At 43.5% G+C, this 288,358-nt stretch overlaps 2 protein-coding genes and 1 pseudogene across 2 annotated transcripts; 2 read left to right on the top strand and 1 right to left on the bottom strand.

Moving 5' to 3' along the window:
* Window positions 1-17,877: 17,877 nt before the first annotated feature.
* On the top strand, window positions 17,878-18,708 carry LOC126456511 (basic proline-rich protein-like). Its single transcript, XM_050092261.1, has 2 exons — window positions 17,878-18,283; window positions 18,350-18,708. Exons 1-2 carry the CDS (start codon window positions 17,878-17,880, stop codon window positions 18,706-18,708), a joined length of 765 nt encoding a protein of 254 aa, XP_049948218.1.
* A 66,702-nt stretch (window positions 18,709-85,410) lies between these two features.
* LOC126456510 (odorant receptor 22c-like) lies at window positions 85,411-244,577 on the bottom strand. The gene is made up of 7 exons (XM_050092260.1): window positions 244,535-244,577; window positions 239,205-239,601; window positions 203,448-203,927; window positions 195,123-195,222; window positions 193,966-194,067; window positions 170,797-170,952; window positions 85,411-85,581 (listed from the first exon to the last, which is right to left on the bottom strand). The coding sequence occupies exons 1-7, from the start codon at window positions 244,575-244,577 to the stop codon at window positions 85,411-85,413; spliced, it is 1,449 nt and encodes a 482-aa protein (XP_049948217.1).
* On the top strand, window positions 225,445-225,562 carry LOC126458924 (5S ribosomal RNA; annotated as a pseudogene).
* Window positions 244,578-288,358: the final 43,781 nt, after the last annotated feature.

Genomic DNA, 288,358 nt, shown 5'->3' with positions numbered 1-288,358 from the left:
CTTATAGACCAGTTGTAGTATTACAGGATATGAGTACATGTCCAAGATAGATAATATGGCTGGCCTTGTGCACAGAAAAACCATTAACACAGAGCATTACACATTTAAAATACTGTATATTAATAGCTTTTCTGTGCATAAAGTCTGCCATATTATGTATCTTCGATATGCGCTCATATCCTGCTACACGATAGCTGTCTATAAGAGCAGAAATATGAGATCAGAGATGTGTTTCTTCGAAGATGACATGTCAGAGACAGGTGAGATATATTTTCAACAGGAAATTGGGAATGGCTATAAAGACGAAATCATGATTGTGTAAACTAACTGAACAGTTAACTTTCAAATGGCGTAAATTTCTTCCAAAATGTTTGACTTGACTGCCGTCCGCCACGAACGAAGGGTTCTACAATACTTTTTAAATGTAAACATTATGAGTTGCCACTGTACTACTATCGAATTTACTTCCAATTGGATAATTACTGAAGTTAATGTTGAACAACAAACCACTGAACATCAGTATCATTTCACGCACCAAACACTGTCGTGGTGCATGAAATCACGTGGATTTGCAGCTGTTTGCTGTTCATCAGGTACTTCAGCTACATTGTACGTAGTTCTCCGATATGCACTGTAAACGTTCTGTCCCCGGTTCGTGGTGATAACGGTAGCGTTCACAAGTGAGTTGATAGTCTGATTTGCATGCTGCATGTGTTATGACATGTTACATAGAGGTTATCTGAATGTTCGTGCTAAGTTGCGTCCTTTTTTAAATTGGCAATGCTGCCAACTGCTGTTTTATATACGTTTCAGACATATACTACTAAGCGACTGGACCTTCTTTGTGCCTGCCATATAACGTCGGCTTTTCTTGTCTCTACCGAGGTGCCATTTCTTTGAGTGACGTGGTACTTAAAACGTTCTGTATATCTCCAAGCGAAGATTTAAACATATTTAGACTGCCATTTCAGAGAGTGTTTCACAAACTTGTCATCTGTTACAGTGAGCCATTTTGATGACTGTTTTTTCAAGTTTCGTTCTTCATAGTACTTGTGCACCAATTAGAGAATATTCCTCTTCTAAGCCGCAGGTGTGTCTGCTCCTTCGCCATATCTTTGTTCTTCCGGCGGCTGAGGAGCTGATAAAGAGTGGCTTTTCCCTCTGACGTTATTAAAACCTCTTCTGAATGCCGTTCCGATGTTGTCGCAAATGATTCAGTGATTCCCTAATGTATTTTTATAATCTCTCATTGGACCTTCTTAGCCTGGCACACAACTCTTCTGCCTTCATTTTTCATTTAAGATTACATCAGTTGACGCATAATATGAGAATTCATATGCTGAGTCACAGAAATGTCAAGTAGCACTACGGCGTCACAACGTGATGCCTCCATTCGCCTGAGACCTCGCCCTCCCACTTTGCGGTTCTGTCGATGTCTGGTGAGTGTGTCGCTGCTCTGCGAGTCTGTATCAGCTCCGTGATATATAAACCTGTTCGTTGTAAGCAGTCTTCTTGTGTTTCCGACTGCAGACACGGTGCCATGTTGTGTCAAGCCTAACAGCCCAAACCTGTGTGCAGTTAGTGGAACATTATGATTCTTCAGTCTAAATCTCTTACTTCGAATCAGGTATACACTGTTGTTAGTGTCCCTCCGTTAACTTAATACTCCAAGTGTTTGGGGGAGGAAAAGTTTCTTTAAATTACTTTTTGATCTTTTATTTCCCCTTTAAGGAAAAAAGAGACTGATTTTTATTGTGTCCAAGATTTCCTTGTTATTTTTCTGTCGGCGCATCTCTTTATTTCTTTGGAGCTCAATCACACAATGTTATTTTACATTTCTGAGCTCATGTTTTTTGAGCAGTATGGTATGCTAATCTCTATAAAGGCAAATTGTAACGAATATATGACAATATTCGTTCAGTAACGCTAAGTCAATGCAATCAAAAGACACGTCCATTTATGTCACATATTTTGATACCCAGGAACCATGGACCTTGCCGTTGGTGGGGAGGTTTGCGTGCCTCAGCGATGCAGATACCCGTACCGTAGGTGCAACCATAACGGATGGTTATCTGTTGAGAGGCCGGACAAACGTGTCGTTCCTGAAGAGGGGCAGCAGCCTTTTCAGTAGTTGCAGGGGCAACAGTCTGGATGATTGACTGATCTGGCCTTGTAACACTAACCAAAACAGCCTTGCTGTGCTGGTACTGCGAACGGCTGAAAGCAAGGGGAGACTACAGCCGTAATTTTTCCCGAGGGCATGTAGCTTTACTGTATGGTTAAATGATGATGGCGTCCTCTTGGGTAAAATATTCCAGAGGTAAAATAGTCCCCCATTCGAATCTCCGGGCGGGGACTACTCAGGAGGACGTCGTTATCAGGAGAAAGAAAACTGGCGTTCTACGGATCGGAGCGTGGAATGTCAGATCCCGCAATCGGGCAGGTAGGTTAGAAAATTTAAAAAGGGAAATGGATAGGTTACAGAAGAATGCTGAAGATTAGATGGGTAGATCATATAATTAATGAGGAGGTATTGAATAGGATTGGGGAGAAGAGAAGTTTGTGGCACAACTTGACTAGAAGAAGGGATCGATTGGTAGGACATGTTCTGAGGCATCAAGGGATCACCAATTTAGTATTGGAGGGCAGCGTGGAGGGTAAAAATCGTAGAGGGAGACCAAGAGATCAATACACTAAACAGATTCAGAAGGATGTAGGTTACAGTAGGTACTGGGAGATGAAGAAGCTTGCACAGGATAGAGTAGCATGGAGAGCTGCACCAAACCAGTCTCAGGACTGAAGACCACAACAAAAACAACATTTTGATACTCGCAAAAGTCACTCATGAAACCGATAGGGTACTTCCCCTTGGCCTAAATTCATGAAATTTGGCAAGTAACAAGCTTTCACAGTACAAATAAGGGAAAAAACTAAAAATTATTAATTTTCAATTACCTCACATGGAAAAAAAGCTTTTTCTCCATTTGTTATCCATCTGTCTCTCTATACATCTGTCTGTTAAGACTCATTTTTCTGAGGACCATTTAAAGGCTTCAAGTCGAACTTTATATCACATATTAAGGTCAATAGTCCCTTGGAGACGTAAGCCTCCAACTCAATGCAATCACAGATACGGCCAGTTACATCAGACATTTTGATACTCGCAAAGTCACTCATCATAACCGTCCTACAGCTACTCATCATAACCGTCCTACAGCTTACTTCTTGTTGACCTACAATCATGCAGTTTCAAAGGAAGCAAGGTTTCACAATATAAGTACAGCAAAATATGCTAGAGTTGTTAACTTGTAGTTATATCACACTAAAAGAATATTTTTATCATTCTAGAAAATATTGGACTTCCCAGGACCGACATCTTGCCAGTATCGATATAACAGGAAAAATAATCGTCTATATTCTCGATTCCACGGAGAGATGAACTATCTACATACATTATTAAGTTTGTACTGGCCGTACTTACACTTACCCAAATTTTTTTATTGATTTTCTGCACCAGGTCATCAGTAACGGATGACTACTCAATTCGTGTGAGTCGATCTTTCAACACTTTACACCATTGTCTAACCGTTTCTTTGCTCATAACTATTTCTGCATACACGTCACTGATTTATCGATGAATTTCCGCTGTTTTCATGACTCTCGCGGTTAAGAAATTAATTATTGTTATTATTATTAGTATTATTATTATCATTGAACATCCGACGTCATTTTCGGTCAGATGAGCCATTTTAAACACTTATAAATGTTCATGTAAGGGAAAGCTACCATAATGACGTTCTTGCATGTCGAACAGCTGAAGGTACTTACAAGGGAACCTCCCCATCGCACCCCCCTCAGATTTAGTTATATGTTGGCTCAGTGGATAGGCCTTGAAAAACTGAACACTGATCAACCAAGAAAACAGGAAGAAGTTGTGTGGAACTATGAAAAAAATAAGCGAAATATACAAACTGAGCAGTCTATGTGCAACATAAGCAACACAAAGACACTATGAGATCAGGAGCGCCGTGGTCCCGTGGTTAGCGTGAGCAGCTGTGGAACGGGCGGTTCTCGGTTCGAATCTCCTTCGAGTTAAAATATTAATTTATTTATTTTAGCAGTTATGATCTGTCCGTTCGTTCATTGACGTCCCTTTTCACTGTTATAAGCTTAGTGTCTGTGTTTTGCGACCGCACCGCAAAATCGTGCAATTACTAGACGAAAGGACGTGCCTCTCCAATGGGAACCGAAAACATTTGATCGCAAGGTCATAGGTCAACCGATTCCTCCACAGGAAAACACGTCTGATATATTCTATACGACACTGGTGACGGCATGAGCGTGACATGACAGGAATATGTTGTCGACCCACCTAACTTGTACACTTGGCGAATGGGTAAAAAGATTCTTAGGTTTCCTTGTGGATGTGATAATCACTCCCAAAAAAACGATGAAAACATAAGAGTTTGTCACATAAACTGCAACAAATGAATGCAACAGTTTCACAGTCGCACAGTTTTCCCTGTGCTCTGTCAAAACATATGTTTTTAACGTTTTCAAATTTTTCCGTGTGTAGACCGTCAAATCCTTCATATGTCCACGCAAATCTGAACAAGTCCTGGAATTTTGGAGAGCGAAGTTGATTATGAGTGAGTGCCTGCACTCTGATAACTGTCTGAAAATAAAAATTTAAACTTTTCACTCGAGGGAAGACTTGAACCAAGGACCTCTCGTTCCGCAGCTGCTCACGCTAACCACGGGACCACGGCGCTCCTGAGTTGACACCATCCTTGATGTTGCATATCTTGCGCATGGACTATTCAGTTTGTATATTTTGCTTATTTTTTCATAGTTGCACACAACTTCTTCCTGTTTTCGCGATTGATCTGTGTTCAGTTTTTCAAGGCCTATCCACTGTGCCAACTTATAACTAAATCTGAGGGGGGGTGCGATGGGGAGGTTCCCTTGTTAGTAAGCATGTGCAGTACGGAAACAGCAAAGCTCCAACGGCCATATTTCAAAACAGTACTTATTTTAAAGATGCGCTTCGTTTTAATGGAAAACTCAAAAGGCGGCCGGATTTAGTTTGTAGACATGAATCAACACTGTAGTCCCAAATAAATACATGTATTTGTAAATAAGTGTGCTGTCGGATGTAGCTGTGAACGGCAGTGTTTTCTCAGCATGGCGTGCTAAGCGGCGTGCGCCACCCATTATGGACGCCAAATTGAATCGGAAGTAGGTTCGCGTGCAGATAACGGCAGAGGCGCAGGGAACTGCTAATTAACGTTTCTGCCGAACAGATAGCTCACCCCCCCCCCTCCCCCCCTCAGGTCCACCACCACTCTTGAACTCCATACGGCGCATTCCTGCCCCAAAGCACATAAGTTTCCTTCTAGTTATTTTTTTCCGAAATGTAAAGGATAAGAAAGATTAGGTTGCATTAATCCGGTAACAACAGTTCACTGTGCCAACACTGACAACTTTTGTACCGTATACATTAATGGCCGTCAAAACTGAAACGCTAGGAAGGTAAGGAATTTCAATTATGAGTGATTTCAAAAGAAAGAATAGATTTCAGTTGTTTATTACAAACTATGAATGACAATCTGAGCAGTTCTCTTAGGTTGTTCGCAGATGATGCTGTAATTTACCGTCTAGTAAGGTCATCCGAAGACCAGTATCAGTTGCAAAACGATTTAGAAAAGATTGCTGTATGGTGTGGCAGGTGGCAGGTGGCAGTTGACGCTAAATAACGAAAAGTGTGAGGTGATCCACATGAGTTCCAAAAGAAATCCGTTGGAATTCGATTACTCCATAAATAGTACAATTCTCAAGGCTGTCAATTCAACTAACTACCTGGGTGTTAAAATTACGAACAACTTCAGTTGGAAAGACCACATAGATAATATTGTGGGGAAGGCGAGCCAAAGGTTGCGTTTCATTGGCAGGACACTTAGAAGATGCAACAAGTCCACTAAAGAGGCAGCTTACACTACACTCGTTCGTCCTCTGTTAGAATATTGCTGCGCGGTGTGGGATCCTTACCAGGTGGGATTGACGGAGGACATCGAAAGGGTGCAAAAAAGGGCAGCTCGTTTTGTATTATCACGTAATAGGGGAGGGAGTGTGGCAGATATGATACGCGAGTTGCGATGGAAGTCATTAAAGCAAAGACGTTTTTCGTCGCGGCGAGATCTATTTACGAAATTTCAGTCACCAACTTTCTCTTCCGAATGCGAAAATATTTTGTTGAGCCCAACCTACATAGGTAGGAATGATCATCAAAACAAAATAAGAGAAATCAGAGCTTGAACAGAAAGGTTTAGGTGTTCGTTTTTCCCATGCGCTGTTCGGGAGTGGAATGGTAGAGAGATAGTATGATTGTGGTTCGATGAACCCTCTGCCAAGCACTTAAATGTGAATTGCAGAGTAATCATGTAGATGTAGATGTAGATAAAAACGCATTTCGTATGTCACTGGTTAGGGGAACGTTCAGAGTTTTAACACAACTGCGCTGCTGTATTTTTGTAGTAACATGACAACTACCCCACAAGAGAAATCAATTTGCGTGTTGAAATATGCGCAGAGTGAAAGTGCAACGTGCATTCCGCTGTCGATTCAGTAAGAAGTCGCCTCTGTACAAGCAGATCTATGACCGGCACACAAAATTCTTGAAAGGTGGTTGCATATGCAAAGGGAAGAGCACTGGTCGGCCACGCCCGTCTGATGAGAGCCAACAAGACGGGCAGGCCAGGGACTTCAACTTCCTCAAACAACAGGTTGACGTGTTCTGGAACGACGCCTAAGTATGAAGCCTTACAAGTCGCAGTTACTGCAGCTATTGTGGCCCGGCAGCTATAACATAAGGTACGAATTTTGCCATTCAATTCACTAGGATATACCAGCGGACACTTTTTCCGAATGACTCATCTTTCACGGACAAATCGACGTTTACTCTATCGGGTAATGTGAGCCGCCATAATATAATTGTTACTGGGATCACGATATCCTGGCGTTGTCATCGAACATAAAAGGCTCACGGAAATTGAATGTGTTTTGTACTTTTTTTCACATACGCCTTCAGGTGCGGCCTTATCTTAACATCACCATCCCTCAGCATTGGACTGGAAGAGGTGGACAACAAGATCCTGTTCATTGCTTTTGGCCTCCCAGGTCATCAGGCATCACACCTAGCGATTTTTTTTCTGTGGGAGTACATAAAAGATAGAGTCTGTCCCACCTATGGCAGTTATTCTTCAAGAGCTGAGATATCGATCTGTTGAGGCTGTCGTTTCAATAAACAGGATCCCACTGATTCGTGTGTGGAATGAAATGGACTACCGTTTCTATGTTTGTCGAGCAACGCATGGTGCTCATGTTTAGTTCATGATATGGCGGTATGTGCGAACATAAAAATCTAAAACTTCCTCTATCCAGTGTCATGCGCTATGTCTTCTATCTTTCATAGTTTATCTGTAATACAGAACTAAAATCTGAATCACCCTGTATTATATGTAGACAATGAAATAAGTAGAACACATCCTTTTTTTCTCAGAATGTCAAATCATACACCTACAAGATCGCTCAACAGTGTTTGTGGTGGACACTTTTGTAACATGCTGTGCTGAGAGCTGAACGTCACGCAACAGGTTATCACTCAAAAACTGTTTAGTGGCAACCGTGAGTAGCTCTTACTGGTGACAGTGCTGACAGCCCGAAGCTTGGAAGAAACAGTAAATTCTCACTTTATAAAACGAATGGACAGAAGTGACTGCATGTAAACTACATGAAACTTCTGATAAGTGTGCTAATCGAAGTGTTAACCAAAGAAACAATTTAAAGGTACCCCAAAAATGTGATTTCAACTCAACCTTCCAAATATATCAAATCGCTTTAAGATATTAAACTTACAATAAGTGCACAATGTTTTACAAAGCAAGCAGCAGCAAATTTTTTTTAAGAGATATATGAATCATTTAAGAAAACAACCATTTAACATATATCCCCAAAAGGTGTTTTCAACTCAACTTTACAAATACAGGGTGTTTCAAAAATGACCGGTATATTTGAAACGGCAATAAAAACTAAACGAGCAGCGATAGAAATACACCGTTTGTTGCAATATGCTTGGGACAACAGTACATTTTCAGGCAGACAAACTTTCGAAATTACAGTAGTTACAATTTTCAACAACAGATGGCGCTGCGGTCTGGGAAACTCTATAGTACGATATTTTCCACATATCCACCATACGTAGCAATAATATGGCGTAGTCTCTGAATGAAATTACCCGAAACCTTTCACAACGTGTCTGGCGGAATGGCTTCACATGCAGATGAGATGTACTGCTTCAGCTGTTCAATTGTTTCTGGATTCTGGGGGTACACCTGGTCTTTCAAGTGTCCCCACAGAAAGAAGTCACAGGGGTTCATGTCTGGTGAATAGGGAGGCCAATCTACGCCGCCTCCTGTATGTTTCGGATAGCCCAAAGCAATCACACGATCATCGAAATATTCATTCAGGAAATTAAAGACGTCGGCCGTGCGATGTGGCCGGGCACCATCTTGCATAAACCACGAGGTGTTCGCAGTGTCGTCCAAGGCAATTTTTACCGCCACAAATGCACGAAGAATGTCCAGATAGCGTGATGCAGTAATCGTTTCGGATCTGAAAAATGGGCCAATGATTCCTTTGGATGAAATGGCGGCCCAGACCAGTACTTTTTGAGGATGCAGGGACGATGGGACTGCAACATGGGGCTTTTCGGTTCCCCATATGCGCCAGTTCTGTTTATTGACGAAGCCGTCCAGGTAAAAATAAGCTTCGTCGGTAAACCAAATGCTGCCCACATGCATGTCGCCGTCATCAATCCTGTGCACTATATCGTTAGCGAATGTCTCTCGTGCAGCAATGGTAGCGGCGCTGAGGGGTTGCCGCGTTTGAATTTTCTATGGATAGAGGTGTAAACTCTGGCGCATGGGACGATACGTGGACGTTGGCGTCATTTGGACCGCAGCTGCAACACGGCGAACGGAAACCCGAGGCCGCTGTTGGATCACCTGCTGCACTAGCTGCGCTTTGCCCTCTGTGGTTGCCGTACGCGGTCGCCCTACCTTTCCAGCACGTTCATCCGTCACGTTCCCAGTCCGTTGAACTTTTTCAAACAGATCCTTTATTGTATCGCTTTTCGGTCCTTTGGTTACATTAAACCTCCGTTGAAAACTTCGTCTTGTTGCAACAACACTGTGTTCTAGGCGGTGGAATTCCAACACCAGAAAAATCCTCTGTTCTAAGGAATAAACCATGTTGTCTACAGCACACTTGCACGTTGTGAACAGCACACGCTTACAGCAGAAAGACGACGTACAGAATGGCGCACCCACAGACTGCGTTGTCTTCTATATCTTTCACATCACTTGCAGCGCCATCTGTTGTTGAAAATTGTAACTACTGTAATTTCGAAAGTTTGTCCGCCTGAAAATGTACTGTTGTCCCAAGCATATTGCAACAAACGGTGTATTTCTATCGTTGCTCGTTTAGTTTTTATTGCCGTTTCAAATATACCGGTCATTTTTGAAACACCCTGTATGTATAAACTGCTTTATGTAAGTCTTGATTCGGTGAGCCGTATGCAGAACAGTGGATCCTCTGTTGTCGCAGGTCCTGGCGTCCTTCCACCCCCTCAGACCGGCGTGGCCCTCATGCTGGCAAAACTAGAACACACTAAGGCGTGTGTTAACGGTCGGTTCCACACCATTTGCTAAGAAGTAGTTTTAATAAATGCACTCGGGAAGGGAATATGAATCCGTTCAGAAACAGGACAGTGCCTTTGTGAAACCACAGTCAATATGGAAGCACCGAGCTACCAGGGGCTCAAAACGCAGCTGGCAGAAACCAAGGCCTGCAACCCTCCACGCAACCATATTGATCCAAAACACAAGACAGACGTTACAGACAGCCAGAAAATCTCAGAGAGGTGACCAACAGATGGAAGGTTAAACCTAACAGCCGCCCAAATTAGGTAACTCCAAAGGAGAGAACAGCTTACAAAGTTCAAGAGAGGGGTTTCAGCCGGCCGCGATGGTCGAGCGGTTCTAGGCACTTCAGTCTGGAACCGCGCAACTGCTACGGTCGCAGGTTTGAATATTGCCTCGGGCATGGATGCGTGTGATGTCCTTAGGTTAATTAGGTTTAAGTAGTTCTAAGTTCTAGGGGACTGATGACCTCAGATGTTAAGTCCCATAGTGCTCAGAGTCATTTGAACCATTTGAAGGGGTTTCAGGATACACACCCATTACCTCTAAGATATCGGGAAATTTTGATTTTATCGATACTGGATCAGAGGTCGTGGTTGTCAATTTAAATGTTAAAAAATATATCGGCTCAACCACTTGTTTATAGTGTAAAACACTAAGATTGACGCGTTTCGGAAGTCAAGCTTCCATCATCAGAATAATACAAAGTAAAAGAACCTGTTAGAACTCGCTAAAAAGGAACATGCACCAGGCACAATAAAATTGATAATAAAATTAAAACATCGTGGCTACTTCCCTTGTTGCAGTCGTGTCTTCCAAGGTGCATCTCTGCTTAGTCGTCAAAATATAAAAAATTGTAAAATGGTGTCGTGAACACCATAGGCGACACCATTTTAGAATTTTTTATATTTTGACGACTAAGCAGAGATGCACCTTGGAAGACACGACTGCAACAAGGGAAGTAGCCACGATGTTTTAATTTTATTATCAATTTTATTGTGCCTGGTGCATGTTCCTTTTTAGCGAGTTCTAACAGGTTCTTTTACTTTCTATTATTCTGATGATGGAAGCTTGACTTCCGAAACGCGTCAATCTTAGTGTTTTACACTACAAACAAGTGGTTGAGATTATATCAGGAAATGTGTAGAATAGAACACCAGGTGGGTCTTCAGATTAATAGAATAAATATAAAACAACTGCCACCAAGCACATTCTTTCGAGAATTCACTTAAGCAAACAGCTAAGCCATCAGTCAGAGTTTTTTAACCAGGCTCATGATGTCTGGGATCACACAGCTACAACCACTCCAACAAATAACAGAAGTTAAAGAAGGTCACTAAGTAGTGGAAAAACGACCAGAGCAGTCTATGTTCCCCTTCAACCAAACGGAAATACCTGTGGGCCTCTCATTCTGGAAAGCGATGTGGCCTCCTCCTGTCAGTTCTGACGCTCACATCCAGATTCACGCTGCCACTTCCGTCTGGCCAGAGACGCTCCACAACACTCTCTTGCCTCGATCAGTCCATCCACCGTACTGCCGATCGTGACCCCTGGAATCTAGATGCCGCCTCGTGATCATCGCCTCCACCACAACAAGGACATCTCAGAAGCGAACAAACAATGGACAAGCAGCCCCCGGCGCACGGCTTACGAGCCAACGCTGGTGCGAGCAGCAGGCGTTTGTTCCTGTCAAGCAGCTGGTGTACGGCCAGAGACACAACAGATGACATTGGTCGGCCACCGTGTCTACATCTACATATATACTCCGCTAGCCACCAAGCGATGTGTGGTGTGGCGGAGGGCACATTGCGCGCCAAAGTCATATTTCGCCCCCCCCCCCCCCCCCCTCCACTCTGTTCCACTCGCGGATCGTGCGAGGGAAAAACGACTGTCTGAACTCCTCAGTACGAGCTCTAATTTCACTTATCTTTGAATGATGATCATTGCGCGATTTGAAAGTTGATGGTAATAATATACACTCTACATCCTTGATGAAGATCGGATTTCGGAAGTTAGTGAGCAGCCCCTTCCGTTTAGCGCGCCGTCTATCTGTAAGTGTGTACCTCTTCAAACTTTCTAAGAGATCTGTAACGCTCTCGCGATGGCTGAATGTACCAGTCACGAATGTTGCCGCTCATCTTTGGACCTTCTCAATCTCTTGAATCAGATTCAACTGGTAAGGGTCCCATACAGACGAACAATACTCTAAGACTGGACGAACTAATGTATTGTAAGCTATTTCCTTTGTTGAAGGACTGCATCACTTCAGGATTCTACCAATAAACCGAAATCTAGATTTCGCCTTACCCGTTACTTGTGTAATCTGATCATTCCATTTGAGATCATTTCGAATAGTAACACCCACATACTTGATGGATGTTACCGTTTCCAAAGACTAGGCATTTATTTTGTACTTGTACATTAATGGGGATTTTCGCCTTGTTATACACAGTAGGTTACACTTACTAATATTGACAACTGCCAGTCATTACACCACTTATTTGTTTTCTGCAAATCCTCATTGATTTGTTCACTACTTTCGTGTGATACTATTTTCCTGTAGACTACAGCATCATTCGCAAACGGTCTAATGCCACTGTCAGTACCATCAATCAGTTCGTTTACGTAAATCATAAAAAGCAGAGGACCTATTACGCTGCCCTGGGGCACACCTGAAGTTAGTCGACGCCGTGTCAACTATGCCGCACGCCGCCGACGCTGTCACAATTGTCTGCAGTCACCGAACTGGTGGCCACGTGTCCACGTTGTGTTTCTATACAGAGTCATCTAAAATGAAATTTTTGAGAAAAGACTTTAATGCTGACCTGTGTCACATTAATCTGAAGTTACTCGTCGTGCCAAATTTTATCTTTGCATGACACAGAAAGAAACGACTCTATCAAATTCTGTCAATTGTTGAACCAAAGACAACTCAGATTTCAAAACAATGACTACAATTACTTTGATAATACCGGTATAAAGCAAAACAACTTAGCATTAAATTCTCTCTCTCTCGTAATGGTAACTTACTACCAAATTCTAAATCTGAAACAAAATTTTTTATGCCAAACAAAGAAAAGTAAATGGGAATTTTATCCCTCAACACCTTTTTTTTTTCGTCAGCTGCGGCCAAATGCCAAATGGGCAGGGATGGAATTGGACAAACTGTAATGTGATGTTGTGCCTCATCAAGTTAAATCTAAACATTATAAAGAAGTCTCGTCCAGTGGTGAAGGAAAGTAAACCTTGTAATAAAGGCAGATAACTTGTCGATACAGCACGCAAATAACCAAATAATTGAAAGTTTACTACGTGCTTAAAGCAAATGAAAATATTTCTGAAAACAATTTGTCGTCACAAAATCTAGACTAATTTATTCAACGAAAAGTAAAATTCTTTTGCAAAATATTTAATCGAAAACGTCTATATGGAATTGTTAATTGGTTGAATGTATGAAATGTGTTCTGTTCAACACATAACTTCACGCAATCAAGAGGGTGACAAAACGTTACAAACTGTATGAAGGGTATTTATGCTTTGCCCCCAAAGTGATTTCTCTTAAATGACTCTGAGCACTATGGGACTTAACATGTGAGGTCAACAGCTCCCGAAGTGATTTCAAAACTGTGTTTACAGAAATATATTAATACTATAATTTAAAATAAAATAACATTTACTAATTTTTCTCTATATAAAGAAATACGTTTTGTAGTTGAAGTCGAAATAATACCGTTTCGACAGAGACTTTTGCTAATAGAGCCAAGCGAAAATAAGCAACGTATGGTATGGGTAAAGCAACAAGCGACGAATTTGTACTTCATTTAATCTCGCCAGTTTGTGGCGCTTTTCTCTGTTGCATATCACAAAGTATAAGCATTTATTTCTATGTACGTCAGTATTTAGTTAAATATATGATATTTAATTGAAATGTGTAAGTCAAGAAAAGCACATCCCATTGATTCCTGCGATAATAACTATTAATGTCAATGAATATTTGTGTCTTTCTGTTCACAGCCAGTAAAGAAAGGATTGCTGACGGATTATTCGAGTGTAGAACTTATTTTATACATTTGGATATTCGTAAGACGAACCGCCCTTCACTTAGGAACAATGTTAAGCTGATCTATCAATTACCGCCGACCAATGACGTTGGCAGTCGTTTCAATGGATTGATGGTATTCTGCTTCACGATGTTATTGGACAGCTACGTAAACGGATGGTTAATTAGCATCTGTTATCAGTAATAATTAATTTAATTTTCTCATATTTTTTGGTAACGTTTGCCATCTATGGACGTTTCTCTCGCCTGTCGCGTAAGTGCACAGCAATTAGTAACTTTCTTTACCGTGACATACTGGGAAAGCCATGCTTAAGGGGACCACGCCATGGCTCAGGTCGAAATCGATTTTCGGTTTTCATCATATTTCGATAGGTTAAGGTTTTATTGAAGTATTCTGAAAAGTATTTTGCTGAAAAAAATTTTTTCGAGCATTCAAAGAGCATTTTCCTACCAAGTGTGTTTATGTGCCACGCCCACTTTTCCGTCACCCACTTTTCCACATATATTTTAGATCTTTATATCCCCTACATTGCACTTTAGGGATTTTTTTTTACTCCCGAGTGTGTTGGCTACCCTTGGAAGACAACGGTTGGCATTCTTTTGTTTCTGCTGTTTGTAAACAACACGCTTTTAAACACGTGGTTAGTTTTGTTCAAGTGTGATTGCGAGTAGTTGTTATCCTTGAGTATACAGTGCTTGTTTACGTGTGTTTTGTTGTGTTTATTGAAGATGACGAAACGTAAAGGCATTTTCAAGAAACGACCATTTAGAGGAAACAAGTTTAGAAAGCTTTCTGTACAAGAGGTTATGTCGCCTGGCAACGATAGTTTATAATTGTAATTCTTCAACAAGTGCATCATCAAAGAAGCTCTCACCATTTTGAGAGAGTTACAACGAATTTACTGTAAGTGACAAGGGGTACAGTAACATTATTATAAATTTGAGAATATTATCAGATGTAATTTCTAAATTTGTACAATGTAGACAGTGTGGTGAGTCATAGAGTGTGAAAATTTGTGAAAGTGTCAGTGGGAGAAAAGGCCTAGCAATTGCTTTGGATTTAATTTGCACTAAATGCTCAGCTGTGATTTCATTCATGAGTTCTTCAAAATCAGACGCAAGTGGCCCTCATGAAATCAATACTAGATTGGTTTATGCCTTACGATCCATTGGCAAGGGCATGGCTGCAGGGAGAACATTTTGTTCAGTGATGAACTTTTCAATCTCCAAATAAATTTGAAAAACTGACTGCAATATTAGAGAAAGCTGTACGTGAGGTCAGTGAGGAAAGCATGAATCTGGCTGCTAGGGGAGCAGTGGAAGAAAATGATGAATGTTGGTATATTGCAGTTGCACTTGATAGAAGTTGGCAGAAAAGAGGACATACTTATCTGAATGGAGTAGTGACTGCCACGAGTAAAGTGTTAGGTGTGGAGATAATGTCTAAATATTGCAAATGTTGTAAAGTCAATGAAGATAAAGAACACAACTGTGTGGCTAATTTTAGAGGAACATGTGGTGGTATGGAATTTCATCGATTACAACAAATATTTCATCACTCTGTAGAAACAAGAGGCGTACGGTACACCAAATATTTGGGCGATGATTACAGTAAAGCATACAACAATGTGGTGAACTCTAAGCCATATGAAGATGCCATTATTAGTAAAATAGAATGTGCAGGCCGTGTTCAAAAACGTTTGGGAACAATGCTGAGAAAACTGACTGTTGATATGAGAGGAAAAAAATTAAAGATGGAAAATTGTTGACCGGACAGGGTCGGTTAACTAAAACTGAAATAGAAAACGTGCAGGTATATTATGGGCAGGCAATTAGGAGAAATAAAGAAAATCTGGAGGCAATGAAGAGAGATGTTTGGGCCGTATTCTTCCATAAGTCCTCTACTACGTCATGGATTGTGTGCATCAGGAGAAAATTCGTGGTGCAAATACACTAGGGCTCAGGCAACTGGAGAACCTTATTCTCAACAGCATTCTCTTCTCGCTGCTGTTATTACAGCAATTAAACCTATTTTCAGAGACTTGGCTCATCCTGACCTTCTCAGGAAATGTCTGCATGGGCAGACACAGAACCCAAATGAATGTTTCAACCTCCTTCCTAAAACTGTATTTGTTGGGATGTATACAATGAAACTAGGAGTTCGTGATGCTGTTATTACATTCAATTGTGGTAATACTGGAAAGTGCTGGGTACTGAAAAAGCTGGGAATTAATCCCGGTGAAAATATAATCACTGGGCTACAACATTGCATTGAAATGAGGATAGCGGATTCAGACAGGTCTGCATTTAATATGGCCAAGAAAGCAAGACAAACATCCAGGAAAGTGAAAAAGAAACTAGGAGTTCTGCTAGAGGCCAAAGAAGGGCCATCATATGCAGCAGGACGGTTTTAATTAACTGTAACTAAAATTTTCAGTGCATATGCCCCATTATATCAGACAGTATCATAGATAAATGGATAAAAATTTCCGAGACTCTGCATAACGTAAAATGCCACCTCTGGTAATACATTCATTAATATTCCCCCATTACGAAGTTCACAAAAAATATTTTCTGCAGAAAAAACTTAATATTTTTTGTTAATAAATTTAAAAAAGTATTTCTTAAAAACTATAAAATGGATAGATTTTAGTTCAGTTGACTCTATTAGCATCATGTAACATACAGTAAAAATGTTAAGGTCCTGCATCAAATGGTTTTTTTCAGAAATGGGTCAAATACTTCTCTAAATTAACAGGGGTTAGATAGGCAGGGCAGTGGTCCCCTTAACGTTTATCTCCCAGAATCTTTTCATGCACTATAAGTTTGTAGAGAGAGAGAGAGAGAGAGAGAGAAACGTTTCATTGTCAAACAGTGTATATGTGACAAGAGCAAGTCATTAATGCTTACTTTCGCATGGGCAGCACGTCAGGTGGTGTAGTGTGAACGCGTGGACGCAGAATGGGTACAGCTTCGGCCATGCAGGAAACGTCAGATTTGTGTACATATTAGAGTAACACATAAAAAAATATGTGCTCTTACACGCGTTACACCCAGCACACTAACGTTTTTTTTTTTTAATGTAATGTGCTTAATTGTGTAAATTTTTCATGTTTTACAACAAAAAAATCCACTGAAGCTGCCAGTATTTCGGCAAAACTAAAAGTGTTAATATTAATGCAGACCGACAATCTCGTATTATAAATGTGACACGGCCACTGAAGCTGGGTGGGACTTCTCGATCCGTCACAACCTGAGATGCGGAACGCTGTCTTCTAGAACATCGAGGCTTCCGGCGCGAGCGGTGGTGTGGCGCCACGAGCGGCTGCAGATGAACGGAGGAAGCTCGGCGCATGCGCAGAAGCGCGTGCTGTACCGCCACTGGCAGACGGCGACCGCAGATTGCGCCGCCGGCAGTAGCGGGCCGGTCCCGCTCAGCTCGCGAACCTGTGTGCACGCATGGGGCTTCCGCGCTCTTGCGAACGAACCACTTGTTGCTGCGTGCGGTCCAACCGGTTCACACCGGACTGTAAAACGTGCGGTGTCTGCCACGTGATAACAGTGCGGGTTTTTTAAGCCTCTGAACTCGATGCGTCCACGTACTGCGAGAGTATCGTGTTTCTGACGTCAGTGGACACTGTATACCGTTTGCAGCTCTAATTGGTGCAGAGCTACTTTACCGCTGACGATTGATCTCAGTGGCAATAACAGCTGGAAAGAATATATGCTCAGTATCTGGACAGCTGGGAGACGGGGCGTATAAATAACTTTCCGCCGGCTATACATCACCGTAAATTACGCGTTGACGTTAAACGCAGAAGTCTAAAAGCAAAGTCAACAATGTGTACTGAACGCCTTAGGAGAGTAAGGAACAGTACCGGAACACAGCGCTGTGCTACAGTTATTCCGCATTACAGAGCGAGCTCGAAGTAGCCTGGCGCCGCGGTGTCTCGTTCTGTGGCTAGATAGGGCGCGAGTCGTTATGAAGCTCGGCGGTGGCGTGGCGAAAGTGCGAGCAACGGCCGGCAGCGGCAGCGGCGGCAGGTAGCGGGCGCACAGATGCCGGCGCGCTGGGCGTCGTCGCAGCGGCCGCTGCTGGTGCGTACGGTGTGGGTGGACGGCGCGCGCCACGCCATCCTCTCCGCGGACGACCCCGCCGCCCACGGGCCGCCCGCCGTGCGCTGCTGCCGCTCCGCCCCCGGGGGCGGCGGCACCTCCTCGCCTGCGGTGGCGACCAGGACGGTGGCGGCGGTGGCAGCAGGGGGGCGGCGCCTGCTGCGCGTCAGCTTCCTGCTAGGGCCCGAGCCGCCACAGGGACCCGCGCCGCCCCCGCTGCACCCCCACGGTGCCCGGGGCCACCCGCGCCGGCGCTGGCCCCCGGCGTCGCGCCGTCCCCGCTGCTGCGGCCGACCCTTCGTGCCTCTAGGGCCGCCCCCGTCTCCCAGCAGCAGCGACTGCGGGGGCGGTGGCAGCGCGACCGTCAGCGACGACGAGGAGGCGGCGGCGGCGGCGACCGAGAGTCCGGGGGCAGAGCAGCTGGCCGGCCCTCTGTCGGAGCGCGTGCTGCGCTGGCTGCACCTGGCGGGCCGAGACGCCCCCGCGCCGCCCTCGCCGCCCCTGCCGCCCCAGCAGCCGCCGCCGCTGCCTCCACCTCTGCCCGCGTCGCCCCGGCCGCTGAGGACACCGCGTCGCGTGGTGCGCACAGTCAGCCTGGAGGCGTCCCCGCCGTCGCCGCCGCCGCCGCCTTCGCCTCCGTCTTCGCCGCTGCCTTCGCCCCCTCCGTCCCCGGAACCGGAGCAGAAGGCGGGCCAGTGTCGCCCCCAGCTACACGTGTTCGTGCCCACGCTGCCGAGGGACTGCGACACCCTCAGCTGCCACAGTGATTCCTGATTCACGATTCATCTGCGCGGTCGAATTAACAACATCACCATACACAGTCCCTCGTTTCCATTAAACATTTCATATCCTACCGGAATTTAACATGAAATGAGCCGTTAAAGACTCTCGTTTTAATGTTATCATCAGCACGAAGGTTGAAGAATTTTCACTACAGCGATAAGAACTCCGTCTATCATTATTCTTCTTCTTAAAGCATCTCAGCTTTCTCTCAAATAAAACGATTTTTCTGTGTACTACAACAGAAAGAATGCCAAGCTGACTGTTTTCATTCTTACAATTGCTACAAGCGGCCATTGCAGACCGCCAATATTTTACGAGACATTATACAGTTTTGTAAGATGACTATCAACACACACACGTTAACCGACAAGAAAAACCATACATGTTTACAATTCATTTAATCACGCGACACCCTTGTGTTAGACAATTATCATCTTAACCAACACCTGTCGTGAAATTCGACAGGTCTTGCTGTCCTTGACTGTATAATTCTATCTAGAAGATATATTTTAAACAAATTTTAAAATAGTGTTAAAATCTTATAGAAAAAGCTTCGGGTAACCGCATCAGCTTTTAATAGTTCTTTTATTACAGGATCATACACAACCGGTTTCGCGATGATTTAATCGGTTTCTCAGAAGTATACATATCACTAATGTCCATGGGTCTCCCTGTGTTAAATTAGTTATATGTATACCTGATGATGCGATTAAATCTTCGTGAAACTGGTCATATATGAAGGGCTTATTTCAGTAGTGGTACACGTCCATTACCCCACTTTTCTGTCTATAATGTTTCTGAAATTAATAATCTACACAAACAGAAAGAAAGGTTCATCTCTAGCAAGAAGCCATATGCTTGAATATTTCTGGTATCTCAACTGCAGATTTTTCAGCGCTCATCTAACTTTAGGACACTATCTCAGAATGAACAAAAATGGACTTGTACCACTATTGAAATAAGCCTTTCATATGACCCTTTAACAAATAACTACTAACAGCTAAAGCGGCTATGAGAAGTTTTTTGAAATATTTGAATATCTTTTAGATTTTTTAAAAAATATTTCTATTATGCATCTAAAATCTCAAATGTTTCATATGTAAGAAACTGCGTGAACAGTGGTTTACCAGACTGTCCACATATTTCCAATAAATAAGATTTTATTAAGACAGGTTGCTGCAATATGATTGTTTCTTATAACTGTCAAGCAGCAGAATTTCCTAGTACCGCTTTATACGTTTTCTTGGTATTTAATTTAAAGGGAGTGTTACCGACTTCCGATTTGGCAATGTCTGAACTCCTGTTACTTTCCTTTTTATACATTTTCTTATGTTACAGATTATTAATTTTGTCACATACATACAACTGAAGCAAACAGATGTCTGTTTATTTCTCGAAGTTAAAGCTTATCGTTTCACACATGGACGTCTGTATTATCATCCGCAATTCAGAAAATGACAACTTGCGAACACAAAGACTTGATGATATTACGTTTCATGTACACACTGAATCGTAATTTTTTCTGCAGTGAATTGCTGTCGAAATCCTGCTGATGTAGATATGTGCTCTTTATGCCTATCTACTACTTAATACCATAAACGGCGTTTCGTTTAAATTAACACATTACTGACTAAAAATGTGAAACTTTAGATTTAACAGCCTGCTGACGGAAAATAAATGAGATGTTTGACTTAATAGTGGTTTATTGACTGTTACTGCGCTGTATGACGTCGAATAAAAGAAATATATTCTTCACCTATCAGTTGCTTGAAACATAAAACATTCACTGAAAATAAACATACCTATTTCAGAGTTCTGCCACACTACGTCTGTTAACTTAGTATACAGTTTATAACAGGTTTAAGTGCAGATATTTTTAAATGTGGTGTCTGAATATGTACATACATCATTGTGTTGGTTGCTGTTTTCTCCCTGGATCAAACAGTCTTGCCAAAAATACATCACGAACTTAACAACCTGGTGTTTTCTGCACAGCTGTAACTGCACCACTAAGTAGAATACGCCTGACCTACTGCCCAGCGGGAAATAACCATTAATGGCTCGCTCTGGCCACATGTACTTGGTGATACTGAGCGACTTAGAAACTTACGGCTCACTATATCATCATCATCGTCATCATCATCATCACCATCATCAGTGTTCTTCCCTAGTGCAGGTCTTCACATGTAGCTCTCCAAGCAGTCCTGTCATTTGTTACCCTCTTCGTTTTCTCATAATTGTTTCCTACCATTATAATATCAACCATTTTGTATCTTCTGCGTCCTACTCGTTTTCTTCCATTCACCGTTCCTTCCATTGTATCCAACAGTAAACAATCTTTTCTCATCGAGTGTTTCCTTTTCCTGATTACCTTTAAAATTTCCCTCTCAATCCCCATTCTTCTCAGCACCTCCTCATTTCTCACTTCGTCTACCCATTTTATCCCTGCCATCCTCCTCCAAATCCATATCTCAAGTGCTCCTATTCTTTATTCTTTCTCTTTCCTTAGTGTCCATGTCTCAGCTCCATATAATGGCATGTTCCATATGAAGCACTTCGCCAGTCTCTTCTCAGGTCCCTGTCCATGCACCCAGTTAGAATCCTCCTCTTCTTATTAAATGCCTCCGTGGCAATTACATAGGACTTGTAAAAGCTATAATTATCAATATACAAATGACGTAAATGCAGATACAATGTTGTTGAGTACACCGTCCTCAGTCATTAGTAAAAATATCTGCACTTAAACCAATTACATTCTGTATAGCTCTTCCTGTGCTTACAGTTCTAAGAGTCCTGTGATGAAGAAGTCAGATGTTGAAGTTAGTTGGAATATGTCTTTGAAAAGGTAAGTTCTCTGCCACAGAGTCTTTCGGCAAATTACATTGTCTCCTTTTGGAAGTAATACTGTTATGTGCCCTCCTGTAGGAGGCCAGGGGGCGGGGGGGGGGGGGGGGGGGGGGGGAGGGGCAGACCAGTATGGATAACCTTCATTTCAAAGGTCCGGGCTGATAGACGGTGGTCGATATATAAGACTTTCTCCTAACGCTTCGTCTCCGACTGCGGGAGACGTCTTCAGACGTAAAATGGCGAACTGCAACCGGAAGTCGAGGGAGTGCTGAATATATGGGCAGTGCAGAGATCACCACACTCCATCACGTGACGTCGGCTGTGAGAACTCGGTTCACCTCTGTGGTAGTGCCAATATTCTCGACTGAAAGTAATCGACCGTCATTCTTAAGTTGCACTGTTGACATGCAAACTTTATCTAATTTAACAACTTTCTCTTTACTGTTAAAATTATTATTGTGTTTATAAATCTGACTAGCCTCTGTATACATACGGGCATGATAATGCGATGTTTTCGACATAACACTCGTCTCAATGAATTTTATGTTATGATCAAGATGTTCCTGTAAGGCCGATTTATCCGTATGTCCCAGGCGGAAATTCCTCTTGTGCAACCAGAAGGGTGTTAACACTTCTTTCTGTGGTACCTATATAAACTCGATCACAAATACAAGGAATTTTATGTACACTCCATGTAGCCAAAGATGTTGTATATCTTTTGCCGATCTTTGCGTCTTCCTGGTGGGTCTGAAGGTAGTTTCCACACCATACCTGCTCAATACTTTCCCAATGAAATCTGAAATCATAGCGATGAATGAAAGGAAGACATTTCCTTTGGGCGGCCGTCGTTCCTCGTCGATTCTGAATCTCTTCCTAGAGGGAAATGCTCGTTCTATCTCCTTGTTCGAATAACCATTCCTCTCGAATGTCGACCGTAGGTGTTCAGTCTCATCTTTTAAATACACAATGTGATCAAAAGTATCCGTACACTTCCAAAACCATACGTTTTTCATATTAGGTGCATCGTGCTGCCACCTACAGCCAGGTAGTCCATATCAGCGACCTCAGCAGTCATTAGACATCATGAGAGAGCAGAGTGGGGCGCTCCGCGGAACTCACGGACTTCGTACGTGGTCAGGTGAGTGGGTGTTACTTGTGTCATACGTCTGTACGCGGGATTTTCACACTCTTGAAGATCCCTAGGTCCACTGTTTGCGATGAGATAGTGAAGTGGAAAAATGAAGGGAAACGTGTATCACAAAAGCGTACAGGCCGACCTGGTCTGTTGACTGACAGAGACTGCCGACAGTTGAAGAGGGTCGTAATGTGTAATAGGCAGACATCTATCCACACCTTGACACAAGAATTCCAAACTGCATCACGATCCATTGCAAGTACTATGACAGTTAGGTGGGAGGTGAGAAAACTTGGATTTCATGGTAGAGCGGCTGCTCATAAGCCACAAATCACGTCGGCAAATGCCAAATGACGCCTCGCTTGGTGTAAGGAGCGTAAACATTGAACTATTGAACAGTGGAAAAACGTTGTGTGGAGTGACGAATTTCGGTACGCAATGTGCCGATCCGATGGAAGGGTGTGGGTATGGCGAAACCCCGGTAACGCCATCTGCCAGCGTGTGTAGTGCCAACAGTAAACTTCTGAGGCTGTGGTGTTACGGTGTGGTCGTGTTTTTCATGGAAAGTGCTGGGTACTGAAAAAGCTGGGAATTAATCCTGGTGAAAATATGATCACTGGGCTGCAACATTGCATTAAAATGAGGATAGCGGATGCAGACAGGTCTGAATTTAATATGGCCAAGAAAGCAAGACAAACATCCAGGAAAGTGAAAAAGAAACTAGGAGTTCTGCTAGAGGCCAAAGAAGGGCCATCATATGCAGCAGGACGGTTTTAATTAACTGTAAGTAACAAATTTCAAAAGTTTTTTCTTTAAAGTCAATTTCCCGCAAACTAAAATTTTCAGTGCATATGCCCCATTATATCAGACACTATCATAGATAAATGGATAAAAATTTCCGAGACGCTGCATAACGTAAAATGACACCTCTGGTAATACATTCATTAATATTCCCCCATTACGAAGTTCACAAAAAACGTTTTCTGTAGAAAAAACTTAATATTTTTTGTTAATAAATTTAAAAAAGTATTTCTTAAAAACTATAAAATGGATAGATTTTAGTACAGTTGACTCTATTAGCATCATGTAACATACAGTAAAAATGTTAAGGTCCTGCATCAAATGGTTTTTTTCAGAAATGGGTCAAATACTTGTCTAAATTAACAGGGGTTAGATAGACAGGGCGTGGTCCCCTTAACGTTTATCTCCCAGAATCTTTTCATGCACTATAAGTTTGTAGAGAGAGAGAGAGAAACGTTTCATTGTCAAACAGTGTATATGTGACAAGAGCAAGTCATTAATGCTTACTTTCGCATGGGCAGCACGTCAGGTGGTGTAGTGTGAACGCGTGGACGCAGAATGGGTCAAGCTTCGACCATCCAGGAAACGTCAGATGTGTGTACATATTAGAGTAACACATAAAAAAATATGTGCTCTTATACGCGTTACACCCAGCACACTAACGTTTTTTTTTTTAATGTAATGTGCTTAATTGTGTAAATTTTTCATGTTTTACAACAAAAAAATCCACTGAAGCTGCCAGTATCACAGCACAGACCTACGCTCATGTTTTAAGCACGTTCCTCCTTACCATTGTTGAAGATCAACTCGGGGATGGCGATTGCATCTTTCAACATTATCCAGCACCGTTCATAATGTACGGCCTGTGGCGGAGTGGTTATACGACAATAACATCCCTATAATGGACTGGCCTGCGCAAAGTCCTGACCTGAATCCCGTAGAACACCTTTGGTATGTTTTGGAACGCCAACTTCGTGCCAGGCCTCAGCGACCGACATCGATACCTCTCTTCAGTGCAGCCATTCCCCAAGAAACGTTCCAGCACCTGATTGAACGTATGCCAGCAAGAGTGGAACCTGTTATTAAGGCTAATGGTGGGCCAACACCATATTGACTTCCAGCATAACCGATGGAGGGTGCCACGAACTTGTAAGTCATTTTCATCCACTTTTGATCACATAGTGTAAGTCGGTTCACAAATTTTGTGCGCCCTGTCCATAAAGGTTTTAATCGGGCTTCTTTTTTAGTCTGGGGTGATGGTTAGAATCGTTTTGCAGGTAACGGCCAGTATGCCTGGGTTTCTATGTAGTCTATGGCCCAGTGTCCTGTTCCCTCGCTTAATAACAGACACATTCAAGAAATTCAGTTGGCCATTGTTCTCCGTCCCCATAGTAAATTGTATTTTTGGGTTGATACTGTTAAGATGTATCAGGAAGGCATCCAATTCCTCTGCACCGTATGTCCATACTACGAAAGTAATATCGACTTAGCGGTACCATCTGGCTGGTCTTTTACTGTCAGTCTACACCGCCCGTTGTTCAAAGTTCTCCATAAACAAATTGCTCATAGCCGAACTCAGAGGATTGCCCATTGTCACCCCTTCAGTCTGTTCATAAAAATCATTATTCTATTGAAAATATCTGCTGGAAAAGAATCTGCTGCACATGACATAGTTTCGTAACTGGAATCATGGTAAATAATGACACAACGTCAGAAATAACAAGGATATCACCTTGGTCAACGTCAATTTCTTTTAATTTGCCTATGAAATGATATGAATTTTTAATATGACTCTCAGTTCCATCAACATGAGGTTGCAGCAGTGAGGCGAGGTGTTTAATTTGTGGGTGGGAGACCCAATAGCACTCACAATAGGCCTCAAAGAAATCTGTGGTTTGTGCACCTTGGGTAATCCATAGAGCCTAGGCGACTACGCTTCCGTTATCGTCAAAGGTCACTGAAGACGCTTTGACCAGTCGATTAGTGACTTTTAAAATCTTCGTCGTCGGATCATTCTGAAGCTTTTTATAATTGATAGGATCCAAAGTATTATTGTTCGTTTTATGATAGTCCTCACTCCTCAACAGTCCCGCAGTCGGAGGGGAAACGTTAGGAGAAAGCTTTATATATCGAACATGGCCTTTTAACTCGCAAGTTTTAAGTGATGTCAGTACTAGCAGTGAACGCTTACATTGTATGATGGACAGCCTTGTCAACAAGGCATTATTCGCTTCAACGTCATTATTTCACACAAGCATGACATAGCATGGCAGAATGTTGTTATTGCTTTATCATTGCTGCATTCTCATAAATACCGCTGTTACTGCATGTAATACAAGTTAGTGAAACTGCTGGGCACCTAAACCACGGTGACCGAATGAGTATTTGAGCAACTGAGAACTGAAAGGTTTGACGCGTAATGTCTTAATCATTGCTCCAATATACTCGTTTAAGCATACCAGGCGATTTCCTTTTACTATGGAAGTGATTTGCGGTGTACAGTCAAGACTCCACGTTTCCCCTTCCCCCTACTCCCTCCCCTATCACCCAACCTATCATAATCACTACATACAGTATGACTCCAGATATCCGTCGAGACTTACAGCCGAATAAGTAATTTGTAGCTAATATAGTTACTATGTTCGCAGTAAACGACAATTTTATAGTAGCAGGTGGTCCATCGTAATTTTATTCGGTAGTGTAGTACCAGTAGAAAGATGAATGAACTTCAGAGCGTTGTCATTAGTGTGTTGTCCTAAGTTAGTTTGAGTTAGATTAACTAGTGTGTAAGCCTAGGGGCCGATGACCTCAGCAGTTTGGTCCCATAGTACGTACCACAAATTTCCAACTTTTTCAGAGCGTTGCCGTTTAGAATTAACCTGAGTCAGTGCTTGCTACTGCTAATATCCGAAACCAAGAAACACAGAACCTGAGCAAGAGGTGCGGAAAGGGGCAGATAATTGGTTTCGTGAGCTAGTGTAATGATTTCCGTATTCTTTTTCATTAGCACGTTACACCAAAGTTGTAGTTCTCCGGCGACATTATTCAACAGATAAAAATTTTAAACAATTTTGCGTTCTTGTGTAATTCCGTAGTGCCAGTTTTCATCATGTATGAAGGATGCAGTTTTGTTAACATAAGAGTTGGGCTATTTATTTTCAAAATCGAATATTTAATGATGACATAAGCGAATCCAAATGTGGGAGGATTAGCGAACATCAACAGTATCCAGTGCTATTGCCTAATGTAGGATTACTCCTATGCATTTCCGTTACAGCAAGATATGAAACATAGGTTTTTAGTTCCAGTTTCTAGCATTGGAACAACCTCCGGGAAACTGTGAGAAAATTTTACAGCTGATTTATGTTTCTCCGAACAGATAAACTCTTGATAGATAGAGAGCGCAATTTCTACATAAGATTGCGTTTTTGGTCTGAGCAGAATATTTTCTCCTTAAAATGACTTGTTCGCCTCACTTTTGCCTGCCGTTGTTGAGCAGCACCCAAATCAAATCCTACGCAACTTTCTCGTGGGACATTACAGCTGCAGTGGTGAATTATGAGGTATCTTGTGCTTTTAGTTCAACGAAACTTATATATTCTTCTCGGATTTTACCTATGTTTTTGTCATAGGATCGTAAGCTTAATGGCAGCTGTCCTTTCCCAGCTATTTGTGCTGTTTCAAACCATCGGTTCTCTTGTATCACTTATTCCATTCTTCCTAATAAGTTCGCCACATAATTCTCTTAATTCGTTTTGTGTATGTGGTATTCGTATAAGCTGTAATACATCGACATATTTTTAGATGAATCTTATATGTTTCATTAATAACTGTTACGTTCAATAAATGTAATAAATTCATTTGCTCACTTTTTCCCTCAAGAGTTTTTTTTTTTTTTAACTCCGCCTTTCGCAAAAGACAGTTTAGTTCCTTCTGTATATCCAGACATGTTACGACGCTATTCATCATGTTCTGTGGGCCAAATTTATTTCTGTAAAATATAATACAAAGTTCATGGCAATTCTCCATTCTAGGCCTAAAAACTAAAACACACGTATTTTTCTTAGTTCTTTGGATTGGTCACCTGAAAATTACATTTCTAGTGAAAATGTATTTTTAACAGATTAGCTTTCTGTGCCCTTTTTTGTCGTTTTGACAGCATGTCATCTGCAAAGTAGTCACAAGAATTTTGTGTATTTCTGAAATACGTTTTGGCGGGTAGTGACTATGTATGTTACTGTACTTACAATTTTCGTCCTGTTGTGGGTCTCTTGTGGGCATCTTCTTCTGTTGCTATTGTGTACACCGTTTTCACACCGTTTTTATATAATTTCACTCCCGCCTTTTTTTCTGCATACGTATTTTTCACAAAACGTGATTTGAGCAGACACTTACGTCTCCATACTCATTTAGAGGTGCTACGTTATTGTCGTTGCACTCTTTCTAATGTTTGCCTTTGGTGGGAGAAATGTGATGTGATGTGTCTGTAAAACGAGACAGAGAGTTGGAAAAAGTGGAGGGGGGAGTGGGGAATTGAGAAAAAAGATATTTATGGTTATTTGATTACTATATTTTAAGTCTCTGTATACACTCTAAGGAAAAAAAAAATTCACCGCGCAGCTGGCAAGGAGAGTACTGAGAGGACATGTCGATACCAGGACATACAGTTTTTGCGGATTTCATTCCGTGTTATCAGCTGGACAGTAACCATGCTCCACAGACAGGGGCGTGAACAGTATAAGCAAATGTCAGCATTTGAGAGAGGACGTGTAATAGAACTCAGAGAAGCCGGTTGCAGTAATCAGCGAATCGTTCAACATTTGAATAGGAGCCATGCCACTATTCGAGGATGTTGGCAGGAATGGGTGAACCACGGTCGAACTAGAGTCACGAAGGAAGCGGTCGACCTACAGACACGACAGAACATGAGGACAGAACAGTCGTCAGAGTGGCACTCAGAGTCCGAGATTCAACATTATCACCGGTCCGACAAGCAACTGGTGCTTCAGTGACCACAGGGCTTACAGAAAGGGGACTGAGCTCACGGCGTCTCTTGGGCCGACTACCATTGACATGTATACACCAACAAACCCGTTTGCAGTGGTGTCGGCCACATTCGGCCTGGAATATCATCGACTGTAGTAGAATTGCCTTCAGTGATGAGTTCCGCTTCGAACTGAGCCCAGTGAGCGGCGAAGTCGTATCTGGAGACACCCCAGACAACGGTGGGATACCACCCTGACTGTCGCCCGCCATACAGGCCGACAGCCAGGAGTGATGGGCTGCGGTGCCATTTCTTTTCGTAGCAGGGCGCCTTTGGTTGCTGTCAGCGGCACCCTTACAGCACAGCAGAACGTCGACGAAATCCTACGCCCCGTTTTGTTGCCCTTCATGGCAAGCCATCCTGGGTTTACATTTCAGCAAGAAGCGCACGGCGAGAGTTTCTGCTGCTTGTCTTTGTGCTTGCCAAACAGTACCTCGGTCAGCAAGGTTGCCGGATGTCATCTCAACTGAAAACGTTTCGAGCATTATGAGCAGGGCCTTCTAACCGGCTAGGGATTTTGAGGACCTGACGCGTCAATCGGACAGAATTTGTCATCATATCCCTCTGGAGGACACCCAACAATTCTATCAGCCAGAGCCATGCTGAATAACTACTTGCATAAAGGCCAGAGGTCGACGAATGCGTGACTAACTTGTTCAATTTCTATTGAATAAATCATCTAGTTTTTCTGAAATTGTAACCCATTTGTTTGTCTGTACATGTACATCACATCTACCGATTTCCGTCGTATGCGGATAATTCCGACGTTGTGCTTTGTTTTTTCTTTGTCTTAGAGTGTAATTCATTTAGTCTTCCAAATAGTACGAGGGTAATCCCAAAAGTAAGGTCTCCTATTTTTTTATAAGTACATAGACCTGTTTATTTCTACAATGGTTTACATTAGTTTACAACTTGAAGATTTAGCTATATTTCGACACAATCGCCATTTCTGTCGATGCATTTTTGTAGACGCTGGGGCAGTTTTTGTATGCCCATGTCATACCAGCTCGCCGCCATGCTGTTCAGAAAGTTATGAACCACTTCTTTCACCTCCTCGTCGGAACTGAGTAGCTGGGACCACAATTAACGCTGACAGGTACTGTGAGACTCTGAAAAAACTCAAACGGGCAATTCAGAACCGGAGAAGAGGAATGTTGAGCAAGGGAGTACACATTCTCCATGACAACGCTTGCCCACACATCACTCGGCAAGCCGTTGCTCTCCTGCAACAGTTTCAGTGGAACATAATCACCCACCCAGCCTATACTCATGACTTGGCGCCCAGTGACTATCACCTGTTCCCTAGGTTAAAACAACATTCGGCCAGAAAGCGACTCAGCTCCGATCACGGGGTGAAAGAAGAGGTTCATAACTTTCTGAACAGCACGGCGGCGAGCTGGTATGACATGGGCATACAAAAACTGCCACAGTGTCTACAAAAATGCATCGACAGAAATGGAGATTATGTCGAAAAATAGCTAAATGTTCAAGCTGTAAACTCATGTAAACCATTGTAGAAATAAAAAAGTCTATGTACATATAAAGGAATAGGAGACCTTACTTTTGGGATTATCCTCATATTTTGTTACACAGTGGTGTATTTTCATTGAAGACTTTCTTTCTTTGTTTCATTGCTTTTTGTGTGTAGTAGTTATAGGTGGTAGTTCTTCTGTGTTGTGAGATTTTAATAGAAACTATTTGTTTATCAGATGATCTTAGGATCAGTCTCAGTATCGTTCAGGTGCGGTTTACTTATAGGAAATGATATGCCGAAGTGGAGCGTTTAATGTCACTTTATAAGGCTCTTAGATGTTCGGACTATCTAATTTTAAACTGTTGCATGTATGGTAAACGTAGACAGACTGGCAGCTTTGGGGAATGTGTCTGAGGAGGTGTTCTTAGTGTTTGGATTTGTCTGTTCAGTGATATGTGTGAGGAATGATTTGTGTTCCTTGTTTCTCCCCCACACCCCACTCATCACACCCCTGTGGACGTTTTTATTGCTGCATCTTAGTATGTGCCATGCCGTGTTCTTTATAAGGCTTTCCTATTTCCCTGTGGTTCTCTTTATGTTCCTGCATCTTTGTTGCAGCAGCTAATTTGTTCATGGTTTCTTTCCTTTTTAATATTCTTTTTATTTTGTTGTCTGTTATTTGTGTGTTGTACCCATTGGCTCTGGCTATCTGGTGTACTGTGTTTAGTTCCTGCGTGTAGTTGAGTTTGTTCAATGCAGTTCTGTCGAGCCCAAGTAGTATCTACCTAACATTTGCAAGTTTGTGCATCTAGGAATGAGTGGAATGATTGTGAATGTTTTTAGTTGTGGCTGTAATTTCCTCAATACTCCACAATTATGCTTGTTGTTGATTCTGTGTCTTGTGATGTCTAACAAATTAAGTTTCATGTCTGCTTCCGTCACGATGGTGAATTTTATTTTAGAGTGAACTGTGCTTATGTCACTGCGTAGCTGTTTTATCCAAATGTCTGTTTCTTCTAGCGAGCGAATAATGTCGTCCAAATAATGGTACCAGTTTATAACATTGGATATATAATTTCACTTAATATTTTGTTCTTAATGTGTTTCAGAAATTCCAGGTAGACCACTGATGGGTGAGCCCATTGGTAGGTATGCTTTTTTTTAGGTAGACCTTGTTGAAAGTTCTATATAAAAAAGGAAAGTAGTCTATTCTGCTATAATCTTGAAGGTGAATTCAATTTCATTTACGTTGCATTTGTACTATTTCGTTTCTGCAATTGTCCTTTAATAATACTAATTCTTTCTCCTGCTGACACGTTTGTGTTCGTTAGTGTGATATAAAAAAGGATACAAGGTTTGCAGTAATAATAATATAATAATAAAGGATATTTATGTCTTTTATCTTTTTTATGTCCGCCCTCGGTAGCTGAGTGGTCAGCGTGACAGACTGTCAATCCTAAGGCCCCGGGTTCGATTCCCGCCTGGGTCGGAGATTTTCTCCGCTCAGGGACTGGATGTTGTGTTGTGTTGTCCTAATCATCATTTCATCCCCATCGACGCGCAAGTCGCCGAAGTGGCGTCAACTCGAAAGACTTGCACCCGGTGAGCGGTCTACCCGACGGGAGGCCCTCTTCACACACCATTATATTATTATCTTTTCTATCAGCTTGTTAGAGTTTTGAAGATTCATATTCTTTTTGAAAGAGTGCAGTTTCTGTAGTACTCCACATGTGTGTCTAGCTAGGTGATAATATGGTGAATTTTTTAACTGGATATCTGTGTTTATGTATTTCTGGTAAATTATTAGGTTGTATGCTTTGGTGTTCTTTGCTTCATATATTCTGCTTGAGCGTTTCTGATGGTAAGCTTGAAGGCTTTAGAAGTTTCTACATGTTTCTCTAGTACCTGATAGTGGGATCACTGATTAATTTGATGATGTTGCTCTATTCTGTGAATTATTCTGTTTTGTTGATTTATTCTGCGTCACCCATAACGAGCAGGATATTCCATTTATCTGTGTTCGGGAGGTTTTTTATGTTGCTACAGTTTTTGTTTAGTTTTCTGGATATGTTTTGTTCTGTTGCTTTTGAGTTGATGTGGGTCTTGTGCACCTCGATTACGTGTTTTATGTCTTCTGCAACCACATCGCTTGTCACTTGTCACTTTTGTGCCTTTCTCTCTCTCTCTCTCTCTCTTTGTGTGTGTGTGTGTGTGTGTGTGTGTGTGTGTGTGTGTGTGTGTGTGTGTGTGTGTGTGCATGGGTGGGTGAGTGGGTGGGTGGGTTTGTGAAATGAGAGAAAGACACGTACAAACGTGTGAATTCTTAAGGGACCAAACTTCTGAGGTCATCAAATGGTTCAAATGGCTCTAAGCACTATGGGACTTAACATCTGAGGTCATCAGTCCCCTAGACTTAGAACTACGTAAACCTAACTAACGTAAGGGCATCACACACATCCATGCCCGAGGCAGGATTCTAACCTGCGACCGTAGCAGCAGCGCGGTTCCGGACTGAAGCGCCTAGAACCGCTCGGCCACAGAGGCCGGCTCTGACGTCATCGGTCTCTAGATTTAGACACTGGTTAAACTAACTTATGCTAAGAACAACACACACACCCATGGCCGAGGGAGGACTCGAGCCTCCGGCGGTAGGCGCCTCTAACCGCGCGGCCAGTCCGCGCGGCTGAGAGAAAGAGAGAGGGAGTTGGAAATAGTGAGAGGGGCGGCGGGTGAGAATCAATAACAGATGTTTTTCGATACTAGATAGTCTTTGATTACTATGCAATATGTGAGGAAGTGTTTTTGTATAATTCTTTCAGTGTTCCAGATAGATTTTTGTTGAAGAACGGTCGTATTGTCATTCAAAAATTTCTCCTCATGTATCATTGCTTTTTGAATGTGATAGTTCTCCTCTGTTGCGAATTTTTGATGGTGACTATTGCTTTCTCTGGTGGTCTTAAGATCAGTCTCAGTATCGGTCGGGTGGTGGCACTCTTCTATGAGATGACCTACAAAAGCAACCAGAATAAAATGATTCTTTCTTAAGAGGTTTACCATGTGCGCTGAAAAATGCTGTACAGGTAACGTCAATGACAGTATGTCCTGTTTTCTTGGACTGCTTTTCGGTATTCATTTTGCGCTAGGACTCACTGTTGCAGTTAGGTAGCAGTTGTTTCCCACCACATGTTATCGACAATCTTCATGGACATTCTTGAATTTTGTGACTGACTGAATCGTAAATGATCTCAAAGTACTTCTGAATGGAGCCGTATAGTGTCTTGGAATAATATACTAATCATGACATCTATCGATCTCACCAAGCACTACTGAATTTGCTTTAGAAATGTCTCGCATCAGTTTCGCAACCACAGTTCCTTCGTTGAATCAATGAATTTTGTAATAACTCTTTCTTTCCACTGATGACTCGCTCCAATGAAACAGTCCATGTCATTTTCGTGGCACCCCTCGACCGTTGTAATTTCGAGATTGACTGCACAAGCAACAGCCTGTCCCCTTCCCTCTCACACGCATTATTAAAGTTGTTTCGTTTACGATACAGAAGTTTCGCTAGGAAGTGTAATGTAATAAAATAAAATATGAGCCGTGACTTATATAAAAAAGAAACACACATCAATGCAATGGCTCAACATAGGAGGAGGAGGGAGGAGGAGATTAGTGTTTAACGTCCCGTCGACAACGAGGTCATTAGAGACGGAGCGCAAACTCGGGATAGGGAAGGACGGGAAGGAAATCGGCCGTGCCCTTTCAAAGGAACCATCCCGGCATTTGCCAGAAACGATTTAGGGAAATCACGGAAAACCTAAATCAGGATGGCTGGAGACGGGATTGAACCGTCGTCCTCCCGAATGCGAGTCCAGTGTGCTAACCACTGCGCCACCTCGCTCGGTGGCTCGGCATAAAAGAGAAATAACTAATGTAGAAATATTATTAACAGTGTAATATGTCGTTTAATTTAGCCCGACGTGTATAAGCGCTCAGTAAACTAGCTCAGTTCTCAGGGTAGTTACGTAATTGTCGATACATCGTGGTTTCGTCTCGATTCCCTAATATAAGATAACAAGACTAGCATCTAAAAATGAAATCCTATAACGGAAATGGGATCTTGTGACCAGAACTTTTCTGCCTGGGATGCTATCCCGTGATATAAAGAAAATCTGTAAGTAAAATTGTTAAATTATTAGTAGCTGCCTCCGGTCTCGTGGGATCTGAAATAAAGTTAATTGTCCTAACCGACGGCACGTCTCGTAGATGAGCTAAAAGAAAAATGTTAAAGATTTTTCTAAGATGGCTCCTAACAATGAAAATTCTTTGTTAAGGCCCATATCTACTTAAGACAATAAAGGTATCAGATTTACAATAGACTGACCACATACACAAATTCTTTTGACAAAATAACCATTATATTTTTCGGGTTTTAAGTACAACTTACATTATCAGCTGGTACAGCAAGATGAGCTTTACACAAGAAAGTCCTCTTAGGTCCGAATCCAAGCAGATAAGATAAGCGAAAAACAAAGGAAAGATAGCTCATGCATAGAAGCGCAAGAGTCCATGCAATAACATGTCCATTGTAGTTCTATCTCTTCATCTTTGGCGTACTTATCGATTATTTATAAAATCTATCGTAATATTTAGTTTACATTTTTTTAAACCCACGTCCACCCAGGAGAGACAGTATAGAAGGCCTTACACATCCTCCATACTGTTCCGTTCTCTCCCCATGCGATTTTCATGTTTTTGGAGCCCTGAGAAAAGATATTCGTGGCGGACGCTTTGCTTCGGACGTAGAGGTGCACGCCTACCTATAATCATGGTTCCGTAGACAACTGCAAATATTTTTCCATGCAGGCTTTGATAGTTTTGTCTCAAAATGGGATAAAAGTATTAACGGCTAAGGCAGTTAATTTGAAATAATAATCGGTTTACTTATCTTTTTCCATCTGCCTCGTTTTCGTTTGGCTGCCCCTTATAGATTAACTTGCATATGCATAAATCTTGCAGAGATCTTCAAGAAATCCAGGTCTCAGACAAATCGTTATTTTGAAGAAATTTTAGCTGGTAACATACTGATCTTCCGCGCAACATTCCACTTACATTGGAACAATGACGGGCTTTGGACATGAACGACATACTTTTTGCGAGATAAACAGAAGTTTCTCCTGCTATAAAAATATTTTACTAGACAGCATCAGGGAATTTGTCTCGGAACGCATCAAACACGTGGTGATCAAGTAGCTCCGGGTAAAACGCAAGATAAAGTTTGTGACATATTTTGTAGACTTCCTTTTGAAGGTGTATCATTTGGAGGATACTTTCTACTTTAAAGATTATTGTTTTGATATCAAAGAAAAGGCAATTCCGTTTTTTTCTTTATGTTGATTTACTGTGGAATTTTACGTTATTGTCAGATACATATAGTTTTAAGGGTTCTTCGGGTTAAATATTTAATATATCACTATGACATGAAAGCCCATTCCATACTCAAGACTCAAAAAAGTCTAGATAATTAACAAGAAATTAATCAAAAATTCAGATGTTATTTGGGTGGAGTTTCGTAATTACTATCCTCATGTTTTTTAGTAAATAAATGCAGTGCTTAATCGTCGGGGTGTACTTAATTGCAATGCGAATTGTTTGTCACAAAGTCTCGGACGTCTCGAGAGTCAAAGACATTACCGACTTAACTCAATATAATGGTAATTCCAGAAATGTTTACAATCAACAGATGGCTAAAATCTTATCGATAAGAAAAGAGAGATATAAGTACTGTTATAACACCCTCTCATGTATGTCACAGCACTTTTACTTTACGAAATTTTGACCGAGATCGTATTACTAATGGTTAGTTTAGACAACCATACACAGAGTTATTTATCGTTCCTCGAAAGGTACCATAATCCGTGTACAGAACAATACAGATTGTAAATCGTTAATTGTAGGTCACACTGAACTGTAGACGCGAGTTGTGGCAAGATAAAATACTGTATTATGGTCGCCAGTACAATTCTGTCACACTTTCTTCTGAGTGGGGAGGAAATTAATAACTCTATAAATTAAAGCGTCTTGAACACATGTACACGTATTGCAGAAAGCTCAAGTTGCTTTACATCAAAAAGAGAGGAAACTGTAATAAGAAAACCTAAGATTTCGATAATCCAGTAACACTCTTCATTAACTATTTAAAGAGAATAATGAATAAACTTTTAACAGCAATACTCATTACTAATTTTTGTGAGACACTAATTAACAAGCAAATCACCTCCTCAGATTAACGGTTTCGAAAATAATCTAGTTGTTTCTGAGTATATCAACGTATACCGTAGCCATGAAAGTTAATCTGCAGATGTTTTCTTTACACAGATGTCCCATAAGCACAAGTACACATAAATCAGCACACACTTACCGCAAGTCGCAAAGAAGGAAATACTAAACACAAATTAATCATTTGTGACGAATATTTGTTGAAAATTACTGTCAGAATAAAATTACTTTTACATGAATGATTAGCTGTACATAAACTCAACTCCTACTACTTCACAACGCTAAGGTAAATTTTAGACTTTACGGGAGAAACCTATCGCACGTAACGTGACTTGCTAAATAACAGTCTGTACCCATACTGAAAGGAGGATATAAGATGAACATCAATAAAAGCAAAACGAGGATAATGGAATGTAGTCGAATTAAGTCGGGTGATGCTGAGGGAATTAGATTAGGAAATGAGACACTTAAAGTAGTAAAGGAGTTTTGCTATTTGGGAAGCAACATAACTGATGATGGTCGAAGTAGAGAGGATATAAAATGTAAACTGGCGATGGCCAGGAAAGCGTTTCTGAAGAAGAGAAATTTGTTAACATCGAGTATAGATTTAAGGGTCATGAAGTTGTTTCTGAAGTATTTGTATGGAGTGTAGCCATGTATGGAAGTGAAACATGGACGATAAATAGTTTGGACAAGAAGAGAATAGAAGCTTTCGAAATGTGGTGCTACAGAAGAATGCTGAAGATTAGATGGGTATATCACATAACTAATGAGGAGGTATTGAATAGAATTGGGGAGAAGAGCATTTTGGGGCACAACTTGACAAGAAGAAGGGATCGGTTGGTAGGACATGTTCTGAGGCATCAAGGGATCACAAATTTAGCATTGGAGGGCAGCGTGGAGGGTAAAAATCGTCGAGGGAGACCAAGAGATGAATACACTAAGCAGATTCAGAAGGATGTAGGTTGCAGTAAGTACTGGGAGATGAAGAAGCTTGCACAGGATAGAGTAGCATGGAGAGCTGCATCAAACCAGTCTCAGGACTGAAGATCACAACAACAACAACCCATACTTAAATTAAACTTTCCTCTGTACTGATAAAACAACACACAATCAATACCGAACCATATTATTTGTAATTTAAAGAAAATAACACATTGCCTCGAGACGACGTTGCAAGTCGACGTCGTCGAGTACAGTGTAAACATAGCGTCAGAGTTCACGTAGCTGCTCTCCCTATAATTACCAACGCCATGGAGCACTAGATAACTGTGAAACAATACTAAACACCTTGTCTGAGAATTTCTAGACTAGATGGTTCGGGATCCCACTCATAATGGAGGTACACTGCCGAAAAAAAAAGTCAGAGCACCACGGAGGAGTGGTGCGACATAAACGAAAGTTGGCGTTTTTCCACATGCGAAAGATGATGTCTACCCACATTTCGAGCCAGTCGCACCAGACTGGCGCTAATAGCACCACTGTGAGAACGCATATAAGGTTCGCTTTAAACACACGCTGTAACGGTCGTGAGCGTTAGTTACCTCTGAGATTGGACGTAGTGTATGTTAGTCAAGAATGCCTTTAAGTTGACAAAGACGCCGTTAATAACACCTCACTCAATCTGAATATGGGTCCTTCTGCTATATTGCAGAAAGAGTTGGCAGGAATGTGTACACTGTACATGATTGCTGGCAGCGGTGGTCACGAGATTATACGGTCACAGGAAGACCGTGCTCGGAACGGTGACGTGGTACCACTGAGAGGGAAGACCACCGTGTTAGCCGTCTGACCCTGGCGCATAGTACTGAATCTGCAGCAGCAATCTGAGCAGTAACTGGTACCACAGTGACATAACGAACTGCGACAAATCGGTTACCTCAAGAACAGCCGCCCTGTAGCTTACATTCCATTGACCTCAAACCACCACGGACTTCAGAGCTCAATAGCAGACAGACTAGATGTCTGTTGTGTTTTATGATGAAATCCGGTTTTGCCTCGGTGCCAGTGATGGCTGTGTGAAGGTTAGAAGGAGGCCAGTTGAGGGCCTGCAACCAACCTCTCAGCGTGATAGACACACTGGAGTTACACCTGAAGTTACAGTCTGGAGTGCGATTTCCTATGACCTCTCGTGGTTATTCGTGACACCCTGGCTGCAGATTTCTACGTCAGTCTGGTGATTCGATCTGTTGTGCTGCCATTCATGAACAGCGTTCCATGGGATATTTTCCAACAGGATAACTCTCGTCCACATACCACTGTTGTCACCCAACATGCTCTACAGAGTGTAGACATGCTGCCTGGGCCTGCTCGTTCACCACATCTGTCTCCCAGCGAGCACATAAGGGACATCACTGAGTGATAACTACAACGTCATCCACAAACAGCGTTAACCGTCCCTGTATTGACCGACCTAGTGCAGCAGGCGTGGAACTCCATCCCACAAACTGACATCCAGCACCTGTACAACACAATACATGCGCGTTTGCATGCTTGCATGCAACAATCTGGCGGTTATATTGATTATGAATGAACCAGCATTTCACTTCTGCAGTGGCGTATCTCGCACTTATATTAACCTGTGATCTTGAAGTGTTAATCGCTTAAATATGCTATTTAGACAAATATATTCCCAAATTTTCTTTACTCCACAGTAATTATTTTTTGGCATTGCGATTTATTTTCGTACCTTAGACAGCAAATATACCTGACCTCTATGAAGATGTCTACATAGATACTGTTATCAGCGAACATGATGCAGAGGCGGTAACAATGATGTCCAAAGAACAAAAAGCAACTAAAACAAGCAGAAAATTATAAATATTCAGTAAACTAGATAAAGAGGTAGTAGTGTCATATCTCAAAGAGGAACTTGAAACCCTTAGCACAGGATGGGGCATGTAGAGGAGCTATGGCTAAAGGTTAGAAGAATAACTGACCACAGCACTGGATAGGTATGTACGCAGTGGAACAGTTAATCATTAGAGAGATCCTCAATGGTATACAGGCACTGTAAAGAAATTTGTAAAGAAACAGAGAGTACCGCATACTAAGTGTAAAGCAAAGCATAGGGCATCAGATAGAGAGATGTTGCATGAAACGTCTTTGGCTGTCAAGAGAGCAATGCGTGAAGCGTTCAGTGAATACCGTAGGAGAATATCATGGAATGATCTTTCACAAAACCCAAAGAAATTCTCGTCGTATGTAAAGGCTGTTAGTGGCACCAAATTTAGTGTCCAGTGACTCACGGATGAGACAGGAATTGAAATTGAGGGCAGCAAAGGAAAAGCAGAAATGCTTAATTCTGTTTTGCAATGTACTCTTACAATGGAAAACCCAGGGGAATTACGCCAATTTAATTTTCGGATCGGTGAAAAGATAAGTAATTTAAGCGTTAGTGTCAGTGGTGTTGAGAAACAGCTAAAAGCGCAAAAATTGAACAAAGCTTCAGCGCCCGATGGAATCCATCCTGAATTTGCGGTTAAGGTAGCCCCTATTCTAACTATAATCTATGGTGAATCCCTCTAACAAACAATTGTGTCCAGTAGATGGAAGAAAGCATAGGTCACACCCATTTACAAGAATGAGAGTAGAAGTGATCCACAAAACCTCCGTCCAATATCATCGATTCGTGGTAGAATTTTAGAACTTATTTTGAGAGCAAACGTAATGAAAGATCTCGAACAGAATGACCTCCTCCATCCCAGCCAGCATGGATTCTGAAAACAATGATCATGTAAAATCCAGCTCGCATTTTTGTCACATCTCATACTGAAGGCTTTGGAACAAGTCAGTCAAGTAGAATAGTATTTCTCGATTTCTGAAAAACAGTTGATTCAATAACAAACATATGCTTTGAAGTTGCGACTTTAAGTCGCGCGTGAGGTATGCGACCTTTATGATTAAAAATGGTTCAAATGGCTCTGAGCACTATGGGACTTAACATCTGAGGTCATCAGTCCCCTAGAACTTAGAACTACTTAAACCTAACTAACCTAAGGACATCACACACATCCATGCCCGAGCGGTCGCGCGGTTCCGGACTGAAGCGCCTAGAACCGCTCGGCCACACCGGCCAGCCTTTATGATTAGTCCAATAAACATATACCATGCTGATCGGACGCTAATAACAGATCTCGGATGTTCCATAGAAATGTTGTATTGATTTCATACTCTTTACTACATGTTTCGAGCGTGGCCCATTATCAGACAATTTGTTAAAAAATATAAACATCATGAGCACAACTCACACAGTAAGGTAAGACAATCGACAGAAAAATTTAGAGAATACAAACCAATGCATATAATAAAGTTGCATAAGCACTGACATACAGTGCACGAGATTTCACAGAGCAAGCAGTTAAGTGTAACAGTGGAACACGAAATCTAAAGAGAACAAATGTGGCTGACTAAAGCGAAGTAATCAAAAAGTCCGCCAGATGGCGTGCCGAATTTAGCTCTCCAAACGATGTCAAATACAAGAAACATCACAGAACGTTACAAAAGACTACAGTTAGCCGCTGTAACATCGAATATCATCAAAAATCATAGTACTAGTGGGAACAACCCGTATAGTACAGTAAATGCCAATAACAAATCATATCAGTACCTTCTACAGACTGAGTCAACTGGAGTCAGGGATGTAAGGTATGGAAGATAGAGGAGATTTTACAAAAAATATATATTGTATATATATATATTTTTACGCAAATATAGGATTTCAGAAATAATATCGCGAAATAAAGCCACAGGAATAAATCATAAAACCATTAGTAAAAAAGCTGCCGAAAGCTTACACAGGACATTACAGACATAGTCCTTGCAAGTATTTTCAAGAATGAAAAAACCAAGATATATTTCACACAGTAATCAAAACTGATGAAAGTACATAGGTAAATAGTAATCTCAGTGGGACATCCTTGCATGTAAAGTCAGTGTGGCCAGAAATTACGAGGACAGCAATTAAAAATTATGAGCAATCCACCAAATCTGTGTTAAAAAACATCAGAAACTTATCGCAGGAGGAGCATACAGCTAAGGGGCGGGGGGGGGGGGGGGGGCGGGATGGCGATGCCCAGTCAACAGTAATATCTGTACATAATGAGATAACATGCGACCCTTTGTGAAAATGTATGTCTGGCTGACATAGTTTGCCTAACGCTTGGAGTTTTGTTAGCTACTGGAACAGATACGTAATACATGGACGACATAACATGCATGATAGATGAACCTAAGAATAGAGGACAGCAACTACGCAAAGGCACATAAATACTGTACACAAAAACTTAACGTTCACAATACAAGAAGGACAAGAAAACTTACTCTAGACATAACCAGAAGAAAAGACATTAACAAACACACATTTCACATATACTCAAAACCCGCAACAAGTGACACTGGCTTAAATGAAACTTCAAGGCAACTGCAGAATCAGAAACAGGCACCACTCAGGTACATATTAAACAGACTCATCTAGATTCCCCTAAACATTTCTGACTACTAAAAAGAGCTGATCATTATGAAACAAATAGCATTAAAAATGGACATGAAGAAACAATGGTAGACAACACACCAACACATAAAACCTGCACTACTACAAAAATGGCATATAATGACCTATCACAACAAATTCACGCATAAAATAGGTAACAAATTCAAAAAACTAGGCTTAAACATAAACACAGAACAAACAACTCACTACAAAAGCACACCAGAAAGCTGATATTAAAACCGGACAGATATCTACAATGTAATATCAATAGCTCAGTTCCAGAGATTGTGAAAAAGTATACAGTGGAGTGACTGGCAGGACATTCGACACAAGATATAAAGAACATGTCAGAGTATTGAAATAAGGTGCAAACGATTCAACATCTGCAGATCATCTAAAACAGGAATATCACAGACCAAACAATATTGAAAAATGTATGAATAGCGGAAGAGTAAGTAAAGCAGACACCTCGTCCCTTTCTAAGAAAACTTCCCCATACACAAAGCATCAACACGAGATAAATAGTTACTCAATGACCAAATAAATATTGGAAACCAATCACTATATAAAATAATTGAAAAAGTCACATAAAAAGGAAAAGAGACTTTTCCATCCTTCTCCTCTTCCACCCAACCCACCCCTCAATTTCATTTCACTTCTTGCTCCTCAGCTTTTCCTCCACCTCACTTTTCGCCACACTACTGTGCACGTATGGCCACTCAGCTTTGCTTCTCCCTCCACCACCTACTCAAAAAAAAAAAAAAAAACACTCCATCACTATTTCTTCATCACTCTTACACGGTGTTTAAATACACAGCAACATTATTAAATAGAATAACACACATCACACATTTAACTAACTAAAAAAGCATACGTCAAAGACAGACCAGTGGCAGTGTTATGTCGGCAACACAATACACACCTAGATGTATAGAAATAAACAGTAAACAATGGTGTACGAAAAAGTGTGCTGTGTAAAACGTAAGAAATGCATAGTTCAGCTGAACAACGAAAAATTGGCCTACAAGTATCAGTGTCCAATGTCGAAAGATACCAAAGACGTGCTAGCACGTTACATTTTCTGATGTAGGCGAGAAACCAATCAGAAATCACCGTAAGTAAAAACCAGCACATTGTTGACGAATTGTTTTTCGATCTTAAAAAAATCAAATTTTAAATATTTTAAATGCAGACCATTTTACCTCATTAAAACGAAACGCGTCTGGTGAAAAAAAACACGCATTTTCTTCTAACGACGGAACGAAAATACCCTCAGCAGTTTCCGAGAAAGCCTACTTACGAAGTTTCAACAACCGGCTTTAAATCATGACTAGGAATATACTACAGCCACCAACGTATTGCTCCCATAGGGCTCATAAAGGCAAGATTAGAATAATCGCAGGGCGCCCAGAGACATTTAAACAGTCATTCTTTCCCCGCTCCGTATGTGAATGGAACTGGAAAGATCCCTGATAACTGATACGTACTCTCTCCCATGCACTTCGCAGTGATTTGCAGAATATATATGTACACTGCCCAGTCGTATCAATGTGACCACCTGTCAGAAGCCTGCTTAACCACCTTTTGTGGCTTGGTCCACTGTGAATCGTGCAGGAGGAGTGTCTGTGGGTTCCAGATCACCTGCGGGCTGGACCCTTTTCTTTCAGACTCTTCACACCATTCATGCCAGCGATCATCTGTCCGACAGAACATAAAACGTGACTCATCTGAAAACTCCACCAGTCACCACTCAGTGGACAACTAGTTGAAGTAATGTTGTGCAAATTTGATTCTTCGTCATCAGTGGACAGCTGCCAGCACAAGTGCATGAAACAGACGCCTACTGTGGAGGCCCATACGCAGCTACGTTCACTGAACGGTCGTTGAAGAGAACTTGTTGGCAGCTTTTTGGTTCATAAGGGTGGTCAGTTGCACAAGAGTTGAACATCTGTTCGCCCGTACACACCTACAAAGCTGTCGCTCACCTGCATCATCTATAGCCCGTGGTACACCACAGTTACCTCGGCGCCGGCTGCAGATGGCGCTATTTTGCTAAGCACAGCATAACACGGCGGCACACGAACGGAATAAGCCGTTTCAGAAATGCTTCCATGTTTGGCCAGAAGGCAACAGGCCCCTTTGGATATCATATAAATCGTTCCGTTTCCGCATTACGACAACGGCTGGTCCCGAGTTCGAGTCTCTGTCGGTCGCACAGTTTTAACCTGCCAACAAGTTTCAGCGACTCCACCGTTTACCGCGTCCCCTCGGCAAGCTTTATATACCCTCTAGTGTTTGTGCTACCACCTGAACACTGACGTCGAACATGTTCTGCAGCCACAATAATGTGAGTGGACCGTGTGGATATAGACGTAGAAGTAGAAATAATCATCCCACATCTTTACAGGCGTAACTGACAGTCATCCGGACTCTAGATCCTTGTAACTGTACAGACGTTAGCCTCGCTTCCAAGACGCAGTAGGTGCAGTGTGACGTCTGATATTAGCTAGTCTCTATTCTCCAATGGCGCGCTCTTCTCGCACCCTACACTTTTTTCATTGGCGCGCTTTTGTTTTCTTAACACAGAGGGACTTCAATCGAGTTTTTCCTAACCTATCCTATCGTTAAAATTCCAACTGACGATCCTATATGTGGACTAGCAAACTATATAGTAGTTTTACAGAAGATATACATGTATAGAAATTGTTCGTATTTATTACAACGCCGGCCGGAGTGGCCGAGCGGTTCTAGGCGCTACAGTCTGGAACCGCGCGACTGCTACGGTCGCAGGTTCGAATCCTGCCTCGGGCATGGATGTGTGTGATGTCCTTAGGTTAGTTAGGATTAAATAGTTCTAAATCTAGGGGACTGATGACCTCAGAAGTTAAGCCCCATAATGCTCAGAGCCATTTGAACCATTTTTTTTATTACAACAATGATTGAGCAAACCCTAAATAGTCACGGAGTATACGAAGAACACAGGTAAAAGCAAGATTTATAATCAACTGAAAATTACGAATTTCATGTAATGTTGGTGTTGGTGTAACACATTATCTCTATACAGCTTTCCAACGAAATGCAAGAAACAGAGCGTTGGCAATGCTTGCCTCATGAAAGTAAACGAACGTCAGAGGTTTGTTCTCTTTTCAAGACAGAGCAAAAGGCTGTCTTCCAGCAGAACAAGGATTCGTAGAGAGCAATTACTGGTAGTGTTGAAATTGGGATGAGTTCCTCAGTACCCTCCCCGGTAATGTGGTTATTTCAGAAAGCGACGGAATCTTCTCACGTAATTCCAATCACCAACTTTCTCTTCCGAATGCGAAAATATTTTGTTGACACCGACCTACATATAGAGAAACGATCAGCACGATAAAATAAGGGAAATCAGAACTCGTACGGAAAGATATAGGTGTTCGTTCTTTCCGCACACTATACGAGATTGGAATAATAGAGAATTGTGAAGGTGGTTCGATGAACCCTCAGACAGGTACTTAAATGTGATTTGCACAGTATCCATGTAGATGTATATGTAGAACTTTAATTGCTCGCACTCTTAATGGTTTCACATTACAGATGACGCTTTAGAGGTGAAAAACTATCCAAGTCCGACATTGCGCTACGGTGGTTCTGGAGCAGTAAGATGAGATGCATTTGAAGTTACTGAACACAAACGTTGTTATTGAACCCCGGAACATAACTCGCGAATCGGCTTCTTGCAATTGGGAAGTGCTCTGTATCTGTGCGCGGGCATCTGGTAACGTCTGTCTTGATCTTCTACACGACACGTTACAACTCATTAGCACTGCTTTTTATTACAGCGGTTCACCAACACCTAGTTACATGATGCTTACCGGTCAAATGATCTTCTTCAGTGCGGGTGCACTCACATTGCTCAAACGCTTACGGGATTCGGTAGATTGACTGCTCCGACTAATGAATATAGTGGGCAGGGACACTACCAAGGTAGTGTGTGGACAATAAGTTGGAACTGTGGGTCTCACTGGGAGCGTGCCAGAGATACGTCCCAGGCAGTCGCGCTGTCCTCCGTGTCCTCGCTTGCTCAGTCGGATAGGGCGTCTGATATGCAAGCAGGAGATCCAGAGTTCGAGCTCCGGTAGGGACACACATTTTCAACTGTTCCCGTTGATTATTATCAACCCCTCTAAGCAGAAAATGGTCTGGATTTCATTGTAATTTCATATCTAGTTAGACGGGTGACACTAACATCTAGGTTCCATAATTCTGGAAACATCACACAGGCTGTGGCTAAGGCAAGTCTCCGCAATATCCTTTCTTCTAGGAGTGCTAGTTCATCGAGGTTCGCAGAGGAAGGTAGGAAATAAGCTACTGACAGAATTGAAGCTGTGAGGACCGGTCGTGGGTCGTGCTTGGATAGTACAGTCGGTAGAGCACTTGCCCGCGAAAGGCAAAGGTCCCGAGTTCGCTCCTCGGTCCGGCACACAAATTTAATCTGTCAGGAAGTTTCAACATTCTGGTTGTTCAGAAGATCAGGAGCCTTCGTGCATGAGAGACATACTAAATTTCAAAAAGTTAAGAATTTCATTCTCATGTTAATCGGTAGTCTATTTATAAGTTTTTAAAGGATGTTACTGTTTTCATTCCGCCGGCCGGAGTGGCCGAGCGGTTCTAGACGCTACAGTCTGGAACCGCGCGACCGCTACGGTCGCAGGTTCGAATCCTGCCTCGGGCATGGATGTGTGTGATGTCCTTAGGTTAGTTAGGTTTAAGTAGTTCTAAGTTCTAGGGGACTGATAACCCCAGAATTTAAGTCGCGTAGTGCTCAGAGCCATCTGAACCATTTTTGTTTTCTTTCCCATTCGAATAATTCAAGTTGAAGGGGCCGAATACGCATTCCACAGTGCTTGATGACAAACATTAGTTTGCAGTATCCACTTAAATTTCTCAGACAATTTCATTAAAGACCTTCCGTCAAAATTATGTTGATGTTAGTCCCAGCTACCGCCTAGGTACAGAAATTCGTATATGCTGATTCATTGCTGTTATTCTTCTAGTTGGTGTTAGTACTAGCCAGTTACAAACCATACACAAACCAGTCTAGTCCAAGGAATAAAACGTTGGTCATTCTTACCCCGTCAAAGAAACAGACGAAGAAGGTTTGTGCGCTCTTCAAGTCAGAACGGACACAATGACGCAATGCACCGTTGTTGCATTGTTGCAGTGATCGGCAACGGGCAGTTCTGGAAACCGCCGAGCGGTTACCATCGGAGCAACAGGACGCAGTCCGGATTCCTCGTCGACCGAAGTTTTCAATCGATTTCCGAGTAATATCCACGTGCGTGCGTGGTCTGAGGGCCGAGGCAGACACGCAACACGCGCACAAGAATACTGACGCAGAAGGAAGGTCGATGCCAGCTATTACATACGTACCTATACGCATATTCTACACAACGGAGAACATCGCACACTAGTTCGAAGTTGCGACGTTACCGGCACTTAGAGCGATCTAGCGGCAGTCTCGTGCAAATGTTGACTCCTAGCATGTTTTTATGCAGCCATCGCCTGAGAAGTGTTTATTGTGCTATTTCTAACGAGTCAGCCAAAACCGGTATAGCCATTAAACAGATTATCTGAGCACTGACTGAAACAAATGTTTTTAATGACGTATTGTATGCTTTCCTTATGCCATTGAAAAATGATGCGCCGAGAAACTGATACAGAACGGTTCAGAACGCACCATTGCTTTTAAAAAAAATGTGTGGTGATCCCTGAGTGCTTATGTGCGGCTGTGGAGGGAAGGCTGGAAGTGGAACTGTTTTCTGTGAATGAAAGATTAACCCATCCTGTTACGTTCAGTGTCTTTCATTACGTAAGCGACTGTAGTTTATCAATTTTTCCATGCGCACTAAACCATCTTGTTGTGAACCAGCCTTGTCATGTCATCGCAACAGCTACAGCCATTTCTTCTGGCTAAAAGTCATAAACAAATTTTAAGCAAAAAACTAGTACTGCTTCCCTCGGGCACGGGTGTTTGTGCTGTTCTTAGCATAAGTCAGTTTAAGTTGTGTGAAAGTCTAGTGACCGATGACCTGAGCAGTTTGGTGTCTTAGGAATTCACTCACATTTGAACATTTTGAACTAGTATTGCTCACAATTTTGACTGTGAAACACTGGCTGTTACTTGCTTTCCCTTCCATTAGACCAGTGGTTCTCAAACGTTTTGAGCTTCGGGCGCGTTTGAAAGGTCGCAAATAATTGTTGGTGTATTATACACACATTTCTGAGGAATATTTTACAACAGTCAATTGAGGAAATAAATACTGTGATAAAATAACAATTGAGTCATTTTATTTTGAATTTCGTGTCCAGACTACACAAAATACAACTTATATTAATAAAAAACATACATTAACACAAAATGAACAAATAATTTTTATGTAAAAATGTGAAAGATTCATGAAGCTCGGTTGTCACCCGAATGCGACGGTCGAGCGCTGTGTTGCCTCCTACCCACCAAGAAGAAAGGCATGAGAAGCTATTAAGTGAAACGTATTGAAATGAAATAATGCAATACAACTAACGATTAATTCAAATTGTAGAGAAAAGTAATAAGGCAATACAAATGAAACGTGCCTTACGTCTACTCTTTCTAGTGTTTATGAGAAACATGAGCATGATGTCTCTCGCCATTTCTTCAATGTTTGGAGATTTATTTGAAAGAACATCGCTCATTTGCTCGTCAATACACTGAAGAGTTCCTCTCTTTCTACATTTAAATGTGGTAAGGGCAGAAAATTCTAATTCACATATTTTTCTTTTATAGAAATTCAAAAGGCTTTAAGAGACATTACTTATGCTTAATTATCACTCCACGATCAGTAGATATAGCTGCCGGTTCTTATTCTTCTGTTAATGTTAAGCCGAAATACCCTGAAATTTCCATGAGTGGGTTTCGAATCCAATCGTACTGTTCATTGTTGAGGGATGAAAAATATGAACACAGTTTCTCTTCTAAGCTTATTAAATGATCTACTACTATTGGAAGTATTTCATTTATGCACGTGCTTCTTACGGGAACATTTCCAAGTTACCTTGAACAGTTTTTCCTTTGTGAAACGCTTTAATTTTGTCGGTGGATGTGAGGATATTTTCTTCTTTCCCTTGCATCCTAGTGCTCAAAATATTGAACTGCTGAAATATAGCCGGCCGGAGTGGCAGTGCGGTTCTAGGCGCTACAGTCTGGAACCGGGCTACCACTACGGTCGCAGGTTCGAATCCTGCCTCGGACATGGATGTGTGTGATGTCCTTAGGTTAGTTAGGTGTAAGTAGTTCTAAGTTCTAGGCGACTGATGACTTCAGAAGTTAAGTCGCATAGTGCTCAGAGTCATTTGAACCTGTTCTTTTTTTTTTTTTTTTTGCTGAAATATATGGCCAAATACTGCAATCTAGTAATCCAAAGTTCACTCCGTAGGAGGTTGCAAAAATGTAAATGTTTCATTTCTTCGAAAAGCACGAAAAGTTATTGACGTAGCTCATGCGATTTCAGAGCCGAGTGGAGGGTCTGAATCAGAGGCTGAGACGGTTGGTTCTGCGACCGTGTGGGCTGCAGATTCCCCGACTTGCGCCATAGGGTGGTGGGGTTTCGGGTTCCGCTGGATAGGTCAGGAGTCCACTACACACAGCAGGCAGCTACACGGGTAGCAGGGGTTGTGTGGCGTGGACTAGGCAGTTTTTTATGTTGGATGGCCTCGGGCAAGTACAGAAAGGGCAACAGCCTCAAAGGGTAAGAGGCAAAGTCAGGACATGCCGGGACCAAGCAGCAATCGGTATTGTAGTTGTAAACTGTCGAAGCTGCGTTGGTAAAGTACCGGAACTTGAAGCGCTGATAGAAAGCACCGAAGCTGAAATCGTTATAGGTACAGAAAGCTGGCTGAAGCCAGAGATAAATTCTGCCGAAATTTTTACAAAGGCACAGACGGTGTTTAGAAAGGATAGATTGCATGCAACCGGTGGTGGCGTGTTTGTCGCTGTTAGTAGCAGTTTATCCTGTAGTGAAATAGAAGTGGATAGTTCCTGTGAATTATTATGGGTGGAGGTTACACTCAACAACCGAGCTACGTTAATAATTGGCTCCTTTTACCGACCTCCCGACTCAGCAGTATTAGTGGCAGAACAACTGAGAGAAAATCTGGAATACATTTCACATAAATCTTCTCAGCATGTTATAGTCTTAGGTGGAGATTACAATTTACTAGATAAAGACTGGGACACTCAGATGTTTAGGACGGGTGGTAGGGACAGATCATCGAGTGACATTACATTGAGTGCACTATCCGAAAATTACCTCGAGCAATTAAACAGAGAACCTACTCGTGGAGATAACATCTTGGACCTACTGATAACAAACAGCCCGATCTTTTCACTTCGTAGGCGTAGAGCAGGGAATCAGTGATCATAAGGCCGTTGCACCATCCCTGAATATGGAAGTAAATAGGAATATAAAAAAGGTTTATCAGTTTAGCAAGAGTAATAGAAGGCAGATTTCAGACTACCTAACAGATCAAAACGAAAATTTCTGTTCCGACACTGGCAATGTTGAGTGTTTATGGAAAACGTTCAAGGCAATCGTAAAATGCGTTTTAAACAGGTACGTGCCGAGTAAAACTGTGAGGGACGGGAAAAACCCACCGTGGTTCAACAACAAAGTTATGAAACCACTGCGAAAGCAAAGAGAGCTTCACTGCAAGTTTAAACGCAGCCAAAACCCCTCAGACAAACAGAAGCTAAACGATGTCAAAGTTAGCGTAAGGAGGGCTATGCGTGAAGCGTTCAGTGAATTCGAAAGTAAAATTCTATGTACCGACTTGACAGAAAATCCTACGAAGTTCTGGTCTTACGTTAAATCAGTAAGTGGATCGAAACAGCATATCCAGACACTCTGGGATGATGATGGCATTGAAACAGAGGATGATGACACGCGTAAAGCTGAAATACTAAACACCTTTTTCCAAAGCTGTTTCACAGAGGAAGACCGCACTGCAATCCCTTCTCTAAATCCGCGCACAAACGAAAAAATGACTGACATCTAAATAGGTATCCAAGGAATAGAAAAGCAACTGAAATCACTCAACAGAGGAAAGTCCACTGGACCTGACGGGATGCCAATTCGATTCTACACAGAGTACGCGAAAGAATTTGCCCCCCTTCAAACAGTCGTGTACCGCAAGTCTCTAGAGGAACGGAAGGTTCCGAATGATTGGAAAAGAGCACAGGTAGTCCCAGTATTCAAGAAGGGTCGTCGAGCAGATGCACAAAACTGTAGACCTATATCTCCGACATCGATCTGTTGTAGAATTTTAGAACATGTTTTTTGCTCACGTATCATGTCATTTCTGGAAACCCAGAATCTACTCTGTAGGAATCAACATTGATTCCGGAAACAGCGATCGTGTGAGACCCAGCTCGCTTTATTTGCTCATGAGACCCAGAAAATATTAGATACAGCTAGATGCCATTTTCCTTGACTTCCGGAAGGTGTTCGATACAGTTCCGCACTGTCGCCTGATAAACAAAGTAAGAGCCTACGGAATAACAGACCAGAAGTGGGGCTGGATTGAAGAGTTTTTAGCAAACAGAACACAGCATGTTGTTCTCAATGGAGAGACGACTACAGACGTTAAAGTAACCTCTGGCGTGCCACAGGGGAGTGTTATGGGACCATTGCTTTTCACAATATACGTAAATGACCTAGTAGATAGTGTCGGAAGCTCCATGCGGCTTTTCGCGGATGATGCTGTAGTATACAGAGAAGTTGCAGCATTTGAAAATTGCAGCGAAATGCAGGAAGATCTGCAGCGAATAGGCACTTGGTGCAGGGAGTGGCAACTGACCCTTAACATAGACAAATGTAATGTATTGCGAATACATAGAAAGAAGGATCCTTTATTGTATGATTATATGATAGCGGAACAAACACTGGTAGCAGTTACTTCTGTAAAATATCTGGGAGTATGAGTGCGGAACGATTTGAAGTGGAATGATCATATACAATTAATTGTTGGTGAAGCGGGTGCCAGGTTAAGATTCATTGGGAGACTCCTTAGAAAATGTAGTCCATCAACAAAGGAGGTGGCTTACAAAACACTCGTTCGACCTATACTTGAGTATTGCTCATCAGTGTGGGATCCGTACCAGATCGGTCTGACGGAGGAGGTAGAGAAGATCCAAAGAAGAGCGGCGCGTTTCGTCACAGGGTTATTTGGTAACCGTGATAGCGTTACGGAGATGTTTAATAAACTCAAGTGGCAGATTCTGCAAGAGAGGCGCTCTGCATCGCGGTGTAGCTTGCCCTCCAGGTTTCGAGAGGATGCGTTTCTGGATGAGGTATCGAATATATTGCTTCCCCCTACTTATACTTCCCGAGGAGATCACGAATGTAAAATTAAAGAGATTCGAGCGCGCACGGAGGCTTTCCGGCAGTCGTTCTTCACGCGAACCATACGCGACTGTAACAGGAAAGGGAGGTAATGACAGTGGCACGTAAATTGCCCTCCGCCACACACCATTGGGTGGCTTGCGGAGTATAAATGTAGATGTAGATGTAGAAATGGTCGTACGGGGAAATCCCCAATTCATCGCTACCTGGGAGATACTGTGTCCTATCTCTCGGGCGCCGACTATAGCCCAACGTTCAAACTGAAGTAAATCTTAACAACCTGCCATTGTAGCTGCAGTAACAGATCTAACAACTGCCCCAGACACTCGTTCTCCTAGACAGCGTTGCTGACTGCAGCACCTTATTCTGCCGGTTAACACATCTCTCTATCTGAATACGCATACCTATATCAGTTTCTTTGGCGCTTCAGTGTAAAAACTATTAGAAACCACTGAACAGACGAAACGGAATCCTTTGCTGCCCACGGTCAAGACAACAGCAAGAGACCAAATGTCCAGCTAAATGGGAACCAAGGGAGCTTCAGTAATTCATCAATCTTATCGCCACGTTCAATTAGCATTCACGACAGCTCCTGCTAGATGTGAACGTGCCCAAAAATAGAACTTGGCTTACATACTCAGCGCTGAGACTGTCGCCAGTTTCTGTCACCCGTTGTACATATGAGAATGGCGTGTTGCAGCAAAGGCAGAAGAGCAGGGGCTGCGTTATGGCTCCCGCTGTCGTGCAGAAATACGCTCGCGTGACGCAGGCGTGGTGTGTGGCTTCCGGCCGCCTGCGTTGCCGGTCGGCCGGTCTCACATATTCAGCGCAGCGACGCGCCCTTCGTCTTCGTGGCCTTATCCCCTTTCGCAACGGAAAAATGGAAGAGGAAAAGAGAATATTGCGCGCGTGTACGTCCAAAATTTCTCTTTATAAAGGTCGTAAATTTTACTTCATGTACGAGGTCTGTTCAAAACATTCCGGAACTTTGTCCACAAAATTTTTCCACGCTTACCTTTCGCTTATTGTGCATGGTATCCTTCGAAATACTCTCCTCCAAAACTGATACATCGCTCCCAACGCCATTTCCACATCCGGAAGCAGTCTTGGTACACCTCTTGTTGGTCGCGCGAAGCACCCTCTGAGAATTTCTTTTATCTCGTCTATAGTTTCAAATCTCTGTCCTTTCAGTGGGTTTTTCAACTTCGAAAACAAGAAAAAATTCCGCCTGGGTCGGGTCTGGAGAGTAAGGAGGATGAGGCAGCACAGTGATTTGGTTTTTTGTCCAATAATCACACACCGACAGCGATGAATGTGCGGGTGTATTATCATGATTCAATAGCCATGAATTGTCTCGTCACGTTTTAGGTCGTTTCCTTCTCACATTTTCTCGCCGACGTCGCGACACGTACCGATAGTACCATCCATTAAGTTTGTCTCTGTGGCACTAACCCATGATACTCTAATCCTTCAAGGTCAAAGAAAACTATCAGTATGGCTTTGACATGTAACCAGACCTGACGAGCTTGTTTTTGGTCTTGGAGAACCTTTCCCACCCCATTGTGAAGACTGGAGCTTGGTCTCAACATCATTACCGTAGACCCACGTCTCATCACCAGTTATGATTCTCTTAAGGAGCGTATCGTTCTCATTTGCGCGATCCAAAAGCTCTTCACAGATTGCGAAGCGAAGGTGTTTCTGGTCTTGACTCATGAGCCGTTGGACGAACTTGGCGGCAACTTGATGTATTCCACGATGATGTGTCAGGATTTCATGACACGGTTCAATTGAAATGCTACATTCTTCTGCAATCTCTCGGACAGTCAGTTGTCGATTGGTACGCAGAATTTCGTTGACGCTCCTGACATGAGCGTCGAATGGCGACCTGAAGTAAGGCATCTTTAACTTACCCCCGGCAGTTTTTAAACCGTGTGAACCATTCGTAACACCGAGTACGGCTTAAGCACTCATCATCGTAAACTTCCTGCATCATTTGGTGTGCTCTGTTAAGTTTTTCTTGTGTTTCACGCAAAATTTAATGCAGACTCGTTGCTCGTCTGACTCTGATATCTCTAAATTCGCAAACTCGCAAACTCTGTGAGACAACGTTATACTCAATGCAGCACTGAATAACTACTAACAGATGCACAACAATGAAACTTCCATCATTTACACATTATACACTGGCATGTGCAGGGATGTATTTCGCTCCGACACGTCATTGGCGCGAAATTACGAATGTTCCGAAATTTTTTTAGTAGACCTCGTATACTTAAATAACATTTTGCTACCGATAATTAAGCACTACGTTTCTGAGGATGAGACTGTTTTTCATCCCTTTATCGACTGTGTAATAAGCACACAACCGAAGAACAGTAATGGTTTTTTTAAATATTTATTGAACGAGTTGGGTATCCTTGTCACGTCATATTTGAAGGAAAACTCAAACATCCGTCGTTTTCTTTTATTCATCATCAGAAACAGCTGACTGTCTTGTCTGCTTTTGTACTTGCCAACTATTCTGTCTCTGCTGCATGAAGGATATTAAGTTCAATAATAGCTTTCTGAGCCAATTAAACTAAGAACATTCTAGGTATATGAAAAATCGAATTACTAAGGTCAAAAATTCAATAATCAAATTAATACGTCATACTGTCACTGTCAAAGCTGTGAAGTTTAACTTTTCTCTTTTACTTACTTTTTATTTTAATATCCATAAGAACGAGTCGTGTGCAATGGCCAGTTTCAACTTAACATTGTTTACGGAGCAAACACAGCTATAACCAGTAGTAGGACAAGTTTTGAAAGGTCTAAATCACCGGCCGCGCGATGTAGCCGTGCGGTCTTAGGCGTCTCTTGACGGTTCGCGCGGCTCCCCCCCCCCCCCCCCCCTCCACCCGGCGGCGGTTCGAGTCCTCTCTCTGGCATGGTTGTGTGTCTTTTCCTTAGCGTAAGTTAGTTTAAGTTAGATTAAGTAGTGCGTAAGCCTAGGGGGCGATGACCTCAGCAGTTTGGGTCCATAGTCCTTACCACAAATTTTCAAATTTTTCCTAAATCACCGTCACGGCCTCTATATGCATGCTACCTGTGATATGTCATGGCATGTGGGGTACAAATATATAGGACTTATTGTTAACTGTTTTGCTGCTATGATGATATTTTTCCATTTAATTCTTTGTCTGTTTTGAAAGTGTCTTAGGTTACAGAACTTGTCAAATAGCGTTTTGAAGTTTTGTTGTGGAATTTATGTACATTTCCTATGTACGAATATTTATGTGATTTATATTTATTTGTCATTTTGCGCGGAATGTGAGGCACACCTAGAGGTATTCATTTGCTATATATGACCACAGAGGTGTGTCTGTGTATGTGATATCTGAGATCAATCCAGAAGCCAGAGAGAAAGACAGATGGCAGTAGTCATAGATATCAGCAAGAGAGAAAGAGATAGAGGGAAAGAGATTTTGTAAAACTATAGTGTGGATATTATTTCGTAGTTTAGAATTGTGTCTTGCGAAATAAAATGGCCAGCCGGTGTGGCCGTACGGTTCTAGGCGCTTCAGTCTGGAACCGCGTGACCGCTACGGTCGCAGGTTCGAATCCTGCCTCGGGCATGGATGTGTGTGATGTCCTTAGGTTAGTAAGGTTTAAGTAGTTCTAAGCACCAGGGGACTAATGACCACAGATGTTAAGTCCAATAGTGCTCAGAGCCATTTCAACCATTTTTTTAAATAAAATGTGCAGATATACACTCCTGGAAATTGAAATAAGAACACCGTGAATTCATTGTCCCAGGAAGGGGAAACTTTATTGACACATTCCTGGGGTCAGATACATCACATGATCACACTGACAGAACCACAGGCACATAGACACAGGCAACAGAGCATGCACAATGTCGCCACTAGTACAGTGTATATCCACCTTTCGCAGCAATGCAGGCTGCTATTCTCCCATGGAGACGATCGTAGAGATGCTGGATGTAGTCCTGTGGAACGGCTTGCCATGCCATTTCCACCTGGCGCCTCAGTTAGACCAGCGTTCGTGCTGGACGTGCAGACCGCGTGAGACGACGCTTCATCCAGTCCCAAACATGCTCAATGGGGGACAGATCCGGAGATCTTGCTGGCCAGGGTAGTTGACTTACACCTTCTAGAGCACGTTGGGTGGCACGGGATACATGCGGACGTGCATTTTCCTGTTGGAACAGCAAGTTCCCTTGCCGGTCTAGGAATGGTAGAACGATGGGTTCGATGACGGTTTGGATGTACCGTGCACTATTCAGTGTCCCCTCGACGATCACCAGTGGTGTACGGCCAGTGTAGGAGATCGCTCCCCACACCATGATGCCGGGTGTTGGCCCTGTGTGCCTCGGTCGTATGCAGTCCTGATTGTGGCGCTCACCTGCACGGCGCCAAACACGCATACGACCATCATTGGCACCAAGGCAGAAGCGACTCTCATCGCTGAAGACGACACGTCTCCATTCGTCCCTCCATTCACGCCTGTCGCGACACCACTGGAGGCGGGCTGCACGATGTTGGGGCGTGAGCGGAAGACGGCCTAACGGTGTGCGGGACCGTAGCCCAGCTTCATGGAGACGGTTGCGAATGGTCCTCGCCGATACCCCAGGAGCAACAGTGTCCCTAATTTGCTGGGAAGTGGCGGTGCGGTCCCCTACGGCACTGCGTAGGATCCTACGGTCTTGGCGTGCATCCGTGCGTCGCTGCGGTCCGGTCCCAGGTTGACGGGCACGTGCACCTTCCGCCGACCACTGGCGACAACATCGATGTACTGTGGAGACCTCACGCCCCACGTGTTGAGCAATTCAGCAGTACGTCCACCCGGCCTCCCGCATGCCCACTATACGCCCTCGCTCAAAGTCCGTCAACTGCACATACGGTTCACGTCCACGCTGTCGCGGCATGCTACCAGTGTTAAAGACTGCGATGGAACTCCGTATGCCACGGCAAACTGGCTGACACTGACGGCGGCGGTGCACAAATGCTGCGCAGCTAGCGCCATTCGACGGGCAACACCGCGGTTCCTGGTGTGTCCGCTGTGCCGTGCGTGTGATCATTGCTTGTACAGCCCTCTCGCAGTGTCCGGAGCAAGTATGGTGGGTCTGACACACCGGTGTCAATGTGTTCTTTTTTCCATTTCCAGGAGTGTAATTTATAAAGTTTTAGTGTCTGTTCAAGTAACAGCAACTGCGTTAGTGAAACTTTCTATTGGAAAGAATATCATGTCGATATACGGTGATTGCATTTAATATTTTCATTAATGTTTTCGTTATTATGAAGGTGCCTCCGTCAGTGAAAATATCAAATGCACAAAATCTATTTGTTACATAACGAAGAATTTCCACCTACATCCGAAAATGTGATTCTGTCAAACCATTTACAGTTTTCAGAACAGCAAATTACTTAGGTTTGTGCACAGCAGATAAAAGGTCAGAACAACTGGTATTATTGACCTATTGGAATTAAATGGGCCTTAAGCAATTGTTGGACAGCGCATGACTTCCATAGATAATCAGGTAACAATACAACGAGAATGGCTTTCTTCAGAGAAGGTACGATCGTTGGCATTATCGTCTAAACGAAAAACAAAAAACGTAGACGTGTCAAACAAGGATTTCAATAACGATCCAAAAGCTTAGTGAAGACTTCCAACAAACATTAATTAAAAACACGACGGGTATTAACTTAACAAAAACATATTAAGACTGTTTGTAATCAGTAACATATTCTATCATTATTCCATTCAATATGAAAGTGATTCTTGTAGATGCGGTTGTGTGAGTGATTTATTGGATAACAAAGATAAATAGATACATGCAAAATAATCTGTAACAAGAGTTTTCTTAAATTTTTTAACCTAATTTTGTAAACGAAGTTAAATTCATTCAGCTGAAAACAATAATGTTACTCCAAAGATCATAATAATGAACTGCACATAACAAGTTTCGTTAAATTCAGTTTCCTGTTTGTGAATATGATAAGTTACTTTCAGGAAGACAGAAACCTTGAACTTTACGTAAAATTCACACAAATTAATCAACTCATGCTACACTGTTAACTAGGCGCTATTACTTTTTTTATTCTGTCTCTAAAGTATAAGACTATATGTACGTCATTTGTGTTATTTTCTAATTTTCAAGCTGATCAGGTCTTGTCGTTATGACGCTGCATCTGAGATTAATTTTCTGGTAACAATATGTGTGAAATCAGTGCGCTGTAATTTATCCATTTAGGCAGAAGTAATATTCTGTTCTGGGAGCACAGTTTTAGTAGTTGACATGGTAGACCGAATTGGGAACGAGGAAGATAATGACAATCACTATATAATCGAAGTAGACAGTATTCTCAGAAGCATATAGTAACATTCGCGCCAGAAAAATTAAGAGGCTGCATAGAGTAGAAAGTAATCGTTCACGTTGCCTGGTCACAACGCACCAGTCTGAAAAGTAGTGAAGGGCTACCGACCAGTTATAATGCTGTACGTCAAAGATCATGTAATTAATCTTTTCCTTGTCCTGTAACCCTTCTTAAGTTCTTTTCAGTATATATTCTCTCATTTTTTAACTATGATTAACTTCGGGACACTAGTTCACGCTTATCCTCTGTGTTCTTAAGATTACGATATAACTTGTAAAAACCATACTGAGCCGAGTCTTAGAGTAAACGTGCTTATTTACTTTGTCCGTCATTGTAACTCTCTAGGAGCCTGCGTTACTATGTTGCACCAAGACAAAACATGTGATCATTAGAGTTGAGCAAAGGACTGAAGACACTGACGGAAGCTATAATCCCAGCAGGCAATTAATTTCTTTCAGACTGGCTACTTCTTTAATACATCATACGATTCTGTTGCACGAATGTAATGTAAATGTTAACATGAAGATTTATGTACATTTCGGAGAACACACGCGACACTGTTACCCACAGGACAGCATTCTATCGTACAAATGGAAGGTGTTGTGCTTCTGAGACGCAGTTGGTACGTGCCATTAACGTGTTCGCCGCAACTCTAATTTATCAACTAACTAACAAGTCGGTTCAGTACGTAAACCTAAATACTTCTTTAGTAGGATGAATGTACACAAGTACCCACGAATTTCTTTATGTATTTGTCGGAATATGCAATTGGAAGATACATCTACATCTACACCTACATCATACTCTGCATGGCGTAGGGTACTTTCGGTACCACTATCTGATCCCTCGAACCCAGTTCCACTCGCGAATAGTGCTTGGAAAGAATAATTGTCAGTAAGCCTTTGTACTGGCTGTAATTTCTCGAATTTTCTCCTCGTGGTCAATACGCGAGATGCGTGTGGGGAAGTAATATGCTGTCTAACTCCTCCTGAAACGTGCTGTCCCGAAAGTTCAATAGTAAATCTCTCCGTGATGCACAACGCCTCTCTTGTAAAGTCTGCCAGTGGACTTCGTTTATCAGTAACACTCTCTCGCCATCTAAACGATCCCGTGACGAAAAGCGGCGCTCTTCGTTGGATCTTCTCTATGTCCTCTATCAGTCCTACCTGATAGGGATCCCAGGTAGATGAACCATACTCAAGAATCGGGCGAACAAGCGCCTTATAAGCCACCTCTTTCGTGGAAAAGTTACAATTCCTTAAGATTCTTCCGATGAATCTGAGTCTGGTGTCAGCTTTTCCCATCTGTTTTATATGGGCATTCCACTTGAGGTCGCCCTGGATAGTTACGCCTAGATTATTTTACGGCAGACGCAGTCTCCAGCTGTTTGTCATCAATAGTGTAGCGGTACAGTAGTGGATTTATTTTCCGATGTATGCGCAATATGTTACATTTATTTACGTTCAGAGTCAACTGCCAGAATCTGCACCATTCATCAATTCTCTGCAGGTCGTTTTGCAAATTCCTTATGTCTTCTGGGGTTGCTACTTTGGTATAGACAACTGCGTCATCTGCGATTAGTCTTAAAGAACATCCGACGCTTTCTACTATATCATTGATATATATTGTAAACAGTAACGGTCCGTATATTACCTTTGCATCTGTCGATTTAGTTCCGTTAAAAAAATGGCTCTGAGCACTATGGGACTTAACATCTGTGGTCATGAGTCCCCTAGAACTTAGAACTACTTAAACCTAACTAACCTAAGGACATCACACACATCCATGCCCGAGGCAGGATTCGAACCTGCGACCGTAGCAGTTGCGCGGTCCCGGACTGAGCGCCTTAACCGCGAGACCACCGCGGCCGGCTGTTCCGTTAAAGAACGACGTGTTGAGTTCTATCTGCAAGAAACTCTTGAATCCAATAGCAGGTCTGTTTCGATACTACGTAAGCTCGTATTTTTTCATTAAACCGCAATGCGAGACGATGAAAAATACCATATTGAAATCAAGGAACACGGCATCAATCTGAGCGCCGTTGTCCACTGCGCTGCGCATCTCATGAAGGAACAGAGTTTCGCAGGACCTCTGTTTGAGGAATCCATATTGATTTTCGTAGAGGAGATGTTCATATTCCAAGAACGTCATAATTCTTGAGCATAAAACATGTTCCATAATTCTACAACAGATTGACGTCATCGATATAGGTCTATAGTTGTGTGGATCTGTCTTGCGGCCTTTCTTAAAAACGGGAGTGACCTGCGCTTTTTTCCAGTCGTTAAGTACCTTCCGTTGCTCAAGCGATCTACGATTAATTACTGCTAGAAGCGCAGCAAGTTCTTCTCATAATCTTTATAGAATCTTATAGGTATCTTATCTGGTCCTGAAGACTTTGCACTACTAAGCGATTGTAGCTGCTTTTCAGTTCGGCGATCGGTTATCTATCTGCCATATCGATTTTCGTACGACGATTGAAAGGAGGGATAGTGTTACGATCTCCAGTGGTGAAACAACTTCGGAAGACCGAATTCTGTATTTCGGCGGCCGGCCAGAATGGCAGTGCGGTTCTAGGCGCTACAGTCTGGAACCGCGAGACCGCTACGGTCGCAGGTTCGAATCCTGCCTCGGGCATGGATGTGTGTGTTGTCCTTAGGTTAGTTAAGTTTAAGTAGTTCTAAGTTCTAGGGGACTGATGACCTCAGAAGTTGAGTCCCATAGTGCTCAGAGCCATTTGAACCATTTGTATTTCGGCCTTCTCTCTGTTATCACCGAGCGAGGTGGCGCAGTGGTTAGCACACTGGACTTGCATTCGGGAGGACGACGGTTCAATCCCGCGTCCGGCCATCCTGATTTAGGTTTTCCGTGATTGCCCTAGATCACCCCAGGCAAATACCGGGATGGTTCCTTTGAAAGGGCACGGCCGCCTTCCTTCCCCATCCTTCCCTAACCCGAGCTTGTGCTCCGTCTCTAATGACCTCGTTGTCGACGGGACGTTAAACACCAATATCCTCCTCCTCCTCTCTGTTATCTTCCGTTTTGGTGCCGGTGTGGTCGCTGAGAGAATGAATAGATGATTTTGACCCACTTACTGATTTTACATATGACCAAAATTTCTCAGGGTTTTTGCTGAGGTCAGTTGACAAAATCTTACTTTCAAAACCATTGAACGCTTCTGTCATTGCTCTCATTACGCTCATTTTCGCTTCGTTCAGCTTTTGTTTGTCAGCAAGGTTTTAATTTTTCTCGAATCTGAGATGAAGTGGTCTTTGTTTACGTAGCGCTTTTCTAACGCGGCTATTAAATCATGGTGGATCTTTCCCATCCCTTAAAATCTTACTCGGAACATACTTGTCTAGGGCATATTGAAAGATGAATTTGAATTTTTTTCATTTGTTCTCCGCATCTTCGTCCTCATCACCGAATATTTGATGCTGACTGCTGAGATATTCTGCAATTTGTATTCTGTCACCCTTAAGGAGCAAATATATCTTCCTACCTTTCTTAACATTCCTTGTAGTACCCGTCGCCATAGATGCTGCCTCAGCCTTACGATCATTGATACCTTCCTCTACGTTAACTAATTCGATGAGTTCAGATCTGTTTGTTGCCAGGAGGTCTGAGACGTTACCCCCGCGAGTTGGGTCTCCAACTATCTGCTCAAGGTAATTTTCGGACAAGACTTCCAGAACAATGCCACACGATTCCCTGTCTCTGGCACATATGGTGTGTAGTTCGTAGCAGTGCTGAGTGAATAACGTAACATGGTATTTGAAATTAAGTTTGACCTTCGAAGTATTGTAATAGAATCAGAACAGATTTCGAGGGTTGATACAGTTTAGAAAATTTAAACAACATTTAATATAAAAGTCAGAGTTCTGCACTCTTAGTTATTTCCCTAGAGAATATTGTTCTTCAAAGTTAGAAGCGCCTGAAAGATAGTTTGGAGACCAGTAGACATCTTTCTGTAGAATCATTTGAAAAACTTTTTATATTCGAAACTTCCGGAGACAGTCAGAGATCTCGCAGCTGACATTAAACGACTTACGAAATTGTCAGAGCAAATACAGATGTCTCCTGCCAAGTCTGACAGTCTTCTCAGAAGGTGCACTTTCGCTTTGAACGCTGAAACTGTAAACTTGGAGCCATTACTGTAGTAGTAATGTGGCGAAGTACTCTCATCATTAAGGCTGGATATATTGTTGTTCTTGTTGTTCCTGTTGTCGCCTTCAGTCCGTAGACTAGTATGATGCAGCTTCCCATGCTAATCTGTCTATACAAGTCTCTTCGCCTTTACAAAACTATTGCAATCGACATCCACTTGAACCTGATCACTATGTTCGAGGCGTGGTTTCCCGCTTCAATTTTTATCACTCAGGCTTCCCTCCATTACAAACTGACGACGCGTTGACGTGTCGTAGCAACCGATTTCTTCTTTTAATCACGTTTTGCCGCAAACCTCTTTCTGCCTTCTCATTATCTGTTATATCTAGCCACCTAATCTTCAGCATTCTTCTGCAGCACCACATTTCAGAACTTTCTATTCTCTTCTTGTCTAAACCTTTAATTGTCGACATTTCACTTTCGTACAAGACTACACTCCAGACCAACGTGTTCAGAAAAGACTTCCTAACATAAGTTTATACTCGATGTTCACAGATTTTTCTTTTCTGCGTTTTACATCTTCTCATCTTCGTTCGTCGCCAGTTATTTTCCTATGCAGATAGTAAATCACATCTGCTGCGTTTAGTGTCTCATTTCCTAATCTAATTCTATCAGTACCACATGATTTAATGCGAATACATTCTTTTAGCCCAATTTACTGTCGTTGTAGCCTTTTTTTAAAAACACTATCGTTTGGATTTCCGCTGCTCTTCCAAGACCTTTGCAACTCTGAAAGATTCAGAATGTTGTCAGAAAATCTTAAATTTTTTATTTCTTCTCGCTTAATTTTAATTTCGTTTCAAAATTTGTTCTTGGTTTCCTTAACTGCTTGTTCACCATACAGACTAAGTAACTTCATGGATAGGCTTCAGCCCTGCAGTCGGTTTACTGTACAAGTTTCGAATAGCCTGTTGCTCCCTGTATTTTATTCCTACATCTTCAGAATTTCGACGAGCATATTCCAGATAAAATTGCGAAAGCTTTCTATAAATCTACAAAAGTCATAAAACGAATGGTTCATCCTGTCTTCTAACATAAGTCGTAGCGTCATTATTGCCTTGCGTGTTCTTACGCTTCTCGAAACCCAAACTGATATTCCCCGAGGTCGTCCACTATCAGTGTCTCCAGTTTTCTTATTAAACTTTCGAGTCAGTAACATTAACATTTACCAGCTCCTGCCATCTTCGGAATTGGAACCACACTGGTGGAAAAAAGCCACAACACCAAAAAGTAGTTAATGTAGAATAATAAAGTTCCTGGACTGCATTTGTCTAGGAAACGTCTTTAAGTGATTAACATTGGGAGTTCAATGGTTCATGCAAGCGCGAGATAACCCGTTGAAAATGTGAAGTGCTGGTACATTAACAACCGGTGTAAGCGCCAGAATGTTGCATGCAAGCATGCAAACGTGCGTCTACAGGTGCCGGATGCCAGTCTGTGGTACGGAGTTTTATGAGTATTGCACTTGGTGGTTCAATAGAGGGACAATAATAATAATGACACCATATTAAATAATACTTGCAAATCAATATCAAGAAAGTATTTGCTTTCTGATATTTATTTACTTAACTACGAGGTTTCGTTGGACACTGAAACAAAAAAATTGTTGTGAGAGTATGTGAATAAATAACACATTGTCCGCCCCCGGTAGCTGAGTGGTCAGCGTGACAGACTGTCGATCCTCAGGGCCCAGGTTCGATTCCTGGCTGGGTCGGACATTTTCTGCGCTCAGGTACTGGGTGTTGTCCTAATCATCATCATTTCATCCCCATCGACGAGCAAGCTGCCGAAGAGGCTTCAAATCGAAAGAGTTGCACCCGGCGAACGGTCTACCCGACGGGAGGCCCTAGTCGCACATTATTATTAATAACACATTACAGAGAAATTTCTGTGCTGCTGCGAGGAACTGCTGTACAGAATAGGAGGGAGGAGTAAAGCAATAATAAATGAAAACCTTCTGTTCACAACTTCCTCTACTATACTTAAGAGTAGTGGAATAAAACGGATACGAGGACAATTTGATATCAAATTAATCCCAGCCCTCCACACCCCCCCTTCTGGGAGTACCAGGACTCTGACCTGGTTCCTTTCCCTTCGATGTTTGGAAGGGAGTAGAAGAGGTTCTGCCGCAATTAATCGACTAATTAATGAAACTGATCGATTAATTACCCCCTCTCCCCCACCAGAAAAATTGGCGGGAAATTACAACATCACCGTGAAATTCAAATTTTCGTGGTAAATTCGAATTTTCGCGGCAAATTCAAATTCTAATTGCACTGATTTCCAGAGAAAATGGCTCTAAGCATTATGGGACTTGACATCTGAGGTCATCAGTCCCCTAGAACTTAGAACTACTTAAACCTAACTAACCTAAAGACATCACACACGTCCATGCCCGAGGTAAGATTCGAACCTGCGACCGTAGAAGCAGCGCGGTTCCGAACTGAAGCGCCTAGAACCACTCGGCCATTGATTTCCAGACGACATAATAATAATAATACATAAATACATACATTTCGCGTAAGGATCACAAGGATAACGTACAAGAAATTAGCGCTCATACGGAGGCATAGAGACAGTCTTTTTTTCCATCCCTCTACTTGCGAGTGGGATAGGAAAGAAAATTGCTATTAGTCGTACAGTACACCCTGCGCCAGGCACCGTGAGATGGCTTGCGAAGAACGCATATAGATTATGGCGTATATTTAGTCTATCTATTAAGATGTAGTCCATCCATTATAGGCACGTAAAACTCACAGAAGAATGTTGTCTCTTTTTTATCGACAAAACGAAGGACGAAATCTCTGCTACTGATTATGTGTCAGTAAAAGCCTTCGTGTTGGCCCCTAATTTTATCGTTGCAGTCACTTCGCGAGACGTGAGTGAGAGGCTGTAATATATTTGCCCACAACATTCAGAATAAGATCTTAAGGTCATATGTTGGAAGACACTGTGAGAAGCTGTGTCAGAAAATATAACTCTTAGGCCTTTCAGGGGTAGAGGAGGGTTGGACGTAGGTCGGAAATAGCATGCCTCGTCTTAGTGGTTGGAGCCAAAAATGGCACTCTCCTCAACAAGAAGAATTTTAGTGTGCCTACACCCACTACAGGACCGTTTCGCCATAACAATTTTACAGCGCGTCAGACCCATGGTGACAAGACCGCCCTGCAGGAGCGCCACTGCACACGCCCCTCCGCCGCAGGCAGAGAGAAGTTCGCGGTGTGGCGGGCGCGCGGGTTGTCTTCTGGGCCGGCGCGGTTGGCGGAGTGCGGTGTGCGGTGCCAGGCACGGCGCCGCCCCCACCGCCGCCGCCGATCTTCCTCCTCTTCCTCCTCCCTCCGACTCTTCCTCTCCGCCTCCGTCTGAGCACTGCGCGCCCGCCTCTCCTGGCAACCAGCTGTCCGCTCACCACCCGTACAGTACACCGAACTCCACTGTCCATAAAACAAACTCGGGAAGTACGAATCCACCAGTGAAATACTAATCCACCAGTTTACGCCTCTGTTAAAGACACACACTGTGACAAAAGTCACAGGATAGCGATAAGCACATACAGGGACAATTTTTGGAATATGAAAAAAGACGTAAATTAGTTACAAAATACGGCGTGCACACACTTAATTCAACGTGTAAACGTCACTACAGATATTTGGATTTAGGTTATGACATGTTCGACATGCCTGCCATCATTGGCGCAGACGAATAGCCAAATTCTGTATGACCCGCTGAAGCGTCGGAACATCGGTGCTGTCAATGACCTCCTGAATGGCTGTTTTCAGCTCAGCAGTGGTTTTGGGGTTATTGCTGTACACCTTGTCTTTAATATAGCCGCACAAAAAGGAGTCGCATGTGTTCAGATCCGGAGTATATGGCGGCCAATCGAGGCCCATACCAGTGGCCTCCGCATACTCCAGAGTCAGAATGCGGTCCCGCTTTGATGGGGTCGAGCTCCGTCTTGCATGAACCATATCCTATCGAAATCAGGGTCACTTTGGATAATAGGGATGAAATCATCTTCCAAAACCTTCACATACCGCTCGGTAGTCAGCGCGCCATCAATGAACATCACATCGATTATTCCGTGACTCGACGCTGCACACCAGAGAGTCACCCGCTGAGTGTGAAGAGACATCTCGATCGCGAAATGCGGATTCACAGTACCCCAGACGCGCCAGTTTTGCTTATTGACGAACCCATCCAAATGAAAGTGGGCTTCATCGCTAAACCAAACCATAATGCGAATACTAATTCCCTTCATGCCAAACGGCCAACCGTGCAGCTTGATGACAATGCGCCATGCCACTTGGCCACAATTGTTCGCAATTGGTTTGAAGACGATTCTGGGAAGTTCGAGCTAATGATCTGGTTACCCATTGAACATTTATGGGACGTAATCGAGAGGTGAGTTCGTGCATAAAATCTTGCAACACTTTCGCAGTTATGGACGGCTGTACAGGCAGTGTTGCTCAATATTTCTGCGGGACCTTCCAAATACTTGTTGAGACCTTGCCACGTCGACTTGCTGCACTATGCTGGGGACAAAACGAGGTGCAACACGATATTACGAGGTATCTCATGACTTTTCTCACCTCAGTGTACGTATAGCCTCCATTTTTCTTGTGTCTCTACAACGTTTAGGACGATAGTCAGATTATTCCCTTTCTACATATTTGAACTCCTTTTTATTGCTGTAATATGCTTAATTTCTGTATGCGTTTCTCTTTTTTAACCCATCTCCAGTGGACGTCTTTCTGAAATAATACGGAATTTCGCTTTTACAGATGATACTTTCAGATGCGAGGCATCTGGCAACATCAAGTTTACGTACATAAAATTTTACTACGGCTACTTGTCAATCTTCTGCTGAATTCTGGAACTTTTCCTCCTCACACCATAGCTATATTTCGATTTATTTAATCAACTTTTTGACATAGTTTACATTTTCTTAATCATGAATCATTCATGACATAACTTTCTAGACAGTTCAAAACTTAGAAATAAAGTACAATTGCATACAGGCGATCTGTGATAATACCAGGGCGCGGTGAAAAGTAATGCCTCCGATTTCTTTATGCAAAAACTTTTAAGGCTTTTTATGTAAAAAAAACTTTTTTAACATTATATATATATATTCTTCATATCTACATATTTATTTCTCAACGTAATCACCCTGGTGGCGAACACATTATCCCAACGAGATACCAGTTTGTTGATACCACCACTGTAGAATGTTTGACTTTGTTGACGGAGCCACAACTTCAACTCTCCTTGTACCCCTTCATCGCTATAAAGTGAAGTCCACTAAGGTGTGTATAAGTTTTGGAAACAGATGAAAATCATATAGGGCCAAGTCGGGATTGTACGGAGGATGATCTATGGCATTGAATCGAAGGCGTCGGATTGTTGCAGATGTCGCAGCACCAACGTCTGATGTGGCATTGACACGCTGAATGAGAGGGTGCTCCATGAGTGGACCAACATTTCTGCGGTTAGAAATTGGATTACAGCACGCTGTTTCTCACGCACCGACGTGGTTACGTTACACACTGCCATATTACACGCGACAATTCGGAGCGCTCTGGCGGAAGAGAGTTGCTACTTGCGTCAGTGAAGCGGTAAAGTAGACCGAGTAATACCAGTGACATTTAATACCTCAACAGATATTAAAAACAGAAAAAAAAATTCAGAAGCATTATTTTTCATCATGCTCTCGTAGTATGTGCCGTGGCGCCTCTCCACGGAGTTAGGCATTCTCCTCATTTACCTGTCGTCCTTCCTAAGAATAGTCAGGGCATTTTCTCTGGTGTTTGGCAGATATTGGCAATTTTGATTTTGCAATGTATACGTGGAGTCAGCTCAAACACTGAACGTCACGTATTTCATACGACGCCCAGTGTCGACGGAAAGCGTTGGTTTGCTTCACGTTACAAACAGACTATCTTCGAAACAAAATTTTACGTCCCCATTCAATAGAGCGATCCCAAATTAGTGTATTGTTTTATTTTTTTATCGGTATGTATTAACGGGTGTTTTGTGATGTTTACAAACAATTCCGACTGATCAGAGGATTACGAAACTGATTTGCATTTTCTCTAGGCAAAGTTCTACGTGAGTTATCGATGTTTTAATTAATTAATTAATTAACACTCCTTTGAGTAAAACTAGTTTTCGGAATCGAGATATTTTGACCTAGTGTTTCGACTGAAATATGTCAACTGTCATCAGAATCAACTTTTGTTCCGTAAAATTTTAAGTTATACTTTTCAAAGGAAATTTCACATGAAGCAATCGATCAGTAAGTAAGTCGAGCGGTGCAATCGATCTGTGACTGACATCACCTTACAATACTTAAAGCAATATTCTCTGTTAAATTGCTCTACTGAAACATGAGAGTGAAGAAACGATATCCATGTGTGTAAGCAACACCTTTTGCATTCACTTTCCGGGTTTGCCGGGAGAGTGACGTAGGACTGCCCTCGGGGCGGTAGCAGCTGGGCTGGCGTGGGCTGCGCCCTGCATTCCTGCGGCTTGCTGCCGCTTCCTGCCCCCTGCCATGCACCCCCGCAATAGTCGCTGTCACGCAAGCCTAGAGGCTCCGCTGCTTTGCCTGCACAGTCGCACCGATGCTCACGGCAGGACTGAAACAATACAAACAGGGCAGCAAACCAGTCAGCGCTGGTGTTCGAGATTCCTGCCGTCTTCACGCCATGTTTGCATTTCTCTCTGCCTTGTTTCTGTCCCGTTTAGGAACGCAGGCGAGAATCACAGCACTTGTTGCTCCAAAATACAATGCGGTGCCTATTTCTTGGCACTCACCCAACCAGAAGTGATTTAGGCTGCGGCTAAGTTGACTATGCCTCAGTGTATTCCATCTATTAACTCTATATGAGCAGCCATTTCTCTAACGTTCGATATGCTAGGCGATCCAGCTCCACATTAGGAATCCATGATTATACACTGAAGCGTTAAAACTGATATACGCATGGGTATTCAAATACAGAGATACGTAAACAAGCAGAATACGGCGCTGCGGTCGGAAACGCCTGCCTAAGACAAGTGTCTGGCGCAGTTGTTAGATCGGTTACGACTAGTACAGTGGCAGATTATCAAGATTTAAATGAGTTTGTTGTTATAGTCGGCGCAAAAGCGATGGGACACACCATCTCCGAGGTAGCGATGAAGTGGGGATTTTCCCGTACAACCATTTCACGAGTGTACCGTGAATATCACGAATCCGGTAAAGCATCAATCTCCGACATCGCTGCGGTAGGAAAAAGATTCTGCAAGGACGGGACCAACGACGACTGAAGAGAGTCATTCAACGTCACTGAAGAACAACGAAATATCATCGGTATGGGCTTTCGGAGTCGAACGCTCACTCGTGTACCCTTGATGACTGCATGACACAAAGCTTTACTCGTCGCCTGGGCCCGTCATCACTGACATTGGGCTGTTGATGATTGGAAAACAGTTGCCTGGTTGGACGAGTCTCGTTTCAAATTGTATCAAGCGGATGGACGTGTACGGGTATGGAGACAACCTCATGAATCATGGACCCTGCATGTCAGCAGGGAACTGTTCAAGCTGGTGGAAGCTCTGTAATGGTGTGGGACGTGTACAACTGGAATGATATGGGATCCGTGATACTCCTAGATACTACTCTGACAGGTGACATGTACGTAAGCATACTGTTTGATCACCTGAAGTATTCATGTCCATTGTGCATTCTGATGGACTTAGGCAATTCAAGCAGGAAAATGCCACATTCAATACTTCCAGAATTGTTACAGCGCTGCTTCAGGAACACTCTTCTGTGTTTAACCACATTTGCTGGCCACCAAATTCCCCAGACATGAACATTATTGAGCATATCTGTGATGTCTCGGAACCTGCTGTTCAGAATAGATCTCCACCCCCTCGTACTCTTACGGATTTAAGGACAGCCCTGCAGAATTCATGGTGTCATTTCCCTCCAGCACTACTTCAGACGTTAGTCGAATCCATGCTACATCCTGTTGCGGCACTTCTGCGTGCACGCTGGGGTCCTACACGATATTTGGCAGGTGTACCAGTTTCTTTGGCTCTTCAGTGTATCTGTGTAGCCATTTACGTAACGTTCGATTTGCTAGGCGATCCAGCTCCACATTATGGAGTCAAGGTTGTGGGTCACTAGGTGTGTATAAAGTATACAGTTTAAATATGAGTGCAATTATTATTTCGTTCTTTTATTCCTCATATGTACTGTATTTTAAGTAGGTGTTGCACCAGACCGGTTTCGTTTTTAATGAGAAAGGTTCACTAGTGGTGGTTCTATAAGCATTCCATACGTAATACTTTTCTACCATTGATTCCTATAGATTAATACAGTGCTTGCTTCTGAATGCAGTTTACAGGTAATCTGTTTCTGGAATGTCAGTATGAGTACAGGTTAGCATTTTAACTCGCGTAACTGTCGAGTGAATTATGTCATTGTAATCTAATCATGTGCTACAAGCCCATAGCCATATTTTCCTTCTTGGTGTTTGGATTGTTTTTTCACGCAAAAAATGGTTCAAATGGCTCTTAGCACTATGGGACTTAACTTCTGAGGTCATCAGCCTCCTAGACTTAGAACTACTTAAACCTAACTAACCTAAGGACATCACACACATCCATGCCCGAGGCAGGATTCGAACCTGCGACCGTAGCGGTCGCGCGGTTCCAGACTGTAGCGCCTAGAACCGCTCGGCCACCACAGCCGGCTTCAGGCAAAAGTCTTGTGAAATTCAAATGTTCAAATGTGTGTGAATTCCTAAGGGACCAAACTGCTTAGGTCATCGGCCCCTAGACTTACACAATACTTTAACTAACTTATGGTAAGAACAACACACACACCTATACCCGAGGGAGGACTCGAACCTCTAGGAGGAGGGGCCGCTCAGTCCGTGAAATGACGCCTCAAACCGCGCGGAGTGATATTACCAAACAAATTTTTGTCCTTAGTTTTAAAGGAGAGGTAAGTGGCGTATTTAGTAGCCGTTAATTCTCTGATTCCTAGGTGTCTTTAGATAGAACTAGTGGATTTATTCTTATTTAAACTTAAGTTATTTATAGTGCCACAAACAATATGGGAGTCTCAGTATAAGCATAAAACTGCCACAGGAGGATGGTTACAATTTGTGGCAACAGTTACTGCCAACAAAAAACTTCCAAGACAGGTCAATCCAGTCCACTTGAGCCTAGGAAAAAAAAAAGAAAAATCTACCGCAACCGTGGTGTTTTCGCACTGGTTTAATATCTCTCACTGTAAAATAGACACCAATTAGTGGATGAAAGGGAAGAGAGACAAAGGCTTCAGTCATTAAAATGAACAGGAAAATGTGTGCCGAATGATGGGGCTTTCATGACAGAGACCGCTATCGCGAAGTACTAATACCAAGCTACTGAATAGAACCGCAATTAAAGTCCCTGTGACATTTACTTTTACTTCGCGCCAGTAAGGTCTTTCCACGCCCCGTTAACGGCTGCTGTTGGTAAGTACTGACCAACTTAGAATGTGGAAAGACAATAAGTGGCACGCATATTGAGTATGACAAATGGCAATCACGAATCACGGTTTAATTACTGCACCGTTTTCGGATTTAAATAAAAGACACTAACTTTCTTTGCAATTTTCCTTGTAATAAATATTTGCGTATTTTATTGTGTAGTGGAGAAGGGAAAAATCCATTTCAGATAAACCATAATGGCACAAGGAGCCAGTGACTTTGACAGCCGTTTACGCGGATAGATCGGCAGCCAACCGCCTACGGCAGAATGCTTCGACTGACTGGCCAGACGATGCATTCTTCTGCTGTACTCCTGCAGTCGGGCAGTCGTACGTATGTTGCGACAAAACGTCCCACTCTCCGTTGTCTCTCGACGCGTTATGGTACCCCAGTTGCAACAGAGGCCGTCCACTGCACTGGCGGCTAGCGTCGTCTAAACATATTGAGCGCCGTACAAAGGTTGTCAAAACAAGAAATCGCCTATAAGACATTCTTGTAGCTCTGTCAAATTCGACTCGTGTTTTTCGTATCCTTATGAGGTCGGAACTACAGAGTCACCGAAGAACTTCAACTGTCTTCTTTCGTCATCATGAAACGATCAACAACTTTCGGTGACAGTCAAGAGAAGACAGGCTTCCAGCAACAACCATATACGAGTACAGACACCAGGGAGAGACAAAAAGTTGAATTCCGAGAATTCCGTTTTTTGATAGAATGTTATTGAGTTTTCCATGATTAAGCAAAGAAGACGTTATCATGAAGCTACAGAAGCTGTTTCCATGTAATACAGTACAGATTATTGTGCCGCATTCATTGCAGTGGTAAATGATACCAGAGAGACAATGTGCTTCATGAGGAGTCAAGAAACACACTATTTTCACCTCCTATAATGCTTGCGACACTAAAAATAGTCTTTCATCCTGTTCGTACCACCCGTGAATGGAACAGGTGGGCAACGGGGAGGGCGTGGGGGTTGGATGAGAAACCAACTATCCTCCGGCACACAACATATGCTCACTTGCGAAGTAGAGATGTAGATGCAGTTTCAAGAAAAGGAGCCAATGATTCTCTGTCCATTTTCCTTCACGATGGATAGTGACAGTCATTTCTTCTTCCAGTAATATATTTATAAACGTTACAGTATTGTTTTCAGACTGTCATTGACTAACAAGAGACTTCTTAAGGAAGTAAATGTTCTGTGAGAGAGTTGTAAGTTCGTCCAACATGTAACATAGCTTTCTACGAGACGTTCTAGAGAACATATTACCCTTATGTGCAGCAAACACTTTCTTCCTCAATGTGGAGATACCCCAGAATATAGTGCTATAAGACAGTAGTAAACGGAAACTGGAAACGTGAGACAACTTTTTGACATTTTCATCTCCAAAATCTGACTAAATCCGTAACGCAAATGTTACAATGCTTAGACTTCTAAGAAGATGTGTAGCATGCGATCTGCAGATTACTTTTTTATCAATACAAACACGTGAAAATTTAGAATATTCTTTTCCGTGTACTGATTTGCCACCTAGCGGTTTTTTTTTCTGTGGCGTGGTTAGGCTATATGCTCTACAGACTTTCGAATATTGTGCTTTGTCCAAGTTCAGTTACAACCCATTTGCAGATAACCAGTTTTAATTTTCAGTAAAATATTATTTACATTTTCGAGTGATGAAGTTTCTCCATAAGACTAGATTATATCACTTGCATTGTCAACCTCTTGGATATATGACGGCAGATCATTTATACATAACAAGACCAACAACATACCCTATATCCATCCATGTAGTACAACTATAGTAATTATTCCCCATTCTGAAGATGCTTTCGTTGTGTGCCGTCCATGACTTTCTTAATGCGACACTCAACATCTTCTGAAAACCAGTTACAAGCAGTGTCTCTGATACCACAGTATTTTAGCTTCTGTGCAAAATACTGTGAAATGCAAAATCTCACACCTCTGACGAATTATAGAAAATATCAGCTGAGAGTATTTTGTCATTTAATTTCTTTGTAAAATCTGATTTGTGGATTGAAAAATAACATATCTGTGGGAGAATAATTTTGAAATCCACGTTGATTCTATGTATCTTCTTTTGAGAGAGATGTGGTATGATCTTGCGTACATAATCTTTTCCAGTATCTTCGAGAAGGAGATACACCAGAATTCAGAAGGTTACACCAATTAAGAAAAATCGAAGGGAGGTATTAGAGATGAACTTTCAGATTAAATTCACGCTCGAAATATGAATTTTTTACTCGGTCTCTGATTAATTTTTTCTATACGGATGTTGAATTTAATATAACGATTATTGGTACAATAAATGTAATTAACAATGTAGTTAATCTTTACTGATAATGAAACTTTCTAGTTGGAAATGGTATGGATTATTTATATTTTAAAAACAAATATCAACTCAACAGTAAATCGAAATATGAAGGAATAGACATATTACGTCTACAAAATGTCATCTACAAAGGAGGTGGCTTACAACACCCTCTTTGAACCAATACCTGAATGTTGCTCATCATCTTGGGATGCGTATCAGATATGACTGATAGAGGAAATGGGTAAGGACCAAATAAGAGCAGCGTGTTTCGTTACAGGTTCATTAGTAAGCGCGAGAGGGTCACGGAGACACGAGCCAGCTCCAGTGGCATATGCTACAAGAGAGGAATTGTGCATCGCGGTGTGGTTTACTGTTAAAATTCCGAGAACGTGCTTTCCTAGAAGGCTCAATGAACATATTGCTGCCGCCTAAGTAGGGTAAGGTAAGAGATCTCGGTGGCTTTTTTTTCTACAATGGCAACACTTACCAGCAGCGAAAAATTGGATTCAGTTGTTGGTTCTACAGCGACTCCATCACGTGTAATATTGAAGAGCTCCGCCAGGTTTATTGGTTGTAGCAGGTAAATATAAGTTTTTGTTTCAAATTATGTAATTTGTACATCGTGTAACCTCCCCACAAAAAAATATATAAAAAATAAAAATGAACCATGTGTAAACTCCCCACGGTAATAAGAATTAAATGAATTTTAAATATTGTAACCTCTGAACAAAATTAGGTTCCCATTCATAACCTCTGTGCTAAAATGCATTGACATTTAATGTACCCACAAAATTCTTTTCTCAGAAAAATTCCTAAACACCAAAACAATAAAAAAATTCAGTAACCTGGTAAATTTTATGACGATAGCAGCGCTGCGCCTTGGCCCTGTATTCTGAATAAAAAAGGCAAAAATTCTTACCTCAATAAAAACTGCGAATATATCTGCTCTTACATAAAAAGTTTCGGCACAGCTCCGTGCAATGCTGGCCTATGGTTTGTGACTCGTGAAAGGAATTAATTATACAGTGGATAAAATCTTTAAATTGAAATGAATGCTTTTTTTTAAAGAAAAAAAATTACTTTATATTATAAAAATTATTATTGGGGCATTTTTTAAAAGAAATTGATGACAGTTAACATACATTACTAGATATGCGCAAGGCTGCTTCTTTACCTTCTACAGTAATACTCATCCTCCAGAGTCCCGACCAGAACAGACTGCCGACACGCGCCGACTACCGCCGACAACTGCCGACTACCACACACTAGCGCAGACTCCTGCAGACTACTGAAGACTACTGCCGATGTGGTGTCACTGCCAGACACCACACTTGCTAGGTGGTAGCTTCAATCGGCCGCGGTCCATTTAGTACATGTCGGACCCGCGTGTCGCCACTGTGTGATCGCAGACCGAGCGCCACCACAAGGCAGGTCTCGAGATACGGACTAGCACTCGCCCCAGTTGTACGACGACTTTGCTAGCGACTACACTGACGAAGCCTTTCTCTCATTTGCCGAGAGACAGTTATAATAGCCTTCAGCTAAGTCCGTGGCTACGACCTAGCAAGGCGCCATTAGCTTTACATAGTTTGATAGTGATCGTATGAAATGTCTCATCAAGAACGTTGTATTCACAACAAGGATAAATAAAAGTTAAGTATTCGAGGAGCTGCATACTTTTCTTATTAGAATTCACTACTTATCCTGTTCCAGAATTCACGCCCGTCTGCGTTAGATAGCGTGCATTTCGGCCTCCACTATCTACAAGGTGTTGGCACATTTACCAACACATCATTGGCGACGAGGGAAAGGGTCTTGTTTTTTCTAATTGCTTACATTTACTTGCGTCATGGCTTCGCCACAATCTCCAGATGTACTGTCCGAATTTTATCGCTTGCAGAATCAGCAGACGCAGGATGTTATTGGATGCCCTTGGACAGCTCGTCCAGGGTCAACGTGCCATTCAAACCGATGCGGCGGCCACCGCTTCATCGCTCCCGCAGCCACAACGTGCAGTTGCACCGCAGTTTCGCAATTTTGATGCACAGCACGAGACCTGGACTGAGTGGTCACGCCAGTTTGGATTCGATCTCGCCGCCTACAGAATTCAAGGTAATGAGCGGCAGCCGTTTTTGCTTTCGTGTGTAGGTGTGTCCACCTACCGTGTGATAGTGAAATTGTTTCCCCGACGCGACGTAGCAACTCTGTCATACGAAGAAATTTTGTCGGCATTGGACGCCTATTTCAAAGAAACAGTTAATGTAGTTGCAAAAAGATATACGTTCTTTCGTACAAAATGTACGGCCGGTCAAACTAATAGGGAGTGGGTTGCAACTTTGCAAGGCCTTACTAGGGATTGTGCGTTTGAATGTGACTGTGGCCTTCCTTATTCAGATACTATGGTGCGTGATGCAATAGCACAGAACGTTTCTGATGTTCGCATACGGGAGCAAATTTTGAAACTAGTTAATCCCTCCCTTAAACAAGTGATAGACATATTGGATAGGCAAGACACACTTGACTGTGCTCAGGAATCTTTTGAAACTTCGCCAGCCATGTGTAACGTTAACCGGCCCGCCGGGCGCACTGCACGGCCAGGTAAACTGCCCTCGCACACGTCCACACAGCTGCCGCCACGTTCTAAACCAGGTGTGCTGCGCCAGCACACAAATGCAGTGAAATCATGCCCGCGGTGTGCTACTAGACATTCGCGTGAACATTGCCCGTCACGACAAGCTATATGCTTTTTCTGTCATAAGAAAGGACATGTTCAAAGTGTTTGCCAGAAAAAGCTCAGATCAGACAATCACAATCATTCCCGGCCTTTTGCTTCGCGCCGGAATCGAACCAAGGACACTCAGGCTCGTGGACCTTCGCCCATGGATATTCATGTAGTTAATTCCACTTCATCCAGTGACACTTTCTCTAACAGTGACTGTGTTCGTCCCACAAGAAGTGTGCGTCGACGTCGCCGGAAATCACGTCAATTAGCAAGTGATGCTGTACCTGTATCAGTTCAAATTGCACAAGACAATCGCTCTTGTCGTCGGCAGGACAATAAACTTTTTGTAGATTTGGACTTTAATGGCAAGGTCATTCCATTCCAGCTCGATACCGGAGCTGCTGTTTCATTGCTCAATCACGACACATACAAACAACTGGGCAAACCTCCGTTGCGTGCCGCAAATGTTCAGTTAAAAAGTTATTCAGGACAGCAGATCCCTGTGTTAGGACAGTGCACCCTTCTTGCAACATACAAGGGACAAACAAAACTTGTGTCGTTTTACATTCTTCGTTCTTCTACTGCAGTGAACTTGTTTGGTTTAGATTTATTTCAGTTGTTTAACATGTCTATAGTAAATCAGGTCCTATCAGTGAATCAGACTGTGCCTTCAGACAGTGTTTCTCGTCTGTGTGAAGAATTTGCAGACATTTTTGCACCGGGCCTAGGTTGCGCTAAAAACTATGAAGCACATTTGGAACTGAAAGTCAACGCTCAACCGAAATTTTTCCGAGCGCGCAATATTCCCCACGCATTGCGTGATGCGGCCGCAAGAACATTACACGATTTAGCATCACAAGGTGTGAGTGAATGTGCGCAATGCCTCTTCCATTTCAGCTCCACTTCATCGCTTACGCCGTACAGGTGTTCCGTTTGTCTGGACGACGGAATGCGAACGCGCCTTTCGCCAATTGAAATCGGCGTTGCTTTCTCATACTTGCCTTACGCCATTCGATCCCCAGAAACCCCTTTTGTTGATAGTAGATGCATCGGATTTCGGGATCGGTGCTGTGCTTGCGCACAAAGTTGGCTCGCATGATCGCCCTATTGCCTTTGCGTCGAAATTGCTCTCGTCTGCGCAAAGAAATTATTCACAGATAGAGAAAGAAGCTTTGGCTCTCGTGTTTGGTGTTACTAAGTTCCATGATTTCTTGTATGGTCGTCACTTTACCATCATCACAGACCACAAACCTTTGACGTCGCTTTTTCATCCGAACAAGCCTTTACCTCCGCGTACAGTGCAGAAATTCATTCGCTGGTCTATTTTCCTCTCGCAGTACCGCTACGATATCTTGTATCGGTCCACTGCTAAGCACGGAAACGCCGATGCGTTGTCCCGTTTGCCTGTTGCTGAGGATAGAGCATTCAATTCTTCCGAACTTGCTTGCATGTTCATTGATGCGGAAACCGATGAAGTGGTCGAATCGTTTCCGATTGATTTTCGTCGTGTAGCTACAGCCACAGCTGCTGACCCTGTCCTTGCTACCGTTTTGCGTTTTGTTGCTACGCAATGGCCTTTGTCAAAGTCTCGGATCGAGGATCCGATGGTTCGCAGATTTTTTGCTTGTAGGGAGAGACTTTTTGTACAACGTGGTGTTTTGTTGTTGCGTTCTGATAATGATCAGTCCAGAGTCGTGGTCCCACGTTCGTTACAGTCCTCTGTCTTACGGCTTCTTCACCAAGGACATTGGGGTATAGTGCGAACGAAACAACTTGCTCGTCAGCACTGTACTTGGTTCGGAATCGATGCTGCGATTACGAATATGTGTTCTTCTTGCATGGCGTGTGCCGAACAACAGTCCGCACCGCCGCGGAAAGTCTTTGCTTGGCCAAAAGCCACTTCCCCTTGGCAACGCTTGCACATCGATTTTGCTGGTCCATTCTGGAATGCTAGATGGTTGGTTCTGGTAGATGCCTTCAGTAATTTTCCTTTTGTTGTCCGGATGTCTTCCACGACGTCAACTGCCACCATCCAAGCGTTGTCTGCTATCTTTTGCATTGAAGGTCTTCCGCAGACTATTGTTTCCGACAATGGCCCACAATTCATGTCTGCAGAATTTCAGTCATTCTGCCAGGCCAATGGTATTCAACATCTGACTTCCGCGCCGTTTTCGCCTCAGTCAAACGGTGCCGCTGAACGATTGGTCCGGACTTTCAAGTCACAGATGTTGAAGTTGAAAGAGTCGCATTCTCGGGAGGACGCGTTGTTGCTCTTTTTGTCATCGTATCGCTCTCAGCCCCGAGATGGTCGCTTGCCGGCTGAGTTGCTCCACGGTCGTCCTCATCGAACCTTGATGTCTTTGTTGCATCCGCCGCATCAGGTTCCTGTGCAGCGGCAGGCTCCTGCTTTTGCTCCAGGCGACGTTGTATTTTATCGCAACTATCGAGGTTCACGGCGTTGGCTCGCAGGGCGCATTCTTCGCTGCCTCGGCCGCGCGATGTATCTGGTTTTGGGGGCCTCTGGTGAGGTGCGTCGGCATCTCAATCAGCTGCGCCTCTGTCGTCGCACGGGTTCTGCCGCTCCCCGTCTGCTTTCAGCGACGGTGCCGTCGGACCCAATGGCCGGGTGCGGGTGGCACAGCCTCGCCTGTTGTTAGGCTTCCCACCTCATCGCATACGTCAACATGGGGTCCTCCCCACGGCGGGCGGAAGCCTTATCACACGACCGTTCGCCGATTTGCGGGGGAGGAATGTGGTGTCACCGCCAGACACCACACTTGCTAGGTGGTAGCTTAAATCGGCCGCGGTCCATTTAGTACATGTCGGACCCGCGTGTCGCCACTGTGTGATCGCAGACCGAGCGCCACCACAAGGCAGGTCTCGAGATACGGACTAGCACTCGCCCCAGTTGTACGACGACTTTGCTAGCGACTACACTGACGAAGCCTTTCTCTCATTTGCCGAGAGACAGTTAGAATAGCCTTCAGCTAAGTTCATAGCTACGACCTAGCAAGGCGCCATTAGCCTTACATAGTTTGATAGTGATCGTATGAAATGTCTCATCAAGAACGTTGTATTCACAACAAGGATAAATAAAAGTTAAGTATTCGAGGAGCTGCATACTTTTCTTATTAGAATTCACTACTTATCCTGTTCCAGAATTCACTCCCGTCTGCGTTAGATAGCGTGCATTTCGGCCTCCACTATCTACAAGGTGTTGGCACATTTACCAACACATCAGCCGACTAGCGACAAGCAACAACTAACTACATACTGCTCTCTGGTTAGAGACTCTCCTATGTCTTGCCTGTTGCAGGCAGCGCATATAGCGCATACCTCTTACAATTTCTACTCCGCAAGCCACCCAACGGTGTGTGGCGGAGGGCACTTTACGCGCCACTCTCATTACCTCCCTTTCCTGTTCCAGTCGCGTATGGTTCTGCTGGAAGGCCTCCGTGCGCGCTCGAATCTCTCTAATATTACATTCGTGATCTCTTCGGGAGGTATAAGTAGGAGGAAGCAATATATTCGATACCTCATCCAGAAACGCACCCTCTCGAAACCTGGACAGCAAGCTACATTGCGTTGCAGAGCGCCTCTCTTGCAGAGTCTGCCACTTGAGTTTGCTAAACATCTCCGTAACGCTATCCCGCTTACCACATAACCCTGTGACGAAACGTGCCGCTCTTCTTTGGATCTTCTCTATCTTCTCTGTCAACCCGACCTGATACGGATCATACACTGATGAGAAATACTCAAGTATAGGTCGACCGAGTATTTTGTAAGCCACCTCCTTTGTTGATGGACTACATTTTCTAAGCACTCTCCCAATGAATCTCAACCTGGCACACGCCTTACCAACAATTAATTTTATATGCTCAATCCACTGAATTTCCCACAACTGAAGAAGGAGTTTAATAGGAGCCCACCAACGAATACTGCTCCTCAGTGACATGTGATTTGTCTGTGCAGTCACCAGTAAGAGAGCGAGAACGTGACACAAATGAAGTTCTGAGAGCTGATGTACGAACGGATGTAGGCCTATCGAGTATTCATCCACTGCCAAGATATGATCGATCCACAACAAAGAAGAATGTGGCAACAAAAAAATTCGAGATTTTGTTTCGGTGACCGTACAAAATTGCATTGTTGGACAAACAAACTAAACCAGACAAAACCAAGGAGAGACAAAATACCAGTACCAACAACGCAGAATCTCTTGGGCTTATCTGGAATTAACCGCACCATCATCTTCAGGAACAATCAGGTCCAAATCCAAGGAGAAATCTGATGCTTTTAATTGCCCAGGGTGTGGTGAAGTCTTCAACGAAGCTATCACGGAACACTGAATTTAGTGTGATAATGGCTCCCAACGGTGGCATGAAGAATGTGCAGGTTGTGAAGAACATGGTGAGTTTTCTCGTGATTTATGTTAGTGCGTACTCTTCGACTACATCACGCACCCTTACAGACGATGCGGTCAAGAGCACGAACGAGTTGTTTCGGAGTAACGACAAGCGCCGGCACGAAGATCAAGAGCGTAACCGTAGAGAGGGCTATGAGACAACGTCAGCCAATAGCACGCTGACTAGGACATCACCACGACAAGAGCGCCATCCACACGAAGAGAATAAAAGCGACGCGCCGCCTAGTCTCGGCCATATACGTAGTTTGCAACCATTACAAAACAGATGTTTGGAGTGGAGTCTAGGTGCCCCACGGTGGGCCAGGGCGAGAGAAGTACACGAGCTGACTACGGAAAAAAACGTCACTGAGAAGATAAAAGACCAGGCAACTCGAGTTTTCCACAAATTAGACGAGTATCTGGGGAATGCCCGCCAACTTGTTTATGTAGGCCAGGCCCTACCACAACACTGGCACAAATACGAGGTGCCTCGAGCCATTATTGCAACCCCACATGACCATCAAAGATGATGCAGTCTTCAGTTATTCGGTGTAGTTACTGTCCATCACTCGTACCGCTGCCTAAACAACACTCTCAAAGGACTCAAGGACCCACAGTGAGCCCAAGTCCCTTTGCAAGCGAATACACAATAAGTGAAACCATTTCTCACACCTCACCACTCCAGAAGAAAAAATCGCCGAAGGCGATCGCTCTTTGGACACAAAAACAAAACAAAAAACAAAACAAAACAAAATCGGCCGCTCTAGAAGAGCCGCACTAGAAGACGAGCCGTGACTTGTGAACAATATCATTTACTTGCACGGAAATTGTATACATTGAAGGACATTGATTATTTGCATGTCACCAATTGCTTGCGACCAGTCTTGGTAAAGACGCCAAGTTAAGTATTGCCGATCTACTTTAATGTAATAAAAGCCATTAAAGTGATTTGCTTGAATTGTTGTTCAGCTGCCCGAGGAAGCAGCATCCTAGGCAACCTATATTACACACGAGGGGCAGGATACCACACGACTAGTGTCTTACTTATGTTGACATGTAAACTTTGTGTTAAAAGTTAGGCAGCTGTAACTGATACATGTTGTTCTCAAATAAACCAAAATTATTTTTTTCTAAAAAAAGTTTGTTTTAACCTTCTTATCTACTACATATGAGCAGTTAGATACTAAGTGCATACTCTTTCCCATCTTTCCCCTGTATGTCGGTCACACCATTTTCAAATGGAAAAGGAAAGAGGGGACAATGGTACGTAAAGTACCCTCTGTCTGCAGGGACTGCGGAGTGTGTGGATGTACACCAAGTGGTTCAAATGGCTCTGAGCACTACGGGACTTAACATCTGAGGTCATCAGTCCCCTAGACTTATAACTAACTACTTAAACCTAACTAACCTAAGGACATCACACACAACCAAGCCCGAGACAGGATTCGAATCTGCGACCGTAGCAGTTGCGCGGTTCCGGACTAAAGCGCCTAGAACCACGCGGCCACCGCAGCCGGCCGTGTGGATGTAGAAAGGAACCTGTTGTATCCTGCCTACTCGACAAATATTGGGTGTCTAGGGAACCTGCTTCTCGGGTCGCTAGACAACAATTCAAGCAAATCGCATTAATGAATTTTATTACAAAAAATAAATGAAAGTACTTAACTTTGAGAAATACAGAGGAGTCGCAAGCAAAGGGCGACATGCAATATAATCAATATCTTTCAGTATAACGATTCCAATAGAAGTGAAGTAATACAGTGGATGCTTCTTTCTAGGTCGCTGGTCTTGACGCTTATGTAGAACTAGTTGAACTGGTGCGCCGGCGCTTGACTTAACGCCGTAACAGGACCTGTCTTCTAGAACTGAGAAACGCACCTGTTACGAGACGCATTTATTTATAGGGTGCGTATTAATATGTCGCGCCGTAAGGCCCTAGTTAACATTCTCGTCACAGTGTCCAGTCTGACAGGCAGCACAGTGTGTCAGTGCCTGACAGCTTCTCGCACCGCTGCGTCGCTCGCCGCCCTCGCCGCGCGGTCACGGCATTCTGCCACGAGGACGAGCAGCGGGCAGCCGCGCGACAGCAAGTAGAGCAGCTGTCCGCCTCACACGTCGCCATAAATCCGCGCCATTGATCTGGGCCGTCCTGCCGCACGACATCGGCCCTTGTGTGTCCTCTTTCTGTCACTCCTACTGTTCGCAGCCACGGAACCGACAGCTCGTACGATGGGATGCGCAGCAATATACTCAGAGACCTCGTCAGACTAAACGGTGACCTGAATACGGCCGATCGTTGATCGCCGTCCTCCGTAACTTGATAAAATCTGAAAACCGCCAGCTGCCAGTCAGTCGTCAGGCAAAGTAAACTGCTTTTCCGGAAAGCGGACAAAGTTTTGAACTTCATACAAAATGCTTGTCTCATAAAGCAGTGAATACGGAGAGAGTACTGAGCAATCTTGCACAAAGCAAACGAATCAGGCTGATATAATTTCACCACCAATATGAATAATGCAAGAGGACCAGCTGAATATTTACCTTTTACTTTAGACACCGAGTGAGGTGACGCAGTGGTTAACACATGGAACTCGCATTCGGGAGGGCGACGGTTCAAACCCACGTCCGGTAATTCTGATTTAGGTTTTTGGCGATTTCTCTATATCGTTTCAGGCAAACGCCGGAATGATTCCTTTGAAAGGCAATATAAATTCCCTTTCCCACCCTTCCATAATCCGATGGGATCGATGACCTCGCTGTTTGGTCCCCTCCCCCAGATCAACCAGTATATCCTTGCAGGTATTCAGTAACCGATTTTTCCTCAGCAGTTTTCTTTGTATGACGTAATACTATTCGTATAAATTTGCACTGTTTTCCCACTAGGGTTTTTTGAACTATTTGACGGTGGACTTCCCCTAGGCCAGTGGTCGGCCAACCACGGCTCGTCAGCCACATGCGGCTCTTTGCTGCCTTGAGTGTGGCTGTTCCACAAAACACCCCTTGTGGGAGCACACGCACAGTACGACCGAAACTTCACGGTCCATGCGAGAAAGACTTTAATTGTACTTAAAATCCACGCTACTACGGTTGGCTCTTCCAGCTGCCTCTGTCTAAGGGATTTTCCTCCCCAGCGTTCATAGACGAAATAAGGCTGGGCAGTAAGGGTACTGCACTACTATTGGCTGACAATAGGAGACTGCTGCAGTTAACTTCCTCGCTGTCGCTGTTTTACGTCGCAGACATGGCTGGACATGGCAAGGGAGACAATGCTAAGGGGAAGTCAAGATCTCGCCTTCTCGCCGCCCTACTGGAGCACCTGGCCGATGAATTGCGAAGCGGAAAGAATAGCGATTAGAAGATAAAGACACAGCAGTGCTACAACTGCCAACAGCTTGGCCATGTAGCAAAGTCCTGCAGCAATACGGTCGCGTGATTGAAGTGTGCAAAGGCACATGATACACGCGACTGCAATAAGCCGCAAGATGCTGCTCCGAAGTGCGTCAACTGCGGCGGCGCACACGCTGCAAACCATCGTCGTTGCAGCTACATAAACAATTGGAGCGAGCAGAAGCAGCATAAGAAGACTGAGCCCGCTAAACCTGGAGAAGTGGCCCATCAAGACAAGGCGGCCACCCCGCCCCCCTACGACCCGCATTAGGAACAGGGTAGATGCTGAAACTCAGAAGACCGCCTCTCTGGGCGACAGGTTGCTGGAGAGGTTGTCGAGGAAATGGAGGAGGTGGTACAGCAGCCGGAAGAACAGGACGACGAAGAGGCAGCACAAGTCGCTGTTGTCACTGCTATCGTCCGAGATGAGGCTGCCAAAGATGGCAAACACGACCACCTGCCGCTGCCGGACAACCCGCGAGTGGCTAAGCTGGTGATGGACATGCTAGCGGAGTTGCTGGGAGATGGTACATATCCGTACCTCTACCATCCATACACATTTACCCTTCGCGATGTTCCCAAACCCCCTCTTCCGCACCAACCATATGATTTTGGTTGGGCAGCCGCAAACCTGCACATCATCATCTCTAAAAAAGACCTAGCTCAGATTAATTTCCATCCGATCTTCACCATCGCTAGACCTACTAGCACATACGAGTTATTTTATCCTGCCTTGCCCTGGCAAGTCCAGTTTTTCCCTAGTCCCAGTTATAGCTTCCAACCCATTATTTTGGAGTAAATGTCTTAGGACGAAGACTCCTCTTTTTATGGCAGCCCCTGGGAGGCTGCCATTCACAGTTAGCAAGGAGGGGGCTGACAATGTGACGTTACTGAGAAACGAGCTCAGCCTCGGCAACATTGCTACATCGTAAGCCGCGCATTTACGCGATATATTTCTGAAATATTATAGTTTCTACTCAAATAATGAAATGTGAGTTGCTATTCTGTTAGTGCTAGAACGTTACTACTACATTCTGTAACTTGCCCAACTTTTAAAAATGCAGCGGTGATTTGAATAAAGTTCTAGTAACTAAGGGCCCCGACTACTGGCATCACTCTGTTGAGTGTGGCGGCACTCAGTGGGGTGATGGTGGTGACAACGGACTGGGAGGCTCAGTGGATACACTGGTGACTAAAAGACATGCGTTTATTCAAATTGCCGTACAAACTGTATAGCTGACTCAGCGGGAAAAACACACTTCACTAGCTGCCTCAATCCGGCGGAGAGATGTTCACGTAGGCGTTCTGCAATGCTGACGGCAGAGCTGAAGACGTGCCAGCAGTCCCTGTGTGCCAAGGGCATGAAGTCAGCGGCGCTGCGTCTGTGCTACAATGGCGTTCCAGTCGGAGAATGGTTCCTTCCCGAGGCTCACCGTGGCAGCACATGGCGACTGCCGTGCGAAGGATGCGCCTGGCCGCCGACCCCCCCCCCCCCACCCCACCTGCCCCCCCTCGCCCCAGGAATCTGACGGCAGCGTATGGCAGCTCAGCGGCGCTGAGGCAGCAAGACCTGCAAGGCAAGGTTCTCAGTGGTCGTGGCAGGCAGCTCGCCCCACCGGACTCCAAATCAAGGCTGCTACTTGTCTGGCGCGGATCTGGCACCATGGTAGTGCTGCTGGACTCCAAAGTGCCTCTGCCTCAGTCCTATTTCTATACCTCTGGCTCCAACAAAACATGATCTGGCTTCATTAAACTCTTACGCTTGGCATCTCGCCTGTATCCGGTGGTTTTTTAACTATTTGACTTGGAACCACTTTCGGAACTTTGTCCTTCTAGCAACAGTTCTCCTTACGCTTTCCCATTAAACATATTTCCAAAGCTACCCTCTCGAGGAAACCACTTACAAAGCTACCATTGAGCCGTGGCAGGCTCGCGTTGATGCCGTTTGTTCTTTGGCAGCTTGCCGTAATCGAGTGGCGTCTTATTTCTCCCTGGATTACAGCCATAACGAGTTGCTGACTTGCCTGTGTCAGTGGTAGTGGCAGCGCTTATCGATACTAGTGCTGCTGTACCATCTTTGGTGTGACCGCTACATTTCCGTGTGGTGGTGAGTGTGGCAGTCGGTCAATTGGGACAGAGCAGCGAGGAAATCTCCGCTGCGCGAGGGCAGGCCAGGACCGCTGGCGGCGTGCTCGCGCGGTCGAATTGTGAGGCGCCAGCTGCGAGAGCTACAAAGTTCGTTGCCCACAGAACCCGGACACTGAAGTTGAGTGATCAGTTAACTTGTTATGAAACCTCAACTGCTGTTACATCTCTTCGTTCATTATCGGTTGTTGCTTCCTGGGCCGTTCTGGCTACCAGCAATGTATGGTGTGTTGGAGTCGGCGAAATTTTGCAGCCCCCCACCCTCAGTTGTTCAACGTCCAGTATGTGGCCTTCAGGCGAGCTTTTACGTGAAATATTTTTAAGATAAGGTCTTCAGCCGACTTAAATTAAAATTTGAAGATTTATTTGTTTAAAAAATAAATTTTTAAAGTTTGTTCTGTCTGAAATTCTTATTATCCAGGCTCTAAGCCGTGAGTCGTTAAATGTCTTGTTCGTGGCCTTCACCTGCGTGTATTCTTTAAAGCAATTTTGTGTAACTTTTATTCAGGCCTTCAGCCATTCTTGTTTTTGGTGTGGTTTTGGGCCTTCAGGCCAGGAGGTATTTCAAGTTTTCTTAAATAGGCCTTCAGCCATATTGTTTTTATTCTGATCCTTTTAAGGCAATGTGTAATTAAGTAGTTCTTATGAAAATAAAAGTTGTCTGTTTTGTGCAACTGACAGTAACTGCTTACGGCCCCATCCACAACCGTAACCTGATCCTCTCTATCCTGCGAAACCAGATTTTACCCAATACTTCGACAAATATTCTCACTTAACTCCTTTCACTGTAGCGCTCATTACAAGCTAACTTGTCCTCGAAATGCTTGGTTCCCTGGCACTACAGCTCACCCAAAATAATTTCCTGGTGCCTGGTTATACGATACCATATGAACTACTACTTAAACAACGGTTTAACTGGTTTGTTTTGTACAGCAGATACAAGTCGTGACAGCTCTACATTGGCAACAATTTTCTGTCGCCAGGCTTTAACTTTGGAATTATTTTCAGTCAGAACGTTTATTTTCCGGCTCGCATTGCATCCTCCACCCAGTTCACACTAGTCGCTTGTATCAGACTTCGGCTGTGCTACAAACTGCTCGCTGCGTACATCTGCCTGCCCTGAAAGGCCAAGGCAGCAACTTAGTGTTGGCGTCTGCTCTTCATCCTGAACCCCTGACGTACACTCTTCGACATATTCAGTTACACGTAACTCATACAGTAATAGGACAATAATATAAGGAATTTAGACGTGGAAATAATATTATGATATTTAATTTAATACGCCATTATTCTTACTTTATATATTCACATAAATTGTAATGTTCCAAAACATCGAAAAAATAAGCAGAATTGACTTAGTACATAAATGAATTGGCTTCTAAAGGCAACTTCCCTAGTAGTAGTGCACCCTCGGTGCTCTATTCTTTGTACTAGTAGGCTATGTTGCTTCCAATCGTATGCAACCCGCAATCTATGGCCGATATCGTACCTATACTGCACGAAAAACCTCATTGCAAAGTTCGGTTCTAGCCACTCAGTGTCGCTTATATTACAACTGTCGCTTATTATTGTATTAAGTTATTCCATATAGTCGTTTCGAATATGTCTATCGGTTGTCAGCCTTTCTGTCTTCACACACACTTCATTCGTTCCATAGACGCAATCGTTTATCGCTGGGATGAGGATGAAAATTTATATTTCCACATCGACAGCATAAGCTTGGTTTTACGTGTTGCCCATACATCATTTACGTTTCTTCTTCAAAACAATTGCCATAATGATCTTCTTTTGCTGAAACGTCACCTCAGTTACAGATAACTTTTAGTGAGTACAGCCGGTTAGAAGTTAGCAGATTTTTTTATTTGATTAAAAATTCTCTTTATGAAACATATAATACCACAAAAGTTTAATAGTACAATACAGAGTATGTGTTTTCACTATTGAGATTCGACAACAAGGTCAAATTTATAGCGGTTTCCTCATCCAGTTCTCTATCGACAACAAACTGAACGATTATGCATCACTACAGGCATGCTAGCAGCTGTTGCTGAGTACATACCTTTCGGTTCGTTAAATTTGTTAGTTAAAAATGCTGCTATCTGTAAATCTCAGAATATTTTTTTTTAATTTGACAGTATTTCAGATAAATGGTTTGTAAACGGAACAGTAAATGTAGTCGGTAGGAGAGGTTTATCAAAGCAGGCTGTTGTTGCCTTCAACGTGTTGGTGCTTTCAACAGATGCCCGAGATAAAAATGGTCTTTGGGCTTATCGGGAGATTCGCTAGCTGCAGGCCATTCAAACACCTTGAAACGTTGACTTGTACCGAACGTCTCAGACTGCGTCAGACTGCTTTGCCTCTCTTTGCTCGACAGGATTGACAGTATGGAGCGTACTCACAAAGTAACCAAGGATTACACTGCCTGGAGTGGCTGCTGCCCACTGACTGTCAAAAAACAAACATCTGAAGTTTATGGTAGCTGTAAGTTTTCTTCATAACTGGAGATACTTATGTAAATGAAAAGTTAAATATATCGATCTGCGCACAGTCTTAATAACATTGTGTTACACTGATCACTATCAGGAGATCTCTACTTATTATTGATTCAAAAGCCTATTTGAAACGAACGGTTCGCAAATATATCGTTAGAGCGTAAAAGGAAAGCTCTAAATTATCAGTTACCCGTAAATGATGTGTTGCATCCTTTTAAACTACACCACAAGGTGGTTCTCCATGTTAGTGATTTTGTAGACTCAGGTACAACAAACGAATAAATATTGGACAGCAATGTAAGTAATTTTGTATACAGTCCTGTATTAATTTATTATCCGTCTCTTAATGTTTTTCTTGTTAACTGTCAATTAAGCTTTGAATCCAGCTACTTGTAGATTGCGTTAGGAACAACTACGGATTTTAAGAACTTATTCTCATTTTACCAACAATGAACTGCAGTCTTTACATCAGGTTTTACGCACAGTAACTTACAGAAAAAGTGCAAAAGGGATCAACAAATAATATTTCATACAGAGTATGAAATTTACGCTGTGTTTCACTCAATAAGTTGACCGTGTCAAAACATTAAAAAAATTGTTACGAGATTGTATTCGCTGCATATAGATTTCTTGTGCACACTGATCAGTACACGTGGATAACATAAGTTCTAGAGACACTGGAAGCCTTTTAATCGGAGAACTGTTCTCTAATCGACAGTATGAATCTGTCTTCCCGTTCACTATTGGCGACTGTAACAGGAAAGGGAGAAGTTGCAGTGGTACACAAAGTGGTTCCCACTCTGAAACTTCCTAGAAGATTAAAACTGTGTGTCGGACCGAGACTCAAACTTGGGACTTTGCCTTTCCTGGGCACCTTGTCGACCTGCAGACTGTGTGTTACGTCGCTTGATATTGTGGAGATGCCACAATGACACACAAGTAGGCTGTGTTACAATACCTACCTTTTCCGTGATAACAAGTAATTTACATTCAAATAAATTGGTTATACTATTTATTCATAATGGGTACACGAGATTTAATTTTTGAATGATGTAGCTGTAACAATGTAAACATATATTTCCAGGTAGTAATCATAACTAAACTTTTACAACAATAATGGAACTCAGGTTTTGTGTATGTTGTTTCGATACAGTAAGATTTTAGCAGGCCATATGCAGTATTTTTAAGGTAAATACATTCATATGAAATTCAGACTGACAGGCAAATCTATATTTTGAAAATTTATTGGTTTTGTAACGATGAACAATTTTGTAACATATGAAAATAATTGTTATGATTGATGTACTTAAATCAGAGCTGTTGCATATATGCTCCTTAACATTTTCATAGGGTTAATAGCTGTATATTTTTCGGTAGACTCATCTTCAGACAGGTTATGAATGTTCTATCGCTAGTATGACGCCTATGAATGAACAATGTCTTCAGTTCTCACGCCATTAAGCGTCTTGTATTTTACATAAAAGAATGTAATTTCTTTATAAATTTTTTACAAAACGTTGTGTGGTCTGGAGAGACTGTATGTTCAGCATTCCTGAAAATTTAGTTTTTTATGTAATGATATGAAGTAATATGGCCCTGAGCTGTACGCAAATTTTGTACGGTTTGAGAGATTGGTACGTTCAGTCATCCTACAGGTATCACAACGGCTTCATTGTATCACTTAGTTCTTTTAATATTGTGACTGGATCTGCGTTAGGAATATTACACATATGAAGTTGATACCTAAGATTTCATTTATAAGAGTATTTCGTGGTCCTGTGCAGTATCTATGGTTATGACTCTACCATTTTTGATAATTTTGAGATGACTGAAATAAGTCTTGCCATGTGTTTCACCACATCACCTACTATGTGCTGTCTGAAATCGAGTGCTATGGATGAACCTAACATGTTTTGTTTATAGCATGATGTTTGTTAATAGTTATTATTTGTCACGCATCTGCATTATTGATATTACATTGTAATTATAATATAGGTCATGAATGGCGATGAGTATATAATGGTTGTTGTTGAAATAACAGTGCCAAATTTTTGTCTTTTTCATGGTTGTAGTTGCCTGATGATAGTCCATTTCTGACTGAAACTGATTACTTAACAAACTAACAATACAGCTGTGTGCAAACCAAACTTTTCCACATATTTCCAGAAGCTGTAACTCGTCGCCTCCTCAAAATAATGTGCATAAAGTATCCTCTATCACATACCACTAGGTCACGTGTAGATTGTAGATCTAGATATAAATTAATTATCCTTTTAAAAGAAATTATTCTGCTATTGTCACGTCGGAAATGGTGGCAGTTTGGCATTACTAACGTCATCGTATCATCTCTCTGTAATATTCTTATTGTAAACAGCTCAGAAAACATTATTACACGTCTCGAGTTTCGTGCATGCCTGTGGGGTACGAAGATAATTTCAAAATACCAGTATTAAAATTCAGTAAATATTTACTATTTTTATTAGAATTTACTTTTCTTTAACATACAGAAGATCAGTGCTACGATACTTTTATTTCATACGATTAGCTTGTTCATACGCAAATCACAGATAGTCTTGCGATAACATTTTGGGAAATAATTGAAATCAACATCGGAACACTGTCGGCGCTGTTAACCATTGTCCGTGACAAACGGGTATTCTGCTGGGTTCCTGACAGCGGCAACTTTAGATTTACTGGCGTTGTAACGGCCGCAGTGATCTATTTAAACTTCGACCAAATAGATCCGTTGCCTCACAGAAATAACCACAGCTGGACTCAGAGAATGTCCTTCCTCGTGCTTTCTCTTAGAAACTATGAATGGCTGAAGGTAATAAAAGAATACCTTACATCATGAGTTTTCCACAATAGCTTCAAGTCTTTTTATAGACACAGTTGCATGTCGGAAACTAATTTTGGTCACTTTTTCTTAACTTCCTGCAGCAAGACGAATCAAAAATAATTGCACTGCTTGCTATTTTCAAGAAAAACTGATGCAGCGAAAGTGACATATTTCTTGAAAATTCTAGCGCGAATGTATTACCCATTATGGACTCCTTGTAAAGTTAAGGTTCACTAGATAATATACAAATTACTGTCGATAAATACTTCAGTCACTAACATTTTAATTTTAACACCATTATACGTTTCGATGGGCATGCCATTATCTTCAGGTGGAGTATGGTATTTATACGCGGTTGAATTAACTTGAGACATATAGACGTGTTGTTTGTTCGGCAGACAGCACTGTGATAGTGAGATTACGTGTCATCTTGCTCAGGTGGAGAAACGTTCGCCTTATTACTGCTCTGAAATAATTTGTACACTTTCCTACATATAAATGGAACCCGTACTTACAGCATATCTGGGTGAATATATCTGCTGTATGCTACCACAGCAAACTCCCCATGTTTGTCGCTACACTCTGTGTACTGTTGCAATATTTTGAAGGTGTTACAGTTAAAAGGTATTAGTTGACGCAAAGATTCTGGACATATGGCATGAGTTTCTTCTAAATGTCGTACATGTATTAATCTTATCGATTCTTAGTTCTACGAAAAGTGAAGTTAAAGGTCTTAATTTAAAAACTGAAACTGCGATGAAAACTTGGATCTGCTGACTTCGGATTAATCTTATCGATTCTTAGTTCTACGAAAAGTGAAGTTAAAGGTCTTAATTTAAAAACTGAAACTGCGATGAAAACGAGTAACTTGGATCTGCTGACTTCGGCACTTTTATATTATTGCATCAAGTACTTAATATATTTACAAACATTATTTGGTAAAAATAACAAATAGAGATAGGTTGGGTAAGTATACACATTACTGGTATCATGTCAGCATATCTGAGAAACGTTTAAAAAACTGACGAAATTGGATTAGACTCATTATTTAATAGTTTTTGTCCAATCTGCGTACTGAAAATAATCGCGGCATTTTCTCAAACGCTAGTATTTACAAAACTGTTTGCTCTGAATCTCCAGAATAAGCTTCCATAATATTAATATATTTTCATATACCTGAAACATTTCTCCCATACGTCCAGAATCTTTGTAACAACTTAAATCTTTGAACTGTGAAATTTTACACTGTGAGCCTCAGCATCGTTCCCAGAGTTGTTCGGAGTTTGGACCCGAGTTGAATGTCTTAACCAAAGGCTTCGTCGACTCTGTGACGATCGTGGCAGCAAATTTCTAGGCCTGCGTTAACTTGTGGGGATTGGTAGGACTCCGCTTGATAGGTCAGAGGTCCAAAGGAAGCAGTTACTCGGGTAGCAGAGGGTCTTTTAGGCTAGGCAGTAGTTTGAGGTGCTATGATGAAGACTGGCCAGTCGATGTGCAGCAAGGGAAGTCAAACGGCGTTCAGAATTAAGACACTTCAACTCTCACAATTTAATCAGTAAATTGTCGAAGTATTCGTAATAAAGTTCCCGAATTTACTGCCGTCCAGGAAAGTTCTCGCACTCAAATTAATCTTGGGACCACAGATATTTAGCGAGTCGTGGAACGTATATCGAAAAGAGAGATTAGAGGCCATAGACGGAGAAGTGTTCATTGCCGTTGACAAAAATATTGTCTCTATTGAGGTCGAAGTTGAGTGTGACAGTAAAGTCATCTGGCCCCATATAACAGGTCAAGATGAAACCGGGCTAATTGGTGGATATCTTTACCGACGACCCGTTTCTGCTGTGACAGTTCTAGAGTCATTGAAAGAATGTCTATGGGCCGCAGTGCGTAAATACCCAGATAATGCATTACTAGTTGGAGGCAATTTTAATCTATCGAGTTTACACTGGAATGTCTATGGGTTCATTGCAAGGGCTACAGACAGTGATGCGAAATACTTTTGAAAACGTTTCCTGAAAACTGTCTTGAGCTGCTAGCTCGCCAGCCCACACACAACGGAAATACATTCTAGCTACAAACAGGCCGGACCTTATCGACAATATCAATATAGAAGCTGGGATTACTGATCATGATGTCAGCATAGTTACTATGGTTACTAAAATTAATAAATCTGTCGAGAAGGACAAGAGAGTGTTCCTGCTAGATAGAGCACATAATCAGTTATTAGCATCTCATCTCACTTAGACAGTGAATTGGTATCACTTAGTTCCAGTAAGATATAAGTAGAGGAATTATGGGCAAAGTTTAACCAAATTGTAAATCGTAGTCTGGAGAGTTATGTGCTTAGAAAGTGGCTAAAGAATGGGAAAGACCCACCATGGTTTAATAACGAAATTCGTAAGGTGCTGAGGAAGCAGAGGCTGTTGCACTCCCGTTTCAAAAGAGAACGCACAAGTAACGGTTAGTAGAGATTCGTGCGCGTACGAAAAGAGCTATGCGAGAAGGAAACAACAACGACCACCGTCACACCTTAGCAATAGGTCTGACAGAGAACCCAAGAAAATTCTGTTCTTACGTAAAATCGATAAGCGGTTCTAATGCTTTCATTCAGTCCCCTGTTGACCAGTCTGGCGTGGCAGCTGAAGATAGCAAAACAAAAGTCAAAATTTTAAATTTCACATTCAAGAAATCGTTCGCACAGGAGAATCGTACCAACATACCGTCGTTTGACCATCAGTCAGACTGCCCTATGGACGACGTAGTAATAAGCACCCCGGCGTAGAGAAGCAACTGAAAGTTTGGAAAGCAAATAAATCACCAGGTCCGGATGGAACCCCAGTTGGGTTTTACAGAGAGTGCTCTACGACAGTGGTCACTTACCTACCTTGTGTTTATTGTGAATCTCTCGCCCAGCACAAAGTCCCAAGCGACTGGATAAAAGCGCAAGTGACTTTAGTATAAAAGAAGGGTAAAAGAACGGACCCACAAAATTAAATGCCAGTATCCCTAACTTCTGTATACTGCAGAAACCTTGAACACATTCTCAGTTCGAATATAATAAATTTTCTTGAGACTGAGAAGCTTATGTCCACGAATCGGCATGGTTTTAGAAAGCATCGCTCATACGAAACTCAGCTTGCCCTTTTATCACATGGTACACTGAGAACTATGGATGAAGGGCACCAGGCAGATTCCATATTTCTAGATTTCCGTAAAGCATTTGACACGGTGCCCCATTGCAGGCTGTAACGGAGGTAATATCATATGGAATCAGTTCACAGATATGTGTGTGCTTCGAGGACTTCTACATCTACATCTACATCTATACTCCGCGAGCCACCTTACGGTGTGTGGCGGAGGGTACTTATTGTACCACTATCTGATCCCCCCTTCCCTGTTCCATTCACGAATTGTGCGTGGGAAGAACGACTGCTTGTAAGTCTCCGTATTTGCTCTAATTTCTCGGATCTTTTCGTTGTGATCATTACGCGAGATATATGTGGGCGGTAGTAATATGTTGCCCATCTCTTCCCGGAATGTGCTCTCTCGTAATTTCGATAATAAACCTCTCCGTATTGCGTAACGCCTTTCTTGAAGTGTCCGCCACTGGAGCTTGTTCAGCATCTCCGTAACGCACTCGCGCTGACTAAATGTCCCCATGACGAATCGCGCTGCTTTTCGCTGGATCATGTCTATCTCTTCTATTAATCCGACCTGGTAAGGGTCCCATACTGATGAGCAATACTCAAGAATCGGACGAACAAGCGTTTTGTAAGCTACTTCTTTCGTCGATGAGTCACATTTTCTTAGAATTCTTCCTATGAATCTCAACCTGGCGCCTGCTTTTCCCACTATTTGTTTTATGTGATCATTCCACTTCAGATCGCTCCGGATAGTAACTCCTAAGTATTTTACGGTCGTTACCGCTTCCAATGATTTACCACCTATGGCATAATCGTACTGGAATGGATTTCTGCCCCTATGTATGCGCATTATATTACATTTATCTACGTTTAGGGAAAGCTGCCAGCTGTCGCACCATGTATTAATCCTCTGCAGGTCCTCCTGGAGTACGTACGAGTCTTCTGATGTTGCTACTTTCTTGTAGACAATCGTGTCATCTGCAAATAGCCTCACGGAGCTACCGATGTTGTCAACTAAGTCATTTATGTATATTGTAAACAATAAAGGTCCTATCACGCTTCCCTGCGGTACTCCCGAAATTACCTCTACATCTGCAGATTTTGAACCGTTAAGAATGACATGTTGTGTTCTTTCTTCTAGGAAATCCTGAATCCAATCACAAACCTGGTCCGATATTCCGTAAGCTCGTATTTTTTTCACTAAACGTAAGTGCGGAACCGTATCAAATGCCTTCCTGAAGTCCAGGAATACGGCATCAATCTGCTCGCCAGTGTCTACGGCACTGTGAATTTCTTGGGCAAATAGGGCGAGCTGAGTTTCACATGATCTCTGTTTGCGGAATCCATGTTGGTTATGATGAAGGAGATTTGTATTATCTAAGAACGTCATAATACGAGAACACAAAACATGTTCCATTATTCTACAACAGATTGACGTAAGCGAAATAGGCCTATAATTATTCGCATCTGATTTGTGACCCTTCTTGAAAATGGGAACGACCTGCGCTTTCTTCCAGTCGCTAGGTGCTTTACGTTCTTCCAGCGATCTACGATAAATTGCTGATAGAAAGGGGGCAAGTTCTTTAGCATAATCACTGTAGAATCTTAAGGGTATCTCGTCTGGTCCGGATCCTTTTCCGCTACTAAGTGATAGCAGTTGTTTTTCAATTCCGATATCGTTTATTTCAATATTTTCCATTTTGGCGTCCGTGCGACGGCTGAAGTCAGGGACCGTGTTACGATTTTCCGCAGTGAAACAGTTTCGGAACACTGAATTCAGTATTTCTGCCTTTCTTCGGTCGTCCTCTGTTTCGGTGCCATCGTGGTCAACGAGTGACTGAATAGGGGATTTAGATCCGCTTACCGATTTTACATATGACCAAAACTTTTTAGGGTTCTTGTTTAGATTGTTTGCCAATGTTTTATGTTCGAATTCGTTGAATGCTTCTCTCATTGCTCTCTTTACGCTCTTTTTCGCTTCGTTCAGCTTTTCCTTATCAGCTATGATTCGACTACTCTTAAACCTATGATAAAGCTTTCTTTGTTTCCGTAGTACCTTTCGTACATGATTGTTATACCACGGTGGATCTTTCCCCTCGCTTTGGACCTTAGTCGGTACGAACTTATCTAAGGCGTACTGGACGATGTTTCTGAATTTTTTCCATTTTTGTTCCACATCCTCTTCCTCAGAAATGAACGTTTGATGGTGGTCACTCAGATATTCTGCGATTTGTGCCCTATCACTCTTGTTAAGCAAATATATTTTCCTTCCTTTCTTGGCATTTCTTATTACACTTGTAGTCATTGATGCAACCACTGACTTATGATCACTGATACCCTCTTCTACATTCACGGAGTCGAAAAGTTCCGGTCTATTTGTAGCTTCACGAGTTGGTTCTCTAACTATCTGCTCGAAGTAATTCTCGGACAAGGCAGTCAGGATAATGTCACAAGAGTCTCTGTCCCTGGCTCCAGTTCTGATTGTGTGACTATCCCATTCTATACCTGGTAGATTGAAGTCTCCCCCTATTACAATAGTATGATCACGAAACTTCTTCACGACGTTCTGCAGGTTCTCTCTGAGGCGCTCAACTACTACGGTTGCTGATGCAGGTGGTCTATAGAAGCATCCGACTATCATATCTGACCCACCTTTGATACTTAACTTAACCCAGATTATTTCACATTCGCATTCGCTAATAACTTCACTGTTTATTATTGAATTCTTTACTGCTATAAATACTCCTCCACCATTGGCGTTTATCCTATCCTTGCGGTATATATTCCATTCTGTGTCTAGGATTTCGTTACTGTTCACTTCCGGTTTTAACCAACTTTCCGTTCCTAATACTATATGCGCACTATTTCCTTCAATAAGAGATACTAATTCAGGAACCTTGCCCTGGATACTCCTGCAGTTTACCAATATTACGTTAACTTTTCCTGTTTTTGGTCTCTGAGGACGGACGTTCTTTATCAACGATGATAATGTCCTCTCTGGTAAGCCGTCAGGTATTTTATCGTTTCGCCCAAGGGGGGGTCCCTCTAACCTAAAAAACCCCCGTGTGCACGCCACACGTACTCTGCTACCCTAGTAGCTGCTTCCGGTGTGTAGTGCACGCCTGACCTGTCTAGGGGGGCCCTACAGTTCTCCACCCAATAACGGAGGTCGATGAATTTGCAACCATTATAGTCGCAGAGTCGTCTGAGCCTCTGGTTTAGACCCTCCACACGGCTCCAAACCAGAGGACCGCGATCGACTCTGGGCACTATGCTGCAGATATTAAGCTCAGCTTGCACTCCGCGTGCGATGCTGGTTGTCTTCACCAAATCAGCCAGCCGCCGGAAGGAACCAAGGATGGCCTCAGAACCCAAGCGGCAGGCGTCATTCGTTCCGACATGTGCTACTATCTGCAGCCGGTCACACCCAGTGCGTTCAATAGCTGCCGGAAGGGCCTCCTCCACATTACGGACGAGACCCCCCGGCAAGCACACCGAGTGCACACTGGCATTCTTCCCCGACCTACCCGCTATTTTCTTAAGGGGCTCCATAACCCGCCTAACGTTGGAGCTCCCTATAACTAATAGGCCCGCCCTCTGTGACTGTCGGGACCTTGCCGGAGAATCGGCCACTGGCCCAACAGGCGAGGCATCCTGTGGTGGCTCGGAAACGATGTCATCACCACTAGGAAGCACCCCGTACCTGTTGGAAAGGGGTAAGGCAGCTGCCACGCGGCCAGATCCCACCTTCGCCTTTCGGCCAGGCATGCGCGAGCCCACCACTGTCCGCCATTCACCCTGGAGTGATGGCTGACCGGTAAGATGCTCACTGCCGGAAGACGCAGCGACATCAGGGGTTCCATGTGATTCCAAGGCCACCGAAGTAGGCATAGGTCTCACCACAGTTGCCCCAACGCCACTACGAGCCGACGCCTGCGCCTCGAGCTCGATGAGCCTAACAGACAAAGCCTCCACCTGCCCCCGAAGAGTGGCCAATTCTCCTTGCGTCCGTTCACAACAACCACAGTCCCTACACATGACTATGTTTACCCTACTCTATACGGTGACAAATTCCCAAGATAATCTTCTGATGAGCTACTCTGATAATCAAGAAACACTCACTGAAATACGAGACGCGAAAACTACGCTAGGTTTTCCCAGAAAAACTATTTAAAAGCTAAGCGCAGCAAATAAGTACAAAAACGCTTTATACAAACAGTACTCGCTGCTGCTGGTGCTCTCGCTCTGGCTGTCACAAGACAACTGCTGATTCAAGTGACTAGTGGCTAACGGCCGCGAAACAAACAAAAGACGGTTTTAGGGCGCTTTCTGTTCTAAACGATCAAGAAAACACTAAGAAATCTAACACGAAAACTACGTAAAGTTTTATCAAGAACTGTTAGTTACTATGCAGGGCAGATAAACACAAATAGAATCCCTTCCTTAGTGGAAGGTCGTAAACAAAATGCAAAATAAACGCTTTATACAAACAGTACTCGCTGCTGCTGGTGCTCTCGCTCTGGCTGTCACAAGTAATAGAACCCAGTATATTGTCCTCGACAGCGAGTGTTTTTCAGAGACAAGGGTGTCGTCATGATTTCCCTAGGGAAGTGTGATAGGACCACTGTTGTTCTCTACGTGCATAAATGGTTTGGCGGACAGGGTGAGCAGTAATCTGCGGTTGTTTGCTGATGATGGCGTGGTGTACGGTAAGGTGTCGAAACTGACTGACTGTAGGATGATACAAGACGTCTTAGACAAAATTTACAGTTGGTGTGATGAATGGCAGCTAGCTCTAAATGTGGAAAAATGTAAGTTAATGCTGATGAATAGGAATGCTCGGATACAGTATTACTAGTGTCCTGCTTGACACAATAACGTCATTTAAAAAGCTGAGCATAAAGTTGCAGAGCGATATGAGGTGGAATGACCATGTGAGAACTGTGGTAGGGAAGGCGAATGTTTGACTTCGGTTTATTGGGAGAATTTTAGGAAAGAGTGGTTCACCCGTAAAGGAGACCGCATATAGGACGCCGGTGCGACCTATTTTTGAGTACTGCTCGAGCGTTTGGGATCCGTACCAGGTCGGATTGAAGGAAGACATCGAAGCAGTTCAGAGGGTGGTTACCGGTAGGTTCGAACAACACGTTAAGCGTTACGGAGATGCTTCGGGAACTCAAATGGGAATCCAGGAGAGAAGGCGACGTTCTTTTCGAGAAATACTATTGACAAAATTTAGAGGACCAGCATTTGAAACTGACTTCAGAACTATTCTACTGCTGCCCACATACACTGCGCATAAGGACGACGTAGATAAGATACGAGAAGTTAGGGCTCATACGGAGGCATATAGATGTATTGTATTAAACCAGGTATTTAGAAACGACGAAGAGGCTTCATCCCGCCGTAGCCCTCAGTGGTTCACAACCTCACAACAGGCCACAGCAGTCCGCTCATCCCACCGCCGTCCCACACCGAAACCAGGGTTATTGTGCCGTTCGGCTCCCAGTGGACCCCCAGAAACATATCATACCAGACGAGTGTAACCTCAAACGTTTGCGTGGGAGAGTAATTATGGTGTACGCGTACGTGCAGAAAGTGTCTGCACATCAATCGCCGACATAATGTAACTGAGGCGGAATAAGGGGAACCAGAACGCATTCTCCGAGGTAGATAGAATACCGCCTTAAAAACCATTTTCTTTGTTGAATATAAGACTTCATATTTTTGAGGCTAAGATGAACTGTTTTCTCGCTACTTGCTGTTGTAAAATGGAGTGCAGAATTGTGTTTAATGGTTGCAAGTGCGAGTTGCAACCAGGATCCGCTCCCCTTGGGCTTCAGTTTGGCGGGTGACGATGTCCGACGTAAGTCGTCACGAGTTGCAGCGTCTCTGATTCCCGCGTCGCCTCGTCGACACTTGCTGTGAGGAGGCGCCGGGAGCGGTCCGGGTGTGGCGCCCGTCTGCCGGCAGCCGCTCCTTGCCGGCCACATCGCGACCTCCTGATTTGCGTGTGTGTGCACGTGTGTGTGTGACTGCGTGTGCATTTTATGTGTGAATGTGTCATTCCTCGTGAGAGTACCCTTTTTTAACCAGAAAACAACACAACATAGTAAAACACACGCACCACCACAAATTTCACCAAAAAACTAACAAACCTCACAGGTACAGAATTAACAGAGAAAGAAACACCTATTAGAGAAAGGGCTGAAGCACATCAGTACAAAGATAAACAACAACTACATAGAAAATCTGATCATAGAAGTAGGAAGTATCTCGATAGAGGAAGAGAGACAAGAAAATAACACTATAACTGTTGGGCTTTCACGAGAACTAGTGAAGAAACAAATAAACATAAGCTCCATGCCAAAGAAAAAGCAAAACAGGAAACTTCGAACAGAAAACACCACTAAGAGATTAAAAGAAAAGTTACAATCCAACATCAGTCATAAGAACTGATAAAGTGAACAGCACAGTACTAATCAATAAAGATCAATAAACAGAGAAAACAAAAGATGTCGTTTCCCCAAACAGTATGACAAAATTGAATCCTGATCCTACAGCACGTTCCCCAACATACATAAAAAGCAATCTAAGACATCAGACAGACTCAAACAAAAACAACACATCACACAGGAGAGCCCAAAAGCACCAGCACTCAGAATCCAAACCAAAGTTCACAAACCACTTATTCCGTTAAGGCCTGTTATCAATATCATAAATGCACCATCATATCAGGCGGCAAAACACCTGAACAAAATGATAATGCAACACTATGAAGTGAAGAACAGCAGAACAGTGAAAAACACAAATGAACTCATAACACAAATAAAACTTACGCATTTCATAAAGAACATCACTCATCTCTTTCGACATAGAGAAGATGTGCACCTCGACAGTAACTGCAGATACAATAAAACTAATTGAAGAAACCTACTGACATACAACAAACTTCCTGCAAGCAGCATTCATGAAATAACCAAAACACTTGAAGGAATCACATCCTAGAATTACTTAAAATTTAAAAGGGAATTTTATTTACAAAAAGATGAGCTTCCTGTGGGATCCTCATTATCAGGAACATTGGCAAACCGTCATCAACCACATAGAAAACACAATCTTCGATACAATCATCAAAAAGGGAGGATACAAAGTTCTTTACTGGTACAGATATGTGGATGACATTCTCCATGTGTTGTTGTTTCATGGCAGTACATGATATATGGATGCATTCGCACATGAATGTTATTCACCATGAACAGTTCTTGTAGGGATTTTTCATATGTCCTACATATGTTATGGCCATAGGTGGTGTCCTATATTTGGTACTCTGAGACGTCCTGGATATTCATTTTATGCATATGATGTAAGTGTGCCCCTCAGTGGGTTTCATCTCAGCATTTTATGCTTTGACACAACACATAGATCATGTTTCTTCACTTTACTTTTTTCTGATGTTTTAGTCTCTTTCATACATTTAACATTTTCTACATTTATTTTGTTGTTCAGTAGGTTATTTCAGGATTGTGCAGATAATGTATCGTCCGACTGGCCAATAAAAATCATGGAATATTTATTTAATGAAGTTATTCATTAATAGTATACTTGTACTACGTAATGAGTGTAAATTCATTATGGTATGCATTAGTTGTGCGACAAATAACTGTAAATTCGCTTGCAGAGTCTTGTCCTGGATTCTCAGTCTGTTTATAATCTGTCTTTGTATTGCGTGACTGATAAGCTGATAATGCAATCATTACTGTTTATGTATACAGGCCTGAAGATGGTGCACAGAAGCGCCGAAACTGGTAGCTACACAATAAATAACATAAGGACGGCTGCAGGTGTTTCAATTTCTTACAATAGTGAACGGCCATAGTCCCCCAGACCTCCTCACACAAGGAACGACATACAAAAACAGATACAATTGTTCATGCGTCATCCAGCCATCTGGAAAATACAAAATCAATGGCCCTGCGACACATGTTACAGGTACTAAATCATATCCCACTCAGGAAAGAAAACTGTGTAAAAGAATTACAAACATTGCAACTCGTAGCCACAAACAATGGTTACAATAACCGTATAATACAAAGACAAAATCAAAAAATCAAAACAGACCTAAAGAAAAATGAAAACAAACAGAGAACACAAACACCAAAGAACACAAAGGCACTACAGCACATGTGGAAACACAAAAAAGTAACGCTCATGACATGAGTAACAGAAGGAAATGGTACACTTAAACGTACAAAGACAAATCAACACACACGATACCAATATGTTGAAGAAACGTATAACATATTCCTTACAGGATAAGAAACACACTCCAGTAACATTCACAAATGGACAAACCAGGTAAATACGAAGGAGCAACTGTACACCAGTAAGAATGCGAAGGATATGAATCAGTATATTTGCGGATGACAGACAGGGATTTCAAAACTAGGTATAACGAACATATAAAAAGCTAGAAGTATGAAAATAGCTGTTCTACGTTCACTGAACACCTGATAAAATATGGACATGAACCAGCCACCATGGAACATGACATGACGTTATTAGAGTGAACATTAACAAAAACTTCTCTCATTACAGGAAAGCTCAACCCCTCTCCCTCTCTCTCTCTCTCTCTCTCTCTCTCTCTCTCTCTCTCTCTCTATGGTGGTCCACTGATCGTGACCGGGCCAAATATCTCACGAAATAAGCGTCAAACGAAAAAACTACAAAGAACGAAACTTGTCTAGCTTGAAGGGGGAAATCAAATGGCGCTATGGTTGGCAAGCTAGATGGCGGTGTCATAGGTGAAACGGATAGCAACTGCGTTTTTTTTTTAAAATAGGAACCCCCATTTTTATTACATATTCGTGTAATACGTAAAGAAATATGAATGTTTTAGTTGGACCAATTTTTTCGCTTTGTGATAGATGGCACTGTAATAGTCACAAACATATGGCTCACAATTTTAAACTAACAGTCGGCAACAGGTAGGTTTTTTAAATTAAAATACAGAACGTAGGTACGTTTGAACATTTTATTTCGGTTGTTCCAATGTGATACATGCACCTTTGCGAACTTATCATTTCTGAGAACGCATGCTGTTACAGCGTGATTACCTGTAAATACCACATTAATGCAATAAATGCTCAAAATGATGTCCGTCAACCTCAATGCGTTTGGCAATACGTGTAACGACATTCCTCTAAACAGCGAGTAGTTCGCCTTCCGAAATGTTCGCACATGCATTGACAGGTCTGACACATGTTGTCAGGCGTTGTATGTGTATCACGATGGCAAATATCCTTCAACTTTCCCCACAGAAAGAAATCCGGGGACAACAGATCCGATGAACGTACGGGCCAATCGACGACCAATCCACCTGTCATGAAATATGCTATTCAATACCGCTTCAACCGCACACGAGCTATGTGCCGGACATCCATCACGTTGGAAGTACATCGCCATTCTGTCATGCAGTGAAACATCTTGTAGTAACATCGGTAGAACATTAGGTAGGAAATCAGCACACATTGCACCATTTAGATTGCCATCGATAAAATGGGAGCCAATTTCCTTCCTCCAATAATGCCGCACCATACATTAACCCACCAAGGTCGCTGATGTTCCACTTGTCGCAGCCATCGTGGATTTTCCGTCGCCCAATAGCGCATATTATGCCGGTTTCGTAACCGCTGTTGGTGAATGACGCTTCGTCGCTAAATAGAACGCGTGCAAAAAATCTGTCATCGTCCCGTAATTTCTCTTGTGCCCAGTGGCAGAACTGTACACGACATTCAAAGTCGTCGCCATGCAATCCCTGGTGCATAGAAATTTGATACGGGTGCAATCGATGTTGATGTAGCATTCTCAACACCGACGTTTTTGAGATCCCCGATTCTCGCGCAATTTGTCTGCTACTGATGTGTGGATTAGCCGCGACAGCAGCTAAAACACCTACTTGAGCATCATCATTTGTTGCAGGTCGTGGTTGACGTTTCATATGTGGCTGAACACTTCCTGTTTCCTTAAATAACGTAACTACCCGGCGAACAGTCCGGACACTTGGATGATGTCGTCCAGGATACCGAGCAGCATACATAGCACACGACCGTTGGGCATTTTGATCACAATAGCCACACATCAACACGATATCGACCTTTTTCCGCAATTGGTAAACGGTCCATTTTAACACGGGTAATGTATCTCGAAGCAAACACCGTCCACACTGGCGGAATGCTACGTGATACCACGTACTTATACGTTTGTGACTATTACAGCCCCATTTATCACAAAGCGAAGAAAGTGGTCCAACTAAAACATTAATGTTTCTTTATGTATTACACGAATATGTAATAAAAATTGGGGTTTCCATTTTAAAAAATGCAGTTGATATCCGTTTGACCTATGGCAGCGCCATCTAGCGGGCCAACCATAGCGCCATCTGGTTCCACCCCCCCCCCCCCCCCCCTCAAGCTAGACGAGTTTCGTTCTTTGAAGTTTTTTCGTTTGAGCACATCCCACATCGAAAAAAGGCCTGAAAAATGAGAGAATAACATGAGAAAACGTAACATAGTAACATAATTGTAACTACAACATCATACATTAGTTTTAAAGCGGCATATTAAAAGAAACATGTATTACAGACCACTGAAGATGCTTCATTAAAGAAGTGAAATTGGTATGGCAAAAAGTAAACTGCCTTTCATTTAGTTGCAAAGACAGAACATACCTCCATGAATTTTGAAGCGGCTAAGGAACGATGAAAAATGGAACAAAATGGCAAGAAAGAAAAGAATTTCTGAAGAAAAAGTTTATTTGAAACTCTCGTGAAGTCATTTCTGAAAAAGAATTACATGATATTAACTGAATAACTGATGCACTAAATGTGGACTCAATGGGCACTAATCTGCTTTTTCCCAATCCGACAGACGTCACCGAGCGAGGTCGAGCAGTCCTTAGCATACTGGGCTCACCTTCGAGATGACGATTTTTCAAATCCTCGTCTAGCCACCCAGTTTAAGGTTTTCCGTGATTTTCCTAAATTGCTCTAGTCAAATTCCGGGATGGTTGCTTTGAAAAGGGGACGGCAAATTTCCTTCCCCGTCGTTTGTACTCTATCCCAAATGACCTCGATGTCATCAGAGTGTTACTCTAATCTTCCTTCCTTCCTTCCTTTCATAGATGTTACTCACTTTCTGGGGATCTCGAAGGCACAGCACTCTTGGGGGCAGCGACTCCTTACTCTTTGACGTTGGTTCAATCTGCGAAGTGGAAAGGTGCATCAAGATAAGTGTGTGTAGTCAAGCGGAATAGGCACGAGCAGATTAGTAGTATTGTTTATAATCATTCAAACCTGCAGTCAAAGCACAACAAAAAATTGTATTAATGCATTTCTACAGTACCACGTGGGGAGAGAAAACTGTAGCTACTGAACAAGGTGTTGAAGTCAACCAAGTTCCTTTGCGCATCACATTCTTCATATCACTGCTAGGAGCCGATTCAGTTTCGCATAACAATCACGTAAACGTTTCCCTTGCTGCGAATGTAGTGTACTGTGTATGAACTTGGAATCTGTTTTGTAAAGAAAGAGTGCAAAACTCCACCCCTGCACTCACGCTAGAATCACATCCCTTATACAGTTTTTGGCTAAAAATGTTTGTGCTTCGACTGCAACGCACAAGGGCTCGCGACCCATCACGTCTGCCGTCCACGCAGCTACCCACACTCAACGCCTGCCGTCCCAGTGTCGCCGATCCGCCTGCCTCGCTGTTGGCTGATCCATTTTACCTTTGCAGACCCTCTTTGACACATCTTTTCTCCATCGATGTTGTTCTCGTAATGTATATCCTTCCTTACACACACATGATCAGCCGCGTATGTAGCCGCCTGGTCCGAGGCGCCTTGCCGCGATTCCCATGGCTCCCCGCATTGTAGCTTCGACTCCTCACTCGGGCATGGGTGTGTGTGCTGTCCTTAGTGTTAATTAGTTTAAGTTAGATTAAGTACTGTGTAGGCCTAGGGACCGATGAACTCAGCAGTTTGGTCCCACAGGAACTTACCACAAAAAAAACACGCGTTATTTACATCTCTTGACTGACTATTTAATTTACTTTTTAGTTTCTTAATTTTCTTCTGTTTTGATATGTAATATTTTTTAGGTTGCCGTTCAAATCGATCTCCTTGCTGTCTCAACAATCAGCGGGCTCCCTCCCTGACACAATTCCTGATCTGCTTGGCTGATGAGTGACAGCATTGCGCAACACTTCACGATCGAAAATAGATTAGAAAGAAATTCACATTTTAGTGAGTGAAACACAAACGTTGCAAAATGTTATACTGATATCATCTCGAGAAAGCAATGATAGCAGGAAATGCAATTTGCAGTTCTCCACTTGTAGACTTTTTAAACAACACTTTTGAAATCCAACTTCCAGGCTTTCTCGAGTAGAGACGGGCCATGTGAAGTACGTGCCTCGCGATGAGGTGAGGGCAGTACTCAACATGCAATAATCACTTACAGACGGTAGATGGCAGCACTAGCAATGGAGGCTACATGAACATTGGCTTTTGGGCCAATGGTGGAAGCATTTCATACATGGTTAAATTTGTAACACTTCGCGTGCCGCCATGGTTAAAGTATGCCGCTCATGACAAAATGGTGTTACCCAAAACAGGCGGCGAGGAAACTTTAGTGAACCACAGGCCACAGATGACAGAGATGAAAGACGGCTGCGGAGAGACGCACGGGCGAATAGATGTGCAACTGTTAAGCAACTGATCTCGCAGATAAACGAAGGAACTATCAACAATATCTCCTCAAAGAACGTTCAGTGAGAGTTGCTCCATATGGGCCTCCGCAACAAGCGCCTGGTTTATGTACCCATGCTGATTGTTGCTCATCTGCGACGAAGGCTGGAATTTTCACAGCAGTACCTCAACTGGACGTCCACCAATGGTGATAGGTGGCCTTTTCAGACAGATGGCCATTTGCTTATATGGAGTGAAATGTCTGAAAGGGAACACCCTGCAACGATTGTCGGAGCGTTATGATCTCTGGTATGTTCTTGTGGGATTTCCTAGGTAATCTCATCATTCTGACAGGCACAGCAGACCAACCGAAGCATGCACTTCTCCTCGGGACGTGTCCACTCTTACTTGCAGTTTATTTTTCCTCGGCATTTTGGCATCTACCAGCAGGATAATGCAACGTGTCATACAGCTCACAGTGGACGTGCGTGGTTCGAAGAGCACCAGGATGAGTTTACCATACTCTCCTGACCACCAGACCCCCGATTTAAGCCGAACAGGGAATTTGTGGGACTACCTGTATCGGGCTATTCAGCCTTGGATCGTCAATCGAGAAACCCAGAGCAGCTGGCCACGGTGCTAGTCACCATGGCTCAACACCCATGTCGGTGCCTTTCACAACCTCATTGACTCTCTTCCTGCGTGTATCGTAGCGGTCCACTTCGCAAAATGTGTTTATTCAGGCTTTTGACAGTCGGTCATATGAATGTGACTGGACAGTACATATAATCTCAAGCGGTCGTGTATCAGTACAGACGGAAAATGGCTGAGTTAGTAATGCTCTCGTTCACGGATAACGAATGTTATGTGTAGGTGATTGAGGTGATCTTAGGTTTATGAAAATCCCAGGAAAGTCATTTGATGCAAAAAATATGTTTTTTTATTAGCATTGTGAGGAGAATGATACATTTGATATCAATATTACGATATATATGTCGTAATAGTAAAATTTATTGAACATTCCATTCCGTATTGTCCACTGCAAGTCTGAGTGTTTACTAAAGCTATGATAGTGTGTTTGAAACTGTTATGACAAATATTAGTGAAGTGTCGTTTTGTTGCTTGAGACTAATTTCGATGTACGCCGACAGTGCTAACTGTTTGGCGCAAATGACTCTACTGAGAGTGTTTCTCTAGGCACAATAACATCCTTTCCGGCTACATGTAGTCGCTATTTCAACGCCGCGTCGGTTTTACGATTTCTGGAGACAGGGACAGGACCAGCTCTCCATCTTGGAAACACTAGACTGAACTTCCCTCAAGTAGGTTGCATGGTTGGTGGTCTGGACCGACCATGCTGCTTTGATTTTTCACAAGACGGACGAAATTTCCTAACACCTTTTTCATAACAAACACCTGGGGGAGATGGCTTAAAGCAGCGCTTTATAGCAAGTACTTTGGGCCTTAACAGGAAATGGCCAGATGAAGTGCCTACATTCTAGGTTGGAGGCTAATTAGCCAGTTTCGTAGCTCGCAAAGACGGGAGTCATCCGATAGTGTTCGTGATGATAGGACAGGAACCGTGGACCCTCATTGCTGGCAGCGGTAATCACGAGAACGTATGGTCGGAAGAAGATTGGGCTCCGAACGGCCATGTGGCGATACTGAAAGATCATCGTATTTGGGGTGTGGCTTTTGGGCATCGTACTCCACCTGCAGCAGCTATTTCAGCAGCAGTTGGCACCACTGTGACACAACGAACTGTTACAAACCGGTTACTTCAAGGACAGCTCTGATCCAAATGCCCTGTACCGTGCCTTCCACTGACTCCAGACCACCACCATTTGCTACTTTAGTAGTGTCAAGCGAGAGATCGTTGGAGGGCAAGTTGTAGATCTGTTGTGTTTTGTGATGAAAGACGGTTCTGCCTCGGTTCCAGTGATTGCCATGTGTTTGTTAGAAGGAAACCAGTTGATGGCCTGTAATCAACTCGCGTGCGTGCTATACGCACTGGACCTACACCTGGAGTTACCATCCGGGGTTTGATTTCATATGAGAAGATTTGTCGTCTGGGGTTTGATTTTTTATGACAGCACAAGCGCTCTTGTGGTTATCACACACACGGCAACAGCAAATTTGTGCATCGATCTCGTGATTCGACATCCTGTGCTGCCATTCATGAACAGAATTGCAGGTGGTGTTTTCCAAGAGGATAAAGCTCGCTGACATACCGCTGTTGTACCCAACATGCTCTACACATTGCCGACATGTTGCCTTGGCAGATCTGTTTCCAATGGAGAACATATGGGGACATCATCAGACGACAATCCTAGCATCATCCACAAACAGTATTAACCATACTAGTATGCAGTACCTATACCATGAGTCGTCAGGTACACTTGTGGACTCTTATTCTCGTATTTCCTTCTAGACTAGTGTAGCATACTTATACCAAACAACAAAGTCAAGTGACGAGTTCCCAGTTAAAATACAAAATGACGATTACTGGCAACTCGAGTCTCCCGAGTGTATGGGAACTCCAATGCAGGAGATGACTTCATACGATCCGCTGGCGAGTTGAAAGCGAGTATACAGACCTTATTTCTGTTCTCTAGCAGGGAATATGAATTCTGTCGAAAAGAAGAGCAAGTGCGTTTCTACGTTGTACAGTTGATTATAAAATTAAAAAAAGTAAAAGTGCTAATATATAACATGCATTTATTGCACTCGTGAATCCCAACTTGCTCTCTTTTTCTATATCGTTATGAGAATAACTCTTAGCGTCGGGACAGAGAGTGATAGTGAACCTTCGTTCAGTGACGCGGACTTACGTCGATAGCAGCCGGGCGGCGCCGCAGCAGAGGTGAGTCGGGACCGCCGCTACTTGCCGGCGGCAGGGGCGGCAGCGACGACCCGCCGCACGCGATCGCTATCAAGGTCGGACGCCGTTTTGTGCTCGCTCGCTCCCGCCTAGAGCTGCCGATGTTATCGCTGTCACTCGCGCTGAAGTGACAGTCCGCCAGAGACGAGCGCAGTCACATACCGTTCATTGATCTTCATGAATGGAATTGGGTTTTGACGTTATATTCTCAAAACATGTCTGGCCTCACTTTGTCAACCAATGTTAAGACAAATCTGTCCTGTCCGTCGTAAATGTCTACACTGTATAGAGTAGAAGGTGGTATGCAGTTTGCTCCACCACTACCACTTCTCACCATCATTGGGATACGTTGTTTATTGTCTTCACTCCACAGACTCGTTCGATACAGCCCTTCACGCTAGTCTACCCTCCGAAGTTCTTTTCACCTCTGCATGAATATGGCAACCTATATCCATCTGAAACTGCTTACTATAGTGAAGTCTCAGTCTCTCTCTATAGTTTTTATCCCCCATTACCAAATTCACGATTTCTTGATTTATCAGGATTCAGCCTGTCAACTGATCCCATTTTCTAGTCAAGTTGTACGATAACTTCCTTTATTCTCAATTTCGATTCACTACTTCTTCATCACTTATTCGACCTACCAACCTAAGATTCAACGTTCCTCTGTAGCAGCACATTTCAAAACCTTCTATTCTTCTGTCTGAAGTGTTTGTCGTCTCCGTTTCACCTCTTCCAGACAAATACCTTCAGAAAAGGCTTCCTACCACTTCAGCGTATGTTCGATTTTAGCAGTTTCTTTCTTTCAGAAATGATTTTCTTAATATTGCCAGTCTGCATTTTATACCATCTCTACTTCGGCCCTCATCAGATACTTTACTGCCCAAATTGCAAAACTCATCTACTACTTTTATCGTCTCATTCCCTAATCTAATTTCCTCTGCATCGCCTTTTTCAATTCGATTACACACAACTGTCCTTGTTTTACTTTTGCTGATGTTCATTTTATAACTTATTTTCAAGGCGCTATCCATTGCTTTCAACTTCCAAGTGCTTCACCATCCCTGATAGTATTATAATGTTGTCAGAAAGACTTTTTTCTTCTTTAATATCCTTCGAGTCGTATAAGTATGGTCTAGATTCTGAGCAAGTTACGGATAACATTCCCTCCCTGGATTTTATCCCTGCTACCTCAGCACTGCCAAACCATTTCTCTAAACGTGAACAAATGCTGTAACGTAGTTCTGAGCTTTTAAACTTCATATTTCCTGCAGTAGGTACTGGGAAATGAAGAAGCTTGCACAGGATAGAGTAGCATGGAGAGCTGCATCAAACCAGTCTCTGGACAGAAGACCACAACAACAACATTTACTGAATGTACGAAGGCGTCTACCTTGCACGTTAGGCTTTGTTAAATGAATTACTAACAAAGACAGAGACAATTAAGAATGGATTTAACGTGAAACTCATAACTGAAGGCTACAACAAGTCCGTGAGCCAATCATAACACACCATTGTCCCCTCCAGTGCCTTTCTTTCGGATGGACCAACTAAGGACCACGAGTCAATTTCAGTTACTTATTCGTTGTTCTCTTCTTTTCTTCCAGTACTCTTTCATCCGTACACTATGTTTTTCCTTCCTGTATTCTGACATTTTCGTATCAATATCTTCCACTCTTATACGTCTGAGTCCTTCGACATTCAATACTTTTTCCACAAATTCTTCTCTGTTCATTGTTTCTTCAGATTTTAAATTACGTTTTTCTAAATCTTTTTTACTTCAAGGGTCCATCTTGTAGTTGACTTCTTAACCCAATAATATACGAAGAGCTTTTTTTTTAATCTACTGTCTTACATTAGTTGTAAATGCCTCAAATAAACCAATGTTCTGATATGTTTCGCTAACTTTCATCATTACTACGTCATTTCTAACTTTCCATAATTTTCCGTGGGCCTAATATTTTCCTAATCATGTGCCTTTCTGGTATTTCAAATTTATCTAAGTTATAGTTTAATGCTACATATTCACTTGCATATAGACAGCCTGATTTCATTGCTGTAATATAGTGCCTTACTTTTACATTTTTAAAAAGGACTTTTTTATTCTAAAGTTCTTTGGTTATACCATGCAGTCATATCAACATCCTTATATGACTATGTTACATGATATATCATGTGCTTTCACATCTTTCATTACATATTTTGATATGATGATCTGTGATTGAAATCAGTTGTAAGTAAAAAATACCTCGGCTGTAATAGTGCTGTGTAAGGGAAAATCTGAAATCAGTCAATATCTTCTTTTCAGTCGGGCCCGCAGCATCGAATACGTCACAGTATGACATTTTGTAATGAACTGGTGAAGACATAGTGAAGATATGGAAAGAATACATCGAGGAGTTGTACGCCGGAACACCTCTTTCGGAGCAAGTAATAGGAAGAGAAGAGCAAGTAGACGAAGATGACAAGGGAGATGACATTCTGCAAGATGAATTTGACAAAACTCTAAAAGAAGTAAGGGGCAACAAAGCAAACTGTATTGATGACATCCCTGAAGAACTAATAAAGAATGCTGGTAACAGCATGAAAATGAGGCTGCTTAAACAGGAGAGATACCGACAGACTTCCAGAAACGCATCATTGTTCCTGTATCAAAGAAGGTAGCAGCTGCAAAATGTGAACAGTACCGAACTTTAAGCCTAACATCACATGCGTCAAATATTCTCATAAAAATAATTCTGAAGAGAACTGAAGAGAAGGCAGAGGATAAGCTGAGTGAAGATCAGTTTGGTTTCAGAAGGGGATTAGGAACAAGAGAAGCGATTCTGGCACTGAGACTCCTTCTCGAAAAGCAATTACAGAAAAATAAACCAACATATATTGCCTTTGTACACCTGGAAAATGCATTTGATAACGTTATCCGGCAAGAGATGTTCAGATAGCTGAGGGAAAGTGGAATGAAGTACAAAGACATCCGTGTGATACTCATTTTCGATAAGAATGAGGTAGCAGTGTTTAGGAACTATCACCAGGAACAGGAAACAAATATTAGAAAAGGGTTAAGACAAGGATCTGCTCTCTCTCCTCTTATATTCAATTCTTACATCCAGGAAGCTATAGACCAAGTTCTAGAAACTACTGAGGTGGGGATCAAAATTAATGGGCAGAAGATACATGCCACGTTATGCAGATGATATTGCTATAGTCACGGAGACAAAAGAAGATCTAGAGGATATCCTTAGAACTTTGAAAACGATCGTATGGAATGAGAATAAACAAGAAAAATACTAAAGTGATGCTATGCAGTACAGAAGTAGAATATGAATCTCATAAAATGAGATTTGGAAGAGAGGAGCTAGAAGTGATAGGTGAATTTATCTACCTGGGAAGAAAAATCACAAGGGATGGTAAAAGCCAGAAAGGAGTTGTGAGCAGAATACAACAGGCCAAAATTGCATTTAATCTGAGGAGGAACTTACTCATCAGCAAGAACATTAGTCTGAGAATAAGGAGACGTATCATGTAAGCATTCGTTTCGAGTGTGGCCCTATGCGGATGTGAAACTTGGACAAGGGGAAGAGAGGTGAGAAGATGGCTAGAGGTCCTGGAGATGTTGTGCTATAGAAGGATGATGATGGTCAGTTGGAGAGACAAAGCAACAAATGAAGAGGTGCTTAGAAGAGTACAGGAAACCAGATCGCTGTGGAGGCATGTCCAAACAAGAAGAGACAGACTTGCATGGCACATCCTAAGACACAACAACATCACTGGAGCAACAGAAAAGGAGCTATTGAGGGAAGGAATCGGCGGGGCGACCAAGGATATCATACATGCAATAGATCATGAAAGATGCTCGATATAACATGTACATGGAAATAAAGAGGAAGGCAGACAGAAGAGAGGAATCGCGCTCTGCTGCAAACCAACCTCGGGATTGAACTCTAAAAGAAGAGAAGAAGAAGAAAAATTCCAGATAAGCCGTTAATGGTTTAATTAGTAATCCTTCTTCTTTACTGCAAGCTTGTTTTGGCTACAGTGCCACTCTCAAGTGAACTTGTAGATGTTACACTTCGTGAGTTTACCCACATTTATAAAAGTTGTACGGACAGGACAGTTTGCTTAACACTTACTTCTAGTTGGAACAAATGCCCTTATTGCATCAGTGATAAACTGTCGACTCTCTATTTGTTGTTAGTCGCTATAATCACGTAATTTTGGTTTCTATTGAGTATTTTTGCTGAATACTTTTGGCAAATGGAATGATGGTTTACTCTCTTTGATGCTTTATGTTTACATCTCAATCGTTGCAAGATTGATGTTAGTTGCCTCTCATTCATGAAAGTAAGAAAAAAATGGAGTTGTCAGTATGTCACAAACGTGAAGCCGACGTCCGCCATGTAATACAGCACAAAAACATTAGGTTCATAGCGTTTATACCTCTATATTCCATGGCGGTGATACTTCCCCGTGGTGTCACTCTGACGTGTTCATGTTCAGTTATAATAACTATGGACTTTCGTGGTCGAATCTCAAATAACATCTGGTGCTTTGATTGTGTGGAGACTTAGTTGTTCCACAAAAAATTGAACTCCAGTAATCGTTGACATGCACAAGATACGGTACCACGCCTTTGGTTCTTTTTTCAGTGCACACATTCCTGGGCCAACAAAGAACTCACGGATGTGTTTTTTGAAAACGAATATTAAAAATGTTGTGTATACGAACTGAAAGCTGAAAATGAAGAATAAGAAGCAGTACCAGTAAACAAACAAACATTGATTTCGGATTCCTGCTCATTTGCTATCGATAGAAACACAGTAAAGGTGATATTAGATGGAATACGAAAGCATCCTTTTCGCATCATAACCTTCTCTTCTTGGTTATTTGAAATATATCAGCAAAAACAAGTGACATTAACGAGGCAAAATGTCTCGTATTAAGAGAGCAAACACGCATTCAAATACAGAAAAACGTTCGAAACTGTCTTCCTGACACTGTGTTATTCATGAGAGCACAGAAATTTAAGTATTTAAAAGTGCTGTTGCTTGCACACGAAATAAATACTGAACAAGTAGCAATTGTAAAGAGTATTCTTCTAATGATCTGAGCAATTTAAAATGGCGGCAGGCCCCGCCCACTCTGGCTTCAAAACTATATACAGCGTAAGTCCATACTGCCATCTCCATTCTTTCATTGCTATTATAATTTTGTTGTCATTTGTAGCTATGGATATCTTTGGTTTTCTGTTTATTGTCATTTTAACCGTTCTCGTTTTCCATAATGTCAATAAAATTTCGTCGATAATTTTTGTGTTTGATATCGGTTTGTTCATTAAAGATATCGTCTGAATGTATTGTGTGTGTGACTGCGCACGACTGCCTTGACTACATTCACAAAGTATTTGAGGTTGACAGCACTTAGCGACTTCGCATAAACTTTAGACACGATCTGAAACACTTACGTCCGCTGCTCGTGGTCGTGCGGTAGCGTTCTCGCTTCACACGCCCGGGTTCCCGGGTTCGATTCCCGGCGGGGTCAGGGATTTTCTCTGCCTCGTGATGACTGGGTGTTGCGTGATGTCCTCAGGTTAGTTAGGTTTAAGTAGTTCTAAGTTCTAGGGGTCTGATAACCATAGATGTTAAGTCCTATACTGCTCAGAGCCATTTGAAACACTTACGAAATTCTTCCTCGCCGATATCCCCGCCCGCTCCTCCCACCCACCCACACACAAAATGATGAAAGCGAAGAAGTTTATCGATTACTACATTTTCGCTGTTTATAAAGTCAAACTGGAGCGACAGGGACGACGTTTAAGTTGTTACTTCTTTGCTGTTGACTCCAATCGCAACACAGTTTGCAGGCAGTATCCAAATGCAGCACTGAATGTACCTGCAGACAAACTCGTAGTTCAGAAGATACGGTGTCATAAACATTTATATCTATGAAAAATTAGCTTTTGGTTAAAATAGTCCGATACTCGGATGGGTGTCCATCTGGGCCGTCATGCGCTGTTGCCATTTTTCGGGCTGCACTCAGCCTCGTGATGCCAATTGAGGAGCGACTCCACCGAATAGTAACGGCTCAGGTCAAAGTAAACCATCATAACGACCGGGAGAGCGGTGTGCTGACCACACGCCCCTCCTATCTGCATCCTCAGCTGCGGATGACACGACTGTCGGATGGTCCTGATGGGCCACTTGTGACCTGAAAGATGAAGCGCTTTTGATTTTATTTAACATTGATTAATTCGGCAGTGAGCTTACGAAGTTGGCCCCTTACTTCAGGGACAGAGGGGTAAACAAGTTGACCACTGCAGGCTTCAAGAATGAGAGGAGCAATGTTTTATAGTTAGTCTTCCAATACTGACAACTAATGGGCTTGTGTGCCTCGTACCGATAAGCTGCTGTGGTGTAAATTTCAAACGGCAGAACATGGATTCGTTAATGCTCATTATAGAGACGGCCAGCTTCGAATGTCATACATGGTTGTAGCAAGGAATTTGTTATTAACTAAGAATCTTGTAATATAACACAACGAGTACAAAGAAAAAGACATTCATAACATTTAGTAAGCATTTCTGATCATGTCTCATATTGGTTTAAACATTTAAATATGCATATAATTACTGTTATCAGTTAATCATCCTCCACACAGACAAGACAACAACACATCGTCACGCAATTACAGTGTCACAACTATGGGGTCGCTGATGGTGGCAGCAGTCTGAAACGGAGAACAGTCGACGCGAAGCTTTCCTAATGGTGCTGACTTTTAACTATTAGTACTCGGTAGCTCACGGCCAACTTACTATAGCTACTCTGCGGGGGGCTCATAAAATACAAATCTCTGTACGTTACCAACTAATAATATGATCGCCCCGTAATGCAGCTTGAGGTGCCGCCACGCAATGTGTTTGTTGGCTCTCTTCTAGAAGGTTCGTGGCACATTAAACTGTTTCACTGCGGAAAATCGTAACACGGTCCCTGACTTCAGCCGTCGCACGGACGCCAAAATGGAAAATATTGAAATAAACGATATCGGAATTGAAAAACAACTGCTATCACTTAGTAGCGGAAAAGCATCCGGACCAGACGAGATACCCTTAAGATTCTACAGTGATTATGCTAAAGAACTTGCCCCCTTTCTATCAGCAATTTATCGTAGATCGCTGGAAGAACGTAAAGCACCTAGCGACTGGAAGAAAGCGCAGGTCGTTCCCATTTTCAAGAAGGGTCACAAATCAGATGCGAATAATTATAGGCCTATTTCGCTTACGTCAATCTGTTGTAGAATAATGGAACATGTTTTGTGTTCTCGTATTATGACGTTCTTAGATAATACAAATCTCCTTCATCATAACCAACATGGATTCCGCAAACAGAGATCATGTGAAACTCAGCTCGCCCTATTTGCCCAAGAAATTCACAGTGCCGTAGACACTGGCGAGCAGATTGATGCCGTATTCCTGGACTTCAGGAAGGCATTTGATACGGTTCCGCACTTACGTTTAGTGAAAAAAATACGAGCTTACGGAATATCGGACCAGGTTTGTGATTGGATTCAGGATTTCCTAGAAGAAAGAACACAACATGTCATTCTTAACGGTTCAAAATCTGCAGATGTAGAGGTAATTTCGGGAGTACCGCAGGGAAGCGTGATAGGACCTTTATTGTTTACAATATACATAAATGACTTAGTTGACAACATCGGTAGCTCCGTGAGGCTATTTGCAGATGACACGATTGTCTACAAGAAAGTAGCAACATCAGAAGACTCGTACGTACTCCAGGAGGACCTGCAGAGGATTAATACATGGTGCGACAGCTGGCAGCTTTCCCTAAACGTAGATAAATGTAATATAATGCGCATACATAGGGGCAGAAATCCATTCCAGTACGATTATGCCATAGGTGGTAAATCATTGGAAGCGGTAACGACCGTAAAATACTTAGGAGTTACTATCCGGAGCGATCTGAAGTGGAATGATCACATAAAACAAATAGTGGGAAAAGCAGGCTCCAGGTTGAGATTCATAGGAAGAATTCTAAGAAAATGTGACTCATCGACGAAAGAAGTAGCCTACAAAACGCTTGTTCGTCCGATTCTTGAGTATTGCTCATCAGTATGGGACCCTTACCAGGTTGGATTAATAGAAGAGATAGACATGGTCCAGCGAAAAGCAGCGCGATTCGTCATGGGGACATTTAGTCAGCGCGAGAGCGTTACGGAGATGCTGAACAAGCTCCAGTGGCGGACACTTCAAGAAAGGCGTTACGCAATACGGAGAGGTTTATTATCGAAATTACGAGAGAGCACATTCCGGGAAGAGATGGGCAACATATTACTACCGCCCACATATATCTCGCGTAATGATCACAACGAAAAGATCCGAGAAATTAGAGCAAATACGGAGACTTACAAGCAGTCGTTCTTCCCACGCACAATTCGTGAATGGAACAGGGAAGGGGGGATCAGATAGTGGTACAATAAGTACCCTCCGCCACACACCGTAAGGTGGCTCGCGGAGTATAGATGTAGATGTAGATGTAGATGTAAACCTTCGGTAACATGAGAAATGTTTGGAACGACTCTGTCATAGGGAAGCCTCGGAGGAGATCTGCTGACTAATATACTGGGTGTCCACACCGAATTGCCCTATTTTTTAGGTAGTTTAAAAATTGTCAGTCTTTCTTTATTTCATGTATGACGTGTCCGTTGAGTGCAGAAAGACCTAAAGTTGTTGCGTAATTTTTGTTAACGTTAGCGCATTTTCATTGTTTCATTGTTGACCGTCCGACCGAAAATGGTGTCAGTTAAGGGGGAGAGAAAAACTATGCTTTGGTACACAGTGTTTAAGCCAATTGTTATGGTGTAAAGTCAGTTTCGTTCTGTTTAAAAGATAGTAGCACCAGGGACCGAGAGGGTAAAAGCATGTCATACGCAGTTTCTGGACACGGAGCATTTTGAAGCGGTATGTAGGGGTCGGAGTGTCCCTGAACACGGAGCATTTTGAAGCGGTATGTAGGGGTCGGAGTGTCCCTGAAGAACAAGTTGAGAGTGTCAGCCATAGAGTCCCAGCGAACTCCACGTAAAACAATTTGTCAGAATTCACGTAAACTTCAGATGTCACGTGCAACTGTTAGTAACGTCCTCAAAAAGCTGTTGTGGCTGTATTCACACAAGGTCCACAGTCTGCTGCCCCATATAGCCTGACGACAAACAACAGCAAAATGGATTTACGTGTGAAATGCTTAGCCGAATCGGCTGGAACTCCGCTCTTTTGTCAAGTGTAATGTTTTCTGACGAGGCCTCACTCCATGTCTCTGGAACTGTGAATAAACAAAGCGTTCTCATCTGGGGTCATAGAACCCACAAAATATCAGAAAGAAGGTGCAATATACTCCGAAGTGAACGCTTGATGTGGCGTCATGTGCGACAAGATAACTGGCCAGTTCCTCTTTGCTGAGGACACTCACAGGAACGATGTACCTGTACGTGTCAGATATGTTTGCTTTTCTCCCGGTTGAAAATCTTGAATCAAACTTTTGATTTCAGCCGGATGGTGCTCCATCATATTGGTCGTTGGATGTTCAGAAAACTCTGAATCGAACATTTCCGGGACGCTGGCTCGGATTTGATGGTACTGTGAATTTGCCTCCACGTTCTCCTGGCATCCGACTATTAGATTTTTTCTCTGAGGCTATGTGAAGGACAGAGTGTTCGTCACCGTATTTCGTCGCTTTCACGAACTCTGTACTCGGACTGTGGAAGTTATCGGTATCATAAATCTGGGCATGTTGCCGCCATCCTGGATGGAAACTGAATCCGGACTAGGCGTCCTTCATCTCATGATCTGAGGTTGTAATGTTTTTGAAAACTTATCTTGATATACAGCTTACTGTTGAGAAAGATAAAAAACTAATTTCATTTAATTTTGCGATGGGAGCAAACTGAAAACAGGCATTTTGATGTAGCCCCTTGTATATAGAAGTACTGTAGACGTCGCAAAGTAGAGCTCTCAGTTTATTAACCCTTGATGTTATATAACATTTTGCTAGTTAAAACCTAAATCAGAGGTGTACAAAGAGACTTCAGCATGTAAACTCCACTTAAAAAGTAAACACCTTATCATTAGTTTATAAATTTAAGGTTGACATGGGTAATTAACCTCATAGAGGCAAACATAAAGTGCACAGCTGATGCTTTGACTGGCGGTACGGGTTAGCTTAGTGTACTTTTATAGTGGACGGACTCGAGCAGCGGGGTTCTATAAAAACGTTAGCCTCGTTTCTAACAATGATCTTATGCAAGTTCTAATGGAGTTCTGACATCACGCCGAGTGTCGGAACGATTTCTGAGCAGCTAGTTCCAGTTCCGTGCTGATACACATGAGTTACGTGTCGATGACCGTGACTTTTGTCGAGTGGAGAAGTATATCTTTTGATGGGAAACTAGTTAGTATGAAAGTAGCCTACTTTCTTTGATCAAGATGCTGCTATATCAAAATATATGTTTCTGACACTAGGCTTTGCATTTGCGTAGTAATTAGTGTTTGCCTAGTTCTTGCACGTGCTGATAACTTACTGGACGTGTGATGAATTTTTACGCCTTGATTTATTACTATATCCAGAAGATGGAAGTAAGCCATTGCTGCAGTTCCAGGCTCAATTCCATGTACTTACGAGGGTAGTTCAATAAGTAATGCAACACATTTTTTTTTCTGAAACAGGGGTTGTTTTATTCAGCATTGAAATACACCAGGTTATTCCCCAATCTTTTAGCTACACAACACTATTTTTCAACGTAATCTCCATTCAATGCTACGGCCTTACGCCACCTTGAAATGAGGGTCTGTATGCCTGCACGGTACCATTCCACTGGTCGATGTCGGAGCCAACGTCGTACTGCATCAATAACTTCTTCATGATCCGCGTAGTGCCTCCCACGGATTGCGTCCTTCATTGGGCCAAACATATGGAAATCCGACGGTGCAAGATCGGGGCTGTAGGGTGCATGAGGAAGAACAGTCCACTGAAGTTTTGTGAGCTCCTCTCGGGTGCGAAGACTTGTGTGAGGTCTTGCGTTGTCATGAAGAAGGAGAAGTTCGTTCAGATTTTTGTGCCTACGAACACGCTGAAGTCGTTTCTTCAATTTCTGAAGAGTAGCACAATACACTTCAGAGTTGATCGTTTGACCATGGGGAAGGACATCGAACAGAATAACCCCATCAGCGTCCCAGAAGACTGTAACCATGACTTTACAGGCTGAGGGTATGGCTTTAAACTTTTTCTTGGTAGGGGAGTGGGTGTGGCGCCACTCTATTGATTGCCGTTTTGTTTCAGGTTTGAAGTGATGAACCCATGTTTCATCGCCTGTAACAAACTTTGACAAGAAATTGTCACCCTCAGCCACATTACGAGCAAGCAATTCCGCACAGACGGTTCTCCTTTGCTCTTTATGGTGTTCGGTTAGACAACAAGGGACCCAGCGGGAACAAACCTTTGAATATCCCAACTGGTGAACAATTGTGACAGCACTACCAACAGAGATGTCAAGTTGAGCACTGAGTTCTTTGATGGTGATCCGTCGATCATCTCGAACGAGTGTGTTCGCACGCTCCGTCACTGCAGGAGTCACAGCTGTGCACGGCCGGCCCGCACGCGGGAGATCGGACAGTCTTGCTTGACCTTGCGGCGATGATGACACACGCTTTGCCCAACGACTCACCGTGCTTTTGTCCAGTGGCAGATCACCGTAGACATTCTGCAAGCGCCTATGAATATCTGAGATGCCCTGGTTTTCCGCCAAAAGAATCTCGATCACTGCCCGTTGTTTGCAACGCACATCCGTTACAGACGCCACTTTTAACAGCTCCGTACAGCGCTGCCACCTGTCGGAAGTCAATGAAACTATACGAGACGAAGCGGGAATGTTTGAAAATATTCCACAAGAAATTTCTGGTTTTTTCAACCAAAATTGGCCGAGAAAAAAAATGTGTTGCATTACTTATTGAACTGCCCTCGTACTTTATAGATAGATCAAAAGACTTTCGTCGCAGTGTATTTCCGTTCCTAGTGTTGCCAATCTGAGATTCCTAATTCTGTTAGACATTACTTTGAGTTACTTTCTGGCTAACGCATTGATTGCTTTTCTCTGGCGAAAATTTATTCTCATGTATGTTGGTAGAAGTGTGATTCATTGGTTGGTTGATGTGAGGGAGGGGACCAAACAGCGAGGTCATCGGTTCCATCGCATTAGGGAGGATGGGGAAGAAAGTCGGCCGTGCCCTTTTGAAGGAAATATCCCGGCATTTGCCTGAAGTGATTTAGAGAAATCACGGAAAACCTAAATGAGGATGGCCGGATGCGGGTTTGAACCGTAGTCCTCCCGAATGGGAGCCCAGTGTGCTAACCACTGCAGTACCTCCCTCGGTGAAGTGTGATTGACAGCCACCTTGTTAAGCTGTGCATGGAAAGGCAGATGCATGAAATCAACATCTTTCGTGTTCTCTTGCTAATTTGATGGTGCCAAACAGTACTGGATTTGCTAAATCCATATATTTGTGTTATTCCGTCACAAATAAGTTACGTGGTGCAGCTAAGTAAAATTAAGACAATTTCTGAGAGGCGGGTGAAGACAGAAGTTATGCTAGGGCTCCTTGCTGTTTAGCGAGTTCGACTCACAGAGCATAAGGGTGGCCACATTATTCGTCACCAAGCTCAGGGGCCAGGAGCATAAATAATATCTATGCAGCAGGAAGGCATTTCAGACATGTTGTGGCGTACGTGACCAGCTCCGTGCAGTAGCAAAACAAGTACGCGCTGGGCAATTATAAATAATGTTTATATACAGACGGAAGCCAAGGCCAAGGTTTAGCACCTATGCCTGGGTTTTAGGCGGGATACCCAGTTCCGTTCCATGCTGAGGTGTTATTCCAACATAGGAAACATACAGAAATACGCAGTCAAATGGCGATGTATTTTTTGAAAATATGCTGTATCACTGTGGCTCAGCACCATCGGAATCTTTTTATTCCAGTACAGTTAGAGAGTCTCTGCAATGCTGTTCGATTAGAGGCGGAATGCCAGTGGGACGAGACATGAATGGGAGCCAGGATTGAGGAGGTAGACGTGCTAGCCTAGTACGTGTAGTTGTGCAAAGCCCCTGTGCAAGGGCTTGCGGCTAGCGAGCAGGAGACCCGGTTTCGAATCCTGGCCTTGGTACAAATTTTCATTTGTCGTTTCAGTCTCCACATATACATCATAGATGTTCGAGACTTGAAAAGTTGCATTTGAAGTATAAATAACCCTCATTTTTGTTCAAAGGGTCACAGTCTGACAGCTACAATCTATAAGAAGAGGTCTACGTCAGCCATGCGTCGACATGATTCTACAAGTAGCCACCACGAGACTTGGCCACCACCAACTGCAGGCCTCCTGCTGACTCTAAATCGGATGCTCTCAGTCGGTAGGCCACGAGCTGGCCACCCTTCCAGCCGCTGCCAGCTATATGCCCTGGATGGTAGCTGCTCGAGACTGGAGCAGTTCATTCACTCGACCACCTCTGCCTATGCGGCCATACTCTGGCTGTACACCTCTGCTCGTAAGGGCGGGCGCTTATGGTGGGCGCCGTATTCCTCAACAAGGACCACAGTGGGGTTTCGCATCTCCCGGTGCATCCTATCCTGAGCTGCAAAGCTGCTCTTGGATGGCACATATAATGTCCCTCCTCCCTTCCCCCCCCCCCCCCTCCCAAACACACACATACCCCGCACATTAGCGTGAACTGCTGGCGTCTCAGCAGGCCGCGGTCTGTAATCCGCCTGTTACATCAGACCCTTCCCATCGCTGCCATCAGCACACGACCGGGAGCACGTTGCCACGGCAGATCATTACTTCCTGTGTTATAGTTTGTTGTTTAATAAAATATGTGACTTCTCATGCTGTTGCTCTGAGCAACCATTAAACATCACCCTGACAACAACCCCCCTCCTCCCCTCTCAACTCAATCCTGCTACGGATGTCATTGACACTGGACCTCGACGAAGTACTGTCGAACATCATTAGATAACTTTGCGCCTCGACAGTAAATACTATTTTCATTATAGTCTCCGCAACGTAATTGTAGTGGTTAACCACTTCTTTCCCTGGCCCCCTCTTTATAAGTTTCCGAACAGGGTAATTACAGTGTGTAACACTGAGAGAGTGTAGCGGCTAAGTGTGGGTGCAATGATAACTGTAAGTGCTATCTTGTCAGTGTTTAAAGTGTCCTAAAATGCTACAGCATGTGCTAATTCTGTTGTTACACAACCTACATTGGCAGATAAGAAGCAATTCACCAAGCACTTAAGACACTGGACACTGACACCCTGCAGGTACCAAGTTTTAGCTTTCGTCACAGCTGCTACGAACATCAGTCCAGCAAAAGTGATATTAAACGCGTGTAATAAATTATAAAAACCAGAAACCCACTGAAATGCAATCCCTTTTCTCACTATCTGTCTGCATTGGGACTTACGTAAGTAGCATTCACATTTTTTTTTTTTTTTTTACCCTGCCTTATTTAACATTTAACAGTAAGTTCAAAATGTGCTCCTAGTGGAAGCGACCTTTTTTTAGCCCAAACAATATCGTGATATGTCGAAATGGATGGTACTACTTTGGGACACAGTGTGGATGTGTTCTTCCCAGAAGTCGTGCTGCTACTGGAAATACGTAATGCTTTCTCTTAAAAATGTGTGTGAAATCTTATGGGACTTAACTGCTAAGGTCATCAAAAAGGTTCAAATGGCTCTGAGCACTATGGGACTTAATTTCGGAGGTCATCAGTCCCCTAGAACTTAGAACTACTTAAACCTAACCTAAGGACATCACACACATCCATTCCCGAAGCAGGATTCGAACCTGCGACCGCAGCGGACGCGCGGTTCCAGACTGTAGCGCCTAGAACCGCTCGGCCACTCCGGCCAGCTTAAGGTCATCAGTCCCTAAGCTTACAAACTACTTAACCTAAATTATCCGGAGGACAAACACTCACACACATGCTCGAGGGAGGACTCTAACCTCCGCCGGGACCTGCCACACAGTCCAGGACTGCAGCGCCTCAGACCGCTCGGCTAATTCGGCGCGCCAATGCTTTCTCACTCCGTTTCCTCGGCCTGCCTTGCCATATTACACAATAAAATCTGGTCTCCGTTTTGCTCACCAAAATGGTTTTATTCCCAAGGATGGCAACTTAAATTCATAATTGCCCACACATTTTATGTAACCTATTTGGAAACTATACGTATTAAAAGAGCTATTAAAATTGTAACTGTTACATTACATAGTAATAAGGTACATAAAGGAAGGTTTGTCATACACCCATTATATTGGCTGCTTTCAAACGCCTTCCCAGAAGTTGGTGCTTTTCGTGAGTTACTTAAAGTGACTCTCTGAGCGGTTCCCTGGAGGAACCTGCAACTTATAATGCGGCCAAAGTTCCTCAGATTTACGGACGGAGCGCCGTCAGCGGTGACCCGGTTTTTGAGCCGACTTTAAACTGTGGAGGTAAGTAACGCTCTTGTCACGCACGCAGGACTAACTGTGCTGCGCCGTCGCCGCCGCCGCGGGTCACGCCACCTGTCAACTGCAGCGAGTTTCGCAGTAATTAGAGCGACGCAAGCTCGCAGCGGACGACCCCCATGGCCACTCTCGTCCCCCTACCAGAGCGGAAGTACCAGTAATTTGTTACTTGTCTCCTCTGTGGTCAGATCAGGTGAGAAAGTAGCGTATTTATCTAACTGGCGGCGACAGTTCTTTACTAATCGTACAGCAGTCTTTGGCATTTAGGTAGTATCTGTGTGTTTACCGATATTGATCGATCTGAAACAGTTCGTGTCGTCCATACCGACGTCTTAACACTGAGCAAGAATATTAAAAAAAAGCCATCGCAGAGGTGGGGGAGTGTGTATTCACTGCATCTGGAACTCGGAGGACTTCATACAGCTGCGCAAGCAACTACATATCACGGAATCTGATATAATCGCCAGTTTTCATGTGGTCTCCCTGTTTAATAAGGTGCCACTCAAAGGCTCCCTGGAAATGATTGCAGAGAAGTTTGACGAGTATCTGATGGACCTGTGAGGCATATATTTACGTCAACATAGTTTATGTATGTGTGTGGGGGGGGGGGAGGAGGGGGGGCTGTATTACGAGGAGATAGGAGGAGTAGCCTTGATCAGCCCCCTGTCTTCAGTAGTTGCCAATCTTTTCATGGAAAAATTTTAGAATGAAGCATCATAGTCAGCTAGGTACAAGCCCACATGCCACTTCATGTATGTGGATGACACCTTTGTGTTCTGACCTCATGGTAGGGAAAGTCTCTACAGCTATTTGGAAACTCTTAACTATAGCAGCACAAATACAACGTTCACCATGGAACTGGAAAAGGATGGTCAGCTGCCATTTTTTTTAATGGGATGCTATAGTTTGGTACTTATTTTCTGATAGCGTCTATCGAGAGGAATCCAATTATGTGTAACAGCAACTTCTTTGAAGGTCAACGAAGGTCCCAACCGTGGCATGAACGTCCATTTACAGAAGGTGTTCGAAGTGATAACAGTTGGTATCAATGCAGTGCTGCAATCTTCTTATCATGGATTTAGTGGTATTCCTTATCACTTTGGCACTTATCGAAGCACATGCTCTGACAATTTTCTCTTGCATATCTTTAGGTGTAGTTGGATCGTCTATATAAACAATGTCTTTTACGAATCCCCACAAGAAAGAATCCAGACGCGTGAAGTCTGGCGGATGAGTCGGCCACGACACATCTCCTCCGTGTCAAATCCAACGATTTGGGAATTGTCTCTGCAACTCACTTCTAGTCATCAGCGAAAAATATGCCGGACACCAATCGTTTTGATACTTCTGTTCCTTGATCCTAAATGTATTTGTTCCAATAATAGACCTAATGTTTCTTGCAGGAATGTGGTGTACTTCCTACCATTAAGATTTCCTTCGATGAAGTAGGTGCTATAATTCTGTCCTCCAGAATCCCACACCATACATTCACCAACCATGGCTTTTGATGTGCAGCTTGCCGCAGCCAACATGGATTTTCAGTTGCCCTATAATGCATGTTATGCAAATTAACATTTCCATGGTTCGTGAATGTAGCCTCGTCAGTAAATGAAATCAAATTAATAAATGTGTCATCCCTCTAAATCTGAAGTCGAGCCCATCTGCAGAATTCAGTGCGACGCATACAATCGGTACCAGTTAATTCTTGGTGGACACTGAAATGGTAAGGATGATATTTATCGCGATGCAGAACAAAAACAACACTACTCTGTCTCTTGTCAAATTCCCTTGCGATTTGACGCGAACTAACGCAGGGGTGGCAAGAGTACCAACTTCTGTAACATTCCTTTTCCGGATATGCTTCCGATGCGTCATGGATCCAGTTGCTCATATTTAAATGTACGACGTGTAGGATGAGTACGCTGAGGATATCTTTCAGTGTGTAGGTCTCTAGCTCTCACTGAATTTCGTTGGCATTCTCCGTAAACGAGAAGCATATCTATTTGTTCTTCGAAGGAATCCATCATTCACATTCGCTTGATTCGACGATATTAGTCTTACCGTTCCTATTAGTGTTGTATTGCGAAACCGTCGAATGGTGTTTCCATGTCAATGACACGTTAGTGGATACGCCGTATTCGGCGAATATTTATTATTTGCACGATATAAGAGATAGAATTGTCATAGTATGTGCTTCGATAAGTGCCAAAGTGATAAGGAATACCACTCAATCCATGATAAGAAGATTGCAGCACTGCACTGACACCAATGGCCATCACTTTGAACATATTCTGTAAATGGACGTTCATTCCACCTTTGTGACCTTCGTTGACCTTCAAAGGCTTTACTGTTACACATAATTGGATTCGTTTCGATAGCCGCTATCAGAAAATAAATAACAAACTATAGCATTACATAAAAAAAGTTGACCTTCATATCTCTGACATGACCGACCCCACCCTAGCAACAAAAAACCAACGTCGTACGAGGGTTGTTTTTTAAGTAAGGGCCGTTTTTATTTTAAAAAAAGATACAAATACTTTTGTAAAAAAACTTTTATTTTCTGATTCTACACACTTTTACCTATTTTTCTACATAGTTGCCTTGTTTATTTAAACACTTGTCATACCGTACAACTAAGTTTTTAATTCCCTCTTCAAAGAATTCGGCCGCCTGCTCCGACAGCCAAGAGTTCACGGCCGCTTTCACTTCATCGTCGTCATTGAAGCGCTGCCCGCCAAGATGGTGTTTCAGGTACCGGAAAAGGTGAAAATCGCTAGGAGCAAGGTCGGGTCTGTATGGTGCATGGTCCAAAACTTCCCAGCCAAAAGAATCAATCAAATCGCGAGTCTTTTGAGAGGTGTGAGGCCTAGCGTTATCGTGCAGGAGCAAAACTCCTTTTGTCAGCATGCCGCGCCTTTTGTTTTGAATTCCTCTGCGGAGCTTCTTTAGAGTTGCGCACAGTAGGCATCTGAGTTGATTGTCGTTCCTCGTGGCATAAAGTCCACTAGCAAAACACCGCGCCGGTCCCAGAACACAGTTGCCATAATCTTGCGGTTTGACAGCGTCTGTTTGGCTTTGACCTTGACGGGTGAGGTTGTGTGTCGCCATTCCATCGATTGTCGCTTGCTTTCGGGAGTGATATGGGATACCCATGTTTCATCTCCGGTGACAATTTGACTCAACATGTCATCCCCTTCTTCCTCGTAACGAATCAAAAAGTCCAATGAAGTGGCAACTCTCTTCCCTTTGTGGTCCTCTTTGAGGAGTCTGGGTACCCACCGAGAACACAGTTTCTTAAAGTTTAGGTTTTCAGACACAATTTTGTACAATACCGATCTTGAAACTTGTGGAAATTCCAAAGAAAGAGTGGAAATTGTGAATCTTCTGTCCTCACGAATCTTTGTTTCGACTGCAGCCACCAAATCATCAGTGATCACAGAGGGCCAGCCTGAGCGTTCTTCGTCATGGACGTTTTGACGGCCATTTTTAAACTCTCTAACCCATTGACGCACTTTACCTTCACTCATTGCATTCAAGCCATAAACTTCTGTTAACTGACGATGAATTTCTGCATCTGATAGGCTTCTCGCGGTCAAAAAACGTATCACTGACCGTATCTCACACGCGGCGGGCGATTCAATAATCGTAAACATTATAAAGTAGCACAGCGATGCGTACACGTCAGCTACAGAGCTGCAACTTGCATTAGTGTGAACGGGAAAGATGCTGGCAAGTGCCGCGGTGGCTTGTTGCGGCGTCCGCGCGAACTACGGGACTATACGCGCGAACGGCCCTTACTTAAAAAACAACCCTCGTATTATGGCCCCCGTTGTCCCATGCAACTTTTGTTCCACAAACTTTTCAGCTACTATGGTACGTTCGGTTCTAGGTGCCAATAGTTAGTGACTCACCCTGTATATACTTCATCAGGGCTGCATAGCCAAGATAAATTTCTCGCTGTACGAATTTGAACTGTATCTGTTTCTTAACTTTCATGAATGAATTCGGGTAAGTAATGGCAACGAAAGAATAAATTATTAAGTGCTCCTACCTTTTAATGTTAATATTAGAAATTGAAACTTGTTTGTCTCTTTATTGCAAACCAAACAGTACCTCTATTACGATTTTTCAAACTCAGAAAATTGTTTTTTGTTATCTGGTGTGATGAGCGCTTGACAAGGATGTCCGTCGACGTGAAGAAATGAAATAAATCAAGATAACGTATTTTCGTCTCATTGTTAGTCTCTTAGTAGCATATATGTACACTAAGTAACGATTCTGGTTTTTGGGCCACTTCAAAGATTATATGCTATCGATGTTACAGAATGCCTGTCCATTTCTCATAGACTCATCGAAAACATTTTCTCCAAACCAACACAGATAAGAATCTCCATATTAAATAACTGCCCCCTCACAACATAAGACTTTCCTCATCTAATTAAACATTTGCGAATTTGTGTGGGGAGTAGTAAAAGCTCGGAGCGCCAGTAAGAAATGTTTACTGATCCATGTCATTTACATTGACATAGTACTTACATTTCGAAAAGTACATCAGAACGTGTTTAATCGTCAAACTTTTCTCAAGACATTCCCTGATGAGAGTAATGCGGAACACTGATGTAGGACAATAAAGAGCTTGTGATGTGCGTTATCGATAGCCGTGGGTTAAAACCGAACTTTAATCTCAGAGATGGATTCGATAGGCGGAGAACAGAGTGGCATATATAGGACTACCTGAACACTAAAACATTCAAAAAATATTCGATAATTATGTGACAACATCAGAAGCGTCTATTTTGATGTTTCCGTGACTCCAGTTACCGCTGAATCTGACAGGACGAGTTACGGTTAAAAAAACGTTGTCTTCTATTGGACTCAACGAGGCTTAGTGAAGCAAACAACATTACGGATATCTCAGCCATGCAATACTCTTTGCATTTCATAAATTGTCTTACGTCACACGGAAATTGCCTCATCGATTAAACGCGACAGTTTGCCCCATGGGATCGTGCTCCCTAAATTGATTGTTTAGGTAGGTCAGGGTTACAGGAAATTAACTTGGCGCATATGAAGGACAAACATCGTATTCCTTATATGTTATCGTTTCTTTATTTTAAGTTTTCCATCTGCACTTTGTAAATGCCTTACTCTTACGGCTCTGATTGTTCTATCCTCTGAGGTTCAAAGAACCCAATATAAAATTGAAACAAAACAGCACTTAACTGCATTAATTAAATCAAATGGGTCCTCAGTTGTTATATCCACTGACTGCATATTTACAACTAAAGATCATCCAGATGATTAAAAATAGTGATAAGATTTGTTAACTGAAAACACTAAAGCATTTTTATTCTACTTTTTCTTGACATTTTAAAAGTATGTGTATTACGATTAAGGGGTTAAATAGCTTATTAATAGCACGAGGGGCACTCAACAAGCAATACAACACATTTTTTCCTTGTCAATTTCTGTTGAAAAATAGTGCAGAATTTGTCGTGGGACGCCGTGGAATATTCCCGCTTCAACCCCTATAGTTTCATAATGTTCCGATAGATGGCGGCGCTAAACAGAGCCTTCTAAATGGCCTCTGTAATGGAGGTGCGTTCGAAGCAGAGAACTATCATTGAGTTTCTTTTGGCGGAAAACCAGATCACCACAGGTATTCAGAGGCGCAGGCAGTGAACAAAAGCACGACGAGTCGTTGGACTAAGTATCTATCATCATCGCGTAAACTTGTCCGATCTCCCGCGTGACGGCTGGCCGCACACAAATGTTAGAAACTGAAGGAACGATTAAGCGTGTTCGTCGCCAAAAAAATGCAAATGAACTTATCTTTTTCTACGACAACCCAAGGCCTCACACACGTTTACGCACCCGAGAGAAGCTCACAAAACGTCATCGGACTGTTCTTCTTCATCCACCCTACAGCCTGGAGCTTGCACCTTCCGTCTTCCGTCTATTTGGCCGAATGAAACAGGAGCTCCGCCGGAAGCAGTACGTGGCTAATGGTGAGGTTATTGATGAGGCAATACGTTGGCTCCGACGCCCAACAGTAGAGTGGTACCATGTGGGCATAGAGACCCTCCCAGTAAGACGGTCGCATTGAACGGGCGTTTTGTTGAAAAATGGGGTTTTGTAGCCAAAAGAGCGGAGAATAATGTAGTGTACTGGAGTCCTGAATAAAACCAACCTTCTTTCAGAAAAAAATGTGTTGCGTAACTTATTGAAGGCCCCTTTCAAAACGGGGGTATATTCTGTGCATCACTTTTCTGACAACGTCCGATAGCACCAAATGAATTGAAAATCATAACAGAATGTGAAGTCGGAACTATAGGGCTGTTAATAAGAGTTGCACCTGAAGGCTAGAATAACGAGGAACATTGCTGTTCCCTGGCTGGCGTACGAGTCGCATGAAGGAATGCACTCTAGAAACCAGCATTTTCTACTGTTATTGTTTTTGATGTGACGTTTCGTATAGCGTTTGTTAATATTACGTGTTCTTCATATTTAAAAGGTGTATAATACGTTAAAGCTATTACGGAATTTTATGGTGACTAAAATCCCGTATATTTCTAAAACTAGTTACATAACGTGTGGACGGTTGAGTCATACTTCGTAGGTTAGATAGTTAGTTACAGGATTCATAGATTCTATGAAGGATTTTTTTGTCGAAATGATGTGGAACGAATAAGTTTTCATGATATGTACACAAGAACATCGTTAACGTTACAGAGCACATTATTGTTACGTCCTACTCATGCAACTACACTTAAAAACAAACTAGCAGTTTTTAATTAGAAAATCGTCCATTGAACAGACAGAGTTGTCCAGGAGAAATGATTATAGGTTAGATTTATAATTTGCTTTGCTGCCTGTCAGTGATTCAATGTTATTGAGCAAATATTCATACTGAACTCGTTTCTGAACATTTGACAGCTTTTATAGAGGGTAATAAAGGTCAGTTTTTTTCTTCTAGTGTTGTAGATATAGACTTCACTGTTCTTCATTAATCAATAGATGTGATGTGACAGCGCAGTTAAAATGCTTAACTCCATGAAGAGACACATACACGACGATCATGAGCGAAGACTACACATTATTCTTACTGCACGCTATTGTGCAACAAGATCTTTCTAAGTGATGACTTACCCCAGAAAATTTTTCCATAAGACGTTATTTGGTGGAAATCTCCTGTACCTTGAAACAGAAAGAGGTCTTCTACGACGGGGCATGTGATATTTTCAATGAGCAGTGTTTCTTCAGTAACCTAAAAATTATTCCTGTCTTGAAAATGGAAATTTGTTTCAGTTTGAAACAGCTACTATTCAAAACGTTTTTAGCTTGTAACTTGTTTTTGATGATACTTTTTCTTAATTTGATCTCACATACTGATTTTTGGTGTCTAGTAGAGTAATAATATAATCACAGGCAATTTAATACGACGTTGACAAGATTTTCTTGATTGAAACACTTAAATTTCAACAGAATATTTGTTCATGGGTTATCATCATGTTGTACCTTGGAATAATTTTTCACATTTGGAAAAAAACTTGTTTTTTCACTGTTTTTTGTGGTTTCAGAAGACGACTGCAGCACACATAAACTAAATGCTGTCATTTGTAAATAGAATAAGAATATACAGGGTTAGTCAAAATTAAGTTGACTCTGAAATGGACATAACACATAGAAGGTATTAATAATATATTGAAACGTATTGTATCATGTATCGTATTTCTAGTTATTGCACAGATGATCATTGTAACGTCTTCAATCTCTTCTGTTTTTAGTTGACAGAGTGGCTGAGTAATTAACACTGGAGCAAAGAAGATACGCAGCAGGCCTGATGGAAGTGTCCGTGAAAAGCTTAGACAGCGATTTTCACGTGAGCCACCAAGCCGTTTAACGGTGTACCTCGTCTTCAAGAAGTTTGTGGATACTGAATCGATAGCTAACAACTATCGAGGCAATGCAGATCATCCAAGATCAGGGGAATGTGAACAAAACATAGCTGTTGTACGGGAAACCATGTTACAGAGTCCTTCGAAATGCAGTTTAGAAACAGGAATTCCTCAAACAATAGTATGGAGCATCTCGACAAACGGCCTTGGGATGAGACCATGCTACATCCAAGTCACCCAAGCTTTAATATTGACGGGTGGAATTCTATTAGATTTTAGCTGAAATGATGAATATCCGGCAAGATGTTCTGATTGTAATGGCATTCGGCGATGAAGGCGCTTTTCACACAAGTGGATTTGTGAATCGACTTAACACGATTTTCTCGGCCACCGAAAACCCACGAATCATTCGGGAACATGAACATGACTCCCCCAAAGTGAATGTCTGCTGGCGTAATTGCGCCCTACACGAACAGTAACTTCGGACGTCTATTTACATATGTTGCAGCAGAACACCACTGATGAACTATCACTAGAAACCCGCCTTGCAGGATATTTCCAGGAACGTGGCGTAGTCTTAGCGACTAACTCGATGCGACGTTTCCAGGACGAAGGATTGGTCGTGATGGACCATTAAGCTTGCCTCACAATCTCCTGACTTAAGACCATGTGGTTTCTTTTGAATAAAGGGAGGATATTTCTACAGAGTGGGACATGGTTTTTGTTAAGATCTCTAAAAAGAAAGCAAGAAGTCTTGTTCAAGTTGCAAAGGAATTAGTGCAATATCTTCAGTAGAAAAACTTTTCTCTACTATCCCCAAAAAAAGATTTAACAGAATGTGATCAGTTTCTCAGAGGAACAAAGTGACGTCAAGCATGCTAGATCATGTCTGGGTATCATCCACGGCCTTAGAAAAGGTTAGACCAAGTAACAGGGAAATGCACATGGCGTTTGTGGGTCTGAAGAAAGCATGTGACAGCATCCCAAGATCTGAGAGTACACCTCCCATGAAGAGATTAAAAGAATGGTTTAAAGGTATTAATATACTTATGAGAATGACTAGAAGAGCAATAAGGCATTAGGAACCAAACAGGGTCCTTCGCCAACCTTGAAAAAAAAAAAAAAAAAGAAGGCTGAAGATGTGAGTTACCAACATGCAGAGGCAGGGCTACCAATCACACACATGACATCGTCATCAATACGTGATAAGCCACTCACCTTACCTATTTCATTCACGATCCCAGCAGCCACAACTCGCTTCTTGAAATGGATGCAGCCATTAAAACCCAACAGCTGCTCACATCCAAGTACTTTACAGACCATTAAAACGAAACAACCAATCACAGTTTAGCCCCAGAGCTGCCTTCTTAGGTAAGTTCAGAAGTATCCAAAAGATTTCAATTTTTTGGTGCCATGTTCGAAAGTATCCAAACGACCTGAATTATTTGTAAAGAAATTACGAAAAGAGTGTAACTTACATTTCTTCCATTCGCCGACAAAACACACACACACACACACACACACACACACACACACACAGAGAGAGAGAGAGAGAGAGAGAGAGAGAGAGAGAGAGAGGTTAAGCAGCACTTGCGAATTTCCATAGTTCAATCTCTGTACCATACTTGGTCTAAGGTACAGTGAATCCTAAAATTAAATATTTCGCATCTAAATTCCAGGGTGTCTCATTTATCTTGATGTCTCATTTATCTTGACCACCCTAAATAGCTGTTTGTCCAGATGAAAATTACAAAATATTTCAAGCAAATGGTCTTTAGCCGTCAGGGAGACATCAATTAGCATGATTTTCTTCGTTGTAGCATTGTTTTTTACACAGATATGAACAGCAGTATGACTTTTTTAAATGGAATCCAGTATTTTTTATTCCGTATTTCATTTCTTTTCCTAAAGATCTATTCAAAAATGTATCACAGTGTACCATACACCGAAACACAACATTATTACGTAAATACATAACACAACATTGACTTTGAGTCCGAGACCATAAACTCGTCCACTTGCTGGAGTTGTCAAAAAACAAATGAAAGCCAAGTAAAAACATAACACAAAATTGACTTTGACTCTCCTGTACCGTAGCCCATGAGTAGAACATTCGAAGGTGCTCAAAGTGGTGACCCTGGACACCAATACACTGGTGCACTCGTTGAATGAAAGAATTATTTATTCCAGAATGAGATTTTCACTCTGTAGTGGACTGTGCGCTGATATGAAACCTCCTGGCAGATTAAAACTGTGTGCCGGACCGAGACTTGAACTCGGGACCCTTGCCTTTCGCGGGCAAGTGCTCTACCAACTGAGCTACCCAAGCACGACTCACGCCCCGTCCTCACAGCTTTACTTCTGCCAGTGCCTCGTCTCCTACCTTCCAAACTTTACAGAAGCTCTCCTGCGAACCTTGCAGAACTAGCACTCTTTCAGGAGCACTTGCCCGCGAAAGGCAAAGGTCCCGAGTTCGAGTCTCGGTCCGGCACACAGTTTTAATCTGCCAGAAAGTTTCAGAATTATTTACTGCCTCCAGTGTTGCCTGCTGAAGAAAATTACAATTTCGCATACGTCCCTACATGTCCTCTGAAGTTGTTCGAATATCGCGATAGACATCATCTTTAATGCATCCCCAAAGAAAAAAGGCCAGAGTATTTAAATAGGAGACCTAGAAGACCAAGTAACTGTTCCTCCTCGACCAGTCCATCTGGCAGGATACTTTCGGTTCAGAACACGACGTGCACGCAAGGCATTATGTGCTGGATATCCATCGTGTTGATACCACATAAGCATTCTGGTTCTTAGCGGCACTTCTTTCAGAAGAGGAGGAAGAATTCGTCTGAGAAATTTGGCATATGCTGTGCCGTTTAGACTACCATTGATGAAATAAGGGCGAATAATTATAGTACCAAGCATCCCACACCAGACGTTAACTCTCCATTGACGCTGATGTTCCACCTGTCTAAGCCATCGTGGGTTATCTCTGGACCAATAATGCATGTTCCTTGTATTTACCTGCCCTTTTTTTGAGAAGGAACATTCATCGGTAAATAAAACACTGGAGAAGAAGTTCGGGTTGGCAACGATATGCTGCTGTGCCCACTGACAGAACTGTACACGATTCTGGAAATCATTCACATGCAATTCTTGATGTAGGTATACATGGTAACGATGGAACCGGTGACGTGTAAGAATACGATGTACACTGGGTTTAGGAATATCAATCTCGTGTTCAAGCTGTCATGTACTCACATGTGGATTCACAGCAACGGAAACGAGAACAGTAACTTCGTCAGCATCGTCTGTGCGAGTGCTACGACGACTGCGTTGTCGTGGGTTGAAACTTCCCGTTTCCTGAAGCTTCGCTACAAGGCGATAAAACACCCGTCGGGAAGGTGGGTTCTTGTCAGGATATCGCTTTCTGTACAGTTCCGCTGCCTGCGTAGCATTTCGCCTACCTTCAACAACAACAATAAAAGAAACGTTGTGTCGATGCATTTTGTATGAAGGACAGCCTTTACTGTATGCTTACTCTACACAACAGTATTTAAAAGGACTAAACTACTGCACTAAATGTACCCCCGCATAAGCAAACAGTATTGCAATTACTGTTCTTCTAACGTACATTCCCCATAGCTGAGTAGCGTTTCTACCTTCTCTTCGTCGGTGTACGTTCTACTCACACAACTCTTCAACTGACGATGGTTGACGGAATGACGAGTGTGCATTCTACTTATGTTTACATTTGTCCTCTGTCAACGTCAGCATGTGGATGTGTTCCATTACCCCGAGTACCTGCAATAAGCGTGTGTTGTGTTATGTAATTATTAACGTTGTGTTTTAGTGAATAGTACACTCTGATACATTTTTGAGTAGGTCTTTAGGAGAGGAAATGAATTATCAAATAAAATATTCAGGGTGCCATTTAAAAAATCATACCGCTGTTCATAGCTGTAAAAAGCAAAGCTACAACGAAGGCATTCATGCAAATTGATGTCCACCTGGCGGCTAAAGAACATTTGCTTTAACATTTTCTAATTTGCATCTGGACAAACAGTTATTTAGGGTGGTCAAGATAAATGGGACACCCTGTACAGGGTGGTTGGAAATTCCCGTTACAGACTTCTAGGACTTGTAGAGGAGAGTGAGTACATCGTATTTTGAACAGGAACCCATGTCCGGAAACGTCATCCAACGAGACTACAGAGCGTCAAAGTTATAGGCGCGGGTGTCTGTAAATGTACGTATACACGGGTTGATTTTGTGATGATGTTACACACCTTCTAGGATGATGGAGAACGATAAATGTGTTAATTTGAAGTAAGGATCCTTGTACAGGAAACGAACGAATAGAAAGTTATAAACGAAAACCGCTTGTGTTGCGAAGAGCGTAGGGTTGGTAACTTTCAATGGTGGTAGTGTGGACAAAAATAAGAAAAAATGCCCAATAAGCGTGGGATCTAAATTGCATACCTGAGGAGTTGTGGCCATACTTTCATCTTCGCTAATGTGAAACACATCTCCCCTACTGAGCAAGTGTTCATAGCTGGGTTCCTATTCAAAATACGATGTACTCACTCCCCTCTACAAGTCCTAGAAGTCTGTAACGGAAATTTCCGACTACACTGTTTGTGGCTAAAAAGTAACATCATAAGGAGGTAGGTGACATTCCTTTTTTGGTCTAAATGATGTACCAAAATGAGAGTGACTAAGTCAACAACTACATAAAAGCATGTTGGCTAAAATATTACGGTAAGCTAACAAGTAAACAAACAACTAACCAGTCTGAATTACTGTCAGCATTGAAAGAATGGAATTAATGACATCCTAGGCCTAAAGAGTATGTACAGTAACAAACGTGAACTAGCAGCATTTTAGGGAGAAGATACCAACTACCAAGCCCCCCCAATATTGTTTTCGCATTTAAAACGCCCATCAAAATATATAAAGAATTGTGTGTCTGTATCTAAAATGTTTAAGATAGCAGACGTAGAGTTCCACACAAGACTGTCCTGATAATGATGTCCAGTTTATTACGTGAATAGTGAGTTAAAAAAAAACCATGATGTGATATCACAGCTCTTCAGAGATAACGCAACGGCGTCACATGTACTAAGCACAAAAGATTTATTTTGGCATCTCAAATAATTCATCACTATTTAATGAACGAACTTCTCGTAAATTAATCTAATATTTGATTCCCTAAACAACTTCCAGATTACCTTTACTATCTTTGCTATCAACAATAATTCTGAACACTACAAGGATTTATTTTCGTATTTATACAGCATTTGTACAGTATTTCCATGCATCGTTGTGTGAGTACATGGGATAAAACTGCTGGTCAGCAGTTGAATAATGCAAATCAGCTGTTCTTCTGTAACTGTTTGTACTATGTGATAAATGACTCTCATCAAAGTAACTATCATGCTGAAGCCACGAGGCACTGCTACATGAGACATAAATGCGTATATAACGCCACTTAATTTGATGATGGAATGAGCAAATAAAGACTGAAGATTTGATGTTAATCTCTGATTATTAAAATCCAATGAACGTTGGTTTACATGCAGTATCAGAGTTAGTGTTATATGAACAACATGGTGCGTTCACCACTATTGGACAAATATTTTAATTACAAATTATCCTTGAAACCATCAAAAAGCATGAAAACATCAGTTGAATAAGAATTTCTGTACTCGTTTGAGGTATGAATCGATATACCACATACAAAAAATGAGCCTAGTCAACGTGAACTGAAAACTGCAATTTAAACACTGTAATCACCATGCCCTGATTCGACCAAGAACTATATATTTCAATATGGCTCACTAAGCTCACAACTTTTGGCAGTATTACGTGGTTTATGCCGCCCCTTGGCAAAGAAAATGCAGTTCACAATTATCTCAGTATGACGACTAATATCTGCGCTAGCTGCAGCTATGCATAATCTGTTCTTCCTTATGCACACATTTCACAGCAGCTTTCTTTCTGATTATACCACTGAAGGGATTCAGAACAAACGAGGAAAGTACTGTGTGAATCATACTTGCACGTCACACTCTCTTCACCGCTGCTTGGCGGTTTCATAGGCTGATTCCCGCTTACCTCAAAGACTTTAGTTAAGATAAACCAGTGTATCAGAACATTAGTTACTGCATGGGTAATCGATTAGTGGTTGCATGTATTACAATAGACAACTGCTTGCGTATAACAGATATGTGAAACGTAAATCAGGGAAGTCGACAATAATAACAGACGACTTTCAGAATGTAGCTTACGGTATACCCATGTCTAAATCATATGTCAAAAAATTGTAGAACTTTTCAGTAATATGTCAGTAAGCATCATTTTACGGGGGAAACAGTAGATGAATATAATCAGTGAGATAGACTGGCTGATATTGCTTCTTCTTACATTCGATCTAGAGCTACTCCAGGTTTCGCACAGTAACAAGATTTCGAGGAACGTTGTGACATTTGTCAATTGAAACTATGGTGGCAATGCTCTCTAAAACGTCTACAAACTATATTTCGATAGTCAGGTACTAAATAATATCAAAATCTGATCATAATGCTGAAAAATAAGAGAAATAAAATACAAGCAACATAACAAAAGACAAACGAACTGACCAAGCACCATTTTATAAGGGAAGAAGGCATTTTGGTGAGATCTTTATGAACTGTAACATTTGCCTACATATTTTGGTAATGCCCAAATATAACTCCACAATGCAAATGTACATGGCTAAAGATAATAGTGGCACAAGCTTTCACACAGAGAGTTGATTCTTCAATATATCTTTGCACCACCGAGCTCTGATAGTGAACAAAAACTCCATTTTTGCACCAAAATAAAATTTCTTGCCAAAATAAATAATATTTTGAGCGCAAAACGCACGTGGCACTGCTTAACTTGACTGTTGTGTAAGATTAAAAAAATACACATAGCCTGCGTATTGCCACCACTGATAAAATTTACAGGTTAAGGCACACTGACGCTCACCAAAGTTTGATTATTTTACCACACTGTGCAAGCACAATGGACCTTTAAATTAAACATTTCTATATCTAAATTGTATATATTACTTATCAAAGTACATATAGCTCACTTATTGACAACAATGAAATAAATTATAGTTTATTTGACGAGCTGAAGTCGATCTATGTACTATGTATTAAATAAACCAATATACACAAAAACATTTCCCACAACAGTGGCATTGACAACATCTTGTGCTAGCTCACCACTCATTCGTACATTTCCCCACACTTGGAACGCATTTAGCACAGCTGTAAAATCGGAATGACTACCACCAGCGAATGCTGTATACACACACTTCAAACTACGATTGCTCATACCAATAACGAAAACCTCTGGGAAAGTGAAGCCATTGGCAGCAATGTTTGCTATTGCATCACTGCGAAAACCATGTTTCCCTGCGTCGTCACCTTACTCAATTTTTGATCAGTTGGTAACATAGAAAGAATCTAGTCCAACAGAGTAATTCTCTAAGTAAGACTTCAGCTTCAATTACAGCATCAGTAGGTGGAGGCTAAATTGCCCTGCTAATATAATGTGTTATTGCTCCTAAATGTAGCAATTTTTCTGACAAAAACTCGTCTGAGTTCGGGTAAAGCTGATATCAAAGTCAACTAGACATTATATTGACTCCATGCTAGGGTATTAACTTTACCTTGCAGTGCAAAACGTTTGACGTATTCTATTGGCAATGCCAAATAAAGCTGTCACACAGTGGAGACTACATGGCACGTTAATGAACAGTGGTAATACACATTCGTGTAGATATGGAACGAGGGTGGTTATGCTTCCTAATTATTTCTTAGACCCAGCCAAACTTTACTGTGATGAAATTTTAAGGTATTAATTTCATCTTAGTACAAAATGTGTGTCATTGGCTGCAATCACACTGTGGAAAAATAAAGTTACACGTAGAGATCAAAATCTTGATAACACAATGTATCTACTGGACCTATCAACGATTGGCTTCAGCAGGACATGACACATCTGAAGAAACTTTTAGACTATCTTTCTCGCTAAATTAAGGCCATTATCACAGCTGAAGACTCTGTTAAGTGGTGTTAGCCTTATGTTTTGTGAGGCTGACTAATTTATTGTTCAGTGTCTTTTTATACATGAAAGTTTCTGTTGTTGCACTTGAGTGTTTATTTCAAGTAATTTTCTAACTTTTAAAAATCTTGAAGACACCTCAGTGTATGGTCCCAGTAAGGCAGAAATAAAACGCATTTAAATCTGAGGCCTCTAATCACGAAAATAAAGTGCTTCTCACACAGTATTTCTTTCCATTGGTATCATGGACTCAGGTAAGACGATTTCTCTAATTTTAAGTTCTTTTGGTAATACAAAAAGTTATGGAAAGGAACTCATCAGAGTTTAATGGGTCATTAATGTTTGAAAAGTTGGTACATTCAGTGCCTCAAATCATGAATTAAATTGGCTTGCCCCATGGTTTTGGGTTGTCTTGCTGACGAATATAATAATTTTGCTCGTTTTAGCTTGCTCTTTTATTTATGTAAATAAGATTTATGATTATCAGGTCACCTTACACAACAGTAGTCAGTTTAAGATATGCAGCATCACATGTTAGTGGTACAGAGTTTATTTTCTTATGAATAAAGCTGAAATGTTTCACATTCAGGATAACACTGACTGACTTCTATGTCTATCCAGAGAATCATACTAAAGCAACATAGAACAGTCAAGGAACACAGGATAAGAATGCTCTACTCGAACAAATCAGGAATGCTGCCATCAGATTAATTCACACACTCAAATTTTTCTACACCGCTAGTTTTGACGCAGATGAACTGACAACATTCGCTGTTGTTGCCTTCTGTCGCTCTTGAGTCTAGCGTTGATAGTAATGTTGGCTGTGGCGGGGCTTCTTAGCGGCTGTTGACCTGGCGAAACAGCGCGTAGCACGAGTAGGACGCATTCAGCAGCTGCAACAGGCCACGACAAACCACTGCCTTAACTGAGAAGGAGCTAACGCACAAGAAAACAATACTATCTGCTAACGACATATCTGTAACATTTCACAAGTCTCTTAAAAAATCAACTTATCTACAGTCATTTAAGCTTTTCACCTATAGCACTGATAATAAAGGTACGTTAAAACAAAATTTACTGTGAATTTACTTCATATTGTCTAGTAAGAAGAGTCCAGGTTTACAACTGATACTACTCTGAAGAGGCATTAAAGAGATAAATCTGTTTCGAGTTTCGTAAAAGGAATATATAGCAAATTCGTGAATATTTGTAAGACCATCTCCATCTTTTTTCTGTCCTCCCCCGCTCCCTCACTCCCTCCCTCCCTCTCTCTCTCTCTCTCTCTCTCTCTCTCTCTCTCTCTCTCTCTGTCTGTCTCTCTCTCTGTCTACATCTACATCCATACTCTGCAAGCCACCTGACAGTGTGTGGCGGAGGGTACCTTGAGTACCTCTACCTGTTCTCCCTTCTATTCCAGTCTCGTATTGTTCGTGGAAAGAGGGATTGTCGGTATGCTTCTGTGTGAGCTCTAATCTCTCTGATTTTATCCTCATGGTCTCTTCGCGAGATATACGTAGGAGGGAGCAATATACTGCTTGACTCCTCGGTGAAGGTATGTTCTCGAAACTTCAACAAAAGCCCGTACCGAGCTACTGAGCGTCTCTCCTGCAGAGTCTTCCACTGGAGATTATCTATCGTCTCCGTAACGCTTTCGCGATTACTAAATGATCCTGTAACGAAGCGCGCTGCTCTCCGTTGGATCTTCTCTATCTCTTCTATCAACCCTATCTGGTACGGATCCCACACTGCTGAGCAGTATTCAAGCAGTGGGCGAACAAGCGTACTGTAACCTACTTCCTTTGTTTTCGGATTGCATTTCCTTGGGATCCTTCCAATGAATCTCAGTCTGGCATCTGCTTTACCGACGATCAACTTTATATGATCATTCCATTTTAAATCACTCCTGATGCCTACTCCCAGATAATTTATGGAATTAACTGCTTCTAGTTGCTTACCTGCTATATTGTAGCTAAATGATATGCGATCTTTCTTTCTATGTATTCGCAGCTCATTACACTTGTCTACATTGAGATTCAATTGCCATTCCCTGCACCACGCGTCAATTCGCTGCAGATCCTCCTGCATTTCAGTACAATTTTCCATTGTTACAACCTCTCGATATACCACAGCATCATCCGCAAAAAGCCTCAGTGAACTTCCGATGTTATCCACAAGGTCATTTATGTATATTGTGAATAGCAACGGTCCTACGACACTCCCCTGCGGCACAGCTGAAATCACTCTTACTTGAAGACTTCTCTCCATTGAGAATGACATGCTGCGTTCTGTATCTCTCTCTCTTTCTCTCACTATCTCTCTCTCTCTCTCTCTCTCTCTCTCTCTCTCTCCTTCTTTCATTACAAAAATTTATGTATGTGTACGTCTGTATGTTCCACATCTCCTCCTAAAACACAGGACCGATTTCAACCAAATTTGCTACACACATAACTTTCTGTCAGACAACAATTGCAGCAGGGGATAAGAACCATCTACCTATCATGGTTGAGGAGATGTGTAAAAACTGCTGCATTACGCATGACGTTTAAATTTATTGCGTCTCTGCTTCTAACCCCATTCACACTGCATTTCCTAAACAGTACCCACATATTCCGCTAAATGCATCTAAAACTTATATAATGGTACCACACATAGTTGCGGAGATATGACGTCACAAACACTGAGATTGGTGAAAAACTGCCACATTGTGCATGACGTTTAAATTTATTACCTCTTTGCCATTACCTCTGTTCGCAACACATTTTTCACACGCCGTCCACATATGCCGCTGAATGTACCTACAAAATTATATCATTATGACAAGTAGATCAGGAGATATTACGTCATAAATACTGAGATGCGTTAAAAATGGCCGCATCATGCATGAAGTTTTAATATACTAGACTTCACTTCTCTGACACTTCTACAGTCGAATAAACTTTATAATCTCTGTGTAGGTCCAAATAATTTCCCCTCCCGTTTCTTTCAGTGCCAACTGAACTATCCCTGAATGCCATAGCTAAAATCTAAGTAATGTACCACATTGTGTGATAGTGGTTTCGCATTGACTTTTCGTATTATGGTATTTCCATAAAGCAGTTTGTCTTTCTACTGAATTGCCAAAGTTCTTTTGTTGCGCTACATTTCAAATTCTCCCAATTTCTGGTCTGATCTCATCAGTAAACCAGTTTCAGTATCACAAAACGCTGTACTGCAAATTAACAGATTCAAAAGCTTCTTCCTCTATTCCTAATCTGTCTTAGTGCTCTATTGTGAGGAACTTTTTTCACCTGCGTCAGTATACTTCTGCTGTGCCTCGTACATCACCATCTCGTGGATTCCTGATTCCCGGATAAGCGACTTCGCTTTATCTGTCTTACCCATACATGTAGCTTAGCTAGATGCTGTTCTCCATTGTCTGTGTTTTCATTAACTTAAACTCAAAGACTAAGTAAAAACTGTGAGCCCCATTCAGCAGTGTCCTGGAGTTCCATACTTGCAATCAGAATAGCTCTGTCGCCTGTGCACTTTTTCACTCGCATATGACTGCCCGGTACATTTATTCTTCTTCTGAAATTTCCTTTCGCCTCTTGCATTGAGTCCTCCACGACTACTTTACAATGACAGTTAGCTGTTACCCTGCGTTACACCCTTCTTCACACGAACACCCATTTCTTGATTTTCATTTTCTATTGTGTCTACCTGTTTTTAGAGTATTTCGTTGATTACTTTTTCTGACACTTTTTGTTTGTTTCCAGCCTTCTCTAGAACGTCTTATTATCTTTTACTTTGTTTAAGTCTCTTTTCTTGATCCAAAAATTCGATGTAGGCTTCCTGATCTATTTTTATCCATCCTGCCATTCCTAAGTGAAATTATTTAATTATTGTAACTTGAAAGACCAGCTGGTTCATTCCATAGGATGACAACAACACGGAGATTCTGGCTTGCACGTCCAGCTTTTGGGATAGTGTTATCAAGGAAGCTGTTGAAATCAAACTATCAAGCAACTTTATTAACAGTGATGGTGGATTTTGTTTAAATGCTGATTAGAAACTGGCTCTGTCTCTCATCAAAAAACACAGGGACAGAATTAGTGCTACCTCACCTGTTGATTAACAGTAACTATCGATATTTCTGATGTTGGTTATCTTTGTGTTGACACTTGTTCTGTGTGTGGTATCTTCCTTGTTTCTCCTCTGTGAACCGAGATATTAAATGTCCTTCACATTTCTTCCTCCTGGCATTTGTGCCTTGAGAATGGCAGGGTGTGCTCCTGTCGAAATATCGGCAGTGTTCGACGACGTCACCCAGCAGCAAACCCGTAAGTTATTTGGACATGCAATGTGTGGTTTCCATGAGCAATAAAAAGGGCGGAAATGATGCTTACGTTGATCTCTATTCCAATTTCCGTACAGGTTCCCGAACTCTTGTAAACGAGGTTATGCAGAACTTTTTTGATGTGATGTGTGTACATCAGACAATCACTATCCTTCCGAGATAACATGCTGCGTCCTCCCTATCAACGGGTCCTTATACCAACCGCAAATTATAGTACACTCCTGGAAATGGAAAAAAGAACACATTGACACCGGTGTGTCAGACCCACCATACTTGCTTCGGACACTGCGAGAGGGCTGTACAAGCAATGATCACACGCACGGCACAGCGGACACACCAGGAACCGCGGTGTTGGCCGTCGAATGGCGCTAGCTGCGCAGCATTTGTGCACCGCCGCCGTCAGTGTCAGCCAGTTTGCCGTGGCATACGGAGCTCCATCGCAGTCTTTAACACTGGTAGCATGCCGCGACAGCGTGGACGTGAACCGTATGTGCAGTTGGCGGACTTTGAGCGAGGGCGTATAGTGGGCATGCGGGAGGCCGGGTGGACGTACCGCCGAATTGCTCAACACGTGGGGCGTGAGGTCTCCACAGTACATCGATGTTGTCGCCAGTGGTTGGCGGAAGGTGCACGTGCCCGTCGACCTGGGACCGGACCGCAGCGACGCACGGATGCACGCCAAGACCGTAGGATCCTACGCAGTGCCGTAGGGGACCGCACCGCCACTTCCCAGCAAATTAGGGACACTGTTGCTCCTGGGGTATCGGCGAGGACCATTCGCAACCGTCTCCATGAAGCTGGGCTACGGTCCCGCACACCGTTAGGCCGTCTTCCGCTCACGCCCCAACATCGTGCAGCCCGCCTCCAGTGGTGTCGCGACAGGCGTGAATGGAGGGACGAATGGAGACGTGTCGTCTTCAGCGATGAGACTCGCTTCTGCCTTGGTGCCAATGATGGTCGTATGCGTGTTTGGCGCCGTGCAGGTGAGCGCCACAATCAGGACTGCATACGACCGAGGCACACAGGGCCAACACCCGGCATCATGGTGTAGGGAGCGATCTCCTACACTGGCCGTACACCACTGGTGATCGTCGAGGGGACACTGAATAGTGCACGGTACATCCAAACCGTCATCGAACCCATCGTTCTACCATTCCTAGACCGGCAAGGGAACTTGCTGTTCCAACAGGACAATGCACGTCCGCATGTATCCCGTGCCACCCAACGTGCTCTAGAAGGTGTAAGTCAACTACCCTGGCCAGCAAGATCTCCGGATCTGTCCCCCATTGAGCATGTTTGGGACTGGATGAAACGTCGTCTCACGCGGTCTGCACGTCCAGCACGAACGCTAGTCCAACTGAGGCGCCAGGTGGAAATGGCATGGCAAGCCGTTCCACAGGACTACATCCAGCATCTCTACGATCGTCTCCATGGGAGAAGAGCAGCCTGCATTGCTGCGAAAGGTGGATATACACTGTACTAGTGCCGACATTGTGCGTGCTCTGTTGCCTGTGTCTATGTGCCTGTGGTTCTGTCAGTGTGATCATGTGATGTATCTGACCCCAGGAATGTGTCAATAAAGTTTCCTCTTCCTGGGACAATGAATTCACGGTGTACTTATTTCAATTTCCAGGAGTGTATTTTTGACAATAAGCGTTCCATAGCAAAAACATTGTTTGTAGAGTATGTAACGCTATTTTATGCGAGCCAGAGCAACTCAAACATCATCTTCTCACTAAATTAATGGGAATGTTAGCATCTCAATGTAACTGTTTGCCAAGGAGTATTAGAACGAACCTGTTTTCCGTCACCAAAATTGTCCTTACACTGTGACTAGCTTCATCGAAAGTGCTCAGTTAAGTGGCAGTGAACGCTAATTTTTCTATAAAAGTGGTTCTTATTAACGTTTAAAATCCTGAAGCGACATAGATGACGCGGAGCCAAGGGACGCAAATGTCGGGAAATCCTCCAAAAGCGGATGACTTAATGTTGAACATGTGACGTCGCCAGATGGCGTACCTCAGCGCACGTGCAGCAGTTGAGCCTATCGCTGTGTCGCACCTGATCGTCCCTTCCCAAGTCCAGTATTCACGTCGGTGTGCTTCCGGGCGACTCGATAGCGTGCGGCTTAGGGTTCGAGTCTGCAGTATGACAGGCTGTATTACTTTCACTGCATTAGACAGTAATGGGTTTACATTGAGGTAAGATTTACAATTTTTTTCACCGGTCTCGCGGCCTTCGCTGGTTTATTGCAGAGTACAGTAGATCAAAATCCAATGGTATTGCGTCACAAATAAATGAGCATAAACTTCCGGAATGCGTCGCCACCAGTAAACGACCTTCGTTTTCTTTCGTAAATAAAGTCCGTAAGCAAAACAAGAAGAAACAAAAGAAAAGAAACATAAAATAAGAACAACTTTAGCCCGCCCGGTTAGCCGTGCGGTCTAAGGTACTGCTTTCCACGCGGGAAGGCGTGCCAGTCCCCGGCACGAAACCACCCGGCGGATTAGTGTCGAGGTCCGGTGTGCCGGCCAGTCTGTGGATGGTTTTTAAGGCGGTTTTCCATCTGCCTCGCCGAATGCGGGTTGGTTCCCCTTATTCCGTCTCAGTTACACTATGTCGGCGATTGCTGCGCAAATACAATCTTCACGTACGCGTACATCAGAATTACAGTACCACGCAAACATTGGGGTTACACTCGTCTGGTGTGAGATGTTCCCGGGAGCGTCCCCTGGGAGCCGAACCGCACAATAAACCTGGGTTCGGTGCGGGGTGGCGGTGGGGTGAATGGACTGCTGTAGCCTGTTGTGGGGTTGAGTACCACTGAGGGGTACGGCGGAGACGAAGTCTCTCCGTCATTTCTAGTCCCCAGTTCCTACGTTGTACGTTTGCAGCAGATCACATCTACAAAAGGTGTTAGCACTGCCCTCTATCGGCGAGGGTAAGATCCATGAGACCAACCGCTGCGTGTGATCGAACTACGTTTTCTTGTGACATTATAAGCTCAACACTTCTCATGCACTTTTGGGGTATTACCTGACATCCCCCCCCCCCCCCCCCCATGAACCATCGACCTTGCCGTTGGTGGAGAGGCTTGCGTGCCTCACCGATACAGGTAGCAGTACTGCAGGTGCAACCACAACGGAGGGGTATCTGTTGAGAGGCCAGACAAACGTGTGGTTCCTGAAGAGGGGCAGCAGCCTTTTCAGTAGTTGCAAGAAAATTAGTCTGGATGATTGACTGATCTGGCCTTGTAACATTAACCAAAACGGCCTTGCTGTGCTGGTACTGCGAACGGCTGAAAGCAATGGGAAGCTACCGCCGTATTGTTTCCCGAGGGCATGCAGCTTTACTGTATGGTTAAATGATGATGGCATCCTCTTGGGTACAATATTTCAGAGGTAAAATAGTCCCCAGTTCGGATCTCTGGGCGGGGAATAGTCAGGAATACGTCATTATCGGGAGAAAAAAACTGGCGTTCTACGGATCGGAGCGTGGAATGTCAGATCCCTTAATCGGGAAAGTACGCTAGAAAATTTAAAAAGAGAAATGGATAGGTTAAAATTAGATATAGTGGGAATTAGAGAAGATCGGTGACAGGAGGAACAAGACTTCCGCTCAGGTAAATACAGGGTTACAAATAAAAAATCAAATAGGGATAATGCAGGAGTAGATTTAATAATGAATAAAAAAATAGGAGTGCAGGTAAGCTACTACGAACAGCATAGTGAACGCATTACTGTAGCCACTATAGACACGAAGCCCACACCTACCACAGAAGTACAAGTATATATGCCAACTAACTCCGCAGATGACGAAGACATTGATCAAATGTATGATGAGATAGTAAAGGGAGACGAAAATTTAATAGTCATGGGTGACTGGAATTCGATAGTAGGCAAAGGAAGAGAAGGAAAAGTAGTAGGTGAATATGGAATGGGGGTAAGGAATGAAAGAGGAAGAGGCCTGGTAGAATTTTGCACAGAGCATAACTTGATCGTAGCTAACACTTGGTTCAAGAATCATGACAGAAGGCTGTACACATGGAAGAGGCATGGAGACACTGAAAGGTTTCAGACAGATTATATAATTGTAAGACAGAGATTTAGGAACCAGGTTTTAAATTATAAGACATTTACAAGGGCAGATGTAGACTCTGACCACAATCTATTGGTTATGAACTGTAGATTAAAACTGAAGAAACTGCCAAAAGTTGGGAATTTAAGGATATGGGACCTGCATAAACTGTGTGAGAGTGTGGGTGCTATTCTGCCATTCTGCGCAACGGATTAATCTGAGATGTACTCTTTACCCTGTGGCTCCTGCAAGATGCAATTTCCACCCACACACTACTACAGAAGTCAGACAGACGCTCCTAACGTTCTAAATAGAAATGCCTGAAATACTTTCAGCAATAAATATCTTCTGGAGTCGTCCGCTGTAAGGAAATGATACAAAAATTCACAAAATTTCGTACGTAACTAGTGGGATACTTGGGTACTGGAGTATTGCTAGTTAGTGTAAGAAAAACATGAAACTAACGAATAATATTATTTTTTTTTTTTGCAAAAATTCTGAGAAATCACAATGGCACTTTTAGTTATGAACTAAACACGTTATTTCTGGTTTCTTTTCAGAATGTGAAGTTACCTCTTAAAGATAGGATTCGCTAATGAAATTTCTATACAAAGTTTATGACTGTTATTGGCTTGGCAGAATGGCTGAGAGCCGTGCCTACTCAACTTGAATAATTATCCGTTAGAATGTTGCTAGGTTTGGTCGAGGCTGTCGCGTGTGAAATGCAGTGAAGTGTACTGTTGTGGAGGAAATATGGCGTTCGCAAGAACTGTAGCGCACAATACCATAAGCTGCGATGACTGCTGTCTGTGCCGCTCGCTGCTGACAAATGAAGGTCAGGAGGCCACGACGTCTTACAACTGAGAGAACCAGAGGTTGTAGAGAGTTCAGGGAGAGCATTAGGAAGGACTGACAACAACGGGGGAAAGAAATACAGTAGAAGAAGAATGGGTAGCTTTGAGAGATGAAATAGTGAAGGCAGCAGAGGATCAAGTAGGTAAAAAGACGAGGGCTAGTAGAAATCCTTAGGTAACAGAAGATATATTGAATGTAATTGTGGAAAGCAGAAAATATAAAAATGCAGTAAATGAAGCAGACAAAAAGCAATACAAACGTCTCAAAAATGAGATCGACGGCAGGTGCAAAATGGCTAAGCAGGGATGCCTAGAGGACAAATGTAAGGTTGTAGAGGTATATATCACTAGAGGTAAGATAAATACTGCCTACAGGAAAATTAAAGAGACCTTTGGAGAAAAGTGAACGACTTGTATTAATGTCATGAGCTCAGATGGAAAACCAGTTCTAAGCAAACAAGGGAAAGCAGAAAGGTGGAAGGAGTATATAGAGGGTCAATACAAGGGCGATGTACTTCAGGACAATATTATGGAAATGGAAGAGGATGTAGATGAAGATGAAATGGGGGATATAACACTGTGTGAGAGTTTGACAGAGCACTGAAAGACCTAAGTCGTAACAAGGCCCCAGGAGTAGACAACATTCCATTAGAACCACTAATAGCCCTGGGAGCGCCAATCCTGACAAAACTCTACCATTTGGTGAGCAAGAGGTATGAGACAGGCGAAATACCCTCAGACTTCAAGGAGAATATAATAATTCCATTCCCAAAGAAAGCAGGTGTTGACAGATGTGAAAATTACCGAACTATCAGTTTAATAAGTCACGGCTGCAAAAAAAAAAAAAAAAAAAAAAAGAAAAATACGAATTGTTTACAGAAGAATGGAAAAACTGGTAGAAGCCGACCTCGGGAAAGATCAGTTTGGATTCTGCAGAAATGTTGAAACACGTGAGGCAATACTGACCCTACGACTTATCTTAAAAGATAGATTAAGGAAAGGCAAACATACATTTCTAGCATTTGTAAACTTACAGAAAGCTTTTGACAATGTTACTGGAATGCTCTCTTTCAAATTCTGATGTTGGCAGGAGTCAAACACAGGGAGCGAAACGCTATTTACAATTTGTACAGAAACCAGGTGGCAGTTGTAAGAGTCGAGGGACATGAAAGGGAAGCAGTGGTATGGAATGGAGTGAGACAGGGTTGTAGCATATCCCCGATGTTATTCAATCTGTATACTGAGCAAGCAGTAAAGGAAACAAAAGAAAAATTCGGAGTAAGAATTAAAATCCATGGAGAAGAAATAAAAACTTTGAGGTTCGCCGATGACATCATAATTCTGTCAGAGACAGCAAAGGACCTGGAAGAGCAGCTGAACGGAATGGACAGTGTCTTGAAAGGAGGATATAAGATGAACATCAACAAAAGCAAATCGAGGATAATGGAATGTAGTCGAATTAAATCGGGTGATGCTGAGGGAATTAGATTAGGAAATGAGACACGTAAAGTAGTATATGAGTTTTGCTATTTGGCGAGCAAAATAACTGATGATGGTCGAAGTAGAGAGGATATAAAATGTAGACTCGTAATGGCAAGGAAAGTGTTTCTGAAGAAGTGAGTAACATATTAACATGAACAACAAGGGTCCCATCGCACTTCCTTGGTGCACACCTAAAGTTTCTTCTACATCCGACGATGACTCTCCATCCAAGATAACACGCTGCGTCCTCCATATCAAAAAAATCCTCACTCCAGTCACAAATTTCACTTGATACCCCATCTGATCGTTCTTTTGACAATAATTGTAGATGCGGTACTAAGTCAAATGCTTTTCGGAAATCGAGAAACACCGTATCTACCTGACTGCCTTGATCCAAAGCCTTTTGTATGTCAAGTGAGAAAAGTGAGAGTTGGTTTTCACATGATCGAAGTTTTCGGAACCCATGCTCGTTAGCATTGAGGAGGTCACTCTGTTCAAGATATCTCATTATGTTTGAGCTCAGAATATGTTCTAAGTTTCTCTACAACAAATCGATATCGAGGATACAGGACGGTAGTTCTGTGGATCACTTCTTGTAGACAGGTGTATGACCTGTGCTTTTTTCCAAGACGCTTATCGCTTTATTGTTCGATGGATCTACGATAGATTACAAGGAAGAAGTAATTCATAGGGGATCTATATAAGGGAAACAAACTTGAAGAAAATATTATGTAATATTATAAAACGACGATAATGGAACTATCGAATTAAATCGGGGGTTCTGGTAGAATTAGATTAGAAAATGAGACACTAAAAGTAGTCGGCGAGTTTTGTTGTTTCGGCTGAAAAATACAGATGATGACTGAGATAGGGAGGATATAAAATGCAGAGTAGCAATATCAAAAAAGCGTTTTTGGAAAAGAAGTATTTGTTAATATAGAATATAAAGTTATGTGAGAGGTACACTTTTCTAATGGCGCATAGAAGTGCAATGACGATGATAAGTTGTTCGGACAAGAAGAAAACGCTTTTCAAAAGTGGTGCTACAGAAAAATGTTGAAAATTAAATGGGTACATCTAACAGCTAATGAAGAGCTAATGAAAAAAAACTGGGGAAAAAATAGAAATTTATGGCGTAACGTGACTAAAAGAGGGGATCGGTTGATATGACAGATCATGAGGCACCAAGGAACTGTCAGTTTGGTAGTGACTAGACGTGTATGTGTGAGTTTTTTGTGTGTGAAATGGGGGAGGGGGAATAATTGTAGAGGGAGATCAAGGATTGATTACAATAATCAGTTTCAAACTGACACAGTTTGCAGTAGTTGAGCAGAGATGGAGAGGTTCTCACAGGACAGGTTATCATGGAGAGCTGCATCTGTCCAGTCTTCGGACTGAAGACCAGAACAACCACAATACATGATGAACGAAAACATTGTGACCACTGCCCAACACGAGACTGAATGGGTTTCGCTGAGTTCCGGGCCAATGACACGGTAAGGAATGACCCCTACGTGTTCCTGTGTTGACCCACCTACATCGTCAGTTATGATTACCGTGGGCACAGTATAATCGAGTTTTCACCGTGGATTAAAAGAAACATGTCGCCTATCGAATATATTGCATTTTTTGTGTCACCATGTCGATGGTTTTGTCCCTACAAGCCGTCATCCAGGCGAATGGCTGCACGAAATACGCACCGCGCCACAGATGCAGGCCGGCGAGGGCAGAATTATGCTATGGGGTACACTTAGTTGGGCTACCAAGGGATCTGTGGCATTTGGTTGGTTGATTTGGGGGAGGAAACCAAACTGCGAAGTCATCGGTCCCATCGGATTAGGGAAGGATAGGGACGGAAGTCGGCCGTGTCCTTTCAAAGGAACCATCCCGGCATTTGCCTGAAAGGATTTAGGGAATTCACGGAAAACATAAATCAAGATGTCCGGACGCGGGTTTGAGTCGTCGTCCTCCCGAATCCGAATCCAGTGTGCTAATGACTGCACCACCTCGCTCGGTATCTGTGCTAGTAACCGAAAGCATTATGACAACAGTGAGCTAGGTGAACATATTGCGGATCACCTGTTTCGCTTCATGCTTCAAGTCTCCTCTTACGGTGATGATATCTTCCAGCAGGATAACTGCCCATGTTGCAAGGTCAGAATCGGGCTCCAGCAAATGTGCCACCGGAACACACATCGGGAGCTAGTTGCGTGCCCGTATATCACCACGCCGTAGTTTGTGGGAATTGCTTGACCTGAGCGTAGACATGTGGTGCACATACTACTGGAATCCTGTCAAGGACTCGTGGAATCCATGCCAAGCAGAATCTCTGTTGTACTGTGTTTCACAAGAGAAACGACACGCTATTAAACAGCTGGTCATAACGTTTTGGATCATCGATTTATAAGCGGAGCAGCGACGAATGGGGAGCTGGTGTAGCGACGATGTAGGCCACATATAGGGAAATCCACCGACATAAGCGCCTTACGCAGAGGTGAGGTAGTTATGGCCCGGCGCCCGGGAAGGCCATCTCGGAAGTGGCTAAGCTGGTTGGCTGTTTAGGTGTCACAGTCGTGAGAATCTGACGGTGAGAGCACGAGTAGGTGACCAGGTGTTGGACGTCCACGTGACTTAACAACCAGCTCCTCTCATTCGAAATGTTATTTATGAGAAGTGTGTAAATTTATTATCTTACAAGGTTATTCTGTTCAGCAATTGCGTCACCCGCACCTTACCTCCATGTCTTGAGTTACTTTATCGAGTCACTGCCTTTTTTATTTACACACATCAAAAGAAAACTTTTGCATCACCTCGTTTCCGAGAGTTCCGGATCCTGTACAGAAAATTGGAATAGAGATCAACATAAACATCACTTATGCCGTTTGTATTGCTCATGAAGACGACACATAGTATGTTGCACCACTATACAGCGAGACCTTCAGAGGTGGTGGTCCAGATTGCTGTACACACCGGTACCTCTAATACCCAGTAGCACGTCCTCTTGCATGAATGCATGCCTGTATTCGCCTTAGCATACTATCCACACGTTTTTCAAGGCACTGTTGCTCCAGATTGTCCCACTCCTCAACGGTGATTCGGCGTAGATGCTTCAGAGTGGTTGGTGGGTCATAAACAGCCATTTTCAGATTATCCCAGGCATGTTCGATAGGATTCATGCCTGGAGAACATGCTGGCCACTCTAATCGAGCGATGTCGTTATCCTGAAGGAAGTCATTAACAAGATGTGCACGATGGGGGCGCGAATTGTCGTCCATAAAGACGAATGCATTGTCAATATGCTGCCGATATGGTTGCACTATCGGTCGGAGGATGGCACTCTTGTATCGTGCAGCCGTCACGGAGCCTTCCATGACCACCAGCGGCGTACGTCTAATGCCACCCCAAAATAACAGGGAACCTCCACCTTGCTGCACTCGCTGGACAGTGTGTGTAATGCGTTGAGCCTGACCGGTTCAAAAATGGTTCAAATGGCTCTGAGCACTATGGGACTTAACATCTAGGGTCATCAGTCCCCTAGAACTTAGAACTACTTAAACATAACTAACCTAAGGACATCACACAACACCCAGTCATCACGAGGCAGAGAAAATCCCTGACCCCGCCGGGAATCGAACCCGGGAACGCGGGCGTGGGAAGGAGCCTGACCGGGGTGCCTCCAAACACGTCTCCGATGATGTCTGGTTGAAGGCATATGCGAGGCTCATCGGTGAAGAGAACGTGGTGCCAATCCTGAGCGGTCCATTCAGCATGTTGTTGGGCCCATCTGTACCGGGCTGTATGCTGTCGTGGTTGCAAAGATGGTCCTCGCCATGGACATAGGGAGTGGAGTTGAGCATCATCAGCCTATTGCGCACAGTTTGAGTCGTAACACGACGTCCTGTGGCTGCACGAAAAGAATTATTCAATATGGTGGCATTGCTGTCAGGGTTCCTCCGAACCATAATCCGTAGGTAGCAGACACTGCAGTAGCAGCCCTTGGGCAGCCTGAGCGACGCATGTCATCGACAGTTCCTGTCTCTCTGTACCTCCTCCATGTCCGAACAATATCACTTTGGTTCACTCCAAGACGCCCGGACACTTTTCTTGTTAAGAGCCCTTCCTGGCACAAAGTAACAATGTGGACGTGATCGAACGGCGGTGTTGACCGTCTTGGCATGGTTGAACTACAGACAACACGATCCGTGTACCTCCTCCCTGGTGGAATGACTGAAACTGATCGGCTGTCGGACCCCCTCCGTCTAATACGCGCTGCTTATGCATGTTTGTTTACATCTTTGGACGGATTTAGCGACATCTCTGAACAGTCAAAGGAACTGCGTCTGTGATAAAATCCACAGTCAACGTCTATCTTCAGGAGCTCTGGGAACCGGGGTGATGCAAAACTTTTTTTGATGTGTGTATGTTCGTAGTCCACTAAACATTGCAAGTAAACGAAGTTGTTTTTTGTGTACCATAAAAGAAAACATGAAGTGTTAAGAAGACTGAACAATGGAGACAGTGCTACTAAATTATCACACGAGTAGGGTGTCGGAATCGCATTAACAATGAGACCCTGCGCCCGGAGCAATTCGGATTCAGGAACCACCACTCGACAACACAACTACTGAGAGTCGTAGAGTACATAACACACGGCTATAATACGAACAAAGCAACTGGGCAGGTGTTCCTTGACATCGAGAAAGCTTTCGATCGTCTATGGCACAATGGCCTCATCCGCAAACTCACGGACGCTGGGTTCCCCGACGGACTAGCATGTCTCGCACACTCATACCTCTCCAACAGATGTTTCAACACTGACATTAAGGGTAAACAATCGACACGACATATTATCCAAGCAGGGGTACCCCAAGGTAGCATCCTAGGGTCCCTCTACGTTAATGATATTCCAACGACACAAAACACGACGGTTTCCATCTACGCGGATGACACAGCCATCCTTGCGCAAGACTGGAAACCGTCAAACATTAATAACAGACTACAGTCAGCACTCAGAACTGTCGATCCTTGGTTGGAGAAGTGGCGTATTAAAGTAAACGTTGGCAAGTGCGAGGCAGTTCTGTTCACTCGCAGGCCGAAATTACTGCGCAAACACCAAAACTTCAGACCAATAACACTACATGCAAGCCCAATACGCTTCACTTCGAAAGTCAGATACCTCGGTGTTTGGTTAGACCGGAAGCGTACACGGGGGGACCACATACGATACATGACCAACAGGGCAAACGCGAGGCTCAAACAACTCTGTCCAATGCTCAACAGGAATAGTACACTGAATAGGAGGGTGTCTAGGACATTATACATGACACTGATTTGACCGCTGATGACATACGCAGTACCTGTCTGGGGATACGCGGCGTCCACACACCTGGACCGCCTCCAGAAAATACAGAACAAGATAAGACGTATCATAAGCAATGCTCCCCGATACACGCGGACAGCGGACCTTCACCGAGAATACCGACTGGAGACTCTCCAGGAGGTATTCAAAAAACTCGCCACCCGACTGTACAAGAAGTCAAGTCACTCGAACAATCCTCACATGCTACACCTGGGCAACTACGATCAGAAACATAGATGGAAACACAAGCGCCCAAAGACACTCCTTAGGGACTAACCATCTATGGTAACTTCGTAACTACCAAACGACACAATGAGGCGAGCTCCTGCACATCAGCCACTGACTAGCTTGCTAGCTGAGCCTCTGCCATGAGAACTGGCAATCGCAGGGAAGCCAAACACGACTCACAAACAAACTCCCAACACATATCACACTGCCAGTTCCTTTGAGGACCATCGAACAGACAAACCTACAACGACGTGGCTATGTTACAGGAGCAGCAGCAGCAGCAGCAGCAGCAGCAGCTGGCCCCGGAGACATCGTCGATGCCAGCAGCAGCAGCGCTCACCTCCTCGACAGGACTGACCATTCTATGACAATCTGGCATTGCTTCTATGGTACTGATGCATGATGCCCAACCACTAACCTAACCTTACCTTGCACGATCTGTCGCAGATAGCGAGAAATCGCTACTGCCCTTACTGCCCAATCTGACACTGTCGCAGAGGTTTTTCTTTCCCTTGGCACTTGTATTCGCACTTTTTTCCCCCTCTGCCCTTTAAACCTCTCGTCTTTCAAGCTTGATTCTGTCAAGCTTTTTCGACCACCTCTAACACCCAGATGCGCCTGTATTAATGGGTAATCTTACCCATACGTATGGATAACATCTCAGTTCCTCCCTCCTGCGTTCTCCTCGATTCTAAATACTAACAATGCAGAGGTGACAGTAGACCTTTTGAGTTGGTCACCGTGCTTGTGCGAGCGTGGAGGGACTCACACTTAAAAGAAAAGAAAAAAAAGCGGCGTCGGAAAAGCAACGATTAGTAACTGAAAAAAAGTCGCGTTAAAATTGAGCAGTTTTGTTCTGCTTCAAATGAAATAACCCTCGAAAAGCGGCAAAAAACGACTGTGTTTTCACATGACGAGGCCTTATTCTTGCAGTTCACTCAAAACAGACAGAAAGGAATCCCCATCACTGCTGCTTTGCTAAAAGAAAAGGCTTTTCAACTGAACAAGCTCATAGATAGTGACCGATCATTTTCAGCTGGCTGTGGTTTTTTTGGATCGTTGGAAGAAAAGACACGAAATTAGACACCTCACTATTGCTTTGGAGTAGCTGTCAGCTGACAAAGAAGCAGCTGCAAATTACCTAAAAGAACTTAAAGAACTTGCTTCTTCTCAAAACTGTTCACCGCAGCAAATTTACAACACGACTGAAGCCGGACTGAATTTTAAGGCTTTGCCTACCCAAAGTCTTGCGTCGCAAGAAGAGAAACGTGTCCCAAGGATTAAAATGGACAAACAATCTCTAACTGCCTTAGCTTGCAGCAACGCCTCGGCAACGAACAAACTTCCACTGATGGTAATAGTCAAATCGGCGAAAATCAGAGGGTCCAAAAACGTTAACATCAGCTCACTTCCTGTGTATTATAAGAATAAAAAAAATGTTCAGATAGAGCGCGACTTGTTCAAAGAATGGTTCGAGCACTGATTTAACCTTAAAGTGACTGCGTTCAATAGAGAAAATGGATTGCCTAATCACGCTCTGACGTTTGCAGATGATGCTTCGCCCTACCCAGAAGAAACGAAAGTTCCCAGAATGAGAATTTCACTCTGCAGTGGAGTGTGCGCTGATATTAAACTTCCTGGCAGATTAAAACTGTCTGCCGGACCGAGACTCGAACTCGGGACCCTCGCCTTTTGCGAGCAAGTGCTCTACCATCTGAGCTACCCACGCACGACTCACATCCCGTCCTCACTGCTTTACTTCTGCCAGTATCTCGTCTCCTACCATCCAAACTTTACAGAAGCTCTCCTGCGAACCTTGCAAAACGAGCACTCGTGATAGAAAGGATATTGCGGAGACATGGCTTAGCCACAGCCTAGGGAATGTTTCCAGAATGAGTTGTTTGTGGAGACATTAAAGCACGTTTTCTGCCACCGAATGTAGCTTCAGTTCTTCAATTTATGGTCCAGGGTGTATTGCAGACCATTAAAAAAATACAGAAAAATGCTGCTTCGTACATTGCTAGTAGACGATCAAAATGAAATCTCAATCCTGTAGAAACTTAAGAAAATTACAATGATAGATGTGATTTACTGATTGGCTGTAGCTTGGATTAACACCACTAAAGGCGAATTATAAAAATCATGGAAAAAATCTCTGACCTACACTGGAATTTGTTGAAAGAACTTTTACACCAGTGAAAGACTGGTACCTTCTTCTACTAATCAAGAAAATCCCTGACTGCGAAGACAGAAGAAAGCCGTGTTGATGAGTGGACTGCTGTTAACGTCAACGGCACCAGGAGTACGGAAACGAAGACATCGCAGCAATGGTGCAGGGGTCATCGGCTCACATGTCCGCTTCCGGTAGCTGAATGGTCAGCGTGACGGACTGTCAATCTTCTGGGCCCGGGTTCGATTCCTGGCTGGGTCGGGGAATTTTCTCCGCCCAGGGACTGGGTGTTGTGCTGTCCTCGTCATCATCCTATCATCCTCATCGACTGCAGGTCGCCGAAGTGGCGACAAATTGAAAGACCGGCACCCGGCGAACGGCCTGCCCGGTGGGGGGCCCTAGCCATACGATTAAATAAATAAAATCGGTTCACATCGACTCTGAGGAAAGTGAGTGGGAGGTGAACGCTCAAACTGAACCCACATCAACACAGGCGCGTCAAATGCTCTCGACCTCGCCTTACGCTACGTCGAACAGCACGCTTCATCAACACCAAATGATGTTACGTTCCAGCGGCGATGGCGGAACATTACATCCTCATGTCGATTCAGTGTTCTTCGTCAGACAGAAAGGACTGACTTCTTAAGTGTATGCAAATTGGTTGTTTTTTGTGTTTAGTAGTTATTAAAAATAATTCCACAGAACTGTATAAATGGATGCGACATGTACTGTATGTACTGTACTGTAAGTAACGAGCTTTCATTACAATATAGTTTCAGGCGTTTTCATCAAACTTAGAGTCTATGTACGTCTTTATTTAACTTCTTTGTGTAATAATAAATGTACGATTTCTCCTGTTTTTAAGTTAAAAAACCGTTGTGTACGGAATAGGCAGATTTTCGGAATAACGGGTTTCGGAACAGCGAGACTCTACTGTACGCCAACGGAGCTCATTCATCTTCCATAAAAAATTTCAGTAGTTCATGTTAGGCATCGCAAATGTAGTTCTTTCTAGATATGTGTCGACAGTGAAAGCATCATCGTAAATTACTGTTTCCTGCACATATACCGTCGATTTTCATGGTATTACATTGTGTAAGGCACAGATGATAAAAACATTTGTCCTGCACAAACCAACTCTATGAGATTCAACTTCAATACAGCTTAAGGTAGGTATGATGTTTGCGGTCGATGTTCTACTTCAAAACTGCGTTGTGCTACTTTCGAGTAATTCCTCCTTCCCCTTTCTCGTTGCGCTTTGCATAAGTGTAGCCACCTTCCAAACATATAAGTTAAAGTCAATTTGCATTATTATTACGAGTCTTATTCAGTGAAACTCCCTGGAACATTGAAACTGTGTGCCGGACCGAGAGTCGAACTCGGGATTTTTGCCTTTCCCGAGCAAGTGCTCTACCACCTACGCTACACAAGCACGACTCACAACCCATCCTCACAGCTCTAATTCCACCAGTACCTCTTCTTCACAGAAGCTCTCCTGCAGACCTTGCAGAAGTAGCACTCCTGGAAGAAAGGATATTACCGAGACATGGCTTGGCCACAGCCTGGGCGATGTTTCCAGAATGAATTTTCCCTCTGCAGCGGAGTGTGAGCTGATACGAAACCTCCTGTCAGATTAAAACTCTGGGTCGGACGTGAGGACGCGAAAGACAAATGACCCGAGTTCGAGTCTTGGTCCGACACACAATTTTAATCTGCCAGGAAGTTTCACATCAGCGCACACTCCGCTGCAGAGTGAACACTCATCCTGTATTATTCAGTGCCATGGGGTATATTTCAGGGCTGAAATCAGGTTCGTAATCACACGGGTTCAGAATCTTACATGAGCACTCAGATAGAGTTTCAAACTATGTTTTAGAAAAATCTATGACCATTTGGAATTCAGAGCTTGAAAATAAAGTAACATGTCTGGTGTACTTTGAAGATGACTTCGCGGTAATCTCGGAAAGTCCAGAGGAAGCGACCATCCAGGTCGACGTCCAAGAAAGGATTGCCAGCAGAACACGGGTGAGGTTCTCAACAGAAAAAATCAAATTCAACACTAAATATAAATATGAACCGAAATTCCTTGAAACATAGATAGTCCAGAGTACGAGGGCAAAGAAACTGAAGTATCTCTATGGGACCATACAGGAAAACAGATTGGAAAAATCTGCGATTGGCGAACGGACCTCAAACGTGGAGAGATAATAAAAGCTGACTCAGAAGTTTTACGGCGAAAAACCGTATATACGGCGACGCAAAACTATGACAGAAAGTCTGTACACCAGTGAATCTCTCTCGATGAACTACATTCTAGAAAAGTTGTACATCCTGGAAAGGAGAATACTACGAAAAATTAAGTCTGAGGCCGTCTGAAAATTTCGGAGCAATAAAGAATGTGGAGAGTGTCTAAGAGACCACTAGAAAAAGGAAGCTGATATTTCTTGGATACCGTAACGTGCCATCAAATATTTTGCGCAGTGGGTTACTGGTCAGTTGTCACTTCACCTCATTTATGGCCGATCGAGGTGGCGCATTATTTAGCACACTGGACTCGCATTTGCGAGTACCACGGTTCAAACCTACGTCCAGACATCCTGATTTATGTTTTCCGTGATTTCCCTAAATCGCTTCAGGCAAAAGTCGACATGGTTCTTTTGAAAGGGCATGGCCTACTTTTTTCCCCATTTTTCGCTAATCCTGTGAGACCGATGACCTCGCTGTTTGATCCTCTCCCCCAAATCAACCAACCAACCATTCCTAGGACGACTTTATAGCCAAATGTGTAGCTGCAACTTGTGTATTATAGGACACTTTATTATGATGTTATAGTTGTGTTGCCTGTATATTGTTGTATAGAAAGGTAGACCGTGTGGAGACTGGAAGCTGCCGTCTCAGATGGAGCCAATGATTTTAGCCGTCCAGGATTGCATGTGGCAAAGATGGCGCACAACCAGCGTCTGGCCGCTATTCCACAGCGCAACGGCAGAGATGAAGAATTAAACTGTTGTTAGAAGTGAGCTATCGTTATTCATTTATTCAGAATAATGGCTCCAACTACTCTAATAAAGATACCTGGAGTCTACAGCATCAGCTGCGAGTGTGGCAAAAATGGTTCAAATGGCTCTGAGCACTATGGGACTTAACATCTGTGGTCATCAGTCCTCTAGAACTTAGAACTACTTAAACCTAACTAACCTAAGGACATCACACACATCCATGCCCGAGGCAGGATTCGAACCAGCGACCGCAGCGTTCACGCGGTTCGAGACTGAAGCGCCTAGAACCGCACGGCCACACCGACCGGCGAGTGTGGCAAGCAGTACGTCGGCCAGAAGCAGCGATTTATGTTGCTATGTTGCAGCGCTGCTCAGATCGCATAAGGAGCGTTCGCCTGGCCAAACGGAGAAATCTCCAGTTGCGAAACGCAGCCTCAAGAAAATCCATATGTTTGATTTATAACAAACAAACCTGTTGTGCAGGGCGAACGGGTTCTGGGATTCGATCTTCAAAGAGGCTGTCGAGATACGACTCCATGATAACCTGGTCAACAGAAATAGCGGATTCGATCTTAGCACCGCAGTTCAAGTTTGCTCAGGGCTAAGTACGCATACGTCGCTCTGAACATAGTCGGTTTGGAGTGGTACTACCCTGCTCTGGCCAGTTTATAGAGAGGATTGAATTCCCACTGGAACTACTGATTCTATTATTGACAGTAGATAATTAGATAAGGTTTTATTCAGGTTCCAGAGGATATCGTCAGAAGAATAGTTCATTTAAAGTGTGGAACTTAGTGGCGGATCTTGTGCCACTTTGGAGCTATGCTAGGGTGTGTAGGGCTGGCTTAAATCCTAACTCGGTCTTTAAATGTGAAGCTGTATTATCGTGAATATTACGTGTTTGATTGAGGTTTGAATTGTTGCTTTTCGGAGTCGGCGTAGGTTCCGATTTTGTTCCAGTTTTCGAAACTAGTAACGTGCACAGAACAACCCACGCAGTGGAGAGTAGGTTCTGAATATTATGGGTTATAGTGTGTCGTAGCGCTGAGGTGTTGGGACGATTCATGTGCTAAATCTATTTAAATTTGTGGGACAGGCCCTAGATAAATAGTTCTGTCACTTCTGAAATTTGTGATACGCTCCAAAGGAACCTGTAATGTGAATCACGGATAACGATAGTACTCACTTCAGAGATATCTGCGACAACTGTCCATTTAATGGTAACAACTGGGGGAAGAAGAAAAGAGTAGGCGCCAGCGCATGAAGAGCCAGAGCTTTGATTAATCATGTTCATTTAGAGTCAAAGTGGATATGGCAATTAGGATTTTTTTGAACAAAATAATTTTGGGTGGCAGGTCGCGACATTGTAAAACACTAAGGCAACTAAATTGACGACATTTCAACGGACTTACTGCGATCCTTCTCAGAGCGTTTATCTGCACTGAGGAGTAACGTGTCAACTTGATAGAAACGTCGTCAGTTTAGTTGCCTTAGTCTTTTACAATGACGCCGCCTACCGCCCAAAACTATTTTATTCAAAACGACACTAGCAGTGGAAGCCTACGAACGTATATAGGTTCTCCGTTTTCTTCAGTAAGCCAGTTTAGTACTAGTATTTGTGGGATCCCAGGCACTCATCCGTAGTGACGTGCTGTATGTACTTGTTTGTGGTAAATAAACAACATTCGTTATGGAAATTAAAAGAGAAAAGCTAAAAATTGCAAACTTCAAATCTATTTGGAAATAAAAGGCCAGTTAACATAAGAAAAGTAATGGGAAAGAGTAAAGTACGATATTTCACTATAAATGGCTACGTTTCGAAATGAAGCATAATAGAGATATTCTTTAATACTGATATCCAAGTAGCACTAGGAGCTAATAATATTAAAGAAAATTAAAATCAAGAATAGCAGTGATAGATTTAAAAATATTTATTTTGATCAGTAAAAAGAAGGATGAAGATAAGAGAAAAAATATATTTTCTTGATTTCACTGATAGAATACTTTTAAAAAAGTAATAAATTATTCCGATCAAAGAATTAGGAAAAGGGTTAATGCTACATCGCTGATTGAATATGGTTAGATCTTTGTTCCTTAGATTTAATTTTCTCGGAACAATGGACGGCATAGAGACCGGGAGTTGCTGACAGCAATAAGTACGAAATAGTAAGTAAATGTGAATGGTTTAGCTCGTTTTTGACCATTAAGTGATGATCGATATTAACGAATTATGTATACGTTGTTCGTGGAAGTTGCTGTATTCAGAGCCATAGCATCACAAGCGCAGTGCACTCTTTCGTTATTTATAAACCGAAAACATTTTACACTTTTTACAAAATAATGTTGTATTTAGATTTGCAAATAGAAGCTTATAGAATAATTGGTTCAGATGGGTCAAATGGCTCTGAGCACTATAGGACTTAACATCTATGGTCATCAGTCCCCTAGAACTTAGAACTACTTAAACCTAACTATCCTAAGGACATCACACAACACCCAGCCATCACGAGGCAGAGAAAATCAATGACGCCGCCGGGAATCGAACCCGGGAACCCGGGCGTGGGAAGCCAGAACACTACCGCACGACCACGAGATGCGGGCTAGGATAATTAATTTAACACGAAGCTGCCTTATTGCCGCGCGGGGTAGGCGTGCGGTCTGAGGCGCCTTGCCACGATTCGCGCGGCTATCCCCGTCGGCGGTTCGAGTCCTCCCTCGGGCATAGGTGTGTGTGTTGTCCTTAGCGTAAGTTAGTTTAAGTTAGATTAAGTAGCGTGTAAGGAACTTACCACAAATTTCCAAATTCGCTCCCTTGTTATTTATTAAAGTAAACACTCTCGAAAGTATTAATTGTGCTTATTGATACATAAACTTGCACAGCTAACAGGTGTCCATTTGTACATTTGAACAAATAGCTCTAATATTGAAAGAAAATAAACTTTGGACACAACTTCATTAAAGTGGCTATCTGTACAGTACATATAAGAATATAATCATAAGAAAAAATGGTTCAAATGGCTCTGAGCACTATGGGCCTTAACATCTAAGGTCAGCAGTCCCCTAGAACTTAGAACTACTTAAACCTAGCTAACGTAAGAACAACACACACATCCATGCCCATGGCAGGATTCGAACCTGCGGCCGTAGCGGTTTCGTGGTTCCAGACTGAAGCGCCTAGAACCGCTCGGCCACAGCGGCCGGCGGTCTCCTTTACAACTGAGTCACTCTGTCCTAAAATTCTCCCAATATACTGAAGTCGACGATTCGCCTTCTCTACCACAGTTCTCACACGAATCGTTCCATTTCACATCACTCTACAACGTTAGGCCCGGGTATTTAAACGACTTGACTACACCAAGTAGTATCCTATTAATACTGTAACGGAAGATAACAGGTTTGTTCTTCCTACTTATCCGCATTAACTTACATTTTTCCACATTTAGAGCTAGCTGCCATTCATCACACCAACTAGAAATTGTATCTCCCTACAGTCACTCAACTTCGACACCACAGCATCGATCCTATCACACTTCTCTGGGCATTCCTGACGATACCATTCTCTCTGATGAACATTCGCCATCTAGGACAATCAACTGGGTTCTATTATTTAAGAAAGCACTCGCATATCTGTGAACTTACTCCGTATGCTCGTACCTTCATTAACAAACTGCAATGGAGCACCGCGTCAAATATTTCCGGGAATATAGAAATATGGAATCTGCTCGTTTCCCTTCATCCATAGTTCGCAGTATACCATATGAGAAAAGGGCAAGCAGAGTTTCACACGAGCGATGCTTTTTAAAACCATGCTGATGCGTGGACATAAGTTTCTTAGTGTCAACAAAGTTTATTATATTCGAACTGAGAATATGTTGAAGGATTTTCCAGCAAATAGAAGTTACGGGCATTGGTCTGTAATTTTGCGGGTCCGTTCTTTTACCCTTCTTATATACTGGAGTCATCAGCACTTTTTTCCAGTCACTTGCGAATCTGTGCTGGGCGAGAGATTCACTACAAATTCAAGTTAGGTAAGGGGCCAGTGCCTGTATTGGACGAGAAATTCAGGATACCAGATTCAGGATACCAGTGCCATAGAACATTCTTTGTAAAACCATTTGGACCTGGTGATTTATTTGCTTTTACATCTTTCAGTGTTTCTCTGCGCCATGGATGCTTATTATTATGTCGTCCACACGAGAGTGTCCGATGGTCAGATGACGGTATGCTTGTGGGATTCTCCTGTGTGAACGATTTTTTGAACGTGAAATTTACTCCAGCTTTCGTTTTGCTATCTTCAACTGCCACCCCAGTGTGGTCAAAAAGGAGCTGAATGGAGGCGTTAGACCCGTTTGGCGATTACACACAGGACCACAATTTTCTCTGTTTCTCAATGGGAAAATTGGAAATAAGTTGTAAGTTCCTATGGGACGAAACTGTTGAGGTCATCGGTCCCTAAACTTGCACACTACTTACGCTAACTTAAACTAACTTACGCTAAGGACTACACACACACCCATGCCCCACGGAGCACTCGAACCTCCGAAGGGGGTAGCCGCGCGGACCGTGACAAGGCGCCTCATACCGTGCGACTGCCCAGCGCGGAAGGTTTCTCAATAGATTGCTGTTATGTGCTGTTAAGTCCTACTGTATTGAGTAGGCGAGATGGTTATTTAAATAAGTTACAGGGCCTAAACTCTTAATATTTAATCACACTTTCCTCCACGGATTTCGGTTAGTGGTAGACACACATCACCGATAGCTCGATTCTTAGACTGTCTCTACTCGCCACCTTCCGCACAATCCTTCCTCTTTCGACGCGTTATAAGCAGCTGGACACAATGGCTAAAAATGGACTACCCATACAAATATTTGATCACCTCTGGAACAAGAAGCAGACCGCGACGTGGATTGAAGTACACTAGTGGACATTACAATTGCTACACCAAGAAGAAATGCAGATGGTAAACGGGTATTTATTGACCAAATATATTATACTAGAACTGACATGTGGTTATATTTTCACGGAATTTGGGTGCATAGATCCTGAGAAAGCAGTACGCAGAACAACCACGTCTGGCCGTAATAACGGCCTTGATACCCCTGGGCATTGAGACAAACAGAGCCTGGGTGGCGTGTACACCCCATGCAGCTTCAACACGACACCACAGTTCATCAAGATTAGTGACTGGTGTATTGTGACGAGCCAGATGCTCTGCCACCATTGAGCAGACGTTTTCTTTTGGTGAGGGATCTGGAGAATATGCTGCCCAGAGCAGCAGACGAACATTTTGTGTATCCAGAAAGTCCTGTACAGGACCTGCAAAATGCGGTAGTGCATTATCCTGCTGAAATGTAGAGTTTCGCAGGGATCAAATGAAGGGTAGAGCCACGGGTCGTAACAGATCGGCAATGTAACGTCCGGCACCCCATACCATCACGCCGGGTGATATGCCAGTATGGCGATGACCAATACACGCTTCCAATGGGCGTCCACCGTGATGTCGCCAAACACGGATACGACCATCGTGATGCTGTAAACAGAACCTGGATTCATCCGAAAAAATGACGTTTTGCCATTCGTGCAACCAGGTTCGTCGTTGAGTACACCATCGCAGATGCTGCTGTCTGTGATGCAGCGTCAAGGGTAACAGCAGCAATGGTCTGCGAGTTGATAGTCCATGCTGCTGCAAACGTCGTCGAACTGTTCATGCAGATGGTTGTTGCCATCCAAACGTCCCCATCTGTTGACTCAGGGATGGAGACGTGGCTGCACGATCGGTTACAGCCATGTGTATAAGATGCCTGTCATCTCGACTGCTAGTGATACGAGGCCGTTGAAATCCAGCACGGCGTTCCGTATTACCTTCCTGAACCCACCGACTCCATATTCTGCTAATAGTCATTGGATCTCGACCAACGCGAGCAGCAATGTCGCGATACGATAAACCGCAATCGCGGTAGGCTACAATCCGACCTTTATCAAAGTCGGAAACGTGATGGTACGCATTTCTCCTCCTTACACGAAGCATCACAACAACGTTCTACCAGGCAACACCGGTCAACTGCTGTTTGTGTATGAGTAATCGGTTGGAAACTTTCCTCATGTCAGCACGTTGTAGGTGTCACCACGGGCGCCCACCTTGTCTGAATGCTCTGAAAAGCTAATGATTTGCGTATCGCAGCATCTTCTTGCTGTCGATTAAATTTCGCGTCTGTAGCACGTCATCTTCGTGGTGTAGCAATTTTAATGGCCAGTAGTGTATTTTGATGTCGCTGCTTATCCTCATCACAACACAACCTTGTCGTCGGGCGTCAGAGAGTGAGGACCAGCGATGCTGTTTTGAGCGGTGCGGGGCGGCGCTCACCGAGAGGAAGGTGCCGCGGCTGATGGTGCACAGGCCGGCGGCGCTGAGCCTGCAGGGCGCGGCCGCGCGCCGCATCATCAGCAGCAGCGCGCCGCGCAAGCGCCGGCTCGCAGACTCCCAGCCGCCGCAGTACACCGACAGCGACACCGCCTCGCTCTGCCGGCCGCGTGCAAACAACAACAACACTTACTGTTTACGTATCGTCACTGGATTCTGGGTAACTGCCGCACAACGCACGTCAGGGCTCCACACTGGCAAAAAACAATACCTGTCGTTTACTCACGTACCAATAATACAGGGTGTAACAAAAATGTGTGGTACAACTTTCACGGAAAATGCCTCACGGAAGGATTGGGAAGGAAGTCGACCGTGCCCTTTGAAAGGAACCATCCCGGCATTTGCCTGGAGCGATTTAGGGAAATCACGGAAAACCTAAATCAGGATGGCCGGACGCGGGATTGAACCGTCGTCCTCCCGAATGCGAGTCCAGTGTCTAACCACTGCGCCACCTCCCTCGGTAAAATGCCTCACGCCTAAAGAACGAGAATATGTTATATGGACGACGGTCCGGAATCGCTTTGTTTCCATGTTACAGCTCAGTTTCTGTAGCTCTTCAGTACATTAATCGTGACAAACACAAAGGAAAAGAACGTATCAGCACATTATGAAACACTTTCTCGAAATTTTTTTTTGTTTATTTATAGACGCAATCACATTCCTATGACGCAGTCATAACCGGTTTCGGCCATACAGAGACCATCTTATGATTCTATAACATTACAAAAAAAAATTTACTTTAAAACCTAAAATAAGTGCAGTATTTAACCAGGCTTATTTGTAATCTAACTAAATTTATGCGAAATACATATAGTTCATACGTAAAGGCGGCATACACTGAACACAGGTTCATGCGTTGGCAAACCAGCTATAAAATGTAAAACACCGGTCTTATATAGATACAAAAATTTTTTAGATTTTGTTCACCTCTTTGCGCTAGATGCGCGCGTCCTCTATCAGATAGTCTTTATTTTTTAAAGCCTAAAATATGAGAAATTTACTATTAATATTTAGGTAAAATGTGTATAAAATTTAAAATTACAGAACAGATCGTTAAATCGGTGAAATAACATTTCAGAACAAGGAGGAAACATTGCTATAGATGGAAATAGTAGTAGCACTTGTAGAATGTATTTCTGACGCCATAGGGCAATGATATTATGTACACATTTCGATATTCTACGGTCTCTTAATGGTTTTCCTCATCACTATAGTGTACTTTCTGGATTGGTATGGATATCCACTATGTCTCTCTCTCTCTCTCTCTCTCTCTCTCTCTCTCTCTCTCTCTCTCTCTCACACACACACACACACACACACTCACTCACTCTCATAAGCTTATTCATTAAAAACTTAGAGAATTTACTAGCCGTCAGGCTATTCAATGAAAATTCTTGTTTTTGGTACAGTACTTGTAACTAAGTCGTCACATTCAAATGACACAGATTAAACATGTAAAATAAAACAGAACAACTGACTTTAGCCAGTAAGTATCAAATCTTCCCCACAACAAGATTTCAACCCAGATTAACAAGTCACAGACCTTCGGATTAAATTTCACACGTAACCTTTCCTACGGACCTACCACATTCTGGAGGAGTCACTGCAATGTATCCCTCATTGCGTTGCTGGGCAGATGGCTAACTCAACTTTTTCTCTCTCAGAGTATCAACATTTCTAACTTGCTTCACACGAATGTAATTAATAACGGTAATTTTGGTATCATGATTAGTTAATTATCTTACACACGGATCGTCAACTGAAAGCTTCCACAAGCACTTCTGCTTTGCACTTTCTCCTGGTCAGATAGAGACAAAGTCAGTACTCACATGTGGAAGTGCTTGTTCCTAATTCAAATTCTGCACACGCAATTCTTAAATATTCTCAGCTTAAACTTACACACGCAAGTATCTCAGTTCAAAATTACCACACGTGGTTTCATTGTGACCGTTGGTCACTACCAAAGAATCCTAACTTCCCCTTGAGGTCTCACCTGCCTACCTTTACAAGAATCTCCCACCAAAAAGTTTTGTTCTCGTCGATATTCTGAAAAGGGAAATCATTATTTCTAGCTACTCTTAAATATTCCAAATGCATATCATTTCCATATGTGTTTCAACTTCAGGAACCCTTGACAGAGTGTCGGAACATGGCCGTTCACCAGGCCATTCCTTGCTTCCTCAGAAGTGGGGGAGGGTCCTGTTACCGTATTGCTCAGCCACACTCCAGGCCCTCAAGTGCTCTGGAATACTTCCTTTCTATGGTCCTGTCAAAGGTGACTAGAGGACTGTCTCAAAGATAATTACGGATTATACATACACTATCTGTAGTCAGCAGACAACAAACCATTCCCTCATTTCTCAAACATCACAAAACTGGATATAGGAATCTATTTTTGAAGAAAGTGCACATATGAATAATTAAATATACAAATTGTCCTTCTTTACTACATCAGTATCCGGTTTCAGCGTATTGAATAAAATTGGGTTACCATCAAACCGCTGTTCTGACAAGAACAACGAAGAATGTTGTTATACGACGGGTATTACTGTACCATATGAAACAAATCTTCCCTATGTCGGGTAGTACTGTACCCTTTCAGCTGTATCAAATTTAGTGGAACCTATTTCTGCTACATATATAAAGGTTTTGTTGTTTTCATTAATGTTTCTAATTATGGCACCATATTCGTCCCGAAGGTGGCGTGGCCATCTTAGAATAAGTCGGTACTAGGCTTTGTTGCTCGAATTTTCGATTTGTATATTTGCAGAGCTAGGAGTTTGTTGGTTGAACTTCCTTGCACTATATCGATATCATTCTTTAAGTCGCGATACACCGGTCAGTAGGTGAAGTCCTCGCGAGGGGTAGTCCAGAGGAGTGTTGAGAGCCTGTTGCAGAGCTATTTGCTGAATTCCTTGCAGCCGTCAGATGTGGGTGTCGCCAGCATGGCCCCAGGCCACTGCTGCACACGCGAGGAGATGTTGTACGAGGCATTGTAGATGGCAAGATCGGCATGGGTAGGCAGCATAGAGTCTGGGCTGAGAACCGGATACAGGTCCCTCAGTCGTCCAAGAACCCTACCACGCACTTCTTTTGTGCCTTGGCGTTAAGTCAGACGTCTGTCTTGCGTGACGCCAAGGTAACAGGCAGACGATGACCAGTTTACGGATGTTGTCCTGACGATGACAGATGGAAGATATGCCGACACCAACCTCTTTGTGATGATGATGGCCTGCGTCTTGTTTAGGTGGAAATGTAGCGGCCACTTTGTCGTACAGTGTGCGTGCGTTAAGGCTCTTGGAACACAACGCTGTTTCACTAGCGTATAAAGCCAGCTTCACCCGGCGTGTTGTGGGGATGTCTGCTGTATACAAGTTGTATAGGATCGGGGCAAGCATCGACTCTTGGGGCAAACTGCCGGCGTTGGGACATGATGACACTCAGTCGGCAGCACGAACATGGAAGGTACACCCATCCAAGTAGTTGCACGGTAATAACACGTGTGCTGTTGGGACTCCATGTGTTGTCCTTCATGCCACACGGAACCGAAAGCTCTCGTGACGTCGAGCAGCAGGAGTCCAAGGCCTCTGCCAAGTGCCGTACTTGATGGGTTTGCTGTTGTCCCCCTGTCCAAACCCCTGAATATTCCGCGGGCGGAAGGATACTGAGTAAATCTGTAGTTCCGCCCATGTAACCGGCGCAGCAAAATAGTACGGCAAAGGCGGAGCCGCCTGCGTCTCCTCTTTGCCCTGGAATACGCTGGACAAGAAGTCTAGTGTCATCCGGAGGGATACGCCTGTTGCGCAGACAACCTCGCACACTCTACTGCAACGCGTGGAGCCTCTGTGCCCCATGAATGCAGCAGATACGCAAACTGTTACGGTGATTGTGCGTAGTTCACACATTTCTCTGCCCCTTCTGTTTTCGGAATTGTGTGAATGATTTTTTTCCGAAGGTCTGATGCTATCTTTCCAGCCTCATAGATTCTACATATCAACTTGAACAGCTGTTTGGTTGTCAGTTCACCTAACGATTATAGAAATTCTAAAGAAATGTTATTTATCTTACCTTCCTTATTTTGTCGAAAATCTAGCAAATCTCTGTTACATCGTGACTCCAATAATGGACGCCGTATGTCTTCTTACCTCCCCTGATATTCACTGAAAATCAACCGTAATACTTTGGGCTTTCCGGATTCTATGGCAGTATTATTTGCAAGTACTGTAATAAATTTGTACACGCTCACTATTTTCAAAAGAAAAGTAATAGCTATTTTGTCCCGCGTTTTTATATTTGTTATCACTTACCTTCTGTTAGTGAAGTTATTTTGACCACACAAAAATTATACAATTGCGAATGGTCTGTAACTGAGCTCTCAAGGATACTAACGGAATAAAAATCGCAACACTAAAAATAATTACAATAGAGTGAAACGGAACTTGTTGTACCATTACAATGTTTTATTGAACTTCTAGCACGCAGAAATTATTAGCAAGAGTTTCTTCTCTTGCAGGTAATACCTCACCGTTCCAATGTTTTATTAAATATCAAGCACGCAGAAATTATTAGCAAGAGTTTCTTCTCTTGCAGGTAATACCTCAGCTGGTGTCCAAAAGGAGAGAATGGGCTAAACAGTGTTATCTATTGAATTTTTTTTCTGTTGTGTACCACGTTTCCCACGGCCTGGACGGTATAAATGAGGGAGTGTGTGAACTAGCAGAAAGCTTTAGGCAGAGATTGTAGCACTGCATGAATGGTCGTTCTGTGGTAGGGTAGTACCAACCCCCAAGCGTGAACAAGTTTAGCAGAGACCAAGTTTGCAGGTCAGGGCAAAGATGACTCGTAGGCGTGCGAATTGGCCCTGTCAGATTGGCGCGCCACCCCCACCACGTTTGTAAGCGGAACGGTTAGGCGAATTCGGTTGGAAGAGCACTTGTTCCTGGGCAGCGGCGCGGCACAGAGCGCAGAAGTTGGAGTTCTGCACTTTACGGTAGTATGATGTAAGGTATTGGAATGTTTCAAAACTGCTGCTGATTAAGGTCAGGATGCTGGAAGCAGGTGTAACATTACCGGCAAACCCCCATAAGAGAACTTATTTTCGCTATTTGCTTTAAATTTCCGTAAGAACTTTGGGTTTGTGCCTTCCACAAGCATGGACCATGGGCCCTAAGCTCAAGGTCGTATTTTGGGTCTAAGTGTGAAGATAGATACTTCATTTCGTGCCTTTTTGTGTGCTCTCTTCTTTATAGTAAAGTTTTGGGGGGATTTTTATGATTTTTCTTTCGATGTTTTCTTTGCATACACAGTTTCCTGCCATGTGGCCAATTGGAGTAATGGTCATGTCATTAAAGTATAGATCGGTTATCGCTTAGATGTTCAATTAGCTTCAGTACAGTTTCGCTAGTAAATTAGTTCCGTGATTATAAATACGTGCCTAAAATTAAATTTGATGTTCGGAAATGTGAGCGGGCTCTTTTTGGCCCGAAACGGGGTCAACGGCCATTTATAAGAAAACAGGTCAGATTTATCAATATGAGACCCAATTGAATAATTAAACAGTAGTGCACGACTGCAATGAAAGGTCGAGTTAATCTGGGGTGTCAAGATTTCGTGAATTTTCCTTGCTTTGAGTTACTCCAACTTACCCATTTGTGCGAGCTGGGACCAATGTTAGTTGGTAGATGTGCGTGTGTCCTCCTCTTTAAACATTTTGCCCTGCTAAGAATGAAGTTTACTGTGTAACTTGCGGAGTACAGTACTGTTTACCTGGTAATGAGCTCCGATTTTACCGGCATTAATACTCGTGTGATTCTGGCACCACGTGGTAATAGGTAGATGTTCTTCAGTTCCTTTAATCACTTTGCTTTAGAATAATGGAGCTTGGCGCGAAATGTTCAGTGCGCGATACAGGTTAATAGAGAAATTTCCGTTTTTCGGTATAATTTGTGCTGCTATTAAGACTTGTATAACTCTCCCCGCCACGTTGTACGATGTAAACGTTATTGAGCTCCTCCAACCACTTTGCTTTAGAATAATGGTGGCTGCCACGCAATCTTCAGTGAACGATACCGTTTATCAGAGAGATTTACGATTTTTTTATGGATAATTCTGCTGTCATTAACCTTCGCGTAACTTTACCGCCACGTGGTACTAGATAAGCGTTCTCCCGCCACTTTACCTTTTGCTTTATAATGATGTTTACCCTGAAACATGCATAGTAAGGTACTATCTATTTGAAAGAGCCCCCATTTTATGTATAGTTTTGATGGCCCTGATAGTTGCATCATTTCCCAGCCACTTGGTACGAAGTAAATGCGCGTGTGTGCCCCATTTTATCTAACAGTAAATGTGTCTGAAAATTATTTGCTCTAATTTACGGGTTACAATTCAAGCCAGCTATATTTAGTAGGGAATGCTGGGTCCTGGAATGTGATACTGTGTGTGTGTAGTCTTAACACATAAATGAATGCGAATTGCCACACCAAATATAAGCACACAACTTGCTATATCCTTATGAAACACATGTTAGCATATCGGGCATCCTGTTGGTACTGACCAGTATACTTGAGTTTTCGATAGATGGTCTTGCTCTGCGTTTCAGTTGTAGTATTTAGTAATAATACCAAATCAAAGCACGGGTCTAGGCATGACTGTATGGTTAAATATGTACTTACACTGAAGCCAGGTGAGCACTCCATCCCCCCTTCCCACAATTGCGTGGTAACAACCATAGGCTTATTTTGTTAGAGAGACCCTCGTTGTGAGTAAATAGGGCTGATGCCCTTGCAGTTGTATAACTTTGGTTCTTGCTTAGTACTAATGTGTTAACAATTGTCTTGGTATCATTTAGACAATAAATTCCAATCAGTATAGAACTGCCAATAGTTTTTCCTCAAACCTGTCATCAATAATTTAAAGCCATAGTCAAATTTCAAATTGCTCAAATGCCCCAGTACAGAAAATAAGAAATTAATTAATCTTCCCTAAGAGATGAGAGACAAATGAATCCCATTAGCTAGTCACATGTTTGATCTAATCAACAAATATTGAAAGATCAGGTGCCCCCTAATAAGCTCTGCTTAGGTACTTTCTGTAGCGGCTTTTATAGATGCGTTATCCGTTGCCTTTATAAACTGGTGGGTTAATTAAACCACCTTGCTGAATCATTAACACCCCACTATTAAGTCTCAGGCCTATTGTTTCGTGAACCACGCGAATTTTGAGCCAAAGCTACAGAGGGCAACTTGCATAAGCTCTGGACTCGTTAGGTAACGGTAATCCTCCCACTGGGTAGAGTTCTACTCACACTCAACCCAACGCACAACCTGAGGGTTACGTTGCAAGAGTAATGAAATTTCGGGAATACATTTGTCTAGGTAACATGTTTAAGTGATTAACATTGCAATGTTAATGCAAACGCGAGATAAGCCATTGCAAATGTCAACTGCTGGTACATTAAGAAGCGATGTACTCGCTACAATGTTCGGTGCAAGCATGCAAATGTGTGTGCATTATGTTGTACAGGTACCGGAAGTGACTTAGTGGGATGGAGTTTTATGCCTGTTTCATCTGGTCAGTCAATACAGGGACGGATAATGTGGTTCGGCATGACGCTGGAATTGTCACCGATGGTGTCCCTTATGTGCTCGAATGGAGACTGACTGGTGATCGAGCACTCCAACGCAATATTCCAACACTATGTGCATGTAGGGTTGCTACAGCGGCAGTGGGCGAGCGTTATTCTGTTTGAAAACACCTCCTGGAATGCTGTTCAGGTCGAATCATCAGATTACCATACAGTTTTGCAATCGAGGTGCTGTCATACGAAATCACACCGCAGACCATAAGTCCACGTATGGGTCCAGTGTGTATCACGCAGAGTGGTTGGTTGCAGGCCCTCAACAGCCTTTCTTCTAACCAAGACACAGACGTCACTGGCACTGAGGCAGAACCAGCTTTCATCAGAAAACAGACCTCCATCCTGCCCTTCAACGAGCTCTCGCGTGACGCCACTGAAATCGCAAATGGAAGTGGTTTGGGGCCGGTGGAATGCACGCTACAGGGCATCTGGCTCGGAGCTGTTCTTGAAATGCTGCTGCAGATGCAGTGCGGTGAGCCAGAGCCATACGCCGAACACGACGGTTTTCCCAATCGCCAGTGCAACGTGCTTGTCCTGAACTCAGTCTTCTTGCGACTGTACATATTCTCACGAACACCGATGCCATCAATCATGTGCAGTGGCTGCATTCCCGCCAAATCTTTCTGCAGTATCGCAGAAGGAGCCTCCAACATCTTTTAGCCCTATTACAAGCTCTCATTCAAGCTCAGTGATGTGGTGGTAATGGCATCTTTGTCGCCTTAAAGGCATTGTTGGCTAACATCAACTGACAAAGTCGAATCTCAAAGGTAACTAATGCTCATGACCGTTACACCGTGGTGTATTTGAAGCAAACCTGATTTGTATCTTCACAGTGTTTCTACTAGCGCCACTCTTATGCGACTGGCACGAAATTTGACTAGATATCATCTTTCAAATGTAGAAACACCCCTACCAACTTTCATTTATGTCGCACAACTCCTTGTTGTTGCGCTTTTTTCCTCTCTGTGTATTATATAAATTCTTAAAACACACACATATTCTACTATTAGGTGTTGATTCCCTTCGCTTGAACATTTGTTTTCTTCTTAGCATATCTCATTCACGAAATGACTTGAAAATTTCTGTGTGTATAATAGACCTTTTTTCTGATACATGCCTACCAATGGTGAAAAGATTTAATTATATTATTTTCTTCTTGCTATGGAAATTGGATATTTGTGGTAAGTTCTATGGAACCAAACTGCTGACGTCACCGTCCCTAAGCTTTTACACTACTTAATCTAACTGAAACTAACTTACGCTACGGACAACACACGCACCCATGCCCGAGAGAGGACTCGAACCTCCGACGGGGGGAGCCGCGCGAACTGTGACAGAGCGCCTCGGACCACGTGGCGATCCCGCGCGCCTCTTGCTATGTCTCCCTCTGAATTGCTGCCATTCATTGACAACATATGACCATTTGGAGGCTAGTCTTTCTTCTGATTCATCTCATTCAACTCTAAATGCCACCTTGTCTCTTTGTGTTTTCACTTGAGGTTACCCAAATACTTTTTGTACGTTTTGGATGTGGACATCACTTACTGATTACGTATGAATTTTGTAAATTTACACTCCGAATTTTCATTTATTAGTAACGTTTTGAGCAGAACGTAGGTGCCTTATATGCACCCAGATATCGACTATTTCTAGAAAATAGCAATGATTTTTATAGTTCCAAAACATTATACTACACATTTCAAAATCCAGAACATTGCAGACGTTGTCAGAACATCCAAGAAAACTTTCCAGAATTTTTAGAGCATTGTAAAGCTTTCCTGAATCGCAGTGAACGGTTCCTAACATAACCAGGTCGTTTCAATATGTTCAGCATCAAAATACACTTTCCTGTCATTTAAAGAATAAGGAAGAGTGGTGTGGCATATTATGCTGGAAGACCTCGAAAAGAAGAAGGAAGATTAAGGTTTAACGTCCCGTCGATATCGAAGTCATTAGAGGTGGTGCGGAAGCTCGGAATGTTTCAAGAACGCGGAAGGAAGGCGGCCGTGCCCTTTCAGAAGAACCATTCCGGCATTTGCCTGGAGCGATTTAGCGAAATCACGGAAAACCTAAATCTGGATGGCCGGACATGGATATGAACCGTCATCCTCCCGAAATCGAGTCCAGTGTGCTAACTACTGGGCGACCTCGCTCCGTGCCCTCGTGGGGCAGAGACAGCCGCCTCATCGGACACAGTTTCTTCCTCAGTTCACGAGCTTTCCGTGCGGTGTTTGAGAGTTGTGTCTTAACCTCTTTGTTCCCTCGTACCACACGTTGGATCTCCGTTTATTATTTTTTTAATCCGCAAACAGGCGTATTTTTCCGCTTATAGACCGTCGGTCCGTGAGTGTAGGTCTCCTAGTTTTTACTTTCAAAATCAGGCCACACTACCTTTCAAAGACCCATTCGTGTGTTAGTTTACAGCTAGTCGTACGCGGAAAAAGGGTACTTCAATAAATCGAAAAGGCACTTAATAGTAATTATTGTGCCTGAATAATAGACTAAGAATCTGTGACTTATATCTAACGTTTGCATACTGTTCTACATGTTGAGAATTAGTCCAGAACTGTATAAATTACTACACACATCAAAAATTTTTGTATCACCCCGATTCCCAGAACTACTAAGGATAGACGTTGACTGTGGATATTGTATCACAGACAGAGTCCCTTTGACTGTTCAGAGATGTCACTAAACCCGCTCAAAGGAGTAAACAACCATGCTCGAGCAGCGCCTGTTAGACGGAGGGTGTCCGACGGCCGATCAGTTCCAGTCATTCCACCGGAAAGGAGGTACATGGTGCGTGTTGTCAGTTGTTCAACCATGACTAGATGGTCAATACCGCGGTTCGATCACGTCAGTATTGTTACTGCCAGGAAGGTCCCTCAACAAGGGAAGTGTCCAGGCGTCTCGGAGTGAGCCAAAGCGATGTTTTTCGGACATGTAAGAGATACAGAGCGACAGGAACTGTCGATGACATGTCTCGCTCAGGCCGCCCAAGGGCTACTACTGCAGTAGATGACCGCTACCTACGGATTATGGCTCGGAGGAACCCTGACAGCATCGCCACCATGTTTAATAATGCTTTTCGCGCAGCCACAGGATGTCGTGTTACGACTCAAACTGTGCGTAATAGGTTGCATGATCAGTGTCTCACATACCTTCAACCAGACAATCGTCGGAGACGTGTTTGGAGGCAACCCGGTCAGGCTGAACGCGTTAGACACACTGTCCTGCGAGTGCAGTAAGGTGGAGGTTCCGTGCTGTTGTGGGGTGGCACTATGTGAGGCCGACGTACGCCGCTGGTGGTCATGGAAGGCACTGTACGATACGTGAATGACATCCTCCAACCAATAGTGCAACCATATCGGCAGCATATTGACGAGGCATTCGTCTTCATGGATGACAATTCCCGCCCCCATCGTGCACATCTTGTGAATGACTTCCTTCAGGATAACGATATCGCTCGACTAGAATGGCCACCATCTTCTCCAGACATGAACCCTATCGAACATGCCTGAGATAGATTGAAAACTCTGTTTATGGACGACAGGACCCACCAACCACATTGAGGGATCAACGCCGTTGAGGAGTGGGACAATCCGCGCCGACAGTGCCTTGATGAACTTTTGGATGGTATGAAACTATGAATACAGGCATGCATCAATGCAAGAGGACGTGCTACAGGGTATTAGAGGTACCGTTGTGTACAGTAATCTGGTCCACCACCTCTGAAAGTGTCACTGTATGGTGGTACAACATGCAACGTGTGGTTTTCATGAACAATAAAATGGGCGGAAATGATGTTTACGTTGATCTCTGTTCCAATTTTCTGTACAGGTTCGGGAACTCTCGGAACCGAGGTGATGCAAAACTTTTTTTATGTGTGTATGAAATGACCTCAGGTCATATCGCCTATTTACTAATTTCAATTTAGTCTTCGATAATGGAATACTGAAATAACCATTATGTCTACACTCTACAGCAATGTGTGAAACATTAACTGATGAGCAATTAGAAGCTCTTCTTAATGACAACAAAACAGAATTATCTGATTAGAAAGATGGCGAATTCTCGTCTCTGACTGAAGACCGTCCTGCTGAGTTGATGAAACTGACTGGTAAACAATAAGGACATTAAGATGACGTGTCAGCAGATAGAAGAAGAGGAGTTCCTCTGTGCAGAGAAGATGTAGATGCTGCAAAAAATGTGTCTAAGAAACCAAGAAGAGCTGTTTTGGACCCATTTTCAGAAGTTAGGTTTTACAATGTTGGTCAACTACTAAAATTTGTTGAGTCAAGGAACGCCTCAAAATGCAGAAAACTTTGCTTCAATTCCAAGAAAAGAGGCCTATGCATCAAATGTGTACATTTGTGTATTGTGAAAAATAATTATTTTGAGGCATATCGTAAAAAGTGCTATAAAGATTAATTTACTGCAGTAGCATATTAAACTGAAGAGCCAAAGAAATTGGTGCACCTGCCTAACATCGTGTAGGTCCCCCGCGAGCACGCAAAAGCGCCGCAACACGACGTGGCATGGACTCGACTAATGTCTGAAGTAGTGCTGGAGGGAAATGACACCATGATGTCTGCAGGGCTGTCCATAAATCCGTAAGAGTTCGAGGGCGTGGAGATCTGTCCTGAACAGCACGTTGCTAGGCATCCCAGATATGCTCAATAATGTCCATACCTGGGGAATTTGGTGGCCAGCGGCAGTGTTTAAACTCAGAAGAGTGGTCCTGGAGCCATTCTGAAGCAATTCTGAGCTTGTCGGGTGTCCCATTGTCCTGCTGCAGTTGCCCAAGTCCGTCGGTATGCGCAACGGACATGAAAGACTGCAGGTGATCAGACAGGATGCTTATGTGCGTGTCACCTGTCAGATTCGTATCTAGACGTATCAAGAGTCCCATATCACTCCAACTGTACACGGCCCACACCATTACAGAGCCTCCGAAAGCTTGAACAGTCCCCTGCTGACGTTCAGGGTCCATGGACTCATGAGGTTGTCTCTATATTTGTGCACGTCCATCCGCTTGATGCAATTTGAAACGAGACTCGTCCTATTAGGCATCATGTTTCCAGTCATCAACAGTCCATTGTCGGTGTTGACGGGCCGAGGCGAAGCGTAAAGCTTTGTGTCGTGCAGTCGTCAAGAGTACAAGAGTGGGCCTTCGGCTCTGAAAGCGCATTGTTTCGTTGAATGGTTCTCACGCTCACACTTGTTGATGGTCCAGCATTGAAATCTGCAGCAATTTAGGGAAGTGTTCCACTTGTATCTGTCTGAACGTTTCTCTTCGGTCGTCGTTGATTCCGTTCTTGCAGAATCTTTTTTCAGCCACAGCGAAGTCGGAGATTTGTTGTTTTACTGGATCCCATATTCACAGCACACTCGTGAAATGGTCGTACGGGAAAATCCCACATCATCTCTACCTCGGAGATTCTGTGTTCCATCGCTCGTGCGCCGACTATAAGACTACGTTAAAACTCACTTAAATCTTGATAACCTGCCGTTGTAGCAGCAGTAACCGATCTAACAACTGCACCACACACTTGTTGTTATATATAGGCGTTGCCGACCACAGCGCCGTATTCTGCCTGTTTAAATATCCCCGTATTTGAATACGCATGCCTATACCAGTTTCTTTGGCGCTTCTGTGGTGTTATAGTCGATGCACGAGTGATGGAACACAGCATCTCCGAGGTAGCAATGATGTGGGATTTTCCCGTACGACCATTTCACGACTGTACCGTGAATATGGCATCCAGTAAAACAACAAATCTCCGACGTCACTGCGGCCGGAAAAAGATCCTGCAAGAACGGAATGAACGACGACTGAAGAGAAACCTTCAGACAGGAAATGTGAATCAAAAGCCAAGAAGAGCTGCGCTGCGACCAGTTTCAGAACTTAAGTTTTTCAATTTTCGTCAACTGTTCCGATATAAAAGACATGTGCGCCAATTGTGTGTATTCATGAACAGTGAAAAATAATGATTTTGAAGCTTATCATAAAACTTGCCATAAAGATTTATTTACTGCAGACGCAAATTTTTAATTGCCACAAATTTTGTATGATTATTATTTACTTCCATTTATGAAGTTGCTTTAGAGCATTAGCAAAACCCGTATTGGACATCACATGTTTCAAAAACATTAACATTAACATTCTTATTTTCTTTGTGCATCAGCACATACAGTTTATTAATACTCTTTCACGATAAGCTACACATGTTCTTCCACTTATGCCTCTTCTTTTCACTCTATGGAACACTACAGAGTGATCTGGAATATAATCCTTCACATTTGCGCAAACTCTGTTGATCAGGCTGTTAACACCACTGCCTCTCCTCCACTAAATATCCAGTCATTTAAATCTCGCGGGAAATAAACAGAAAGCTGTGACTTCGAAAACCCCTTATCCTCATAATGTCCGCGAAAATCAAACCTACCCCAACGGAACTACCGTAACATTACAATGTTGCACCTGTACACACAAACCAATATCTTAAATACGCAGACAGGCTAAAAAGTGATTTTAAAAAAAAAACTGGTGTCCCTCTTTATCTTTTCAGGCTATGTGGAATTTATAGTGCTTTCTTTCACTAGACAGATCAGCCATAGCACTGGTATGTGGCCTTGGGACACAGACAGTTATCCAGCTGGAAGATGGCTCCGCCGCCAGATAAGACATGGAGCGTGAAAGAATGCAGATGGTCCGCAATATTGTTCACGTAGTCAAAATAGTTCGAAATGGCTCTGAGCACTATGGGACTTAACTTCTGAGGTCATCAGTCCCCTAGAACTTAGAACTACTTAAACCTAACTAACGTAAGGACATCACAAACATCCTTGCCCGAGGCAGGATTCGAACCTGCGACCGTAGCGGTCGCGCTGTTCCAGACTGTAGCGCCTAGAACCGCTCGGCCACACCAGCCAGCGGGAAAGGTATATTAGATGCAGTTGAACTGATGAGAATTACAGGTGAGAGATACACTGAAAGACTGGAGGAAGACTTTGATAGAGTACAGTGGAATAAATTCTAAGGAAGAATGGTGTCGGCTGGAGGGATAGAAGGCTGATTAAAAACCTATACCTACAACAGAATATAGCTCCTTCTCCTTTTTGTAGTCTTTCGTAGGTGCTAAGCTTTATTTTATTAAGTTGGTGGGTGACGATGTCTTCGATCTCCAGAGTAGTGTCCACTTTATTTTTATTTAATGCTGGGAGGACGAGTCACAAACTTCATTAAAATCTCTTGAAACAATAATAGCGGACGTAACGTAGCTTGATATCGTCGTAAATTGTTTGTTCATAAGCTCTGTTACTAAGCAAGCTCAGTCTAATTCGGTGAAAAAACACTATTTGTTTTTAATTAGAATTAATTTCAAGCATTTAGAGTCGAAATAAATGTCTTCACACCTTATATTCGTCGTAATTAAGTTTTCAAGTCAGATTACACGCTGAAAGTCAGATAGGTTGTTGCAATGTAGGCGGTGAAATCCCTCAAGTAAATGACAGTCAGCCGGTCGCTCTATGCTGCGATCGGAAGTTAACTTCTTATGAAAATTCTTTAACTGCTGTTGAATTGAGACTGACTTCAAAATTGTAGTACGTACAGTCTAGTATTTTTAAACCAATCAGTCTCAGATGTAAAATCGTAACACTTCAGTAACTGCACATATTAAAATCCATAAATAACGAAGCTGAACCAGAGACTACTTTTGATTCTGTGCTATTCGTAACTCGTACTAAACGAAACTTCCACAAATAAAGATTTTCAATAACAAGCATAAATGCAACCGAGATTCTAATTGAGAGAGAGCTAACAGGATAGAAGATATCGCTATGGTCTAAAATACATACTAGTAAAAAAGTGAACAATTTAAATTATTTTATTATATTAATAAACTTACAAATTTCAAACAAAAATTGGCATTATAACTCATCCAAATAACTCAAATAAAATAAAAATAAGCATTTCAATTACTATACCACACCGGCCTGCTTCGCGTAGTCCACAACTGTCTCGGTACTTTCGATTACTACCACAGCTCTCATGCAAAGCCATGTGACTACCTCCCGTAGCATAACACTGCCCGCTCGGACGTGCGTCGGTGGCGCGATACATGTTTTTCTGAATGACGGCGTCTCCAAATACTACCATCGACGTAGTGTGGCAATAAAGGTTATTCCTGAGACCAGGCGACGCATCTCCGTTGATCCACGGTCCAGTGTTGATCATTCCGTCAGCAACGCAATCAGAATTAACGACGTCGTTGGGTCAATATCGGAACAGTTACGAATCTTCTGCTGCGGAGGCCCATCTTCAGTGATGTTGTCTGAAAAGTTAACTTCGAAATATGTGATCCGACACCATTATCGTACATTGTCGTTAGATCTTCCACAGATCCTGCTTTACAGAGCCGGCAAGCCTCCAAACTCCACTTTGTGTGATGAGACGTGGACGTCCAACACCTTGTCATGCACCCCTAGTTTTACCATCCTTCCACCACTATCCATAGATGCTCACGACAGCAGCACACAAACAGCCGACAAGCTTCTTCGTTTTCGAGATGCTCTTTCCCACGTGCCGGGCATAACACTCTGCTCTTCGTCGAAGTCACTTACGTCAGCCGAGTTCCCCATTTGCGGTCCTCTTCGTGGCCAGAATGATTCCCTGCTCGTTTGTGTTCCGTTTATGTGTTTTGAAACCCGTCTGCTGTTGGCGCCTTGTCCAGAACGATTTGTGACCAAGCGCCACCACAAGGAAGCCACGCGGAGCCTCAGCAGATTGGCGCTAGTATGAAGACCGGCCAGAAGTCACGACAGCCAACGTACACCTAACAGGGAAGCCAGCCGCACGAGGCAGAGCAGGAGTTCGTACAGCAAAGCAACGGAGGCAGCATGATGGAGTTGCGGGTCTAACAGCAACAAACAGACCTGACCTCTTTGGGGAAGTCCACATCGAAACTGGTATCAATGACCATGAGACAGTTATAGCAGCAATGAATACCAAGCTGCAAAGAGTAACTGAAACAAGCAGCAAGATTTACATGTACAGTAGACAGAGAAGCGGTAGTGTCATGTGTCACTGAGGAACTTGTGACGTTTAAATGTTTAGCTCAAGACAAGAGCTGGAAGGCGAACTATGCCTCAAGTTCAAAAGAATACTTGACCATGCATTGGATAGTTATGTATCCAATAGCACAGCTTGTAACAACAACGACGCTGTACTATTGTACATATAAATAATTTTTTTCTTCTGATTTTTCGATACATTTGTGTAATTGATGTTCTGATTTCATTTTTTTTCTTTCATGCCATTGTGTTAAGAAAACTGTAAACAAGTTTCAATGTGAATATTGATGTTTATGTCAAATGTCAAGTAATATTGTAATAGAATTGAAATGTAACAAATGTTGAAACTGTTGTAAGATGTTTAAAATTGTAACTGAGCGTCTGGTCCATACGTAGGCAATGTGTTAGGATGTGTAGAGTGCAAAACCTCGGGTGAATACCCTGTCTGTAAGAGAGCGGTAAAAGGTGGATGGCAGGCGAGCGCGGGAAAATGCGCGCGGGCACTGCACGGCACAACGGGCTCAGCAGTAGTAGTTGGAGTTTGGCACTGGTTTGAGCAACACCTTCTGGAGCGACGAGGCTCTCCTGGAATACATAGCTTCACTGAGCCTCGGGTATGCTGTTCCAACGCCCACACAGCATGGCAAAATTCCATACGCACTAAATGGAAAAGTGTTGCGACGCTAAGAAGAATTAAAGTGACGATACATCAAGAGCCATAGCTGTGGTTGTATGTGTGCTCTGTGCCTCGCCATCTCGCCGCCCGCCAACCGCCGCATCGATACAAGCAGGTTGAAACTTTTAGTACTGTATTCGTATGGACCATAGAGTGAACTGTTCAATAATAACATAAATTTTACCAGAACTTTCCCATCATTTAATTATCCTCACAACTAACCTAGACAGCGACCTTTCCAAATGTTGTGCAATCCGAGTGTCCCGAAATGAAAAATTAAATTTTGTGTTAATAATAATTACTTGCAGACCTAACTATGTTAGAATGATGTTCAAAGAACTGTTTCGTTAATGAACCAGTAAATGAATAACGAAAGTCTAACGAAGTTGAAAGATAACTTTAATGTTGATATAGTAAAGAAGTTTAATTATTTCGAGGCAGATATAAAGGTTTTTAAAGGAGCAGTAAATAAGATGAAAAGAGTACTGGAAATCTTGAACGCATAATAAATTCAGTAATCATTTTTTTAACACAGTGATCATAACAGCTTCAGTCTCCTCCCCCCCCCCCCCTTTTATTCATTTGAATTCTGAAGTGTTCTAAATTGGTTTGACCAGCAAAATTCAAAGTCAATATAAAAGTCAAAATTTATCCGTGTTTTATCTTTATCAAAATTGACATTTTGTGTGTGGCACGAAAGTGATATTTCTAGGGTAACCTATTTTAATCAGATTAATAGACAGTATAAAGTTTTGTAGTATACATTATAGTGTAGTGTTATGTATTCATGGTTTTACCATATTTATACAGAACGTAAAACTATCAGTTCAATAGATTTTTTGGTTCTAAAATTCTACTATATTATGCAGTGTTACAACTTGTTGTTTTGCATGAATATATACCAACTTGTACAGGGAAGAAACTCAGTTAACGCCTAATTAGGCTGGCGACCGTATTATTATCAAATTGGTAGCATCTTCAGTGTTGCTTTTGGTCCATCCTGGCGTGTAATTGCATTTCGAACTTGCTTGACGGATCATTGTTATTACAGAGTGGGCGTAAGTCTGATTTTCCACCATTCAGTTACACGCGGTCGATATCTATACAAAAATCCTATCTCATAAGGTGAACCCCGCTCAATTACCATAGCACAGGCTTTAACGAGTACTGTGTCACGCGCACATTACAAGCTCATAATAGGAGGGAAACTCTATGATACACAGTAACTGTAAAGAAACTTCTAAAGAAACAGATTACTGCATAACAAATTTAAAAGGAAGCCTAGGAGTATAGATAAATGCTGAATGCGACGCGTTTGGCTGTCAAGAGACCAATGCGTGATGCCTTCAATGACTACCATAGCAGAATAATGTAAAGTGGTCCTTCACAAAACCCAAAGAAGTTCTGTTCATATGTGAAGGCTGTTAGTGGCACTATAGTTAGTGTCCAGTCACACATCCACAAAGCACGAGCTGAAATTAAGAGTAAAACGCTTTACTCTGTTTTCAAATATTCCTTTACAAAGAAAAACCCAGGAGTATTGCCTCAACTTAATCTTGTACCTCTGTAAATATGAGTGAAATAGATATTAGTCTCAGTGGCATTGCGAAACAGCTGCAATCGCTAAAATTTAACAAGGCCTCAGGGTCTGATAGAATCCCTGTCAGATTTTGTACCCAATTTGCTGCTGGGTTAGCCCCTCTCTTAACTACACTCTACTGTAGGTCCCTCGAATAAAACAACCGTGTCCAGTAGCTGGAAGAAAGCGCAGGTCGTACCTGTGTAAAAGAAGCAATCTAATTATTTAGCTTTCTCTCAGATCTTTCTGAAGACTGGGCTAAAAAACCGTGAGGCGGAAGTCTCAAAAGTTGTTTCTTACCACTACTTAAGTGAACTCCTGCCCAGTATTACGAAGTGGCATTCTGTTGTGCATTTCTGCCATTGCATTATCCAGATCCTGGTTGTAGTTCAGTTCTTACGATATACTTCACAGCTTCTGAAGCACAGCAAATAAAATCTATTTTTCTTTCTTAGAATTAATTATCTGTACATGTATGAAAGGCAGTGTCCTGACTGATTATTATCGCCCGGCCCAAGCAACTAACGATAAAAACTCGGAATTTGGGGAGGGTGCTGATCTTACACTGCAGTAGTCGCTTAAGAAGGTATTTTTCGAAATTACACATCTACGGGAGTGAAACAAGAGATGAAAGAATTTTTGAAAAATGTCGCTCTTAAGGCATTTTTGAAGCTTGACCTACGAAAATTGGTATTTGGTTCTTCGGTCACAAATAAATAAATACGTGTTTCGGCATTTTCGGAAATGGGGGAGAAACAGCGGGTTAAAGGTTTTTAAATAAACAACTATTAAAGTATTGCTATAATACACTCCTGGAAATAAAAATAAGAACACCGTGAATTCATTGTCCCAGGAAGGGGAAACTTTATTGACACATTCCTGGGGTCAGATACATCACATGATCACACTGACAGAACCATAGGCACATAGACACAGGCAACAGAGCATGCACAATGTCGGCACTAGTACAGTGTATATCCACCTTTCGCAGCAATGCAGGCTGCTATTCTCCCATGGAGACGATCGTAGAGATGCTGGATGTAGTCCTGTGGAACAGCTTGCCATGCCATTTCCACCTGGCGCCTCAGTTGGACCAGCGTTCGTGCTGGACGTGCAGACCGCGTGAGACGACGCTTCATCCAGTCCCAAACATGCTCAATGGGGGACAGATCCGGAGATCTTGCTGGCCAGGGTAGTTGACTTACACCTTCTAGAGCACGTTGGGTGGCACGGGATACATGCGGACGTGCATTGTCCTGTTGGAACAGCAAGTTCCCTTGCCGGTCTAGGAATGGTAGAACGATGGGTTCGATGACGGTTTGGATGTACCGTGCATTATTCAGTGTCCCCTCGACGATCACCAGTGGTGTACGGCCAGTGTAGGAGATCGCTCCCCACACCATGATGCCGGGTGTTGGCCCTGTGTGCCTCGGTCGTATGCAGTCCTGATTGTGGCGCTCACCTGCACGGCGCCAAACACGCATACGACCATCATTGGCACCAAGGCAGAAGCGACTCCCATCGCTGAAGACGACACGTCTCCATTCGTCCCTCCATTCACGCCTGTCGCGACACCACTGGAGGCGGGCTGCACGATGTTGGGGCGTGAGCGGAAGACGGCCTAACGGTGTGCGGGACCGTAGCCCAGCTTCATGGAGACGGTTGCGAATGGTCCTCGCCGATACCCCAGGAGCAACAGTGTCCCTAATTTGCTGGGAAGTGGCGGTGCGGTCCCCTACGGCACTGCGTAGGATCCTACGGTCTTGGCGTGCATCCGTGCGTCGCTGCGGTCCGGTCCCAGGTCGACGGGCACGTGCACCTTCCGCCGACCACTGGCGACAACATCGATGTACTGTGGAGACCTCACGCCCCACGTGTTGAGCAATTCGGCGGTACGTCCACCCGGCCTCCCGCATGCCCACTATACGCCCTCGCTCAAAGTCCGTCAACTGCACATACGGTTCACGTCCACGCTGTCGCGGCATGCTACCAGTGTTAAAGACTGCGATGGAGCTCCGTATGCCACGGCAAACTGGCTGACACTGACGGCGGCGGTGCACAAATGCTGCGCAGCTAGCGCCATTCGACGGCCAACACCGCGGTTCCTGGTGTGTCTGCTGTGCCGTGCGTGTGATCATTGCTTGTACAGCCCTCTCGCAGTGTCCGGAGCAAGTATGGTGGGTCTGAGACACCGGTGTCAATGTGTTCTTTTTTCCATTTCCAGGAGTGTATTTTTAAAGCTATGTCTATGAAAATTGGTATTTGACTTCTCGGTTACAGATAAAAATGGAAGTTCCTGAGATTCCGGAAATCCAACCCCTAAGGGGGTGAAATAGAGGATGAAATGTTTTATGAAATATTTCATTAAGAGAGCATATGTAAAGCTAAATCTACGAAAATTTAAAGTTGGCTTCCCTGTTAGAAATTTTAAAAAACCGTGTTTCACTGTTTTTGAAAATTCAACCTCTATGGGGATGAAATAGGGGATGAAAGTTTTTATGGAACTCATGCAAGCATTTGTTAAACTAAATCCATGAAAATTTGTATTTGGTTTCTCTGTTAGAAGTAAAAAGACGGGCATTTTTCACTCTTTTTGGAAATTCAGTCCATAAGGACTTGAAATAGGAGGCGTAATGTTTTATGAAAATATTTCCTTGTGAAACCATTTTTAAAGCTAAATACAAGAAAACTGGTATTTGGCTTCTCGGTTAGAAATGAGGAAAAATACCTGTTTCCCGTTCTAGGAAATTCACCCCCTAAGGCGGAGAAAAAGAGCAAGGCTGATTCTCTGATTCGTCATCATCCAGCTCAAACCGCTAAGAACAGAAACCTGAAATTTGGATAGGGTGTGTCTGTAGACATCATTTGTTCAAATTCAACTTCTAGGGGAGAGAGGGGGGGGGGTTGAAACACAGGGAATGAAAGGTTTTTTGAAAAGATCTCGCTATTAGGCCCCCTTGAAGCTAGAACTAGGAATGTTGGTGTTTCGTTTGTCAGTCATAAATTTAAAAAAAATACGTGTTTCAGAATATTTCGGAATGCAACAACTAAGGGGGTTAAACAGTGGATTAAAGTTCTTTATTTGAAAATAAATCAGTGTTCAGGAAGTTCTAAAGCATTTTAAGGCTACATCTACGAAAATGGTATTTGACTTCTCGGTTAGAAATAAGAAATATCTCGTTTCAGTGTTTTTGGAAGTTCAGCCCTCTAAGGGAGTGAAACACGGGATGAAAAGTTTTACGAAATTATTTCGTTATGAAAGCATTTGCAAAGCTAAATCTATGAAAATTTGTATTTGGTTTCTCTGTTAAAAATTTAAAAATACGCGTTTCATTTTTGAAGCAAATTCTCTGAATGTTAGTATTTCACTTCTCGGTTAGAAATACGTATTTTTACGAGACTGTTTCGTTATGTTAAAACAATTTTGAAGATAATTCTGTGAAATTTGGTATTTCACTTCTTGGTTGGAAGTTGGTTGGGGCTGAAAGTTTCTACGGAATTATCACAGGAAGAACGCAAAAGGCACGATTAAGAAAAACCTTGTATTCCAGCTACCACAATCGCATTTTGTTCAGAAGTACATTCGGAAAAGACCATGCTTCAAAGGCCTTAATTAGCGTGAAATGTTTGGAAGATGTTGCAATTTGTGAACAGCAAATAAATTCGATTAAAGAAAAACAAAAATATCTATGCAGATCACACGGTCTACGCAAGCAAAGCAGCGGACGCTAAGCTAGTATTTTACAAATACAGGCACATTTTCTGTTTTGATCCGCTTGTGTGTAAAGATGCTGTGCGAAGTTTTATGTGCAATACTTCTTAATTGCGTGTTGTATAAATCATTACCAGTTCGCTTTGTGTGTGAGTACTGTTTGCGGCTGTGCATAAGCAGACACTCTGTAAGAGAAAGCCAGCAGGAATGGCCGAGCGGTTCTAGGCGCTACAGCCTGGAACCGCGCGACCGCTACGGTCGCAGGTTCGAATCCTGCCTCGGGCATGGATGTGTGTGATATCCTTAGGTTAGTTAGGTTTAAGTAGTTCTAAGTTCTAGGGGACTGATGACCTCAGAAGTTAAGTCCCATAGTGCTCAGAGCCATTTGAACCATTTTTTGTAAGAGAAAACAAATCACTGTGAGATACCTGTTCCATGATGTCGTGGGCGAACCAGCAGTAGAGGTAGACCTGAATGGCGGGTATTGGCAAGTAGACAGCAGCCTTCATTGCGCTGCCTGTGTCCGGATTCTGAAAAAATTACCAACAATGGAGAGCACCGTAAAACCAATCTTAAATTAAATTTAGACAGACAAAACATATTACAATGAGTTGAAAACAACGGAATAAGAAATTCGATGCTGCGTACACAACATTCCAGCCGACCGATTACGAACCTAAAATGAAAGCAGTACAGAATGAATATGGAAATTACAATAGCTAGATCTGGGTTCGTTAAGGGGAAACAATTTATTTAAGGAACTCGGGGTATTCACAATACCTTCGCAATAATATATTAACTTATGAAATATTTTATCAATAACATATCCCAATTCAAAAATAACAGCGAAGTGCATAGCCACAACACTAGAAGAAAGGATGATCTTCTCTATTCTGGGTTAAATCTGGCTTTGGCAGAGAAAAGGGTGAATTATGCTGCCACAAAAATCTGTGGTCATTTGCCAAATAGCATTAAAGGTTTGACAGATAGCAAAACAACATTTAAAAACAAGTTAAAAGGATTTCTGAATGACAACTCCTTCTACTCAACAGCTGAATTTTTAGATATGAAGTAGTAACTCTAAAAAAATTATTTTATGTAAAGAAAAATTATGTTAAAGTGACACGTTCCTCATCATTACGAAATGTCGTATTCATGATCTATGGAACAAGTATTTATGTATGTCTGTGCACGCCTCTGAAAATAGATTGAATAAATAAGAAATGTTGCAGCGTTTTCGGAAATCTGAGAGAAAGCCCATGACATGGCGCGTTGCTGTTCTTTACATCCCCTGTATCCAGCCTGGTAGATGTTCCATACCGACGAATAGTACTCAAGAATTGATCGAACAATAGTGTGTGGTGTGCGAGACGACTTTCTGCGTTAACGTATTACGCTATCTTGTGTTCCACCCGGGAGAGTTCAGTCTGGTATTGCTCACAGATAGACTTACATGCTCGCTCTATTATAAACATCTTCCTTCCTCCCTCCATCCCCCCCCCCTTCTGAGATTTGTTCATAGAAACACAATACTTCGGAGTTCTGAACAATATTAGCAACTGCAGCAATATAAATTCGTACTTACGAAAGTAGATATGCATAAAGTCATACAAGCCACGGTCACACTCGATGCGAACTGTATCAGCACAACTGCACTCATTGCCTCCTGGAGATGGCGCACGAAACTGTAAAACAATCACGTATGCATGAAAGCGAAGCATTCAATGTCGACTTAGTGATAACAACACAAATATTATAATTAGCATTGTTATTAGAATTACACGAACCGCCACAACAGAGCGCAAATGAGAAAGAAACAGTTGTTCTGAAATGTGCACAAAAAACAGGTTCTATCATAAAGAAAGGAACTACCAAAAGTTTTGTACTTAAGAACAACTATTACATCAAATTTCTTCGTTTAAGATTTCTCAACCCCAAAACACCAATATTTTTACAGCACTGTCGTAAGCTTCCTAATTATTTTTACCGTAGTTTAGCGATATCAGACGACGATTTAAAAAAATCTTGAAGTAAGGTATGTCGGAGTGCGTTTTCAGACTTCCTACTTTCCATCTAACGTAAGCTCATCATACAAGAAGCCAGTACCCCAGTGAGCTCACACAAATCAATCGCCGAACGAGGTGGCGCAATGGTTAGCACATTGGATTCGCATTTGGGAGGATGACGGTTCAAACCTGCGTCCAGCCATCCCGATTTAGGTTTTCCGTGATTTCCCTAAATCACTTCAGGCATGTGCCGGAAAGTTTCCTTTGAAAGAACACGGCCGACTTTCTTCTCCATCCTTCCCTAACCCGATGTCATCGATGACCTCGCTGTGTGGTCCGCTCCCCCGAATCAACTGTTGAGAGGTACTTAAGTAAATAATTTAGTGAAATCAAAGTGAACTAGAAATTAGAATATAAATGGAAAACTTGGTTTAGTTTAGAGAGTTACATACTCGCATTCAGCGGGCAGAACAGCAGAACAGAAGAGACAATGACCATGAAGTCAGCAAGTTCCACATAAGCGGGCGCTGTCGATTCAGCCGTCAGGGCATCGCCCGACCGGCTCACGTGTTTCTCAGTTGTCGCATGTGAGCAAAGGCCCTCGCCTACATTCCAAGAGCCAATGACCGACGTTAAGAAGATTCTTCGAGAAGCTTTCCAACGTGACGGAAGAGGCAATGGCCGTGAAGTCGTTCACCTCCAGTGAACTGAAGTGAATAAATACGCGAGACGCGGTGGGCCCGACAGATGAAGACAGATGAAGACGGGGACGAAGACGAAGACGGAGACGGGGACGGAGACGAAGACGAGAGACGAAGGAAGAAAAGAAGAGTAGCAGTAGTTTTCAGTCAGTTTCGGTGCTGAAGACCGTCATGCAAGACGAGACTGCATCATGCACAGACGCACCAAGTCCGCCGCTGTAATGGAATAGCAAGCAGCAGCCGCGGCGCCAGAAGACAGAAGTTAAAAGGTATTAGAAGTTTGATTTTTACGTACCCGGGTGACTCGTGAGGACGGAAAGGAGACGGCCACACCTCAGCAGTCACCTGTGAGCTGGGATGAAGACCTGACAGCCGAAGACTGGCAAGCGGGAATTCGTGGTTCGAGTTCGGGACACTGGCCTTGTCCCGCCGCGCCGCTCCGCTGGTCGACGCACAACACACGCGGCTGCTTACAGAAGAGAAACACTGGGACGCCACAACCAAGGTATCACCATCCGATGCACGACTTCGCTCGCAATAATTAAACGGGCCACCTCGCGCTGCGCGTCTCCAGTCAACTGGGCGAGACGGCGACACGAGATACACACCGCTACGCGTAATCAGACGCCGCCGCCGCCGCCGCCGCCGCCGCCGCCGCTGCCGCAGCAGAAAACTTCACAAACGACACAGCTGCCGCTCTCCGAACCAGAACATCCCGTAAGATACAGTTGTACAAATCTTCAATAAAAGTTATCTTACGTAAAAATGATGTTTCATTCGACCTCATACCCGAGCCAAGGAAGAACCCACCCTGCCCACATGTTGTTAAGAGAGAAAAGTTAATTTATTTAATATTTTCACCCTGACGGAATGCTTTAGAATGCTCATCCTGACAATTGACAGCATCAAAAGAGAAAACCCAGTTACATTGAGTGACAGAAGTGTCACATTTAGTAACACAACTGTTACACAACCAACCAACAGAGATCAACCTTTAAGCCTTTACATACGGCGCAACAATCGAGTCACGTGCTTAATGCGCTCCGGAAAGGCTCAAAATCATGAAAAGTTCAATTTTTACTTTTTTGCGTTTTCTGAATCTGCAGACTATTACCTTTTAATAGATATATAATTTATTCAATTCCGAATACTACGACTATTTTTAAATTTTTTTTGAAATGTGTTCTAAATGGGCATGACCCACTGTGGCGCTGTTAAACTGCTGTCAAATGGTGTTATTATTAAGGTCCGTGTTCATCAGGTACATTTTAGTGATGTGAGATAAAGTATGTGTTGTGGCTAACCTGTGATGGTTCAATATATATCGCTGGTGTGATTGTCGATTGTTTCATGTTTATTTACTCTGTCGTTATCTCGAAAATATTCGTAATTAATTCTGTTTCTTGAGTCTCTGTTTTGTTGAAGTATAATAATGAGTAAAAGTAAAGTTATTAGAAATCCTCTGAAGGCTTTTAAGAAAAGGAGAAATGTTGGAAAGCCAAAGGTATGTGTTATTACTGTAAACAACAAAGACGATAAACAAGTGGTGAACCTAACCTCTCAAGTACACCTGCCCATAGCAGTCAAAGTGGGAAAGAAAATACTTCACAGAAGAAGCTTGGTTCAATGAGTGAAAACTATGAATGTTTTATGGGCGAATGGGATGTGAATGAAATATTTGATATGTCGGTTCTCAAAGGAATTTTTTCAAACTGTGTAAGATGTATTCATTGTAGTGAAGTTAGTCTGGAACTCTCCATAATAAAGCACGTAGGTCTTGCTAGTGAAATACAACTGATATGTGATAAGTGTTCATACATGACCACCTTTTGGAACAGTGTTGCAGTAACTGCAACTGAAGAAAATGGTAGCAAAATCTACGAACACAACAACGAGCGATGCTTGCTTTAGACAAGGAACGCCTTCGGGCTGCAGACAGGGCTGTAAAGAGTCTAGAAATACAAGCAAGAGTAAACAGGAGGAGGAACAAGAGGAAGCTGGAGGAGGAGTTTGCAGAGGATGAAGATAATCCATCCTATGGACCTGGAATGCACTAAAAAGTTAATCCAATCTTTGTCGCTCGATTCCCAAAACTTTTATTTTCTCATACTAATTACATGTTTTCTAAGGATCTTCCAAACATATTTGTTTCAAACTTTCAGTAAATGTTACACAGTACCTTCTGCATAATTTAACACAGCCTTTTCCCAAAAAACTGTATATTTTTGAATATATAAATAAAAAAGTGCAAAAAAATTTTGTGAATTTTCATTACAATTGAAAAAAAATGATCTTTAATAACTGAACTAAAATTTTGTAAAATCCCTGTGTTAAGTTGTAGCCCATATTCCAATAAATAATCTGTAAAAATTTCAACTTCCTACCTCAAATACTTTGTGAGGAAAGATGTAATTTATAAGCGTTATTTTAACATTGCAAGTATAGGGCGTTCCGGAGCCCCTTAACCGTGCGAGCACTGCCTCTCTTATAAGGCAGTAGCGATCAGTGAAGCATTTATCTTTCAAGAGAACATCACACAGAAACATGGGTAAATCGTAAGGAGACGTGACAGAGTAGGAGAAAGGAACAATCGTGTTTGGCCCTGCCTGTGGCCATACGTTCTGTGAATTTGCAGGATTTGTTGGTGTTTCGCGGCGGGCTGTTCAACGTGACTTCAAGCAGTGGTATAAAACACGTGGCTACGAAACACTACGTTAGAACTGCGGTCGGAGAAAGCTCCTAACTGTAAGGTGCCGGAGACGCGTTTCATGCACTGTGAATCACAATTGCCGGCCGCGGTGGTCTAGCGGTTCTAGGCGCGCAGTCCGGAACCGCGCGACTGCTACGGTCGCAGGTTCGAATCCTGCCTCGGGCATGGATGTGTGTGATGTCCTTAGGTTAGTTAGGTTTAAGTAGTTCTAAGTTCTAGGGGACTGATGACCACAGTAGTTAAGTCCCATAGTGCTCAGAGCCATTTGAACCATTTGAATCACAATTGCTTCCAAACCCAATATGAATTGCTGCCGGCAGTGTATGAAGGTCCATCCCCATCTGTTAGCAAGAGAACATTGCGACGGGAATTGCATGTAATGGACATTTGGAGTCGGTCACCTAGCAGGCGGCCACTGCTCAAACAGGCGCTTAGAGACGACAGCAGAGAAAGTCATCGGTGTAAACTGAAGGGGATCACTGCTGTTAGCTGTGGTGGGACATTACGCGGACGACTGAAAACGTGTATCGAATCGGGATTCGAACCCGGGATCTCCTGCTTACTAGGCAGGTGCCTTAACCACTGAACCATCTACGACACAGGGTTATCGCAACTGCACGGACTATCTCGGCACGCTTCAACGGAGCGCAACCCATCCGCAGTCAATGTCCATTGACTTCATTTTCACTACTCTGAGATTCCCACTGGAGATGGGACGTACTCGTGCATCGGCACTGAAGAAGGTGGATCCATTGCCTAGCTAGGAGTATGAACTGTATGTATGCAATCTTTCGGACACGTCCGTGAAAACAGACATCACACATTCATAAAATTCATAGGGCTGTAAGTGTATGTAATTGGTTGTCTGAACACTTCCCCACCCTATTATATCTCGACTGGCCTGCAAAATCATCTGCCTCGACCCCACACAAAATCTGTGGGACATGTTGGAAACTTCAACATCGCAGCGCGTCAGCAATCGTTCGTTAATATATAAAAAAACTAAAAACCCGCCTCGATTGCGAAACAAGCACCTAGTGTTAAGTGTTAACCCAGGTTTCGGCATAGATAACTACACCTTCTTCAGAACAACAATAAAACCCACATGTGCCTAAGAAGACCTTTATAAATGATTGAAAGAACATCATAGCTATTTATTTTTAAAAGAAACAGAAAAGGAAAACAAAAACAGTACATATGTACAAAGTCAAAACCACTACTTAATGGTGTACGCTCCACCTCACATTGCGCTATGTTCGATGGGCCATGACCCGCCATAAACTGCAGCTACAAACGGTCGCTCACTTACAGTCCTGACCCGCTATCTATGCACATGCGCAAGACAAGGGAAGTTACTTGAATGCGCATGCGCATACGTATACGAGAAAGTTTATACATGGGTCGGGGCTAAATAGCCCATATATATTTCCAAACGTGGATCAACGTATATAAAAAACTGAAATGGATAGAACAAGAGACGAATTAAATAGGAAATGAAACCTAAAAATAGCCGCACACAGTTGCTTGTATTAGTAAAGAAACTTATATATGAAGCTACCTATGACAACAGGAGGAACTCTTAAAAACCATACCTAAAGCCAGTAGTTAGCCTGGGAGAGGGGGGTGGGCTCAGGGGGATGTAATCTAAAGACGTCGTGGTAATCAAGATATAGGGATTAAATGTGAGATGTTCAACGGGCTAAAATCACCTTCATCGTAAAAAGAAAATGAGGATACAAAGAAAGAAGACGAACAGCTTGACCAACCGCGCTCGCCAATCAGCACGCGCATGTGATAATCGCCAGATCATCAGATTTACAAGTATGAAGAATAAAGTAAAGGAGAGAAACCTTCAACATATTTTCTATTTCTTAGTAGGAGTTGGTCATTGAGGATGTTGTCTCTAACATGTTGCAGATGCTTAAAGATCTGCATTTCTTCCAAAACATTCAGTTTTAAGCCCTTAACCTCGGCATGAAGTAACTTGATATTAACTGGATGGCTCGGCGCATGAGCCGTTTCCACAAGGTTTTCCACATAAGTAGAGCCCTTAGTACCGTCACCGCTTGTAGTAGGAATATTCTCTTTATACCTGAGACCCAGAGCTCGCCCCGTTTGCCCGATGTATGACTTTGTACATATGTGTGGTGTCTCCGCCAGACACCACACTTGCTAGGTGGTAGCTTTTAAATCGACCGCGGTCCGTTAGTATACGTCGGACCCGCGTGTCGCCACTATCAGTGATTGCAGACCGAGCGCCGCCACACGGCAGGTCTAGAGAGACTTCCTAGCACTCGCCCAGTTGTACAACCGACTTTGCTAGCGATGGTTCACTGACAAAATACGCTCTCATTTGCCGAGACGATAGTTAGCATACCCTTCAGCTACGTGATTTGCTACGACCTAGCAAGGCGCCATGTTCAGTTACTATTGATATTGTGAATAATGTACAGTCAAGAGCGACGTTCACCATTTATGGATTAAAGTTAAGTATTCCACCAGCTACGTCCGTTTTTTCTAAAGTCTAATTTCCTTGTCCTGTTCCAGACCTGACGCCAGCCTGCGTGAGCTAAAACGCGTGCCTTTCGGCTTCCTCTAGTAACCCGGTGTTGGCTCTCCTGCCAGCCCACAATATGTACTGTTTGTGTTTTCCTTTTCTTTTTCGTTTATAAATATGTAGCTATGGTGTTCTTTTAATCATTGACAAAGGTCTTCTTAAGCACTTGTGGGTTTTATTGTTGTTCTGAAGAAGGTGTAGTTATCTACGCCGAAACCTGGGTTAACACTTAACACTAGGTGCTTTTTTCGCGATCGAGGCGGGTTTTTAGTTTTTTAATATGTTAACCAACGATTGCTGACGCGATGCGATGTTGAAGGTTCTTAAATTCGTACCAGCCGAGGTGTCATAAGCAGCAAGTAGATGTTATTCTGAAAATAGCAAGTATAGCTATTCACTTTATTAAACAGTGTAGAGTGCTCAATCTCTCCCCAAGTTTTATTGATGGTTTCATAGGTAAATCCTGCCGTAAAATCCCAGTCCTTAGAAAGAAGCTGCGTTACCAGGTATTTAATGCTAAAATCTCTGATTTATATGCCAAGAAAGATATTTTGAATAAAAGAGCATATATGATGTACGGAGGTGAACTTTACCGCTTTGTCTAGCATTATTGTTTTCCAGCGTATTTACAACTAACATGTTGTTTGTTTACATGTACTTTCTTTATTTCCTGTAAGGGAACAAGGAAGACTAACCTGATTATCAGGAAGTTATGATGCAGGTTTTGTTTACTTTACTTGTCCATAAGGTGGCTGTGTTGTACCGTATTCACATTGTCCCATGACAGAACTTGCTATGAGTCAACGACAGACCCATTCATTACTCATTGCTATACAGAGACTTACAGTGCAATACGATGGAGCGTTAGCGGTATAGTATTTCCTGGTCGCTGGATTGGAAGGGGAGGGGACCTGCATTCACCTGACCTGAATCTCCTTGATTATTTCCTGTGGGTATATCTAAAGTCACCTGTGTATGAGACCCCAGTGGATACGGAGATGGAATTAATCGCCAGAATTGTAGCTGCCTGTTAAGTGATTCAAAACACACCATGAATATTTGTCAAGATTCGTCAGAATCTCGTTCGCCGCTGTCATACTTGCATTGAGGTTTATGGTCGTCGGTTTCAGCACAATTTGCACAAATGGTACGTTTATTTTGTCAATGATGACATTTGCAGTTAACTAATGTAAAAAAGGTACTCAGTACTGTGATTTTATTCCTATTATCTCCTTAAGCTGGGTTATCCGACCCCAGGTTCCCTGTCTCAAACTGTTCAGTGAGACACCCTCTGTGACCTGTCAAATTTTTGGCCGCTCTTACGGAAACACCCCGAATATCTAAAATACTCATCTCTCTCTTGTGTCATTCCCACTCATTTTTAAAAGCTGGTGACGATAGATCGCTAGACTACCCCTTTTTGTGCAGGCAGCCACTGGACCTGTGAACGTCCTTCATATCAAGAACAAACAGCGAAACAGAGCTGACATCACGATTCTGCCGATGTGAAGAGAGTTGTGCAGACCGAAAAATGTCGCACTGCAATGCTAAGCGAAATGTCGCGCAGTGCCGTGTACTTTCGGGAGGGACCGAGCAAAGCCTAGTGACGGGCCGTGGTTTGGCCAGCCCATGGCCCGGATACGTTGCACGCGTAATTTGGCACGCCGTGGCCGGCCTTGTTTTAATCGGCTATAGTCATACCAGTGAATGTTGAAATGATTTAAATGGCTCTGAGCACTATGGGACTTAACATCTGAGGTCATCAGTCCCCTAGAACTTAGAACTACTTAAACCTAACTAACCTGAGGACATCACACACATCCATGCCCGAGGCAGGATTCGCACCTGCGACCGTAGCGGACGCGCGGTTCCAGACTGTAGCGCCTAGAACCGCTCGGCCACTCAGGCCGGCCCAGTGAATGTTGTGAGTACTTACTTTAAAATCTGTTGATGAGTGCGGATACAGTTTACCAGTGTCGTGTACCCGACACGGTCTGTAGCGGCCGTCTTTTGCGGCTGGCGCGCTTCGCACGAGGCTACGGGCCCGTCGGTGATTTCGGGACGGCCGTCGCTCTGGTGGTCCCGCCCCAGCCTAGACAGACGCCAGTTGAGCAGTCGGAACTGGGCCGTGACGTGCGTCATGATGCTGGCGAAGAAGCAGTCGAGGCCGACGCTGATGTAGATCCAGTAGAAGGTGGACGCGAACTCGACGCCGTAGGCGAGCTCGTAGAGCGGCAGAGGGCCGGCGTCGATCCCGCGGATCTGGCTGAAGGGCAGTAGCCGCTGGGCGGAAGCGCCTCGTAGGATGAGCGGGAGGGCCGCCCACAGGAAGAAGATGGTCGTCACGTAGCCCACCAGCAGCAGCGTCAGGCGCGGGGCCAGGCGGCGGTGCCGCTCGTACGCCTCGCCCATCTGTCTGGCAGAGGACGACGTACTTTTTAAATTTTTTTTTTAGTTTGATTTCATTCTCCTGCCCCATATTGGCAGGGAAGGACTGGCAGCGGTACAATCCGCCGCTCTTCAGCCGGGTGATACATTTAATAAAAAGATGAAAATGATACATATACAGGGCGATAAAGGGGGACATAAGAACATACACTACTGGCCATTAAAATTGCTACACCAACAAGAAATGCAGATGATAAACGGGTATTCATTGGACAACTATATTATACTAGAACTGATTTGTGATTACATTTTCACGAAATTCGGGTGCATAGATCCTGAGAAATCAGTACCCAGAACAACCACCTCTGGCCGTAATAACGGCCTTGATACGCTTGGGCATTGAGTCAAACAGAGCTTGGATGGCGCGTACAGGTACAGCTGCCCATGCAGCTTCAACACGAACGCGTCTGTAGCACGTCATCTTGCTGGTGTAGCAATTTTAATGGCCAGTAGTGTAATAAGGAGAGACAGTGGGGGTTGAAATATACACGTACACGTAGACGTTTATTGTGAGACAGTTAAAAGAAAGTCGACATAAAGTAAAAAAACACACAGTCGGCGATTTGTATAGCACGTAAAAAACACTGAAGTCACACACACAAGATAAAAATTGGCCACAAGAATTAAAACATTCCTAAACGACGACACTTAAAAACCACTGTACGAGACGGAGCACATACCATGGAGAGTAAAACCTGACAGGAGGGACCTGCCGAGGGAGGGGAGGCCAGAGAAGAGGGAAAAGACTGAACAGGAGGGGACAGAGGGGTGGGAGGAAAAGCAAGGGGGGTCGGGGGCTGCACCAAGGGGTAGGAGACGGGCGGGGTGGGAGATGAGGATGGAAGGCAAGTCAGGAGGAAGCTCCGAGATGCAGATGGGGTTCACTGAAAAAGGAGAGGTGAAGGAGGAGGAAGAAACCGCTCAGAGGAAGGGGTGAGGAAGGGAGAGGGAGCTCTGAGGAGGTGGGGAAGCTGAGGTTTGAGTTGGTAGGTGAGGTAGATATCAGGGCGAAGATCACCATCCGGGAAGGGTAGGAGCTGGAAGTTGCATTGGGTAAAGAGGTGGAAGGTGTGGAGATGGAGGGAGGGCGGGACACAATGGTAAAGGCGTAGCAACAGGCTGGGGAGAAAGAGGGTACGAGGCACCAGGGGTTGGGGAGGTCGAGTCTGCGACTGATGTACAGGGTGCAGGATGTGTTCGCCGGCCGCTGTGGCCGAGCGGTTATAGGCGCTTCAGTCTGGAACCGCGTGACAGCTACGATCGCAGGTTGGAATCCTGCCTGGGGGCATGGATGTGTGTGATGTCCTTAGGTTAATTAGGTTTAAGTAGTTCTAAGTTCTAGGGGACTGATGACCTCAGATGTAAAGTCCCATAGTTCAAAATTGCTTCAAATGGCTCTGAGCACCATGGGACGTAATTTCTGAGGTCATCAGCCCCCTAGAACTTAGAACTACTTAAACCTAACTAACCTAAGAACAGCACACACATCCATGCCCGAGGCAGGATTCGAACCTGCGACCGTAGCGGTTGCGCGGTTCCAGACTGTAGGGCCTAGAACCGCTCGGCCACCCCGGTCGGCAGTCCCATAGTGCTCAGAGTCATTTGAACCATTTTGCAGATGTGTTAGAGTAAAAGGAGAAGATGTGGAATGGGGATGAGGTCTTATCAATGTGTAAATTCAAACTGTAAGTTGTAGCAGCACACACGTGAAAAAGAACTGAGTATAAAAATTAAGAACGGAAAGAGGAATAAACCTCCTGGAGTCAGCTTATGAATTAAATGTCAAAATCCCGAATGCAAGACTTAAAAATGTCATGGAAAAGGCTAATACCCGAAGAACAATCAGGTTTTAGAAAAGGTCGATCAACTATTGACAATGATTTTCCTGTTGGGTGTAGCCACAGTCATATAAAACTTTTTGCAAGATATAACCGCCATTTGTCTGTACAACAGGATTTTTTTCACAATCTAGTTTTCGGCCTTAGCCATTTCCAAGTGTAACAAGTATCAAAAACCATTAGACTTGAGAAGAACACAAGCGATTATTCCACAACCATACCAAGTGATGAAGTCATGCTAACTGCCAGTAAATTAGCCTATTACACAAATGTTCTCGCATTTACTTTTGACGAAATTGGTTTATATAACCGAGGATACATAGTTTGATGATGAGTGTAATGTTTTATAATGCTTCTGAAACTTGAAAATGGCCTAAGGCCGAAATCTGGATTGTCGAAAAGGACTTCTTGTGCACTCAAATGGCGGTTACATGTAGCAAGCAAAAAACTGGCAATGTTTTTACTTTCCCACAAGTTACAGAAAATAGACGAGAGTTCAGTAGGAAAAACTATCTCGCCTTTTTGGATTTTGAGAAATCTTTCGATAATGTGAATAGAGAAATTCTGTGGAAAATCGTGGCTGAACGAGGTTATCCAATTGGAGGAGTAGTAATCGGTACACAATCGCAATTTACGACATGCTACTCAATGGCACTTGAATATCCAGTGGTAAGTGGGACGCTACATCCATGCTGCGATGGTAGGACAGGACAGTAATTCATAACTTCTGATTGAAAATTCCATTCGCAACGTTGTATTGTTCCGACAAATCGAATAGGGGACTACTCGATGCGCCACCGTATCCGTTCAGTGAACTACGATGTATCATAACAGCCAAAACACTGCGACCGGAGCTCACATATCGTGCAAAAAAATGGTTCAAATGGCTCTGAGCACTATGGGACCCAACTTCTGAGGTCATTAGTCCCCTAGAACTTAGAACTAGTGAAACCTAACCAACCTAAGGACATCACACACATCCATGCCCGAGGAAGGATTCGAACCTGCGACCGTAGCGGTCTTGCAGTTCCAGACTACAGCGCCTAGAACCGCTTGGCCACTTCGGCCGGCACATATCGTGCAAACGTAGAACAAATAGCTGCTCTAAACATGACAATATTTGCTCAGTGTTAATTACCTGCACACCTTCCCATCTTTGCGAGTACGGACGTGCAACTGGACGATAAATGTTGCAAACAAAGAAGAAAAAATTGCAATGATACTAATTTATTGAGAACGTAGGAGAAATGTTGAGACTGCTGTTGCCTTACATGCCGAGCGTTTTCCAGAGAAAGGTCGCTCTCGTTCGTTCTTTTACAAGGCTGTGAACGCCTTTATGTCTAGTGGCAGTCTGCAGACTGGCAAAAGGAAATGAAGAAAAAGTGTTACAGGAAAAGTTAATGAAACAGCTATACTAGCACTAGTGCACCACAACCCACGGGAAAGCGCACGACAGTTTCCCCCTCGATTCCGGTATGTTGTAGGTAGTATTGTCACAATACTGCATCGTCATAAGTATCATCCATACCACGTGTCACTGCATCAAGAACTCCTTGGCGCCGATTTGCACAACTGGGTCGTGTTCTGTGAATGGGTGCGTCAACAAATGCAAACGCCCCCCACGTTCTTTTCCGAGGTACTATTTTCCGATGAGTCTACATTCACAAACCATGGTAGCGTTAACCGGCATAACATGCATTACTGGTCACGGAAAGTTGACCATCAACGTTCTTGGTCGGTTAGCGTATGCTGTGGTATCATGAGGAACAAACTCATTGCTTCGTTTTATCAACGGCTCGTTACATGGACGTAAATATCGAACTTTTTGGAACAGGAACTACCGGTTCTACTCCAGGATGTTGTCCTGGACGTTCGACAACGTATGTGGTTTCAGCATGACGACTGCCCAGTGCGTTACGCAATTGAAGCATAGGAAGTATTAGACCCTGTTTACAGTAGTCGGTGCATCGGGAGAAGTGACTCTATTAATTGACCTGCTAGGTCGCCGGATGTCATGTCGCAGGATTTATTTCTGTGGGTATATTTGAAAGATAATGAGCAGCAGCAAGTGCCAACGTTTACCCTCGCAGCATGGTGGTGGGGTCCCACGTGCCATTGGATATACAATGACCAATGAATAGTACGTCGTACATAAAGGTTATGTACACATTTCTATTACTCCGATTGCAGAGCGATCTGTGGCAAAACGAAGAAAATGTTTCACACAAAACGTTAGCCTACTGCCGCCGAGCAGTGTGTCAGCAGTGCCGCAAGTAGCAGCAAGTGGCCTATTTAGCGTTCATATAAGTGTAGTGGTCAAGTTGACAATTTGTTTGAGTGTTCTTAGCGCACTTGTTTAGTTAAATCCGCCAAATCATTGTGTAGTTTCGTATTTAGCAGGGGCAAATTTGCATTTTCATATCTGTGACGTGTAAAGTCGCGTAGTCGTCTGTCATTTGTTTACTTCTTTCAAATAGTCTTTGTACGTTACTGACAGTACAGTTAACCTTCTGCCGCCGAGCAGTGTGTCAGCAGTGCGCAAGTAGCAGCATTACTACATTTGCTAGGCAGTCTTGCATTTTAATAACCGTTTAAATTTTGTGTCGAATTGTTTGTGCTCTCTGTAGATTAGTTCAGACGTTCTTTGCACAACAGTATTTAGCATGGATAGCGACTGCGAGTGCTGTGTTCGGATGCGGGCTGAGTTGGCGTCCCTTCGCTCCCAGCTTCAGGCAGTGTTGGCTTCGGTCACACAGCTTGAGGCTGTTGCCAATGGGGATCATTGTGGGGGTCCGGATGGGAGTTTGTCGGGGGCGGCCAGCTCGTCCCACGCATCCCCCAATCGGACTACGGCTATGGCTGCCCGGGATACTGCCCACATTGAGACTGACCCCTCACCCGTGGTAGAGTGGGAGGTCGTCTCGAGGTGTGGCAAGGGGCGAAAGACATTCCGGAGGGCTGAACGGAAGTCCTCTCCAGTTTGTCTGACGAGCCGGTTTCAGGCTCTGTCTCCGGCTGATACTGATCTTCAGCCGGACATGGCTGCTTGTCCTGTTCCAGAGGTTGCCCCTCAGTCTGCAAGATCCGGGCGGTCGCATAGGGTGGTAGTTGGGAGTTCCAACGTCAGGCGCGTAATGGGGCCCCTTAGGGATATGACTGCAAGGGAAGAGAAGAAAACCAATGTGCACTCCTTGTGCATACTGGGGGGAGTCATTCCAGATCTGGAATGGGTCCTTCCGGATGCCATGAAGGGTACAGGGTGCACCCATCTGCAGGTGGTCGCTCATGTCGGCACCAATGATGTATGTCGCTATGGATCAGAGGCAATCCTCTCCGGCTTCCGGCGAATATCTGATTTGTTGAAGACTGCCAGTCTCGCTAGCAGGATGAAAGCAGAGCTCACCATCTGCAACATCGTCGACAGGACTGACTGTGGACCTTTGGTACAGAGCCGAGTGGAGGGTCTGAATCAGAGGCTGAGACGGTTCTGCGACCGTGTCGGATGCAGATTCCTCGACTTGCGCCATAGGGTGGTGGAGTTTCGGGTTCCACTGGATAGGTCAGGAGTCCACTACACACAGCAGGCGGCTACGCGGATAGCAGGGGTTGTGTAGCGCAGACTGAGCGGTTTTTTAGGTTACATGGCCTCAGGCAAGTACAGATAGGGCAACAGCCTCAAAGGGTGCAGGACAAAGTCAGGACATGCGGGGACCAAGAAGCAATCGGTATGGTAATTGTAAACTGTCGAAGCTGCGTTGGTAACGTACCGGAACTTCAAGCGCTGATAGAAAGCACCGAAGCTGAAATCGTTATGGGTACTGGAAGCTGGCGGTGCATGCAACCGGTGGTGACGTGTTTGTCGCTGTTAGTAGTAGTTTATCCTGTAGTGAAATAGAAGTGGATAGTTCCTGTGAATTATTATGGGTGGAGGCTATACTCAACAACCGAGCTAGGTTAATAATTGGCTCCTCTTAACGACCTCCCGACTCTGCAGCATTAGTGGCAGAATAACTGAGAGAAAATTTGGAATACATTTCACATAAATTTCCTCAGCATGTTATAGTTTTAGGTGGAGATTTCAATTTACCGGATATAGATTGGGACACTCAGATGTTTAGGACGGGTGGTAGGGACCGAGCAATGAGTGACATTATACTGAGTGCACTATCCGAAAATTACCTCGAGCAATTAAACAGAGAACCGACTCGTGGGGATAACATCTTGGACCTACTGATAACAAACAGACCCGAACTTTTCGACTCTGTATGTGCAGAACAGGGAATCAGTGATCATAAGGCCGTTGCAGCATCCCTGAATATGGAAGTTAATAGGAATATAAAAAAGGGAGTAAGGTTTATCTGTTTAGCAAGAGTAATAGAAGGCAGATTTCAGACTACCTGAGAGATCAAAACGAAAATTTCTGTTCCGACACTGACAATGTTGAGTGTTTATGGAAAAAGTTCAAGGCAATCGTAAAATGCGTTTTAGACAGGTACGTGCCGAGTAAAACTGTGAGGGACAGCAAAAACACAGCGTAGTTCAACAACAAAATTAGGAAACTACTGCGAAAGCAAAGAGAGCTTCACTGCAAATTTAAGCGCAGCCAAAACCTCTCAGACAAACAGAAGCTAAACGATGGCAAAGTTAGCGTAAGGAGGGCTATTCTTGAAGCGTTTAGTGAATTCGAAAGTAAAATTCTATGTGCCGACTTGACAGAAAATCCTAGGAAGTTCTGGTCTTACGTTAAATCAGTAACTGGATCGAAACATAATATCCAGACACCCTGGGATGATAATGGCATTGAAACAAAGGATGACACGCGTAAAGCTGAAATACTAAACACCTTTCTCCAAAGCTGTTTCACAGAGGAAGGCCGCACTGCAGTTCCTTCTCTAAATCCTCACACGAACGAATAAATGGCTGACATCGAAATAAGTTTCCAAGGAATAGAAAACCAACTGAAATCAGTCAACAGAGGAAAGTCCACTGGACCTGACGGGATACCAATTCGATTCTACACAGAGTACGCGAAAGAACTTGCCCCCACTCTAACAGCAGTGTACCGCATGTCTCTAGAGGAACGGAAGGTTCCAAATGATTGGAAAAGAGCACAGGTAGTTCCAGTTTTCAGGAAGGGTCGTCAAGCAGATGCGCAAAACTATAGGCCTATATCTCTGACATCGATCTGTTATAGAGTTTTAGAACATATGTTTTGCTGGCGTATCATGTCATTTCTGGAAACCCAGAATCTACTCTATAGGAATCAACATACGTACATTCCTGAAACAGCGATCGTGTGAGACCCAACTCGCTTTATTTGTTCATGACACCCAGAAAATATTAGATACAGGCTCCCAGGTAGATGCTATTTTCATTGACTTCCGGAAGGCGTTCGATACAGTTCCCCACTGTCGCCTGATAAACAAAGTAAGAGCCTACGGAATATCAGACCAGCTGTGTGGCTGGATTGAAGAGTTTTTAGCAAACGGAACACAGCATGTTGTTATCAATGGGGAAACGTCTACAGACGTTAAAGTAACCTCTGGCGTGCCATAGGGGAGTGTTATGGGACCATTGCTTTTCACAATATATATATATAAATGACCTAGTAGATAGTGTCGGAAGTTCCATGCGGCTTTTCGCGGATGATGCTGTAGTATACAGAGAAGTTGCAGTATTAAAAAATTGTAGGGAAATGCAGGAAGATCTGCAGCGGATAGGGACTTTGTGCAAGGAGTGGCAACTGACCCTTAACATAGACAAATGTAATGTATTGAGAATACATAGAAAGAAGGATCCTTTATTATATGATTATATGATAGTGAAACAAACACTGGTAGCAGTTACTTCTGTAAAATATCTGGGAGTATGCGTGCGGAACGATTTGAAGTGGAATGATCATATAAAATTAATTGTTGGTAAGGCAGGTGCCAGGTTGAGATTCATTGGGAGAGTCCTTAGAAAATGTAGTCCATCAACAAAGGAGGTAGCTTACAATATACTGGTTCGACCTATACTTGAGTATTGCTCATCAGTGTGGGATCCGTACCAGGTCGTGTTGACGGAGGAGATAGAGAAGATCCAAAGAAGAGCGGCGCGTTTCGTCACAGGGTTATTTGGTAAGCGTGATAGGGTTACGGAGATGTTTAGGAAACTCAAGTGGCAGACTCTGCAAGAGAGGCGCTCTGCATCGCGGTGTAGCTTGCTGTCCAGGCTTCCAGAGGGTTCGTTTCTGGATGAAGTGTCGAATATATAGCTTCCCACTACTTATACCTCCCGAGGAGATCACGAATGTAAAATTAGAGAGATTCGAGCGCGCGCGGAGGCTTTCCGGCAGTCTTTCTTCCCGCGAACGATACGCGACTGGAACAGGAAAGGGAGGTAATGCAGTGGCAAGTACAGTGCCCTCCGCCACACACCGTTGGGTGGCTTGCGGAGTATAAATGTAAATGTAGATTTGTCGTAGATTCGTAATTCGCAATAAAAATGGTGTCCCCACTGAAGATTTCAAAGTTGCCCCCGCCACCCACGCACAGGGTGTGATGCGAGGGGGAACTAGTGTGTTGTCATTGGATATCCCCCTCCGAGACAAAAAAAAATGGAATTATAACATTTTTTCATCCGATGTGTAGTTTTCAAGATATTTAAATGCCTTCAGTTAAGAAATTGTTGAACATGAATGGAGTTCTTTGGATCGTGCATTAGACTACATGTAATTTTATATGCAGATGACCAACTATGGTTACAGAGAATGAAGATGGGAGTCTATAAGTTGCAGCAGATAGCCTCAGATTACAACCTAATATTGTCGGTAGATAAACGAAAGTGATGGCTTTTCAGGACAGACTACCAGTAAGATCTAAAATAGTCTTGAATGACAAAACCTTTGAGTACGTAAAACATTTTAAATATCTAGGATGCGACATCACTTACGAATATAATCATGACCTTGACCAAACATTAAATAAACTTACTTCCATATGTGCAACCATCATAAAAAATAGTAGAATAAAATCAGGGAAGAGAGGTAGCTGAAGTTTTATAAAACAATGGCAGTACCTACACTTACTTACTGACGTGAAGCATCGGTAACAGCAAGACGTTAAGAAAGTAGAATACAGGCTCAAAAACTGAAATTTCTAAGAAGAGTGAAATGATGTACGATATCGAAAAAGATATGAAGGTATAAGGAATGATTTGGGAATATATAATGTAACGAAAAAGTAAAGGTTAATAGGAGAAAATGGAAGGAACGAGTAGTGGTGAAAGATTCCCAGGAAAGGCTATCAATTACAAATGCACTGAAAGAAGAAATGTAATATGACCATACAAGAGATGGAGTACCGTAACAGGCAATTTTCCTAACACGAGAAGGGACGAAGGAGGAGGAGGAGGAGGGTGCTCGGATTAAAAAGGCCCCTGGTGTTCAATCTCTACCTCAAAGAATCAATGAAGGAAACAAGAAAAGATTCAGGAGTGGGATTAAAATTCACGGTGAATGGATATCAGCTATAAGATTCGCTGATGATATTAAGACCTACAACTTGCTTCCGCCATTTTTGATCGAATTTCGAAGCTTTATTGTGATGAAACTTACAAAAAACTTAAGATTCAGAATCTTTACCGTCCCTGGTCACTTCTTCCATCATTCGGGCGACATACGAATCCTGCGTCGGAAAAACTGGGTGTCTTTAAGAGAAGATCCATGAATCAATCAAATTTTTCACTTGTTCATATGACAGGAAGTGCTGTTCAGCTAAACCGTCTACCGTCGATCGAAAAAGATGGGTAGTCAGAGGGAGAAACGTCTGGAGAATACGGCGGTGCGGTAGGACGTCCTATTTCAACGTTTCCAAGTATAAAATGTTCGATCAGGTGAACATCCGCAACTGAGGAACATATTTATAGAATGAAAGTCCACTTTGGTTGCCACTAATTTTCTTAATTCATTCCATGACCTTTTCCGGAGCTTAAAGCTTCATCTGCAGATGCTACCAACTGCGAACAAGAGAAGAGGCTACTAGCATACGAGCGCTACAGAGCTGACATACTAAAATGAAAGCTACAGCTGTGAAAAGTGGTGTTCTCACATAATTATGGAAACATGAATGTATGGCAGTCTGGACAGTCAATCATGGGCTATCATATTCACGTCAAACGCACGGAACTGGAAATAAACGTTAACTTTGGGGGAGGATTCTGGACAGAAATGAACTCAATAACAATGTAAATAAAGAAATAAGTGCTCGGAGGACCAGCAACCACAGCCAGGAAAGCATGACACGGTAGTGACCAGTAGAGAAGTCCCAGAGGCCAACTGGCGGCAGCGGCGAAAGCGACTCACTTAGGAGATAATGAGGCTGGGAACCGAAGTAAATAGCAGCAAAATAGCGGGAAACTAGATCTGACTGGCCAGTCCGATTATATAAGTGTGGTTCACAAGAACGATGCAGACTAGAACTACGAATTAAAGAATAAATATGATAGTATACAATCGTGGGAAACGGGTAAAAAGCCTAAAAACCAACGTGACAGAGCACATCAGATTAAAGAGATATAAAAAAAATACACCTAAAAGTGTGGCTACGAATGATGTACGGAAAAATATATCTAAAAAGTGAGCAATAAGACAACGAGAGCTGAGGATAGTTGGAGAATGGTGCCAGCTGTTAGCATCGGTACCAGTGTATAGACTCATCTTACACAGCAAAAACATCTTAGTATAGAAAGTTTTAGTTACGTTTAAAACAATAAAAGCTAAACGAATAACAATAGACACATGTAAGCCAGATTCGAAGTATGTTTTGATGGGATTTCTGATACTGGCTCGAGCATTGTCGTGCGGCAAAATCACCTTTTTATTTCTATCGCTGTATTGTGGCCGCTTGTGTTTCAGTAGTCGGCTCAGACGCATCAGCTGCTTTCTATAACGAACTCTTACGAAATTTTCCGTCTGTTTCAATAGCTCCGAAAACCTTCTCTCTTCCACCACCATACCGATCTTCGGCGTTACAATCACCGTTCCTGAAATTCTGAAACCGTTCTTTGCCCATTCTTTCACTGACAGGTGTCTCACGAGAGTTCTCACACAGCGTTTTATGAGCCTCGGCCGCAGATTTCTTCATGGTAAAGCATAAATTTAAAACCTCCCACAAATGACGGGAATTGGTCTCATACGTTGACGTATGTACATGTACGTCTACAGAGATACACCGTACGGTGCGTGGAGGAGGGTGCTCTGTTCCACTGCTAGTTACTTCCTTTCCGGTTCCACACGTAAACAGAGCGAGGGAAAAACGACTGTCTATATGCCTCCGTATGAATCCTAATATTATCTTCGTCACTCTTACGCGCAATGTATGTTGGCGACAGTATAATCGGTTGGCAGTCACCCTCAAACGCCGTTCTTCAAACTTTCTCAACAGTGTTTCTCGAAAAGAACGTCACCTTCCCTCCAGGTATTCCCTTCCGAGTTCCAGAAACGTCTCCGTAACACTTACGTGTTGTCCAGACCTACCGCTAACAGATCTAGCAACCCGCCTCTGAATTGCTTCGTTGTGCTCCACCAGTCAAGTAGTGTTCCACTACTTAAGAGCGGGTCACACCAGCGTCCTACATGCAGTCTCCCTTACAGATGAACCACTGTTTCCCAAAATTCTCCCAATAAACTGATGTCGACCATTAGCCTACTTTACCACAATTCACACGTGATTGTTTCATTTCATATCACTTTGTAACGTTACGCCCAGTTATTTAAACAACTTGTCTGTGTCCAGCAGGACGCTACTGTTACTGTATCCTAACGTTACAGGTTTGATCTTCCTACACATCCGCATTAACTTACATTGTTCGACATTTAGATTCACCACACCAATTAGAAATTTTGTCTAAGTCGTCTTGTATCTTCCTACATCAACTCAACTTCTAAACCTTACCATACTCGACAGATATCATCAGCAAACAACCGCAGATTCCTGCCCACCCTGTCCGCCAAATCATTAATGTATATAGAGAATAACCAAGAATAACCTTCTGATGAAATCACAAATCGACTAATGTTTTTATGACGTTATGTTTACGAATACCTAAGGTTCCCTTCCATCTGCACCACTACTTTCCAGTATTACCATCTACTGTAAAACGGACGCAGCAAAGTTGTAGACCTAATAATTGCTATGTTCAGTGAAAGTGGGGAAGAACGCAAGACCCGTTGAATGGAATGAACAGACTAATGAACGCACACAATAGACAGAGTACACCGAAGAAAGACGAGACTAATGAGGAGTGGCAAAAATGGAATTAACAATAAACTTGACATGAAATTTCGGGACCGCGAAATAGACGAAGTTAAGGAATTCTGTTTCGTTGGAAGCAAAATATTACGTAACGGGCGAAGCACAGATGACGTAAAAAGTTGGCTAGCACTGGCTAAGAGGGCCTTAATTTGAGGAAGAAACTATTGAGAACGTTTAGAGCGCAACAGTGCATGCAAGTGAATGATGGACTGTGAGAAAACACGAAAAGAAGAGAATCCAAAAGTTTGTAATACGTGCTGTTGGACTGTGTTGAAAATTATGTGGTTGCTAAGAAAAGAAATGAAGAGGTTCTCCGCTGAATCTGTGAGGGAAAGAATGTACGAAAACATTGACAAGAAGATCTGGGTGAAGGTGACAGCACATAGGTTTAGACGTCAAGGAATAACTTCCGTGGTACTTGAGCGAGCAGTAGATGATAAAAGTGTAGGGGACTCAAAAATTGGAATGTATCCAAAAATAATAGAAAACACTGGGCCCAATTCTGGCACAGGAGAGGAATTCATAGAGGGACCGTATCAAACCGGACAGCTGACTGATGGTCTAAAAAAAAGAAGAAACGTACGCAGAAACCAGAAATTTTCTGAATGATGATACTCCATGATTCAAAAGGATTCATCGCATTTCACAAGACTACATCTTCTACATCAGTGAAAATAGAAAGCTAGGGTGAATTTTAACTTACGCAACGGAAATTGGATTGGTGACAGTTGTAAGTTTGCCGTCCATGTAGTTACTTGGACGGTCTCCTTGCAACAGTTAGCTCTCGCCCCCATTCGTTCATTAGCGAATGTGCGTCAAGCTGACATGGCAACAATATAACAACAAAACGGGTTTTGTGTTCTCCGTTTCGACGGGTACAATTCAGTTACTACTATGCGGTGTGATTTTCGTCACCTCCTACAATGTAAGGTTGGCATTTGGCATCCAAATGTGCCTGTTCTCATGTTATGTGTTTCTCTTGGATGAAAGGAGAACGTTATGAAAGACCCCATCTATATGCCTTCTATTCCAACAATTTTTGCGTTAACTCTACCATCGCATAGAAAGAGTTTTGAATGCAGTAACTCCAGATATGCTCGCAAAAGTACGGGATGAGCTCAACTGCAGTCTGGATGTCAATCACGTGACCTGTTGAATGCAAATTGAATGGAAATTGAAAACGTTCTAAGCGCCAATTTTCTACTAAACGCGTTTTCATTTCTATTGTGTTGTCAGTACTCTGTTTCATGTCCTTAGATATGATGCAGTTGCCAAACCATGCATCAGTAGATAGTGCATGTACGTTGCGTCAAGCTGTACTTGGCTTTGGAGTCCCAAAATTTAAAAGATATGAAAAGTAGTTTTGTTGAGTGTAGTTTCACTAGTTAAAAATATAATGTTGTATTTCTCTACTTGTTTGATCATTGCTGATAATGTCATTTATTTACACAATTAGCGCCGTTACCGGTTTAGATGCCGATAGGTTCATCTGCAGACGTCTGCTTAAGTTTGTATAACTTTTGTTGCGAACAATGCCCCCAGCCGGAAATACAACTAATCTGTAACTGGCTGCGTCATTCAGCAGTAATCACTGACGGCGGCGGAGTTCACGAGATCCAGCATGGATAAAATAACAATGTATCACATTAGTTTCTGTAAAAAACATCCAATGACTAATATGAACAACAACTACTGTAATATAAACATGAGCAGCCGTCTGACGATGAACCTGCTCAAATGGCTCTAAGCACTATGGGTCTTAACATCTGAGGTCATCAGTTCCCTAGATTTAGAACTACTTAAGCCTAACTAACCTAAGGACATCACAGTCATCCATGCCTGACGAGGGATTCGAACCTGCGACCGTACCAGCAGCGCGGTTCCGGACTGAAGCGCCTAGAACCGCTCGGCCACAGCGGCCGGCGAGGGAACTTGTCGGTTCCAAACCGGTACTAGGGTTGTTTGTGTAAATAAATAACGTTACTAACAGTTGCTTGTTACTGTTTTTTTCTTTGCAAGAATCAGCTTGAAAAAAGCTCTTATTTGCACTTAGAACCAGTCAGTTCTCTGGTATGACATTTATAACGTTCTTAAATAGGGTGCGGAATATGACAACCAAAGGCATCCTACTGTGAAAAGGAATGGTACCCCACACCACCAGGGCCCGGTCGTCGGGCCGTATGGCGTCCGACAGCTACGCTAGTATCACCGCGCCGTCTGAGGCGACTCTAGACACGTCTTCGGTGGTCATCGGGACTTAATTTTAAGCGAGACTCGTCACTGAAAACAATTATACCCCAGTGAATGAGATTCCAGGCCGAAGACGTGTCTGGAGACGCCCCAGACAGCGGCGGGATTCCAGCCTAGCTGTCGCCAGCCGTACCACCAAACAGCCTGGGTGGATGGTCTGGGGTGCCATTTCATTTCATAGCAGGACCCCTTTGATTGTCATACGCCGCACCCTTACAGCACCTTCTCAACTTTTAGGACACAACTCAGTTATTTGCAAACAGATATACATTTTCTTATTCTCCTGGCACATGACAGATTTGGCACGTAGAACGTTTTCCTTTTCCACTCCTCATTTGTGAAAGGTAAATGAACCGTTGAGCCTAAACGTAATTGCAAAAACTACGGGTTGGTTATATGCCCATGTATGTAAAAAAACATACCCTTGTCAAATCGGATGGTTCTTTTGGAAACATTTTGCAGTACTATGCATAAGTTAAAATTCATCCCAGTTTCTATCTTTATTCATGTAGAAGAGTTAATTGTTATGAAATCGGATGAGCGTTTCTTAAACGCCTTGTCTTCTGCCGTAATAGCAGCTATTTGTTTTGATTAAATTATCTCCTTATTATGCATTGGCTGCGGCGTAGGTTCAGCCGCGTATCCATTTTCATGTGACAGAATTACGATTATGTTTCAATCAGTAAAGTAACGTCAACACTCAAAATTACACCGAATAAAAAAATTTGGGCGCTGTTAAAAAATAAAAAAAAAAAAAGCTGTGCAGGAAAACAGTTTCAAGATTAAGGATTAAGGCGGTTGTGGATACAGCAACGGTGATCAAAGTGCGAAGTGCAGTAGGTATTTTGCCTTTAACAAAAACGTTCCCAGCTGCATTGCATCGCTAATTAATGGAAGTTTACCCATGGAGCGTAATATCACAAAAATAGTTGTGGTTCTGGTGCCAGGAATTTGAAAAAGGAAGAACAGACGTGCGAGTTAGGCAAAGATTAGGGCAGCGAGTCACCTTTACCTCACGTCGTGTCGAAGTGTTGACTGAAGCCCATCGCCGCATTCACGCGAGGCAGTCTCTACACGATCTCAACATCTACATCTACATCTACATTCATCTACATTTATACTCCGCAAGCCACCCAACGGTGTGTGGTGGAGGGCACTTTACGTGCCACTGTCATTACCTCCCTTTCCTGTTCTAGTCGCGTATGGTTCGCGGAGAGAACGACTGTCTGAAAGCCTCCGTGCGCGCTCTAATCTCTCTAATTTTACATTCGTGATCTCCTCGGGAGGTATAAGTAGGGGGAAGCAATATATTCGATACCTCATCCAGCAACGCACCCTCTCGAAACCTGGACAGCAAGCTACACAGCGATGCAGAGCGCCTCTCTTGCAGAGTCTGCCACTTGAGTTTGTTAAACATCTCCGTAACGCTATCACGCTTACCAAATAACCCTGTGACGAAACGCGCCGCTCTTCTTTGGATCTTCTCTATCTCCTCTGTCAACCCGATCTGGTACGGATCCCACACTGATGAGCAATACTCAAGTATAGGTCGAACGAGTGTTTTGTAAGCCACCTCCTTTGTTGATGGACTACATTTTCTAAGTACTCTCCCAATGAATCGCAACCTGGTACCCGCCTTACCAACAATTAATTTTATATGATCATTCCACTTCAAATCGTTCCGCACACATACTCCCAGATATTTTACAGAAGTAACTGCTATCAGTGTTTGTTCCACTATCATATAATCATACAATAAAGGATCCTTCTTTCTATGTATTCGCAATACTTTACATTTGTCTATGTTAAGGGTCAGTTGCCACTCCCTGCACCAAGTGCCTATCCGCTGCAGATCTTCCTGCATTTCGCTGCAATTTTCTAATGCTGCAACTTCTCTGTATACTACAGCATCATCCGCGAAAAGCCGCATGGAACTTCCGACACTATCTACTAGGTCATTTATATATATTGTGAAAAGCAATGGTCCCATAACACTCCTCTGTGGCACGCCAGAGGTTACTTTAAAGTCTGTAGACGTCTCTCCATTGAGAACAACATGCTGTGTTCTCTTTGCTAAAAACTGTTCAATCCATCCACACAGCTGGTCTGATATTCCCTAGGCTCTTACTTTGTTTATCAGGCGACAGTGCGGAACTGTATCGAACGCCTTCCGGAAGTCAAGGAAAATAGCATCTACCTGGGAGCCTGTATCTAATATTTTCTAGGTCTCATGTACAAATAAAGCGAGTTGGGTCTCACACGATCGCTGTTTCCGGAATCTACATAGTAGATTCTGGGTTTCCAAAAACGACATGATACTCGAGCAAAAAACATGTTCTAAAATTGTACAACAGGTCGACGTCAGAGATATAGGCCTATAATTTTGCGCATCTGCTCGACGACCCTTCTTGAAGACTGAGACTACCTGTGCTCTTTTCCAATCATTTGGAACCTTCCGTTCCTCTAGATACATGCGGTACACGGCTGTTAGAAGGGGGGCAAGTTCTTTCGCGTAATCTGTGTAGAATCGAATTGGTATCCCGTCAGGTCCAGTGGACTTTCCTCTGTTGAGTGATTCCAGTTGCTTTTCTATCCCTTGGACACTTATTTCGATGTCAGCCATTTTTTCGTTTGTGCGAGGATTTAGAGAAGGAACTGCAGTGCGGTCTTCCTCCGTGAAACAGCTTTGGAAAAAGGTGTTTAGTATTTCAGCTTTACGCGTGTCATCCTCTGTTTCAATGCATTCATCATCCCGGAGTATCTGGATATGCTGTTTCGAGCCACTTACTGATTTAACGTAAGACCAGAACTTCCTAGGATTTTCTGTCAAGTCGGTACATAGAATTTTACTTTCGAATTCACTGAACGCTTCACGCATAGCCCTCCTTACGCTAACTTTGACATCGTTTAGCTTCTGTTTGTCTGAGAGGTTTTGGCTGCGTTTAAACTTGGAGTGAAGCTCTCTTTGCTTTCGCAGTAGTTTCCTAACTTTGTTGTTGTACCACGGTGGGTTTTTCCCGTCCCTCACAGTTTTACTCGGCACGTACCTGTCTAAAACGCATTTTACGATTGCCTTCAACTTTTTCCATAAACACTCAACATTGTCAGTGTCGGAAGAGAAATTTTCGTTTTGATCTATTAGGTAGTCTGAAATCTGCCTTCTATTACTCTTGCTAAACAGACAAACCTTCCTCCCTTTTTTATATTCCTATTAACTTCCATATTCAGGGATGCTGCAACGGCCTTATGATCACTGATTCCCTGTTCTGCACATACAGAGTCGAAAAGTTTGGGTCTGTTTGTTATCAGTAGGTCCAAGATGTTATCTCCACGAGTCGGTTCTCTGTTTAATTGCTCGAGGTAATTTTCGGATAGTGCACTCAGTATAATGTCACCCGATGCTCTGTCCCTACCACCCGTCCTAAACATCTGAGTGTCCCAGTCTATATCTGGTAAATTGAAATCTCCACCTCAGACTATAACATGCTGAGAAAATTTATGTGAACTGTATTCCAAATTTTCTCTCAGTTGTTCTGCCACTAATGCTGCTGAGTCGGGAGGTCGGTAAAAGGAGCCAATTATTAACCTAGCTCGGTTGTTGAGTGTAACCTCCACCCATAATAATTCACAGGAACTATCCACGTCTACTTCACTACAGGATAAACTACTACTAACAGCGACGAACACTCCACCACTCCAGATAGTGTACTGGGTATAATGTTTAATAAACATTTTCGCGCAGTGGAATTCTTACCTTACTTTTCATTTACCCTTGTACACTTCAAGGGTAAAAAATAAAATATAAAACGACCGTTGGTTGTTTAATCGAACGAATACAAACAGGACTTATATAGTATAAATGTTACAGGCTACTTGGGTTACAGTTCACAGTATTAATCACGTCATACGACGGCACAAAATACCTAAGATCCAAGAAAAACTCTGTGTCATGTCATATATTTCATGGTATGATGCTCTCTTTTACTGTTAGACTGCCACTTTTAATTCTACTTAACTTGTCTCTACCTGATGATATGGCTCCACCTGCTGTGCGGAGTGGGACCTCATCCATCCCGTGATTGTCATGTCACAACAAATATTTCAGTTTTCTCAAAAAAATAGTGAAAAGCATGAATATAATTCTAGGATGAAAACCAACCACTAGAAAACCTTCAATGGGTAAACATTAGTGTAGAAATGAGTCAGATACATGACTCCACATGTGTTAAATATCGCTTGACTAATGTGGTGGAGTTTAAGACTGCTTTCTATTACGCACCTTCTTGTATTCCGTTGAAAAGTATCTTCTCGGAAGATACCGCCGTAGGCGGAACTTAAGTCACTAATTTGCCACAAAAACAGTATGCTCGTCCGCTCCAGCGAACAAAACGCAATTAACACTCAAATATGACTAACAGGCTGAAGTCCTTTGTTCAACAACTCGAAGTCTCATACTTGGTACTGTTTTCCACAAACTAAAAGTTACAATTATTTACTATCGGAAACAGTCTTGATCACAATTTATTTATTACGGTGACCGGTTTCGACCGCTACTGTGGTCATCTTCAGACCAATGAATAAGAAGCTCCTTCTGCTGGAGAATCACTACTGAATTCTCCAGCAGAAGGAGGTTCTTACTCATTGGACTGAAGATAACCACAGTATTGGTCGAAACCGTCACCTTAATAAATAAATTATGATTAAGACTGTTTTTAATCGTAGATATTTGTAACACATTGATCACTGTCACTCCCATAATGTATTCAAAAGTAATTAATAGTTACAAAGTTCAACTGCTGCACATGGAAACCAAGTTCCACAAAAGTTTACTCTTAGTACGCGCACGGTGATGTAGATCCTTGGGAAAACAGTGAGTAGTCTAACAAAGTTTGTGAAGCAGGTTACTACATCAAACCACGGAAATGGGCCATCTACGTAGCTGCAGAGGCCAGGCAGTGTCAATGCAGAAGACAGCTGGTCGGCAGCAGGCGGCGGCGCCGTAGTGGAGCAGATGTCCGTTTGTAGCTCTGACATGAAGTGGACTGCCTCTGCATGGCAGTGAGCGGACTTAAATACTGTCGCGTGGCTATATATCGCAGGCACTATTTTATGTTATGCAGGTTGCAGATGTTTACAGGTCCCCCCAGGTAAGCGACCCTTTCTGGTGCTGAAAGGACCGCCTATTGGAACCGCTGCAAAACTGTTTTGTTGTGCTGAGTGGTTGAGTGGCATGTAGGCAACCTGCGACGTTGTTGTGCCAGATGGGTTGTCGGCCTTACAGGCGGATTGCCGTAACATGTCAGGTAGCCGTAAAATTGCAACGTCGCGAAGATGGCATGCGACAAATGTGTACTACATGCTTGTGGTGCAAATGGTTAGCCTAAACGGGCAAAGTAGGTAACAGTGTTGACATCTACATTCTATATTAAAAGATAAGATAAAGTAGGGGGATTCTCATTCAGAAATCGCATCTCAGTGCTGGTTGTTTGTAAGAGACAGGCGTTATGCTACATGTAACAAGGAGAAACATCTATTACCATGTCTTGGTGCTTGCCAGGGGCAGGACCGAGACCTATCAATATTACGATTTTTCATTCATATCAGTCGGGATCCCATGACTGTCCCTCAAAAAAGTGATTCGTTGGTTCTGCAGGGTCACGCTCAAAAACATGCATACCCTCAGCACCTTCATATGACTAGTGCCTGAGAACACAGATTGTTCACTCGGCCATGTACGAGCTTAGAGCAACGTCATGTGCCTTTAGTAAGGAAGTGGGCTTGTTTGCGAGAAGTTTCTACAAGGACAGTACGATGACTTCTGGGCCATCACGAAATCTCGCTGCAGCGAACATTGTTGCAGTTTCACGTGGCTCGCAGCAGCAGAGAGAAGTGCGGCGACAGTTGAGCACTCAACACGAAACACAGGAGTAGCACCAGCTCGCCTCTCCAGATGAGTCCCCGTTTTGTGTGTAGAATCACGTTGGACGCATCCATGTTTGGAGGCTACGATGGGAAGGAACGTTGTGAGACTGCTTTTGTCATAGTAGTATGTCGCAGCACCTGGTTCGGAGTTGCGGCATGCCATTGGGTACAAAACTCAATCATCTCTGATTTTTATACCTGTAATTTGTAGAGCAGGCCTTACGTTTCTGGCGTTTTAGGTTCGGTGACTGTGCTCTGTCCTCACATTATATGTGATACTTTGTTTCAAAGAGGTAACCTTATACCACATGATCCCCATGTGTCCTGGCTTACGCCGGTACAGGAGTCGACTGTTCCACCGACTTGCACATTCTCCAAATGTGTGACCCACTGCAAACATGAGATCCTGGGTTCCCGAGTGACTCAAACCGCTCCAATCGCTAGCTGGTACCACTGATGAGCCCTGACATAGAGCTGAGGCATCATGGAATAACATAACCATATCTATCATGCAAAATAAATTCATCACTGAGCCCAATCGTTGTGTCTCCTAGAGGTGGCAGCTCTCTTTACCAAATGTTGGACACTGTATGTTGTGGATTACTTCGTAAACAACACCAAGGAGAGGTGGTCTACAGAGTGCTGTAGCGGCTGTCGTTATAGGAAAGCTGGACAGGAGCAGAAATGATTAGCCAACAAGTAAATACAGTAAACAGAAGCTTTACTTAATTGGTAGCTTTCTGCAAGCGCCTGAAGACTCTTAACAAAGGGAAATGAAGCAGTAAAGTTCAGCTAATATAATAGCAACAAGAGTATCACTGGGAGACGCTCTCTTAATTAATGCATGAGCGATAGTAACAGGGCCGTGACTGGGGTGCAACTCGGCTTTCTTGGGATTGGACCGCACCTCGCTGCGATTGGGCTGAGTGGCTGCCGCCGCCGACCCTCTACTATTTGCGGAAGACGACGCTCGTGGTACAGAGCTGCTGGGGGCGTGGCTCAGCAGGCGTGCTCCACTGGGACCACCGGATCCTGCAAGACTGCTATCGGCATCTGCTGGAAATTTATGTTGCCCTTACAAACCATGGGATGCCAGCAGTGTGGTATCGATGTATGATAGCACACTCCATAACCTCTGATCATAAGTTTAATGATATATTCGTCCTCTATACTACATACTGCCAACGGTCTTGCCGCAGTGGTAACACTGGTTCGCGTCAGATCACCGAAGTTAAGAGCTGTCGGGCTGGACTAGCACTTGGATGGGTGGCCATCAGGGCTGCCGAGCGCTGTTGGCACGCGGGATGCGCTCAGCCCTTGTGAGGCAAACCTAGGAGCTACTTGATTGAGAAGTAGCGGCTCCGGTCTCGTAAACTGACACAGAGCCTGGAGAGCGGTGTGCTGACCACATGACCCTTCATATCCGCATCCAGTGACTCCTGTAGACTGAGGATGACACGGAGGTCGGTCGGTACCGTTGGGCCTTCCAAGGCCTGCTAGGACGGAGTTTAGGAGATACTTCATACTCACAGTAAGTAAAATTTCGTTATTTGCTGTCGTTTCTGCTATTAGGGTTTTAACAGGCAGCTGTGTATAACATTTGACATCAACTCGTACTTATAATTAGGAATGTAGTACTGTGGTCTTTCATAATTTAAAGCATGTAATGTATCATTTCCGAGTGGCGCAAGTGTGCTCTACCAGTACTTACTACGTATGATGTGTCAGTTTCTAGAGGAAGGAAGACATCTTCAGTATGGGTTTTTTGTTCTAATACTCTTAAACAGGCCAGGTCATGGTCGAGTTATTTTCCCACGGGAGCCGGTGTACTCCAATACATGTTTCAGACAAACTTGTACAAGTCCTGGAAGTGGGAACAGGAAATGATCAGTGAAAAGGCCTACCACCTACCCATAATTCTGACCGGCCAGTAGACCTAAATGTTCTACAATTTCGTGGAGCGATTTGGAGCTTTAGAAGTTGTGTGACCTCTGGGCTGAAGGTGATGTTTCCGCAGTGAATTTCTTAAAAGCGCAGAAAGTAATCCTTCTTGATCAACCGAGTTCTTTTGTGAAGTACAGAAAATTGATAGCTCCGAAAGTGCGCTTCCGGAAGCGGCTGTAGATTTGGGTTTCAATCATTCCGCTTTTTCGGGGAAGTGTTGGCATTTAGCGATCGCCTAGACAGTTCAATAGGTCGAGTCCTCATATTACATTGTGAAGCCGAGTAGCTAGCTGGGCCGTGGAGTTTAGCCAGCGAAACAGACTTGGCGAGGTTTTCGTTGAAGCCAACAGATTATGGTCGTCTTACTGCAAGTTTAAGTGTGTTTTATTCTGTGTCTGTCTTTTCCTATTCACTTTGAATTATAATTCAAGTTTCGTTATTGCATATTTTGGAGATTAGCAGTGGAACTTGAGGGTAGCCGTTTAATGGTTCAAATGGTTCTGAGCACTATGGGACTTAACATCCGAGGTCATCAGTCCCCTAGAACTTACAACTTCTTTAACCTAACTAACTTAAGGACATAACACACATCCATGCCCGAGGCAGGATTCAAACCTGCGACCGTAGCAGTCGCGTGGTTCCGGAGTGAAGCGCCTAGAACCGCTCGGCCACCGCGGCCGGCGGTAGCCATTTCCACATAGTGTATAAAGTGTTAGAAGTCAACATAATCCAGTTCAGTGGTCCAATATCCCAATCATTCTGAAAGTCGTTGAATTCCCGCGCGGCTTTGATTATTGATAATTGAATAGCGGAAAGTTTAATCTTTTGAAAGCGAGGCTGGCGATTATTATTTAGCTTGATTCTCAGATGTGTAGCAGTGCAGAGAATTAATCCTGGTTAGATCAAAATTTTAAACATGGCTGAAGCGGCAGTTGTTGAAAAGCTTCACGGTAAACGATAACAGCCAAATAGTTGCAGGATTAAGATTTATTGAAATTCTTTACCACGGTTTCGGTATATCTAAGTATACCTTCATCAGATGCAAGAATACACTAAAATCAAATCCTGCAGCAGAGGTGCATAAAACAACCTCCACTGCAGGATGTGATTTTAGTGTATTTTTGCTTCTGATGAAGGTATATTTAGATATACCGAAACAGTGGTCAAGGATTTCAATAAATCTTTATCCTGCAACTGTTCGGCTGTTATCATTTACCGTGAAAATCCTGGTTAAGTAACAAATGTTACCTATTAAATCCGTGAAGCATTACACTATCTGATCGGAAGCAAACCGACAAGTGTCAGAGAACATTATTATGGGGTGTTTGCACCCATCTTCTTTGTGGCGGCTTCAACTCTCCTGGGGACTCGTCAATGAGGTGTCTGAAGTGTATTTTTCTTCAAGGGCCGAAACCAAAGAATGTAGTGATGCTGGCCGCTGGGGTCTGGAGCGAAGCCGAGGCCCTTAATCGTCCAGAATGTGTTCCATTGTGTTGAGATCGGGACCCTGCTTTATGATAGAGTGCATTGTCATGGCGACACAAAGAATCATCGCTTACGAACTGTTCTACTGTAGGAATTACACAGTTCACACTGTTGTAAAATGTCTTCATATTCTTCCGTATTTAGCGGTTTTAAGCAAAAGACACCCCCCACCACCCATATCGTAACATCAACTCTTTTTTACTTCACTGTTGACACCACAGATTATAGTGGATAACGTTCTCCAGCCATTCGCCAAATCCAAATCTTGCCATCCATTTGCCAGGCGGTACAGCGTGATTCAGCCTTACAAATCACTCGTTTCCTGTCACCCACTGTGCGGTGGCGTCGGTCTTTACACCCCCACAAGCACCGCTGGTCTTTTGTTACAGAGGAGATGCTCAACCATTGCACCCCATTGTTTTTGCCTCCTCCCTTCCCCGCCCCCCCCCCCCCCCCCCCCGCACCCAGAGTCACTAAGCTGGCTGGATTGCTGGTAGCACGTTAGAACTCAAGAGTGATCGCTTCCGCTGATGCCATCCGATTTTTTAACAGCCACCCCCAAAATGCTCGGCGGTCCATGCCCGTCAGTACACGAGTTCTGCCTGCTCTTGGTTTAGCTGTGTTTGATTGTTCATTCGTGTTCCAACTTCACATTAGCATCGCCGTCAGTAGACTTTGGAAGCTTTGGAAGGATCGAAATGTCCTTGAATGACTTGTTACTCAGGTGATATCCAGTGACTTGTCCATGATCGCAATCAATGAGTTCACTTTAACGACCCATTCTGCTGTACCTGCTTCTCTACTGACAACAAAACACTTGCCGCCATCTTTGTTACTTGCTGATCCGCCTCTCGTTGCATCTTTTTTTAGACAGCAGGTGAACCTGTGGTTGCCAGAACATGGAATTTCAAGCGGAGAATTCAGAACATTTCCGACATATTCTTTTGTTTCATTTCAATAGACCTGTGACAGCCAGAAACAATTGCGCCGTGTTTGTGGTTAACGTCACTAGACAGAGCAGGGCAAGAAAATGGTTTTCTCGTTTTAGGGATGATCCTTCCGGCATTAGAAACTCTCACGATCAGGAAGACCTTTGGCGTTTCATGAAGATCGTTTAAACGCATTAATCCACACTGTTCCACGTCCGTGCACTCGAGAATTGTCAAATGTGATGAACTGTGATCATACCATCTTCGTGTGATATTTGCATGCAATGGGGAAGATGAAAAAGTGGGTGAACGGGTACCGCACGTTCTAAGTCAAAATCATATAAATAAGCGGGTGGCCATACGCTATGTTATCAAAAGTATCCGGAAACCCCCAAAAACATACGTTATTCATATTAGGTGCATTGTGCTGCCACTTACTGCCAGGTTCTCCATATCAGCGACCTCAGTAGTCATTAGACATCATGAGAGAGCAGAATGGGGCGCTCTACGTAACTCACGGACTTCGAACGTGGTCAGGTGATTGGGTGTCACTTGTGTCATACGTCTGTATGCAAGATTTCCACATTCCGAAACATCCCTAGGTCCACTGTTTCCGATGTGATAGTGAAGTCGAAACGTGAACGGACACGTATAGCACAAAAGCGTACAGGCCGATCTCATCTGTTGACTGACAGAGACTGACGACAGTAGACGAGGGTTGTAGTGTGTAATAGGCACACATCTATCCAGACCATCACACAGGAATTCCAAACCGCATCAGGATCCACTGCAAGTACTACGATAATAGTTACTAATAAAATCAGTCTTGTTGACAAATTTATTTATTCTGGTAACCGGTTTTGACCACGCCTGTGGACATCTTTAGACCAAAATGCTATATGAGCAGGAGCCTTCTTCTGGTGGTAAATCACTGCTGATTAGTAATAATCTTGATCACTGTCTGCTCCCACGATGTATTCAAAAGTACTATGATAGTAGGCGGGAGGTGAGAAAACTTGGAATTCATGGTCGAGCGGCTGCTCATAAGCCACACATCACGCCGGTAAATGCCAAACTATGCCTGGTTCGGTGTAAGGAGCGTAAACATTGGACTATTGCACGGTGTAAAAACGTTGTGTGGAGTGAGGAATGACGGTACACAATGTGGCGATCCGATGGCAGTGTGTGGGTATGGCAAATTCCCGCTGAACGTCATCTTCCAGCGTGTGTAGTGCCAACAGTAAAATTCGGAGGCGGTGGTGTTATGGTGTGGTCGTGTTTTTCATGGAGGGCGCTTGCACCCCTTCTTGTTTTGCGTGGCACTATCACAGCACAGACCTACATTGATGTTTTAAGAACCTTCTTGCTTCCCACTGTAGAAGAGCAATTCGGGGATAGCGATTGCATCTTTCAATACCATCGAGCACCTGTTCATAATGCACGGTCTGCGGCGGAGTGGTTACACGACAATAACATCCCTGTAATGGACTGGCCTGCACAGAGTCGTGACCTGAATCCTACAGAACACCGTTGGGATGTTTTGGAACGCCGACTTCGTGCCAGGCCTCACCTACCGACATCGATAACTCTCCTTAGAGCAGCATTCCGTCACGAATGGGCTCCCATTCCCCAGGAAACCTTCCAGCACCTGTTTGAACGTATGGCTGCGAGAGTGGAAGCTGTCACCAAGGCTAATGGTGGGCCAACACCATATTGAATTCCAGAATTACCGATAGAGAGTGTCACGAACTTGTGAGCCATTTTCAGCCAGGTGTCCGCATCCTTTTGATCACATAGTGTATGTGCATCTCTGCTCGTTCGTCATCAGTTGGCTTGTGAACAACGCCGACCGTTCGTATCCTGTATCGTTACTGGTAGCGAGGAATGGTGTCTTTATGTTAAAATAAAGGAGAAAAAGGATTGGTTGAGGCTAAAAAAAGTAGCTTGATCCATACCCTGTGGGCATCGCAGAAAAGATAATGTTATGCATCTGGAGACACAGCGACAGTGTGGTGAACTACTAGGAATTACTTCCCCGAGGTGTAACCGTCAGTGATGATCTTTATTGTCAGCAACTGAGACACACGCAATCCAGGAACAACGACCAGGAAGACAGCGTGAAGTGGTGATCTTTCACGATAACTCCCACCCCCATTCTGCTAGACTGACAAATAAAACTTTACAGGAGTTCCGTTGGGAAGTCATTCCGCAGCCACCTCGCTCACTTTACCTTGCGATCTTAGATTGTCACCTTTTCCGCTGTCTGTTGAACAATCTTCAACGAACTTCCTTTCCGAGTGAAATTACGTTCCGAACATGGCTCGACGAGTTCTTTGTTCAAATCCATACGATTTCTACAGTTGCGGAGTAAAAAGGTTACTGCTTCACTGGCAGACTGTTGTAAGTAGTGAAGGATAATATACACTGTGTACAAAATTAAAGCAGCAAACCGAAATTTTGCAAGGTTGTGTTTACTTTGTCACAAAATAGTATAATTAAGTGATAGTAACGTAGAAGCAATTTAAAGAATACAGAACGTAAACAACTGCAACACGCATAACGGTAGACAAAAACGTTCTTTGTTTTTTCCAACTTAACGGTTCACACACACATTCCAACAACTGGTTAATGCGTTCAGTATGGCGTCTGACCACCTCTAGCAGCAATACAGGCCTGACTGAGCAACTGGGCGTGGTGTGAGTGATGTCATCAATCCCATGTTTAGGCAATAACGCCGATTCTTCCAGCAGCGCTGCTCGCAAGTCTTGGTGGATGCTGACGTGATGGCAACCCGTGTCTCTAGTGCATCCCAGGTATGCCCTATGGGATTCAAATCGAGAGAGCGTGCAGGCCACGTCATGTGTGCAATATCTTCCGTATCCCGGAAACCATCAACCACACGTGCTCTTTGTCCTGGAGCATTATCGTCCAGCAATACGAAGGCTCGGTCCTCAGCACCTCGGAACAACCGCATGAGGTCACAAGATCTCGTCACTACACATTACAGCAGTTAAATCTTGCCGATTGAGCAGTACAATTTCATGAAGAGATGTTCGAATGGTTAACATAATCCTGGCCCACACCATTAGGGATCATCCTCGTAATCAGTCTCTTTCCATAATGGTTGGGTCCCAAAATCGTGTTCCACGTTCCCTCCAGATGCGAATGCGTCTAGAATCACTGTCCAGAGCAAACCTGGACTCATCTGTGAGAAACGCCCACAGTTGGACCGTCTAGGTGGCATGTTGGCGGCTCCACTCTACAGCACGTCTCTGACAATAAGGGCCGCTCTACTGAAGCCTTCCGTACACCCTCTGCCTCGATACAACACGTCCAGTGGATGTTGCGAGATGCCAGCTGCTGTGCAATATTAAGGTGGTACCGTCGTGTCCGTAGAACCAAATAACGGTCCTCTCTTTCCAATGTTACACGTGGTCGGCCCCGCCCTCGTCTTCGGGATAGTTTCGATCTCTGTAAACTGTTGCCACTATCGAAAGACAACAGAACGATTCACATTACGCCATCAGGTCACATCAGTTTGCGACTGTCCTGCTTCCATTCTTCCCGTGGCCCTCCTCTGCAGAGAGCCTGGTAGGCCTCTTCTCTGTGGCATACTGCACCCTCTGTGACTGTGTACACAGCCATTGATAGGTGCCCTTATGTCATCGTTGGCGTGGTTGTCCGTTGAGCAGAATGACAGCTCTCGTGCAGGACACGATCGTACGGACATCTGTTGACAGTTTGTATGATTCTACCGTGAATTAGACTCAGGGCGGGGACGCGGTTGAGCGCGCGATGGCGATGAGTGCGGACAACGGAGCGCGCGCGCCCGAGCCAGCCGGCTGGGTCGCCCCGGGGCCGGCCGCTGGCCGGTCGGTGGGGCCTGCCCCGCCGGCCGTCCCTGCGGCTGCTCCCCACAGGACGGATACAGTGGCGATGACCCCTGCAACGACAAAGGGTTCTGAAAGGCAACATAATGAGGACAGGATCACTTCGAGCGATATGCGAATGCAGAGCGGAGGACAACATACGTCAAACCCCTATGACGAGAGGCATCAGCTAACACAAAACTATCGGCAACAGCGGGAACTAAGACGTGAAATACAACACATGACTCTCCAAAGTGAGGAAGTATACGACGACCGCACTAGTACAGTTCCTACTTCACAGCCTGAAGAACACGTAGACGACGTGGAACAATTTTCTCCACCAGAAGACGAGGACGAAATGGAGGGAGTCTCCTCTGAAGAAGTTTGGACCGTGCAGCCCACCGACGGAGAGGGCGATTTTACACTAGTTCGCCGAAGAAAACGACTCAACGCTTCTCCTAAGCAGAACAACTCTCGGAAGCGACAACGTCCAGAAGAACTGAAAACTTCCAACCGTTATGCGGCTATTGCGACGGAAGATATTACGGATGCTCCAGAACGTATGGACCACACGAGTGATGTCAATCTCGAAGCAGATAAAGAGGGGACAGATGGCTCTGGCCGGAACTTACTACGCAAAGTCCCGCCCGTTACTATTTACCATACCAAGAACTACATGAAACTCAACAAGGCGCTGAAAGTGAATATTGACGGCAGTCTTAAGGCCATATACCAACGAGACAGGATCAAATATCACTTTGACTCCTATGAAGATCAACGGCGGGCCATCAATTTCTTTGTGTCGAATGACATCCACTTTTTTACACATCAGGCGCAGAGGACAAGGACCTCAAAGTGGTTGTCAAACGTCTACCTGCCGAAGTTACGGAGGAAGAACTGAAAGCCGCACTGATAGAGAAGGGTTTCCCTGTCATCAACGTCCACCAGTTTAAAAATCGAGACGACAACACGAAAGAATTCCGACCTCAAGATGCTTACTGTGTCACGTTGCCAGCCCAAAAGGAAAACTACAAGATTTACGACATCAAATACCTTCTATATACTAAAGTCGTTATTGAAACCTACAACAGACAAGAAGGACCTGTTCAATGTCGCCACTGCCAGCGATTCGAACATACAGCTAATTATTGCAGCTTGCCTGCTCGCTGCGTTCGATGTGGAGGGTAACACCGATCTACAGCATGTACTCATCCCCGAGGGGCTCCGCCGAAATGTGCTAACTGTGAAAAGGACCATCCTGCCACATGGCGTGGCTGCCAGAAGCACCAGGAACCTCTCAGGAAATACAGACAACGGTCTTCGCCGCAGCCCTCTCAACGGAGGACTCGTGTAATACGGAACTCCAACCTGACGCCACACCCTCCGCCCCACCGCCACGAGAACAGCCGGCGGCGACACGGCAGCCAGTAACAGAGCCTCTTCCTGAAGCACTTCCACCTCGACAGCACCGCCAGCATTATTCATACGCCCACGCAGCATCACCACGCTGACCGGAACCGGAAACCTACGTCTCACCAGCTCATTTGATGGAATCTATAGCTGCAGCGCTCTCTGATGTCGCGAAACTTCTCACCGCCGTGCAGCAACAACTAGTGGGGATACTTTCTTTAATCGAAAGTGTATTGAAGGCCTTTGGAACACCTTAAGATGGATCGCCCTGGGACCACGAGAAACCTGAAAATCTGTGTATGGAACGCCAACGGAATGAAACACAAGAAAACAGAATTCACTGAATTTTTACAACGTTACAAAATCCACATCGCACTTGTATCGGAGACGCACCTCCGTCCAACAACTGAGCTCAGATTTCGTAACATGTACGTCTATAGAACGGACAGACAAGGCCAACGAGGTGAAGGGACCGCAGTTCTGCTTAAAAGGGAACTGCGGCACCATCATGAAACACTACCACACCTCCAACATCTGGAGGCAACAGCAGTAACGGTTCGATCGGCGGCAGTCAACATCACTTTCATTGCGGCGTACAACAAGCCCCGGTAAAAACCTGGTGCCAATAGACCTACGGAGTATCTTCACCAATTTTGACAAAATTTTCCTAGGAGGTGACCTTAACAGCAAGCACGTCGTGTGGAATTCCCGGCGTACGAACCCTCGTGGACGAACTTTGATTGCCATGGAAGAAGAACTGGGCATCACAGTCCATGGCCCACGAGAGCCCACACGGATTCCTTACGTCGATCGGCAAGAAGCAGACGTCCTAGATATTGCTATCAACAAAAATATTGAGACGAACCTCCAGCTCCGCACCGTCGACGATCTTTCGTCTGACCACCGACCTGTTATCAGCATAGTGGAAAACGCAACGGCCAACCTTCCGCCCCCAACCTCACAAACTCTGAACTGGGGTCAATTTCGGACATTTCTTGACAACACTATCTGCCCGACGCAGGACGTTTCAACACCGGAAGCCATCGACATCGCGGTACAAACATTGACGCAGAAGATAAAGGTAGCCAAACGGAGGGCAACTACTCACACGGTCTACCCTTTAGTAGCTTTCGACAAGTTCCCGCCTCTACTCCAAGAACTGAAGACACAGAGAAACAGGTGCAGGCGACGTTGGCTCCGCTATAGAAACCCGATCGATCGACGAGAAACACACGTCTTAACACGAGAACTGCACAGGAGAGTGGCCGAGTGGCGGCAGCAGGTCTGGGAGATAAGATGGATGAATTCTTACTTCGAACCAAGAATGGCAGGCAGTCAAGAACATACGACACCAGCGGCCACCTAAACGAGCCATCAGAGGACCAGATGGCCTCCTCTATGACGAACTCGCCCAAGAGGAGCTGTATGCTACGACTTACCAAGAACAGATGTCTACACCAGCGACCCCCGTGAACGACGTCCGCCTGCAAGAACAGGAAGCCGTCGTTACAGCAGAATGGACTGCTTTTCGTACTGCGCCTGTGCAAAGCCGCCCACTACTCATCACACCAGCAGAGATCCGTAAAATTATTCGGAAGACTCGAAATAATGCGCCGGGCAACGACTCCATAAGCAACACCGATTTGAAACAGTTGCCCAGGAAGCCAACTGTGCTCCTTACGCGAATTCTCAACAGCTGTCTTCTGCAGGGATATTTTCCTACGGCATGGAAGACGGCTCGAGTAGTTCCAATACCCAAGCCAGGTAAAGACCCAGCAGAACCCAACAGTTACCGGCCAATTAGCCTCTTGCCGACCCTTGGCAAGGTGCTCGAGAGAGTGCTGTTGAAGAGGCTCCATGACACGCTTACAGTGCATAATGTTATACGGCCCGAACAATTCGGTTTTAAGGACAAGTTATCTGCCGAACTTCAACTTCTATGGATAACCGAACGGATACAACAAGGATACAACAAGCAGCACTTCACGATTGGTGTCTTCCTTGACATCGAAAAAACTTACGATAAAGTGTGGCGGCCCAACCTTATCGTCAAACTACATCGCACTACCCCTATTGCGGATTGTTACATTAGACTCATAGACAGCTTTCTGCAGGAGAGGAAACTGTATGTCCGAGTCGACGATAAAAACTCCGAAAAGAAACTGATCTCCGCAGGAATTCCGCAGGACTCTGTCATTTCGCCTCTGCTTTTCAACTTATACATAAATGTCATCCCAACTGTCCCCCCTGTTACGGCGAGATTTTATGCGGACGATACGGCCTTTCTGACAACTGGACGACACTTGGACCAGCTAATCGCCAGGATGCAACGGCAACTTGCTGTAATGGAACGCTGAGCACTGCAAAATAGGATAACGATCAACCCGACGAAGACGGCAGCCGTTCTGTTCACACGGAGGAAACTAGTTCTGAACGACAGACTCCAAATAGCTGACCAATTTATCCCATGGTCGCCGGGAGTGAAGTATCTCGGTGTCTACCTTAACAAAAAATTACTCTTTACGCAGCATATTGACGACAAGAAGACGGCAGCCCAGAAGATGGCCAGGTCATGGATTCCGTTCCTGAAGAGTAAGGATCTCAACCCTAAGACTAAACTCCAATTGTATAAGGCAACAGTTGGACCCACAATGTTGTATGGCTCCACCTCGTAGGGAACTACGTGCGTCTCCAACTACAACAAACTCCAAGCGCTGCAAAACATTTGCTATCGATGGATCACAGGAGCTCCATGGTGGACAAGAAACGTCGACATCCGCACCGCACTCCACGAGACCACTATACAAGAGAAGGTCCATGATAAGGCTCTACGAGTTTTCGACAAGATCGATGCCCTTTGGGACGAAGTTCAACAATTAGAATCGGTAGGAACGCTAAAATCTGCAAGATGGCACAGGTATCGAGTACCGAAGACAATAACGTTTCACCCCCCATACCCAATCTGTCATAACACGAGGAAGCAGTCACACATAACAGCCTTGACACATTTCACCCTCCACGGGGGATAGACATCACCAAAGTCAGCAGGCTAAAGGACCCATTGCGTGCCCAAGCCTAACTGATGTGTAATAAATAAAGTGTTTTCCTTTTATCCTTACATCCCATCCTAGAAGAATAAGTCATCAAGGATGATCCCATCAGTTCACACTACACACTATATTTTTTTTTTTAAAAAAAGGGCGGGGAGGTTGTGGTTTCTTGTTTTAATTTTGGCCACCACTGTATTATTGATGACTAAAGTCTCTGTTATGAGAATCTGTTTTGTTTATTACACTTACGCTGCGAACTTTTGCACCAACATAATTTGTTTATTTCTTTATTTACGCGTCAAGTTCCGTAGGACCAAATTGAGGAACAAATCTGCAAGGTCATGGAACGTGTCAGTACATGAAATTACAACACAGCCGGCCAGAGTGGCCGAGCGGTTCTAGGCGCTACAGTCTGGAACCGCACGACCGCTACGGTCGCAGGTTCGAATCCTGCCTCGGGCATTGATGTGTGTGATGTCCTTAGGTTAGTTTGGTTTAAGTACTTCTAAGTTATAGGGGCTGATGACCTTCGATGTTAAGTCCCATAGTGCTCAGAACCATTTGAACCATTTGAATTACAACATAAAAGTAATAACAGATAAAAATAAAGTGTTCATGAAACCAAAAATGTCAAGCCATAAGCTTAAGTAGACGCAATCAGCAATACAAAATAAAAATCAGCTTAAATTTTCAAGGAACTCTTCGACAGAATAGAAGGATTGACCCATGAGGAAACTCTTCAGTTTCGATTTGAAAGCGAGTGGATTTCTGCTAAGATTGTTGAATTCTTGTTGTAGTTTGTTGAAAATGGATGCAGCAGTATACTACACACCTTTCTGCGCAAGAGTTAAGGAAATCCGACCCAAATGCAGGATGGATTTCTGCCTAGTATTAACTGAGTGAAAGCTGTTTATTCTTGGGAATAAGCTGATATTGTTAACAAGAAATGACATTAAAGAATAGAAATATTTAGAGGCCAATGCAAAAATGCCCAGACTAGTGAACAGAGGTCGACAAGAGTTTCGCTAATTTACACCACTTATTGCCCGAATCGCCCGCTTCTGAGCCAAAAATATCCTTTTAGAACGGGAAGTGTTACCCCAAAATATAATACCATACGACATAAGCGAATGAAAATAAACAAAGTAGACTAATTTTCGTGTCAAACGATCACTTACTTCAGATACCGTTCGAATAGTAAAAATGGCAGCATTAAGTCTTTGAACAATATCCTGAACGTGGGCTTTCCACGACAGTTTACTATCTATCTGAACACCTAGAAACTTGAACTGTTCAGTTTTACTAATCATATGCCTATTTTGTGAAATTAAAAAGTTCGTTTTTGTTGAATTGTGTGTTTGAAACTGTAACAACTGAGCCTTACTGTGATTTAGCGTTAGTTCACTTTCCACAAGCCAAGAACGGCACTATTTGAAACCGAGCCACTGCTGTACCAAGCTAGTGTCATCAGCAATCAGAAATATTTTAGAGTTACCCGTAATACCAGAGGGCATATCATTTACATAAATAAGGAACAGGAATGGCGCAAACACTGATCCCTGGGGCACCACCATTCGATTGTACCCCACTCAGACCCAACATCACAGCCATTCACAACATCGAGAATGATATGCTTTTGGTGTCTGCTGCTAAAGTAAGAGGTGAACCAATTGTGATCTACTCCCCATATTCTGTAATGGTCCAACTTCTGGAGCAATATCTAGCGAGGTGGCGCAGTGGTTAGCACACTGGACACGCATTTGGGAGGACGACGGTTCAATCCCGCGTGCGGCCATCCTGATTTAGGTTTTCCGTGATTTCCCTAAATCGCTCTAGACAAATTCCGGGATGGTTCCTCTGAAAGGGCACTGCCGACTTTCATCCCCGTCCTTCCCTAATACGATGAGACCGATGACCTCGCTGTTTGGTCTCGTCCCCCAAACAACTAACCGACTGGAGCAACATTTTGTGATAAACACAATCAAAAACACCTTAGTTACATCAAAAAATATGCCTAGGGCTCCAAACCTTTTGTTTAACCCATCCAGTACCTCACAGAGAAAAGAGAATATAGCATTTTCAGTTGTTAAACGACTCCTAAAGCCGAACTGTACATTTGATAGTAAACTGTGTGATATAAAATGATCATATACAGCTTTTTCAATAACTTTAGCAAGCACTGGTGGCGTAGAGTACATGCCAGAGACCACTCTCCACGGTATCCGGAGCACGTGAGTGATGCAGTGCGGGTACCTGGCGAACTCGGCCTGGCTGGAGACGAGCTGCTCCAGCATGCGCAGCAGGCGGCGGAACTCGCGCTGCCTGGAGAGGAAGACGGCGGCCTTGGCGATGCCGGCCAGCAGCAGGATGGCGTTGCCGAGGCTGGGCGACACCTGCTGCGCGTCGCCCCAGTAGGAGCGCAGGCTGAGCGCGCAGGTGCCCACGCCGGCCGCGCTGCACGCCAGCACCAGCGCCGTGTACAGCGCGAACAGCCGGCGGCCGGCGCGGCCGCGCGGGGACCACAGGCCCGCGAAGCGCAGCACCAGCACGCTGGCGCCAGTCAGCGGCGCGCCGCCGCCACCGACGCTGCCGCTCCTAGCGTCCGTGTCCTGAAACCGCGCCAGAGTCTGCAGGCCTCTCGGCTTATCACCTAGCCGGTTCAATGAATAACATTTCACTGAGGTGAAAACTCACGGGACAGCCATATCCACATACATTAGTGGCGGTAGTATCGCGTAAACATATACAGGGCGATAAAGGGGGACATAAGAACATACACTACTGATCATTAAAATTGCTACACCAAGAAGAAATGCAGATGATAAACGGGTATTCGTTAGACAAATATACAGGGTGATTCAAAAAGAATACCACAACTTTAGGAATTTAAAACTCTGCAACGACAAAAGGCAGAGCTAAGCACTATCTGTCGGCGAATTAAGGGAGCTATAAAGTTTCATTTAGTTGTACATTTGTTCGCTTGAGGCGCTGTTGACTAGGCGTCAGCGTCAGTTGATGCTAAGATGGCGACCGCTCAACAGAAAGCCTTTTGTGTTATTGAGTACGGCAGAAGAGAATCGATGACAGTTGTTCAGCGTGCATTTCGAACGAAGTATGGTGTTAAACCTCCTGATAGGTGGTGTATTAAACGTTGGTACAAACAGTTTACAGAGAATGGGTGTTTGTGCAAAGGGAAAAGTTCTGGACGGCCGAGAACGAGTGATGAAAATGTAGCACGCATCCAGCAAGCATTTGTTTGCAGCCCAGGAAAATCGACTCGCAGAGCTAGCAGAGAGCTGCAAATTCCACAATCAACTGTATGGAGAGTCCTACGAAAAAGGATAGTTATGAAACCTGAACGTCAACTACCCGAGGCGATGGATCGGCCGACAGGCAGCCCGTGACAGAGCACTTCATCACTGGCCTCCAAGAAGCCCTGATCTTACCCCCTGCGATTTTTTCTTATGGGGGTATGTTAAGGATATGGTGTTTCGGCCACCTCTCCCAGCCACCATTGATGATTTGAAACGAGAAATAACAGCAGCTATCCAAACTGTTACACCTGATATGCTACAGAGAGTGTGGAACGAGTTGGAGTATCGGGTTGATATTGCTCGAGTGTCTGGAGGGGGCCATATTGAACATCTCTGAACTTGTTTTTGAGTGAAAAAAAACCTTTTTAAATACTCTTTGTAATGATGTATAACAGAAGGTTATATTATGTTTCTTTCATTAAATACACATTTTTAAAGTTGTGGTATTCTTTTTGAATCACCCTGTACTATGCTACAAATGACATGTGATTACATTTTCATGCAATTTGGGTGAATAGACCGTGAGAAATCAGTAGCCAGAACAACCACCTCTGGCCGTAATAACGGCCTTGATACGCCTGGGCATTGAGTCAAACAGAGCTTGGATGGCGTGTATAGGTACAGCTGCCCATGCACCTTCAACACGATACCACAGTTCATCAAGAGTAGTGACTAGCATATTGTGACGAGCCAGCTGCTCCGCCACCATTGACCAGACGTTTCCAATTGGTGAGAGATTTGGAGAATGTGCTGGCCAGGGCAGCAGTCGAACATTTTCTGTATCCAGAAAGGCCCGTACAGGACCTGCAACATGCGGTCGTGCATTATCCTGCTGAAATGTAGGGTTTCGCAGGGATCGAATGAACGGTAGAGCCACGGGTCCTAACACATCTGAAATGTAACGTCCACTTTTCAAAGTGCCGTCAAGGCGAGCAAGAGGTGAGCGAGACGTGTAACCAATGGCACCCCATACCATCATGCCGGGTGATACGACAGTATGGCGTTGGCGAACACACGCTTCCAATGTGCGTTCACCGCGATGTCGCCAGGCACGGATGCCACCATCATGATGCTGTAAACAGAACCTGGATTCTTCCGAAAAAATGACGTTTTGCCATTCGTGCACCCAGGTTCGTCGTTGAGTACACCATCGCAGGCGCTCCTGTCCGTGATACAGCGTCAAGGGTAACCGCAGCCGCGGTCTACGAGCTGATAGTCCATGCTGCTGCAAACGTCGTCGAACTGTTCGTGCAGATGGTTGTTGTCTTGCAAACGTCCCCATCTGTCGATTCAGGGATCGAGACGTGGTTGCACGATCCGTTACAGCCATGCGGATAAGATGCCTGTCATCTCGACTTCTAGCGATACGAGGCCGTTGGGATCCAGCACGGCGTTCCGTATTACCCTCCTGAACCCACCAATTCCATATTCTGTTAACAGTCATTGGATCTCGACCAACGTCGTGATACGATAAACCACAATCGCGATAGGCTACAATCCGACCTTTATCAAAGTCGGAAACGTGATGGTACGCATTTCTCCTCCTTACACGAGGCATCACAACAACGTTTCACCAGGCAACGCCGGTCAACTGCTGTTTGTGTATAAGAAACCGGTTAGAAAGTTTACTCATGTCAGCACGTTGTAGGTGTCGCCACCGGCGCCAACCTTGTGTGAATGCTCTGAAAAGCTAATCGTTTGCATATCACAGCATCTTCTTCCTGTCGGTTCAATTTCGCGTCTGTAGCACGTCACCTTCGTGGTGTAGCAATTTTAATGGCCAGTAGTCTAAAAAAGGGCAGTGAGTTGGTGGAGCTGTTATTTGCACTCATGTGATACGTGAGAAACGACTTCCGGTGTTATTATGGCCACGCGACGGAAATTTTAAGACTTTGAACGTGGATCGGTAGTTGGAGCTAGACGCATGGGACATTCCATACCGGATATCGTTAAGGAATATTCCGAGATGCAGGGTGTCAGGAGTGTGCCGACAATACCAAATTTAAGGCATTACCTCTCACCACGGACAACGCAGTGGCCAAATGCCCTCCCTTAACGAGCGACAGCAGCGGCTTTTGCGTAGAGTTGTCAGTGGTGCTGCGCCACGAATAAGTACAGGCGCGGGTTCCGACAATTCTTGTAAATTTCACGCAGCTATGGCTGCAGGGTAGTAGTTACGGGACCAATTGTCACAACAGTTGGTAGGTGCAGGCGATGTTGATGTACTGCAAACGATTCTGCAAGGAATGTTTATGACACCGCTCACAGCTTGAAGGCACGACCCGGCAGACAATGTGTACCAGTTTGAAGTAATCAGGGCAGCAAAGAGACCCACGTGCCGCAAAGAACATGTACGTTGCAGTTACAACAACGCCTAGTGACCTGTGTGCAGCGGCGAAGCAGGCTGAGGAATGCTGACATTGTAATTATCAAAGAACACTCCACTTGTCTCCTCCAGAGGAACTGCGTCAGAGGCGTAGGAAAAAGAAGTATAAATAAGCGAGCCTGGAGGCTAAATCAGGCAGTTGTGTCGCCATTCTGTCTGAGTCTAGAACCGGAGAGAATGGCGATTGTTTACGTTGCCGGACAACCACGACGACCTTTTGGTGATGGACATCGGCAGCAAACCGGCCCGCTGAAACTACCTCCAACCTCCACTGTACCGATGGGCCGTAACTGTGGTGGGGTGCGTCGCGCCTTGGAGCTACACCGGCGCGAGGAGCGAGAGGTCTGCTGGCCACCGTTCTCCGTGTAGCATTGTCCGGTGGACGGCAAAGCTGTCATCTGAATGAGCAGCCCTGGGCGGGTGGCCGGAGCTGCTGAAGTTCATCACAACGACGGCGGTCAGCTGCTTCCCTTTGGCGCTCTACATGGGGTCCACGAGTGATGCTTGAGGAAGCAGTCAGCCGGCCACAGTGAATGCAAACGGCAGCCACTTAGCCGTGGCGCGAGTAAGACCGCTACGTCAGCAGGTCTGGGCAACCGGACGCCGTCACTGCAGATTCCAGCGTTCACGTAGCGCTGACCTCTCCGCACTACATTGTGCCATCGCCAAGTTCAGTGATAGGCCAGCTGTGTACCTTCGATGTAATAAAGTCAGTGACACTGTTGCCTGTGTTTTTTTGCACGCATCGCCAACAGTCATCCGTCTCTCCCAGACCATACCTCTAGGTCATTTGGGCATATCATAATCCCTCAGCTCAGGAAGTTGTAACAGTGCTAACAGACAAGCAGCACTGCGTCAGATAACCGCAGAAATCAATGCGAGACGTACGACGAATGCATCCGTTAGGTCAGTGCGGCGAAATTTGGCGTTAATGGGTATGGCCTCAGACGACCGACGCGAGTGCCTTTGGTGACAGCGCGACATTGCCTACAGAGCCCCTCCTTGGCTCGTAAACCACATCGACTGGACCCTAGACGACTGGACAACCGTAGCCTGGCCAGATGAGTGCCGATTTCAGCTGGTAAGAGCTGATGATAGTGTTGGAGTGTGGCGCAGACCCCACGAAGCCATGAACCCAAGTTCTCAACAAAGAAATGTGCAAGCTGGTGGTGGCTCCGTAATGGCGTGGACTGTGTTTACATGGAATTGACCGGCCCTCTGGTCCAACTCAACCGATCATTGACTAGGAACTGTTATACACGACTATCTGGAGATCATTTGGAGCCATTCATGGATTTCCCAAACAACAATGGAATGTTTCTGCATGAAAGTGCGTCATGTCACCGGAGCACTTGGTTTGAAGAAAATTCCGGACAAGTCGAGCAAATGACTTGGCCACCCATAGAACATTTATGGGACGTAATCAAGAGGTCACTTCGTGCACAAAATTCTGCACCGGCAACAGTTCCGCAATATTGTGGGAGGTTACAGAGGCAGCAAAGCTCAATATTTCTGCAACGGTCCTCCAACGACTTGTTGAGTCCATGCCACTTCGAGCTGCTGTATTAAGCCGGGTAAAAGGTGTGGTCCTACACGATATTAGGACACGACTTTTGTCACCTCAGCTTATAATAATAGTAGTGGCGTGTGGCGCAAGGGCATCGTGTAAGTCTTTCAATTGGACGCCACTTCAGGGATTTGCGTTTCCATGAGCCAACCATAGCTGGTGTTCCCAGGTCCTTACCCATCCAATTACTACATTGGCCAAACATTGCTTAACGCCTAGTTTACCAGTGAAGAGTGCCAGAAATCACCTTTTATGTACCGACAACTTAGCTTACTAGTCGATGGCTGAAACATCACGACTGCTGATAGCTACTGACCTATAGGAGCCGCCTCCGTTACTGATTTTGTAGTAGCAAACATTTCGCTCCTTTTCTAGCTCTGAGAATACCGATGTAGCTCTTGTTTCTTCTGTACTACGCTATCTGTGAAATGTTTCTTTTCCGTTTTAGTAAAGTTCAAAGAATTTCATTTTTTTTAATTGATGTGTAGTCATATTTACGTTTTGTGTGGTTCGATTCATTACTGCAATAACCCGGGTTGTACGTTAAACGAGATAAGCATCTGTGGGTTTGTCTGTAACCACTGGCAAGTAGGAGTCGAGTCACCTCTTCTTAGTAATACAACCTTGGAATATATGTGCTGCTGATCTGACCAGCGACATGTTACATATCAACTACTGGACGAGTTCCCAAGAGATCAGACCTCAGTAACCGATAACACTGACAGTGAAAGCGAAATACTGACACCGCAGGATGTGGCATTTTCTGGATGTAGCTGCTTCGAGTGCCACCATAATCTTCGGCGAAGCTAATTCAGAAGATAGAACCAGTTTTAAGGATTTCAGGGTAGCTATCATTGGAGTGCTACTGAGGCTGCCAAATGTTCGCCAACAACTAGTGTGAATAAAGCACTGTGCAGTCAGCTGTAACAAGTCATACATTCCACTAGATAAACGAGTAAATTAAGCTGAAAATGTACACGCAGAGGGATCATCAAGAAGACGTGCATCATTTGGCACTGAGACATCCATATTGCATCAAATGGATGAGCCATACTTTTGATGTTACAGTCTTTATGGTTTACAATAAATGTTTTGCAAAGTACCACAAAAAGTCAACAAATCTGGTTTCGCTGTTTAACCATATGCAATAAATCATTGAAAAATAAGAATGAACTCGCTTATTGCGATTATAGTTCGGCATGAACTATAGGATATTTCAAAACAAATTAAATTTGTGCCGCAGTAGCACCCAAATTTTCCCTGCCTATGCTCTAACAGCTTTGGCTACCCGAATACACTTCCAGGACCGGCCCAAAACTCCATATGTTCTGGTTTTCTCATTTGTTGTGAAATGTGTTACAACTGATGAGAAATCAATTTGCGTGTTCATTCTTAACGCAGCTGTTGATCATAACTGCAGTGTCTCAGACACTGCTCTGCAACATTTTAAAAGGTAAACTTTCTTGGCTCTAAATTGTATTAAAATATTCCACCCTATTATCCCATAGTTGAACGAATGAGTTAACTGAGAACCTGGGTGTGCATCGAAACCATAAATAAACTGCAACCCCCGTTGAGGCTACCCTAAACAGAAGAGCACGAAACCTTGGATTTCAGCAAGAAATTCATTCGACCACGGGATAATAGTCAATAATACTTTAGTAAGTGGAAACAAAAACATTTCAGAACAGTTTCTTTCTTAAAATACTTGTAGTTAGTTAATTTGACACGTACTTGATTGTACCTTGTAACGTAACTTGGCTTTCAGTACTAAATTTTTCATAATACGTGACAAGGATGGGAGAAAATTTTTATACCGTTCATATACTCGCACCAGTGAACGCCATGACACTTGCATGTATATGATGTACTTCATGTCAAAATGTCGACGTGCTAAATAGAATTTTTGTTAATTATATTTATGCACTCAGTTACTGATATGCGATCGGAGGCTTTCCCGGAATATGCGATGTTTCCAGAGCTCTCGGGTGTCCATCCGGATGCGATCGTTGATGTCCCACGATATTTTGGCGGATAGCCTTTTCACCATCATCAGGTGGTTCTGTTGTAGTGGTCTGTCTGCTCACTCTTTCACCTTTTACTTTCCCCTCCTATGGGAAGTGTATGGGGGAGTTTATAGCCTGTTGGCCTTTACTCCACAATGTATGTCGTGTGTTTGATTATCTTGGATAGTTTTGAGTGTCTCTGTATTGTGGTGGTGTCTTGTAGTAGCCTGATGTTTGCGAGATGTGGGGTATTTTAAGGATTAAGTATTGGCATTAGGACTTGGAGATTTTGAGATTTTTCTCTTCGACTTAGTCTCGATTCCAAGGTTACGCCGAGATACTGCGCCAGGGGAGTCGGGATACATGTAGGTGCAGGTGCAAGTGGGGGGGGGGGGGGGGGGGGAGGTGTTGAGGGGGTCTGCATATCCCTAGCCTCCAGGCAATCAGCATAGCCTGTGTCTTTTCAGGGTTGATGGCGATGTGTCAGTGACGAGCCCAGGTTTCTGTGCCATCTAAAACCCTTTGTAGCCTACGAATGACCTGCTCCTTATTCGCATTGCGAGTGTAAGAGGCTGCGTCGTCAGCATACTATGCGATGTGCACCAGGGGGACTGTGGGAGTGTCTGCAGTGTACACACTGTACAAAACGAGTCCCAGGACCAATCCCTGTGGCACCCTTGCACGAATATGCCTTTTGGTGAAGGTGGCTGTTTCTACCTAGACAGAGAAAGTTCTATTCGTGAGATAGCTTTGGACTGACCCGACTATGCTCCCGGGGAACCCCTGTATGTTAAACTTGTATAATAGCTCTTTATTCCATACTGAGTCGAAGGCTTTGGCTACATCAAGTAGCACTATCCCGCTGTAGCCTCTGTGGTTGCAGCCCTCTGTGGCTGCTTTCACCAGTGTCATGATCTGTTGTGGGGCGGAGTGCATCTGTAGGAATCCGAATGGGAAATCCGACAGAAGTCGATCGTTGGTGACGTGATCTCGTATGGGTAATAGCAGGAAGCGCTCATAGATCTTGCTGAGAGTTGGCAAGACGCTAATCGCCCTGTAGTGCTGCGGGAATAAAAGGTCTTTTTTTTATATAAAAAAAACTTTATTGATACAACAACATCAACATTATGAAACAATCGAAAGAAGGTATTATGATACAAATTATTTATGAAATCAACAAACATTGTGAGATACACATTGACCCACCACCTTATGTAATTAGTGGGTCCAATTATTATACTTGATCAAAAGAAGTAGCTTATTCTAGTTACTATTTGGCACTTGCTATGGACAGGGTTAATCTAACTACTTGACTACTCTTGATTAATCTAAGACTAGCTACTCTGCAGCGTTACATGTGTGCCAGACAGAATACAAACCTACCATGAAAACGGCCTGCTCACTGAGCTAACCCCAGTGAGCGTGCCCCTGGCACTGGGCTGGCCTACTACTTTTAGAATCGCCGCAGTCCCTATCTATGTTAGTGATGTTAGTATTCTTATTTTACGTTAATCTAGTATAACTACTTCCTATCAAATCTAAGTGCATATGTCAAGTCCGGGAATGGTGCCCCTGCTCCCCTGATCCGACAGCGCGGCGGATTCTAGTTGTGAGGCAACTGGCCAGCTCCGCGCTCGGCGGAATTGCAGGTGCACCTCAGTCTTCATCGGGTTATATATCCTCTAACCGTATTGGTTACTAATGAATTCCCTCAAGATCTTTTGGGATATTGCATTTGCCAAATTGTTAAGGACATCGAAGGTCTCGGCACGTCGCAGTAATGTGTATGTATCTCTAGTTGGTAGCTGATTCTTAAACTCGAGTGCCACATCGTCATATAACATGCAGTCATAGACGACATGTTCGGGTGTACCATCCGGAGCACCACAGTCGCCCGCTGGTGTCGCCCGTTTTCCAAATCGACATAAATATGTCGGATATGGCCCGTGACCTGTAAGAAAGTGCAGCAGACCTCTACTTGGCTCAAAATGGCTCATTTGAAGCGTTTCTCTGATGTTCGGTAGTAGCTGGAATACCCTTCTTCCTGTTTCCTCAGTTTCCCATTGCTGTTGCCATAGCTCTTCGCCCCTTCTCTTTATTGCGTACCTATCCCCAACTTGTACCCCCATGATTTCCCTGGTCCTATCTATCTTTCCTTTGGAGACCCAGGACCACGCTCCCTGTTCTCTAATTTTTATGTCTAAGGGACATAACCCTATTATTGTCAGTAAGGCCCCCCCCCCCAGGTGTTGTTCGATATGCCCCGACTGAACGCAACAGCATATTTCGCTGCACCCTTCTCACAGTCACTGCGGGCACCACCCTCGTGAGCCTGTGTGCCCAAACCCCCCTCGCATATCCTACTAAGGATGTTAGGATGCTGTTATGATAAAGTTTGATCAATTTGGGAGGTAGGTGAAATCTTTTATGGCCTATACTGATAAGGTTATTTAAAACTTCTAATGCTCGTTGCGTAATGTTTTCTATGTGAGTGTTATAATTCCATTTTTCATCTATGGTGACACCTAGGTATCTAGCCTCTCGGCGCCGAAGAACTGGGGTTCCTTCAATTCTAACGGTTGGATTCCTGACGAGACTGCCCTTCATTAATAGATATGTGGATTTGTGTGGTGCAACTTTCATTTTGGCTTCTTGGCACCATTTCTGAAGCACTCTCATAGCTTGTTCTATCTTGGGCTGAAGTTCCTCTCGGCTGCGGCCGCCTACCAGCAGGAGGAGGTCGTCAGCATAAGCTATCACGTCTAGCACATCCTCACTTAGTTGTAATTTCTCTAGGAGGGGTTCTATGTTTATATCCCAAAAGAGTGGCCCCAGAACTGATCCCTGTGGACACACCTTCGTGATGGTTTTACTTGTTCTTCCGCTAGGCGACGATAGCCATACCTCCCTGTCCATACAATAGCTCCTTAGACAGCCATAGAGGGGCCCTGGGCACTCCTTCTCACGCAAGCGGGAGAAGAGCGAGGGCCACCACAGGTTGTCGAAGGCGCCACTGATGTCCACCATGATGCCCACCGCATACTTGTGCGGGGTTGAGCTGCAGACCTCAGCTGCCAGGGCAATTGCGTCAGACGCCGATTGCCCCGGCCTAAAGCCGAAATGCCTGTCGCTCATCCCGCACAGCATCCTGTGTGCTGTCAGTCTGTCAGCCAGTAGCTTCTCTAACAGTTTTCCTAAGTTATCTAGGAGGCAGATTGGCCTGTAGGATTTGGGTTCAGTGGGGTCCTTATCCTTCCCTTTTTTTATGATTATTACGTTGGCCCTTTTCCAAATTTTAGGGAAACTCCCTGTTCTTAGACACTCATTGAACAGTCCTGTGAGAGACGCCACCAGCTGGGGGGCAAGGAATTGCACCACCTCCGCTATTATGCCGTCTGGCCCCGGTGCTTTGCCCTTTTTTAGTGATTTGATCTGTGCTGCCACTTCTTCCTCTGAGAAGGGGTACACCACGGTGTTATTGGTGCGGATTTGTTGTTGGAGGTCGTCCTCCTCATTTACCTCATCATCTGGCAGTAGTGTGCGCAGGAGAACCTCAGTGGTTTCCTGCCACAGCTCTGTCATTCTATCTCCGTCTCTGATTGTCGAGAGAACCGCAGGGGACCTGATTTTTTCTCTGACCAGTTTGTATGGTATTCCCCAAGGATCCGTGGCTAGCTGGCTCAGAACATACCTCTCCCAACTTTGCATTCTTACTTGTTTTAATTCTTTTTCGAATCATTTTTTTTCTTCCCTGTATTGCTGCAGCCAGAACTGTTTTTCTTGCCAGACGGCACTTCGCTGGTAGTACCTCCTCGCCCGTCTCACAGACTGACGCATACGTTCAAGATCGGCAGACCATGGCGATGGGGAAGCCGCCACGGCTCTTCTCCTGGTTGGCACAGCGGCCTTGACCGCGTTAACTATCGATCCTACCAGCTCTTCGGCGTATCTATCTATGTCCAGGTCACCTTCAGGCAATGGCGGGATGTCACACTCTCGGGCCAGGCAGTCCCAATCGGTCTTATTGTAATTTAGTTGGATTTCCCATCCTAGGTCCCAGCGGCACCCTTCTTCTCTGAGGCAGAAGGTAATTAGGTTGTGATCACTTGTAGTGGCATGTTCAATAACCTCCCACCCTTCAATGATGCCAATGGCGTTTGCAGTTGCCAGAGTGACATCAATGTTTGTTCACTGCCCTCCACCTCCGCTGTAGGTGGGGGGATTACCTGGTTTATTTGCCACTACAAGTTGGGAAGCCATAATTGGTTCTTCAGCCTTCTCACCGTTAGCATCCCTTGTGCCGCTGTAGCACATAGGGGACTTGGCATTAATGTCTGCTGTGACAATAACCCTACGCCCGCGTAGTGTCAAGATGATTCTTGCAAGGTGGTCTGAGAATTCTTCAAAATTTCCTCCATATTGGAAATAAATGTTTACGATATATATTAAACCTGCTGGTGTTTGTAATTCTATTACGTTACAATGACTGTTTGATAGTTGTGTTAGTGTTGTGGCCCTTAGGGCCTTGTTTGTGACTATTAAGACTGCCTTCGGCTCTTCTCCGGTAACGATGGTCTGCCAAGTGGTGGACATGAAGGAGATCTGCCCCGCCCTAGAGTATGGCTCCTGCAGACAGACTACATCCAGTCTCCTCTCCTCCACTACCCTCGAAGCTCCTGCATGACCAGCCGACTGTTATGGGTGTTTATCTGTCCAATTACAATTTCATATATTATGGGAAATAGGTGTGGAAATAGCAATCAGGCCATGGTTTGTTGTAATCTGAAGCTATTCGGCCATTTGCAAGAACAGATTGCACATATATTTCTTGCATGTTGAATTCCTCACCTCTTCTCTCAAAAACCCTTCTGAGCAAGTCACGCAGAGCTCCGAAGTCTGTGGGAAGATTCATTGACTTTAACTGTATCCTATCCACAGCCTCCATTGTCGAGAAGGTGACCTTTCTGCCATATTTGTGCCCTATACGTACGACGTGCCTGAGTGCTGTAGTCAGGACAGCCGGCTGCTCCAATCGTGAAAGGTTCGGGTAGATCCTTCTAGGATCCGGATCTGCGGCTCTTGGAAGTACTTCCGTATTCATTGTACTTGTAATTGTATCGTCTTGCACAATGGTTTGGAGAGGGCCTTTTGAGACTGGAACGATGCTATTATTTTCTACTGGTTGCAGATTGTCTTCAGTTTCCTCTTCTGGCTCCGTCTGTATGCATAGGTCAACCATGATTGTCTGTTTTGGGCTTGTTTTCTCATGATTGGTGATGAAGCTTTCTGCTTCTGGGTTAAGTGTCGAGTTGACCAGAGCCATGGGCTCTGTCAAGGTATTTGAGTCAGCCATTTCTTCTATCTCTGCACTGCAATTTCATCAATTTCTATTTCTAGTTCTGTTTTAGTGCTTGTATCAACCACATTTATCTCCTTTCCCTTTGTCTCCTGGAGAGATTTCAGAAATTCTTTGAATTTCTCTGCTCTTACTGCGTCCCTTCTTTTCTTGCTTGGCGACTTTCTTTTATTGGTTGATCTGGTTTTGATATTGCCATCATCCATAATCTGTTCTTGAAATTAGTCGTTGTTCTAGTAATTTGTATGTTGGGCAATTCCTTCCGGTTGCGCCACATGTCTTTTTGCCCCTTCGTGTGCATGGTATGCATACAGCGGATTTTCTACAATCTTTTCTTACATGATCGTCCTCTTCACATTTAGAGCATGCCGGCTTCCTACTGCAATATTTATTAATGTGATCGATGTCCCCACAATTATGGCAGCGGGGTACGATTAGGTAGTCTTTCACGTTTATGGCGTGACAGCCTATGTATACCCTGCCCATAGCTATTAGTTTCCTCCATAGTTCCCCTGTGACGTCTGCAACGTGGTGAACTACGTCTCTGTCTCTAGGTCCTGTCCTGAATCTAAGTTTAAAGTCTTTTAGAAAGGTTTCCATACTTATGTTTGAATCGTCAAAATTTTGTTGATACAGGGTCTCACATAGGTCTTCGTCTGTCAATGATTTTGGGACGTCATACAGAATGACCAATGGCTTTCGCTTTCGGGGGGGTTCACATTCAACTGACTTACATAGATTTTGGTTTTCTAAAAGCTTATTTTTATCTTCCTCTGAGGCAATATTTACAATTACTACATTTTTTGTTACCTTGACTTTGTTGATCCTGATCTTTTCTCTTACGGGATTTACTGTGGTAGCAAACGTTGTTCTAGTAATTTGTATGTTGGGCAATTCCTTCCGGTTGCGCCACATGTCTTTTTGCCCCTTCGTGTGCATGGTATGCATACAGCGGATTTTCTACAATCTTTTCTTACATGATCGTCCTCTCCACATTTAGAGCATGCCGGCTTCCTACTGCAATATTTATTAATGTGATCGATGTCCCCACAATTATGGCAGCGGGGTACGATTAGGTAGTCTTTCACGTTTATGGCGTGACAGCCTATGTATACCCTGCCCATAGCTATTAGTTTCCTCCATAGTTCCCCTGTGACGTCTGCAACGTGGTGAACTACGTCTCTGTCTCTAGGTCCTGTCCTGAATCTAAGTTTAAAGTCTTTTAGAAAGGTTTCCATACTTATGTCTGAATCGTCAAAATTTTGTTGATACAGGGTCTCACATAGGTCTTCGTCTGTCAATGATTTTGGGACGTCATACAGAATGACCAATGGCTTTCGCTTTCGGGGGGGTTCACATTCAACTGACTTACATAGATTTTGGTTTTCTAAAAGCTTATTTTTATCTTCCTCTGAGGCAATATTTACAATTACTACATTTTTTGTTACCTTGACTTTGTTGATCCTGATCTTTTCTCTTACGGGATTTACTGTGGTAGCAAAAACTTCCTGCACCTTCTTTATGTCCTGGCCGGGTAGTGGTCTTAAAAAGACTGCTGTTTCTGATCGTTTAGAGACCTTAATAAAGGGTCTTTCCCTGGTTTGTGTATCGTGACCACTGGCGCATGTTTCCAATAAGCTGGGAACTCGCAGGTACGAGTAATCTCATTGAAGTCGTTCGCGAGGTATTCGATAGACGAGGGCTGGAGGTTTTTGGCTAACTAGTTGCTCACACTGTCGTGTCCTGGCGCCTTTTTCTAGGGAGGCCACGTGTTCGGGGGCGAACAGTGGGTTTCGTGCTCTGGGTCCTCCTCAGCATTGAGGAAGACAGCCAGCTGACGACGGACTACCTCTTTATGTTCATCATCCTAGGGTTCTGCCGCTTGAAATTGCTTCTCGATGGATTCGTCGAGCGCGTTGGCCTTTTCAGCATGGCTGTAGGCCAGACCCCCGCTCGCTGTGCAGTGGCGGTATCCTGGCGCGTCTTTTGGTGAACTGCGTGGTTGCTTGCCATAGTGTGTGATCGTCCATTTTGAGATCTGTGAGGCGGTTTTCCAATTGCTGGTTTCTGTGCCCACTGAGCGCCACCTTCAGCTCTCTCTGTAGACGATTCAGCAGCCTCCTGGTGGCCTGATTTCTGGTGATCTTCCACTCTTTTGCTACTCTGTTCTTGTGTCGAATTTTTGCTAGCAAATGTTGCAGGAGTTGTACTTGCGGTGGCGGGCCGTCCTTTTGTGGGGGAGTGGCATCATCCGCTGCCTGCAAAATGTTACCTGTTAGGTCTTGTAGCGTTTGTCCTACTGTTTCGTCAGTAGGTGGCGGAGCGCGAGCGATTTCAGAGGCGACAGTTTCTCGATATCGCTCCAGGTCTGTTTGTAAGACGTCTGGCACCGTGGAAGTGCTACCCATTCTCCCACATCGACCTCTAGAATCACTGGGTTGTGGCCGAAGGACATTTTGTTGATTGTTCTTGCTGACACAAACCCCATGATCATCCTAGTTAGGGCTATGTCTAGCACGTCGGGCCTACCTCCATTTTTTGGAAAATGTGTGGGCTCAACCGGATCCCATGTTTCGAAGTGGTGGTCGCGCGCTAGTTGTTGCAGTTTGGCGAAAGCTAGTTAAAAATTTTCCCCCCTCGGCTATCGAAAACGTCGCGAATATCTTCAATGAAATTACTCGTACCTGCGAGTTCCCAGCTTACTGGAAACACGCAGAAGTGGTCACGATACACAAACAAGGGAAAAATCCTTTATTCCCGTAGCATTACAGGCCGATTAGCGTCTTGCCAACCCTCAGCAAGATCTATGAGGACCCACACGAGATCACATCACTAATGAGCGACTTCTTCCGGATTTCTAATTTGGATTCTGACAGAAGCACTCCGCCCCACAACAATCATGAGACTGGTGGAGCTAGCCACAGAGGGCTTCAACCACAGAGGCCAAAGCGGGATAGTGCTACTTGATGTAGTCAAAGCCTTCGACTCAGGAAGGAATAAAGGGCTGTTATACAAATTATACACGCGGGGGTTCCCCAGGAGCATAGTCAGGTTAATCTAAAGCTATATCGCGAACAAAACTTTCTCTGTCTAGGTAGAAACAGCCACCTCCACCAAAAGGCGTATTCGTGCTGGGGTTTTGTACAATTTGTACACTGCAGACACTCCCACTGCCCCCATGGTGCACACTGCACAGTATCATTTTACACTCGCAATGCGAATAAGGAGCAGGTCATTCGTTGGCTACAAAGGGTTTCAGCTGACACATAAACCTGGACCGGTCACTGGCGCATCAACATCAGCCCTGAAAAGACACAGGCTATGCTGATCACCTGGAGGCTCAGGAGCGCAGACCCTCTCAATACCTCCCCGCCCCCCCCCCCCCCCTTTTACCTGCACCTACATGTATCCCGGCCCCCCTGCCACAGATCCGCGAAATATCTCGGCGTAACCTTGGAATTGAGACTAATGTGGAAACCTCACATAGACGAGGTCCACAGGGAGGTCTGTGCCAGAATGTCCATCCAATACCCAGTCCTCAACACAACCACCTCCCGTCCCTGCTCTGTAGGAATTAATGTTTAACAGTCCCTTATACAGCCAGTAACGGAATATGCATGTCCTGTCTGGGGATACACAGCGAAGCAGCATCTGGACAAACTCCAGAGGCTAAAGAACCGCATCCTCAGGAGGGCACTGCATCTACCCATGGGGTTCCCCACTGACGATCTGCACGTAGCTGCCGAAATCTCCCTCCTCAAAGAAAAGTTCCAAGGTCTGACAAGGGCTTTCAACCAGAGCTCTTCCAGATCTGGAAATAATCTCATCCACTCCCTAGGCCGGTATTACATGTCCCGTGATAAGCACGTACGTCTTATGACGATCTTCGACGACTAAGTCGAAGAGAAAAATTCCAAAGTTTTTAAGTCCGAATGCCAATCCTTAATCCTTAAAATACCCCACATCTCGCCAACCTCAGGCAAGTACAAGACACCACCACAATACACAGACAGTCAAAACTGTCCAAGATAATCACACACACACGACATACATTGTGGAGTAAAAGCCAACGGGCTACAAACTTCTCCGTACATTTTCCCAAGGAGGGGAAAGTAACACGTGAAGGACAGGCAGACAGACCATTTCATCAGAACCACCTGATGATGGTGGAAAGGTTATTCCCCGAAATACCGTTGGGTCTTCAACGATCGCGTCCAGCTGGACACCTGAGAGTACTGGAAACACTCAGTTATTGTTTTGTTGCAAACGTAACAGACTGACATATTCTTGGTTTTAATTTTGTTCGATTCATAAAACAATGTACAAACGTTGGGGTTAAGTGGCCTTGCACATGGTTAGTGCCACGTGCAAAATGCGCCAACAAAAGTAGGTATCGGAAACAGTGGTCAGACGGTGGTGGGTCGTTTGGTAGATGCACGGTGTTAATGCGAGTGAGATACGATCTTATGCAAAAATGTTAAGAGTGCTTATTTAAATGTGAGTAGCATCAAGAGTAGCAGTTTTGGATGGTAGGAAAAGTCGTCTCCGTAACACAAATTATCGGAGCCCAAGAATTTCTGTCTGAATTAATGGCAACGTGACGTGCGCCCAACTAGGGCGTAATGCCCTCGAAATGGACAAATCCATACTTGTAACAATGGCTGCCAGCACGGGAAAGTGAAGACATCATCCAGCCGCCATTACATCTTAACTACGACGTTCCAAGTTGTAACGAGAGAAGGCAAGGTAGAAAACTTTTGTTAAACAATGTTCAGAACTGTGTCATCTCGCGGAATCGGGTGTCCTGGCAGTGGTCTGCGTTTTCCCAACACAATATTTCGACGTCGCAACTCGCCCCGTCTTCATCATGCATTTCCTGCGACAGGTGTAGAAGCTGAGCGTGTCCCATATTTATGCTTGGGCGGTGTCTGGTGTACCCTACACCGTCCAACCCACTGTGGCCTTCCCAGGTGGTGCTATTCGTCTCTAGGCGCTCCGTCTTTCGTCCTTTCGGGATCGGTACGCCCCTGCAGGGTGCGGAGAGAAGGCCAAAACGACGACAGGGATACGATTTAAATCCGGAGCGGACGCCAACAGCCTGAGAAACGTCTGCAGCGTGCTGATAGTGCTGGGAACGCTCCTGACGGGCGCGACTTTAGTAGGGAATGCCTTGGTACGGCCACTGCCGGGGGAAACAGCGGAAACGGGTGCGGGCGGAAGACGGAACACCTAAGAGATAAATATCCCCGCCAGGAACGGCTGCAGCGGGCGCGGGCGGCGTAGGAATCACCAGACACCGCCCTGGCAGAAATATGGGACATGGTCAGCTTGTCAACATGAAATGTGCGCTGAATTGCATTAAATAAATGAATGTAAATCAAAAATAAAATGTCAAACCCAATGGCTGAAACGGGCTTACAGCAAGCCCTCGAATAGCCAGCGTTCTCGTTCAAAGAAGGGAATGAAAAGTGCAAAAAATAAATAAATAAAAGATAGAAAGCTTGTTGACCGGTCGCAGGAAACGAAATATTGTATTGCGAAGACGCAGAGCACCGGCAGTACACGCGATTCTATGAGATGACACCGAATAGCCGGGAAAGTCTATCAAATTACTTTGTAAGACTCTACAGGGATGGAATGTGCAAGAAGATGAAGCTATTGCACAAGCTGCGACACCGCAAAGAGAGGCCGGTGAGCTCGTTCAATTTCCTAAAAATGGCTCTGAGCACTATGGGACTCTACTGCTGTGGTCATAAGTCCCCTAGAACTTAGAACTACTTAAACCTAACTAACCTAAGGACAGCACACAACACCCAGCCATCACGAGGCAGAGAAAATCCCTGACCCCGCCGGGAATCGAACCCGGGAACCCGGGCGTGGGAAGCGAGAACGCTACCGCACGACCACGAGATGCGGGCGTTCAATTTCCTACTTAGGCGCCGAGAAGTAGACGTGGTGCTTGTATCTGCCGAAATTAAACATCATATAACGTCTAAGGCGGCTAATAGGATCAAGCATCGTGCCAGTAAGGCCCTGGTGAGGGAAAGGATCAGTGATATACGACGTAGACTGGACGTCACCTCCAGGGAGCTACTACGCCTGCATCTGGTCTTGGCAAACAACTTAACACCAGAGGACTGGGACAGGATGGTCGGTACCTCATGGTCGCTGGCAGCATACATCAAACACAACGCTACAGCTTGACAACTGACAAAATTTGAGCGCATGAGTAAAAGAGTGAAACAAACACATGAAACCCGCAAGGTGGTAAATCTGAGTGATCGCACAGTGGACGATGCCACCTTAGAAATACTGGGAAGGGGCCTCAACTTTGCCGTCACTCCTAGAGACCTACCAGTTTTCAGCTTTATCAGCTCTGTGGAGCAGGTGGTCACACTACCATCAAGGGCTTTAGAAGAGATTGGGGGAGAGAGACGTGCAGGGCGCTCACCAGAGCAAGGCCATCCAAACCAAACATCTCAAGAGACGAGAGGATAGCTCTCAGGAGTTTGCGGGAAGATGAATACTTATTGGAGATATGGCCGGACAACGGGAACTCTACTGTCGTACTGCTGAAGACCCGCTATGACCAGAAGATCTGTCAACTTTTAGAGAACCCTGTTTACAGTCAACTGGAGAACGACTCCACCGATAGAGTGGACAGGAAGACCAGGACTCTTCTTAATGAAACAGGATGGCCTGACAAGGTTGTCAAGCAACTGAAAGCTAAGGCACCAGGACCACCCAGACTATATGGCTTACCCAAGGTCCCTAAAGAGGGTATACCGCTTCGCCCAATCGTAAGCGATATTGCTGGAGCCACCTACCCTACGGCATCCACCTTAACAGGATGTTAGCACCATATGTGGAAAGGTGTGTCCACCACATCTGCAACTCCTCGAACTTTTTGGAACTCTCGAAAACCTACGAATCTCGAACACAGACATTATGGTCAGCTTTGATGTTGTGTCTCCGTTCACAAGGGTACTACTCCAGGACTAACTCAATTTAATCATTGACAGATCTGATGGAACTCTGCTGGGCCTTTTCATGCATATTTTAATATCGACTTACTTCCTATTGGAGGCCAATTTAATGAACAGACAGAAGGGGTGGCAATGGGTAGCCCCTTATCTCCGAAAGTGTCAGATCTGTTTATCGAGAGATTCGAGGATGAGGCAGTTACGACTGCTGCCTACCAGCCTACTCGTTTCTTCAGGTACGTAACGACACATTCGTTATTTGGCCACAAGGTCGAAAACGAGTGGACGTGTTCCTTGACCGTCTGAACTCGAGACACCTCAACATTAAGTTCACAATGGAAGTAGAGAATGATGGCCAACTTTCATTCATGAATATCTTGGTGAAAAGGAAGACAGACGGCACATTATGCCACCGTGTGTATAGGAAACCATCACACACCTCCTTATATCTATAGGCTGACAGCTGCCATCATCTGGGGCAGAAGAACGGCGTACTGAGAACACTTGTATACCGAGCCAAGACACTGTCCGATTCGGACAGTTCAGCAGCAGAGTTAGAACGTCTACAGCAAGTGTTTACAGACAACGGGCACTCAACCAGGGACATCCTCAAAGCATTACATCCCATCACACGACCTGATATAATGGGAGAAGACCAAGAAGAAGACACTAGTAGTGTACCTTCCTACCGTATGCAGAGCCTATATATGCTAACATTAGCAGGATCCTGAAAAAACACAATCTCAGAAGTGTGTTCTGCCCGTCAAAGAAGATCAGAGCACGCCTTGGAACGGTCAAAGAGGATCTGGTGTTAAAGAAACCTGGTATCTACCATATACCAAGTAAATATAGTATCGGTCAAATCACCAAAACAATTGACATAAGAACCTCAAAGACATACCAGGCTACGACAGCCCACTAAGTCAGCGTAGCAGAACATTGCTCGAAACTTGAACACGCCATGCATTACAATAAAACCAGACCCCAGATTCTGGGACAGCGTGGTTATTGAATCTATCGAAATCGAGATGACAGAGAGCCTGATCAACTGGGAAGCAGGATACTAGCTCAGTACGGCGTTGAATCCGGCTTCAGAATTACTAAAGAACCAACGGAAAGAAGTTTCCTTCTCTAGCGACGAACCTCAGACAACCAGGGGTATCATTAACGAGAGCGAATCTCTTATGAAGCACCAAATGGAAACTACACTACTGCCCATTAAAATTGCTACACCCGAAGATGACGTGCTACACACGCGAAATTTAACCGATAGGAAGAAGATGCTGTGATATGCAAACGATTAGCTTTTCAGTGCATTCACACAAGGTTGGCGCCGGTGGCGATACCTACAACGTGCTGACCTGGGGAAAGTTTCCGACCAATTTCTCATACACAAGCAGTAGTTTACCGTCGTTGCCTGGTGAAACGTTGTTGTGATGCCTCGTGTAAGGAGGAGAAATGCGTACCATCACGTTTCCGACTTTGATAAATGTCGGATTGTAGCCTATCGCGATTCTAGTTTATCGTATCGCGACATTGATGCTCGCGTTGGTCGAGATCCAATGACTGTTAGCAGCATATGGAATCGGTGGGTTCGGGAGAGTAATACGGAACTCCGTGCTGGATCCCAACGGCCTCGTATCACTAGCAGCCGAGATGACAGGCATCTTATCCGCGTGGCTGTAACGGATCGTGCAGCCACGTCTCCACCCTGAGTCAACAGATGGGGACGTTTGCAAGACAACAACCATCTGCACGAACAGTTCGACGACGTTTGCAGCAGCGTGGACTATCAGCTCGGAGACCATGGCTGCGGTTACCCTTGACGCTGCATCACAGACAGGAGCGCCTGCGATGGTGTACTCAACGCCGAACCTGAGTGCACGAATGGCAGAAGTTATTTTTTCGGAAGAATCCAGGTTCTGTTTACAGCATCATGATGGTCGCATCCGTGTTTAGCGACATCGCGGTGAACGCACATTGGAAGCGTGTATTCGTCATCGCCATACTGGCGTATCACCCGGCGTAATGGTATGGGGTGCCATCGGTTACATGTCTGAGTCACCTCTTGTTCACATTGACGGCACTTTGAACAGTGGACGTTACATTTCAGATGTGTCATTACCCGTGGCTCTACCTTTTATTCGATCCCTGCGAAATCCTACATTTCAGCAGGATAATGCACGACCGGATGTTGCAGGTCCTGTACGGGCCTTTCTGGATACAGAAAATGTTCGACTGCTGCCCTGGTCAGCACATTCTCCAGATCTCTCACCAATTGAAAACGTCTGGTCAATGGTGGGCGAGCAACTGGCTCGTCATAATACGCCAGTCACTACTGTTGATAAACTGTGATGTCGTGTTGAAGCTGCATTGGCAGCTGTACCTGTGCTCGCCATTCAAGCTCTGTTTTACTCAATGCCCAGGAGTATCAAGGCCGTTATTACGGCCAGAGTTGGTTGTTCTGGGTACTGATTTCTCAGGATCTATGCACCCAAATTGCCTGAAAATGTAATCACATGTCAGTTCTAGTGTAATATATTTGTCCAATGAATACCTGTCTATCATCTGCATTTCTTCTTGGTGTAGCAATTTTAATGTCCAGGAGTGTATCTTCACGGGAGACAACTGTAGCGCTCACGGAGAAGAGGGGGAACAACCACCCGACGCCTTAGGCACCACACAAACGGGGCGCAGACACAATACAGAACTCCAGACGCCAGTCAACGCCACGAGGGATTGCTGCTGCGTGCACGGACAGAATACGCAATCCCACAGCAGCCTGATCGGCAGGAAGCGTACCTTGTAGGGGCGTGCCCATCCCACACGTCCAGTAAAGTGACTGGAGCACGATATAAAGCCGGAGCGGTCGTCAACAGTATATGGAACGTCTACAGCGTATCGATAGTGCTGGGAAAGAGAAGGCCGGCGCAGACCTAGTACGGAACGCCTTTGCACGGCCGCCACCTGGGGAAAACAGCGGAAACGGGCGCGGACGGAAGACGGAACACCTAAAGACGAATAGCACCTCCAAAGATGACCGCGGCGGGCGCAGACCCCGAAGAAAACACCAGACACCGCCCAGGCATAAATATGGGACACGGTCAGCTTGTCGACCTGTCGCAGGAAACACCTGATGAAGACGCCTAGTTGAGACGAAATATTATGTTGGGAAGACGTAGACCACCGGCAGTGCACCCAATTTCACGAGATGACACCGAATCGGTGAGAGGTTCTAAGAAATTACAACGGTTAGATCTGTCCAGGTAGCCGCTAGTCAGTAATTTCAATTTGTGATCAGTTCAGTAGCAATGTAGAACAAGATTTACAATTCTTGCAAAGTTGTTTTACCTAAAACAGCAATCCTTGTCCCCAAAGTAAATCAGTATTACTGTTCAAGTTTATTTGCAGCGAAACATAAAGACAAAAACTTGTCGTCTTATACATTGTCACAATACGATGTCATATGTCCCTGCAGACCAGCACTATTAGAACAAAGATAATACGGTAGCCTTCTTATAGGCCATTTGTTTAAAATTGTCTTTCATTTAATTAGGAAAGTTACTGCAAAGAATTGATTGAAGTTAAAAACAGTCCAGCGCGTCTTTGGTATTCCATTAGTAGCAAGTGTGCTAAGAACATAAAAATTTCAGTTCACTTTTTCATCTTGCGTCTGAATTTAAAGGGAAATAAAATTTCAGTCACATGCGCAATTTTTCAGTCAAACAACATGTCAGTAAAATCATCTGAAGTTTGCTAAAAATAATTCAAATTTGAAGTGTCAGAACGTTCAAGTTTCTGTCAGAAGCGCGGAACAAATTTTGCTCCTTAAGAGCTGTTGGTTTTCCTAGAATCAGTCAATTCTTTAAAGGGGATAACTCACTGACCAATACTCTGCTGTTACAGCCGCTGAGTCAACGCAATGATCGGATGACAAAGCAATTTGTTGTGTACTTTATCCAAATTAAATATTTGCTGTAGGAACATGGGTCAAAAAGTTATTTATTAATTAGTACTTGTGATAGACCACGTGTGAATATTGTGTGTAGTAGACCTATTTCGCTAAAGTTCAGCACAGAGAAGTGACAGCGAAATACATTGAAGAACGCAAAGAACAGCACTGGCGGCTCGCGCTTTTGTGAACTAGTGCAGCTTCACCAGCCACGGTAGCAAAAAACTTGTAGAGCTAGTTGTACTTGACGTTACAGGCACTGAAATTAAGTAAACTTCACTTACATGGTAGACGAAGCTAACGCTCAAAATAACGACAGACAAGCAGAGCGATATGGGTTCGTCGTTCAGTGTACAACTCTTTACAACACAGTTTTAGTTATATTACCAATTAACGTTTTTGTACAGTTACAACTTATGTTAAGAAGATAATGATTCTCACAAACATTTTATTACTGGTAAACAAAGGGCTGACTCATAGCTATCTAGATACACAGACCTACTCACAGTGACCATATTGCAACATGATGTCACTAGCTGTTAACAGTTTATTTTATGTACGAAGTTTGAGTTCGTGGGTACTTTGTCCTGAAAGTGTGTGTCACTTGCAAGTGTTATATTTAATGCAGTATACACCCGTCGTTCTTGTTTAAAGCATGTTCGACAAGTAAAAATGTAAATGTCGTGTGACTAGGGCCTCCCGTCGGGTAGACTGCTCACCGGGTGCAAGTCTTTCGATTCGACGCCACTTCGGCGACTTTCGCGTCAATGGGGATGAAATGATGATAATTAGGACAACACAACACCCAGTTCCAGAGCGGAGAAAACCTCCGACCCAGCCGGGAATCGAGCCCAGGCCCTTAGGACTGACATTCTGTCGCGCTGACTACTCAGCTGCCGGGGCAGACGTTCTACAAGTGATATGTTGCCTATTGCCAGGTAACTTATAAATTCAAAGAAGAAATGAATGTGCACGTGTTCCGATTTCCCAAATGCAAGAATCTGAGGAATCACTGGCGCAGCAGTACCCAGAAAGGATTTCGTACCTACACATCATTCAAGGGTAAGTAAAAGATGATAATTTGTTATGCGTTATTTCTCCCCATTGCATTACTTTTGCCAACTGTTTTTAAAAGTAGTTTTGTATGAAGACCAGGGTCGTTTGTTCCTTAATTGATCACCACAGCTGACAAGATTAGGTTGAAGCTGGTTGTAGAATGTTTGTCTTTGACGGAACTGTTTTGACAAAGGATAGTAATATCGATTGCTTTTATGCTGTTACACATCTGTTACAAATATTTCTATGTGGGAAATGTTGTTTGGACAGGAGGGAAATTTTACGAGAAAACAGGACGGATTTTAACTGTAAATCTTGAACGATCAAGGCTAGAAGAGGGATGTGTTCCATTGATATTTCCTGGTTGTATATTCTACTTGTCATCGCAATGACTTTCTGGAATCACCCAACGAAAAGTGAACAACTTCAGCAAGCCTAAATGAAAGTATGAAATCAGCTGAGCAATAAGAAGTGGAAACAAAATTTCAAGTATGTCTCAGTCGGAAGGAGAGCTTAAAAGCAATTTTTCTGCATTCTGGACTATCATCGGGAAAACAAACAGGGTAATTTTTGTTAACGCAAGGCACTTCAGGATCTGTGACACAGTCGTGTTATTATGTAGTTACTAACTGAAAGTTGGAAGGTTCAGTTTTGTTAAGGAAATTTAGCAAACAACTTATCAAACATATTTAAATTTCTTATGCAAGTACATTACTTTCATAGTATTGAAAGTATACTGAAGTCTGTTGAAAACCGTGCATCGCCAGATTTTGAAGATAAATAGCGCTTATTAGAGATAATGCAAGATAGTTTAGATATTCATATTGAAGACTCTGATGGTAAAGGCTTTTCTCCAGTTGTAAAGTATGAAATACATCTTGTGATTAGCAGGCATAGACTAAGATACAAACCAGAGGCACTACTGTTTTTCTTTCTTGTGCAAGTTATTTTTCCAGTTTCCTACATTTTCACAAGAGAATCAGGAAACTTGTTAAAGCCCCATACAAGCACACTTTCTTTCCCTCTACCTCTTCCCGTAATGCTGCTACAGAACTGACTGCTTTGTATGATTTGTGAGCTCCTTCAATGAAGCTGTCATTCCTTTTCTCTTGGCATGTTTTACATCCATTCTAAAACTTCTTTTGCCTCTAAATATATGCTGCAAAAGATTTGCTTTGACCTGGGACCTGTTTGTGCTGGGAAGTAATTATTTAATAGCCATACAATGAATTTCAATTTTTTAATTTCACTGGTATACAATATTTTTTTATTTCACTAGTTTTGTCTGTGTTGTGGCATGCTTGTAGGACATTTTTTGGTCTTCTGTGGTTAGATACAGTCAAATTTTAGCTTTGATGATCTGGAAGAGCTCTTGAAATGCATCAGTTGCTGCCGTTTCTGCAACACAGGCTGCCGCTCTAGTGCAGTTGGCACTATTTGAAAAGCATTAAGTGTTTCCTTATTTACGACCCTTTTTGTGAATACATAAATAGAATGACAAGAAACAGCAGACTGATTATTAGCTCTTTTTGTATGAAGTTCCTTAATTCCTCAGAGTTCATTGGGCCAACTGCAACTGCTACAAACCTTGTTGTGGTGAGAACGAATTTCGGGGCGGGGCGGGGGGGGGGGGGGGGGGGCGCGGTGGAGGAATGGTTAGTTTTTTTGATTTGTTTTCTTGCATTACTGTGTTTTAAGTATTATAATAAAATGAGACTGCTACGTCGTAAAGAAAAAATTAATTAATTAACTTGCTAGACCTTTGACTTTGACACAGATAAGACAGGTACTGGATTTAAACACTCTTTTGATTCTTTTTCATATACGCATACATTTTTAAAAAAATTTACCTGTCTAGTACAAAAAAATCTGTGAAAAAATTTGGCTATAGATCATGTTTTCTTTGTAGCTGCTGTAAGGAGAGAACGGGTTAGGTACAGGACGAGATGGCGGTCGGAGGTTTCCGTTTCTCCGGTTCTAAAAGAGCGCGAGCCAAAGTCGGAGAAAACTGCTACAACTTGTTATGAAGACTCCGTCTCTCTTGGCCACAAAAGTACTCACAGTCGCCATTAAGATTTTGTATAAACACTTTCAGAATGAGAAGGTTGAACAACAGTGGTAGTACTATATCTTATGACTAACAAACTGGTCGCTTAGAACCGTCTTTAACACAAAAGCTGACGGCGAAATACTGCGCGTCGTTCGGACTGTGATAGTAGCAGATTCGCCCAGTATTGTTAAATTGCGAAGAAATCACTATACACTGTATTGCTAAACACACAAATCGTTTTATGAAGGTCCGGGGATCCAACAGCGAATAAAAGTTCGTAAACGATATTTACCTTCTTTTTCACAAATTAAATTTTTTATTCTTGATTATTTGCGATTACAAGCTGCACTTCAAACTTATCTGACCTCAAAAAAGCACAATGTTCAATCGGCATTCCTTATCTACAACAATTGCAAAAAATAAATAAAAAATAAAAAAATAAAAAAACATCGATGCTTTTTCTTTTTTCACAGTAAAGAGCGTTGTCGGTACAGCAAAGAGCGTTGTCGTCTCAATTACAGTAGCGCATCATCGCTGGTACTCGCAGCCGGAATATTACAATAATATTACGTTATGTAAGGACATTACAGTAATTAACTATGTGCTGTTTGTTATTACTCTCAGCAGTGCCAATTGTGTTGACAGTTCGAGCGGCGTGGTGTATTGCCCGACGAATTTGTAGCAGTTCTGAAGCGAATGCTGTGAAGTGTTTCCTTCAGTTTAGGAATCGAGTTGAACTCACGAGGGCTTACGTCAGGGGTAGTATGGCATTTGGCAACCTCATCAGTCAAACAAATCAGTAACAGCACGCACTGTACGTGCTTGAGCATTGTCATGCAAAATGATAGTCAGGTCCTGCAGAAAGTTTCATCACTTCTGTCTTTAAGCTGGTCGTAGGTTGTGTTCCAAAAATAAACAGCGTAGAGACAGAAGTGATGACACTTTCTGCAGGACCTGACCATCGTTTTGCAGGACAATGCTCAAGCACGCACTGTGCAAACTGTAACTGATTTGTTTGAGCCGGCCGGTGTGGCCGAGCGGTTCTAGTCTGGAACCGCGCGACCGCTACCTCAGATGTTAAGTCCCATAGTCCTCAGAGCCATTTGAACCATTTTTTGATTTGTTTGACTGATGGGGCTGCCAAGTGCTATACCACCTACTGCACTCCCCTGTCTTAAGCCCTTATGAGTTCAACTCGATTTCTAAACTGAAAGAAAAACTTCACGGCATTCGCTTCAGAACTGCAACAAATTCGTCGATAAACAGACCGCGCCGTTCAAACTGTCAACACAATTGGCACTGCCAATAGTATGCTACGACTTCCACATCGCTGGCAACGGGTTATACACAATGCTGCTGGCTACTATAGCGTCCCAAGTGAAATAATAAGAAAAGACTTTTAAACAATATTTATAAAGAAGAGACATTTAAAAATTGAATAATATAAATTTTTCTCATGTATACATATTATAATAATTTCTCTGTGTAAGTCGAGGGCAAAGAAATATAACAAAATGATCTAAAGAGACGACAAGATATGCTCTTTTGTTACATTTTTTTAGTCGTCTTCACTTCTTCTCTTGTCTTGGTTGCGTGTAGACGGACATCTTGCGAGTGCTGGCAAATGTAAGCATATTTGTACTAATTAAGCAGATAATATATTGATTTAATATTATTGTTCACTTTTAATTTGTAAGAGGTGATCCTGATTTCATGTCTGCCTTCCTTTGAATTAACCTGCATTCGAGTAATTTACAGTTCAGCAATCGCAGCGGCCGATGCAGCCAACGACGCCATTACGTGGCGATATTAACTTATAAAATTTAGTGGAAGCGAAAAAACTCGCCCGCTATTAACATAATATACATTTTTCTCCACAGCCGCTCGACGCTACAGAAAATACGTAGCTTTAAGATTCTTATTTTCAGTACAACAGCCGAGAACCAGAGCCAGGACTCCGACTACAATGCAATGGTTAACGGAGGTAAGAAAAAATACTCTCGCGCGTGTGTGGGCCGCAATTGTAATTAATAACTAAAGATTTTTTGCTTTAAAGTGAACTGACTAGCCGAGGAAATTAATATGAAAAGTTTATTCCATTGTTCAACTTATATGTTCATGCTTTAAGATTCAGTGAGTCTAACGTTCATTAACATAAAAAATAATTTTCGCTCAGGTTTAATATTGTTAAAAAAAGAGAACTTCACAAAAGCATTTAATTGTAAATCAAAATTGAGTGAAATATCATTTTGATTAAGGCCCACCACGTAAGTCGGCAACAATCAACATTACCAATCAATTCCTGTAATTAAATTACGACGTCCGACGGACGCGAGACTACTTTGATGGTCAGTAAAACTTTGAAACACGTGTCTATTTTGTACGATCTGTGAATAAATAGTTGCCACTACCGAAGTTCCAACCCTCATATATGTCACCACATGAGCCCTAATTTCTAGTACCTTATCCTCGTGATCCTTGCACGTAATGTATGTTGGCAGCAATAGAATCATTTGGCAATCAGCTTTAAATGCCGGTTCTCTAAATCTTCTCAATAGTGTTTCTCGAAAAGAACGTCGCCTTCCCGAAGCATCCCCGTACCACTTATATGTTGTTCGAACCTACCAGTAACAAATCTAGCAGCCCGCCTCTGAATTGTTTCGATGTCTTCCTTCAATCTGACCTGGTAAGGATCCCAAACACTCGAGCAGTACTCAAGAATTGGTCGCACCAGCGTCCTATATGCGGTCTCCTTTACAGGTGAACAACTCTTCCCAAAAATTCTCCCAATAAACCGAAGTCGACCATTCCCTTCCCTATAACAGTTCTAACATTCTCTTTCCACCTCATATCGCTTTGCAACTCTACGCCCAGATATTTAAACGACTTGACTGTGTCAAGCAGAGCACTACTAATACTGTATCCGAACATTACAGGTTAGTTCTTCCTACTCATCCGCATTAACTGACATTTTTTCCACTTTTAGAGCTAGCTGCATTAATCACACCACCCAGAAATCTTGTCTTAGTCATACTGTATCTCCTACAGTCACTCAACTTCGGCACCTTACCGTACACAAAGGCATCATCAGCAAACAATCGCAGACTGCTGCCCACCCTGTCCGCCGAAGTCATTTATGTATATGGAGAACAACAGCGGTCCTATCACACTTCCCTGGGTCACTCCTGACGATACGTTGGTCTCTGATGAAGACTTGCCGACGAGGACAACATACGGGGTTCTATTACTTAAGAACTCTTCGAGCCACTCACATATTTGTGAACTTATTCCATATGCTCATACCTTCGTTAACAGCCTACAATGGGCCAGCATTTCAAATGTTTTCCGGAAATCGTGTAAAGTATACAAATAACAAATCATGGCAGGAGAGGAGTAGTTAGTTTTACGAAAAATTCATTGCATTCCTTCTACAACATCCAGCTGCTGTTTTATCTACTACTCCACGCTAAGCATTTATGTAACCTTACTCATTTTAGACAACATCACCTGTCTACACTCTGGAATAGTTATAAAATGGTTAACATGAACAACAATATGAACTGAAAGTTACATATCTGAGTCCAAAGATTCTGATAAAATATGGATGTGGCTAGTAAGGTACTCTTTTAGTTTGTTCAGAATATCTAGCAATTTCTGATTTTCTGCCTGGTGTTGTCCACTGTCATGTTAGTTTTTGTAGTGAAAACACATTAGCAACTTTTTTTTGTTTCCCCATCAGTTATCTCTGGAATGTCTTATGGGAAAAGTGGATTCGTAGCATTGTAAGAATAATTTTTTGGAGATATATTTAATTCTCATCTCTTGTGTGTCTTCAGTAAATTTCCTCCCATTATTCATGTAGTAAATTCACTTTCAACGGTGTACTGAGTCAGTATTTATGATTCTGAGTAACTGTACTTTCTCTCTTCTTTAATGAAATATGACTGCACTACGAACATCTTTGTCGGATTAACTATTTACTATCGGGTTCACATCTGTTTCATGAATGAGAGCTGGAATTAGAACAAGTTACCAATCACTGTTACACTATTTCCTTCTTTAGTTGTGAAGGTGAGCTTAGGGAGACACCTTTGCAACCAGAAAACGACCTAGGGCAACAGTGATTAATTATTACGGAGAAGAAACCAAAGTTAGACAACAATGCCTTCAACCAGTACTTTTAATACAATCAGTACTGTGCAAGACGAAACTAATATTGAAATAGGTACATAAAATGACTTTTAGTTATTTTTACTAAGAATTATTAGTACTCGAATTGCCTGGTGAAATGTAGAAAAAGTTGTGTTGTGGGCCTTGAAACTGTCAGAAATAAAATAACGTAACTACAGTACTTATTTATGACCATGACTTGGATTTTTTATGTAGATAGCGACTTCTCTTTGCCTTATATTATGCATACAATAATTTAATACTGACTTATCCTTTTATTTGCATCTGTTCAATTTCTATGATCTCTAAATAATGTTTGCTGCATGTAACACAGCTGTAGAACTACCTTTCGATTTTCAAGTTACCTTTAGTTATATGAGAAGCTCATCTTTCTTATGTATCATGCTGGTGATGTTTTCATGAGAAAGTTCAAATCTATTTCAATAAGGAGTTCAATAAAGTTAAGAGTGAATATAGTTTCATTTCAGTGAAGTTTGCGTAGTAGTTTCTGCGCAACGTCTTTCAGCTGATATACGGAATTAACTTTATTTCTACGGTAAGACAAACATCGCAGTATCTTGTACTGTATTTCTGTGTGTATTATGTATGTCTGACATTTTTGAATGGTTTATAGATTCATATTCTCATACAATTTCTCTGTGCTGAAGAATAAATTTTCATTCACTCTGTGGCTCGAAAGTGTTTAGTATCCTCATCATTCTTACCAGATTTTTGAGTTTCCATCATTTTTAATTCAAAGAGCTAAAAGAACATTTGCACAATTATACTTAAATCTACAGAATCATTTAGGCCATTTTTACAAATATAACTATCTCTGAAATAATTTTGAATTTAAATTACGATATCTTTGAAACTTCAGTGTTTCACGGATTAAGCAATGCAGGAAGAAAAATTACGAGGTAATGGCCTATGAAGAAATTAATAGCCCTGTCTGACACAATTTTCAGTCAAGGATATATAAGTCACATAAACCTGTCGTGTTGAAGGTTCCTACAAGCCCGGAAAATTAGGGAAATAAAAGTTCATTGTCGTGTTTTTTTGATTTAATTAACATTGCCTCAGGTGATTCCGTCAAATAATATGGGTTTCATGTGCAGTGAAAACATTTTAAAGGACAAGTGGAGGCGAAAATTTACTAAAACAAACCATAAAATAAATTCTTATATTCTGTAGAAGCCCTGTTGCTTGATGTTAAAAGGGAAACGTCTGTTTATTGTTGCATATGACTGATTTCTTAAGGAAATCGTAAACCCGCGAGGCGAGACAGAAGGAATGAATTTAAAATTGCAATTTGTCTTAAGACGTACAATGCGTTTTTACAGTAAACTGTCGAAACTGTTTTACACACCTACAAATTGTAGAGCAGTTTTGTTCCATTATGTTGCGTAAAGGTACAAATTTCCTTAGTTTAATTACAAGGCTACGTAGGATAAGCAAGCACAGAAAAACTAACGCAGTTGCAAATCCGAAAGTGTTGAAATCCTCATAGCTGCAGCGTACGTCACAGCACAGTTCCGATATAGACTCCGTCATCTGTATATGACGTCACCAGGGTGTGCACAAGCCTGTAGTCTAGGTTGTATTGATTGTCTTCGGTGATGGGGTGAGAACTGGTGCACCAAACGTAGAAACGCCAACGCCATGAATAGCGTTAAAGCGATAACAAATATTCCTATGGATTCCTATGTGAAGCATGAGTGAACGGCATCAGGCAGATTCTATAATCCTACATTTTTTGGAAAGCGTTTGACACAGCGTCCCACTGCAGACGGTTGATGATGGATCGAGCATAGAGAGTAGGTTTTCAGCCATGTGAGAGGCTCATAGACTTCTTATCCAGTAAGTTGTCCTGCACGGCGTGTGTTCTTCAAGTATTGTTAGAAGTGCCCAAGGGAAGTTGTTCTCTCTATATATAAACGATCTGACGGATAGGTAGAGCGGCAATATGCGACTGTTTGCTGACGACGCTTTAGTGTACGGGAGGTCCGCCCCCGGTAGCTAAATGGTCAGCGTGCTTGATTGTCAATCCTCTGGGCCCGTGTTCGATTCCCGGCTGGGGCGGGGAATTTTCTCCGCCCAGGGACTGGGTGTTGTGCTGGTCCTCGTCATCATCCTATCATCCTCATCGACTGCAGGTCGGCGAAGTCGCGTCAAATTGAAAGACCGGCACCCGGCGAACGGCCTGCCCGACGGGGGGCCCTAGCCATACGATTAAATAAATAAATAAAAGTGTACGGGAGAATGGCGGCGATCATGACTCGCACAGAATTTGTATTTGGCGTGGTGAATGGCAGTCTCCAAACGTAGAAAAATGTGAGTTCATGTGGATGAGTAGGAAAAACAACTCAGTAGTATTCGAATATAGTGTTCGTAGTGTACTGCTTCACACGGTCACATTCATCAAATTTCTACGTATAATTTTGCAAACGATATGAGATGGGATGAGGACATTAGGTCGGTTGTAGGGAATGCGAAAGGTTGACTTCACGGAGACCATGTATTGAAACCAGTTCAAACCATTTTGGGGTACTGCCCGAGTCTTTCGGATTCCCACCAGGTCGAATTAATGGAAGTCGTCGAATCAATGAAGAGAGATGCTGTTAGATTTTGTTACTAATGTGTTCGATCAAAACACGAGCATTTTGGAGATGCTTTGTCAACTCAAGTGGGAATCTCTGGAGGGAAGACGACGTCATTTTGCGAAACATAACTGAGAAAATTTAAACAACCGGTATTTGCAGCTGACTGCAGATCGGTTCTACTGCCGCCAATGTACATTTCACGCAACGATCACAAAGATGAGATAAGAGAAATTAGAGCTCTATGTGCGACAGGAACAGCAACGGGAGTCACTACTAGTGGTACAAGATACCCTCGTCCACACACTGTACGGTCGCTTGCTGAGTGTGTATGAGGATGTTCATGTGCATTGTGATAGTGTAATGGTACTTAAATTACGTAACCATTACGGCACCTCACCTCTCTGTACCAGCAATATTCTACTGTGTTTCTGTAAAGTAGTTAACATATTTCTGAGACAACATTCAGATTTGATTTCAATAATGTAGAGGTACTTTGATACATCGATATGTTTATATTGCAATGATATTATTCTTATGTGTAATCTTTCTTCTGTCACTATGATCTTTGACGTACTTGTAACTCTGATTTTGGACGCGTAAGCGGTTTTTAGGGAGTCAAGTCTTGGTCGTCATGTTGAAAAGACGCAAATTGTAGTCAGTTTTTAAAATGTGAACTTCAACAGTGAGGAAGATATTTTCAGGTATGTTTTATATTGTGAAGTGATGTTTTGTGATTTACGTGATATTGCTACAAAAACGATAAAAAAGAAGTGTAACTTAAATTCGTAGTGCTGATTACTTTTTTACATCACCATCGTCCTAACTTGCAAAAGTTTAATGTTCAAGAATGGTTTATGAAACACGGCTATAAAACTTTTGAATATCGTAGAATAACACCTAGGCCTCTTTGCATCCGAGCTTGGAGTCATCACTACCTAGATTTTCGACGATTGAGCCATGATTTCACAACGAGACCAGCGTGGGAAACACGAAAAGATGAGTGCCTAGTTTATCCATTATTTCATGAAATGACTTTATTAACTGTACTCTAATGACACCTGCCACATAATATAACTTTGTTGTTGCCTGAAAATGCAGTATTTATCAGCGTGAGCAACTTCACAATCATAATTAATTTTTGACCTTTGTTGTGGTAGGGTTGTTAGAATAGGGAGCTCTCGACAGTTGGGAGATTCTACACAGTTTTACGAAACAGGACAGGCGGGAAGAAGCAGTAGTACACAGCACTTCACTACGTGCGTGACATACCATGCCTTTCTAAATAAACATACAAAACTCCATCTATCCCACCAGTGCCTCTAACTGAAATTAATTGGGACACCAGCCTCGCTGGAAAAGTTTCACCCCGTGAGGCAAGGGTAATTTTCTAAATATTAATAATCAGACCCCTCTCACTGTCTCAAAGACAGAGATCCATAGTATCACAAAGATAGATTCATAGGATCATGAAGATATAATAATGGCTGTCGTCCCATGATCTGTTGTAAGACGAATGTACAGAGAATATTCACAGGATCGGCGAACTGAAGGGCAGCAACACAGTAACATTAAAATAAATAAAATTAAACATTCATCCGTTCACTTATATCTACTACGTATAAAGATTACACCACATACTGAATACACCGTGACAACACAAGATACCTGAAAGATAAAAGTTGAGGTTTAACTTAGATTCAGCGGCACCATCAGGAACTTACGAGTCCCTCCTGAAAGCTAGTCATCGTGACAGAAAACTACGTGACCTTCAGTCCTCTACCGGGCACAACTCCTCCTCCCTACCCGTAAATAAACTATAGTGAATTTCAGGGCACACAAAGGGCTGTTATCTGCCGCTACCAGTGTGGGAAGCATATGACCTAATTATTTGTTGGCTTGACTCATTGTTATGTCAGAGGGTTCGGTCGTGTACCGTTGCTATAATGCCCGAATATTTAACACAGAAATGCTTCTCCAACCCTCATTTAGTAGTTCAACACATAAGCAGAAACAAAAGATATGTAAATAAACAAAAAGACATGAAAATGTGTGGAATAATTTGGCAAAATCCAATACGATGACACTGATGAAACGAGATATTTAAAGTTCAAACCAAACCATGCTTATGAATTAAAGATCGCAGACGTGAAAGAATGGAGACGGATTCCAACAAAAACAGTTATTGTAAATTGAAGGTGGCGGGGAGAGAAAGGAAAGGGAAGGAACTGATTGTATCAGCTGCATCAGGACTTTATGGAGAATCGGCGACAAAGAGTGAAAATTTGTGCCAGACCGTGACTAGAACCCATGATCTACTGCTTATTAGACAGCTACGCTAACCACTGTACCATCCGGACACAGTGTTTATCGCAAATGCACCGACAGTCTCGGTCGTCCTGCATTCCCACCCAGCGCCACCCATCCACAGTTCCCGTCCAGGTCCTTCATGATCACTAATTTTAGATCCCTGCCGGACATCGAACTGTGTTGTTCGTCCAACGGGAGGTAGTGGATTCATTGTCCATCGAGGCGAATCAGTTGTATGAATGCATGGCCTTTGTTCTTTTGAACGTGTCCAAAGGCCCATCAGAAATACCGAGCCATGCTGCCTCTATAACCGTCCATAATTGCGAAAGTGTTTCCAGTGCAGGGTTTTATGTGTGAACTGACATCTCGATTATATCCCACAAATGAAACTTCCTGGCAGATGAAAACTGTGTGCCCGACCGAGACTCGAACTTGGGACCTTTGCCTTTAGCGGGCAAGTGCTCTACCATCTGAGCTACCGAAGCGCGACTCACGCCCGGTACTCACAGCTTTACTTCTGCCAGTATCTCGTCTCCTACCTTCCAAACTTTACAGAAGCTCCCCTGCGATCCTTGCAGAACTAGCACTCCTGAAAGAAAGGATATAGTGGAGACATGGCTTAGCCACAGCCTTGGCGATGTTTCCAGAATGAGATTTTCACTCTGCAGCGGAGTGTGCGCTGATATGAAACTTCCTGGCAGATTAAAACTGTGTGCCCGACCGAGACTCGAACTCGGGACCTTTGAAAATCTCATTCTGGAAACATCCCCAAGGCTGTGGCTAAGCCATGTCTCCACTATATCCTTTCTTTCAGGACTGCTAGTTCTGCAAGGTTCGCAGGAGAGCTTCTGTAAAGTTTGGAAGGTAGGAGACGAGGTACTGGCAGAAGTAAAGCTGTCAGTACCGGGCGTGAGTCGTGCTTCGGTAGCTCAGATGGTAGAGCACTTGCCCGCGAAAGGCAAAGGTCCCGAGTTCGAGTCTCGGTCGGGCACACAGTTTTAATCTGCCAGGAAGTTTCATATCAGCGCACACTCCGCTGCAGAGTGAAAATCTCATTCTGGAAATATCCCACAAATGTTCGATGGGACTCACGTCGGGCGATCTGGGTGGCCACATAATTGGCTCGTATTGTCCAGATTGTTCTTCAAACCAACTGTAAACTACTGTAGTCTGGTGATATGACACATTTTCATCCATAAAAGTTCCATCGTTTTTGGGAGCATGATGGCCATGAATGCCAGCAAATGGTTTCCAATTACCCGAACATAGCCATTTTCAGTCAATGATCGGTTCATTTGGACCAGAGGACCAATTCTATTCTATGTAAACACAGGCCATTATGGAGCCACCACCAACTTGCAAAGTTGCTTGTTGACAACCTGCATCCATGGCTTCCTGGGGTCTGCGCCACACTTGAAACGTACCATCAACTTTTACCATCTGATACTGGTTCTCATCTGACCAGGTCATCGTTTTCCAGTCGACTAAGGTCCAATCGATATGGTCCAGAGCCCAGTAGAGGCGCTGCAGGCGGTGTTGTGCTTAGCAAAGGCACTCGCGTCGGTCATCTGCTGCCATAGTCCATTAATGCCAAATTTCGCCGCACTGTCCTAACGGATACGTTAATCGTTGTCTCACTTTGATTTCTGTGGTTATTTTACACAGTTTTGTTTGTCTGTTGGCAATGTCAACTCTGCACAAACGCTGCTGCTCTCAGTCGTTAAGTGAATGTTGTCAGCCACTGTATTGTCCGTAGTGAGAGATAATGACTAAATCAGGTATTCTCGGCACATTCTTGATACTGTTGGTATGGGAATATTGAATTCCTTAACGATTTCCGAAATGGAATGTTCCATTTGTCTAGGTCCAACTACCATCCGCGTTCATAGTTTATTAATTGGTTCAAAATGGTTCAAATGGCTCTGAGCACTATGGGACTTAACATCTGAGGTCATTAGTCCCCTAGAACTTAGAACTACTTAAACATAAGTAACCTAAGGACATCACACACATCCATGCCCGAGGCAGGATTCGAACCTGCGACTGTAGCGGTCGCGCGGTTCCAGACTGAAGCGCCTAGAACCGCTCATTTATTAATTCCCGTCGTGCGGCCATAATCACGTCGGAAGCATCTGCACGTAAGTCACTGAGTACAAATGACACCTACGCCAAGGCACTGCCCATTTGTACCTTTTATATGCTATGCCATCGCCATTTGTATATGTGCGTATCGTTGTGCCATTACTTTTATCACCTCAGCGTACATCACTTTATAGAAAGAAAGCAACTCTTCTCAGCTAAGAACTCACATTCATCACCTGTTCTGAAATAGCCTCGGAGTTCCCAGATCCGCTATGCAGATTACACCACGTAGGGCTTCGTACTACACATTTTTTCTTTATTGTTATTTTATCCTCCCCCGCCCCATACGGGCCTGGGGTGGGCTGTCAGCGGATACAGTTTACCGCTCTTCAACCACACGAGAGTAAAATTTTATAAAACATAGTAGAGAAGCTGGAGATGGCGATTGACAAAAATAGACGTTTTATACACTGAAAAGACAGATCGACTATTGAATAAGTAAAATTATAAAATGTTGATTTGATGTTTAATTAAAACATAGCCACAGATGAATGGGCAATGTGTGTCACACACGAATACATAGAAGGAGATAAAAAGTTGCATGAAGTTAAATGGAAAGTCAGAGGTGTTGATTGATTAAAACAGATAATTGATTAGTGAAGAGTTGAATGGATGTAGACTGCCAGGGAGAAAAGTATCATGGGAATGTAGTTTTTAGAGGTAGTTCATAGGAGGTGCTTTGTGTAGGTGGATATCTGGACGAGGGATGGGAGAAGACTTAGAAAGTGGCTGGTGAGGATTGGAGGGAAAGGGAATAGTAGGGATCTCCTACGTCTCATAAGATGGGTATAAATCAGGGTGAATTTCTTGGTTGCGTAAGAAAACCTTCGTTGGGAGAGAATGTGGAGAATGTGAAGGTGTAGCGTTGGGGAATGTTGTGGCAGAGGCATGGCAGAGTGCCAGGAGCAGTGAGCAGAGGGGGACCTGGTGGAGTGGATAGTGTCCAGTTTTCAGGTAGCGTAGGATATTCAGAGGTGTACAAGATGGAAGAGTAGGCTGGGAAATTTTATAAGTTGGTGGAGAATGCAGGTGGGGAAGCGAAAGCATATTCAGAAGGCTGGGGGGAGTGCATGACATTCGCAGAACAGTAGGGAGCGATAAAAGGAGGGAGGAGCAGAAGTATGTGCCACATTGACACGGCAGAGGATGTGTTGGATCAAGTCTTTATAGGTGTGTGGGACTGTGGAAGGGTGCAGCCTCCATGTTCGGCTGGTTAATAATCTTAGTCTATAGTGGGCTTTCTGTTAAATGGTTAGTACATGGGATTTCCATGTTAGTTGGCAGTCATGCGTTAAACCTAGGTAGTTTAGCGTGTTAGTTAACTCTATAGGTCAGTCGTAAATGGTGCGGTAAAAGTTATGGGGACGGAAGCTGTGGATGGTTCGGCCTATAATTATTGCCTGGGTTTTGGTAGGGTTGATTTTGAGGACGAACTAATTGCATCATGAGGTGAACTGATTGAGATGGAGCTGGAGGGATTTCTGGACGGTAGGGTAGAGGGCAAAGAAAGTTTGTCATAGGTATACAGGACGTTTATGAACAGGTGGACGGACGTTTGGTATATCAGCAGTGTAGAGGACATACAGGACTGGCGAGACGTTGTAATCTTGGTACACACCTGCAGTGGAATGGAATATATGGGCGTTGGTGTTGTCCATAGTGACATAAGATGGCTGTTTAGAAAGAAAGGATGTAATGAGATGGACATAATTTGTGGGAAGTGCATAGATCTGGAGCTTAAGAGATACTCAGAATGTCAAACACAGTTCATAAGCTTCCTGAAAATCAAGGGAGACAAAAACGGCGGATTTGCGGTTGTTCAATTGATGGGATAGGAAATGAGTAACGTACGGGAGTTGTTCATCGGAGGAAAACTTGCAACTGAAGCCACATTGATGGCCAGGAATGTGTAGGTGCTGTTGTAGGTGTTTAGGAATACGTTGGTTCAGCATGGACTGAAAGGCCTAGCTGAACATGGAGGTGCGGCTGATGGGAAGGTAAGAGGAGGTGTTAGTGGCAGGCGTACTAGGTTTGACGAAGAGGAAGATTCGAGAGGTTTTCCACGGCTCAAGATAGAAGACTGTGTGTATGATTATGATGTAAAGGGTGGCTAGGTTTTCGAGGAAGGGGGAGCATTTTTTCAGGTGTTTGTAGGTGATTCAGGCGTGACCAGGAACCGCGTTGCGTTTATGATGGAGTGTCTGTTGAATATCTTGTTATTTGGATACTGAGTTCTGTTTGTGGGATGTTGTCAGAGTACTGAAAGCTAGAAGGGAAGTGTGGGAGGGAGGTATTGGTAGGCTCATAGACTGTTAGAAATAAGGAGTAATCGAAGTGGGGGTCATTTCATTTGGGATGATGAAGGTGTCAGAGGAGTAGGATGCAAAGTGGTTGGCTTTGCGTAGGTTGTCAGGGACAGGGCGATTATCATGCAGGAGGAGGTAGGTGTGAGCAAGGTTGTTGCCACTAAGGTGGCGGAATGCCTTCCAGTATCTGGAAGAGTTTATGGGCAGTGTAGCGTATAGATTTGTGTTTTTTTGTTACCAAACTCGGGGTTTCTTTGGATCCAGCAGATTTCGGATGTGTCGTTGTAGCTGTCAGTTGCATGTAAGTGTGCCTCAGTCATGGGTCTGTAGGAAAGATTGATTAAGGCTATGGTATTCACAGAGGGGAAGGAGAACATGTGGAAGGAGTGTAGGATGGTGTGTATAGATGGGTTTCGTTGGAATATGGTGAGTTATAACGTTTGACAAGGAACGAGCAGGGTAGCGATGTGTTAGCACAATGGATTCGCATCCAGGAGAACAACGGTTCTAACCTGTGTATGGCCATCCTAATTTAGGTTTTCCATGATTTTCCTAAAGAGTTTAAGGCAAATGCTGGGATGGTTGCTTCGAAAGACCATGGATGCTTTCCTTCCCTATCCTTTCCCAACACGAGCTTGTGCTCCGTCTCTAATGACCTCGTTGTTGATGGGATGTTAACCACTAATCTCCTACTCCTCCTCCGTTTGACAACGCCTGTTATAGGAATGTGGCAACACAGTGGATGTCACTGGTGTGTTGGAACCTTAAGGGATGGCTTCCGTTTTGGGTAGCAATGAATACTCTGTAGGAATACCAGTTGCTATGGAAATATTCCTGGATGTGTTTGGGAGAGGCAAGAGGAGTGGGTGCACGGAACGCACTAAACATTGTTGCAGATGGCTTTAATTTGCTGCAATCTGAGTGTGTAGATAAGCACCTGGGCGACGTGAGCTGCCTGAAAAGGGGCCCTGTCGTGTTGCAGCACAGCATAACCATTAGCTAACAAACATTGCGCAATGGAATGAACTCCAAGACTACACTGATCTTGCTGTTTGATTTGAAAGACTACAGATGACTACAAGTTTACACCCTGACAGCAATCGCTTTAACTTACAAGCCTTCCACTTGTCATCCTGGTCATGCCTCTGCTGAACTAAACCTGCCCTCTCACAGTGATCACTAATTCACGCCTGCATTGGTGGTTATCACTGTTATCAGAATCTTAAACAAATCTGAATGCTACGAAAAGCTAACAAAAAGATGGCCCTGTCATTATTGTACTCGATTAGTGATGGGTGAGTAATGTATACCAACACAGTTTTAATCTTTTACAAAAGTGGAAAGAGTATATTAATCATAAAATGGGACAAAAACACAAGTTAAGCGAGATGACAAACTCTTGGCAACACAAATAGAAGCAACAAATAATTTACACTCCACTGGATGGCGCTTGGTTGGCAAAGACTAAAAATTATCTGTGTAATCTATTTATTTGGTTCGTAACATGGAAAACATAATCTGAAATTATTTAACACTCAATAGACTTTCATGGGTTTATTCTACACGGAATTTACACTACGTTGGTGCAGCTGAGAAGAAGTACTGAGACTGTGATTCTGTTTTCCCCAAACAAGCTGGAGTAACAATAATATACCCCTTTCTTGATGAGAAGCACTGTCTCAGGCAACGGCCGTTGTGCAAGCGTCGGGAGAGTGGCGACATGTGGCGGCTGTATTTCGTCATCACGGGCACGAAATATGCCAAGTCGCCAGTAGGCTATCTGTCAGACGGATCGCAATTACTCTCTAACGGATCCCTGAAATCTCGCCAGATTCCAGCGTGTAACACTTCCTTTCGCCGGTCGTATAATGGACCAATTTGACTCACTTATACGGCAGTGCGCAGAAGGAGATCAAACGTGCCAGCAGCAGACCTGATACGAGTCCGATTGTCCTCTGCACAGTGACTTGTCCGAGATAATTGAGTTCTAAACTGTTGGTACTGTTAAGACTTCAGCACAGCTCCCCAGGCAAGACCAGTGCTAGTGCGAGGTCACGCTCAGGATGAGTGTCCCAAGTGCAACCCACTCACATCAAAAGTCAAGACTAGAAGTTTCTCTCCACACCGGAGTGTGAATCAGACGTCCTTTTCTCCATTCATCACCTATCTTTCAAAACTCGGTACACTCAAAAAGAGGACTAACGCAATAACTCCCACATAGTTATGTGCCCATCACAAGGCTCGGTCATGTCTCCTCTCTAGCATCTGCTCCAACTGCAGACCAATCGTAGTCAAAGTAAATATTCTTTTCCCTGCTGCAGATGTAGTCAATCCCTGACTCGTAAATTTCCACACAGGGAGGAAAAGACGTTACGCTCCCAAATTGTTTCCCAAGGCCAATTTAGGCAGCATGTTTTGAGATTTTTCGCTTAGGCCTAAAGTGAAAAATACATATATCATAGAAATCATCATCTTGATGGGCCAAACGTTACAGCATGTCTGACCATGGACCTCAGCTAAACTAAGATAAGTGATTTTGTTTCCCAATACTGACCCTGTCAGAAACGCCATAAATGCTGCATTCCTTCCTAAAATACTTCTGAAGGCCCGAGGCTTGCCAAAAAACTCGGCAGGCAGAGCGACGACACCATTTCATGACTCTGTCTATAGCATCCCACCCAAGGCGAACATGGAAACTCACAGATTTTTATGGACGCCAGCCCTATACACAATGGGCGTTTACGACACTGTCGAAACGCCTCGATCGGGCAACATACTTTGTCTCCTACACCCCTGTCCCTGCCGTGGCCGGGTATGCCTAACAGGTAGATCCAGGAACGCTGTTTTTCGCCCCTTCGGCCGAAAGCATTGTCTGCACACCGGTGTAAGAAATTCTTGGGAGCACCGTTGTTTCCCTGGTAAGTGCTTTGAGATGTTCGTCTCCCTGGCAGCTGCGCATGGCCTCCAAGCACTGAATGTCCGCTGCAAGATTTACTGTCAAGTAACCAAACCACCTGCGTGTTCTCAACTCCAGAAAAACAGTATTCAAGGAAGAGCTACCATAAAGATCCCACATGCATTAACACTGTACAAGCTGCCATCAGTGCCTGCTCATGTTGATATCTTTCTGTTGTCTCACAGATAATGATGTGTGGGATGTAATAACAACTTTAAAGAATCGGATCGAATATGGAAATAAGTAGAGAGTGACATGTCCTTTCTCAGAACCTGGTCTGCCAAAATTGCCACGTAATCCTTGGTAGTAATGCGACGTTGCAGTGTACCCATGGAGTCCGTGGTATTCCACAATATGGCTGTCCAGTCATTTACGAATACCTGTCATGCTTCACTCGCAGGGCTTAAACATGGCCAGATATTGGAAACAGTGTGCAATAAGACACATCCGACCAAATTACTTTCTGCCATTGCTCCGCAGTCCAGGTTTTACGACTTCAGCGCCAACTTTTACTGTTAAGGGTATTTGTATCATTTATGAGTGGTTTTGGAATTTAAGTTCGCCTTGCAGTTCTCTGCATATGGAGCTGCTTTCATGTTTTTTGATGCTGACAGAATTCGTTAGTGCCACATTCAGTTCTCAGCGACTTTTGCAGTTGCCATCCTCCTATTTTTAGTCGCAATCCATTTCAGTGATCATCTGTCACGATGGTTCAAAACAAACATGCGCCCGCATTGTGACTTAGCAGATGATGTTTTTCCACTTTCCCTGCTTGAGGTATGGTGGCTCTACAGTCTTCTAGGCTACCTTAGTTATGCCAGCACCCACCATACAAGCACCAACAATGTGCCCACAGTTTTCAGAAATTATCACAACCAGCCCCTTTTTAAATAGATGTATTTCAGTAAACCATGACCGGTTTCGAGCTGCCTAGCACCTCAACATCAGATGGTACACTTTAAACATTCAATGTTGTTTTTTTTGTAGTTTTCTGAGGCTTGTTGTGCATAGTTAACAGAGTCTGCAATATACAGGGGGTCCACTGATAGTGACCGGGTCAAATATCTCACGAAATAAGCATCAAACGAAAAAACTACAAAGAACGAAACTCGTCTAGCGTGAAGGGGGAAACCAGACGGCGCTATGGTTGGCCCGTTAGATGGCGCTGCCATAGGTCAAACGGGTATCAACTGCGTCTTTTTTTAATAGGAACCCTCATTTTTAATACATATTCGTGTAGTACGTGAAGAAATATAAATGTTTTAGTTGGACCACTTTTTTCGCTTTGTGATAGATGGCGGTGAAATAGTCACAAACGTATACGTACGTGGTATAACGTAACATTCCGCCAGTGCGAACGGTATTTCCTTCGTGATACATTACCCGTGTTAAAATAGACCGTTTACCAATTGCGGAAAAGGTCGATATCGTGTTGATGTATGGCTATTGTGATCAAAATGCCCAACGGGCGTGTGCCATGTATTCTGCTCGTTATCCTGGACAACATCATCCAAGTGTCCGGACCGTTCGCCGGATAGTTACGTTATTTAAGGAAACAGGAAGTGTTCAGCCACATGTGAAACGTCAACCACGACCTGCAACAAATGATGATGCTGAAGTAGGTGTTTTAACTGCTGTCGCGGCTAATTCGCGCATCAGTAGCAGACAAACTGCGCGAGAATCGGGAATCTCAAAAACGTCGGTGTTGAGAATGCTACATCAACATCGATTACACCCGTACCTTATTTCTATGCACCAGGAATTGCATGGCGACAACTCTGAACGTCGTGTACAGTTCTGCCACTGGGCACAAGGAAATTACGGGACGATGACAGATTTTTTGCACGCGTTCTATTTAGTGACGAAGCGTCATTCACCAATAGCGGTAACGTAAACCGGCATAATATGCACTATTGGGCGACGGAAAATACACGATGGCTGCGACAAGTGGAACATCAGCGACCTTGGCGGGTTAATGTATGGTGCGACATTATGGGAGGTAGGATAATTGGCTCCCATTTTATCGATGGCAATCTAAATGGTGAAATGTATTTCCTACGTAATGTTCTACCGATGTTACTACAAGATGTTTCACTGCATGACAGAATGGCGATTTACTTCCAACATGATGGATGTCCGGCACATAGCTCCCGTACGGTTGAAGCGGTATTGAATAGCATATTTCATGACAGGTGGATTGGTCGTCGAAGCACCATACCATGGCCCGTACGTTCACCGGATCTGACGTCCCCGGATTTCTTTCTGTGGGGAAAGTTGAAGGATATTTGCTATTGTGATCCACCGACAAAGCCTGACAACATACGTCAGCGCATTGTCAATGCATGTGCGAACATTTCGGAAGGCAAACTACTCGCTGTTGAGAGGAATGTCGTTACACGTATTGCCAAATGCATTGAGGTTAACGGACATCATTTTGAGCATTTATTGCATTAATGTGGTATTTACAGGTAATCACGCTGTAACAGCATGCGTTCGCAGAAATGATAAGTTCAAAAAGGTACATGTATCACATTGGAACAACCGAAATAAAATGTTCAAACGTACCTACGATCTGTATTTTAATTTTAAAAAAACCTACCTGGTCCCAACTGTTCGTGTAAAATTGTGAGCCATATGTTTGTGACTATTACAGCGCCATCTATCACAAAGCGGAAAAAGTGGTCCAACTAAAACATTCATATTTCTTTACGTACTACACGAATATGTAATAAAAATGGGGGTTCCTATTTAAAAAAACGCAGTTGATATCCGTTTGACCTATGGCAGCGCCATCTAGCGGGCCAAACATGGCACCATCTGGTTTCCCCCTTCAAGCTAGACAAGTTTCGTCTTTGTGATTTCTTCGTCTGGCGCTTATTTCGTGAGATATCTGGTCCGGTCACGATCAATGGACCACCCTGTATATTTTTTATGTGAAACGCTTTGGAAAACCTTTTCATATTACAGTCACATTTATTCGCAATGGATAAAAGTTTAATTTGTCCGGGTTCAAAGTCACTTAGCACCGACATAATGCATTCATACCACACAGAGCACTGTCTGACCGTGACTGATGCTTGCAATTTGTTGAGGACATTGCACAGGGGCCTACAGGCTTGGCCAGCATCTGCATTTATGCTCAAGCACACATTTCTCACTGTGTTTCCCCGTCTTCTCATATAGCGTATACTTATTTCTCTGAGGATATCAGACACCTAGCATTATTCTGCTATTTCGAACGCTTTTTGTAGGTCGACAGATCGTAAGAGAGCCTTGATTTTTTTAAATTTTTTGCAACCATTATCAAATTTGTCCGCAGCTCGTGGTCTCTCGGTAGCGTTCTAGCTTTCCGACCACGGGGTCCCGGGTTCGACCCCCGGCAGGGTTAGGGATTTTCACCTGTCTCGAGATGACTGGGTATTGTTGTGTCGTCTTCATCATCATCATCATCATCATTCATCCCCATTACGGTCGGAGGAAGGCAATGGCAGACCACCTCCATTAGGACCTTGCCTAGTACAGCGGTGCGGGTCTTCCGCATCGTTCCCTTTCGCTCTGTCAAGTAGTATGGTACTTCATTATCATTATCAAACGTCTGGCCTGTACCTCTTGTGCCATACCTATTCTAAAGCCAAACTGATCATCATCCAACAGTTCCCCAATTTTATTTTCCATTCTTCTCTGTCTTATTCTGGTCAGAGACTTGGATGGGCCGGCCGTTGTGGCCCAGAGGTTCTAGGCGCTTCAGTCCGGAACCACGCTGCTGCTACTGTCGCAGGTTCGGATCCTGCCTCGGGCATGGATGTGCGTGATATCCTTAGGTTAGTTAGGTTTACGTAGTTCTAAGTCTAGGGGACTGATGACCTCCTATGTTAAGTCCCATAGTGCTTAGAGCCATTTGAACCATTTGAAGACTTGGGTGCACGAACTGTGAAGGAGACTGTGCGACAGTTGTTAATTCTGTGTGCACTAGTTATCTTCCGGATTGTGTGGACGATATTCTTCCGTAAAGTGAGTGACGTGTCTCCACATCGTACACATTAACTCGTACAACAGTATAAACTGCCAGACTACCGCATCCAGCATATAGATGGCCGTCGCTGCAGGACAGCCTGGAACGGAATTCGAGCGGAAACACCAGAGTGAACCAATCAGTGACAGATTTCACGTTCACGGTCACATTCACATTTACTTTCATGTTCACCTTCACATTTACGTTGTAATCTGAGTCGCTGAACAATGGAAGGCGACGTAATGGCAGATGTACAGCAGACAAATTAATGAATTACTTGAATAAAAAGAACCTAATAAGTAAATCGCAGTTTAGATTTCGAAGTACAGAATCAGCCAGAGAAGAATTCACAGAAATAGCATATACTTGATGCTCTTGACACGTGTCAGTATGTCACAGCTATATTCGTAGATCATCTAAGGCTTTTCATATTATCGGTGTTAAGATTGTAGTAAATAAGCTATAATTGTCAGGAATAAAAGGTGTATTTAGTGACTCGTTCAAGTCACACATAAAAGACAGGGTACAAAGAGTAGAGATAATAAACATGACGCAAACCACAAATAAAGTTAAAACATTTATAAGAATAAAATACATTAATGTAGGAATTTCTCAGAGAACCAAATTAGGAAAAGTACTGTAACTGATATACACGAAAGACTTTCCCAGTAGTGGTAACTCAATGGCTTAAAATATATATATTGTTTTTGCGATGGCAGCAACACTGTAGTCACTGAAAACGGCAGACATCCTCGAAGAAAAAGTGAGTGAAATACTCATGGAACTTTACCTTTCGTCAAAATGCAATAAAGTTTCATTAAACATAAAGAAATAAAATGTCATGGTTTTCAGTTTTAAGAGGGAAAATGACATATTAAATTAAATGAGAATGGAATGGGTAACAAATACAAAATTTATACGAATGAAAGTTGAGTCTCAGATGAAACAGTGTGAAGACACAAAGATACTTCCAAAAATACTGTAATCAACATGTTATGCTCTTATCGTCGTGTCATCAGTGTGTAATAATACCCAGTGTCTTTAACCATATGTACACTCAGTTCTCAACTATGGAATGCTTTTCTAGGAAACAGATACACAACATGTGAACACAGTTTCCAGTCTAGGGAAAAAAATCCCGTAAACAAAGACAAAAGCAGTAATTGGATTCACTGTAAAGATTTGTTCAAAACATTTGGGATTTTAATTATACCACGTGAATACGTATACCAATACGGTATGAACATCAAAAGTAGATTTGATAATTACTGCACAAACATTTCTGTCCATGGACATGAAATTGAGTCTAGACAGAACTTGACATTTACCAAGACATTCAGCAAGACCTGCTCAAAACAGCGTTTTCTGTCAAAGAACGAAATGTTATAATAAACTCCGCAGGCAGTTAAAAAATACCTGTTAAGCAATCGATACTACACAGCGAAAGATTTCTCAGATGAAAAAGAGTAAGGACTTAGCAAAAATATGTAAACAAGTAAATAACAACAACAATAATAATAAAATATTTCCGTCATTTGACATAAAACTTTCACAGTATATACATTTTTTTTTCTCTGGAAAACGTTACACGAAAGATCTATGATCTTACCCACTTTCTGACTTTAACATCTCACTCATTATGGTTTATCAGAGAAGCAAATGGGGAGTTGGGATACACAAAATAGAAGCCAAACGTCGTCTCCACTGCGTTGATGTGAGGTGATATTAGGTCCAGTGTTACGTTATGAAATAATGCGTGTACGTATAATGTGTGTAATGTGCCCACTGATCGATAATGAGAAATGAATCAACAGTGTAGCTCTAGTTTTGTACGTTATTAAGGTAGGTGGCGTCCATGAAATTGAACGAAAGTGTTAATTTTCAATTTATTTTTTATTATTGTTCCCGAAGTTTGAATGATGAATAGCATTTCAAGTGGCTAAAAAATAATTAACTGCGCCAAGCTCGCTTTGAAGTAACACTTCAGTGCTAATTCGGAGAACGATTCGTTGGATTACTTTCAAGCAAATCTGTACGGGTTGCACCTAGAAGGTTGTGATATATACTCTTTGGTTTTATAGCTCACCTGTGACTTTGAAAAAGTGTGTTCGTGGCAAAAATACAGAATCCAAATGAGTCTCTAAATTCAATTATTCGGAAACGATGCCCTAAAACTAAACTTTCATCTGGTGCAGTTGTTAGAATTGCAATTTACGATGCAGTTCTTGTATTTAGAGATAG

The sequence above is a fragment of the Schistocerca serialis genome, chromosome 2 (genome assembly GCF_023864345.2).
Source record: "Schistocerca serialis cubense isolate TAMUIC-IGC-003099 chromosome 2, iqSchSeri2.2, whole genome shotgun sequence".
Lineage (NCBI taxonomy): Eukaryota > Metazoa > Arthropoda > Insecta > Orthoptera > Acrididae > Schistocerca > Schistocerca serialis.
Note: the sequence above shows the minus strand (reverse complement) of the source record. Positions and strands in the feature narration are given on the sequence as shown.

What these genes read in the sequence shown, in the direction of transcription:
- LOC126456511 (XM_050092261.1), top strand. Translation starts at nt 17,878, where the DNA reads ATGCCGGCGCGCTGGGCGTCGTCGCAGCGGCCGCTGCTGGTGCGTACG. An exon ending in CAGCAGCGACTGCGGGGGCG is followed by an intron (nt 18,284 to 18,349) that starts GTGGCAGCGCGA and finishes GTCCGGGGGCAG; the next exon opens with AGCAGCTGGCCGGCCCTCTG.
- LOC126456510 (XM_050092260.1), bottom strand. Translation starts at nt 244,577, where the DNA reads ATGTTTGCTACTACAAAATCAGTAACGGAGGCGGCTCCTATAG. An exon ending in CTTTATGCATATCTACTTTC is followed by an intron (nt 194,068 to 195,122) that starts GTAAGTACGAAT and finishes TAATTTTTTCAG; the next exon opens with AATCCGGACACAGGCAGCGC. An exon ending in CCCACGACATCATGGAACAG is followed by an intron (nt 170,953 to 193,965) that starts GTATCTCACAGT and finishes CGCGGCCGGCAG; the next exon opens with AGCGAGGCGGTGTCGCTGTC.